Below are 288358 nucleotides of genomic sequence, written 5' to 3' on the forward strand. Positions count from 1 at the left end.
GGTCGTGTAGGTAGAGTCCGGCCACCTAGTGTGGTCGGACATGTTATGGTTGTAACTACCTCTCATGATAATATAAGGAGGTGCACTCTCATAGAGGAGACACACTCAGTTTGGTCTTACTCCCGTGTACACCACAGTAGCAACGAGCAATAATGAATCACTTAGATTTGCAATAGTAATAGTTGGGAGAGACAGGTACAATGTTGAGAGAGAGAGCAAGGACACTTGAAAGGGAAGAGTTTATAGAGAGAGAGAGAGAGAGAGAGAGAGAGAGAGAGAGAGAGAGCAAGGACACTTTAAAGGAAAAGAAAGATATCTCTTTGACTTTTCACTTTCATATATTGTGGAGTAGTGGGTCCAGGGGTATTCTTGGCGAGTGAGTCTTCTTGATGTAAGCCCGTGGGGCAAGGTCTTCTTGAGGGAAACCCAGTCGGATTATAAAGAGAAGAGAACCTGCAGTACAGGCGGGGGATTTGGATCTCTCTTAGTGTCTTATACTGTATTCCACATTGGTGGAGTTGACGGGCATCTCCTACTCGCTCCTAGCCATAGTGTAGCCATACTCCTCCAATTATGAGCCACCCACTCTCACCTTGTCAAACTCCTGCCTCCTGTCTATGAGGATGCTTCGATGCAGCCTGAGTTCACCACTTCACAAGTGCAGATGGAACACATGTTCCAGGCTATGTCAAATATGCTGGTCTAGGTGAATCACACTAACCAGACCTTGCTGAATTTTCTCTCTTCTACAGCGTCCCACATACACAGACCTAATAGCAAGATTCGGCCAAAACACTTCTCGGGATTACCAACAGAAGATGTTTTGACCTGGCTGGACCACTTCGGTAATGTTTCCGGGTACCACAATTGGGCCGATGACCGCAAGGCAATGGAGGTTCGCACATTACTCGAGGGTGTTGCAGCAACCTCGTTCATCCAACAGCCTGAGGACGTTAACACTAGTCCTGTAATTGGACACTCAAGTGTCCTGAGACACTATAGTGTCCTGAGACACTATAGTGTCCTGAAATTGCATCAACTTTGCCTAATTTTTGTTATATACGAATGTTACTGACCTGACTTAAAAAATATGCCACGCTATGCGCCATGTCTTTAAGTTTTCAGTTGATTTTTTTCTGAGTGCAATAGAACGAAATTTAACGATTGAAATGATTGGTTTCTTCAAGCAAATCCTGTAAACTGCGATCGTCTTGCTGGAAGCCTGGTAGAGAGGCAGCATGAAAATTTAACAAGCTTGGACAAGAATTATTTGCCCATGGTTGAAATTAGGCAATATTGGCAAGGTGGCCAACCAATGTGGATGGAGCCTTATCGTGTAGACTTCACAGAAGCGAAAAAAAGACTAGCGTTTTCAAATTTCGCTACACCTGGCAAAAAACAAAGCGCTATCAGTACTCGGATCTGTCGACTACTGCATTCGATCTCTGTGCACACGCTTCATGGCGAGCTCTTCTACACTCATAGGAGCATCATCCAATGCTTTTTGCCAAGGTTTAGAAGGCCCGAAACTCCTGTATCCAGCTGTTGGCTTTGGGCTTGATTGGGCAAAGCATGCTCATCCTGTTGATTGGCAAAGCAAGATGTATGCAGGTGTTATTGAGTCCTACCTTGCACGCAAAAAGTTGTTTAAATGCAAGTTTGATGGGGATGCAACAGCATACATGCTTTCTTGGGAATCCATACGGATGCATCTTCTTCCCGAAGAGGAAGAAGCCATCGCTATGCTTGTGCACAATGCAGAAGAGGAAGATGATGAGCTCTCTCTTGCTCAGTTTTTGGCATGCAAGAAAAGAGAGAGTGTTATGGCAAGGAGATCTGATGTATTACCTTCTGTGGAGATTCCGATGGTTTTTGATGCGGTTGAAAATGGTTGCAATGATGTCGATATTATGCATGTCTACGATGCTTTGGACGTTGCTTTGACTATGCATACTATGTCTTTTCATGAGGATGCACATGAAGAAAGTCCAAGATTATCAAGAGCTGCTCCAATTTCTAGTATGCCTATTGTTGGATGTAGTGGTGCACCTCCTATCATGAGTAAGAGAGGTCGCCCTCCAAAGCGTACCTCTCTTACTTAGGTTTTTAATATGTTGATTATCCCTATTTTAGAATTTATAGGCCGGATTCCGTTAGACCCATAAGTGATAGATTGGTTGTCCCCATTGCTTTTTGAATAAGAGGTTTTGAGTTTAGGAATCATTAATTAGATCTTTGAGGTCTCTTGGGATTGTTCGCTACAGCTTTAGACCAATGGGGACAAACTTGCGGTAGGCACCTTGGACAGTGGGTCAATGAAGGAGAAAATGATTGCAATTTGACTGAGTAGCAGATTGATTGAGGTACAAAGGCCAGAGCTTCACCGAGTGTGGCTATTGAGTGGGAGCAGCAGGGAGCAATAAGTGTATGGCACCACACAAACATATATATCGATTGATATATCTACCAATCATCACCTTTCTAGATTTGTCATGCAAATGAAAAATCCTAGTAAGGAGTTGCAAGTTTCCTTTGTAATCCCGCATCTTTGAGAGAGAGAGAGAGAGAGAGAGAGAGAGAGAGAGAGAGAGAGAGAGAGATTGATGTGATCTATACACTATCTACCAAAACCTACATTTAGGCGCATGCAAAGAATTGAGTAAAAGCAAGCTAGTGATAAACACAAAGTTATATCACTCAAAAAAATCAGGCTTAAAAATAGCAAAGATCTAGAGGCAAAAACCACAAAATCTAATGGAGCAAACATCTCATGGTTGCACTCAAATAATATCCAAACTTCTCTTCTGGCCCTCGTGGATTTGCCCATTTTCAAGCCCATTAGTAGATTCATATTATATTCTTGCTTGCATTATTATCACATTGCCAAGATTTCAAGGGGACAATACCCTCTCGGCCTAAGGAGAATTCAAATACAATATCGCACTAAATATGTAGGCGGTCCTTGGTTACTCTGAGTTGCCTGGCAAAAGAAAGTATATTTAAAAAATCCTTTTTACATTGCAAAATTACAAAGGGCCAAAAAGAAGCTCTTTGAAACACTTCTGACAAAAAATCTTCCTTCATTAGAGCCTTCATGCAACCAAGGTGACATGAAGGGCGCAGACACATTGACTCGACAATCACGACGACGATCGTCAGGAGTTCCAGGGAGCTGTTCTAGAGGCTGATGGTGTAACTCCAGCTGCAAATTAGAGTCGAAATATAGGGAGGGGAATTTGAGGATGAAACTCTTACAACGCGCGAGAGAGAGAGAGAGAGAGAGAGAGAGAGAGAGAGAGAGAGAGAGAGAGAGAGAGAGAGAGAGAGAGAGAGAGAGAGAGGACACTGAGGACCACCCTAGGTCCTTATTTCTCCCCCTCGCACGCTTCTTGATCTGCTAGCCACCGCCCACCTTTGCTCAACATAGCCTCGTAGCCAAGAACCCTACAATGGGCACGTGTTTGAGAGATCAGAGAGAGTAAGATTGCTTCCGTTTTGGATCGATAAGCATGAAAACTTACCATAACGGGCTGGGCACGGGTTTGCGTACTTCTTTCTGCAAGCTTTGGCAAGTGTGCTCATGCGAATTTCTGCAACTGTCGGGTACGATTAGTGCTACAATGTGTGTGTGTGTGTGTGTGTGTGTGTGTGTGTGTGTGTGTGAGAGAGAGAGAGAGAGAGAGAGAGAGAGAGAGAGAGAGAGTGAGGTACTCGAGTGCACCCACATACAAAGACGGAGGGAGCTCAGCGCCTCCTCTCAGATAGAGAGAGAGCGAGGGAGAGAAGAAGCTCAGAAGCCTGGCTCCTATCTGCGCATGAGAGAGAGAGAGAGATTGGGGGCTGCGTTATGAGAGAGAGAGAGAGAGAGAGAGAGAGAGAGCCGAAATAAAGAATGGAAGGGGAGAGGATATTATAGTGCATGAAGACCTCAACTCGAGGAGGCGCCACTCTGAGGTAGACGTGACAGCAACGGCCACATGCAGAGGCAATGTAAAAGTGGCACAGTTGACCTCAACTCGAGGAGGTTCTGCTCTCACGCAGATGTGGCAATGGTACAATTGCAACAAGTCCGTTGTGTCGCAACAGCTTGTCTTGACCTAAGCTCGCATGTCGACGTGGCAGAGTCGCAAAGCTTGGCAAGGAAGACAAAAATGAAAGAGAGAAGACCTAAGATCCTGCCACGTGGATCTAAGACCTGTCCTTTTAATATAGATATAAGATGATTATGTAGTGGGTAATGGCAAAGCACTACTTTCGTAGTTTAAAAAAAGTTTTAACTTGTTTTAATTTTTCTTTTGTAGCTCTTCAAAGTCGAAATTGTTGCTGTCCAAACTTCAAGTAAAGACATTAATTATAAGGTAAATGCTCTCACCAAAAACTTTTGGTGTTGCATTCTCACGTGGCATATGAAAAGAAAAATAAAGTTTACTTTCTATTCTTGCATTATAAAGAAAGATTTTATGTTCTTAAACTATGCTAACGTTTGCATATTTGCAAAAGTTTCTTGTGTGAAAGTCATGTTAACCAAATTGCATGTATGGTTTTAAAAAAAAAAAAAGAAGAGAAACGTTTAATTCACAAATGTGTTTCACTAAATTCTCTATGTTTGTTTTAATGTATCTTTTTTATTTAGAAAAAACCTATCAGGCAACTCTTACTTATAGATTAACTACTACGACTATTATTTACACATTTACATCAACTTTCACATCAATTAATTACTACGACAAGGCAAACCAAATAAGACTAGTTAAAACTACCCTCTATAGTAGAAAAATGAGCACAATAAATCTACACTTGGTCAAAAATTGCCAAACTTATTAATTAGTTGGGAAGATTTTGCCCTTCCCAGATTAAAAACTAAAAGGCTCTTTGTTCTCCTCCGTTCCTGAGGCCGGCCCCTCCGTGCACACCATCCGTCGACCCCATCATCTATCATGCTCCTCATCTCGAGGTTAATGCATACTCCCCTAGATTTATTGTAGCGATTGTGCTGTTGCCTACATGATGCCTCCATCACCAAGCAACATAACACGACGAATATGAGTGTGTATATGTCATATAAAGACAGAGAGACATTGTTGATCCATAGTTGCACACCCAACTCAATGACATGGCCCTCACAATGCTCACCTCCTTAATCTCTAACTGGATACACACTGCCAATGCGGGTGCCCGTCACTTTTGATGATGGGCGAGCATGCATTACACACTGGCTACATTATTTTATCATAAAGCAAAATCATTTTCAGCAGCTACGTCCATCGCATTGGTTCGCCGCCTGATTTTGGCTGACCTGGCAAAAGCTCAACCCCCGCCTGAGCTTGGATAGGGGGTATCGCCTGTCCAAGACCTTGTCCTCTGCCCTTTCTGCCCTGCGTATCAGCAAACGCCGCCTAGCCTCCACGTCTACGCGCCCAAGCTTGGGCACGCGGTCTGTAACCAGCCTAAAATCTCTCTACCGATAGCATATGTTCACCTTTAAAAATTCCCAAAATACCCCCAATATTTTGTCGTAAATTTCCAAATTGCCCTTCAAATTTTCCTAATGTCACAAAACACTCCTGGTCCTGAGAGTAAATCTCTCCAAAAATTATTTTTTTTGTAGCTTTTCATAAGAAGACTGATTGTATATCATACAAGATGCTAAAACTAGGATTTGATTTAATTCTGTAGGTTGTGGTGATGAATCGCTATATTAATTTTAGACATAATTGCCTTCTTCTTCTGCTATGTAATTTGTGACAAATTACATTCTAAGCGCTCAAAAACAGATCTCAATTGTAAAAAAACGAATAAAGATGAAAAAATCTTGAACAATCCAACAAGTGGCAATACTCTCCCTTTTCCCCTCAACTCTCTCCAAGGTGCCACCTTTCTTCCTTTTTGTCATAAACCCAAAAGAGAATCCAATGAGTTTCCCCTTAATAAGCACCTCATAACAAGATTGGCAGACCTATTTTTGGCTCGTTTTAAAGAAAATCATTCCCCCTAAACTTCAACGTTCTCTCCAAGCTACATTGCCATTGTCGGAGAACCTCTGTGCAAGCGAAGGTAGCCCTTGAGCTGTAGATAGCTTGCAAGAAAGGCACACAGTTGTGCCTGCCTGCCTCTTCCCTCGACTCAAGAAGGGCCTGTCTTGCCCTCATATTTGCCTTGACCTGAGAGAGACAAAGCTATGCATGGGCACACAGAGAGAGAGAGAGAGAGAGAGAGAGAGAGAGAGCGCATCACTCCCCAATCCTGCACATGGGAGAAAGAGGGGTTTGTCACAATTGGTGGGAGAGAAAAAGCTAGAGAAAGCGGGTTGTCAGGTTAATGGCAAGGTCAGACTAGACAACGGCAAGGTCGAGTGAGGGAGTGTGGAAAGGGAGTCCAACGAGGGCAAAGGGCTAGGAGCCAGGCTATATAGTGGGTGGTTGGGAGGTGGACTCTTAGGTTCTAGTTCCTCTTGTCTAACATTGGTATCAAGAGCAAGGTTCCTTTTTTGGGAAAGGCACAACCGTGGAGGAGGGGAGCCACACAATTTTGCATGCTTTTTTGCATGTCGGGGTCAAGGGGGCGTGGAGAGCAACCCCTGTGAGGAGGACGACAAGCCCGAAGGCGTGGGTAACAGCCCTTGCAAGGAGAATCCGCCTGTCCGGCGACCTGCACCAAAGCACGCCCTTGCGGGCTCTACGACATCGCGTCGGCGTGGGGACCCTTTCACGTGCCTGAGCAGGCGGAGAAGAGCACCATACAAGGCGGGGGGAGCTTGGCTCAACCCCTCGCGCTGTCTGCAAGCGGCCATAGCCGGTGATCTACTCTAAGTACATACCCGACAGGTGCCCAACCCCTTGGGGGTTAGTGGCCAAAGTTTTTTTTTCAACACAAGGGACGGTACCCACAGTGGGGTACCCCCCCTCTCCCTCTTGTGCGGCTTCGGCAAGGCTCGGCATATCGACACGGCTGGCAAGTACTTCGACACACACAGTTTCTGCGTATTATCAACAGAAACTCAGAAATTTAATAAAAACATCTCGAGGGGAGTTCAAAGTGCCATTATTTTTCAAAATGAATTACGGTCGAATGCATAATTGATTCGGCTACATGGGATTAAGGAATTCCCTACACGACGGACATTTCTGATCGATTTCCACCTGGATAATATCGACTTTGACGGAATTAGCAAGGCTAATTAAACTTTGCAAGTGCTCTCAATCTGAGGTATTTTTTTGACTATTCCTTGCATCGTACTATGTCGCCATAGATTCATATATCAATATGACTTTTGATTTTGAGCAAAGTACGCGTGATCCTGCCCATGATGGCCTGCGACGGGATCCTCTCAAGGAGAGTGATTAAGGAAGGAGGGATTTTGGAATCCTCCTACCATGTTTTCACCTCTCTAATGTTCGGCTAGTGTGCTATGCAACCCGACAACACAAGGAGACAGTGCGCATGTGTGTGAGAGAGAGAGAGAGAGAACCCTTGGAGGCATTGCCTCCATACTAGTTAGTGTCTTTAAAGCATTAAAATTTTTCATGTTAATTTGGAGGAAAGGCTAGGTGTTGGGGGATTAAAGGCAAAGTGCCTTTACTTGGATCCGGATGTCCGGTGTCAGGTTGCCCACTGACCACTTTGTATGTATACAGTGAATAAGGAGCTCCTCACTTTGAGAGAGTTGCTCCACCCACACAATGTACTCTCCTCCTCTTCTCTCTCCAGCATAGCATCGTGCAGACGCATCAGTGCACATGCACTCTTTCAATTGGTATCAGAGCGTAGGTTTTTCAACCTGCTTCTCGGCATGCGCATGAAGACTTCCCGACAAACTGGCTATGGCAGAGCTACGAGCTTGAGCAGATCTGACATGGCAAAAACGTATTGGAGCTTTGAGTGGATCTCGGAACGAAGATCGTGTGTGCCACTCTTGAGCTCAAGTGGGAATCTTGAGAGTAGCTTGTGAGCTTGGAATCTTGAAGCGAATCAAAACCATGCTCTCTGTGCAGTGGGAGATGTAAGCATCGGAAGCTTTTTGGAGCTCACGGGTAGCTACAAGCAGTAGAAATCGGGCTTAAGGAAAGCTGAAAGAAGTGGGGGAGAATCGAGCAAAGCGGGCATGGATCAAGCAAGTAGCATTAGCGCTATGTGGAAGCTTGCAATTGAGAAGGGAAGCAACATAGGATCTAGCAGCAAAACTGAGCATTGTAATCTTCCAAGGCAGGCAACAATCATATGCATAAAATGGAGCAGGAATTGAGCTTGAGAGCAAGTATTAGAAGGTCAATTGGGAGCTCATGAGCTTGCGGGTAGTAGATGAAGTGAGTATTGCAAGCAAATCGAGTGGCGAGTTACAGAATCGAGCAAGGCTTGGGAGAGAGAATCGATCATTGGCATGCACGCAAGAGCTTCAGAAATTAGCACTGACCATCATGTTCCTGTGTGTAAACACGAACATCCCACACGTTATGTTCGAGTGTGTGATGCCTGTTCGTGTGTAACAAGCAGAGTTGTAGCACCACAAAGTGGAGGTAGAGTGAGAGAGAGGAGCAATCATAGTAGAATCAACGGTGTGTTCTCTCTCTCTCTCTCTCTCTCTCTCTCTCTCACACACACACACACACACACACACACACACACACACACACGAGATTCTCGATTGATAGCAAGGAGAGAGAGAGAGAGAGAGAGAGAGAGAGAGAATGATCTCCTGTGTGTCTACATAAAAGAGAGCGAGAGGATTTGTGTGTGTGTACATCAACACACACATGCAGTTTTTGTTTTGGCTTCAATTCTACATTAACGATGGTTCTCCCATCTTCCGGGCCGCGGCATAGCATCGACTATGGCTTTGGCAACCTCAACATACAAGGAGAGAGAGAGAGAGAGAGAGAGAGAGAGAGAGAGGCTTTCGGCTTGGTTTTGGCTTTGGCGAACATGCTCTCTACGGCCTTTTGCCTTTTGGCGTTCTTCTCGGCTTCGACCATCAATGGCTACAGCATTAGCTAGCGACTTTCGTTCGACGACGGAGGACGACATCATCATGTACTTCCTGGCTTTGACATAGTGAGAGCGGTTTGGCTCTCCTCCAGCGTAGCCTTAAGATCGACTATCCTCCTTTGATATAGCCCATTTCTAGAGTGGTTTTGCTCCAATGGACACTCCTCAACATCCCAGCCTGGAGGTACTAACAGACAGATCAAGAGAGAGGCATCGGCTCTTCTCTAGCCCACAATGCCTCCTTAGTAAATTGGCTTCAACAGTTCTCTATTTTTCAGCTTCGAGGACACAATTTAGACACTAATGGCCCTGATGGACCATTCTAGAGTGAATTTCCTACGACCGAGCAAGGCTTTTGGACGAGGTTTTGTTCCATGTGTTCGGTTGATCGACGTGCTTTTCGAACGACGAGGTAGCACGTCGATCGACGAGGTAGTGTGCCAGATTACAACTTTCAACATTTTGCTCACAAATTGCGCATTCCTTCTAGTAAAAATTATGGATCACAAGAGTTGTGCTCATATATGACTGTGTAGATAATTCTAGAGAGTAGTTTCAACACGATTTTGTGCGTCACGCTAGGTATAGCTCGCAAATGGCAGATTCATACATGATTTTTGGACATGTACAATCATCCATAGAGCCATTCGTTCAGGAATGAGCTAGTTTGCTAGACTTTTGGCAGTTTATGTATACCATAGATGGTTTTGCTACTGGAACACTTAGTATTTGTTCATGCTTTATGTGGTTTTGGTGAGATTTTGTTTTTGGAATTTTGCTTAAAATTTAGGAAAAACTTTGTTGGTTTTTTTTCAGATTCTCGCCATGCTTTGTGCATACCTGTAGTTTACTCTCGGATGGTTTAGTGGTCAAGCGTGACTCTTACTTTGACAGTGATTGGTCTCGTATCCATTCTTGCAAGAGTGAGATTAACATATGCTCGTGTGGCTATAGATTACAGGTAGTCATAGGCTCTACATGTTCTACACATTTTTTGACCGTTGTCAGATCTTTGCAAGAGTGTGATTAGCATATGCTCGCGTGGCTACAGATTATAGGTAGTCACAGGTTCTCTACAGGTCCTACACATTTTTTGACCATTGTCAGATCTTTGCAGAGGCAATTTTTTTTGTGGGATGCATTTCGAACATTGTGTTTGCTCACTACTTGCGTATATAGTTATGCGCTTTACGCTCGGTTGAGCTGTTTGTCTAAGATTGGGCTCACTTGGTTTAAGTGACACTATTTATGCCTGCAGATTAAAGATTGTAGAGCTATTTTACGCATATATGAGCATGGGTTTTGATGCAGTTGATCATGATTATGATCGTGTAGTGGTTGAGTGATCTATCACTTTGTTATTGCCATTTTGGCATGGTTTATGGTTGAGATTTTGCTTGAGGTTTTTCTTGAGGTTTTGCTCAGGTTACAGGGGAGACTCTGCTGGTTTTCTTTTAGGATTTTCCCCTATAGTTTCTTGTAATCAAAGTAGACATGTGTGACAATTCAGAGTTGACAATAATGACTCGTGAGAGACGACAATCTTGTAGTTGCCAATATATGCGATGTTTGTAGTGGTCAAGTGATCTCCCCTTTGTTGTCCATTTAGCATGGTTTATAGTTGAGATTTTTCTTGAGGTTTTGGTCAGGGTACAAGAAGGGAGACTCTGTTGGTTTTCTACCAAGATTTCTAGCCATAGTTTCTTAACATCCATATAGCAAACGTGTGATAGTTCAAAGTTGACAGTGATGACTCGTGAGAGACGACGGTCTTGTAGTTACTGATATATGAGATGTTGGCATTGTGGTCACACATGACATATTAGGCGTTGCTGTTTCAAACATATGAGACAGAAGCGGAGATGTATGCATGATGCAGATGAGGTTTTGACAAATGCTAGAGCGGTGGCTTCATATGCTAGTGATGATGATATCATTTATCTTTAGCAACTTGTTTTCTTATACATGCTAGTAGGTGACATTGTCTCTCACCTGTTTTCTTGTACATGCTAGTAGTTTATCTAGAATGGGCACACGAACTCTTTCATTAGGAATCTCAACATTATTGAGGTCGTTTAGAGGGCCTTGTAAGATATCTTCTCTCTCTCTCTCTCTCTCTCTCTCTCTCTCTCTCTCTCACACACACACACACACACACACACACACACACACACACACACATGTCTCAAAACACCTCACTTATGGCGTACTTCCAGAAAGGTAGTTGGAAATTTTAAAAAGTATTTCTTAACATCGAATGCATTGGTCTTCAAAACATCAATCTATGTGGAAGAGTGGACAATATGTCAAAGAAAATGAAGAATTGGGTGCATTACAAGATGCCTTTTCTATGTTTTCATAATTTTTTTTCATTTGCTATCTCAACCAATATAAACACCTTAGACTTGCCAATATCCAATGCAATCTCCATGTATGCCTCTTACCTTACATTAAAGGGCAAAAATATTTTCCTCTGAATTGATCTAGCGTTTAAACCCTTTGGCTATGGAGCTCATCTCCCATAGTATCCAAATCATCTCAACTTTGACAAGCACTGAGCTCACATGGTTGATGCACTCAATTGCAATTGATGCTCTATCCATAGTCTCCAAATCATCTCCACTATGTCCGATTGTGCTAACTTGATTGTTGTAATCTATGGATATCCACCTCTTTTCCAAACATCCATTGATTGTTGCAATCAATGGATCTCCTCCTCTTGCCCAAAGATCTTCCCCATACCGGGGTGACACAAATGTAAAAGACATGACAATTTTTGAACTTGAATGTGTTGAACACCTTTATTCCACAATCTTTTTTTTTTTTTTTGGACAAAATCAATGACAATAAGAGGAGAGCGAAGAGGGACTAGATATTAACTTAAAATGGTAGACAATAAGAAGGGGATACCTGATTATCATCGTATAATTTTTTTTCAAATATTGTCCAAAATGACATGCCATATGAAAAGCTTATTATAAATAATATAGACACCATGTAAACAATCATACATCCACTATAAGTTTTTGTAAGGACATGGGTCCTAGGGACCAAGGCTCTAGAGGCTAAGAGCATAGAGACAATTACATGGGGGGTATATATAGCAAGTATATACATGGATGGCTTGTGGATTATGAGCTATCCGCATTCTATTTGGGGTTGGGGATGTCAGGATAAACCGTAGAGGTTGTGCTTGAAAGAGCAGGGGTAAACACAAGATAGCACTCCTTTCATATAACCCCCTCCTTATAACTAAGTAGGGGCCCTTGCACCATCCGTTTAGGACTACATGTGTCCTCACAATTACCCCTTCACAAATAATTTTTTTTGTCCTAAAACACAAAGGTGGAAATTCTTTCTTAAGAGCACAAATGTTTTTCCAAGTGGCACCTTCTTCACATTTATCTTTCCACTGACGACGGACATGATTTCATGTGCGTAGCTCATGAGAATCCATGATTTGTGTAGGTTCATGCGGTAAACTAGAAGGTTCAATGAAGGTAACCATGAAATATTGATGGAAAACATTGCATCCCAAACGGTAAGTATTGTTGTAAAGGATTTACATGAAATATTGGATCGAGAAGAGATTGCGATGGAAGCGCTAACTTTTAGGCTATTTTCCAACTCGCTTGAGTATCTTAAATGGACCATAGGATCTTGGCAATAACTAAGGTGTGGATTGATTTTTAGGCTCTCTAAAATGTTTGAGAACATGTAAAAAGAATTCACACCTTCCTTGAAAGTAACATGCAATCTTTTCTCATTTGCATATTTTCTATAATGATCTTGAGCTTGAGAGACATTTTGGTAAGGTATAGGTAGCATATCCATATGGTATTGTAGAAATTCTTTGATATATTGATGTTTTTCTTGCCATGATTTTGAGAGAGCTCCTTTCGGCATTGAAGCTCTATGTTTTAAGCTTGGGCCAAGGGCCCTTTCCAAAACCAAAAATGTTGTGTCTCAAGGTTTCACAAGTCTTGCTGGCATTGTTTCCAAGTGGATTGACTCTAAGTTTTCTCAATAAGGAGACTCCCTCTCCTATATTATGTAGAAATTTCTAGCTTTGCAAAAATTTTCAAGTTGTTTGAGTTCTTTTCTGCTTTGGTGCACAATTTTTGACTAATTTCCTTGCATGGTGCTCTTTGGCAACCAATGAGCTCCTTGCATGGGATTGCATGTTGATAAACTCTCGAGGATTGGGCTTTACAAATTAGCTATTTCAAGTTACATATCTTTCATGTAAGTGCACATGAACCGGTCTCATTCGATGTAAGTAATTTGGTGGATCCAATGGCAATTTATGCATATGCATGGCATGGTTGTAGTTTTTCCTGTATAGCAACTCTCTTTCATGATGTGTTGGCTACATACTTGCTCCATTTCAATTCTATTAGTATCTAGAATCTTCATAGATTCCTCGCATTACTTCCTTGTTTGGTTGCAACTTGGAGTAAAAATCTTATCCTACTTGCAGGCACGTGCTACCTGTTTGCGCATGACACCCACCAGCTTGGAGCATTTTCCCTTCCCTGCTTGAACACGCCACTACGTGTCACCTTCCTTCACATGGCCGTGCCGCCTGTCTGGCCATATGCCACTTCCTCTTCCCCCTTTTCCTGTTAATAAACCACTAATGCAGAATCGTGCCTACATCTTTGCATCAAATTACCAAATTGGCATGTTGTGCTATTTTTGGTGTTCATTGTGTCTCATCTCAAATTATTCTCAAAGCAAAATTTTCAAAGTAATCTTACTTCATACTCTCTTCACATTAAAAAGAGGTTGGGGACTAGAAGGACCTCTTAACTTGCCATGTAATTCTGAATATGATTAAAATTTTGATAAATAGGTTTCCTACGAACTTCACTACATTGTTCATCAAAATTTTTAGTTTTGAAGCCCCAATTTTTATTCTAGACATGGAATTCAATACAAAGTTAGCACATTCTTCTCATTCTATTGGCATATCATCTATCTTTCTATGGCTACACTCATTATTTCCACCAAGAATGTATTTTTACCACAATTTTCTCATTCCATTGAAATATCATCGATGTCTCTATGGCTACACTGATTAGTTTCACCAAGTGTGTGTGTGTGTGTGTGTGTGTGTGTGTGTGCATTTTTCCTTTAAATTCATACATACCCGTAGAGAGTGTGACATCTTCAAAATATTCCATCCTAAGATAATTCTAAACACAACTATGAAGTGCTAAAACTACATGTATGAAAAATTGGTTTCCATAATGTGGCCTTTAATATCCCTTTGGAAAGTTATCAATACATGGCCAAACTAAAAAAAATAATGAATTTTTTATGTAAGCTACACTACATGATTACCATGCTTCCATCAAATGGACAATACTGAATTGAGTATGACCGTGTCTCAAAATGACTTTGATTCTAGTAAAATAGACATATAACCTGACGTTGCGTTGTTCATTCTATGGGGTATTAGGTGCCCCAAAACTCAAGGAAGAATTTTTATATGATATGGAATCCATATGCATAATCGAATGTGTGTTTATATTGCAGCTAAGATGCTGAAAAATTTCATCAAAGTACAAAATTTGTCAATAGATCAGCACATGCGATTTTCTATAAATTGAACAGAACTTGAAATACAAACATATCCTATTCCTTAAAAGCATGCAAGCATGTTAGAGACTACTATTGCATTTTATAGAGCACTCTAAACCTAAATAAAATGATTTTGAGGATGGTCATTTGCCAATATTATGAAAAATGACAAAAACAACACACATTTTTTGAAACACTTCAAGTTGAAAACTTCTTCACAAGCACAAGAGGTGAAAGGTGGAATCTGTAGCAAAAAAATATGCCAAGTTTTTGTCAGCTCATAAGCCAACTTTGTGGCTACAAAACACTTCACAAATGTGTTTATTCTTAAACTTGATGGACTAGGTGAGCTCCAATAAGTGTGCAGTTTTACTTGAGGATTAGATTCTCAGCTTAAGAAGCAAGTTAAAACATAGGATCCTAAGAAACAATCATATGGGTGCACATCTACGATAATCTGCTGACTAGCGATGAAGGGAAGATAAGATAATTTACCACAATGCCCTATGCATGCTTTCGATAACACATCATGTGATTCTTTTCATTATCAATATGAGAAATTCAAACCTGTGAAAAATTTAAGAGAAGGGGCCTCGTGGACCTTTTCCAATTTGAGAATTTTGATATTCAAGAGATAAGAACTCTATTTAATAGATAATCATGCCATGCTAAGAGGGATTGTCCCAAGGGGAAGCTGATGAGGTCCCCAAAGGGTACACCTTTCAAAAATTCCTACTATGAATGTGCATTCAAGAGGTATTTATAAAACCCCTTTACACACACTCTTTACCATGAATTAAAAGAACTCTTTTCTTTTCTAACTTCAGTAACTTAAAAAAAATATATATATTTTTTAACCCCTCTTGTATATGTAATTGTGTAATGCTCTAAAATATTAAAAACCCCTCCGAGTGAACTCACCTACTACACTTTACATATTTTGAGGTGGACCCCCAAGACGATGTCAAGAAAGAAAAAGGTAGTGCACATGGTGCGAGTCCTTCCTCTCTTGAATTTTCCTCTAAATATGCAAATGTGGTCACATAATGAGTACCGTGTGATTGATTTTATGTGGCAACCAATGTTGGATTGTATGGTTAGTGAGAATGCATAGTACTATAAAACAATGCTAGGTGAGATTCCTGGTAGATAATTGTGACTCATTAATTTTTAATTAGAAGCTAGTAAGAAGTTATGTCTACCATAGTCTATGAGTTCCCACCACTACAAGGTAGCTATGATGAATGGGCCAGATGCTAAGATATGGGATAAGTACAAACTGTTTGATTTTAAGTGCAAGGAGAGATTATGAACTTAATTTTCCAAGTTATGAATATGGATAGGACAAATGTTGTTGTCAATCAAGGGTAGTTTTAGGGGTTCGCGTTAACATTATAACATAGATATGAGCACAATTCCTTAATGTTTGAGACTAATGGATCATATATGTTACAATTAGAATAAAATAATGTCCCGCCCTCTTTACTTATATGTACAATAGAGCTTTCACAACTCTATTTCTATAAGTCACTTTTCTCTATTATTCATTGTCTCAGGGGTTGCCAAGTCTAAGTCCAAGATTAAATTTTCTTGATAATGTTCCTCTCTATCAAGAGTATGCCTCAGCCCTACATGCTACTCTCTTTCGTTGCGTGCTAATCTTTTGCTGCATGCTACTCTTTTGCCTCTTCTCACAATGTCTCCTAATAAGGAACCGAGCATTAATCCCGCACATGATAATTTTCAGCTCAAGGGATTTCTAGTAGATATAATTTATTTTCTTTTACAAGATTTGCCACTAGGGTTACCCCCAGAACATTGTGTGCAACATGTTACAGTGTCATACTAGGTAGTAATCCCATTAGCAAGCTGCGATATTGGCTCAATCCTAGAAAATCAGCTGAGGATGCCACGTTATTGACCGTCCCTCCTCACTGGAGGCTACATTCAACATCCTCTTGACCATGGGCATATCTATTACTCTTGGGTGCCAAAGAAAGATATCTCCATGTGCATGTGTGTGGACTACCATGGATTCAACTTGGCTCCCATTCTAGAAAAACGATTTACTAGAATGAGTATATGTGTTATCTAATTAGTTAAATGGTGCATCTTACAGTGAATTATATTGGGGTCAAATCTCTTGACATCCTTGATAGTGAGATTGGTCTAGCCATTTTCACAAAAGAAGTTTGAAAATCTTGGGGAAAGCCTTTAATAAGGAAAACAAGAATGACACAGGTTGTTGATGGATATGTGAAATGACCGTCGGGGTTGTTCGAGGGAATAGAAAACTCATGTAATATTGATTACCAACATAAAATTGCAATAGTAGGCTTTAGGAAGAAGTCTTAACTATGAAGTTATTTTGGGCCATCCTTTCATGAAACATCTAAAAATAATCCACGGTTGGGGATATAATAGCATACACCTCAAGCAAGTGGGATCCATGTTATGGATTAATTTGATTGACCATACTTGTAGGGATGTGGCAAAGGCCCCAATTTGCACCATGAGTTTTTTGGGTATGCCTTTCAGTCTAGCCAATGCTCTAGTTACATTATTGTAGATGACTTTTTGAGACCATATCTTGGCAAGTTTATTTTAGCTTTAGCCAGTGGCACCTATTTTAGCTATTATGGATCCACAAAGCCATTTTTAATTCGATATATACTTTTTAGATGGTGGCATCCTAGTCTACATGGCATGGTTGTACGGTCAAATTGGCTGCTCATATGCATTTTAGTCCACTAACCCATATTTGGTCTAGGTGTAAAGGTGAGTTCCTTTGCCCTGCATTCTCATTGATCCAATTGTATGAGCATCCTCTTCATTTTATCGAGTTATAGCTCTTGGGCTATTCTCTCTGCTTCTCTCTTGCTCTTCTATGTTTGTCTCATCTATATGCATTCCTCTCATCATTCCTTGATGGTATTAGAGCCCAAAGACCGAGGTTGAAACTACTCCGACAGCTTATGTAAGAGAATCGTGTGGGAATATCATGATGATGTTTAGAAACCAAAATTAGCTTGCATAATCTTTCTCCTCGTGATACACTTTTCTTTTTTGCTACCTTGCTATACTTTCTCTAGAGTACACCTAGTTGTGGCATAGCCGCATTTTTTAGCTGCTACAACCCAGGTTAGTAGCATTTTCAATGCCCTTTCTTGAGCATTAAAAGAGAAAGCAGCACAATTGCATTGTGGCTCACCACAGGCAATAATTGGCCATGTTTTCATGGGTCAATCCCATAGGTGGTGACTACATTTTCACCAGGCGATGATAGTGCTTGTGTTGTGGCATCTCCAAAGTCCAAGTGGTACCTCCTTATTTAGAGAAGCAACCCTTTCAATAACTCTTTTCTTGGTTGTCTCATGGAGGTATACTCAATTTTAGATCTAGTAATTGGTCATAGTATCTATCCTCTTGGTGTTGCTACTTGCAAATGGTCTCTGTCTCTCTCTTCTCTTGGTACATAAAAAATGGTTGATTTTGATGCGGTGGCTCTTATGCAATGCAAGACATGGTCTGCCATCTCTCCCTCTCTCCCTCTCTCCCTCTCTCTCTCTCTCCCCCCCCAAACGAATCCTCCCTTGTGGTGATTGCACCACTTACTCCACAAGAGCTTGAGATTGTGGCTAAGAGTGTGCATTGGTGAGAGTGGGGTTTCCTCTCATATGTCTCACTCTTCTTACAACATTCAAGCTCTCTCTTCATGGGTTCACATTGCCAATGATTCTTACTTGTATGTGTGGTTGGAGTTTGAAACATCTCTCTTGAAAACATTGTCTTGCTACCTTGTGGTTGGAGTTTGAAACATCACTTGAAAATGTTGTCTTGCTACTTGTGGATGACTCCTTTGAAAATACTTTCTTGCTAAGAAGTGTGATGCTCTCTCTATCTTTCAAGGTTGGCTTAAGTCAAGCTGAAACACCAACCTAACTAAAACCTCTATCTTGAGAACAAACAATGGAGATGAATTTGCACCCTTGACACTTTTCTCTTTTAAGAGTATTCAAAGGAAAATATCTCCCATACACCCCTTAACAAAATGATCTTGTGGAGAGGAAAAAAAGGACTACATCAATATATCTTTTGAGGTGCTCTCTCTATTGGTATCACTCTAGAGGAGGTATTTACAACGTTGTAAACCTACTATATCTCAGCATCATGTCTTTGTTTGTGTTTCTCGCTTTCATGTTCCACCAAAGGAGAGGAGAAATTTGGATGCTAAATCCAAAAAGAGATTATTTATGGGGTATAGCTCTCGCTCCAAAAGTTTTCGGTTTTGGATTCTACCTTGTACAATATTGTTCTCTTGTGATGCTTGGCTTGATGAGACCCAATTTGGTTGACTCCATTGGAGCCCTTTTATCCCACGTGGTATTGACACAAGACAATTTAACCTCTTTGACCACCTCCACCTCCACCTCCTATGAAAGTGTAAGTTATGATGAGCTTCCTATTCAAAATGTCATCTCTTGGAATGCACTCATTGCAGAATATATTCAATAGAGAGAATGCAAAGCACAATAACGAACTCAAAATGGAGGGTTCTCGATATCATTTAGTGCTAAGTATGGGTCAAGGAACATACATTCTTCAAGGTGTCACAATTCCTCAACTTAAACCTTTGCAAGGCACTGCATTCAAGGTACCTACCTAATTCCTTCAACAAAGAGACAAAAACACTCTACTAAAATGTTAAAAGACTCAACACCAAAAACGAATGCTGTTGATTGCAAACGTTAGTAACAATGAAAATTTCATCTCATTAGGTAACATATTCATGCTCCATCAGCAAAGCAGCATATGGCATCCCTATTGAATACCACAAGTGTGTCCATTGTAAAATATTTGGCTGCCATAAATATGAAACACAAGCAATTTACTGCTCACAAAAAGCAACCCTGCTCCTTTCAACGATTGTGTTTATTCAACCATGTCCATTCATTCAGTCATTCTACTTGTCGATCACTTTACAATTGCTTCTTTCATAAACACGTAATACATAATACTGGCTTGCATAACAATTTTCACAAAAATGTCAGCTACTTGTTATTCCTACTGAAAAGCTCTTCCCTGACAAGTCTTTTTGATCTGCCATAAAGAGATTCATCATCCTGTACATCTTTAGTGTAGAAAGGCAGGGAGTGTATCTTGGTGAACCAAGTTGTAACCTCAAGAGTATATACTCTTAAGAAAGTTAATAATCACGATTCTTAACTTTCCTTCATAGTGTAGGTATCTAATCTCACAGGGTTGTTCACCATCCTGTATTAAATTTTCCCTACAAAATTTAGCTTCATTCATTCTGCCAATCAGAAATTCCTTTACTGTCTTTGTAAACGGTAACTGACCACCTTGAATGCTTTTGTTTCTTTACAGCTCTACTCACGATGAAATGTAAAGAAAACAGTTACAAAAGCTTTGTTAGCATCCTGTACGATAGCATCATCTCTATCATGAATACTTGCTTCTGCATCTGAAAATAAAACTTCATCTCACACAGAAAAGTTGATAAGCTTCTTCCTTAAAACCCCTCTGTGTAGAGAAGATCTAGAGAAGGCGGTGACAACGGTGGCATTGCCATATTGACGCGTTGCTCCGCTTGCAGCAGCCTTCTAATGGTTGACTCAGCATTGACATTGAAATTAACCACCTCCCTAGTGACATTGGATTTACTTTGGGAGCCAACTGACCCAGCTTCTGCAGGAGATTTCTTGACAGAAACATCAATTACTTCCGTTTCAGACATTTTAACAGATAAAACCTCATCAAAGACATTGGCTTCCCTCAAGCCTTGTATTATTACCTGAGATAAGAAATAGGAAAAAAAAACATTTAGAAATTTGACATTGATCACTTGCAAGCTTTGCTCATTCAGCTTTCTGAATGACCCACTCCAAACAAATACTTGTCAAGTAAGATGTTTGCACTCACCATAGGAGCATATATTCTTGTCAATATCCCTTTTCTCATTAATCTCAAATTAAGCTCCTTGTCGGTCCAAACAACTCTGTCCTTATACCTGCAAAAACCAGCATGTTTTTTTGGCCTTAAAACAGACCTTATACTCGAAATTTGCAGAATTAAGAAAGGACATTTCAGAAAGTCTGCCAAAACATTTATATATACCAGTGACGCATCTCTTCTTCAGTTGCGGTTGATGCAATGATAAAAGCCTGTAAAAAGCTAATGATAGGTCTTTGAGTCCTCTCTATTGCACAGAAGTCGTCGAGTCTAAAAATCAAATTTCAATAGTGCTTACAAAATTGCATTTAAACTTTACGCTCCTAATGTGAGGATATTTGCACACTTAAAAAGCATTTCGACACTCTCAAACTTCAAAACCTTCATATTATGCTCGTTTTGACTCTTTACATTCGGCATTTTCATGATCCTCCCTTGTAAGGCATGAACCTGCCTACTTCAAAAGAATTCTAATGCAAGCATATCCTTTCCTAAGTTGCAGGCCTCTTCTCTGATAGTTTTCCAGTCTCTAAGCATAAAGAGAGACCATCTCTCTCTAAAAATCCATAAAATCAATGCCTCTTCCTCTAGAAACTCTTTTCAGCTCCTCTTTTATGGGATTGTTGGAAAGCTTATTAAATGCTCCTACTTTAATTTGAAGCACAAAGCGCCCTTCATTGCTTAGTTGTATTAACTGTGGTATACATAAAAGACACCTGCCGGGGCGCCAACAGTAGCAATTCAGGACCACCAATCTCCAACCAGACAATCTAGCTCCACATATCATATCATCACCTCTTCAATTCTGCTATTTCAAGTTCATTTATTGTTGTGCTACAAAGGTTATACAATCCATTTTACAATTGATTATTCAACGTCTTGTCACTCTATTTGATGTAACACTTCCCCTTAAAAAGTCATTTTCGTGCTTGAGAACAATACTGACAAGGTCCAAGAAAAAATGGCGAAACTCTATTTGTAATGCACTTACTCGTGCCCATGTGGAACAATCTTTTGAGCTAGTCTTTCCACTTCACTAAGCATTCTAGGTAGATGGTGCAAAGACAAACACCAAGATGATGACTGTATCTCTCAACACACCAGCCTTCCCATGACATCCTCAATCTGGCCAGTTAGTCTATGACACCCCGAGCTGCCTCTGAAGTCGGATCAATCAAAGCATCCATAATAGAAGAGGCTTTCCATTTCTGGTCATGCAGTGTCTGGAAACTATGATGTAGCATAGGGGACCCCTCTGGGTCAAGGAAGATAGTACGACATCTCTCTGAATACTGCATGAACATACCAGTGCGCAGAGGTCCATTTCTTAAAGATGTCTCCGGATATCTCATGGGCCTGAAGCATAAAAATAACTGGACAACCAGATGGACAAGAAAACATCTGATGGTCAAAGGGTGCCCAATATCGTAACAATTCTTCCGATACTTCACATAGTTCACGTCCTTGGAGTACTTGATCACATGCTTCCCACAGGTGTCACCTTGAAGCTGGCACTTGTATTCTGCTCTGATGAGGTCCCCTGCAAAACTTGCCGTTGATTCCTTGGAAGGAGGTTTGCTTCTGTTGGAATCCTCGTTTGTTCTTTTCGTTTCTCCACTGGGAATGGAATGCTCTTCATCCTCCCGCAAATGTGTAGTCGATGGGATGTTGTCCTCTCTGTTGGCTTCACTGCTAGAACCTATGTGTGCTGCAGAAAATGAATCAGATCCTTCATAGGAGAAGAATCGTTTAAGCTCTGATATCACTGTAATGGGCTTGGACACCCAAGCGAGAAATCAATAGCAACACACGAACAAAAGCTGCACAAACTGAACTTGAATAGAAAACGAGAAGAGTTGACACGAAGCGGTGGAGTTCCACTCCCAATTGCACTGGCCCCCCAAGGACTCGCGTCCCTTTTGGTATTTATTTTTTTATTGATGATCAAAAGGTACAACGGCCGGAGGGTGTGCTCTCACAAATGTCCTCCCAAGCTGATCTACAGAGCCCACCCTCAAGGCTCCTTATAAAGAGTACAAGGGTCCCTAAAACTGGGTGCCCAATGTGGTTTTTCGCTTGCTAAAAAGCCTTGCACGAAAAGCTCTCCAGAGTCGGCTGTATGGACTGCCATGTGGCAGTTGCCAAATCACGGCGCTTTTCACGCTGAGTTGTGTCAACCTTTTTCACCATGCCACATCATCACAATTGTGACACTACATTTTTTTGGAATATTTTTCGGAAGGATGGACTTCTTATAAACCGTGGATAAATAATGCTACAGAGCAATCATGAGATTTGGGCTGATAAATTGTCAAATATATCATGTTCAAAGCATGCTTGGTTACCCTTTACTGGCAAACTACATTTTTTTGGAAGGATGGACTTCTTATAAACCGTGGATAACAATCTGACGCACTAAGAAGCAGTAAAGCTTTGGTTCCTTTTTCCTAGTTGTGCAATCTATTCAAAGACACAAACAAGCCCTTTTGATGATCAGATACAAACAGCTATTCTGATTGAGCAGTGCATACAGATCTTGTGCCCTTCTGACATATTATGGCTGTTCCAAATTAAGCCTTACACTGTCTGATTCTAGTTCTAAGACGCAAAGCAGATTAAATGTAGATTTTTTATTGAACTGAATTAAAGCACTTACAGCACGATCAAATTCCAACATAAAACAGAGCTTCACATCCTCTTTGGTGGGCTTACAGCCGCAACGATCGCGTCTTGATGTCAAATCAGAAAATTTCGTATAAGTGTAATGCAAAACTGCAGCCTCATCAAATTTCATCTCCCTGTTTGATACACAAACAGCACCTCAGTTTTTTGAAACTCAGTCTTCCCTGCTAGCACAGCGACATAAGGGTGGACTAAATTTCCATGTAGCACATATTGGCAAATAATTTGCCAAGGCCTAGCTAAGCTTGTACTACATATAGTAACGGTCGCTTTGCACAGCACAATTTTTGTACTGATATGAAGGATTGAAAACTACACAAAAACAAACCTCTGTACATGAAAATGAACGTACACAACATGTTCTCAAAATTCTTTCAGCTTGTAAACTGTGTGCATGAATCCATGAGTTCTGCATACAAAAACCTAGCAATGGACACTACTTGCAACATAGGTGATGTCTTACTTTGGTGTTTTCATGTAATTGTGCCACCTATGTGCACCATTTGGACGAAGATGATCTTGGATACGTGCTGCTGACTTTCCATTCCCATATGTCAGAAAATAGTTGGGGTTGCCTCTTGTAGCTTCTTTGTACAAACCAAAGTATGTTTCTTTTGTCACATGGTCATAATTTTTCTTGAACATTGAAACCTGCAAAATATTGAAATACAAACCATTTCTGAGCATCAAAAACCAATGGAGATTCCTTACATCAGGTTGACAAACTGGATCCACCAAACATTTGAAAATTAGACATATTTTCTGATGCATTTTAGTGCTTTTAAGTGCTGAAAGCTAAAATTCGTTCAGATAATACAAAGATCAGTCGTAGAATTCCTGAGAGAGAGAGAGAGAGAGAGAGAGAGAGAGAGAGAGAGAGATGAAATGAAATGAAATTTTATATTAAACGTCTTCAAAAGGCTAAAATGACCTATGAGACAAAACTCATACAATCTTGGTGGATCTAATCCAATGTCTGGGTACAAAAATAAAAATAAAGTGAAGTAAAGTGAAAGATTAAAATCATCATCATCATCAGTGCCCGAGGATGCCCGGCATCGGGCGTTGTCCGAGAAAGTACTGCATCGGTCGCTGAAGAGCTTTGTCAATGCCCACCTCTGTAAATAGTCGTATTGGGCATCTCCCATGTTGTGCTAGAAGTTAGAACAGTCCTGATCATCTGATGGAGCCTCTGTTGATGTCGTGGTCGCCCTCCTAGACGTGGGCGTCTAGCTCTCCCGAGTTCAATGGCTCTGTCAACTACTATACCTCTGGTATAAGCGGGCGTGTGGTGTTAAACACCATAACCTTGGTTTCCCCCAGATTAACACACAATTCAACTATCATGGGAAAACGTGTACAAAGCATCTAGGTGACGCTGCATCCCCTCCGGGGGGTCAGAAATCAACACAATATCATCAGCATATAACAATAGTGGGATCCATGTCCCTGCCAACTATGCTCGTCTATCATGATCGCTCTCAATGTAGTTAGCAACCTCATCCACATAGATGCCAAATAGCGTACGAGATAGCGGGTAGCCCTGTTTCACCCCAGTAGTGGAGTGAACCAAATCAGAAATCCCCTCTGGAGTGCGTACATGCCCCACTACTGACTTATATAGAGCCATGATCCTCCAAATTAACTCTTTGGGTACCCCCATCTCTTGCAGTCTGCGCATCAATCTAGCTCTGGGCACTATATCGAAGGCTTTGCAGAAATCCACAAAGCAACAATAGAGCCATCTCCCACGTGATCTCCCCTCATCAATAATGGCTCTGAGTGTCAAAATATGATAAAGAGTAGAAAAACCTCTCCTAAAACCCGCTTGTCCTGTTGACCATAAACCCTCTCTCTCTGCCCATCTACTCAACTTTTGCTCAAGGATGGATGAGTACAACCGTGCCAATGTGTGTCCAATCATGATAGTGCGGTAGTTCCCAGGGTCCATAGGATCCCTGACTTGAAGATAGGTACGATAGTGGACAAACTCCAAGTATCAAGTAGGCCCTCGCACATGGCACGGTTGAACATCACTGCTAGAAGCTCTGTAAGCAGATCTCTGGCATGTATAAAATGCTCTACTACAAGGCCATCGTGATCATATGCTCTCCTGGTCTTCATCCTGCCAATGGCTTTCTTTACAATCTCGGCGGTAAAGAAAGCACATGTGTGTGGGCATGACTCTAGCGGATCTGGAAGAGGTGGCTGCCTCAAGATTGTGTAGAGGGATGAAACATACTGACCGCATACCTCCGTAGAGGTGATGATTGGTGGGGGAGAGTGCTCATGGAAGAGTCGCCATGCCTCGCTTGAATCCTAGCTCAAAAACAACTGATATAAACCCTGCTCTAGTCGAGTTAGGAACGCTGTCACGAGGACGTGGCAGTTATTAACCATGTCACAGAGATGTGGCAACTGCTAACCTTGGTTGTTGGTTTCTTTCCAATGGGGTTTATTTTATTTGTTTAAGACCCTCTTCTTGAAGTAGCAAACGGTCGGACATTGTATGGCCAATGTGAACGGTAGATTCACCCGCAGACGGGAAGTGGTCGGCACTGGAATTCGTATGGTAAGAGGATGTCTAGGCTCAGAGCAAGATCATATAGGTCCCCCCGTCGCACTTAGCAAGTTGGTGGATACTAGGAAGTGAACTCAATTAAGGCGTAAAGTCAAGGTGGGACTTCCAACAAAAAGTATCCGACAGTTGGGCCACATTGCATTTTTGGATGCGGTCCCAATGAGGATAGATGGTCAGAAGACCAGTGGGAGCCCAACGGAAGCATCTCCTAAAATTTAGGGAACTGCTATTTTGGGCCACGAAATGTGTTCGCGTCATTACCTTCGGTATGACTAGGGGAACACTTTACAACTCTGCCGCGAAGTCAACTGACGCACCAATTGAGATATTTTTAGCAGGGAAAGCCCAAACTCGGAAACTGGGCGACGTGTCAGCTTGTGAGCGATTCTGCCACTCTGGGAGGCAAAAACGAGCTGCATATCATCAAAGGGGGCGCCATTTTCAGCCACAGGCGGATTGCAACAGGTACAGAAGCTATGGAATGCTTACCTTGCCCTCTATGCACAGTATGGTGACGGGAGTGATGCCCCGCACGCTACATACTGCTCTCTTTCTCCCCTACGTGCAGTTATGTGATGCCCCACAAGAGGGCTACTCATTTGACTGATGTACAGTTGTGTGGGTTCATGCTTTTGTGCTGAGGCAAGAGCCTCCTTGAGCAGGAACAGGGGTAGCTAACTGCTGCTCCAAAGCAGGCACTGGTGAGGGTCATAACCTCACCGTACAGGTGCAAAATCAGCGCTGTGTATGCGCTGTAATTTGACTGTTTTTCAGCCATACGGACGCCAGGATCATTGGGAATCGTGCCCCACTGGCAAAGGACAGTTAGGGGATTGTTTGGGGCTGAAAACAGGGCAAAAACCAGTAAATACAGCGTGCTGAATTTACTGTTTTTGGACAGGAATCAGAGGGTATACGACAGTGCAAGCGAGTTCCAGCAGGGGAATTGGTTTCGCGCAAGTTTTGGGGCTGTTATGCTGCCGAAATTTGGCCAAATCAAATGGTATCTAGGTGGATACACGTGAAGGATTCCCAGGACCTTACCTTGTAATTTACCCTCCTAAAGAATAAAGAAATACCGAAAGGGGCGCCAATTTTGGGGCCTACAGGTTGTCGGCGTCTGCTCGGAGCATTCTAGCTTCCGAGCCGTGTGTGAGTTGAAGTGTTAACTCCCGTTGCAGGTTCTCTTTGCAAAGTGCTCTGTGTGTGTGTATAAAGTAAAGAATTTCGGGTGAAAGCCAACGCCTACCGCCCTACGGGCCGGTTTCATGGCGCCGTTGCCGGGGACTTCAATCACTTTTTCCTCAAAGAGTGAGCCTGGATTGTTCAGGGTAAAGACACACAGTGCAAGAACGCGGGGATTACACTATGGCCGACAAGGGGAAGGGAATTATGGAAGAGGGTTCCTCTCCAAAGGACAGGCAGGAGATTCCTATGGTTTTTGAGATTGGCGAGAGCTCACGGCCACGTCAGTCTGTACCTCCTGTCAACGTGAATGTCCCTCCAGTAGTACAGGGCTTTATGACAGGGCAACTCGAGGATGATGCGTTTAAGACTCAGTTAGTTGCCGCGGTGAATGTCTTTTCGCAGCTGGTTCAGAATCCGAGGTTTATGGAATTCTTGCAAGCGCCACCAGTGCAACAGCAAAATAGGCAACCTACGCCGCGTACGGAGCTTGTTGAAGCTCAAGCCCAGGTACTTCATGAGGCGCAGGAGGAAAGGGAACACTCGCATGTTGCGGAGTCGGGGGCTCCAAAGCAGGTTCCTCCCGTGCTTGAACAGGTGGCTAGAACGCCTATTCCACAGGTTATGCCAGTTCAGCCCGCCACCTTTCAGAGCCAGCATGCTGTCTTGAATGGACAGGGAGCTGGATACCAGGCTATGCACTCAGTTTTTCCACCACCCACGGTATATCCTGGGTATTTCGGGGGTGGATCAGTGTTCCAAAGTATGGCTGGTTATGCGTCTGGAAGTCAGCCGTACATGCCAGGAACAGTGTTCGGGGGTATGCAAGGCATCATGCCAAACCCCATGTATGGTACTATCGGCATGCAGCAAGGTTTCCACGGCAACCAGGGCCAGTTTGGGGTGCCACAGGGTCATTTTGGCATGGCTGGTTTTTCTGGACAGCAGCCAGATATCGCACCTCTGACGCAAAATGTGAATGGCCAACACGTGCCGATCATGCCTACTACAGTGCCCATGTTGCAGACCATCCCGTATGACAATTTGGGGGCACTAGAGAAGCCGAAGGCTTACAAAGAGGGTGGTGCAGCAGTAAAGTTCAGTACCTTCAGTGGTTTCGAGGACAAGACAAAGGCACTCACTTTCCTCCAGCAGTTTGATACAGCTTATGCGGGAGGGAATTTTACAGAGGCCTCGAAGGTCAGGAAAGCTGCCACTTTCTTAAAGGACAATGCGCTTACCTGGTGGACGACATTGTTAATGCAAGGACAGGCACCCGCCACTTGGGTTTACTTCAAGCAAATGTTTGCATCTGCTTGGCTATCAAATGAATTTGAAGCCGATGTCCTGACAGATTGGCACCAGCTTACGGCAGCTTCGTGCAAGAGCTTGCTGGAGTACAATAGGAGGTTTTGTAAAGCATTACTCTCAGTGACCTCCTACAGATTTGTGCCATTGACAGAGCAGATAGAGAAGTATTGTTGTGGGCTGCCTAAAGGGCTTCGCGATTACTGTACAAAAAATAGAGTGGCTACCCTTACTCAGCTTATGGAAGTTGCGAACACTGGTCTTGCCCTGTTGAAAGGAGAGGACAGTGGATTTCCGAGCAGTGATAAAGGAGGGCAGCAAAAGAAAAATTCAGCGAAGAAGCCCTTTGTGAAAACGGCTCCTGATGCGTCACAGGGGTCAGAACAGGCCACCAAAGACAAGGATTCAGCTGGGACTTCTGGAGCGCAGGCAAAGAAACAGAAAAGGAAGACTTTTGTGCGCAAGTCGCTCGAGGAAAAGAAGGTCCTAATGGCTGAGAACAAATGCTTTATATGCGAGTAGCCTGGTCATATTTCTATCAATTGTCCACAAAGGAAAAGGCCAGCTGACTCAGAGGATAAAGAAGACCAGAAAGGCAAGAAGCCTAAACCCACGGCAGGTTTAGTGCCAGACATGGTGGGTGACAGGCCCAGCACAGATGCCAGTGAGTTATGCAGGGCATGGGGTAAAGTTAGAGATCAGACGGCACTCATCTTCTTTGATCCAGGTGCCAAAGCCAACTTTATCTCACCACAGTTAGCTATGAAGCTGGGCATCAGAGCTGAAGAGATGGGGTACACAGCAGAGGCAGGGTTGGCATGTCCTGGCCACTCAGAGTGTGTTACTCCCATCATTGGAAAACTGCGTCTGCATATTCAGTCGTATGTCGACACTGAAGAGTTTTACATCATGCCGCTGGAAGGTTGTGACGCCTTGTTGGGGATCCCGTGGATGTTCCGAGTGCATGGAGTCTTGGATGCCTACAACAAAAAGATCATTGTATAGCATAGGGGCAAAACTCACATCTTGGATGTAAAGCTTAAAGGAGAGTCAGTCCCTATTGTATCTGCTTCTGCTATCACTTCTGTAATAAAGAATCATCTTTCTGTGTACTTGATTTTTGCACGTGATGTCTCAGATAGGGATCAGTCAAATTTATCTGTGTTAGATAAAGAAAGGTCAGCATTTTTGCAAAAGTTTAGTGACTGTTTTTCTGATTCATTACCGTCGCAATTACCGCCAGAGAGACCTGATGACCATCGGATAGATTTGGTGCCAAGGTGTAGCCCACCAAATAGACCTCCCTACAGGGTTAGTGCGGCGCAGCAGAAAGAGATTATGGGCCAGGTTGAGGAGTTATTAGAGAAGGGGCTGATTCAGCCTAGTTCTTCACCCTTTTGCTCCCCAGTGCTCCTAGTGCAGAAGAAGGATGGCTCATGGCGCATGTGTATTGATTACCGTGCGTTGAATAAGAATACCATCAAGAATAGGTTTCCTATTCCTCGCATTGATGATATTCTCGATCGTTTAGAGGGTGCTGCAATTTTCAACAGGATAGACCTGAAGAGTGGGTACCATCAGATTCGTATAAGCCCAGAGGATGTGCACAAGACTGCGTTTAGAACGACATTTGGTCTTTATGAGTTTCTAGTGATGCCGTTTGGGCTAACAAATGCTCCAGCCACGTTCAACAGAATGATGGACCGGATTTTCCGCTCGCATCAACAGTTTGTTGGAACATTCTTCGATGACATGATTGTGTATTCGAAGAATGAAGAGGAGCATAGGCGTCACTTGACCATTGTGTTCGAAGAGCTGCGCAGTCACAGGTTACTTGTCAATCCTAAGAAAAGTGAATTCTTCCTTGAAGAGATCCACTTTCTGGGCCACATAGTCTCAAAGGATGGTGTAAGAATGGATCCCGCAAAGGTCGAAGCTATCAAGACATGGCCAGACTTGAAGACTGTGCACGATGTCAGAAGCTTCTTGGGATTGTGTTCCTACTATAGAAGGTTTATCAGAAATTTTGCAGAGATAGCATCGCCTCTTCACGCATTGCAAAAGAATGAGGTCACTTTCAGATGGACCCAAAAAGAGATTTCAGCTTTTAATCTCTTAAAGGAAAAGTTGACTTCAGATCCAGTTATTGTTTTGCCAGATCTCAGGAAGTCATTTGTGGTCCAATGTGACGCGTGTGGCAGTAGCATCGGAGCAGTGCTAATGCAAGATGGACGGGTAGTAGCATATGAAAGCCGAATTTTGCAAGGGCCAGAGAGGACTATGCAAGTCCATGAGAAAGAGCTCTTGGCCGTTATTCATGCGCTTTCTAGCTGGAAGCACTACCTCTTAGGTGCTGATTTTGTTGTCCAAACAGATCATCAGACCTTGCGATACTTCTTGACACAGTCAAAGTTATCCGAAAAGCATATGCGATGGGCAAACATTCTTTCCATGTTCCACTTCCAGATTATGCATGTGGAAGGCAAGAAGAATGTTGTGGCTGATGCGTTATCAAGAAAGCCACAAATTTCAGCTGTGTCAATTCCTTATCATCATGAGTTAGATGACATGAAGAAACAGTATACTGCTGATGAAGATTTTGCAAGGATCTTTGAACAGTTACAAGAGGGGCAACATCACGAGCACTACCTCCTCAGAGATGGTTTTATGATGATGCATGGCAGACTTTGTGTCACTAGGCCACTGCGACATAAGGTCATGGAAGAGAGTCATGTCCCACCGTATGCAGGGCATCGTGGCATTGATGCAACAGTTAAAGCGGTAGAGACGTTCTTCTATTGGCCTACCTTGAGGAGAGATGTGGATGCCTTTGTGCGAGCATGCATAGTTTGCCAAAAGGTCAAGTTTGACAGGCAAAAGGCACCAGGGTTGTTACAACCACTGCCGATTCCGGATAAGCCATGGGAAAGCATTGCTATGGACTTTATCTTTGATCTTCCAAGGACGCCAACAGGGAATGATGGTATATGGACCATTATCTGCAGGTTCAGCAAGCAGGCCCATTTTATCCCTGTCAGGAAGAAGATAAAATCTGATCAGATGGCACGCTTGTTCATGTACAATGTGTTTAAGTACCATGGTATGCCACAATCGATTATCAGTGATCGTGATCCTCGCATGACCAGTTTGTTCTGGAGAGGATTGTTTGAGAACATGGGTACTACGCTCAAGTTCTCGTCTTCGTTTCATCCACAAACTGATGGACAGTCAGAAGAGGCCAATTCTACTGTCTTAGATCTGCTGAAATGCTATGTGTCAGATAATAAGGGCAAGTGGGAACAGTATTTGCCTATGCTTGAGTATGCGTACAATAATACGGTGCATTCGTCTACTGGCAAAGCACCTTTTGAGATTGTTGAAGGCGGCAAAAAGGTTCCTCCCATTTTGCACACCAAGGACAGGATCTTTGAGGCAGATCGATATGTTGAGAACATGGATGAGATGTATAAGAAGATTAAAGTTGCCTTGGAGAAGACTCAGGCAAAACAGAAAAAGGCTGCTGATCGTCACCGTCGTGAATTGCTACTATCACCTGGTGATTGGGTTCTCTTAAGGTTCGAAAAGGCAAGGTTAAAGAAGATGAAGGGCAAGGAACGGCTGTTTCCTAAGCTCAGCATGCGTTACTATGGGCCTTTTCAAGTGCTTGACAAGATCAGCGATGTGGCTTACAGGCTGAAATTGCCTGATGTGTGGAAGATTCATAATGCGTTTCACGTGAGTCTTCTAAGACCCTTCGTGGGTGATGTGCCAGAAGATATGCCAGTTGAGGATCAGCCAGAAGTTGAGGAACTTGATGAGATCCTGGTACCTGAGCAAGTTTTGGCACATAAGGACAGAAAAGTTAAAGGACAAGTTGCAAGACGCTATTTGGTGAAGTTCAAGAACTATCCGCCTATGGATGCAAAGTGGATGGAAGAGCATGAACTGTCAGAGTCACCAAATGTATTGCAGCTTTACCTTGAAGCCTTTGGGTTACAGCCTACTTATGCCCCAACCCAACGTGTGCAAAGGAGGGGTAATGATAGAGCTAGTACATCAAATGTACATATGAATTCAGTGCCATAGATGGAAATGGCAAAAGTATGAAGGCCTCATTAAGTCATTTGTATCTATGTATGTTACGACCTTTCTTGCGGATACATGCGATGATAAAAGAGTGTTAATAGCACAAGATCATCAGTGGCGTGTATTTATGGTATGCAATCGAGGACGTTTGCGATTTCAAGAGGGGGGTATGTCACGAGGACGTGGCAGTTATTAACCATGTCACAGAGATGTGGCAACTGCTAACCTTGGTTGTTGGTTTCTTTCCAATGGGGTTTATTTTATTTGTTTAAGACCCTCTTCTTGAAGTAGCAAACGGTCGGACATTGTATGGCCAATGTGAACGGTAGATTCACCCGCAGACGGGAAGTGGTCGGCACTGGAATTCGTATGGTAAGAGGATGTCTAGGCTCAGAGCAAGATCATATAGGTCCCCCCGTCGCACTTAGCAAGTTGGTGGATACTAGGAAGTGAACTCAATTAAGGCGTAAAGTCAAGGTGGGACTTCCAACAAAAAGTATCCGACAGTTGGGCCACATTGCATTTTTGGATGCGGTCCCAATGAGGATAGATGGTCAGAAGACCAGTGGGAGCCCAACGGAAGCATCTCCTAAAATTTAGGGAACTGCTATTTTGGGCCACGAAATGTGTTCGCGTCATCACCTTCGGTATGACTAGGGGAACACTTTACAACTCTGCCGCGAAGTCAACTGACGCACCAATTGAGATATTTTTAGCAGGGAAAGCCCAAACTCGGAAACTGGGCGACGTGTCAGCTTGTGAGCGATTCTGCCACTCTGGGAGGCAAAAACGAGCTGCATATCATCAAAGGGGGCGCCATTTTCAGCCACAGGCGGATTGCAACAGGTACAGAAGCTATGGAATGCTTACCTTGCCCTCTATGCACAGTATGGTGACGGGAGTGATGCCCCGCACGCTACATACTGCTCTCTTTCTCCCCTACGTGCAGTTATGTGATGCCCCACAAGAGGGCTACTCATTTGACTGATGTACAGTTGTGTGGGTTCATGCTTTTGTGCTGAGGCAAGAGCCTCCTTGAGCAGGAACAGGGGTAGCTAACTGCTGCTCCAAAGCAGGCACTGGTGAGGGTCATAACCTCACCGTACAGGTGCAAAATCAGCGCTGTGTATGCGCTGTAATTTGACTGTTTTTCAGCCATACGGACGCCAGGATCATTGGGAATCGTGCCCCACTGGCAAAGGACAGTTAGGGGACTGTTTGGGGCTGAAAACAGGGCAAAAACCAGTAAATACAGCGTGCTGAATTTACTGTTTTTGGACAGGAATCAGAGGGTATACGACAGTGCAAGCGAGTTCCAGCAGGGGAATTGGTTTCGCGCAAGTTTTGGGGCTGTTATGCTGCCGAAATTTGGCCAAATCAAATGGTATCTAGGTGGATACACGTGAAGGATTCCCAGGACCTTACCTTGTAATTTACCCTCCTAAAGAATAAAGAAATACCGAAAGGGGCGCCAATTTTGGGGCCTACAGGTTGTCGGCGTCTGCTCGGAGCATTCTAGCTTCCGAGCCGTGTGTGAGTTGAAGTGTTAACTCCCGTTGCAGGTTCTCTTTGCAAAGTGCTCTGTGTGTGTGTATAAAGTAAAGAATTTCGGGTGAAAGCCAACGCCTACCGCCCTACGGGCCGGTTTCATGGCGCCGCTGCCGGGGACTTCAATCACTTTTTCCTCAAAGAGTGAGCCTGGATTGTTCAGGGTAAAGACACACAGTGCAAGAACGCGGGGATTACACTATGGCCGACAAGGGGAAGGGAATTATGGAAGAGGGTTCCTCTCCAAAGGACAGGCAGGAGATTCCTATGGTTTTTGAGATTGGCGAGAGCTCACGGCCACGTCAGTCTGTACCTCCTGTCAACGTGAATGTCCCTCCAGTAGTACAGGGCTTTATGACAGGGCAACTCGAGGATGATGCGTTTAAGACTCAGTTAGTTGCCGCGGTGAATGTCTTTTCGCAGCTGGTTCAGAATCCGAGGTTTATGGAATTCTTGCAAGCGCCACCAGTGCAACAGCAAAATAGGCAACCTACGCCGCGTACGGAGCTTGTTGAAGCTCAAGCCCAGGTACTTCATGAGGCGCAGGAGGAAAGGGAACACTCGCATGTTGCGGAGTCGGGGGCTCCAAAGCAGGTTCCTCCCGTGCTTGAACAGGTGGCTAGAACGCCTATTCCACAGGTTATGCCAGTTCAGCCCGCCACCTTTCAGAGCCAGCATGCTGTCTTGAATGGACAGGGAGCTGGATACCAGGCTATGCACTCAGTTTTTCCACCACCCACGGTATATCCTGGGTATTTCGGGGGTGGATCAGTGTTCCAAAGTATGGCTGGTTATGCGTCTGGAAGTCAGCCGTACATGCCAGGAACAGTGTTCGGGGGTATGCAAGGCATCATGCCAAACCCCATGTATGGTACTATCGGCATGCAGCAAGGTTTCCACGGCAACCAGGGCCAGTTTGGGGTGCCACAGGGTCATTTTGGCATGGCTGGTTTTTCTGGACAGCAGCCAGATATCGCACCTCTGACGCAAAATGTGAATGGCCAACACGTGCCGATCATGCCTACTACAGTGCCCATGTTGCAGACCATCCCGTATGACAATTTGGGGGCACTAGAGAAGCCGAAGGCTTACAAAGAGGGTGGTGCAGCAGTAAAGTTCAGTACCTTCAGTGGTTTCGAGGACAAGACAAAGGCACTCACTTTCCTCCAGCAGTTTGATACAGCTTATGCGGGAGGGAATTTTACAGAGGCCTCGAAGGTCAGGAAAGCTGCCACTTTCTTAAAGGACAATGCGCTTACCTGGTGGACGACATTGTTAATGCAAGGACAGGCACCCGCCACTTGGGTTTACTTCAAGCAAATGTTTGCATCTGCTTGGCTATCAAATGAATTTGAAGCCGATGTCCTGACAGATTGGCACCAGCTTACGGCAGCTTCGTGCAAGAGCTTGCTGGAGTACAATAGGAGGTTTTGTAAAGCATTACTCTCAGTGACCTCCTACAGATTTGTGCCATTGACAAAGCAGATAGAGAAGTATTGTTGTGGGCTGCCTAAAGGGCTTCGCGATTACTGTACAAAAAATAGAGTGGCTACCCTTACTCAGCTTATGGAAGTTGCGAACACTGGTCTTGCCCTGTTGAAAGGAGAGGACAGTGGATTTCCGAGCAGTGATAAAGGAGGGCAGCAAAAGAAAAATTCAGCGAAGAAGCCCTTTGTGAAAACGGCTCCTGATGCGTCACAGGGGTCAGAACAGGCCACCAAAGACAAGGATTCAGCTGGGACTTCTGGAGCGCAGGCAAAGAAACAGAAAAGGAAGACTTTTGTGCGCAAGTCGCCCGAGGAAAAGAAGGTCCTAATGGCTGAGAACAAATGCTTTATATGCGAGCAGCCTGGTCATATTTCTATCAATTGTCCACAAAGGAAAAGGCCAGCTGACTCAGAGGATAAAGAAGACCAGAAAGGCAAGAAGCCTAAACCCATGGCAGGTTTAGTGCCAGACATGGTGGGTGACAGGCCCAGCACAGATGCCAGTGAGTTATGCAGGGCATGGGGTAAAGTTAGAGATCAGACGGCACTCATCTTCTTTGATCCAGGTGCCAAAGCCAACTTTATCTCACCACAGTTAGCTATGAAGCTGGGCATCAGAGCTGAAGAGATGGGGTACACAGCAGAGGCAGGGTTGGCATGTCCTGGCCACTCAGAGTGTGTTACTCCCATCATTGGAAAACTGCGTCTGCATATTCAGTCGTATGTCGACACTGAAGAGTTTTACATCATGCCGCTGGAAGGTTGTGACGCCTTGTTGGGGATCCCGTGGATGTTCCGAGTGCATGGAGTCTTGGATGCCTACAACAAAAAGATCACTGTACAGCATAGGGGCAAAACTCACATCTTGGATGTAAAGCTTAAAGGAGAGTCAGTCCCTATTGTATCTGCTTCTGCTATCACTTCTGTAATAAAGAATCATCTTTCTGTGTACTTGATTTTTGCACGTGATGTCTCAGATAGGGATCAGTCAAATTTATCTGTGTTAGATAAAGAAAGGTCAGCATTTTTGCAAAAGTTTAGTGACTGTTTTTCTGATTCATTACCGTCGCAATTACCGCCAGAGAGACCTGAGGACCATCGGATAGATTTGGTGCCAAGGTGTAGCCCACCAAATAGACCTCCCTACAGGGTTAGTGCGGCGCAGCAGAAAGAGATTATGGGCCAGGTTGAGGAGTTATTAGAGAAGGGGCTGATTCAGCCTAGTTCTTCACCCTTTTGCTCCCCAGTGCTCCTAGTGCAGAAGAAGGATGGCTCATGGCGCATGTGTATTGATTACCGTGCGTTGAATAAGAATACCATCAAGAATAGGTTTCCTATTCCTCGCATTGATGATATTCTCGATCGTTTAGAGGGTGCTGCAATTTTCAGCAGGATAGACCTGAAGAGTGGGTACCATCAGATTCGTATAAGCCCAGAGGATGTGCACAAGACTGCGTTTAGAACGACATTTGGTCTTTATGAGTTTCTAGTGATGCCGTTTGGGCTAACAAATGCTCCAGCCACGTTCAACAGAATGATGGACCGGATTTTCCGCTCGCATCAACAGTTTGTTGGAACATTCTTCGATGACATGATTGTGTATTCGAAGAATGAAGAGGAGCATAGGCGTCACTTGACCATTGTGTTCGAAGAGCTGCGCAGTCACAGGTTACTTGTCAATCCTAAGAAAAGTGAATTCTTCCTTGAAGAGATCCACTTTCTGGGCCACATAGTCTCAAAGGATGGTGTAAGAATGGATCCCGCAAAGGTCGAAGCTATCAAGACATGGCCAGACTTGAAGACTGTGCACGATGTCAGAAGCTTCTTGGGATTGTGTTCCTACTATAGAAGGTTTATCAGAAATTTTGCAGAGATAGCATCGCCTCTTCACGCATTGCAAAAGAATGAGGTCACTTTCAGATGGACCCAAAAAGAGATTTCAGCTTTTAATCTCTTAAAGGAAAAGTTGACTTCAGATCCAGTTATTGTTTTGCCAGATCTCAGGAAGTCATTTGTGGTCCAATGTGACGCGTGTGGCAGTAGCATCGGAGCAGTGCTAATGCAAGATGGACGGGTAGTAGCATATGAAAGCCGAATTTTGCAAGGGCCAGAGAGGACTATGCAAGTCCATGAGAAAGAGCTCTTGGCCGTTATTCATGCGCTTTCTAGCTGGAAGCACTACCTCTTAGGTGCTGATTTTGTTGTCCAAACAGATCATTAGACCTTGCGATACTTCTTGACACAGTCAAAGTTATCCGAAAAGCATATGCGATGGGCAAACATTCTTTCCATGTTCCACTTCCAGATTATGCATGTGGAAGGCAAGAAGAATGTTGTGGCTGATGCGTTATCAAGAAAGCCACAAATTTCAGCTGTGTCAATTCCTTATCATCATGAGTTAGATGACATGAAGAAACAGTATACTGCTGATGAAGATTTTGCAAGGATCTTTGAACAGTTACAAGAGGGGCAACATCACGAGCACTACCTCCTCAGAGATGGTTTTATGATGATGCATGGCAGACTTTGTGTCACTAGGCCACTGCGACATAAGGTCATGGAAGAGAGTCATGTCCCACCGTATGCAGGGCATCGTGGCATTGCTGCAACAGTTAAAGCGGTAGAGACGTTCTTCTATTGGCCTACCTTGAGGAGAGATGTGGATGCCTTTGTGCGAGCATGCATAGTTTGCCAAAAGGTCAAGTTTGACAGGCAAAAGGCACCAGGGTTGTTACAACCACTGCCGATTCCGGATAAGCCATGGGAAAGCATTGCTATGGACTTTATCTTTGATCTTCCAAGGACGCCAACAGGGAATGATGGTATATGGACCATTATCTGCAGGTTCAGCAAGCAGGCCCATTTTATCCCTGTCAGGAAGAAGATAAAATCTGATCAGATGGCACGCTTGTTCATGTACAATGTGTTTAAGTACCATGGTATGCCACAATCGATTATCAGTGATCGTGATCCTCGCATGACCAGTTTGTTCTGGAGAGGATTGTTTGAGAACATGGGTACTACGCTCAAGTTCTCGTCTTCGTTTCATCCACAAACTGATGGACAGTCAGAAGAGGCCAATTCTACTGTCTTAGATCTGCTGAAATGCTATGTGTCAGATAATAAGGGCAAGTGGGAACAGTATTTGCCTATGCTTGAGTATGCGTACAATAATACGGTGCATTCGTCTACTGGCAAAGCACCTTTTGAGATTGTTGAAGGCGGCAAAAAGGTTCCTCCCATTTTGCACACCAAGGACAGGATCTTTGAGGCAGATCGATATGTTGAGAACATGGATGAGATGTATAAGAAGATTAAAGTTGCCTTGGAGAAGACTCAGGCAAAACAGAAAAAGGCTGCTGATCGTCACCGTCGTGAATTGCTACTATCACCTGGTGATTGGGTTCTCTTAAGGTTCGAAAAGGCAAGGTTAAAGAAGATGAAGGGCAAGGAACGGCTGTTTCCTAAGCTCAGCATGCGTTACTATGGGCCTTTTCAAGTGCTTGACAAGATCAGCGATGTGGCTTACAGGCTGAAATTGCCTGATGTGTGGAAGATTCATAATGCGTTTCACGTGAGTCTTCTAAGACCCTTCGTGGGTGATGTGCCAGAAGATATGCCAGTTGAGGATCAGCCAGAAGTTGAGGAACTTGATGAGATCCTGGTACCTGAGCAAGTTTTGGCACATAAGGACAGAAAAGTTAAAGGACAAGTTGCAAGACGCTATTTGGTGAAGTTCAAGAACTATCCGCCTATGGATGCAAAGTGGATGGAAGAGCATGAACTGTCAGAGTCACCAAATGTATTGCAGCTTTACCTTGAAGCCTTTGGGTTACAGCCTACTTATGCCCCAACCCAACGTGTGCAAAGGAGGGGTAATGATAGAGCTAGTACATCAAATGTACATATGAATTCAGTGCCATAGATGGAAATGGCAAAAGTATGAAGGCCTCATTAAGTCATTTGTATCTATGTATGTTACGACCTTTCTTGCGGATACATGCGATGATAAAAGAGTGTTAATAGCACAAGATCATCAGTGGCGTGTATTTATGGTATGCAATCGAGGACGTTTGCGATTTCAAGAGGGGGGTATGTCACGAGGACGTGGCAGTTATTAACCATGTCACAGAGATGTGGCAACTGCTAACCTTGGTTGTTGGTTTCTTTCCAATGGGGTTTATTTTATTTGTTTAAGACCCTCTTCTTGAAGTAGCAAACGGTCGGACATTGTATGGCCAATGTGAACGGTAGATTCACCCGCAGACGGGAAGTGGTCGGCACTGGAATTCGTATGGTAAGAGGATGTCTAGGCTCAGAGCAAGATCATATAGGTCCCCTCGTCGCACTTAGAAAGTTGGTGGATACTAGGAAGTGAACTCAATTAAGGCGTAAAGTCAAGGTGGGACTTCCAACAAAAAGTATCCGACAGTTGGGCCACATTGCATTTTTGGATGCGGTCCCAATGAGGATAGATGGTCAGAAGACCAGTGGGAGCCCAACGGAAGCATCTCCTAAAATTTAGGGAACTGCTATTTTGGGCCACGAAATGTGTTCGCGTCATTACCTTCGGTATGACTAGGGGAACACTTTACAACTCTGCCGCGAAGTCAACTGACGCACCAATTGAGATATTTTTAGCAGGGAAAGCCCAAACTCGGAAACTGGGCGACGTGTCAGCTTGTGAGCGATTCTGCCACTCTGGGAGGCAAAAACGAGCTGCATATCATCAAAGGGGGCGCCATTTTCAGCCACAGGCGGATTGCAACAGGTACAGAAGCTATGGAATGCTTACCTTGCCCTCTATGCACAGTATGGTGACGGGAGTGATGCCCCGCACGCTACATACTGCTCTCTTTCTCCCCTACGTGCAGTTATGTGATGCCCCACAAGAGGGCTACTCATTTGACTGATGTACAGTTGTGTGGGTTCATGCTTTTGTGCTGAGGCACGAGCCTCCTTGAGCAGGAACAGGGGTAGCTAACTGCTGCTCCAAAGCAGGCACTGGTGAGGGTCATAACCTCACCGTACAGGTGCAAAATCAGCGCTGTGTATGCGCTGTAATTTGACTGTTTTTCAGCCATACGGACGCCAGGATCATTGGGAATCGTGCCCCACTGGCAAAGGACAGTTAGGGGACTGTTTGGGACTGAAAACAGGGCAAAAACCAGTAAATACAGCGTGCTGAATTTACTGTTTTTGGACAGGAATCAGAGGGTATACGACAGTGCAAGCGAGTTCCAGCAGGGGAACTGGTTTCGCGCAAGTTTTGGGGCTGTTATGCTGCCGAAATTTGGCCAAATCAAATGGTATCTAGGTGGATACACGTGAAGGATTCCCAGGACCTTACCTTGTAATTTACCCTCCTAAAGAATAAAGAAATACCGAAAGGGGCGCCAATTTTGGGGCCTACAGGTTGTCGGCGTCTGCTCGGAGTATTCTAGCTTCCGAGCCGTGTGTGAGTTGAAGTGTTAACTCCCGTCGCAGGTTCTCTTTGCAAAGTGCTCTGTGTGTGTGTATAAAGTAAAGAATTTCGGGTGAAAGCCAACGCCTACCGCCCTACGGGCCGGTTTCAAACGCCCTCTTCTTCCGTCGTACCAAACACCGAGAAGCAATCCGTGACTGCCTGTGAGTAATGACTCCTAGAAGTACCTCCCTTTGAAGTCGGGCTCTGGTCTCTCTGCACTCCTCATCATACCAGCTATTCTAGGGTATGCTCCCAAAACATCGACGCAACCCAGGCTCAATGTGTGGGTATGCCTCTGTTGTTGCATCCAATAGTGTCTCTGTGTCACAAACAGTGACGGGGCTGCCTAGTACACACACTCTCTGCCCTGTGGGAACCCCAGGAGATCATCAAATGCTGACGTGGCTGACTGTACGGGGTTGCAGTACGGACACCCGTGATTTGCAGAGGCTTTGCCACTGGCAGCAGTACGAACGCCCGTGATTTTCGGCGCTAATTACGGCAGCTTTTGGGCATGCTTATTGGTTACGCTATTGCACAAAGAGAGAGAGAGAGAGAGAGAGAGAGAGAGAGAGAGAGAGAGAGAGAGAGAGAGAGAGAGAGAGAGAGAGCCTTTTTGCTTTATTCTACACAAGAGGTTCAGAGAGAGAGAGAGAAGCCTCTTTTGCTTTAATATTGAAAGCTTTTATTCTCAGCTCTGCTTTTAGCATCCCTGTAATTTTTAAATATGTGGGCAGGGCCTCACAACTCAGAGCATCGGGACGCAAAGTCTCAGTGTGAGCGCATGCCTACACTCTTGTACTTTGAACACAGATTAATACAAAAAGAAATACCGAAAGGGACGCAAGTCTTTGGGGCCAATATCTGAAACCGGCCCGTAGGGCGATAGGCGTTGGCTTTCACCCAAAATTCTTTACTTTAGACACACACACAGAGCACTTTGCAAAGGAAACCTGCGACGGGAATTAACACTTCAGCACATACACGGCTCGGAAGCTAGAATGCTCCAAGCAGACACCGACAACCTATAGGCTTCAAAATTGGCGCCCCTTTCCGTATTTCTTTATACTTTAACAGAGGGAATAAAACCTGTGATTTCCTACGAGCTGTCCCGGATAATCCGGGCTGAAAACCACCTATTCTAGTCCGATTTCGGCAGCATAACTGTACTAGGACGTTTCACAGACAATACCCCCACACAATAGATGACTTTCCCGATGCATACGAACACTTTGCAAAACCTGGCGAGAATCTGCAGCACGCTGAATTCTCTGTTTTCTACCCCGAAAATGCGCCAAATCACTCTACAACGGTCCCCTCACGTCCCCAAACCTCCTGGGGTATTAGGAACCGTTTAGGGCTGAAACCCAAAACCTGCAAAAATACACAGCAGCATGTAATTCCCTGTTTTGGGCTTCATTTCCCGAGCCGGTCGCATCCGTAGCAAGTCCTCAAGCTCCCTCACCTATAGGGCTACTTGCCCTTTGAATCGGATGAGATTTCTCACATGAAACCTCTCCGAATTCACATGTACCTGCCGGGGATTAGCCACTAGCTAATCCAGTACCTGTGCAAGAGGCTCTTGCCTTGGCAACCGCGCATGAACCCACACAACTATACATCAGTGAAATGAGCCTCTTGTGGGGTATCACATAACTGCATGCAGGGGAGAGAGAGAGAGCAGTGTTGACAGGTTGTCAATGAAGCATCCCCCAAGCATAAATCGAGCGCCCCCTCTTCTGCCCTTGATCTGTAATGCATCTCTGAATAAATAGATGCAAAAGGGAAAGATTTCCATGGCTGCCAAAACCTGCGTGTCGCTGAAAACGCAGTAAAACAGCCCTATAAACATGCATCTGATGCCTTCTATTGCTGAAAATGAGCTCCTTGGTCCTAGGTGAAGTCACGGGAAGCTCAAAAATGGAGAGAAATGGCTGAAAATCAGAGTTATCAGCCTCCAAAACTACTCCAAAAAGTCAATTACGAGTTCTATTCTCCGATACTTGGTAAATTGGCCAAAAAGTGCCACTTGACACTCATACATGCAATTTCCCCGCATTGGGCTTCCCGCTTAAAAATCTCTTAACTGGTGCATCAATTGCCTTTGTAGCAGAGTAATAAAATGTTCCCCTTGTCATTCTGAAGCTAATGACATGAACACATTTCACGGACCAAAATAGCAGTTCCCTAATTTTAGGAGATGCTTCCGTTGGGCTCTCACTGGTCTTCTGATCATCTATCCCCATTGGGACCGCATCCAAAAGTGCAATGTGGCCAACTGTCAGATACTTTCTCTTGGTGATCTCACCTTGACTTTATGTCTTTATTGAGTTCACTTCCTAGTATCCACCAACTTGCTAAGTGCGACAGGGGGACCTACATGATCTTGCACTGAGCCTAGACATCCTCTTACTGTACGAATTTCAGTGCCAACCAACTTTCCGTCTGCGGATGAAACTACCGTTCACATTGACCATAAAATGTCCGACCATTTGCAATTTCCAAAAGAGGGTCTCAGAAATTAAACAAAAAATCATTGGAAAGAAACCAACAACTAAGGTTAGCAGTTGCAACGTCCTCGTGACATACACCCCTCTTGAAATCGCAAATGTCCTCGATTGTATACCATAAATACATGCCATTGATGATCTTGTGTTGTTAGCACTCTTTTATCATCACATGTATCCGCAGGAAAGGTTGTAACACATAGATACAAATGAATTAATGAGACCTTCATACTTTTGTCATTTCCATATATTACACTGAATTCATACGTACATATGATGTGCTAGCTCTATCATTATTCCTCCTTTGCACACGTTCAAAGACCTCAAGGTAAAGCTGCAATACATTTGGTGATCTGACAGTTCATGCTCTTCCATCCACTTTCCATCCATAGGTGGTAGTCTTGAACTTTACCACATAGCATCTCGCAATCTATCCCTTAACTTTTTACGTGTGCAAGAGGCTCTTGCCTCTGCAAACGAGCATAATTCCACAACACTGTAGCGTACTACCCACGACCAAGTAAGCTCAAATTTCAAGATGATTTACCAATGCATCAAAGAATCCAAGCAATCGCCTCAGAGAATCGGCGAGCAACGTGTCACCTGGCACCCACATCACTCCCGAAGGAGATCTAGTGGCCAATCTATCACCGTGAGAGCTCTTCCTATCCCATCATGGTTCATACTTACCAACCCTAAAAACGCAGCAAAAAATCAGCCCTAATTTGACCACTTTTTGGCAGGGCGAACATGTGGAATTTCCTATCTGTCCTGTGAAGAAGAACCCTCTTCCATAATGCCCTTCCCTTTGTTGGCCATAGTGTAATCCTGCGTTTTTGTACTTAGTGTCTTTACAACAAACCAACCGAGGCTCACTTCTTGAGAAAAAAGTGATTCTGTCCCGGCAACGAAACCTTCACATCGGCCCGTAAGGCGGTAGACATTGGCTTTCACCCAAAATTCTTTACTTAAGACACACACACAGAGCACTTTGCAACGGGAACCTAAAACGGGAATTAACACTTAAGCACATACACGGCTCAGAAGCTAGAATGGTCCGAGGAGACGCCGACAACCTGTAGGCTTCAAAATTGGCGCCCCTTTCTGATTTCTCTTTTTTCTGCCCCAAAAATGTGCCAAATCACCTCTACAACGGTCCCCTCGTGTCCCCAAACCTCCTGGGGGTATTAGGGATTGTTTAGGGCCGAAACCCTAAACCTGAAAAAATACACAGCAGGCTGTAATTTCCTGTTTTGGGCTTCGTTTCGCGAGCCGGTCGCATCCGTAGCAAGTCCTCGAGCTCCCGCACCTATAGGGCTACTTGCCCTTTGAATCGGACGAGATTTCTCACGTGAAACCTCTCCGAATTCACCTGTACCTGCGGAGGATTAGCCACTAGCTAATCCAATACCTGTGCAAGAGGCTCTTGCCTCGGCAATCGTGCATGAAGCCACACAACTGTACGTCAGTCAAATGAAAAGCCCTCTTGTGGGGTATCACATAACTGCACGTAGGGGGGAGAGAGAGAGCAGTGTGTAGTGTGAAGGGAATCACTCCTAGCACCACATTGTATATAGAGGGGAAAGGAAGCACTCCATAGCTCTTAACCTGTGACAAGTTCTTAATGAAGCATCCCCCAAGCATAAATCGAGCGTCCCCTCTTTTGTCCTTGATCTGTAATGCATCTCTGAACAAATAGATGCAAAAGGGGAAGATTTCCATGGCTGCCAAAACCTGCGTATCGCTGAAAATGCAGTAAAACAGACATGTAAACACGCATCTGATGCCTTCTAAATGCTGAAAATGAGCTCCTTGGTCCTAGGTGAAGTCACGGGAAGCTTTTTTACTTTTACTTTTTTGGGCTAGAGCCGGCAAGCCAGCAAGGAACTGCCTTTGCTTCGCGTGCACGCAGACGAGTCAAAGACAAATTACCTTGCGGACTTGCCGACAAAGGGAAAAGCGCTTCCATGCCGTATCGTGGCATGTCAACGGGGAATGGAAGCAAGTTTCCCCCTCGGGGGAGTAAAAAGTCTTTTCATGCCATGTTAGTCAGTCCATGTTCCCTTGTTAGTCACGCCACCCGAGGGTAACGTCGGGAAATCACCAAACGGGAAATCAGTCCATGTTCCCTTGTTAGTCACGCCACCCGAGGGTAACGTCGGGAAATCACGGGAAGCTCAAATATGGAGAGAAATGGCCGAAAATCAGAGTTATCAACCTCCAAAACTACTCCAAAAAGGCAATTACGAGTTCTATTCTCCCAGACTTGGTAAATTGGCCAAAAAGTGCCACTTGGCACTCATACATGCAATTTCCCCGCATTGGGCTTCCCACTTAAAAATCTCTTAACTGGTGCATCAGTTGACGTTGCAGCAGAGTAATAAAACGTTCCCCTATCATTCTGAAGCTAATGACGCGAACACATTTCACGGCCCAAAATAGCAGTTCCCTAATTTTTAGGAGATGCTTCCGTTGGGCTCCCACTCGTCTTCTGACCATCTATCCCCATTGGGACCGCATTTACTTTTGCAATGTGGCCAACTGTCGGATACTTTTTGTTGGTGATCCCACCTTGACTTTATGCGTCACTGTCTTTGGGACTGTCCCTCGGCCCAGCAGGTGTGGCTACGAGTTCTTCGGCTGATGCCTGCCCTCTCCACGGCTCGACAGTACACTTAGGGGACAGCGGCTTGGTCCACCCTCACGGGCCTGGCACTTCAGTTTGAGCTATCTTCCACCAGCAGGATGATAGTGATGCAAGGGGGGCGACCTACTCTCCAGCCTGCTACAGATATTACTCCACAGGAGTGGTGCAGTGAGAGAGAGGAGTGTTGGGAGCTCATCAGCGGCCTAGCTCTTTGGTTCATCTGGCGGGCCTGCTGTTTCCGCATCTTTGAGGCTCGCCCTATGCCACCAGCAGAGACTGTTCGTGACTTTTGGCTAGAGCTGATCCATACTCTCAGAGGACAGCTTGAGGGACTACAGGGCAACTCCGACCGCATGCGGGAGCGCCGCGAGGCTTTCCTTCGACTGTGGCACCCTGGGCCTTTCTACACCATTGTCCAGGGGATGCCCAGATGGCACTACTGTCCACCTGTGTGGCTCTTCCCTCCTCCCATTTCTTGATTTAGCCTCATTGTATATATGTTGTTTCTTCATTGGGAGAGTCTCCCCATCATGCTTGTTGTAGCCCTCTCCTGCAGAGGTGGATGTAGCCCTATGGGCAGTTTCCATTAACTAATAGAAGGATCTTTTTCTCGGAAAAAAAAAACTTGTGATCTCGTAATGCTTGAAAGACTTGAAGCAGATGTTCTCTATGTTCTGCCTCATCCTTGGAGAAAACAATGATGTTGTCAAAGAAAGTGCCAACAAATAGTCTATACGCTCGAAAAATCCTGTCCATCATCCGGTTAAATGTTGCAAGACCATTGGTTAGGCCAAATGGTATCACCAAAAACTCAAATAACCCAAAAGTCGTCCAAAAGGCTGTCTTGTAGATGTCTCCCGGCGTGATTCGGATCTGATGATATCCACTTTTCGAGTCGATCCTGCTAAAGCACGAGGATCCCTGAAGTCGGTCAAGTATATCATCGATTCTAGGAATCGGAATTTATTTTTGATGGTCATTTTGTTGAGAGCTCTATAATTGATGCACATTCTCCAACCACCAACTGGTCACAGGCTGCACATGCGGCCGAGAGACCACTATGCACAAGCCAGCTCCCTACTGTTGTGGCTCTGTGTGCAACCAGCCACTGGAACAAAGTGACGCGCCTCGGCTGTCTGGAGTCCCACAGCCTCTGCCAAAAAGCTGCCAAGAACTCGACTGAGGCCCTCCTCCTGCCAATGACGTGCTGCAACGGGACGGGCCTCTCTCTGTGGTGCAAGTATATGACGTCCAAGCCGAGCAGTGTACTGAAAAAAGGGGACTCCTGGGCGATCTGCAGAAGAGAAGGGGTCCCTCCATAGCCACTCACCAGGATCCCACTGTACTCGTGCCAGTGGACAGCACTCCTAAGCCCATAGCCTCCAGTGTCCCGTCTCAAGAGCTGCTGGGTCAGGGTCGATGACGCAAGTCCTCCCACAGATGCCCACAACTCGGATCCTCTGGAAACAGCAGTCTGCTACCTGCGGGGCCTCTACTGCAACTCGCTGTAATCGTCCCCCACCCTGAAGCTCGAAGAACAGAGCTGGGACAGTCTCTGAGCAAGCCCTGACTGAAATGAGAACCTCCAGTCGTGTGAAGGCTCCCATCCACCGGGGTGCTACTGGCTCGAGAGGCGTGAGCCACTCAGCTGGAACTGACTCTGAGATGTCCTGACACATGCTCTGCACCCCTCTCATGCCCTGTAGCTGGACAGCCTGCACCTCCTCTGACAAACCTGTGAACGCTAGCCAGTCACCTAGAGAGCACGCTGGACCTGCTGCCATGGGACCCCAAGAAACATGAGGCCGACTCCCAACCAAGTGGCCTCTCTGAGTGCTAACCATGGGGTTCCAGACGAGGGGCTGCCGTAGGCGCTCCTCCGTGCACGTCGGTTGTCTCTGCTCCAGGCCACACCGTAAGAGCTCCCAAAATCGAAGCAAACTCACCGCGAATCGGTCCTCCAGTCTCCTGCTCAAACCAACTCGGCGCAACTCTGTAAAGATCCATCTGGTTGAAGGTTGCCAAGGGCCTCCTGACTGAGGCACCCTGGCACGAAGCCTCTGCAGCAAGAACTCCTTCCAGGGCTCCTCGCCTGGAAGAAGTCCTCTGACGACGAACTTCCCAAGAAGGGCTCTGCTCTGCTGTGCTGGATCAATGATCCCAAGTCCTCCTTGAAAACAAGGAAGTGTGATGACCGACCAAGCCACCTTGGCTCGGGAAATCTGAGTGTCGCGACTTGACCAAAGGAAGTTCCTGATCAGCCTCTCTACCTGGCTGATACAAGAACTCGAGAAGATCCAGCAAGAAGTGATGTACCAAATAGTCGCCAACAACACCTGGTTGGCAACTACTACTCTACCAGCCAGCGAAAGTCGTGCTGAGCTCCAATGTAATAGCTTTCTCCTGATGGACAAGAGAAGAGGGGCAATCTGCTGCTCGGGGGACAAGTCCAAACCAACCTGACAACCCAAGTACCGAACTGCAGTCCCTGGAGGAATCCACCTGAAACCCTCTCCTGGCATCCAATCTGGCACAGGAGCACTGCCAACCGAGAAAGCCACTGTCTTTCTCCAGTTGATCAGTGCGCCCGATGCACAGCAGAAGGTCTCCAAAGCCTGCTCACATCTGTGTAAATTGGCCTCCTGGCCCTCTAAGTACAAGGCTGAGTTGTCGGCAAACTCAGCGTCCAGAAGCTCATCTCCCCGTATAGGGAGTGCTAAGCCCCTCAGACCAACCTACTGTGACACCAAAAATCTGCTCATCGCCTCCGCATAGAACAAAAAGAGAAAGGGGGCAAGAGGACAACCCTGTCGGACCGATCGTGTGAGCATGAAGCGCTCACCTCTACCTCCTGCCAAAAGCACCTGACTGTGAGCCTGTCTATACAAAGCTGACACCCCTCTGATCCAAGCATCTGAGAAGCCCATCCTGCGTAGCGTGCCCTCTAAAAAGTCCCAGTCAACTCTGTCGTATGCATTCTCAAAATCGAGAAGAAGAATCACAAGGTCCTCCCCACGGAGTCGTGCCAGGGCAGAAACCTCCCAGAAAGTGAAGATGTTGTCAAGGATACTGCATTCCTTGACAAAACCTGTCTGAGTCCCATGTATAAGGCTCTCCAAAAGTGGCTGAATCCTCAAACTCAGAGCCTTGGCAAGAATTTTGTAGGCTGAGTTGAGAATGGTGATGGGGCACCACTGTCGAATCTCATCCAAGGAGCCACCCTCCTTTGGAATGAGGTAAATCAGGCCCTCACTCATGCTATCCGGCATCACTCCTGTGTGTAGAATGTACTGAAAGGCACTACAAAGATCTGGGCCAAGCAGGTCCCAGTACTCCAAGAAGAAGCTGGGAGTCAGCTCATCCTCACCTGGACAGCTACCACGAGGGAGGGCCCTAAGAGCCGTGTGCAGCTCCTCAAGCTGAAGAGGTATCTCTAGCCTCTGGCACATCTCCTCAGTCACAAGACAAGGCATCTGTGCCCAAACCTGCTCCCTGCATGCATCCTGTCTCTCTGACTGGGGCTCAGCCGACAGTAACTCACGGTAAAAGTCAGTAGCAACTGCACGCATATCCTCGGGCTCACAAACAACTGACCCATCGGGTCTCCTCAACTGATTGACCTTGGCATGCGAGTGCCGAGGTCCCACTGTCTCAAAAAAAGCACCTGTCACTCTGTCACCCACCTGAGTCCACTGAGATGCCTGTCGGTGAAAGGCAAACTCATGGCGCCTCTCCTCTGTGCAAGCAAGCTCCTGTCGAGCCTGCTGTAACTGCTCCTCCAACCATGGACTGTCTGGATGCTGCTCCTGCATCCTCTGTAGTGAAGCAGTGCCTCGTCTGAGACGCTGCTTCTCCTCTCTCGCTGCAGCCCGTCGAGCCAGAGACTCCTGGAGAAAAAAGTGGCTAAGCTGAGCTAGGCCTGAGACCACTCTGTCTGCAGGTGGAGCCTCGCTGTCCATGCCCTCTGTCCAGAGAGCCTCGACCCTCTCTCTGAGTGCTGAGTCCAACAAGACCCGCTCTCGGATGCGAAGCATCGTGCTCCCACTCCTCTGCCTGTCTGCCACTGTGAGGATCACTGATGCATGGTCCGAGAAGGATGTCCCTGCCAGGATGCCCACTGATCCCCCCAAGTCACTAAAGTGGTCACTAGTGTAGAAGCGATCTATGCGCGATAGATTCACTCCTCCCACTCTACGGTCCGATCTAGAGAAGGCAAGACTCTCTCGAGGCCTCACAAAGCCAGAATGCTGCCATGTATCCGAGACCCTCAAAGTCATACACAACCTCTCCCAAGCAGCCATGCACAGTAGCATGGCTGCCTCCGATCCTGTCAGAAGGGTCCTCCAACATGTTGAAGTCCCCTCCTACACACCACTGGTCAACATATGGCAAAGACTCAACAATCTGTGACCAACACTCTGCACGAGCACTCGCCACATTGGGCGCATAGATGTTCAGGAAACCCACAAGGCCACCCTAAACCTGCATAGTAATCCACTGAGCCCTGCCTGGCACAATAATCCCTTTGCCCACAATGGCCTGCTGCAATGAGTCCGCAATAGTCATACATACCCCCCCCTGGATGCCTCCAGGTCCAAAAGCACCTGACCAAAAGGTATCATAACGTCCACGCAAAATCTGACCACATCGCCGAATGCGGCTCTCAGACAAATGGTGCTCCTGAAGCATAAGGAGATCAATCTCTCCTCCCACAAGGCAACGCTGAAGCTCCTGACGCAATCGGCCCCGCTGTCGCTGAAACTGGGGCCCACCTAGTCCCTGCACGTTCCACGAGGCGATCCTCATGGGAAGCGAGAGAGAACAGATGCTGCCGCAGCAGCAAGACGGGCTATCTTCGAGGCTGGCTTGGATGGGGAGTAATCCGCATCCGAGCGTCCTCTAGATAGGCGAGACTGGCATGGTCCAAGCCCAAGCAGAGCGAGCCGTGCGTAAAGCAACCTCCTCTGTCCAGGAGTCCTCATGAATGTATACATAGCAAGGCAAACACTGCGTATCAGCAAAAAAGTACACCACAATGTGTCTACATCCTGCTAAGTCTGGGGGTGTCACCGCAAACTTGGCCAGTGGCCACAAAGTCTGCAGCAAATCTGTAACGCCAAGTTCTCCCATGTGGTGAGAGAACTCGAGAACCTGTGTATGCAACCATCCCACCACTGAGTCGAGGGACCACTCTGTCTCAATCCTACCACAGAGGGGGAAGGAGAAACCAACTGCTGAGTCCAAGGCCTCTGTCCCCCTAGCGGCGAGGAACAAAGCGTGGACCCTGAAGCAGGCTGCCTCATGGTCTGCTGCGGAATCGCCGAGAAAGCGAGTGAACCCGTAATCGAAGAAATCCCAGCGACGTCGGAGGTCAATGCTCGTCAGACCACGAGGGATAGCTGCAAGGGAAGATGTCTGAATCTGCAGAGGGGGCCGCAAGAAGGGCTGACCCTCTCTCGCTAGGCGACTCGTGGCAAAGGCGCTGCCAAGAGATCTCCTAGCCGCCGGCGAGGGACCAGTTTCCTGAGTCGATTGTGGTACTGAAGCAAGAGGAGGGGGAGAAGGAGCTGGGGGGGGGGGGGGGGGTGGGACGACAGAGACAGGGGGGCGAGGTGGGGAGTGGGCGGGAGCAGAGGGCGGGGGAGGGGATGAGGAGGAGGAGGGGAAATCGGAAGGCGGAGCGGCTGGCGAGGGTGAAGCGGAGGTGGAGGCTGGCGTAGGGGGCTCCTCCTGCTCAAGAGGACCAAAGCGGTTCCCCGTGGGAACCCACTGCTGCTGAGTAGGCACCTGAGGGCCACTCTGAGTGCCAGGCTGTCGCTGTGGCCCCTGGCGTCGACGGCCACGGGCTTGCTGCCACCCCTCCTCCGCTGGAGCCCCAGGCTCGGAGGGTGGCTCTGAATCTGTGCACTGTGTCGCCGGCTGTGGCTGCGGCCCAGCCTTGGCAGGCTGGGGCTGAGGCTGAGGTGCGGGTCGTGGTCTCCTCTGTGGACAGGCCTTCGCTAGGTGGCCCATCTGTCTGCAAATGAAGCACTGGTTCAGGAGACCCGAGTACTCCACACTCTGTCTAAACCAACCCCCACTCACCCGAGGCAGAAGGATGACCTTCGGGAGCGTGTGGGTATCTCTGACCAAAACTCGAACTGAAGGGATGCCAGCTGCCTTGGCAGCTACTGATGCTGCCGTACGAGGTGTCTCCACGACAGTCCCGATGGCGGAGCCAATCCTGGAGAGAAGTGGAAGGTACTCCCTCCGTAAACCCGGAAAGCAGACTGAGATGGGGAAGTCTGCCTCCTCTACTAGCACATCCGAAGTCGGGTCAAAACCATGTCACCACTGTCGAAAGTGGGCCCGTGATGCTCGGATGGCCAGTGGACTCATAGCTATGACCTTGGAGGCCATCTCGGAAGTCTCGAACTCAATCTGGTAGTACCCCCGTCCGAGAATCTGGACATCCAAGATCTTGCCCACCTCTGTGAGAAGGCGGGCCTGGAGAAGGTCTCGCAGCTCTCCTCTGCTAGGACGGGTGCCAAGAACCTTGTAGATGACAGAAGTCGCCTGCAAGCGTTCTACCTCTGTGGCAAGGCTCGCTTGCTCTATCGGCGAGAGAGCAAGTCGAATGGTGGGCTCAGCGGGGTCGGGCGAGGGGGCTTCAGGCGAGTCCCTCTGTGGTGGAGCTGGAGCCTCCATCTGTGTCTACTGCTGAGTAGAAGAAGAGGGCGGTGAAGAAAATCTGCAAACGAGTACGCCAAGCACTTGTCCGAAGAAAAAGTGTTGCCGAGCCAGGTGCAGAAGACCTTCGGGAGCGATGAGGACAGGGGGGGGGATGGGGGGACGGCGAGGGCGATGTGGGCAGCCGGGTAATGTGCAGGTGCACAAGCGGCAGCGAGCGGGGGGATGGGGTGGGGATGGCAACGCGAGAGGAGGGCAGCGGGCAGCCTTTGGGGCAGCGCGAAAACAGGGGGGGGCAGCGGGCGGGCTGTGGGGCAGCGCGCAGGGGCTGATGGGGGGGGGGGGGGGGCAGTGTAGGGGCAACGGGTGAGGGGGGGTGAGGTGTTAGCGATGGCGCAGCAAGGGGGGGGGCGAGCAGCAGTAGCGAGCCAAAAAACCTTTACGAGATCACAAGTTAGTGATTAATGCGAAGAAAAGTGAATTTTTCCTACCAGAGATGCACTTTTTCGGACACATTGTGTCAGCAACAGAAGTGCAGATGGATGTGGCCAAGATAGAGACTATCTGTGATTGGCCCGATTTGAAGAATGTCCATGAAGTTAGAAGCTTCTTGAAATTGTGTTTATACTACAAGCGGTTCATTAGAAAGTTTGCAGAGGTTGCTTTCCCTTTACATATCTTGACACAGAAAGGAGTCCCTTTCTAGTGGGAACTCACAGAGGTGACTGCCTTTCAGACATTGAAAGAGAAAATGACTACGGGACCAGCTTTGACTTTGCCGGACGTACAGAAGTCATTTGAAGTATATTGTGATGCTTGTGGTCGTAGTCTGGGAGAGCGGTATTAATGCAAGAAGGCCATGTCATTGCTTACGAGAGCCGATTGTTCTCAAGGCTAGAGTTGACAGCACAATTTAATGAGAAAGAGCTTTTGGCGGTTATCCATGCTCTTACTCAGTGGCGGCACTACCTACTCGGAGCGGGTTTTATTGTCTTCACAGACCATCAGAGTTTACGCCACTTCTTGTCACCGAAGCAACTATCGGAAAAGCAAATGCGGTGAGCGAACATCTTGTCACAGTTTCACTTCCAGATTGTCCATGTTCAGGGACATAAGAATTTGGTGGCAGATGCTTTGTCTCGGAAGCCGCTGGTTCTGGCTATTTCCACGATTCAACATAGGAGCTTCGAGGATATGGTCAGCCAGTATGCCACAGATACGGATTTTGCAGACGTTTTCACACGGATACGGGATGGGGAGACAGTCGGGATGGCCACTTGATGAGGAAAACCGTGTTGTGCGTTACACAGCCATTGAGGGAAAAGGTTATGACTTAATGCCACTGTCCCCCTTTTACAGGTCGTCGCGGCATGCGTTCTTCCATTTTTATTTCCACGATTCAAACGTAGCAAGCGCATCCTCTAATCTTTTTTGCATCACGCATTCCATTACATTAACTTTTGCCCTCACAATCGTTTGCATTTCGGCCTTCAATGATGTGTACATCTCATCACGCTTACTAAGCATCTCTTTGTCCAATTCTTTCCTCATATCTGCATACATAGCTTTTTTGTAAGTCTCTGCATTTGCATACATCTCTTTTTCAATGTCACCCCTCAAAAGAGTCAGCTCCGCCTTGATCATCACCTCTACCTTCTCATCTTTTACTCTAGACAGCTTCTCTACTCTCATTGAACCTGGCGATAATGCGCTTCTCACGAAACCTCCGCCTAAATGTTCCTTTAGATTTCAATAGGGTTTCATAAATATCATCATCATCTTTGCATACATTAAACCTCCGCTTTCGATTTGCATACATTATGTCATAACATACATTAAACCTCCGCTTTCGATTTGCATACATTATGTCATAATAACTAATATCTAATATCTAATTCTCCTAAATGATTTTCTCATGTTAAATTGATCATTTAATATGGGGAAGTGCCAGGGGAGAAAAAGCTAGAATATTGGTTAAGCTGGCAGACCGGCCACAAAAGGGATCCAAAGGGGGGGCCATCTGCAAAAGAGCAAGGTGCAACAATGGGCTTTAAAGACTCTAAGGTTCAGCCCATTAAGATGTCACGTGACACATCCAACCCTATGTGTCCGTTGGACAAGCTACAGCATGACAAGGGTTCAGTCAGTCCAATCAGTCTAGATTTAGAAGTGATCTGGCACTTTTGTGAGTCTATTCGTAAACCGTGCATGCCCAGTCACTTAGTGTAGATGCATATCCTCTGGTTGCACACAGCATGATCATAGCCATTCCCATCAGAATCCTTCAAGGGAATTTTCCAGTGCAACTAGCCTATTTTACCTATTTTTGACATTTTTCACTTATTATTTTCAAGTGACTTTTATTGGAAAGTAGGTAGGGCAAATTGAGTAAGTTTGTATATAAGCAAACCTAAACTAGCACTAATTGGCAGAAGAGGAATAGGAGCCAAGCTCAACAGGCACCTTCTCAGCAAGATCGACAGGATCCCATAGTGTTTCCAGCCAATCAAGACCAAGCTAGCATTTTCTGCAGCAGACAGGCCTTGGCGTTTTTGCAGCAGATCATTTAGCACTTGCATCATCGCCAACAAGTCCCAGCCCTCGGCGTATTTGCATAAGGAGATCATCGCCACACACATTCAGCCCTAGCATTTTCAACCCAGATCGCCATCCATTGTAGCTCGCGTTTTTCAGCCATGAAGCAGCCACAGATTCGGCCCGAAAGGACCTGCAGTTTCAGCCCTATGGAAGTGCAGATTTTCAGCCATAAAGACCAACAGAATCAGCCTTTTCCTTAGCGTTTTCGGCAACAGCAGATTTCAGCCCATAGCGTTTTTGGGACAGCAAATAAAAGATTGCAGATTTCAACCCTTAGGTCGGTGTCACCATTCCCGTCATCATCGTTGACATAGCCTAGACTTGCATCAGTCACATGCATTCAGATTGTACCAGTTTGTGCAATCATAAGTAGACCACTCTCGCCGACGAGAGTGGGGCCTTCGGAGGAGGGTTTTACAACGTCTCTGGTGTCGTATCTCTCTTCTCTCTCTATCTCTCAGTCTCATACACTACCATTCACAGTGTCCATTCACTTTGTTTGTGTCCATTGCACTCTCTCACTAAAGGAACGGAAGGCTCTCCCTTCCGTAAGTAAAAGGAACCTTGAGCACAGTTCGGAGCACTCATCTTGAGCAAAGTTCAAACATTCACTCCGCTGCACCTAGCATTGGTATCAGAGCTTTGGCAAGTGTTCTATATCACTCAAGGAAAGAACCACTTTTTTTTTTTTGCTTGTTCAAGTCGCACGAACCCAAGTTCGCTTGGGCGTGTAGATTCTTAATCGTGTTTTTGAAGAGTGACAGGAATCCCAAGAAAGAAAGGCTTGTCCAGCCTCCCCTTGTGTCTCTTTTCACTCATTGAGAGCGGACCATGCACTTAGCGGCCGGCCAATCGACATGAGGTGGGAAAAAGCAACCTTGGTGTGAGCGCAAGGGTGCCAAGGGGTGCGTCCGCGGAAAAGAGCAGAACTCGGGTGAAGAGAAGATCCTTCTCTAACACAGATTGCAAGCGAAAGAAGAACCTCAAGACCCGCAAGAACCTCAAGAACTCAAGAACCCCAAGAACCAAGACCCCGAAGAACCCAAGTTCCTCGTGAACTTAAGAACCCAAGACCACAAGAACCCACTACTTCAGAATGGTCATCACTCGAAGCGGAATGGATACTTCGCTTGGAGGTGATGAGCATGAGAGAGGCGAAGAAGAATTTTTCCCCCAGGAGGTTTTTCCGACCCTCCCCCTTCCCCATCCACGTCAAGGATTGCACTAACTCCTATGGAGGAGTTGGAGCAGATGTTTATGGAAAGGAAGTTAGAACGCGAAGCAAGACACGCAGAAAGAAAAGCAGAAAGAGAGCGTGAACACTGAACACGAAGAAAGAGTGGCAGCCATACATCGCGAAGCCAAAGCAAGACAAGAACAGAGCGACCGACACATAAAAGAGTTCTTGCAACTCTTTTCTCAAGTTCAGGCACAAATGCAAGAGATTCGGCAAAAGGAGACTCTCAGTTTCTTCTTCTCCCAAGCATGACACACAAGATTTGCATGATTATGAGAAACATGACACACAGGATTTGGATTATGAGAAGCATGATGAATTGATTGATAATGATGAGCATGATGATTTGAATGCCAATGATTTGCATGATGATTTGGATGACAATGACAAGCATGATGATTTGCATGATCAAGATGTGATTTCTCACAAGCATGATGATTTGCATGATCAAGATGTGATTTCTCACAAGCATGATGAGTTGCATGAAGAAGATGCGATTGTTCACAAGAAGGACGATGTGTTAGTTGATACTTTCTCTAGTGAAGCTAACCTCATTGCAAATTCGATCAATCAGGAAGAACCGATCTTGGCTCTCGAGTCCAGGTCCATAGAACCCCCACAAGAAGATTCGACCAACCAGGAAGAACCGATCTTGGCTCCCGAGCCTAGGTCCAAAGAACCCTTACAGGAAGTACTATGTGTTCGCATGATTGGTCAACACGCATTGTACGAGTGTTTCATTCGTGATCGTTTCCTGTATTTTCGTCAGCGTCTTTATGTGATCCGTTTTCCTAGGCATGACATATTGTACGTGCTCGCTTATTATTTTTAAGTGACTTTTGTTGAAAAGTAGGTAGGGCAAATTGAGTAAGTTTGTATAAGCAAACCTAGACTAGCACTAATTGGCAGAAGAGGCAACAGGAGCCAAGCTCAACAGGCACCTTCTCAGCAAGACCGGCAGGATCCCATAGCGTTTTCTGCAGCAGACAGGCCTTGGCGTTTTTGCAACAGATCATCTAGCATTTGCATCATCGCCAGCAAGTCCCAACCCTCGCGGCGTATTTGCATGAGGAGATCATCACCACACACATTCAGCCCTAGCATTTTCAACCCAGATCGCCATCCATTGTAGCTGGCGTTTTTCAGCCATGAAGCAACGACAAATTCAGCCCAAAAGGACCTGCAGTTTCAGCCCTAAGGAAAGTGCAGATTTTCAGTCTTAAAGACCAGCAAAATCAGCATTTTCCTTAGCGTTTTCGGCAACAGCAGATTTCAGCCCATAGCGTTTTTGGGACAGCAGATAAAAGATTGCAGATTTCAGCCCTTAGGTTGGTGTCGTCATTCCCGTCGTCATCGTCGACATAGCCTGAACTTGCATCAGTCACATGCATTCAGTTTGTACCAGTTTGTGCAATCCTAAGTAGACCACTCTCGCCGACGAGAGTGGGGCCTTCGGAGGAGGGTTTTACAACGTCTCTGGCGTCGTATCTCTCTTCTCTCTCTATCTCTCAATCTCATACACTTCCATTCACAGTGTCCATTCACTTTGTTTGTCCATTGCACTCTCTCACTAAAGGAAGCGAAGGCTCTCCCTTCCGTAAGCAAAAGGAACCTTGAGCACAGTTCGGAGCACTCATCTTGAGCAAAGTTCAAACATTCATTCCGCTGCACCTTACATAAGACTTCCAAAATGCTAAGGTTCCAAAATTCAAAGGTTTTGTCCAATGGTCAAACACTAGGAAAATTGGATGCTTTGTGTGTGTACCAAAAAGTCTTCATGGCTCCTACATAGGAGGGAGCGAGCCTTGGGGAGAGAAACACACACAAACACACACACACAAGCTCTCTTTACACAAAGGGAATGAGGGACACATGTCAGCTCCCTAGCCCAGATACCCACAAGGTGTTCTCAAATCCTATGGATGGCCACGGAGGTGAACCAATGAGAATTAGGCTAGAGTAAATCTAGTTTAATCAATTTAAAAACACTTAATAAAAGAACCAATAAGAATTAATCTCTTTAAAAGACTATTGGACAATCTCCCAAGGGGTCCAATGAGCATTCAGCAGCCCAATGGCTTGCCTGATTCCTATTGGCCAGGACACAAAGGGGTCCAATGAGAGTTTAATCAATTACCTAAAGCTCTCACAAAAGGGGAAAGGGGGACACATGTCAGAAGGCTATCACTTATGCTCTTGAAATTCCATTGGCTAAGCCTGGAGAGGTCCAATAGGGTGTAAGCATGAGCAAATAGCAAGAGGGGTCGACCAAGAGAGAGAGGGGGCTGATTTTTCAAAGGCATTATTGCATACACACTCACACTAGTCCATGTGTGGAGTAAGAAGATCTCTCTCTCCTCTCAAGTTTTAATGCAAAGCTTATCACCTACTCCAAGCTTGTGAGAAGGGAGGCCTACACCAAAACTCTTGGCTTTGTGATGCAAATCCAACCAAGAGACAAGCTTCAATGCATGCTCATCTCCTCTACCATGCTAATTACTAAGCTAAGCTATGCTAATATGAGTGATTATGTGAGGAGATGTACATCTTTCTCGGCAGACTACTCCTTCCTCTCAATCTACTCTCATACCCCGCTAGCTCTCACCATCTTCGAAGGTGTGTGAGGTCTTGGGTCTGAGACCATGAGGGAATTGATGTTGTGTTTAATAAGTGTTTTTGCTTAGTGCTTGAAGCTTCCATCTTCATTGCACTAGCTAGTATTGAAGGAACACAAAGAATTGTATTGTAAAATGTCAATCTTGATGGGAGAAACCATAATACAAAGCCTTTTGGAGGGGGGACCGGCTCCATGTAAATCCGGTCCTTGACTATTGTCAATAGCTTAATTTCTCTCTCTTTTGAAGTATTGTTCATGCTATCTAATTAGGTGTTATACTTTTTGTTGATCTCTCCACCCAAGCACTCTTGTTATTCTCATTAGGAATCTATTCTAATGAAATGCTCACTATGTTCATGCTATTTTCCGCTACACACAAGTTACGAGGCCATTAAATGTTACATCGGTATCAGAGCACAAGGTTTTTCTTTTCTTGCTCAAGAAGGGAGGTCCTCAAGCTAGCTATAAATGGCTGGTACTATTAATTGCATTTGAATAAGTAGAATAGGAATTTTCAGACTTGCAGTGTGCCTGCCTTCGTGCAGATAACGGGGCATCACCGTCGAGAGCTATGGTCTTAATAGTGGAGTCCTACGAGGCTTGCCTACGGCTTAACCACTATTGAGCTATTAGAAGCTTGACGGGAGCCATTCGAGCCACGGGTACAGTAGCTTGAGTGCTTTTTCTAAAGGGGTAAAGAGGAATAGCAACTAGAGCTTTAAGTGCCAAAGTACACCTAAAAGTTGTTAGAATGGCTGACAATAGTAAAGAGAGTGAAATTAATGTTGATAACTTTGATTTTGCTAATGAGTAGGCTACTAATGATGCCCCTATACGTGTTAACTATCTTATTTCTAGGCTTTAACAAGCCATGGGCAATCCATCCCTCCAAAATGAAGTGCAACGGCAGCTTCGTGCTCATGGGATTCTCCAAGCTCCCCACCATGACGAGAGAGTACCTAGGAAGCCTTGTGAGACTCCCAAAAGAGGCCTCTCTCCGATTCGGGAAGAAGAAGAGGATCCATACGAAGGGCTCAGAAATTTGCTTCTTAATGACGCATCTCCTTCTCAAAGGAGAACTCAAGTCAAGAGCCTCCACCGAAGGAACGAGAAAGAAGTGAGTCTCCTGCCACCTCGGCGGAGATGGCTCCACGAAGACGGCGGGCTAAATGCTCTCCATCACCTCCAAAACGGAGAAGACCATCGCACACTTCTCCTCACCATAATTCAAAGAGGGATGACAAAAAGCAAGAGAAGAAAAGGGCGAGAAAGAGGACACGCTCTTCTCCATCTTCTTCATCCTCTTCCTCTTATGAAAGTGATGGTGCAGACAAAGAAGATCAAGGCAAGAAAAAGGCGAGAAAGAGGTCACCCTCTTCTTCATCTTCCTCGAATTCTTCATCTTCTGAAGAAAGTGATGGTGCAACTTTTGAACCATCAAAGAGAAGAGGCCATAGGAAATCCTATGCTGCGTGGAAGAGGTCGTCCAAGCTCAAGAAGTTCAAAAAGTGAGGGAAGAGCATCTCTTTCCTTACCTACGATGGCACCTTTGGTGCTACGGACAAAGTCTTGGCCTTTATCCAATAGTTCGATGCGGCGTTTGGAGATGAGGGCTTCACGGAGTCCTCTAAGCTACGCCATGTAGCTATGCACTTTCAAAAGTCCGCCAGACAATGGTGGTCTAGCCTACTAGCCTACTGGCCAACGATGAAGCTCCACGAACATGGAAAGCTTTAAGAGCTTCCATTATGAAGCAGTTTTTGGCCACCGACGCCAAAGACAAAGTACTCACCGAATGGCGAAGCTTGAAGCAAAGCCATGTCTTCAAAAAGTTGGATTTTGGAGAGCAAAAGCAACAATTTTGTGCGGGCTTAACTGAAGAAACGGCGGAGTATGTCAACTCCCAAAGGCCACGCACCATATCCGCGGTTATACACCATACTATGGTGGCTTCTCGAATCAATTTCCAAACAGGGGCTAAAAGAAATTCTATGCCCACGGAAAACAAGGGTTCCAATGAGCCTAAGGGGAAGGACAATGTCCAAAAGTCTCGTAAGGACAATTCCAACAAAGCTAAGGAGAAGGAGTTTACAAAGGCAAAAACAAACTCTCTCCTGAAGAGCTTGAGCGTTATCGCAAGGATAACCGTTGTTTCAAGTGCGGTGAGCACGGGCACGTGTACCGCGCTTGTCCCCAAAAGAACGCCCGCCATGAACCTCCTAGAGCTACCTTGGTCGAAATCCAAGAGGAGGAAACTCACCACAAAGGATCTCCTCTATGCCATGCTTGGAGAAAGGTAAGAGAACATGATGCTTTTATTCTCTTTGACCCTGGTTCTACTCACAATTTCATATCCACAGAGTTGGCCACCATGCTAGACATACAAGCTTACGAGATGGGAGATGTCCTATGCGCAGATGGTGCTTTCAAGGGGCAAGAAGCTTCAGTCACTCCCTTAATTGGAAAATTGAGGCTCCATGTCCAAAGCTATGTGGACAAAGAGAACTTCTTTATCTCTCCTCTCAAGCATAAGGATGTAATCCTAGGGGCACCATGGTTTGATTGCATGGCTACCAATGTTAAATTCCCTAAAAGGAAAATCTACTTTAGGTTCAGGAAGATATGTACATAGATGCTAAGCAAATGGGTAACACCATACCCATTGTACATACGCAAGCTTTCAATAAGTCAATAAAGAGCTCTATTTCCGTGTACATGATTTTTGTTAAAGATTCTCAAAATAAACCTAATGTTTTAGCGAAATAAGATATAATCAATCAAAAGGAATTAGAGCTATCCAATTTCCTCAAGGGGTTCCAAGATGTTTTTCTTGACGACATCCCTTTGTGAACTACTTCCCAAACAAGGGACTGACAACCATGCAATTCAACTTCTTCCAGGAAGCTCACAGCCTAATAAACCTTCTTATCGAGTTTCCCAAGCTCAACAAGAGGATATTATGCGGCAAGTGCATGAGTTAGTTGAGAAAGGCATGGTTAGGCCTAGCTCATCTCCATTTTGTTCACCAATATTATTAGTGCAAAAGAAAGACGGCACATATCGTATGTGTGTTGACTATAGAGCACTATATAGGATCACTATCAAGAATAGGTTTCCCGTTCCACGGGTAGAAGACCTATTTGATAAGCTACAAGGGTCCACCTACTTCGGTAGGATTGACCTCAAAAGTGGCTATCATCAAATAAGGATAGTTGATCAAGACATTGTAAAGACCGCATTTCGCACTACGTTTAGTCTTTACGAATATATTGTCATGCCTTTTGGCTTGACCAATGCACCAGCCACATTCAACCGCTTGATGGAGAAGCTATTCAGGCCTCACCGAACCTTTACTGGAGTGTTCTTTGATGATATCATCATCTAATCTATAATTCATTAGACGAACGCAAGCAACACCTCCAGGTAATATTTCAAGTTCTAAGAGAGAATAAACTTTATGTTAATCGAAAGAAAAGTGAATTTTTCTTACAAGAGATTCAGTATTTAGGTCACATTATCTCTGAACATGGCATCCAAATGGATCCATCAAAATTAGAGGTAATAAAAGGATGGCCTAAACCAAGGAATCTTCATGAACTAAGAAGCTTTATAGGTATGTGTGCATACTATAGACGCTTCATAGAAAAGTTCTCACAAATTGCACGACCATTACATGACCTAACAAAGAAAAACGTTAGGTATACATAGTCTGCCAAGGAGAACAATGCTTTCGAAAAGCTTAAAGAAAAGCTTATCTCTCAACATGTGCTTACATTGCCGGATATCTCAAAGCCATTTGAGGTCCAATGTGACACTTGTGGTGATTGCCCCTTGGAGCTGTTTTGCTCCAAGAAGGGCACGCCATAGCCTATGAAAGTCGAAGGCTCGACCCTGTTGAGCAAGCTCTAGGCATATATGAAAAGGAACTCCTCGCAGTTCTACATGCCTTAGACTCATGGAAGCACTATTTATTGGGGACTCTATTCATTCTGCGAACGGATCACCAAAGTCTTAAGTACTTCATGACGCAGACCAAGCTCTCCGACGAACATTCTTTCGCAATTTTATTTTCATATTGCTCACATTACTGGCAAGCATAATCAAGTAGCCGATGCACTCTCAAGACGGCTGAGAGTGAATGCGGATTCCATAGAAACTCACAATGATCTATCTTCTCTGATAGATGAGTATGCTATTGATCCCGATTTTAGAGATGTGATTTCAGCCCTTGCATTAGGGAAGAAAGAGGAACCATTTACTTTACAAGATGGTTATCTTCTCTATGGCAATAGACTATGCGTTACTAGCTCACTACGTGAGAAAGTAATGTATGAATCTCATGCTCCTCCTTATGCAGGGCATAGAGGGATTCATTCTATCCTAAAAGGGATTGAAACATATTTCTATTGGCCTACCATGAAAGCAAACATACAAGAGTATGTTTCTAAATGTGTGGTATACCAAAAGACGAAGTTTGATAGAGGGAAACAACCTGGATTTCTTCAACCTTTGTCAATCCCTGATTCACATGGGAGAGCATATCCATGGATTTATCTTTTTGATTGCCTAAGTCTATCCATGGGAATACGGGAATATGGATGATAGTAGACAGGTTCAGTAAACTAGCCCATTTTATACCTGTCAAAAAGACTATCAAAACCATCAACTGGCAACCCTCTTCATGACACAAATCTTTAAGTACCTTGGCTTGCCAATTTATAGTGTCGGATAGAGATCCTAGAATGACCAGTAATTTCTGGAAGGGTCTCTTTGAGAATTTAGGGACAAGGCTAAACTTCTCTACAACCTATCACCCGCAAACGGATGGCCAAAGTGAAATAGCTAACCTAACAATTCTCGATCTACTAAAAGCCTATGTAAAGAAGTAGATCAACGATCCCAATGGGAGAAGTACTTACTCTTAGTGGAGTATGCCTACAATAACACTGTACATACCTCCACGGGAAAAGCACCTTTTGAGATATTTGAGGAAAGATCAAAAAGTCCCTGCTACTTAAGATACACGGGAAGTTCTTCGCTGCAGATGAGTCTAGCTGAGACCTACAAGAATCTTTCCAAAAGATTAAAGATGTTATCTCTATCTCACAGCAAAGGCAAAAGGCTCCTCTGTTGACAAGCACAGAAGAGCCCAAGCCTTTAAAGAAAATGATTGGGTCTTACTCAAATTTCCCAAGGCTCGATTAAGGCACACGACGCGCAAGTGCCAAGAATCCTATAGGACACCAAAAGTACTATGCTAAGTTAGCAAAAAGGTACGATGGTCCCTTCCAGATTCTTAGGCCAATCAATGAGATGGCCTATCAACTCAAGTTGCCCAGTCATTGGCTCATACACAATGCTTTCCATGTGAGCCTATTAAAGCCTTACAAAGGAGATCCACCTCAAGAACCAACTATTGAAGACCCACCGGAGATCGAGGACTAAGAAGAGGTGGTGCAACCCGAGTCCATTCTCCAACATGAAGACAAGGTACTAAGAGGCGGTAAGACTATCGGACGATATCTTATTAAGTTTAAGAATTCTCCTTTTGAAGATACTAGATGGATGCAAGGCATACAACTAAAGGATAACCTAAACCTTCTCAATGCTTACAATGCTTCCCTAGAGTAAGCAAATGTACAAATGTTTAAAATGAATAAATTTTTTGTCTTATAAGACTCTTTTTCTTTATTGTGCACAAAAATCAAGTAGTATGCATGCTTAGATCAAGTTCATCGTCTCCCAAATACCAAGTAGAGCTTGTCACTCTACTATGGAAGATTGATAGGACTAATGTGCAGACATGCTTGCGGCAACTTAGACTCTCAAGCGCCAAACGGACTAGTCATCCATTCTGGAGCGATGTCGTAGGGTAACATAGGGATCCTCTATCCGCTAGAAAAAGGACTAATGAATAGGCTTTATCTTCTCTACTCTATAGTCGAGGACGACTATGATTTCAAGAGAGAGGTAATGTCATAATAACTAATATCTAATTCTCCTAAATGATTTTCTCATGTTAACCTGATCATTTAATATGGGGAAGTGCCAGGGGAGAAAAAGCTAGAATATTGGTTAAGCTGGCAGACCAGCCACAATAGGGATTTTCCAAAAGGGGGCCATCTGAAAAAGAGCAAGGTGCAACAATGGGCTTTAAAGACCCTAAGATTCAGCCCATTAAAACTTGCAAAATGCTAAGGTTCCCAAATTCAAAGGTTTTGTCCAAAGGTCAAACACTAGGAAAATTGGATGCTTTGTGTGTGTACCAAAAAGTCTTCATGGCTCCTACATAGGAGAGGGCAAGCCTTGCAAGTAGGGGATGAGAGAGAGAGAGAGACAAACACACACACACACACGCAAGCTCTCTTTACACAAAGGGAATGAGGGACACATGTCAGCTCCCTAGCCCAGATACCCACAAGGTGTACTCAAATCCTACTGGATGGCCATGGAGGTGAACCAATGAGAATTAGGCTAGAGTAAATCTAGTTTAATCAATTTAAAAACAATTAATAAAAGAACTAATAAGAATTAAGCTCTCTAAAAGACCATTGGACAGTCTCCCAAGGGGTCCAATGAGCATTCACCAGCCCAATGGCTTGCCTGATTCCTATTGGCCAGGACACAAAGGGGTCCAATGAGAGTTTAATCAATTACCTAAAGCTCTCACAAAAGGGGAAAGGGGGACACATGTCAGAAGGCTATCACTTATGCTCTTGAAATTCCATTGGCTAAGCCTGGAGAGGTCCAATAGGACGTAAGCATGAGCAAATAGCAAGAGGGGTTGACCAAGAGAGAGGGGGGGCTGATTTTTCAAAGGCATTATTGCATACACACTCACACTAGTCCATGTGTGGAGTAAGAAGATCTCTCTCTCCTCTCAAGCTTTAATGCAAAGCTTATCACCCACTCCAAGCTTGTGAGAAGGGAGGCCTACACCAAAACTCTTGGCTTTGTGATGCAAATCCAACCAAGAGACAAGATTCAATGCATGCTCATGTCCTCTACCATGCTAATTACTAAGCTAAGCTATGCTAATATGAGTGATTATGTGAGGAGATGTACATCTCTCTCGGCAGACTACTCCTTCCTCTCAATCTACTCTCATACCCCGCTAGCTCTCCCCATCTTCGAAGGTGTGTGAGGTCTTGGGTCTGAGACCATGAGGGAATTGATGTTGTGTTTAATAAGTGTTTTTGCTTAGTGCTTGAAGCTTCCATCTTCATTGCACTAGCTAGTATTGAAGGAACACAAAGAATTGTATTGTAAAATGTCTCTCTTGATGGGAGAAACCATAATACAAAGCCTTTTGGAGGGGGGACCGGCTCCATGTAAATCCGGTCCTTGACTATTGTCAATAGCTTAATTTCTCTCTCTTTTGAAGTATTGTTCATGCTATCTAATTAGGTGTTATACTTTTTGTTGATCTCTCCACTCAAGCACTCTTGTTATTCTCATTAGGAATCTATTCTAATGAAATGCTCACTATGTTCATGCTATTTTCCGCTACACACAAGTTACGAGGCCATTAAATGTTACACATTAAGTCATCTTTGACTCTAGACAGCTTCTCTGCTCTCATTAAACCTCGCGATAGTGCGCTCTCACAAAACCTCCGCCTAAATGTCACTTTCGATTTAAGCAGGGTTTCATAAATATCATCGTCCTCGAGGTCAGCTGATTGGTCTATCCTCAGAACCAGCTCATGCTCAGAACTTGCTCAGTGCTGCAACACCTGCTCGCGCTCAAGAGGAACCCAATCCTGTTATTGTGTATCTTGCTCCCCTTGTGTTGGTTCAACTTGTTCACCTTCTGCCACAGAGCAAGCTTGCTAGAAACGTTGTTGAGAGAGAGAGAGAGAGAGAGAGAGAGAGAGAGAGAGAGAGAGAGAGAGAGAGAAGAGAGAGAGAGAGAGAGAGCTCTGTGTCCTTCGCGTTGCCTGCTGCACTATCTTAGCCTACGCCCGCTTCGCCTCACTGCTTAGTTTCTCTTACGTAACTTAACCTTATCTACTGATGTCGATTAATTGGCGAGCTGCGTCAATTTACCTGTGCCGATTATCTATATTGAGTTTGCCTGCGGGTCGCAAATTGATAGTTGCACATATTGTTGGCCTTCATGCAAGGATTTGCTGCACCTGTGAGAGAGAGAGAGAGAGAGAGAGAGAGAGAGAGAGAGAGAGAGAGAGAGAGAGAGAGAGAGAGAGAGAGAGAAAGAAGAAGAAGATTGTTTTAACGTCATAGGAAACTATGTGAGAGAGAGAGAGAGAGAGAGAGAGAGAGAGAGAGATTTCATTATCGTCCTCGCAGGTCAAATATGACCTATGGGATCAAAGTTACATGTGATGTAGTATGTGTGTGGCTGATGAGTGACTCTTGATGCTCTAAAATTGTGATGAGAGTCGCAATGGAGAGCCCACATTGTGGTTGGGAGAGGAAAATTGTGTAGGTTTAAGTCATGGCTAAAAATTGTGAGGGAAGCAAGTTCGGATGTGACCGAAAGCTGAGCACTCTAGTAGTGTGGTACTTAGACTCTCGAACTTGCAATGAGTATAATGTGCTCAGTCGACTTGACTCTTCTCCATTGCCCCAATGCCCTGTCTCACATCGAAGGGAGTGGGAGCTAAGCCGAATGGCTGTGATAGTGCGTATTGCTGACAAGGGCATAGGCTCAAGCATGTAAGTGTGAGTACCGTTTCCCCTTTCGGTGAAGAACATGGTTTTGTAGTTGGGGACAACATGGGTGGTGTAATGTATGAAGCGTGACCCACCGGATTCCTCCCAAGCCGTAATACATTGGCCAAAATGTATTACATCCAAAATGTTAGATTAAAGTCTTCAAAAGGCCAAAATAACCTATGAGACCAAAAGGTTACATCCATGTGTGACTCTAGTACAATGTCTGGGGAACATAAAAATAAAATATCAATGGGTACCTAGAGTGAGTAGATATGTATGTAAGCCTACCCTATATTCTCATCACCATCATCATCAGTGGCATCACATCATACATCATCTCAAAACATATGGGGAGGGGTATATTCACATGAGGGCTAATGAGGTGTACAATGGAGAAAGTATACAATCATGATCATCCCATAAACTCTCTCATGGGTCTTTGCAATATGGCCTCAATGTCCTCCATAGTCATCTCTTTAGGGGGGCGTGCTTGATGCCACTCAATGATGCTCCATAGCCTCCGATGTAGGCCTCGTCGACATTGTGACAAGGCCTACATCACGAGCGGCCAAGCAAGATGGCTCAATCAAGCAAGATGCCCCAATGAAGGCGTGACTAGGTAATCTATGGTGGTAGGCCGCCGTCCTGAGTAGTCCCTCGGTAAAAAGTAGTGATTTACCTTTGTATGGATCCTCTATGTGTAGGTCCTTTGCTCTTGAGGGTAGTCTCTCTGAGTATAGATCTCCAGCAAGAAGAGACCTAGGCACCTCTCTAATCATAGTAAGTAGTCCATGATGCTGGATAGGGGGCCAAAACCCTCTCTGAATAACGCCCGTGGATCTCGTAGTATGTTGTGCACTGGCAAATATAATGCTCCTCCGTCTCTAGCTCTCTCTGGCAAACCTGGCATAATCTCTCCTCTAGGGGTGTACCTCTGTATCGGCCAGTCTCTATCGCCAACAAGTGAGATGAGGTGCGTAGCTGACCAATAACACATCCAATGCCACGAGATAGGTTGCTATCTGTATACCTGAGACGTGACATATGTCGTGCAGAGAGGGTAGCTTGTCCATACTAGATCCATGTAGCTCAATGGTATCTGTGCAAACCAACATGAAATATTGTCGTCTTCACTAGCCAATTGTCGCAATGACTCATGCTTATCTGTCGCGTGGAAGCTCCCATGTGCTGTGAATGAAAGACATTGATCTAGTAAGAGCATCCACTACAATCGGTGGTGCACTAATCTCGGCTCTGATATGTGACACTGAGGCTTCGCTCGGATCTACCTTCAGGTCATGGATACAAGTGGTCTCTCCATGGATCTCCATCCATCATATGTAAGCCCGGATCTACTATGATGATCCAGGCTAGGCCCCAACATCTACAATCCATAAAGCATGGTAGAAGTGACCAAAGTGTCACATAGCCACAACTTAGTGTGTGGCTCTTGAAACTACACCTAAGAACATATCCTCTCAAGTCCTAATGTTGCATATCCCCTCGTCAATCTCCCCTTTGAAGCGCCTGTCATGGAGAAAGTAGATCCATTGAATACAACACCAAGATATGTATAGAGTATACATACTCCACTATCTCCTGTCCATATGTCAAAATAGGTGCTAATCTACTTCAGCCCTCTATGACCATGAAAGCTAGATCGGCTTGTCGTTGTCACATCGTCTATAGCATTAGGGCCATGGAGCACACGGGGCACGCGCAGGTAGGGTAATTAGTGCACACTACTCGTGCAGAGCTTGGGGGTGGAGTCCACACGAGATTTTAGTAGGCCTAGGACGTCCACATAGGTGTGTAGTCCGACACACCACATGCTCGGCCAGTGTCCAACCAAGTGTGAACGATCAAGGCCCAATCTTAATAAGAGGCACTCCTATGGTTGGGTGGTCATCCTTTTGGTAGTGCTCCAAGTTAAAGAGCTCTTCTCGAGAGTGCTAAATTTGGTGTCATCCTCTTTCGGGCGATGCTTCTAATATTCAAGATATGCAGTGTGGGTAGTTGTTCTTGATATGGATGGTGGCCCAACTTTATGATACTTGCTGATGTGCACCATTGGTTAGTCGTAAAAGATACTTGAGCATGATATCTTGGCATTGTTGTACCGCTTGGTCTTTCTGAGAAGATTTGTGCAAGTCACATGTCTCCTAATCTTCGTATCCTCTCTGTCTACACATGTCCTGATTTCCTATACTGATCCTTTGGTTTTTACCCTCAATTTTATGCTTCTTGGAGATCTTGAGTTGTTTTTTCACGATTGGTTGTATCTTGTAATGTGACTATGATGCTGTATTGCAATTGGCATAGTCCGCCTCATTGTATTATCAGCAGGGTGCAAGCCCTGCTTGTTAGCGCAGAGAGAGAGAGAGAGAGAGAGAGAGAGAGAGAGAGAGAGAGAGAGAGAGAGAGAGAGAGGTGCAAACCTATATGACAGCTCCCCTGTTGCGTAGCCCCCTGCTGTGCGAGCCGCTGCCCCCTTGCTACTACACTGCACAAACCGTCGTGCACAGAAGGCACACTCTCTTCTAGGTAGTAGGCAGAATCCATTGCTCTCCTTCTCCCTACCTTTTGCTAGACATGGACAAAGGCTTTAGCAATGGATTTTGTTTTGCGTCATACCTTGCACACTATCCAAACTTGCGCAATTCCATTATGCAATGCTATAGACAAACTAGCACAGAGTATAGGGGCTATGACTGTTATTGTTTACCATTAATTCTGTCTGTGGACCATACTACCCTGATTTCAATCACCTGCGAGTGTGGTCGGACTTGGCAATAGTTCCCACACTAGGATGTTGTTTCGACTTCTTTGGTTCTTGGTTTACAGTTGCTCGCTCCTTTGCCCCAGAAAAGCTCCTACAACCTCTAACCCATGATGAGAACGTGATTCATTTATCTCTTGTTCCACTACTCCGACTAGGGATCAAGAGGGCTCGATCAAGAGGGCTCGACATTGACCCTCAGTCTTGTAGCCGTTGACACGATTAATGTATGCCTTTGAGGTTTTAGATTCATCATTGGTTGACACATGGATTTACATATTGTCACTTGGAATGTCACACTAGCATCAATGGTCCCAAATAGAATTTTTTGTGAGAGTGCGCGTGTGCGGAAGAGAGAGAGAGAGAGAGAGAGAGAGAGAGAGAGAGAGAGAGAGAGAAACACTGATGTATAGGAAGAGAGGGCAATCAGTCCCCCATGACTACCAAAGCATGAGACCCGTACAATGCCAGATGATATCTGTAATGGGTACCCCCTTGGCCTCATTTATATGAGTGCCCAAGGGAGTCCATACTGGGCGTCCGGACAAAAGTGTAACCTATACATGGGTGGCCAGCCTAGAGACATACTAGCCGTACAAGTATGCTGTAGACCTATGTGAAGCAACAGAGTGGTGTAAATCTAAGAACCCCTCTCACTGTTGTACTCCACTGATACAAGGTGAAGATACCGAGTGAAGGTCCCGAATTGAGTGTAAAAACAACTCCTTGTCGTGAAAGAAGTGCCAATAGACTTGCAAGTGTCCTGCCCAATAGGATCTGTGGTGTCTGTAGTCAAACCGTCTCGAGAAAATGAGGAAGCCAAGACCGTCATGAAAATAACCGGAAGCTTGTAAATGCATGAACCTGCAACCCAAGGTGGCTAGGTGGCTAAGCTGTGAAAAACTCCAGGAAGGTCAGATGTAGCAATTTGCGTTGTAAACGTCCTCCGAAACAAGGAAAACCAGACTAAACAGTCTTCACTATAGAAGCTACCATAAGCTACAACAATCATCGGGAGAATGCACGGACCACCACCGGATGGTGTCCGATCAGTAGGTAGGGTAATCCAAGATGAGGGGAAAGCCAAACTCAACAGTCTGGGCTGTGAAGGGCCTCTGAGAAGAGGTGTGGTCAAACCAAGCTGTCTGCACCGTAATCATCCTGTATGAAGAAGGGAAGCCAGACTGAGCAGTCTACGCTGTGAATAATCTCTGAGAAGAGGAAAGGCCAGACCCTATGCTGTCTTGCCTGTATCTCCTGCCTCCAATCCTCCGGTGTCAACCAAAACAAAATCCATGCTAACAACGCCACCAAACTGCATGTCGGTGTGGCTCTCAATGTGAATGAGTTGAGTGTGGCCTACTGCCCAGGTCGGGGGATAAGTCTGCTGTAAGGTTACCGAGGGTGAGTGTAAGCAACTCTGAAGGTAGCAATCCAAATGATCATGTGTGTAGAAGAGCAATTGCACTACCATCCAAGCCAAGCTCAGGGTGACTCCGGATGTAGGTGAGTAATGATCCCTGATCTCCCGCATCTTGCAGGTAAACTCTCCAAGAGAGTCCAAAGCACTGAAGTCCCACTCCAATCTCTAAATCCAAGCAATGAACCTGTCCAAGAAGAGATCCAAGATCCTCTCCCTAAGTCCATGTAGATGGTCCTGTGTAAGCACGTGATCTGACGTGTCGAGGTCAAGTGGTAAGTGTTTATCCACCCAAGATGGTGGTGTCTTCTCTGAGAATGTCGTGATCCCATATGCCATGAGCATGGCCATATCTCGTGTGAACTCCTTTGATGAGTGCATAGGTGTGTCCACAGCAAACCAAAAGTCACCACCCCCTCTAGAGTGCGCAACCGCTGAATGATGGTTGAAATGAATGGATCTCCATCCTACGCCCATAAATGATTATGCCGATGTCGAAGATACCATGTACTGCAGCAGTCACTGAGAGACCGCACGGACCACCTCCAAGGGGTGTCCTGTCAGGAGGTAACTTCATCCTCTGTAAAAAACACAAACCATGTGGCTGCTGTCCACGCAAAAACAAAACTGCGAGGTGATGAAAACGTTGCTGTCCAGCGATTTTCAGCGTGCTCGTACGCTCCCGGCATGGTCCGGAGCGGTGCATAGGGTGTGGGGAGGGCGTTGAATCAATGTAGCAACCTCTGATAGGCTGAAAACAGAGAAAACAGCAGTGGGGAATGGCTGTAATCTGATGTAAACAAAGAATATCAGGGCCGGCAAGGCACTGGATGCCAAGCCGTTTGGGTGGTGGCAAGATCCATGTGGGGGAAGGGGGGGGAGGGGGGGGGGGGGGGCATAGCACTCCCCCTATCAACCTGAAACGCTGCTGTGAATGCTGTTTTGCCGCACCAAAAGCTGAAAACGCTTCCTCTGCTTCTGGTGCAAAAACGCTGATGCTCCTGCCCCGTACTTGCTGAAAATGCTGGTGTTTTCTGGCTGGACAGCTACACCAAAAAATGCAGGTACAGCATCCCTGAAAACGCAGCTCTGCCAAAAAACGCAACTGCCCCCCAAAACGCAAGTGGATTGGAGGGGTTTTCCAGCGATGAAAGAGCCGAAAAGGGCCAGTGCTGGCAGCCTCAAGCATAAATGCAAGCAGACCAGCCACGAAACGCAGATCTGCCAAAAAATGCAGATGGAGTAGAGGTAGTTCCAACAATGAAATAGGCCTCTTGGCTAGCACTGATGGGAGACGGTAGAGATCTGGTGTTCTCGAGCAAAAACGCAAGGGGAAGGATGAGGTCTTCGTGATGGATATCCTCCAACTGATGGCGGCCCCCCTCTTGGTGTAAAAACGCTGGCAGATTCGCACAGGGGAGATAACCTGAAGCGAAAGGTGATACACCCGGTCTCAAGACCATGAAGAGCTGAAGCTGCTGATACCATGTGAGAGTGGGCGTGTGCGGAAGCGTGAGAGAGGAGAGAGAGACAGTAGACACAAACGCTGATGTAGGGGAAGAGGGGGGATCAGTTCCCCCATGACCATCAGAGCATGAGACCCGTACAATGCCAAATGATATCTGTAATGGGTACCCCCCTAGCCTCATATATATGAGTGCCCAAGGGAGTCCATACTGGGCGAGTGGCCGCCCCAAACCTAGGCGGCCGGACAAAAGTGCAACCTATACATGGGTGGCTAGCCCCGCGACATACTAGCCGTACAAGTATGCCGTAGACCTATGTGAAGCAGTAGAGTGGTGTAAATCTAACATTTTCTTCATAGAGATTTACACTCTCATGTAGATCAGGATGTGGATATACTTCTTGTGCAGGAGCACAAGTTCTGTATAGACACTTATCGTAGAAGTGGCAAGTTGTTGCCTAGGGATTTTATACATTTTGGGAAACTGTGATCGGAGAGTAGTGTTCTAGCAATGGTGTATGCATTTTTGTGGGACCTTGTTGGCACCATTGTGTACGTGACCATGGTACATTGGTACATGGTAGACAGATGTGGATTACTCTAGAGATTGACTCTCTGGTTGGTGTGATGTGCATCTATGCCCCCACTTTAGATCAAAAGAGAGCCGAGTTTTGGCAATAGATTGTAAATGTATGGCCTACTACGGATTTGTGAGTTGTTGGAGGTGATTTCAATAATGTAGAGACCACTGAGGACTGGTGGGCCATTCAACCTCCATCTTTGCCATATATAGCACCATGTGAGATGCTTGGGACAGATTCTCTTTTGGAATTTCTGATATAGATGCCTGGCATATTTCACTTGTGGCTCGCACTCCACCAAGGTGGAACCAAACGTAAAAAACTGTACGTGTTCGGTACATAAGGTATGCAGTCTTGTATGGATTGAGGTTTAAGGTACGTAAAAATATGCACTATTAGTGAAAAATCCTTTAAAAATAGGAAAAAAAAGGAATTTCACAAGAGAAGCCTACAAATATGTAAACTATCACTCTATTTGGCTAAATGAAAAGACCACCTGCATTAAACATCAATCAAGTGACCTACCATGGTCCATGATACGAACATGGGACACAATACTAGATTTCAGTGATAGCATGACAGACTGTTTACATGTATGATGATCTCAGTTTTCATTGTTCAATACCATAAACTTACAGGCAACATAGCATTCTAAGGTAAGAGACAATGAACATCATACATGAGTGAAAATCCAAAGATTGACTAATGATTATCAAAACACTGCAGATACAAAACTCAACACTACAATCATCTCGCCATGAGAAGTTCATATCAATCATGACCATCGGGCTATCACCAGCTACAAATCAACCTAGAAGATGTTCTTAAAACACGTTTCCATACGCGTTAAGGTAACTACAAATTTTGGCAAGATATGGAACGAGGTCGAAGCGGGGCATCACTCGTGTATCGGCTTGGTTGATGACCCAAGTGAGCAGTGTTGGAGAGACGAGACAGCGGCAATATTCCATTAGAGGTGGACTATTATTTAGGAATGGAAAAGTCGCGTACCGAAAATCGATGAGATTCGACAAAGGATTTTGTTCGAATGCCATGATGTTACTAGCTCTGGCACCCAAGAATCCAGAGAACTTTAGCATTGGTCAAACGATATTTCTATTGGCCAAGGATGCGCTCTTACATAGAGAGCTATGTGAAGAGATGAACTCACTATCACGTCAATAAGGCAGAGAGCCTTAGGAAAGTCGGCCTGCTACATCCATTGGAAATCCCAGATGCCAAATGGCAGAGTATTTCTATGGATTTTATTGTTGACTTGCCAAATACTAGTCGTGGCAATGATGCCATTTGGGTTGTGGTCGATAGACTCACAAAAATGGCAAAGTTTACACCAACGAAGTCGACAGTAAAAAGACATGAGTAGGCGGTTTTATTTGTCGATCAGCTTTATAAGCTGTCTCGTCTACCAAAAGACATCATCAATGATTGAGATACTAAGTTCACTAGGTGATTTTGGCAAGATGTGTTTGCTCACCTTCGGACGAAGTTGAGTATGTCCTTCTCCAATCATCCTGAGTCAGACGGACAAACTGAAAGGATGATTCACACGTTAAGGACATGTTGAGGGCTTACGTCTCTCACGGGCAGTCTGAGTGGGAAAGGTACCTTCCATAATTAGAGCTTGCCTACAAGAGTAGCAAGCATTCTGCTACTGGATTTAGCTCATTCATGCTGATGTATGGATTTGAGCCTAAATTCCCTATTGCTATTGGCTTAGACAAAGTCAAAGATCACCAGGCTCGAGGTTTCTTGTATGATATGCAAGAGATGCTTGAATTGACTAAGGATAGTATAAGGACAGCTCGTGATCGGGCTACTACTTATGCTAATCAAAAGAGATTTCCAAGGACTCTAGAGGTGGGACAATGGGTCTATCTGAAGATACCCAAGGATTCCAAGACTATGCGATATCGAAAGCATTATAAGCTTTCAGCTAGATTTTGTGGTTCGTTCTTGATTACAAAGAGAATCAGTCAAGTTGCTTAAAATTAGGCAAGGCCGACATTGTTGTGCCTATCGAGGAAAATGTACGGCAAGATATGCCCATTGAGTATATTTCTCGAGAACCACAGGCTGTTCTAGATCATTGTACCCGTCACTTGCGCCAAAAAAGCTTATCATGAGTACTTAATTAAATGGAAGGGTCAATCTAAAAATTTTGCTACTTGGGAATCAATTAGAGTTTTGTCAGTAACCCCCACTTCATTGATGAGGACATCAATGGTTCCTAAAGGGAGAAGTATGTTATGTCCCCGCTTACAAGAGAGGGAATCTGGCTAAGACACCGTCGGGATGGGCCAATGTAGTGTAAATCCGGCTAGTGTGGCCGGCCACTTTTATAAAAGGGAGGCCAAGGCCTCATTTATAGTTATCGACCCCCACTCATAGAGTGCCAGAGGTTAGCCTGTGAGTCTAGGAGTGTGCGAGGTCACCTCGAGGAGGTGAGGCCAAGTGGTATGGGAGGCTGTCTTACAGGTGCACGCCTACATCCTCTAACGCTGGCCCCAGCACGGGGGTGCTACCGGATGGGGCTATGATCGGGTGGTTCGTCCGATGGATGTTCTCACAAACTGCTGACGTGGCATACTAACTGGACATAAGTTGTCCCAACTTATGGGCACCAGCAGAGGGGGGACCCAAGGGACACAAGGAAACAAAGGAAGAATCTACTGCCTAGCTATACGGACGCCGAAAAACGCGTTGATTGCTGACGTGGCATTCTGCACGGATTCTCGACAAAACGTGCTGACTACCGCTGACGTGGCAGTGTATGGATTTCTACGTTGGACGCTCGCAGCTTTTGGGACCAAGTGCTTTGAGTTTGACGTTTTACATGTAACTGCTTTTGAGAGCCCTCAGGGCCTTCAAATATGAACCCAAGGCCACTCTCTGGCTCAGTTGGCAAACGAGCTGCAGAGCGGAGAGGACCCTCGGGACTTGTAACTTTGCTCAAGCATAAATACAAAATAAATACTGAAAGGGGCGCTAGTCTTTGGGGCCAATCTCTCTGGGCACAGAACTACGTCGGGTAGTGTCGACTAAATTGACCTGTGATTTAAAGTTGTGAAGTGTTTTACGTGTTTCTCTCGTGTGTCGTATCAAATCATTGACTTGGGGTGTCCAAGTTACAGTGGTATCAGAGCTCAGTTGATTTTCCTTCCACTAAAAAACTCTGATCCCTTTCTCTGCGACACACATGGATTCAGGTGATGACTCCCACAAGAGTCAGGCGAACACACCCAACAATTCCGGATCGGATGAAAGCATGGGAAATTCGAATGGAACAGCAGATGTAGAATACAGGGCCACCTTGGCCTACGGAGTACGAACGAGTGGAGATGCAGCGTTAACAACAAGTTGATGCTGCGCGAAGCAAATGCTTCAGTTGCTTCAGTTTTCAAAGGATCCCCAATATGCAAAATTTTTTACCCCACACCCGATCGATGAAGTGCATTCCCGATGGCAGACAGCCATCAACTCCCCATTAAAGTTAGCCCTCAAGAAACCTCTTGTCCCACGGATGTTCACTCAAGATGAACTCGATGACAACGTCGAAAGATGAGTCAACCAACTTCTGGGGGCCAAGAAGCATTTAAAGAGACGCATCAAGGGAACAGACTACCCCGGCTATTTTGGGTCGTCAATCTTCTTTTGCAAATGCAAGAAAACAGAAGTAGCATGTACGCGTCGAGGGATCATCCAATTCGTCCTCATCTTCTTCTCACAGTTCGGATAGATCTTCCTCTTCTAATTCGAGTGATGAGGACAGGAAGGGCAAGAAACGACACAAGAATCGCAAACATGGAATGAACAAGAAGAAAGCCAAGAAAAGCAGATCCCACTGTAGATCCGAACGATTTTCTTATAGTTTTGATGAGGATTCGTGCTCTTCTGAGAGTTCGGACTCTGAGGACTAGATGTTTTATTCGAAGAGGAAGCATTTTTATAGAGAAAATCAATACGACTTTCTCGAAGAGAAGAATAAGAAGACCAAAGAATGCAAGGAAGGTGGACAAGCAGTCAAATTTGATACCTTTTCAGGTTTTAAGATCCTCACATAGCCCTTGCCTTCATTCAGCAATTTTGACATAGCATTTTCTGGAGGGCGCTCTACTCAGAGCACTCAAAGATTAGAAGGGCGGCATCTTATCTGAAAGGAAATGCACGGACATGGTGGTCCTCTCTTCTCTTAGAAACAGAAGCACCAACCAAAAGTGGCTTAAATTCAAGCGACTTTTCATTCCTCTTGGCTCACTCAGAAGTACGAACGCGATGTGATTACAGATTGGAATCATCTTCGGATGACCAAGGGAGACACTTTGGATCTATATTGTGAAAGGTTTTGGGATGCTTTTCTACCTGCCTCTTCCTTCAAAAAGATCGATTTTAAGCAGATTTGAGATTACTGTTTACTACAGAAGTCCGAATCCATCCAGTAATTGATGGGACATGCTAAGCAAGGGTTTGCTATGCACTTGACTTATCCAACAGATCAACAGTTGACATCAAGGACGGAATTACGCCCGACAGAATGGGGCCACAAGCAGAGGTTGTTCTAGTGGCACCTGGACGGGATGTTGCCATTACACCTGTCATTGGCAAACATCATTTGCGTTGTCAGGAGTATTTAGGGCACGAGGACTTCTACATCATGTCTTGGGAAGGGTGTGACGTCCTCCTAGAAATTCCTTGGTTCCACAAGAACAGTGTAGTGGTCGATTATAGGGCCAGGAAAGCGACTTTGAAGAATGAGAAGGGCACAAAAATTGTACTTGATGTAAAATTGAAGGGCGAGTCCGTCCCACTTGTATCGGCTTCGACCATTTCCAAATAAATGAAATCCAGTCTTTTTGTTTACTCGATCTTCTTGAAAGAACTGAATGATGAACAACAATCAAAATGTCTGAATTGGAAAAGGAACGACAAGACTTTCTACACACATAGGTTGATTGTTTCTCTAAAGGCCTACCAAGCAAATTACCTCGTCCTCGTCCTCGTCCTCGTCCTCGTCCTCGTCTTGAGGATCATACGATTGATTTGATTCTCCGTAGTACACCAACAAATCGGACACCTTATCCAGTTAGCCGAGCCCAAAATGAAGAAATAATGAACCAAGTTAAAGAACTTCTTGAAAAGGGTCTTATCCAACCTAGCACTTCACCTTTCTGCTCTTCGGTGTTGCTAGTGTTAAAGAAAGACGGATCTTGGAGGATGTGCATTGACTATAGAGCTCTCAATAAAATCACCATCAAGAACAGATTCCCTATCCCAGGATCGATGATATACTCGACAAACTTCAGGGATCCTCTTGTTTTAGTAGAATTGATATGAATACTGGATATCATCAGATCTGAATTGCTCCGGGGGATATCTACAAGACAGCTTTCCGGACAACTTTTGTTTTGTACGAATATTTGGTTATGCCTTTTGGACTTACAAATACTCCAGCAACATTCAACCGAATGATTGATAGGATTTTCACAAAGTATCGATCTTTTGTGGGCACTTCTTTGACGACATTACAGTTTTCTCCAAAAATGAAGTAGAGCACAGACATTATCCGCTACAGGTCTTTCAAGCATTGCGGAAGAATAGATTGGTTATCAACGCGAAGAAGAGTGAATTTTTCTTGCCCAAGATACATTTCTTGGGCCACATCATCTCATGAAGTTCGAAGCTTTCTGGGCTTGTGCTCTTATTATCAATGGTTCACTCGAAAATTTGCAAAAATCACTTCTCCTTTGCATTTATTGACTCAGAAGATTACAGCTTTTCAGACTCTCAAAGAGAAATTGACTACGGGACCAGTGTTGGCCTTGCCAGACTTGCAAAAGCCATTCAAAGTTTATTGTGATTCTTGTGATCGTAGTCTGGGAGCATGCCATTGCTTACGAGAGCAAGATGTTTTCACTTCCAGAGATGGTAGCACAGATTTCTAAGAAAAAGCTATTGGCACTTATCCATGCTCTTACACAGTGGCGGCATTACCTACTCGGAGCTGATTTCACAGTATTCACAGATCATCAGAGCTTAGGCTACTTCTTGTCGCAGAAGCAACTTTCGAAAAAGAAGATGAGGTGGGCTAACATACTGTCACAGATTCATTCCCAAATAGTTCATGTTCAAGGACAAAAGAACTTAGTGGCAGATGCGTTATCACGAAAGACCTTGGTTCTGGCTATTTCTGCGATATATTATCGAAGCTTCGAGGATATGGTAGACCAATACGCCACAGATCCTGACTTTGCTGACATCTTTCAGCAGATACAGAGTAAGGAGACAGTTGCAGGTTATTCTATACATGACGGCTATTTGATGAGGAAAACGATGATGTGTGTTACACATCCTTTGAAGGAAAAGGTTTTGACAGAGTGCCATTGTCTCCCTTTTTGGGCCACCACGTCATAGATACCACCTTGAAGGGTGTTGAATGTTACTTTTACTGGCTGAGGCTCAAAAAGGATGTGGACGAGTTTGTCTGCAGTTGTATAGTATGCCAAAAGGTCAAGTTTGATAGGCATAAGGCATCGGGACTTCTACAGCCTTTACCCATACCCTCCTGCCCCTGGAAAAGCATTGCTATGAGAATTTCATTTTTTATCTTGCCAAGAGCAAAAGTGGGCATGATGGCAATTATTGACAGATTTAGCAAGCAAGCTCATTTTATTCCGGTAAAGAAGACGGTCAAGCCTGACCATTTGGCCAGACTGTTCATCTCTCACATTTTTCGGTTACATGGCATGCCTGAGTCGATAGTCTCGGACAGAGATCCCTGATTCACGAGTTTGTTTTGGAGGGAAATCTGAGAGAACATTGGCACGCGGTTGCAATTCTCATCCTCATTCCACCCACAAACAGATGGGCAATCTACGATAGCCAATTCAATGGTTTTAGATTTTTTGAATTCTTACATTTCCAATCAGAAGACTTGATGGAAAAAGTACTTGCCTTTGGTGGAATGTGCCTACAACAACACGGTTCTCTTCAACGAAGACGGCGACATTTGAGGTAATCAAAGGTGCTAAGAAAGTTCCTCCATTTCTAAGCACCAAAGACAAGATTTTTGAAGCAGATCAGTACGCGAGGGATTTGGACATTGCTTTTGCCAAGGTTCACAAGGCTCTAGAGAAGTCTCAAGCACGGAATAAGAAGGCAACAGGTAAACATAGACTCGACTTGCAGTTGAAGGAAGATGATTGGGAAAGGAGCGGCTTTTTCCAAAGCTCAACAGGAGGTATTGTGACCCTTTCTAGATTTAAGAAAAGATAAATGATGTATCCTTCAGACTCAAGTTGCCAGACACTTACGCTTTTCATGCGAGTCTCTTGAAACCTTTTAAGGATGAGGTGCCAGTTGTGACAGGGAGCCCGATGAGCAACCTGAAGTGGAAGAGAGTGAGGAGATACTCGTTCCAGAACAAATATTGGCTCACAAAGAAAGAAAAGGTAAAGTGATTCACAGTTCTTAGTGAAATTCAAGAACTATCCGGCATTAGATGCGAAGTGGATGGAGGAGGAGGACCTAGCAGATACTCCTCAGATATTGGAACTTTACCTTGAGGTTTAGACATGATCGCAATAAGAAATAGTTAATCTGACATCAGTGACGTCCGGTGTGGATCTAGATGCGATTACTAAATACGTTGCCAAGAATCATGGTATTAGATCTGGATAGATTTTATGTGATTTGATTTATTTGAGTATGATCTGAATATGCATTGATTGCCGTCTTTGTGCAAGTGCTAGATTTGTGTCGTCTGGTGCGTCGGTACTTGAGAGTCAATGTCTACTGAACTGGTGTTATGGCTTTTGTCTGTTGTCGTAGGCATAATCAAGGGCGATTACAATTCTTTCAAGAGGGGAGTATATCACAAATTGCTGACGTGGCATACTAACCGGACATAAGTTGTCCCAACTTATGAGCACCAACCGAGGGGGAACCAAGGGACGCAAGGAAATAAAGGAAGATCTACTGCCCAACTGTACGGACGTCGAAAAACGCGTTGACTGCTGACATGGCATTCCGTACGGATTCTCCGCAAAACGGGTTGACAACCGCTGACGGGGCAATGTACAGATTTCCGCGTTGGGTCCTGGCAGCTTTTGGGGCCAAGTGCTTTTGAGTATGAAGCTTTTCATGTAATTGCTTTTGAGAGCCCCCAGGGCCACTCTCTGGCTCAGATGGCTGACGAGCTGCAGAGCAAAGAGGACCCTTGGGACTTGTAACTTTGCTCAAGCATTAATACAAAATAAATACAGAAAGGGGCGCCAGTCTTTGGGGCCAATCTCTCTAGGCAAGGAACTACGTCGAGCCGTGTCGACTAAATTGGACTGTGATTTAAAGTTGTGAAGTATTTTACGTGTTTCTCTTGTGTGTCATATCAAATCCTTGACTTGGGGTGTCCAAGTCTGTTACACGTGTCTATAGGCGGTTTGTGTAACCAGGAGATCCCCTCCGAGTGTTCGTTTCACCTTCCTCTTTTAGAGCTTACACCATGGTGGCTCTAGGAGGGTCATTACGTTCATTTCTTTTGGGACATGTCGGGAAACATGACCTTGCTCTCCACACTCAAAACACTTGTTATCTTTATGATAACGTTCAACCTCTTCAAGAGAGTTTGTTTTTACCTTTGTAACCTTTTTCCTTCACCTTTCCTTTATTGTTGTTGTTGTTATTGTTGTTAGCCTTGGGAGAATTTTGCGTCGCATTGTTCTTCCCCTTTGGCTTAGCTAGTTCCTTAGCTTCTGTTGGCTTTCAGCCCTTCTTACTCCCTTGTTGGAAATGAATCCTAGAGGCGACCATAGTTTAATGTATGACCACCGAGATAGTTTTAGGTCTTTGTGAGTTGACATACTCACTCATCTCCTTTGATAGGCCAACACAAAATTGCTTCTTTTGTTCCACAAAGTCTAGCTTCTTGTAGACAGTGGCTTTGAGATGTAACTCCCAACTTGTCCACATACTTTTGAATAGACTCATATGGGGCATCAAGCTTTGCCATTCCAAGAGGACTTTTTCTTTGGCATTACTTGCAAGAAATTGCTTCATAATAGCGATCCTTAGAGGCTTTCCATCTTTTTGGAGCTTCATCTTGAGTACGTAGGCTTGCCCACTATTGACGGGTTGACTTTTGAAAATGCAAGGAAACATTTCGGAGCTCCGAAAAATCTTCATCTCCAAAAGCTGCTTGGATAAAAGCCCATCACCTCCCCGCAGATTGGTGTTGTCTCCGTCAGATTCTTTGCAAGAACCATGTGTGTTGCAGAAGGAATTGGATCCTCAGTAGAAGAATTTTTCTGAGCTCTGATACCACCGTTACAAGCTTAGAAACCCCAAGAGAGAAATATATAGCAACACACGGACAGAAACTGCAAAATCACTGACCTTGACAAGAAAGAGAGAGCAAAGGAGAGTCGACACGGCACGACGGAGTTCCCCCCCTAGATGCATTGGCCCCAAAGACTGGCACCCCTTCCGATATTTCTTTATTATTATGCTCGCAAAGTACAACTCCCTGAGGGTCCTCTCTCCGAGTCTCTGCGTCCAGATGCCCCAAAGAGTGACCCCAAGGGCACTTATAAAGAGTACAAGGGATCCCCAAAAGCAAAGACAAAAGCACTTCAACCAGAAGCATCTGCTCCCAAAATTCCACGCATAAAGATAACAAAAACCTGCCAACGCAAATTATGAAAATCCGTACAACCTGCCATGTGGCACAACCACCGCAAAACACAGAACTTCCAGACAATCCTACCACGTCAACAGTCTGTATTGCGTTACCACGTCAACATTCACCAAGATTTACGGGATTCCTCCAAAGATCAAGCTTTTTTGGTTTTTAGGCCCCTCAGCCGGTGCTTCACAAGTTCTTTAAGGTACTAGGTTCAGTTTCTCTTGTCCACTCGGCCATTGCTCTTCCAATTTAGGGCATGCCACGTCATCACTTTGTGACACTTATTGTCGTATAATACAACATATCGTACGATATCAAATAGTTCTTGATGTTTTCTTTATAAAAAAACACACCGTACTAATCTAAACCGTATGATATAAATTATAATACACTATGTTTTCCCATACAAAACCATACAGTATGACCATATGATGACAACCCTAATCGTACATACCACCTTGATGTTTACATAGTCTACACATTGTTACCCCGCTTTTGTACTTCCTTTAAGAGACAAGCCATTGAGCATCTCCAGAGATCTCTTATGTACACAAAATACAATCCCCCTTTTCGCACGCACGCATGCGCGCGGGCGAGAGAGAGAGAGAGAGAGAGAGAGAGAGAGAGAGAGAGAGAGCTAAAATGAAATGGAATATCAGCCTCTTCAAAAGGCCAAAATGACCTATGAGACCAAAAGGTTCCATCCATGTGTGACTCTACTATAATGTCCGGGGAACATAAAAATAGAGTAGATAGGTATGTAAGCCCTATCCTACATCATCAGCTTTACATAATACATCATCTCAAAACATACGGGACGTGGCATAATCACATGAGGCTAACGAGGTGGACGATGGAGAAAGTATACAATGGTTTTTTGTTTTGTTTTGTTTTAGGAGTTGGGTTTGGGCACTCTTGGCTGTTCCCCCGGTACATCAAGAAAATGCACAAGAAGAACGACGAAGACTGAATGCACCCAACATCCAAGGATAGACGCTTTTGTCACTACTTTCCCCTGGACTACGTGAGGCTTTGCTTCTCCAAGAGGCCAGGATTGTCTACAGTCTTAGGACAGCGCCCTTGAGAGACCCATCTCGCTGACTAGTAATGGGCGTGACAACAACCAAGTACCCCTGGTCAGAGGCGCACGTACTGCGGGACTTGCTTCTGCCTTCCGTTTGGAGTTTCCTTCGCCAAGTAGCTCATCGCTCACCACACTAAAGTGCCCTTGTAACTCGACGGTTTTCCCATAGGAAATGCCATACACACTTGAGAGGGCGTCGGCTCACAGGTGGCATCTACTGAGGTTGGTGATGTCTCCCTTTCATCTCCCAACCTCCTATTGGCGAGGCTGACCCCTCGCGGGGGCAAGGCACTTGAGTGGCTCTATTTGCTCATTTGGCTTCGCTCGGGGAGAACATCTCAATGGTGAACATCTCATGAACTCTCTTATGAGTCTTTGCAATATAACCTCAATCTTCTCCATAGTCAGTTACCTGGGGCCCGAGGGAGCGTGCACGATGTCGCTCAACAATGCTCCAAAGCCTCCGATGTAAACCTTGTCTACGATGTGAAGGTTCTCGTATCCTCAAGCGTCGTGAGCGGCAAGCTAGATGGCTCAATCAAGAAGTCCCAAGTAGTCCCTCTGTAATAAGTAGTGATTTGCCTCTGTATGGATCCTCTTATGTGTAGGTCCTCTCCTCCTGACGATAGTCTCTCTTAGTCTACAATTTAGCAAGAAGAGACCTAGGCATCTTTGATCATAGTATTCCATGATGCCGGATAAGGGACCAAAGCCCCGGAGATGTCATAGTTTGCCATGCACTGGCAGATATAATGCTCCTCTATCTCCAGCTCTCTCTGGTAAACCTGGCATAATGTCACGAGCGCACTTGCACCACTTGGGCAAGCTTCTACTATAGTCTAGCGTCAGTCATAGCTTAGTTTAGGACCTACTTTGTGAGCCTCTAGCAGGACGTTCATGCCCAAGCTGGTCATCGTTGCATGACCCTATCTTGCACAATACCGCATTTCAGCATATGGGCATTTTACCGCTTGTGAACCACCCCTTAGCCTTGCATTTAATTATAAGTTGACTCTTCATTTTCCAAATAGTGGGGTTCAGCCATAGGGCTGCCCGACCCAGCTTTTTGCACCTATAAGAGCATGCCCTTGGGCGCCAGAAGAGGGCAAAGGAGCAATGACAGAGCCTCTCCAGAAGCACCAGCAGGACCAGCGTTTTGGCACCAGCAAGGCCAGCCTTTTTCCCATCAGCCATCAGCGTTTTCAGAATCCATCCCATAACCTCGTCGCAATGGCAGTCCTCGTCGTAGTACCCTCAGCGTTTCCAGTTTTCAGCGCATCGCCTCTTCAGCGATTTCAGTTTTCAGCCCATCGCTGTCCCTGACGATAGCAGATCAGCCCACATGTCATCGTCGTCGTCGCAGTACCAAGCATCTCCAACAGTACCCATTAGTACCTTAGCAGCACCATAGCACAAATACCCCTCGTCCTCGTCGACGGAGTACCCCAACATCTAGCACCCCTTGCATTTTGGCTTGGCTCCTACCCAGCTCAGCGTAAGGATCATCAGGACCTCTGTGTCCTTAGCACCCAAGTACCTTCAGTACCCAAAGTACCCCACAATACCAAGTACCAAGTACCCGCAGCAGCCAACACTTAGCCTCTCAAGTACCAAGCATCCACCACAATACCCTTCAATACCTCATCAGTACCAAGCATTTGCATCAAGTACCCATTAGCATCTCAGCATTTAGCATCATTGTATCAGCATTGTGCAAGAAATGAAGCAAGTACCTGCTCTGGCAACAGAGCAAGGGGGTCCTTGAGGGTGGTTGGGACCTAACATGTTGTGTCGTCTCTCTTTTCTCTCTCTCTTTCATTGTTTTTCAGTTCAGTTTCTCTTTTCAAGTGAAGTTAAGTAACCTTGTGTTTGTGCCGAGTACTAGATCCCAGCAAATCCTTCCACTCTTCCGTTGCACCTGACACATAATCCCTCCTCACGATATATATATATCTCTATATCGGCTAGACTCTATCTCCAATTGATGAGATGAGGTGAGTAGCTGACCAACAACACATCTAATGCCATGAAATAGGAAGGGAGCAAGAATTGGAATAACCTTTCTATCACCCAAGTGTGGTAGATTGGTCATCCCTCTCCCCTCTTGGGTATCAGGTCTTGAGTTCACGACTCATCAAATAGTTCTTTGAGGTCTCTTGGGATTGTTCCTATGACATTAAAATTCCTCTTTCAAAGGAGGGCTTGACCCTTTCGTATTACGTGACCAAGTTACAAGCCCGTAGGCATTACATACCACAGAAAGCATCACAAGATAAACTAAACTAGTATTGAAGAAACCCATGAAATTCAAACCATAGGGGAAAAACTCCCAGTGAAACAAAGTTACAAAAGATGGGTGTTACATCAAAGGCTAGGGACAAAAGAGGGAAGGACAACTGTAGCAAAGAGCTGAAGCAGAAACAGACCAGCTGAAACTTAAAAGAGGCCAAAAACTCCACCAAAGATTTCCAATATGAGGTTACGGATCTCCAAGGCCAAAAAGGCACACTCTAGCAGAATCGACATCACCACCGCACATCCACTCTACAGCAAATTCCGGAGGAGGGAGAGCGTCAAGCCATCCCTCACAATAATCAACAGGACTATGATGCTCTTCAACCTGCAAAACCATAAGCAAGAGACAGGACAGCCAAAGAAGAGGCAGTGAATTCACCCCCAACTGTCCACCACCCAACACTCAAGGCACTCAGCAAACAAAGAAAATAACATGCAGCAAAACATACAACACGCAAACAGCTGCTCACACACACACAACACGCAAACAGCTGCTCACACACACACAACACACACGCCACATGCACATGCACAAGCAGTCTCACACAAAGAAAAGAAGCACACGGAGGCAAGCAACAATAACATGCGGAAAAGAAAAGCGAAAGAGAACATACCTGCGTGAGAAGGAAAATATAGCAAAGCCACCGCAAGCATCACAGGCAACCAAGGGCAAAAGGAGGTTTTGGGAGGGGGACACACTGAAATCAAAGCCAAGCCAACGGATAAAACAACGCGCACAAGCAATGACCACACCGTAGCGGGTGCATAGGCGAGAAGTAGTAACACGCACGTGGGGAGAGTATGGGAGGGCGGGGGAAAATCTGGCGTTAGGAGCGCGCGTGCACTCACACAATTCCCCCCTCCCCCAAAACCAATCACTCTCAGCACACTTTTGACAACGTGCATTTTCACTTCTACAAACACACAATCACTTGTCTCCAGGGTGTTGGTGGCTAGGGAGAGAGGCCGTCAGTTCAAGGGATACATAAGGAGCTTCCTGCAATCCAATGGCTCCGTCAATCACTATTGAAGAGGATTTGAAAAGGAAGATAGGGGACCAAACAACGCGGTACTTATTGGTCATATGATTATAAGCTTGCATTCCAGGAGCAAGTTTGGGGAGTGGCTTAATGCAGCTAGGGAGAGAGGCCGTCAGTTCAAGGGATACATTAGGAGCTTCCTGCAATCCAATGGCTCCGTCATTCACTATTGAGGAGGATTTGAAGAGGAAGATAGGGGACCAAACAACGCGGTACTTATTGGTCATATGATTATAAGCTTGCATTTCAGGAGCAAGTTTGGGGAGTGGCTTAATGCAGCTTTGACCATCAGAGATGACAGGCTGATAGAGGACATCATTCTTTTGGGTCACAACACATTCATCCCTATAGCATATTTATCAGGAGCTTGCCTCCACCCTGATAGCTCGCTCTCCTCTCCCTGTTTTGGACAGAATTGATCTTGTGTAGCCAGCGCTCATGGTATCAAGGCTTTAATATTTCTGATTTTGAGAACAGATGTCAGGTGCCCAGGTTTTCAGTGAGATTAGCTTTTCAAGGTCTACTGGCAGAGTCGAGGTTGCCACACAAGTTGAGGCAGATGGCATCTATTTTTGGCACACCCATGGAGGAAAGTTGAACAGTTGATCTACCCAGCAATTATTAGCAGGAGTCAAGACGTCTAGCAGGTAAAGAAGAAGCCAGCCTCAAGATAAGCAGTGCACTCCCATTAAAGACAGCAATCCCAATATCTTCATGAGTCTGTATCATTTAGGAAGAATTTGAAAGAAGACAACCATTGAAAGCCAGCCACAGAAGTTAGTAAAGTCAAGAAAACACAAGAGAAGGCTCAAACTGAGGCAGTAAATATGATTGTCAAACTCCACCTACTTTGAACTGCTTGAAGCATCTTGAAAATAGACTAAAGTTGTGAAAACTTGTTTTCTATGAGTATCGGGTATCCAAACATCCTCCTTATGATGAAAATGACCCCTTGGGAATCACTTTACATCGAGCATTGGAAAACCACTTAAAATCACTTCACGATGTCGCAAATTATTCTAGAAAATGGATGACACACAATTGTAGTACCTCACCAAAAGGGTCACTTATGTCATCCTGTTCTACTGCAGTCTCCTGCAGGAAGTGAACAAAATTGCAAAATTACAGATACTTCTGGAATTCAATGCATCAGTTGAGTAAAGAAACGTTATGGATCCCTCAACATGGCATACTTGCAAAGACAGAACCACTGGACACTCAACTTAATTGCCAAAAAAAGCACGTACATAATTCGGAAAAACCACTGTATCAACACTTTTTTCAACATCTGCTAATAGGCGTCTTAATGAATATTCTCCAGCTCCAGCAGGATGAAGCAACTCATCAGTATCTAGATGGATAATCCAGTCCATGCCAGCTTCCTGTGAAACACATGAAATGCAACGATTTCATCACCTTCATAAACACCAAAAGGTTGGTGGCAAACCACAGAAGTAAAAGTAAAAGCATGCATTGATCCAACTTTATTAGAAGCCTTAGCCATGGTAGTCACAGTATTGAGACACAATGACTGCATACTTCCCCCAAAAGACTTCTATGCAAAATCTCACCACCTAGCACTAATCACTACAACTTCTACAGCCTAATTGTGGTCCTCTCAGGAATTCTACATTAGCAATAGGCTAGCCTCCAAATACTGGTTCAGCTATCAGGAAACTTAACTATTCTCAACGTTAGGAGTGCCAAAAGAAGGCAGTCCTTGCATCATGTAAATGCTGCTCGCAGCTTAAAAGAAAACAGCACATACATGTATGCATTGCTTTTTCCGATGACCAAAATCTTCTAATTATCCTGTATAAGTCTAAAATCTTTGTTCTCTTAGATCCAACAATCTCTCAATATTCCCTCCTCACCACACATTATCCACTAAAATCATGACTCCCTAAATCCTCCACCAATAACCATTAAAATTTCTCAAAATACGCACTACGGTAGACTATATTTGAACCTTTGGCCATCAAATGGCACTCCAGAGTAAGCCTTGGAGGGAAGTAGTATCCATTGTAGGAAAAGGAAGGACCACATCCTTCAAGCATTCCCCCATTAGTATGGATACATTTCCTTGGCCTATCTTTATACCATCACAAATGGAATCTTCATCAATTCCTCATCGGTTCTACACACACAACCAATGCCAACAATTTCATTGTCAAATATGGTGTGTACTTTCTCGCAGATTGAAAGCCCATCCTACAAATGAAAAAGATTAAATTGTTAAATGAAAAACCAAACAAAAATTATGACAAAATTACATACAAAAGAATGTAAAAAAGCAAAATGTAAAACCACAATATACATATTATAATGCACTATAGCTTGGACAACTGGTGGACCTTGTGGCTCTCTATGCTTAAATGGAGCTTAGCTTCATTAAGTGGTGGACCTTATGGATCTCTATGCTTGAATGGAGCATAGCTTGGACAAGTGGTGGACCTTATGGACCTCTATGCTTCAATAGAGCATAGTTTGGACAAATGGTGGACCTTGTAGCCCTCTATGTTTGAATGAAGCATATCTTGGACAATTGGTGGACCTTATGGCTCTCTATGCTTCAAAAGAAAATACATTGGAAAAGTGGTGGACCGTGCGTCTTTCTATGATAGAACCCGGCCTAGCTTGGACAATTAGTGGACCTTGTGGCTATCTAGGCTTGAATGGAGTACATCTTGAGAAGTTATAGCTCTCTACGCTTCACTAGATAATAGTCTGGAACAGTGGAGAACCTTGTGGCTTTTTATGCTTGAATGGAGTATAGCTTGGACAAGTGGTGAACCTTATGTCTCTATGTTTCAATAGAGCATACATTGGACAAGTCTTGTTAGGTGCAGCGGAATGAATGTTTGCGCTTTGCTCAAGATGAGTAATCCAAACTGTGCTCAAGGTTCCTTTTAGTTCTTATGGAAAGGAGAGCCTTCCGTTCTTAATGGAAAGTGCTATGATCACAACAAAGTGAATGGACACTGTTCGTGCAAGTGTATGAGACTGAGAGATAGAGAGAGAAGAGAGATACGACACCAGAGACGTTGTAAAACCCTCCTCCGAAGGCCCCACTCTCGTCGGCGAGAGTGGTCTACTTATTGATTGCACAAAGTGGTACAATGCGGATGCAATGGACTGATGCAACTTTGGACTATGCCGATGACGACGACGGGGATGACGACAACGACTTTAGGGCAGAAATCTATGGTCTTCTATCTGCTGAATTTCGGGGCTGTTTCGGTGGCTGAAAATGACTGTTTTGGCTGCGTTTTCGATGGCTGAAAATGGGGGTCTTCTGCAATGCTTCAAGGGCTGAATCTTATGTCATAAAACGTTGCTGCATCTGCTTCAAATCAGGCTGAATATGAAAACGCTGGCAGCATAGGGTAGCAGTAGCAAAAACGCTAGGGCAATCTGGTACTGTTGGTAGCGTTTGTGAAAAACGCTGGTGGTTCTGGGTCTGCTGGCGATCAAGGGATGGCTGAAAACGCCAGGGCTGTGGGGGTGCTGATGGTATGCAAAAACGCCAGGGCTAGGTGTTGGTGGAGAACAAAACGCTAAGCTGAATGTGGTGATGCTGAGGGTACTGCGGGGTTCCTGCTGAGAAGGTGCCTGTTGGCATGTGCTCCTGCTGCCTCTTTTGTCATTGAGTGCTAACTTGGGTTTGCTTATATATTAACTTAGCAAAATTGCCCTACCTACTTTTGTTGGGAAGTCACTTAAATTAATAAGTGAAAAATGTCAAAAATAGGGAAAATAGGCTAAATGCACTGGAAAATTTCCCTAACTGATTCTAATGGATTCTGATGGGAATTCTGATGATCATGCTGTGTGCAACCAGAGGATATGCATCTATGCTAAGTGACTGGGCATGCACGGTCTACGAATAGACTCACAAAAGTGCCAGATCACTTCTAAATCTAGACTGACTGGACTGACTGAACCCCTTGTTATGCTGTAGCTTGTCCACGGACACATAGGGTTGGATGTGTCACGTGACATCCCCTCCTTTTCAAAGTGAGGTACTGGTACCGAACTGTATGGCGTCGACAGAGATTGCCAATAGCATCCGGAATCCTGGAAGGGACTCTTCACCGGCCCACTTGATGTGTGGGTCGTGCTGTACTTAAACTTCATAAAGATCTGCAACGCTTGCTTCTTTGGGCCGTGCCGAAAGCGACACAAAGTCTTCTGTGGCTCTTCGATGCTTCAACTGCGTCGAGTGTCATGCTTCTTTCTTCTTCAAGAATCTCCATGGCTGAAAATTCCTGAAACCATGTAAAGTAAATGGAAAAAATCTTGTCTTCGCTCAAGACTGTGTATGCAATGTAGATGAACATAGAGACGGAGTGACCACCCGTTCATCGAACACATGCAAACAATGAGATCGAATCTTTCTCGTATGATCTAGAGCAATCAACTGTGGCAATTCACAACGGAAATGCCCATGCTTGGTGCTCATACTCTCATGTGCTCATTCGAAAACTGTGTCATGCCAAGGAAGAGACATGGAATGTGACTTCCTTGAATGCATACTTTTCGGCTTTTCATGAAAAATCCGCATACATTCATGCTCATCCATGAGTGAAACGTGCTCAACGTACAATATGTCATGCCTAGAAAAAGGGATCACATAACGACGTTGACTAAAATACAGGAAACGATCACAAATGAAACACTCGAACAATGCATGCGTATCAATCATGCGAACACATAATACTTCCTGTGAGGGTTCCTTGGACCTAGGCTCGAGAGCCAAGATCGGTTCTTCTTGAATGATCGAATCATCCTGTGGGGGTTCTTTGGACCTCGACTCGAAAGCCAAGATCGATCCTTCGTGATTGATCGAATCTACAACGAGGTTAGCTTCACTAGAAAAAGCATCCACTAAGACATCATCCTTGTGAACAATCACATCATCTTCATGCAACTCATCATGCTTGTGAGAAATCACATCTTGATCATGCAAATCATCATGCTTGTGAGAAATCACATCTTGATCATGCAAATCATCATGCTTGTCATTGGCATCCAAATCATCATGCTTAGCAATATCATTCAAATCATCATGCTTATCTTTGTCATCCAAATCATCATGCTTATCATCATGCAAATCATTGTCAATCAAATCATCATGCAAGTCATTGTCAATCAAATCATCATCATGCTTCACACAATCATGCAAATCTTGTGTATCATGAAGAGTCTGAGAGAGTCTCCTTTTCCCGAATCTCTTGCATCTGTGCCTGAGCTTGAGAAAAGAGTCGCAAGAACTCTTCCCTTCTTGCTTTGATCTCGCGATCAAATTCTCCTTGTCTTGCTTTGTTCTGTGCTTGTCTTTTTGCTTTGTCTTCTGCGTGTCTGCGTTCCAATTCTGCTTTTCTTTCTTTGCATTCACGATCCAATTTGGCTTGTCGTTCTTTGGCTTCCAAGCATGCTTGCTCGCTCTCAGCCGCTATGCTGCCATTCTTTCTTGGTATTTGCGCTCTATGGATGTTATTCTTGCGGCATTTCTTGCTTCGCGTTGTAAATTCTGTACCATAAACAACAGCTCCAACTCCTCCATTAGAGTTAGTGCAATCGTTGTCGTAGATGGGGAAGGGTCGGAAAAACCTCTTGGTGGGGAAAATTCTTCTTCGCCTCTCGCATGCTCATCACCTCCAAGCGAAGTATCCATTCCGCTTCGAGTGATGACCATTCTGCAATCGTGGGTTCTTGTGGGTTCTTAAGTTTACAAGGAACTTGCGTTCTTGGGGGTCTTGGTTCTTGAGGTTTTCTTTCGCTTGCAAACCGCGTTTGAGAAGGATCTTCTCTTCACCCGAGTTCTACTCCTTTCCGTGGGCGCACCCCTTGGCGGCCTTATGCTCACACCAAGGTTGCTTTTTCCCACCTCACATCGATTGGCCGGCCACTAAGTGCACGGTCCGCTCTCAATGAGTCAAAAGAGACACAAGGGGAGACTGGAGAAGCCCTCTTTCTTGGGATTCCTGTCACTCTTCAACAAAACACGATTAGAAATCGACACGCCCAAGCGAACTTGGGTTCGTGCGACCTCAACAAGCAAAAAAATTATTGTGGTTCTTGTGGTTCTTTCCTTGAGTGATACAGAACACTGTCAAAGCTCTGATACCAATGTTAGGTGCAACGGAATGAATGTTTGCGCTTTGCTCAAGATGAGCCTTCCGTTCTTAATGAGAAGTGCTATGATCACAACAAAGTGAATGGACACTGTGCGTGCAAGTGTATGAGACTGAGAGATAGAGAGAGAAGAGAGATACGACACCAGAGACGTTGTAAAACCCTCCTCCGAAGGCCCCACTCTCGTCGGCGAGAGTGGTCTACTTATTGATTGCACAAAGTGGTACAATGCAGATGCAATGGACTGATGCAACTTTGGACTATGCCGATGACGACGACGGGGATGACGACGACAACTTTAGGGCTGAAATCTGTGGCCTTCTATCTGCTGAATTTCGGGGCTGTTTCGGTGGCTGAAAATGACTGTTTTGGCTGCGTTTTCGATGGCTGAAAATGGGGGTCTTTTGCAATGCTTCAAGGGCTGAATCTGCTGTCGAGTCTAATGCTGAAAACGCTGCTGCATTTGCTTCAAATCAGGCTGAATATGAAAACGCTGGCAGCATAGGGTAGCAGTAGCAAAAACGCTAGGCCAATCTGGTACTGTTGGTAGCGTTAGTGAAAAACGCTGGTGGTTTTGGGTCTGCTGGCGATCAAGGGATGGCTGAAAACGCCAGGGCTGTGGGGGTGCTGATGGTATGCAAAAACGCCAGGGCTAGGTGTTGGTGGAGAACAAAACACTAAGCTGAATGTGGCGATGCTGAGGGTACTGCGGGGTTCCTGCTGAGAAGGTGCCCGTTGAGCATGTGCTTCTGCTGCCTCTTCTGCCATTGAGTGATAAGTTGGGTTTGCTTATATATTAACTTAGCAAAATTGCCCTACCTACTTTTGTTGGGAAGTCACTTAAATTAATAAGTGAAAAATGTCAAAAATAGGGAAAATAGGCTAAATGCACTGGAAAATTCCCCTAACTGATTCTAATGGATTCTGATGGGAATTCTGATGATCATGCTGTGTACAATCAGAGGATACGCATCTATGCTAAGTGACTGGGCATGCACGGTCTACGAATAGACTCACAAAAGTGCCAGATCACTTCTAAATCTAGACTGACTGGACTGACTGAACCCCTTGTTATGATGTAGCTTGTCCACGGCCACATACGGTTGGATGTGTCATGTGACAAGTGTTGAGCCTTGTGGCCCTCTATGCTTGCATAAAACATAGCTTGGACGATTGGTTGACCTTATGGCTCTCTATGCTTCAAAAGAGCATAGAGTGGACCATGTGGCTCTATATGCTAGAACTTGGCTTAGCTTGGACCATTGGTTGAAATTGAGTCTATCTATGCCTGAATGGAGCATATCTTGGGACCTTATAGCTCCCTATGCTTCAATAGAGCACAATTTGGAGAAGTGAACCTTGTGGCTCTCTATGCTTGAATGGAGCATAGCTTGGAGAAGTGGAGGACCTTATGTCTCTGTATGCTTCAATAGATACATTGGACAAGTGGTGGACCTTGTGGCTCTATATGTTAGCATGGAGCCTAGCTTGAAGAAGTGGCGGACCTTGTGGCTATCAATGCTTGAATGGAGACAAGTGGTGGATGTTATGGCTCTCTATGCTTCAATAGAGCATAGATTGAACAAGTGGTGGACCTTATGGTCCTCTATGCTTGAATGGAGCTTAGCTTGGACAAGTGGTAGATGTTATAACTCTCTATGCTTCAACAAAGTATAGATTAAACAAGGGGTGGACCCTGTGGCTCTCTATGCTTGAATAGAACTTAGCTTGGACAAGTGGTGGACCTTTTGGCTCTCTATGCTTGAATGGAGCATAACTTGGACAAGTGATGGACCTCATGGCTCTCTATTCTTTAATAGAGCATAGATTGAACAAGTGGTGGACCTTATGGTGCTCTATGTTTGAACAGAGCATAACGTGGAAAAGTGGTGCACCTTATGGCTCTCTATGCTTCAACAGAGTATAGATTGAACAAGTGGTGAACCTTATAGTCCTATATCCTTGAATGGAGCATATCTTGGACATGTGGTGAATCTGATGAATCTCTATGCTTCAATGGAGCATATCTTGGGACCTTATGGCTCTCTATGCTTCAATAGAGCACATTTTGGACAAGCGGTGAACCTTATGGCTCTCTATGCTTGAATGGAACATAGTTTGGACAAGTGGTTGATCTTATGTCTCTCTATGGTTCAATAGAGCATACATTGAACAAGTGGTGGAGCTTGTGGCTTGATATGTTGAAATGGATCCTAGATGAGAAGTGGTGGACCTTGTGGCTATCAATGCTTGAATGGAGACAAGTGGTGGACATTTTGGCTCTTGACTTACAAAAATTATTGAAGTTCCACCTTTTTTATCTTGTGTCATATACGTGTCTGCACCATTCTGCAGGCAAGCATCTTTCTTAGAAAAGACCAATAATCCCTAAGATCTACGCTACTTCACAAGTGAGTTCAATCATCAAAAGCCAACAGTAACACAGTACGGCACTATGAATGACCAATAAGCAGAATTCATGAATAACCAACAGAAAAACTGGCACGTGTACACAAGGTCAAGCAACTACGACCTAGCAACAACCCTTAGACTAGGTAGGCGTAGGGGATCTGCTTCCAACACCTTTGTGAGCCTATTCACAAGACCTGCATAACACCATTATGACTAACAAATAAGCAGAATTTATCAACACGTGTACATGGGCTTGATCTGCCACAAGGACATGCAACTATGACCTAGCAGCAACCCTTTGGTTAGGTAAGCCTATAGGATCTGCTACCCGCACCTTTGTGAGCCTATTCACAAGAGCTGCATAATCGAACGCATCCATAAGACTACATGATCCTCTTTGCAAAACCGATTGTACAAGGTGCCATTGGGAAACCAATGACATCAATAGTAGCGTAGGTACACGTGTTGCAATCACATAATGGCCAGAATCGCGAAGAACGGTGTGTACAAGCATGTGCAAGTCTCACTGAGTGTGACTTTGGGGTACTTCGAATGGAAGTTGGGCGGTGCCAATTAATTAGGGAAATTGATTTAAAGTAAAACATTATTTATATTAAGTCTTGGTAGACCAAGATCTCAACATCTATAAAGCTCACTTTTCCATGACAACAAGCAGGCAAACAGGCAGAAGTTGTGTCTCCTCTCCATAGCCAAGGATTTTAGTAGTTTTAAGGTAGCTACCTCCAGCCAGTGCCTGCTAGAGGCTCCAGTAACTCCCAAGAGTAGATTAGGGAGTGAGGACTGTTTTGTGGCTATGCCATGGTACTGGCCCCAAAGACTAGCGCCCCTTTTGGTATTTCTTCATTATTGCTTCACAAAGGTCCATCTCTCTCCATCTCTCTCAAAGACTCGATGTCCTCAAAAAACTGGCCCTATGGCCACTTAAAAACAGTACAAGGGATGCCCAAAAACAGAGACCCGAAAAGCTCTTATCCAAAAGCACTTGACTTCAAAAGCATCTGACCCAAAAGCCTTGCACAAAACTGCCAAAATCAGCCAACGTAATTTCCAGAAATCTGTACAGTTGTGCCACGTAAGCATGTCAGGGCAAATCACAAAAACGAGCCTAGACCCTTACGCTCTATGTTTTTAGGGTTAGGCCCCTAGGTTTGAGCTCCATTTCACAAATTGATGACGTGCCATGCCCAACTGGAAAGAAATGGCCGAGAGGACAAGGGAAACTGAACCCAAAGAACAGAGAAAGTTCAGAACCCAGAATTGATGACGTGCCATGCCCAACTGGAAAGAAATGGCCGAGGGGACAAGGGAAACTGAACCCAAAGAACAGAGAAAGTTCTGGCATACTAGTCCCTGTAATAGACTTGGACACTCCAAGCCAAAGATCTAATGCAACACACGCGAGAGAGACCAAAAGAGCTAAACAAAACTGAGAGAGACGACATGGCATGGTGGAGTTCCACACCCAGAGTTGTTGGCCCCAAAGACTGGTGCCCCTTCTTGGTATTTCTTTATTATTATTCTTGCACAAGTACAAGGTCTCAGGGTCCTTTCTCTCTCCACAGTACTCCCAAGCTAATCTACTCGCAGAGGAGACCTTGGCACCTTTTTGAAGACCCTTGGCCTGTGAAAAGTAGTTACAAAATAAGCTAAAGGTCTAAAAGCCTCTAGAACCACAATAGCTAGCGCCCCATGGGTTGTCATCCGTACTACCACGTCAACAATTGTGTTACGTCCACATACATCAGGATGGGCGCCTGCACTTATCTTCGGCCAGTGTGAACCTGGCCCTTTGGTTATGAAGTCCTACAAATAGGACCTGAGTCTCATTTGTGAGACATCTTGTGTGATCACCACACTTGAACTCTTGGCCCTTGGCAGCTCTCCCTGCACACCCGTACCGATGTGGGTTTGGTGGTATGGGACGCCAACCCTTGTGGTAGAGGCTAGCCCGCTTGGCTGCACACTCCCAGGCTCGGGGATGAGCCCGTATTGGCTCTATGGCTGGGAGGTGAGCCTGATGTCCGCTCACTATGTGTGTCTAGGGGTGAGTTTGGCTTGTGTCATGACATGTGTGTAGGACGGATCCGGCAAGGGAATAACATTGGTATCAAAGCTGCTTCCTGCTCATATGCACGGCATGGCGACGTGTACAAAACCACTAGAGCTCAGAGGGCCATGATGGTCCAGCCTGACAAGCTCTCCCAACTCTCATATAGGGTAATATGAGACGCTACCAGGGAGAGAGGAGGGCAAGGAGGGCACATGCCAACCGGTGGTGAGAATTTTGCGAGTTCTTTTTGTTTCTCGTGGATTCTCGTGTATGGAATGTTGATTTGCCTATGGTAGTCACATGGTTGTTGTGTGTGTCTTGGTTCTACCTCTCCGTTGCCAACTATTGCATAAGGGTGTCCTCTCTAAGGACATGGCAGCCCCTCCGTATGCAATCAGTGAGAGGAATCGGTTGGTTGGAGTATGCTTTGCAGTGAGAAAAGAGGGGATCAGTTTGTTTTGACTTTGTGTTTGGCTAACAGTCTATGGGAAAACTCGCATACTTGGCACGGTGGTGTTCTGTGCACGCGGCACGTGAGGCGGGTGGATCCGCAACGGTGGCGTTGTATGACAACAAGACGACTCTTTTAGTTAGTACACAGGGCGGTACCCTTTGGTGCAACGCGCACAAACAAGGTGGTACCCTCTGCTGCAACGCGTACAAACAGCCTGCACAGTGCGTCAACGTATGCCAAAGTGGGATTCTTACGCAGAGCAGTGGATTGGACCGGTAGCCTGAGAGCGTTGAGGCAGCAAACACCTGTGCGGTGACCATGGGCGGCAAGCTCACGAGTAGGCTGACGCGTGTAGGGCCGCAAGCAGGAGGGGGATGCTCGTTTTTTTTTTACGAGTCCGTAATATTGTGAGCTAAGGGCTTTGCCCTGCAGGTTTAATAAAACAAATGAAAGAATCATGGTGGCTTTCTAAAATAATTAGAACGTGATAAAATCATTACGTTGAGTTTAAGTAGAATCAGTGTTCAAGAATGGAGTGCCTTGGCTTAGCCTTGAGCTGGTTGAAAATGGAGACTACCTGGTTGCAAACCATGGTAAAAGGGAAGAAAAACTGGTGAATTATGTGAGAAAATAGTTCAAAAATCCTGCAAATTTTAAATTTATGTTAGTATTTCCAGTTCGCTTCTTTGTGGGAAGAAAACTCAGTCGACGGCCGCTTAATAAAAGAGACTTTCCTAAATATTGACTAGAATTAAGTTATAGAATGTAAGAAAAGTCAAGCCATGTGAGGCTGTGAAATGAAATGGGAAATTAAAAAAACTCATTAATATATATGTGTGTGTGTGTGTGCGTATCCATAGAATTTACTAGAATTATGCAAGTGAAGTTTCACTTTAACATTCTAAAACAATAGAATGCAAGAAAAGTCAAGAAAAGTCAAGAAATGTCAAGATATGAAATGAAAGTGAAATAAACATTTAAAGTAAGTCTCCATCATGCACTGAAAACAATGAAAGTCTCCCTAACCCAACACAACACTAAGGTTTCTTTTAGAAAGCAAAAAGTGAAAGTCCCTTACAATAAAAGTGGCCGCCAACTTTTTAAGTGGTTGAACCTATTTTAATAAGTTTGAAACAGCCTCTTTTAACTTATACATTCACTTTTATAAAAAAAACCGCCCACTTAAGAAACCTGGCACCCACATCACCCGTAGTCTCCTAGGAAACTTCCTTGCTTGCCCTGCTTATTTCCTTAGGGCAACTCGATCTCCGCGATCTTCTATTTAAGTGTGCCGGCGGACGGAAGCGTGACTTGATTGTCACCGTAAGCTCTCTTTCGAGCACACGGCTCTCTCGCTCTCTCTATCTTTCTCACTCTGTTATCTGGCTAACTTACTTAAGTATCTTGGGTGTCTTCCCTAAGCAATACTCCTCTACATACTCTCGTATTTCATTACTCTACGCGCCATGGCGTCACACAACACTTCTCCGCACGAGAATGGCGCCGCTAGCACGCATCAACCCATGGAGGAGGAGCCTCTTTTTTCTCCCAACTCCACACACATGCACAGGCTTTGTCCCAAGGGTTCTTCTCTCTTGCCATCTGCCTCCACCGCTTCTCTCGTCGCTATACTGCAGCAGCAGTTAGCAGAGATGCAGAGGCAACTTGTGGAGTTGCATGCCACTCAGGTCCCGTTTTTGCCCGTAGCCATGAGCACTTTGCCTCTTCAGTTCCATCCCGATCCATTCAAAGAGGAAAAGAAGGAATGTGAAAAGACCGCCATTGACTCATGGCACGCCAAATGGACGGCCTACTTTGATTTGCAGGTAATACTGATGACAACCACTTTTCAATTATTTTTATTAAGCTTTTGATTGATCAAATCAAAATCAATATGGCCTTATTTACTCAAGAGGATGTTCACACGACTGTTAGGGAATGTATGTCGAATCTCATTGATAAAGAATGTACTACTATAAAACGATGTAAGCTTTATTCAAGAAACCCCCCATTATTGTAATTGTAATCATGAATATAATTGTGATGAACAATGAAATGGGATTAGACACTGCCTCGGCATGAGAATGAGTCGAGGTATGACCTTCTCGATGATTATTATATGATGCCTGAGTCTGCTGGATGTATCCGATTGAATCGGGGTGATAAATTCAGTAGAGAACCTCCCTGATGTATCATGTGAACCTAGACAGCAGTGCTAGCTGTATCCAGTCGAACCAGGTGAAGAATCCGATGGGAACCACCTGATGAATCAAGTGATCCTAGCCTAGGCATAAGACATGACTTTCAGGTGGTGAGATAATTCCCATTTTAATGTACGCCAAGTTTGGCTGAACGGGACGATTGTTGGGGTCAGCCCAACTTGGGCCGCCACTCCTATGTGAACACATTGTAAAAATTATTTAAGGTCTAAAAACTCAATGCAATCTCTCTTTTTCATTTGCTCCATCCGTGACACTCTCTCTCTCTCTCTCTCTCTCTCTCTCTCTCTCTCTCTCATCTCGTCTGCTCCAAGGCTCGCTCTCCTTGCCATGTCTATCAAAGAAACAATTCACCTCCGCTGCACGAGCTCAATAGTAAAGAGCCGCGAGCCAGCTCAACTTTTTGTGGAACATTTATACAAACTATATGGTTTGCCTGATGAAATTGTCAGTGATCGCGATCCAAAAGTCACAGGTAACTTTTGACAAACGGTCTTCCAAAAATTGGAGATCCATCTGTGCATGTCATCCTCAGATCATCCTGAAACTGATGGACAAACCGAACGCACAAATCAAACTATGGAGGACATGCTACGAGCATATGTCTCCTGACGTCAATTTGATTGGGAGCGCTATCTCCCACAGATTGAGTTTGCTTATAACACTACAAAGCTTTCGGCTACTGGCTATAGCCCATTTATGCTTATGTACAGTTATGAGCCGAAACCACCAATTGCCACCAGATTCAAGGGGATCAAAATGCGGTTAGTAGTTGATTTCTTACATGATATACAAGAAATGCTTCAAATAGTGAAAGAGAGCATAAAGATGGCACAAGATCGTGCCACTTTTTACGCTTATCAAAATCGACAACCCCACGAACTCCAGGAAGGCATGTGGGTGTACCTTAGGGTACCGAAGGATTCCAAATGATCCAAATTGGCCAATGCTCGAAATTTACTTCGAGTTATTGTGGTCCGTTTAAAATCACAAAGAAATAAGTGGGATTTCCTATAAGTTCGACTTGCCTCCAGGCATTGCTATTCATCTCGTGTTCCATGTGAGCCATCTCAAAGAGCGGTTGGGGCAGGATGACTCAGTAATTCCTCCTGAGCAAGACCCGAACTTATAAGACACCACACCACCCGTATATTCCACTTGAACGCGAATCGGTTCTCGATCAAAGGATCCACAAACCTCACATGTAACTATATCAGACTTTGTAAATAATTAATTTATTTACGAGAAAAGAATTATCCAATTAGTTGTGTACACCTCATAATAGTTCTAGCAGTTCTCGGGCCTCAGGTGCGCCCAAGTTTGGGCCAGTGCACCTCAGGGAGACTCTAGCAGAAAATACCCTGAAGCCCTAGTGATTGGGAAATCGGGTCTTCAATGAAAGGGTAGATAGTAGCCTAAGATTTCAGGCTCAGAAAATTACGCGCGTTAGTGCAAGCACAAGAATGAGATGGGGTGCTTAGAATAATAACCCTAAGGCTTGAATTATTTTACGACCTTAGGATAAGTCAGTTAATGTATTTTTAAATTGTTTATGCCGGACCAAATGACCGGACAAGTGCGAACAGGTAATGCCAGAGCAGTGTTGGTACGGCATTGCGCTGGGGAGCGGGTAACAATTTCATTAGTAGCATCTGTGTGTGCAGTTGTGAGTTAATTTGCACATTTCATTAATAGCCTAGGGACTTTAAAAGTGAAAGTTGAAGGGTTTTTTAAGTTATTAAGTAAGTGTGCCAAGTGGCACACTTACCAATGCAAACTAACGTCTCTCACTCTCACTCTCACCCTCTCTCTCTTCCTAGCGCCCCCTCTCCCTGATGGCTATTTAGGAGCCCCCCCACCCCCATTTTCAATGTTGGCAGTGCTCCTACCCCCCCTATTGTGAGTATGCTCTACGGATTGGAGCCCTCCATGGAAGCTTGAGAGCAGCCCCTTGCGACATATGTGGTGGCCTCGTACTCCCATTGTCTAGAACAAGGGTTCTCATAGCCATAGCCAGCTTTTGGTGAAGTTTCATCGCGAGAAGTTGCGGCAAGCACTCTCTTCGTAGAGTGTGGTGGCTGTAAATTCTCTGTTTTCACCCTTAATCATCTCTTTTAGGGTGAATTTCAACAAAATACATATAGAATCTAGTTCTTCTCTACCTACACTACGCGTACACAGTTTCGTGCAATTCCATCGTGGAAAAGGTCTCTATTTCGGCTTTGGAAGGTGCTCCGGTAACATTTTTAGGTTATGTGCAGAAAATTACAGCAAGCATCTGTGCGTGCATTTTGTGTGTTTCTCCCTTGTTTTTGTTGCAGGAATGATTTTGCATAAAGGGACTCAGTTAGCGGAAGGTAGACTCTCATTTTCGAGAGCTTCCGTTGAGTTTTGTGGAAGATAAGACTCTCGTTTTCGAGAGCTTCCCAAAATCTCATAGCAGAGGGAAAATCCTCTTAGTATTCAGAGAGTAGCTTTCGCACTCTCTCAATCAGAAGCAGAAAAGAAAGAATAGAGAACGGGCTATGGCCCCGTTCATGTGCTTGTAAAGATTCTCTCTTAGTAATAAAGATAATCTCTTTATGGGGGGGACCAGCCCATCTTCTGGTCCCCAATGAAGTGTCGAGCTCTCTCTCTCTCTCTCTCTCTCTCTCTCTCTCTCTCTCTCTCTCTAATTCTCTTGAGTATTTGAAGTACAATTAAAAGTCAATTTACGCTTCCGTATTTTTGTGACAATGGTATCAGAGCAAGGTCATCTCTCTCTTCCTTAAGGGATTGACGACTCTTGGCAGACTGCAGAAATGGGAGGACGCGAGATAGAGTTCTCTCTCCTTCAACAGCAGGTGGAAGAGTTGCAAAAAGCTCTCTCCCATCCAGAAGTCCAAAAGATTCTCCATACTCTTGAGAAAGGAAAGGAGAAAATGCCGATGGGGTCGGGAGAAATCCCGCAGAACCCAAAGGCACCAAAACCAAGGAAAGATCCTTTGATTGGAACCTCCCGCATGCACGAGAGGCAGAGGAAACCTCTAGAACGTCATGTGCGGTTTAATCCAAAGGTTCAAGAGCACGATCCCCCTGATTCTCCTCAGTTTTCTTTCATGAAGGATCTGGATGACATCGTCGCTCCAGAGGACATGTTTCTCGACGATCCGTTACAGCAAGAAGTCATTCAAGGGAAAGGACTCCTGTACTCGAGGAGTCTAAGCATAGAAAGAAGGAGCACCATAAGAAGAAGCACCACAGGCAGAAAACATTCAAGTCGGGAGACAAAGATGTGAAATTCGACACCTACAATGGACGGCGTGATAATGACAAAGCTTTGGCTTTCATCCGCCAATTTGAAGTTGCATTTGTAGAAGGGAATTTTAAAGAAAGATCCAAGCTTCGCCATGTCAGTATGTACCTGAAAGGCACCACCTGCAATTGGTGGTTAACCCTTATCCTGAAAGATCGCAAACCCCAAGATTGGACTGCTTTCAAGAAGTTGTTCTACGCACAGTTCCTTCCTCCAGACTATGAGGAAGAGGTAAAGAAAGAATGGGATCGACTCTCACAGTCAGAGAACGAAACTGTTCCACGCTATGTGGATAGGTTTTGGAACGTTCTCTTGAAAGTCACTCCATTCAAGAAGATTGACAATTCGGGAAAGATGCGCAAGTTTGAAGCAGGATTGCATAAAGCCTTGCAAAAGGCTACGAAGCTTTACCCTCGAGGTAACTTGCAGATACTTATGGAATCAGCTCGCATAGCTGATGGAATACATGACAAGGGTACTCCCAGGAAGATGGAGCAAAGCACTTACCATACCAAGCAGAAGGCTCTCCATGAGCAGCCTACCTCTACTTCTTCTTCTCAAAAGAAGAAAAGAACGGCCTCCGAAGCAGAAGCAAAGCCAAATCAGCCTAAGAAAGGGAGATATCTCTCTCCTGCTGAATTGAGAACCTACATTAGTGAAGGAAGATGCTTCAAGTGCCGACAAGTTGGTCATATGAAGGGTGATTGTCCTACCAAACCTCCGCAACCACCCTCTTCCAATGCAGTCCCAGATGTACAAGGAAATACAACCAAGGATGAAAAAGAAAGAGCTCTTCTCAAAGCATGGGGTAGCATCAACAACCAACGCGCTCTTATTCTGTTTGAACCTGGCAGTACAGACAACTTCATCTCTACAAAGTTAGCCGATGACCTGAATTTACAGCCCAATCGTTTTGGAGTTTCTATTCAAGCACAATCTGCTTTCAAAGGGCAGAACTCTAGCTCTACTCCAATCATAGGGAAGCTAAATTTAAAGGTCGACAACTACAAAGATCAAGAGTCTTTCTTACTAGCCTCACTTGAAGGGTGTGATGTTATCTTGGGAATGCCTTGGCATTACAAGATGCATCCCATTCCTGACTATGTGCAGAAAACTTTACCCTTTGATCATAAAGGAAAGGAATATCTTGTACTTGCAGATGCAGGTGATTGGCGTATCCCTATCGCCAATCACATTGCCATCAAGAAAGTAATGAAAAAGTGTGTTTCAGCGTACTTGATTTTTGCAAGAGAGACAGATGTGTCTGCTTCACAACTTTCTTCCTCTTTAGAGCAAAAACGACTTAAGTTATTAGAAAGTTTTAAAGATTGTTTCGCATATGAACTTCCAAATGAACTCCCACCTCCCCGACCTGAGGATCATACAATTGATTTGATCCCAGGAAGTTCTCCTCCAAATCAGTCCCCCTTATCGAGTTAGTCTAATGCAGCAAGAGGAAATTCTCAAGCAAGTTAACGAACTTTTGGAGAAGGGCTTAATAAGGCCTAGTACTTCTCCATATTGTTCACCTGTCTTGCTAGTACAAAAAAAGGATGGCACATTCCGCATGTGCATAGACTATAGATCTCTAAACAAGATCACAATCAAGAATCGATTTCCAATCCCTCGGATTGACGGCATTCTTGACAAGTTACAAGGAGCAAGTGTCTTTAGTCGTATAGACTTGAAGAGCGGTTATCATCAAATCCACATAGCTCCTCAAGATGTGCATAAGACTTTATTTAGAACAACCTTCGGGTTATATGAATTTTTAATGATGCCGTTTGGACTCACTAATGCACCAACCACATTCAATAGAATGATGGATAGAATCTTCCACTCATATAGAAGCTTTACAGGCGTTTTCTTTGATGACGTCTTAATCTTCTCAGAGACGGAAGACGAACACTATAAGCATCTCGCATTAGTGTTTGAAGAATTACGCAAACACAAATTATTTGTGAATGCTAAGAAGAGTGAGTTCTTTCTTAAAGAAATCCACTATTTGAGCCATATAGTATCTCACAATCAGGTGAGAATGGACCCTAATAAGATTCAAGCAGTTGTAGAATGGCATTCGCCAACTACAGTACATGATGTACGAAGTTTCCTTGGCCTCTGTTCCTATTATCGACGTTTCATTCGAGCTTTTGCCGCGATAGCAGGTCCCCTCCATGACCTAACAAAGAAGCGGATTCCATTCCATTGGGGGTCTGGACAAAAAACAAGCTTTCGAAAAGCTTAAGTATCTACTCAGTCATGGACCTGTACTCAGCGAAACCGCGAAACGCGTTTCAGCTGGCATGAAACGCGAAACGCCTGAAACGTTTCGGTCACCGGGTGAAACGCCGCTTGTGAAACGCCTTAAAAAATTTGGGGGTTTTTTTCAAAGCTTGCGGGCACTGGGCAACGGGCGCTTTTTCGCCTGGTTATTTTTCCACTGCGGCTGCGAATGTGAGCCTTAGGCTTTAGCCTTTGAATTTTAACGCTGACGCGTTGTGGGCAAGCGAGAGAGCGTAGAGGCAAAGCTACCAGCTAGGAGCTGCAGCTTCAAGCTTGCGAGGTAAGTACTAAGGAATTGCTCTCTCTCTCTCTCTCTCTCTCTCTCTCTCTCTCTCTCTCTCTCAACAGACAACAGACAGCAGACAATTCAATTGTCAATTTGTCTGTTGTCTATTGTGAGAGAGAGAGAGAGAGAGAGAGAGAGAGAGAGAGAGAGTTATCAACTTATCATTTGTAAATTGTCAAGACTCACGAGTCAGTGGTCACTCGTGACTCACGTCCCGACTCCGGTCAATTTTCTCGAAGATTTTTGCGGTCAATTTTCTCACATGTGTTCACTGTTACATGTTTCAAAATTTGCGAAGCTGAGGATCTTCGATCATGGTGAGAGGACAAATCACGCAGCCAGTAATTGAGAGGGATCCATGGCAGTCTACAGTTTTCATTTCCAAATATCACAAATCTAGCTCTCGCAGGGTTGTATGTAAGCTGTGTGGGGATGTGCTCACAGGGGGTGTGACCCGCTTGAAAGCCCATTACGCTTGGATCGGAAGCAAAGGGAGAGATGCATGCAAATCTGTCTCCGAAGAGTTGTGGCTTTCTTTTGGGGGTGAGCGGGCGAAGTACATCATTCTTGTCATGCCCTCTCTCGAGTCCCCAATAGGTGAAGAGGCTCTCTTAAAGAAAGCCCAAGATGAAAAAGGTAAATTGGCTGCTCAAAACCCTTCTTTGCCTATGGTGGGTACTACTTCTAGTACTCCACGAGCCTCAACTTCAAATATCCCTACTACATCTAGTACTCCACGAGCCTCGACTCCAAATATCTCTTCCACCTGTCGTGCTCCAAATGTTACTGCTAGTGTGGAAGATAGCAATGCAGGAGATGCTACAGAAGCTAGCACTCAAGACGTGGATACTAGTCATGCTGCTCCTTCTATGAGCGCTACACAGGTAGCTCCTTCCCAACCCGAAGTGGGACAACTTGGAGTAGGTACGCATAAGAAGAGGGCTCGCACATCTGGGCGCTCTTCTACTTTGCATGATGTTTGGGCGCCTAGCTTGAAGAAGACAGCGGAGATTGCCGAGGAGCGTTTTTTCTACCAATGCAACATTGCATTCCATGCTGCACACATAGGGGCCTACAAAAGATTTGTGAATGCTGTCTCAATGGCTACAGCTGCAAGAGCGCCAATTACTCCTGCCGGATCTGAGGCACTTCGCACTAGCAGATTGACACGTCAAGTAGACATGGTTCATGAGCAATTGCAGGGTCATAGAGATTCTTGGGCAGTATATGGCTGCACTATCATATCGGATGGCTGGAAAGATGTGCGAAAGCGTCACTTACTCAACATCCTCGTCTCTTGTTGTACCGGCACAACATTTTTGAGAGCCATAGGAGCTGGCATACGAATCACTGGTATGTTTCTTATCCTTATTTCTTGTCTCTTGGAAATCAAAGTGAAGTGTTTTTTACAAGTTACAACTTACAAGATTCGAATCCCAAATGTGCAGGAGAGCTTATTTTTCAGCACATTCGAGATGCTATCGAGGAGGTTGGGCCACAACATGTGGTGCAAGTGGTGACAGACAATGCAAGCAATTGCAAGCTTATGGGCGAAATGGTCGAAGCTGCATATCCACACATAGTACGGAGTCCTTGTGCAACACACTCCATTGATCTTATGATGGAAGATATTGGTGCACTACCATGGGTGACTACACTAGTTGATAAAGCTCTACAGCTTATCAACTTCATTCATCGAAAATCATTTGCTCTAGGGTTGTTCACTGCCCATTGCAAATGGGCTCTCAAGAAGCCGGCAAAGACCCGATTTTGCTACATCTTTATTGTCTTGTACCGGTGAGCTTCTCAAAGGTTTCCTATTCTTTGAATGCCCATTTTTTAGACTTATATGAAGCTCAAATATACATTGTTTTATGTACAGCTTGATGAAATGCAAAGATGACTTGCGTCATATGGTGGTAGATGAAAGGTGGTTAAATTGACCAGACTCCACCACTCCTGCTGCCGTGGCGATCCTTGATGGGGTGATTTGCAACAACAAGTTTTGGAGGGAGATTGATGGCCTTCAAGCAGCTCTTCAGCCGATAGTTAGCGTTTTACGCTTATGTGATAGTGAGGGATCCACCCTCGGTCTCCTCTACGAGTTCATGACAAAGTTGAGGATAGCCATACGTGATTGCACGTCATTGAGCTCAGACAGGTAACGTTTTTGAAATATTTATCTTTCTTTCAAGTCTTAACTCTTATGGCATTACATGATTACACATATCGTAGTTCACACGTGATTATGTGAACTTGTGACATGTAGAGTAAGCATCATGCTTGACATATTTGATGTACGATGGAATTGGTTTCGCCGTCCTATACATTGTGTAGCCCACATGCTACATCCGGCTTGGAGAAGTGAGACTCAGAATTCGTGTGCTTTTGACCGGATGGAATGAATATGTGGAGAGAATCTATCGAAACAATGGTCATGCGCAAAATCGACTAGATCTTTTGGAGTATAGAGGTAAAGATCTGTAAAGTCTATACGTATAAGGCCTTAAAGCACAATCATAAATAGCATATTTTAAAGTCTTTAGAGCTTGCAAATTGTGTCTTGATTCTTGTGAGAAATTATACATATAGGTGGCAAGGGAAATTTTTCTAGTGCAATTGCCAAAGATGTTGAAAACCAAGCACTTCCAGTTTCATGGTGGGAAAAATTTGGGGGTTTGACACCCATGTTGCAGTCTTTGGCTTTGCGGGTCCTCTCCCAAGAGGTGAGCTCATCCAGTGCGGAGAGGCTATGGAGCATAATGGGGGACATACATACAAAAGATCGAAATAGGTGAGCTTCTCAATGAGAATTTAGCTTTGGTCATACGTTCATTGCAGTGACTAGTTTATGCATTTTGCCTAACTTGGGGTGTCTTAACTTTTTTGTAGGCTCAATACTCCCCAACGTGATAGGTTGGCATTTGTTAATGCCAATCTTCGAGTATTGGAGACGATTGGATAGTGCCGGCCCTGTCAGTTGGCTACCAAAGCAAGTGGATCATCGACAGATTGTAGTTGAGGCAGCCGACATCTCACATCTCCAGCCACATACACCTGAGGACGATGTGTATGATTTCATCCGTGAGGACATGATGAGGTTCTCACGACAGACTCGTTCGACTACACGTCGCCGACGTGGGGAGTCCACGGTTGCTACTACTAATGCTCGTCCTGAGAGAGCTACTCGAGCACGTAGGCCTAGACGCAGTGTTGCAGAGCTTACTTCTACTACTAGGCGACTTACTCGGACTCCTTCAGAGTGTGAGAGTGATGAGGGGAGTCAGTCAGATGGATCTCAGTAGTCTCTTTTTGAGTCTAGAGGAGCGACTCACTAGCGCTCAGATTTGCATATTTTGTCATGCTACTCTATCATTTTGTCATGGGACAGCTTTTTTTGTGTTTGCCGTATGGGTTTTGACACCATCACTCCAGTCTTGACTCTTTACAGTCTTGTGCTATGTAGTCTGTCGAGTCTCGACAAGATTATGGTTTGGATTTCATCTTATTTACATGGAGATTTGACTTATGTGCTTGACATTCTATGTGCATTGTGTTCAAACTTCACTATCTAATCCATTGTTTTGTTTAGTTCTACTAGTAATGTTCGATGAATCAGAAATCTTGAGACTTGAATGTGCAAGTAGTTACTAGTTGTAACTTGTAACTTTGTAAGTTGTAATTTCTAGTCGCTCTGAGGTTTACATTTTGCTCACTTTCAGTTTGTTACAGTTTAAATTATGCAACGGTCTATATCTTGGAAAGTAGAGGTAATGTAATCGATATTGATCACATTATCATATATGATGATATCTCCCTCTCTCAAGCATCTAGATTCTAGATTTGGCACAAATGTGTGCAAATGTGTATTGCATTGTGCACACCTATTATGTATATATATAATACTATATATATACCCAAAATTCGCGTTTCGGTCATACGTTTCACCGAGGCTCCTCTCAAGGGTGAAACGTTTCGGGTCTGAAACGTTTCGCGGTTACGCTGCCTGTACTTACCGTCCCTGATCTTCGCAAACCTTTCAAGGTATACTGCGATGCATCTGGAGATTGTGTAGGAGCAGTCTTGATATACGAGAAAGAGCTAATGGCAGTAATCATGCTCTTTCCATTTGGAAACACTATCTGTTAGGCGCTGATTTTATTATCAAGACAGATCATCAAAGTCTTCGCTACTTTCTCACACAGAGAAAGTTATCAGAAAAGCAGATTAGATGGGCCAACTTTCTTTCAATGTTCCATTTTCAATTTCACACACTTTTGGAACAAAGAATGCAGTTGCAGATGCTCTCTCCAGGCGTCCAAAGATCAATGCACTGACAACAATTTATCATGAGAAACTAGAATCTCTCAGTGAGATGTATCCTCAAGATCCAGACTTCGCTACAATTTGGGCAGATCCTCACGCTGGTCACTCAAGGCCAACTTATTCCATTAGAGATAATACGCTCTATCGTCAACAAGCAATATGCATAGCTCAACCCTTACGACAGAAGGTGATGGATGAAGCACATAATTCTCCTTATGCCGAGCATCGGGGAATTGCTGCCACCACTAGTGCCCTCGAAAGGTATTTCTTTTGGCCAACACTCCGTGCGGACATTGAAAAACATGTACGTGAGTGTTTAGCTTGCCAAAAAGTAAAATATGACAAACATAAAGTTTATGGGAAGCTTCAGCCACTCCTGTGCCTAACACGCCATGGGAAAGTATTGCCATGGATTTTATTATGGATCTCCCTAGATCCAAGAATGGAAATGATGCAATCTGGACTATTGTAGACAGATTCAGTAAGCAAGCACATTTTCTTCCAGTAAAGAAGACGATCAAAGCTGATCACATGGCTAGAATATTTCTAGCTCAGATTTTTAAACACCATGGATTGCCAAAGACTATTGTCAACGATAGAGATCCTCGCATGACTAGTCTATTTTGGCAAGCATTGTTCGAAAACTTGGGAACTAAGCTTGATTTTTCATCGGCTTATCATCCTCAAACAGATGGTCAAAGTGAAATCGCTAATGCCACTGTTTTAGATCTCCTCAAGTACTATGTTTCGGAACGACAATCCGAATGGGAACAGTACTTACCGATAGTTGAGTTTGCGTATAATAATACCATCCATTCCTCAACTGGTAAAGCTCCCTTCGAAATTATTTATGGGAAGCCCCTCTTACTTCCTATTATGGTTACCAAAGAAAACATCTTCGCCATAGATGAATTTGTGCGCAATATTGATATTGCCCATCAACAAGTAAAGCAAGCGATTCTTCGTACTCAAGAGCAACAGAAGAGAAAAGCAGACAAGCATAGAAGGAATCTCAATCTTGAAAAAGGACAATATGTCCCGCTTCGGTTTGAGAAAGCTAGATTGAAAGAGCGGATCGGAAAAGGGAAAGTTGTAAAACTTTCCCATAGATTTTATGGCCCCTTCACAATCACAGATAAAGTCAATGACATGACTTTCAAATTGGATTTGCCTTCTCACTAGCGTATCCATAATGCTTTTCATGTCAGTCTCCTCCGACCATATGTTGGACCTCCTCCAGTGGCGCCAGTACAAGAAGATCCTCAAGAAGTCGAAGAGACTGAGGAAATCCTTCAATCGAACAGATAATACACCGCTCGGAGAGACAACTAAAGTCGGGGAGCCTACATCAAAAGTATTTACTCAAGTTCAAGAATTACACCCCTTTAGATGCAAAGTGGATAATTGAGTCCTATCTTAAGGACTACCCAGACATCTTGCACAGTTATGTTGACGCTCTACAGTTGAGGTCAACTGTTTAGAACCAAGAGGGATGTAACTATATCAGACTTTGTAAATAATTAATTTATTTACGAGAAAAGAATTATCTAATTAGTTGTGTACACATCAGAATAGTTCTAGCAGTTATGGGACCTCAGGTGCGCCCAAGTTTAGGCCAGTGCACCTCGGGGAGACTCTAGCAGAAAATACCCTGAAGCCCTAGTGATTGGGAAATCGGGTCTTCAATGAAAGGGTAGATAGTAGCCTCAGATTTCAGGCTCAGAAAATTACGCGCGCTAGTGCAAGCACAAGAATGAGATGGGGTGCTTAGAATAATAACCCTAAGACCTGAACTATTTTACGACCTTAGGATAAGTAGGTTAATGTATTTTTAAATTGTTTATGCCGGACCAAATGACCGGACAAGTGCGAACAGGTAATGCCAGAGCAGTGCTGGTACAGCATTGCGCTGGGGAGCAGGTAACAATTTCATTAGTAGCATCTGTGTGTGCAGTTGTGAGTTAATTTGCACATTTCATTAATAGCCTAGGGACTTTTAAAAGTGAAAGTTGAAGGGTTTTTTAAGTTATTAAGTAAGTGTGCCAAGGCACACTTACCAATGCAAACTAACCTCTCTCACTCTCACTCTCACCCTCTCTCTCTTCCTAGCGCCCCCTCTCCTTGATTGCTATTTAGGAGCCCCCCCTCCCCCATTTTCAGTGTTGGCAGTGCTCCTACCCCTCCTATTGTGAGTATGCTCTACGTTGGTGAAGTTTCATCGCGAGAAGTTGCGGCAGGCACTCTCTTCGGAGAGTGGTGGCTGTAAATTCTCTGTTTTCAGCCCTTAATCATCTCTTTTAGGGTGAATTTCAGTAAAATACATATAAAATCTAGTTCTTCTCTACCTACACTACGCGTACACAAAGTTTCGTGCAATTCCATCGTGGAAAAGGTCTCTATTTCGGCTTTGGAAGGTGCTCACGTAACATTTCAGGTTATGTGCAGAAAATTACAGCAAGCATGTGTGCGTGCATTTTGTGTGTTTCTCCCTTGTTTTTGTTGCAGGAATGATTTTGCATAAAGGGACTCAGTTAGCGGAAGGTAGACTCTCATTTTCGAGAGCTTTCGTTGAGTTTTGTGGAAGATAGACTCTCGTTTTCGAGAGCTTCCCAAAATCTCATAGCAGAGGGAAAATCCTCTTAGTATTCAGAGAGTAGCTTTTGCACTCTCTCAGTTAGAAGCAGAAAAGAAAGAATAGAGGACGAGCTATTGCCCCGTTCATGTGCTTGTAAAGATTCTCCCTTAGTAATAAAGATAATCTCTTTATGGAGGGGGACCAGCCCATCTTCTGGTCCCCAATGAAGTGTCGGGCTTCTCTCTCTCTCTCTAATTCTCTTGAGTATTTGAACTAAATTAAAAGTCAGTTTACGCTTCCGTATTTTTGTGACACACAAGTCTTCGTACCCCGAATATTTGATCAAGTGGAAGTATCATCCTGAGTCCCAAGCCACTTGGAAGTCAGGTAGATCGTTAAGGAATCGTTTCCCCGGTTTTATAACCGAGGATATTACTAAGGACAACAATTGAAAAATAAGGGGGTAAGTGTTACGTCCCCAAACATCAGGATGGGCGTCTGTAGTTATGTTTGACCAGTGTGAACCCAGCTGGCCCTTTGGTTATGAAGTCCTATAAATAGGACTTGAGTCTCACTTGTGAGATAGCTTGTATGATCACCACACTTGGACTCTTCGCCCTTGGCAACTCTGTCTGCGCACCCGTACTGGTGTGGGTTCGGTGGTATGGGACACCAGCCCTTGTGGAAGAGGCTAGCTTGCTTGGCTGAACGCTCCCAAGCTCGGGAGTGGGCCCGTATTGGCTCTATGGCTAGGAGGAGAGCCTGATGTCTGCTCACTATGTGTGTCTCATGTCATGTATGCCGAATGGATCCGGCGAGGGACTAACAAGCTGGCTCTGCGTTTTGCGCGGTAAATCGAAGGCGTCCGTACCTTGCCACGTCATCAGCCTCTTCACAAGTTTGGGTCCAGCTTTATTGAAAACGATTTTAGACCTGTCGGCCATAATGCCATAAGTTGGAACAACTTATAATTGAGTTCTTCTAAAAATTGGGCCTCTGAACTGAGTTCCATAAGTTGGTCAGACTTTTGCTTGCTCTCTCACTATGGTTACGGCCCCTTTCTGTCCGGACTCCGTCCTTTAGGCCATCCCACGTCATCACTATATGACATACCCCCCTCTTGAAATAATTGTTATCTCCCTCACTTATGCCTACAAAACAAACATGGAACAAAAACTTTGTTTGTTTTGGTTTAGTTGTCGGGTTGGGCACTCCCGGCCGTTCCCCTCACACACCAAAAAAGTGCACAAGAAGAAAAACCAGGACTATGCACCCAGGCTCCTAGGGCAAACGCTTCTGTCACTAGTTTCCTCTGGACTACGTGAGGCTTTGCTTCCCCGAGAGGCCAGAATTATCTACACTCTTAGGGCAGTGCCCTTGAGAGACCCATCTCGCCGACTAGTTAGGGACGCGACAGCGACCAAGTACCTCTGTTCAAAGGCCCAAGTACTGCAAGACTTGCTTCGGTCTTCCCTTCGGAGTTTCCTCCTCCAAGTAACTTATCGCTCACCACGCTAAACTGCCCTTGTAACCCGACGGTTTTCCCCTAGGAAATGCCATACCCGCTTGGAAGGGCGTCGGCTCATAGGTGGCGTCCGCATAGAAAAAAAACTAGTTCAACAAACATTGACTCTAAGTACCGATGTACTAGACCACATATTTCCAACATTTGCACGAAGACGACAGTCACTGAACATTCACATCACTAAGCGCGTCGAGATCTTAACTGAGAATCATGACCATTGTAACTTATTTAGCAATCACACCCAGACCGCGTTGATCTCTGACGGAGATCTCATTACTATCCTATCCACATCACTCCAGAGGAGAACAAGACAGAAATGTTGCAATCATTTCGACTTTTAAACATGCACTCAAACAATACACACATGAGAGGGCAGTGAGCACATGTAACAAATTCATTTTAGGAATTCCCGTTTCAAAGTACTTCTTTACATAAAGTCATTCAACAAAATACTGTCAAGCCATCAGTATCCCTGAAATGTTAAAAAGAAATCAGTGACTTTATTCCATCGAGGTAACCTGTGATAGAGGAGTGGAGTAACTCCCCTCTTGTGTAGTCCGCACTATACCAGATTCAACCTGATGATTCATCAATAACTCTTGGAATAGTCGACGCTAAACCAAAAGCTTCAAGATAAAGCTCTGAAATCTGAGGAGTATCTACTAAGTCCTCCTCCATCAACTTGGCGTCCAAAGCCGGGTAGTTCTGAACTTGACTAGATACCGGTGTGTCAGCTTACCTTTCACTTTCCTTTCCTTGTGAACCAGGACCTATTCTGGAATGAGAATCTCCTCAGTCTCTTACACTTCGGAATGCTCATCTCACTCCCTGTCCACTAGCACATAACCTTTGAAAGGTCTCAATAGACTCACACGAAATGCATTGTGAATCTTCCAAGTGCCTGGTAACTTCAGCCCGAAGGATACATCATTGATCTTTTCTTGGATCTAGAAAGGGCCATAGTATCACATACTTAGCTTTGGAAAAATCCGCTTCTTATCCCTTCTGTTTCCATAGGTGTGCCTTCTCAAACCGTAATAGCACCCAATCATCTTCCTTCAGCTGCAAGTCACATCGATGCTTATCTACTACCTTCTTATGCCGTGCTCGAGAGCCACCCGTACCTTGGCAAATAAAGTGTCTAGATCCTGTGTATATTGATTTGCTTCAAAAATCTTATCTTTGGTGCTCAAAATAGGTGGAACCTTCTTGACACACTCAATAATCTCAAATGATGCCTTCCCCGTAGGTGTATGAACCATGTTATTGTAGGCAATCTCCACCAAGGGCAACTACTTCTCCCATTGAATCTTTTGATCAGAGATGTACGACTTTAACAAGTCCCCCCCATGTGTATGAACCGTGTTATTGTAGGCAATCTCCACCAAGGGCAAATACTTCTCCCATTGAATCTTTTGATCAGAGATGTACGACTTTAACAAGTCCAAAACCATTGAATTGGATATCTCCGATTGCCCATCTATCTGTGGGTGGAACAAGGACGAGGATTTTAGCCGTGTGCCGATATTCTCCCACATTGCCCTCCAAAACAAACTCGTGAAGTGGGGGGGGGATCTCTAATTGAAACTATAGATTCACGCATAGAATGTAATCTGAAAATCTGCAAGACAAATAGTTTAGCCAGATGATCGGCTTTAACTGTTTGCTTTACCAGAATAAAGTGAGTCACTTTGCCGAGTCAGTCAATGACTGTCCAAATGCCATCATGCCCACTATGAGTCTTGGGAAGACGAAAAGTGAAGTCCATTGCTATACTCTTCCAAGAATAGGTAGAGGTTGTAGTAGATTAGGTGCCGTATGCTTGTCAAACTTGACCTCTTGGCACACTAAGCAACTGCAAACAAACACGTCCACATCCCTTTTGAGCCTCGGCCAATAGAAATACTTCTCTACACCTTTCAAAGTGGTGTTTATGCCGCGATGGCCCGCAAAAGGTGGACAATGGTACTTTGTAAAAACCTTGTTCCTCAACCCTTGTGTAACACAAATGACCGACAGTCTCATAAAATCCTGTTCATCGTCCGATTGAACATTGTAGGAGCACTCGTGAGACAGAAAGGGATCGCCAAATACTCGAACAATCCAAAAGGATTTCCTGAACGCGGTCTTGTAATTATCTCTAGGAGCGATCGTAACCTTATGATAGCCACTTTCGATTCTACTAAAACATGTAGAACCCTACAGCCTGTCCAATATATCATCGATCCTGGGTATTGGAAACCTGATCTTGATGGTGATTTTGTTGAGAGCTCTGTAGTCAATGCAAATTCTCCAAGATCCATCTTTCTTCAATACCAACAACACTAGTGAACAATAAGGTGAAGTACTCAGCCATTTTGAGCTGTGCTAACTCGATAAGGTGGCTGGTTCGGTGGTGTGCTACCAAGAATGAAATCAATCGTATGATCTTCGGGTCTTTGAGGAGGTAGCTCTCCTGATAATCCTTCAGAGAAGCAACCGGCTTGAGCTTGCAAAAATTTTGTCGTTCTTTCTCAAGGTTGGACAAATTTGACATTTTATTGTCATTTAACTCGTTGACGTAGATCGAGTAAACAAACAGTGGATTCCATTAATTTGGAAATGGAAGCCGATACAAGTAAGACGGACTTGCCCTTCAATTTTACATCAAGACAATTTCTCTACCCTTCTCATTCTTCAATGTCGCTTTTCACGCCCTATAGTAGACCACAACGCCGTTCTTGAGGAACCACTGGATTCCCAAAAGGACGTCACACCCTTCCAAAGGCATGATGTAGAAGTTCTTATGCCCTATATACCCTTGACAATGCACCTGAAGTTTGCCTATGACAGGTGTAATGGCAACATTCTGTCCGGATGCCACTAGAACTACCTCGGTCGGTGGTCCTGTAGTAGACCACAACGCCGTTCTTGAGGAACCATGGGATTCCCAAAAGGACATCACACCCTTCCAAAGGCATGATGTAGAAGTTCTTATGCCCTATATACCCTTGACAATGCAATTGAAGTTTGCCTATGACAGGTGTAATGGCAACATTCTGTCCTGATGCCACTAGAACTACGTCGGTCGGTGGTCCCATTTCTTCTGGTGTAATTTCAAGTCGAGCCACCAATTCAATCGAGATGAAATTGGCCTTGGCTCCTCCATCAAAGAAGATGGGGGCTTCTTCATCTCATACTTTGCTCCACACTATGCAGAGCTCCGAACTTTCGTCTATTTGTTCCAGGTCAATTCCTAAAAAATCCGGTATCAGTCCTACTTTTGTCTTGCCTTTCTTCACTCGCTCCTCCGCCGCTTTGGAACTCTCTGGCTTGTCCTCTGCCTCATCACTAGGCACTTTGTTGGGGCATTGGGCAAGCACATGCCCTTGTTCCCCGCATTCGTAACATTTGCCCTCTTTGTAGTACTTGGCACGCTGCTTTGCTGACAATCGAGGGCTCGAAGGTATTTTCCCTATTGCTTTTCCTTCTTTCTATTATCGTTGTTCAGTTCTTGTCCGATCCTAGAAGTAAGAGTGTCTGCATGCATTGCAAACCCTTATTTGCCATGTCCCATGAGCCACTGCATGGACTCAGACTTCTTCTACAAACAATTACTTTGTATCCCTTTAGGGAGTCCACAACAAAACCGCTCAACTTGTTGCTTGAAGGGGATTTTCTTAAAGGAAAAAAGACAGGTAGAAAAGTATCCCAAAATCTCTGATAGTAGACATATAGTGTGTCTTTTTAGGTCATCCAATGATAATTCCAAGCAGTGATTACGTCTTATTCATATTCTTGAGTGAGCCATGAAGAGGTAAAAACTCGCTTGAACTACAACCACTTCGTCGGTGCTTCCCTGCGTAGCAGTATGGTAGACCACCATGCTTGGGCAAAAATATACAAAAGAAATACCGAAAGGGGCGCCAGTCTTTGGGGCCAATATCTCTAGGCACGGAACTCCGTCGGGCCAGTTTCGAATCAATTGTGAACTGTGAACAGTTTTGAAGTGTTTATTTGTGCTGTCGCGGTAGATTCTCAACTTCGAGTGTCCAAGTCTGTTACAGCGGTATCAGAGCACGGCCGGTTTCTCTCCTACGGGAAATCCGATCCTTTTTTTTTCGCGACACCTATGGCTTCAGGCAAAGATCATTCGACTCCCTCTGCATCCGGAGATGCAGGAAGGGGATCACAACGAAGATTCATGCGAGTACGGCCCGCCTCGGCCTACTCAGGCGGAGCGTCAAGAGATGGAGCGTCGACAATTGATCAGCGATGCAACAAAGATGATGCTTAATTTTGTGAAGGACCCGAAATTTATAAATATAGGAGCCAGACTTCTTTCAATGAGGTGCACACGTAGTGGCAAAAGACCACAAAACCACCCCGCAAACCCGCTCTAAAGAAACCTCCTACTCCCAGGAAGTATTCAGAGCAAGAATTAGAAGAGGTGGTTGATGCACGAATTGCTCAGCTTTTTGACGCGCAGAACAAAGCTAAAAAGCACGACAAAAAGCAAAAGAAAGGCACTGACTTCCCGGGTTATTTGGGTCGTCAGTCTACTTTTGAAAAGGCAAGAACATAGAAGAAGCGTGTTCGATTTGAAGGAGTACCTAGTTCTTCTTCTTCTTCTTCTTCTTCTTCTTCTTTTGATAGTTCTTCTAGCTCATCTGACTCAAGCGAAGAAGACGGAAAAGGCAAAAAGCAACGCTTCGGAAAGGGTAAGAAAAAGGCAAAGAAGTCTAAATCTCCCTCCATGGTTGACAGCTCTACACAGGACTCGTCTTCAGATAGTTCAGACTCTGATGACAACAGCTTTTATGCAAAGAAGAAGAATTTTTACAAAGCCAACCAATATGACTTTTTGAAAGACAAAAGCAAGAAAGTCCGAGAGTTTAAGGAAGGTGGACAGTCAATTAAATTTGACACGTTTTCTGGTTATAGAGATGCTTCGAAGGCTTTGTTTTTTATACAGCAGTTTGACATCGCTTTCACAGGAGGGCGTTACTCAGAGTACTCTAAGATTCGAAGAGCTGCCTCTTACTTTAAGGGAAATGCTCGAACTTGGTGGTCCACGCTTCTATTAAACAAGACAGCGCCTGTTAAATGGCTGAAATTCAAGAAGCTCTTTATTTCTTCTTGGCTGACTTGAGAGTATGAACGCTATATATGAACTGCTTGGAACCATCTTCGGATGCCCAAGAAGGATACAGTGGACGCTTATTGCGAGAGATTCTGGAGCTCTTTTCTACCCGCCTCTTCATTTAAGAAGATCTCGATCAAGGAACAGATTGAGCGGTTTACCTTGAGTCTTCCTACAGAGATCCGAGATCACTGCTTAGAACAAAAATCAGCTTCCATTCAGGAGTTGATGAGTCATGCGAAACGGGGTTTTGCCATTCACTCAAGCAGTTTGACCTACCCCACAGATGAGATCATGACGCAAAGAGCCGAACAAACTTCGACAAATGAAAGTAGAAAGAGGAAGAGCAACCCAAAAAAGAAAGAGAAGGATGCACGACCCAAACTCACTCCTCAAGAGCAGGCTCGCTACATCAAGGAGGGGAAGTGCTTTGGATGCGGGGAAACTAGACATATCTCGGCGAAGTGCCCTAAAAAGGCACAGAAAGAATAGAACGACAAGGACAACAAAATGCCTGAGATTTTGAGAGCAGCTGAGGAACGTGGAAGAAAAGGCAAGATGAAAACAGGACTGGCTCCAAATTGCCTGGGTACCGATCCCAGCACGGTGGACAAGAGTACAGAACTTTGTCGAGCTTGGGGCAAAGTGAACGACCAAGAAGCCCTAATCTTCTTTGATGGAGGAGCCAAGGCCAACTTCATTTCACAGGAATTGGCAGCCCGGCTCGAGATCACTCCCAATCGGATGGGACCACTTGCAAAGACAGTTCTAGCGGCACCCGGCAGGGACGTACCCATTACACCTATCATTGGCAAACTTCGGTTGCATTGTCAGGGGTATTTGGGGCATGAGGACTTTTACATAATGCCTTTGGAAGGTTGTGATGTTCTCTTGGGAATCCCCTAGTACCACAAGAACAACGCCGTGGTCGACTATCGGACGAGGAAAGCGACTTTGACCACAAAGAAGGGCAGAACCATTGTACTCGATGTAAAACTAAAGAGGGAGTCTGTCCCTATTGTATCGGCTTCAGCCATTTCAAACTTAATGAAATCCAATCTGTTTGTTAAATGTTTACTCGATCTTTATGAAAGAGTTGAGTGATGAGGATAAGACAAATATGTCTGAACTTGATAAAGAACGCCAAGATTTTCTCCACTCTCATGCCGATTGCTTCTTAGAGGGCTTGCCAGGCGACTTAGCACCCCCTCGTCCTGAAGATCATACCATTGATCTGATACCTGGAAACACACCACCAAACCGGCCACCTTACCGTGTGAGCCGAGCCCAGACCGAAGAGATTTTGAACCAAGTGAAAGACCTCTTGGAAAAGGGTCTTGTCCAGCCTAGTACTTCACCACTCTCCAATGTTGTTGGTTTTGAAGAAAGACGAATCTTCGAGAATGTGCATCGATTATAGAGCTCTCAACAAAATCACCATCAAGTACAGATTTCCGATTCCTAGAAGGGATGATATACTTGACCGACTTCAGGGATCCTCGTGCTTTAGCAGGATCGACTTGAAAAGTGGATATCATCATATGCGAATCGCGCCGGGAGATGTCTACAAGATAGCCTTTCGAACAACTTTTGGGTTATTTGAGTTTTTGGTGATTCCTTTTGGCCTAACCAATGCTCCTGCGACATTTAACCGGATGATGGACACGATTTTCGAGAGTATAGACTATTTGTTGGCACTTTCTTTGACGACATCATTGTTTTCTCCAAGGATGAGGCAGAACATAGAGTACATATGCTTCGAGTCTTTGAGGCATTACGGGATCACAAGTTGGTGATTAATGCGAAGAAAAGTGAATTTTTCCTACCAAAGATACACTTTTTGGGACACGTTGTGTCAACAGCAAGAGTGCAGATCGATCCGGCCAAGATAGAGACTATCAGTGATTGGCCTGATTTGAAGAATGTCTATGAAGTTAGAAGCTTCTTGGGATTGTGTTCGTACTACAGGCGGTTCATTAGAAAGTTTGCAGAGGTTGCTTCCCCTTTGCATATCTTGACACAGAAAGGAGTCCCTTTCTCGTTGGGACCCACAGGGGGGGACTGCCTTTCAGACATTGAAAGAGAAATTGACTACGGGACCAGTTTTGACTTTGCCGGACTTGCAGAATTCATTTGAAGTATATTGTGATGCTTGTGGTCGTAGTCTGGGTGCGGTCTTAATGCAAGAAGGCGATGTCATTGCTTACGAGAGCCGATTGTTCTCAAGGCCTGAATTGACAGCACAGATTTATGAGAAAGAGCTTTTGGCGGTCTTACTCAGTGGCGGCGTTACCTACTCGGAGCGGATTTTACTATCTTTACAGACCATCAGAGTTTACGCTACTTCTTGTCACAGAAGCAGCTATCGGAAAAGCAGATGCGGTGGGCGAACATCTTATCATAGTTTCACTTCCACACTGTCCATGTGCAGGGACAGAAGAATTTGGTGGCAGATGCTTTGTCTCGAAAGCCGTTGATTCTTGCTATTTCCGCGATACACCATAGGAGCTTCGAGGATATGGTCGACCAGTATGCCACAGATACGGATTTTGCAGACATTTTCACACGGATACGAGATGGGGAGACAATAGCAGGATATTCCATTCGGGATGGCTACTTGATGAGGAAAACCATGTTGTGCGTTCCACAGCCGTTGAGGGAAAAGGTTATGACCAAATTCCATTGTCCGCCTTCTACGAGTCACCGCGGCATTGCTACCACCTTAAAAGGGGTAGAAAGATACTTCTTTTGGCCGAGACTCAAGAAGGATGTGCACGAGTTTGTGCGCAGTTGCTTGGTATGCCAGAAGGTCAAGTTTGACAGGCATAAAGCACAGGGATTGTTACAGCCTTTGCCCATACCCACTTGCCCCTGGGAAAGTATTGCAATGGATTTTATTTTTGATCTCCCGAGAACACAGAGTGGTCAAGATGATATGTAGATTGTTATTGACAGATTTAGCAAGCACGCTCATTTCATTCCAGTGAAGAAAACAGTCAAGCCCGATCACTTAGCGAGACTGTTTGTGGCCCAAATTTTCAGATTACATGGCATGCCCAAGACAATTGTCTCCAACAAGGACCCCAGATTTACGATTTTGTTTTGGAAGGCAATTTTGGAGAACATTGGCACGCGGTTGCAGTTCTCGTCATCTTTCCACCCGCAGACAGACGGGCAATCTGAGATTGTCAAATCAGTGGTTTTAGATTTATTGACGTGTTATATCTCGAATCAAAAGACTCAATGGGAAAAGTATCTACCTTTGAAGGAATTTGCCTACAACAACACGATACACTCTTTGACGAGGAAGGCGCCATTTGAGATTATTGAAGGTGCTGCGAAGGCTCCACCCTTCCTAAGCACGAAAGATAAGATTTTTGAAGACGACGAGTACACACGCGACTTGGACACGCGAGGCTTTGCAGAAATCTCAGAAAAGACAGAAAAAGGCAGCAGATCACCATCATCACGATTTGAAATTGAAGGAGGATGATTGGGTGTTCTTACGTTTTGAGAAGGCACGCCTGAGAAAGAAGAAAGGAAAGGAGAGGCTTTTTCCAAAGCTTAGTATGCGATACTACGAACCTTTCCATATCTCCGAAAAGATCAATGATGCCTCCTTCCGACTGAAACTGCCTGACACTTGGAGGATTCACAATGCATTTCATGTGAGTCTCTTGAAACCTTTTAAAGGTGATGTGCCCGAAGACGGGGACCGATGAGCAACCCGAAGTGGAGAAAAATGAGGAGATCCTTGTTCCTGAACAGGTTTTGGCACACAAGGACAGAAAGATTAAGGGTAAAGTACGAAGGCGGTTCTTGGTTAAATTCAAGAACTATCCTGCATTGGATGCGAAGTGGATGGAGGAGGACCTAGCAGATACTCCTCAGATTGTGAACCTTTACCTTGAAGCTTTTGGTTTAGCATAGTCTACTCCAAATGGAACCCTGAAATCAGTTGGCCATAGATCTGGTGCAATGGGTTGCACAAGAGGGGAGTTACTCCGCTCCTTTGTCAACAAATGCCTTGATTTTTGAATATTAGAGGCACTGATGTCTCTTTGAGCTTCAGGGATACTAAGAGTTGACAATATTCTGCTGTATGACTTTATGAAATTGAATTTTGGAATATGAAAGTGATTTGTTCTTGACTTGTTTTTAAGTGCAAAAACTGATAGACGAAATGACTGCAGCATTTTGGTCTGAATGATCTCGAATAGACATGGTTGCAATAGGAGTTAGTCAATCGAGCATCTATGAGGTCTTGAGTGGATCTAGATGTGATTGCTAACTGCATTGCCGATAAATCATGGTCTAAGATCCGAATGAATGTTGAATGTGATTTGTCCTGTGATGTCGTATGATGTGACTGTCGATCGGTACATGTGCTAGATGTGTGTTCCTAGTGTGTCGGTACTAACAGTCAGTGTCTGCTAAGACAGTTTACGGCTTCTGTCTATTTTGCAGGCTTAATCGAGTGCGATTACAATGCTTTCAAGAGGGGGGTATGTCACAAACTGGTGACGTGGCGTGCCACAACACACACACATACACTCTCTACTGGCTGCCGGACAGAAATGCTCACGTGGCGAGGCTGCCCGGAAATTGCGGAGGATGTGCCACGTAGCAGGCTGAACGGACGTCCGCGTTTGGCGGCGCTTTTTGCGGGCAGATCCGCGGCAACTTTGGGCATTGCTTTTTGGCTACGCAATTGAGAGAGAGAGAGAGAGAGAGAGAGAGAGAGAGAGAGAGAGAGAGAGAGAGAGAGAGAAGCTCTTGTTTTTGCTTTATTTTGGGGCTCAAGAGAGCTTGAGAGAGAGAAACTCCTTTTTGCTTTATTTTTAAAAGCTTTTGAGTTCATCGGCTTTTGGGGCTCTGCTTTTGGCATCCCTTGTAATCTTTAAATGCACAGGTAGGCCTCTCATAACTCAGAGCATCTCGACGCAGAGTCTAAGTGTGAGAGCCTGCCTGCACTCTTGTACTTTGAACACAGATTAATACAAAAGAAATACCAAAAGGGGCGCCAGTCTTTGGGCCAATATCTCTAGGCACAAAACTCCGCCGGGCCAGTGTGGAATCAATTGTGAACTGTGAACTGTTTTGAAGTGTTTATTTGTGTTGTCGCGGTAGATTCTTGACTTGGAGTGTCCAAGTCTGTTATAGAAGGAGATAGAGAGCGCGTGGCGATCTCGATGGTGATGATGAAGTTCTCTTCTCTCCATTGCCGTAATTGCCTTCAAGAACTATCCTTCCCCTGCTCTTCTTGCTTGAAAATCCGCTCTATGATTGCATTCCCAAATAAAAACTCTCCAAAAATGTTCTAAAATTGGGTTTTATAGAGCCCATTGACTATTTTTAGCAAGTTCCATGAGCATCGGACACTTGTCCCTCTCTTTCTAAAATATTGCATGTAAACTTGAGTATGCGTATCGACCACTCCTCTCTCTCCTTCACTGTCCTATGAGCACCATGGGAATGTCCCCAACCACTAGCGCTAACGCTAGTGGGCTCTCCCTCAACCTTCAAAATATTTGGGCCCAAGGCCGCGAGACCGAACCCCAATGGACGTGCCACGTCAACACAACAACACACCCAACAACCATCGTCGTCGCCAACCGACAACCGGCAACAACCGCGCAGTGACACCTGCTGCCGTCTACCCCACAAACATTGACCGCAGCAGTGCCCATAGAGGCACCTCCATGGCCACGCTCGTGAGCTCCAAGGGGGAGGCTCTCCCTTTGTGATGCCTAAGGGGACCTCATGCTACAGTATATATAGGATGACGTATTACCCAATTTACCCTATGTGGATTCATTCACAGACACGTGGCACCCTCCCATCTTCTCCCCCCTTTGGTGAGTGACAAAAACCTCATTAAACACAAATTTTTCACCCCCCCTTCAAATCCCTGCAGCCTGGTGCTCCAAGATCTAGTGGTCGAGCCGTGAAATCCAACAGAAGCGGCTCCGAGCCGTGCAAACTCCATTGTCTTTGGACTTCTCCGAGCCCGTCAACCGATGCAGCCAAACTGGAAAAAGTTATATGTATCTATCCCTCGGGCTATTGTCCCAAACTTCCACACGTCATAACTTGGCACTCGAGACTCAAAATGGAGAGCGTCACTTCCTGTTAGCCCCATATGCTGCGCACTACCTTTGCAAACCTAGTCGAGCTTCCAAAAACACCAGATGGCACATTGACCGAGGCAACAAAACTGGTACAGAACTAGTCCCCGATGAAACTTTAACGGGCAATATCTTGGCAACCAGATATCTGATTGCCAATGTAAAAAGACCGATGTGCTCCAGATGATGAGCACTTCACGCACATGCTCTCACTTCAACCCTGATCCTTCCCCAGCAGATGCCCAATCTGGTACAGATCTGCATTCGAACCCAACTTCAAACTGCTATATCTTCCTCACCGTAGCTCCAATTGACGATCCGTAAAGATAGACCTGTAGAGCTCTTGGAGTACTGCAGTTCTAGTGCATAAACTTTCATTTCCGACAGCTTCAAACATCTCCACTTTTTAGCATTACCAAGCCAATTTTTGGTCCTTTAAAGCCACATCTAGCATACATTTAGCATTAAGCGGGCTTGTTACCAAGCCCTGAATACTGTTCAATAATCATGTAGACTTCAATTAGACACAATCTGCATTCTTCTGCTAAGGTCTAACTCCTGTGACCAATGGTCTAGCTTAATAATTTTGGTAGACCGTGTTTAGTGAACCACGCCAAACTCAAGTATGCTCCAGTTAGTTGTGCACACGTCTTGACCATCAAGCTCGATTCAAGGAGCTCTGTCAAGTTCAAGTATGCCTTAGCCTGTCTGCACACAGAATAGCCGTCAAATCCTTCACTTCAAGTTCCGGCAACGGAACCAACTCAAAAGATGTGAAGATACATCACCAATTGTCCAAAGAAGTCCAATGGAAGCTAAGTATGTAAACTTACTGACCACAAAACCAAAAGTTCTTTCCTTCATAGCATAATCCAAAAACAAAAACTAGTACCAAGCAAACTGCTACAAGAAATAACTGATTTCCTTTAAATCTACAACCTGCACTTCAATAGCCCCACCGGGATCAAATTAGATAAGAAGGAATTTTCCAAACACTGGAGCAGCATAAAACCCTTCTGACACATGCGGTTGCAAAAACCCATAATGTGTGCACATCCTGCAAGCTTTGCAGAACATAACAACATAACTCGGGGCCAATTCCATGCAACCATGTTGAATCTGCTTCAAAAAAAAATTTGGATCCACTTCGTTTAAGCTTCATGTTGAGCACATAGCACCTGTATTCTTTGCAAAACATGGAAACATCTCCTAATTCAAGAGAAAACATCCAGGCCCTGTCGGTAATTGGGAACAAATTTGTATTGGGTATGCACACAAGAGAAACTTCTCCCTTCTGCTGACAAACATAAGATCCCTATCACGATCACTAATAAGGGGAATACAATAAAAGGTCCATAACATATCCTCTGAAAAAGATAGCAAGCATTCTTTGAAAAATTTGGTTGCTTTGCCACCTCGAATGACGATCCGGTTCCCCCTCTTCACCCTCTCTAGCTTTATGATATGTCTGTTGGTATCCCATTCCCACATCACCCACTTCAACACATGGAAGCTCAACATTATTCTTTGTATCTATAAATTTTGGCACGTTGCTCACACATATAGACTTGTCTATGCATAGATCTTCTACCTGATCTTCTTCAAAGATGTCAATGTCTACTATCTTCTACCTGATCTTCTTCAAAGATGTCAGTGTCTACTCGAAACACATCCTCCCTGTATAAAACTTGCACCCCCTCTGAATAGGCATTCCCGTCATAAGGGGTATCATCACATGTTGGACCATATACATGTAAGTCACTAAGGAAAGCATCAATGATTCCATCCTCATCCTGTTCAACAACATCACCATATACATACACTTCTTTCACAGTACACATAGGCTCAGGCTCTTGTTCATATGTATTAGATGATACTTCCATGGTATTCTATGCAGTTTCCGCATCATGACAAGGATCTTCTCTTAGACTCAAAGACTCATCACATACCTATAGATAGTCGGCGTGCATAGTGTCCCTCTGTGAGTTGATCATAAAACAATCAACATCTTCATTAACAACTTCACTTGGATTACTAATGGCATAGTTATTAGCTTTAGGTAATTCTGAAAAATTTTCACCCGCTTCTACTTCTGCTTTTGATGGCCCTTCATCCTACTTTAATTTCCAAAGTGCACTATCATGTGAGAAAAAATCTGAAGACCCAATTTAGCATAAACTGCTTCAACTACGATGGCATCATCTTGTAGATCCTCGATATCAACTTCATCCTGAGCTTCATATAACCAAGTTAGCTGATACTCACACGATTCGACCCTGGAAATCTCCTTAGGTTGCTTGAAAGAATTTTGATCACTACTTTGGAAACTGTCAGGCTCACTTTTTCCATCATACTATCTGAAACTAGCATACCCAGATTCAACTATGTCCACGTCTTTAGTATCCAATAACTCGTCTCTCAAATCACTCAAATCTAGAAGAGCCTCTAGCTGGATACATACCGCTATAGAAGCACTCGATTTATACCTTAAATCATCCACATTGCCTTTGTTTGTTGGATGTAAGCTATTCGATCTCAAGATCTAGTACCGTAAAGCTTGCATGGATCAAAGCGTTTGCAGAATCACTAAACTACTGGAAAGAACATTCTGTTATCTCTTGGTACACTGCTTTGAAATCCGAAGCCACAAGTTGTTCAAAAGCTAGAATCATTTGGTCCTCGGGTACACCTCAGCTTGTCATCTCTGCTTCGTAGCATGTAAGGTAACCTTCAAGATCATACCCTGAAAAAATATTCAGTTCTTCATACACAGCATCTAGTGCTATGTCAACAGCTTCGTCTATCCTCTTCTGCTGTGTTTTCTTGGTTTTCATCACCTATAGATACCCTTGTACCAACCCTAGCATATTTGCATAGTCTGGAGTCAATCATCCCATCTTTTTTTTTTCCATCTTCATTGCTCTCACCTCGTTCCAGTTGTTCTCATCTCGTCAATCTCCCATCCCAGCTCGTTTCGCGTCGGGTTCACCAAGTTGTCGGAGCATAAAGGATTCGAAACTTGAACGGCAAGCCGGTCAGCGCCGACGGGCTGCTAGCTGTAGGAAAAGAGAAAGGCAGAAGAAACACCACACCGCACAATAGACTAATAACCTCTTTGAAATGGAAACGAAGCACGAAAAAAATTAGACTTGCAAACACGGATAAGATATGACGCTTGATTGCCAAGGCGGCACCATTAACGCCATTGTTAATTGGATTAGCTGTAGATTAAGGAGTTTAAGCTCCCTTACAATAGGTTAACCCGACTCAACATTGGTAATAGAGAAAAAGCTTAGAAAAACTATGTAGAAGGAGATGGAGAGCGCGTGGTGATCTCGATGGTGATGATGAAGTTCTCTTCTCTCCACTGTCGTAATTGCCTTCAAGAACTATCCTTCCCCTACTCTTCTTGCTCGAAAATACGCTCTATGATTGCATTCCCAAATAAAAACTCTCCAAAAATGTTCTAAAAGTGGGTCTTATAGAGCCCATTGACTATTTTTAGCAAGTTCCATGAGCACCGGACACTTGCCCCTCTCTTTCTCAAATATTGCATGCAAACTTGAGTACGCGTGTCGACCACTCCTATCTCTCCTTCACTGTCCTGTAAGCACCATGGGAATGTCCCCAAGCACTAGCGCTAGCGCTGGTGGGGCTTGGGGCTCTCCCTCAACTTGCAAAATATTTGGGCCCAAGGCCGCGGGACCGAACCCCAACGGACGTGCCTCATCAACACAACAACACACCGAACGACCATCGTCGTCACCAACCAACAATGACCGCGCAGTGCCACCCGCCGCCGTCTACCCCACAGACACCGACCGCGACAGCACCCACAGGGGCACCTCCATGGCCACGCTCGAGAGCTCCAAGGGGGAGGCTCTCGCTTTGTGATGCCTAAGGGACCTCATGCTACAGTATATATAGGATGACTTATTACCCAATTTACCTTATGTGGATTCATTCACGGACACGTGGCACCCTCCCATCTTCTTTCCCCTTTGGTGAATGACAAAAACCTCATTAAACTCAAATTTTTCACCCTCCCTTCATATCCTTGTAGCCTGGTGCTCCAAAATCTAGTGGTCGATCCGTGAAATCCAACGAAAAGCTATCAGTGCCGCCTCCGAGCCGTGCAAACTCCATTGTCTTTGGACTTCTCTGAGCCCGTCAACTGACGCCGCCAAACTGGAAAAAGTTATCTGTATCCATCCCTCGGGCTATTGTCCCAAACTTCCACAGGTCATAACTTGGTGCTCGAGATTCAGAATGGAGAGCCGTCACTTCCTGTTAGCCCCATATGTTGCGCACTACCTCTGAAAACTTGGTCGAGCTTCCAAAACCACCAGATGGCAAATTGATCGAGGCAACAAAACTGGTACAGAAGTAGCCCCTGGTGAAACTTTAACGGGCAATATAACCAGATATCTGATTGCCAATCTGCAAAGACCAACGTGCTCCAGATGATGAGCACTTCAGGCACATGCACTCACTTCATTCCTGATCCTTCCCCAGCAGATGCCCAATCCGGTACAGATCTGCATTCGAACCCAACTTCAAATTGCTATATCTTCCTCACCGTAGCTCCAATTGACGATCCATTAAGATAGGCCTGCAGAGCTCTTTGAGTATTGCAGTTCTAGTGCATAAACTTTCAATTTCATTTCCGACAGCTTCAAACATCTCCACATTTTAGCATTATGAAGACAATTTTAGCCGCATCTAGCATACATTTAGCATTAAGCTAGCTTGTTACCAAGCCCTGATCACTGCTCAATAATCATGTAGACTTTAATTAGACACAATCTGCATCCTTCTGTTCTTTTTCCCATCATGGAACCGGAGAGGCAAGACAACGGTACTTTGATACTTTCATTGATGATTTCAATAGAAAGTCAACGGTGTATGTGTTAAAGGGCAAAATGAAGTGTTGGATGCTTTCAAACGTTTTCATGCTTTTGTTACCACACAAAAAGGGCTTAAATGAAAGCAATTAGAACGGATAATGGGGGAAAGTATGTCTCTAATGAGTTCAACAAGTTTTGTGTGATGCATGGCATTAAGCGGGAGTTAACGACTCCTTATAGCCATGCATCTAATGGCGTGGCTGAACGTTATAATCACACACTTTGCGAGAGTGTCAGATGCATGTTATCCACAGCTAATCTCCCACAAGAGTTTTGGGGAGAGGCTCGTAAATCTGCAGTTCATGTATGCAATAGCTATCCAAATCGTGCTTTGAAGAATGGCATCCCTGAAGAGGTTTGGTCTGGCAAACCTACTTCATATGAGCATTTGTGTGTCTTTGGTTGTGATGCCTTTGTACATGTACCTGTAGAACTACGGACCAAAGTTGGGTTCGAATGCAGATCTATACCGGATATGGAGATGAGGGAGAGATGTTTATAGAATTTGGTAACCTCAGAACATCTCTATTAACATCTCTCCCTCATCTCCATTTCCCATGAAGTTGGGTTCGAATGCAGATCTGCTGTACCGGATTGGGCCATCTCTCCCTCATCTTCATATCCCATGAAGTTGGGTTTGAATGCAGATCTGTACCGGATTGCCCAATCCGGTGCAGGTCTGCATTCAAACCCAACTTCATGGGTATATGGAGATGAGGGAGAGATGTTTATAGAATTTGGTTACCTCGGAACGGGAAGATAGTACGCAGCCGAGATGTTGTGTATAATGAGGCAAAGTTGCTGAACCATGCTACACAAGGTGATCTTGACAAAAAGAAGGTAAAATTTCAGCATGAACAGCCAGCCATTAGCTGAAGATTTTCTTCCTATTGATACCCATTGTGCTACTGTCAGAAGATCATGGACAGCCAATGGATGCACAAGATGGGGCAGGACATGACAAAGAACATGCTGGAAATAAATTACAGTAGCAAGGAAATGCTAAAATCAGCCACCTAATGATGGTGTGAACATTCACATGCCCATAACACTTAAAGAGAGACTCATCAAGGTGCTCATCAGAGACATGTTGTGTATTTTCTGGGTTTATGTGGATGCTTTTGGTGGTGCTTCAGCCTTTCTTAGGACAATCTTTCTTAACGTGACCCTTAGTGTGACATTGATAGCATCTTCCTTCTTTGCCACAAGTGGCTCTTTCTTCTAAAGTTAACCATCCCCCTACAATCCTTTGAGCAGACTTTTCATCAGGTGTCAACTTAGGTGTATCTTGAGATTTGTTCTTTCCATTAAATTCATTGTGAGAGTTCTGTGCTCTAGGTGTGGAAAAAGATTGAGAAGAAGACTGTTATGCTTACCATTGGTCTTACCGTTCTTACCATTTGTTGGGTTCTAAGAGGTACCTTGAGATACTTGGCCTCCTTAGGCTTGCCTTTGTTGTGCTTCATTTCTTGGGCGAGAGCAATCGCCATTGCCGTGTTGTAATCCGTAGGGCTAAGGACTTGAACATCAAACTTGACGTACTCATCTAACCCAAAAAGGAAAGCCTCCTTTCGTTCGACATCTGCCTTGCGCAATTGGACGCCAATCTGCAAAATACGGTTAGAAAATAGACAGGACTGGAGATCCATTTTGCTTGAGACCACTCCATTCTTCCTTTAACCGATCTAGGTACTGTGGTGGCATGAAGCGAGCCTTGAGCTTGTCTTGGAAGTCGACCCAACTGAAAGAGAGGGGTACGCCTTCCTCGGCATGCTCAAGATGCTCAACCATTTGTGACTCTTGCCAAGCTTGATACCAATTAATGGCAACACCTACTAGGTACATGGCAGCAGTCTACTTTATTGTTACTTGTCTTCTTGACACTCGCAAAGTAAGCATTAAATTGATGCAACCAAGAATGAATCACAGAAGCATCCATCTTACCATGATACTTACTAAATGTCAACTTCTCAGTGACTGGGTTGTTGGAATCTGTGTCTCTACCTGTGCTACCTGATGACTCGCCCACCTCCTTGAGGGGCTCGGACTTCGAGGAGAATACCTGTAGGATCAACTCCTTCTAGCTCAAACTCCATAGCCATACGCTTCTCTTTGGCCACTATGCGTTGAGCTTTGCGTACTTGCTCACACTCAAGCTCCATAGTTGCCCTTCGTTCTTCCGCTGCCAAGCACGCTTGCTCACGCTCACGCTCCATGGCTGCCCTTCTTTATTCTAAGGCGCCACGTTGCACCTCTTGTTGTAGCATCATCTCCATCATCGACTTGACCAAAGCCTCCATAGGATTTGGTGCAATCCGTGGCATAGATGGGGATGAGGGAGGATCAGGGAACAATCCTCCTGGTGTAGAAACTTCTTCTTCTCCAACTCCACTCTCATCACCTTCACGCAAAGTATCCATTCCGCTTCGAGTGATGACCATACACTGAGCTCTCGAGTTTTTGTTCAGTGCATCTCGAGTTTTTGAGGTTCTTGAGGTTCTTGGCTTGTAATCTGCGTCTAAGAAAGCTTTTCTGTTACCCAAGCTCAACTCTTCCCTGTGGGTGCACCCCTTGGCCACCTTGCGCTCACACAAAGGTTGCTTTTTCCCACCTCACGTCGATTGGCCTGCCGCTAAGTGCAAGGTCCGCTCTCAATGAGTGAAAAGAGGGATGAGGGGAGGCTAGACAAGCTCTTCTTTCTTGGGTTACCTGCCACTCTTCAAAAACACAGATTAGGGATCGAGACGCCGGAGTGGTCTTGGGTTACGTGCGATCAAAACAAGCAAAAAAAATCTTGTGGTTCTTTCCTTGAGTGATGATACCGAACACTTCCAAAGAGCTCTGATACCAATGTAATGTGTAGCAGAAGAAAGTGATTGTGTACGGCTCAAAATGAGTGAACAGTAAGTGCTCAAGGTTCCTTTTTTTACTAAGCAGAAGGGAGAGCGTTCCGTGCTAGAGAGAGAGAGAGAGAGAGAGAGAGAGAGAGAGAGTGAATGTGTAATCACCAAACAAAGTGAATGAACACTGAGAGTGCAAGTGAATGAGAGTGCTAAGGGGGGGGAGAGAGAGAGATACGACACCGAGGGCCCCTCTCTCTATGGCTAGAGAGGTGTTTACTTTGGATTGCACAAAAGACTGGTACAATGCTTCTGAATGCGATGATCCTCAATGAAGGCCATGCCCACGACGATGGCGACGACAATGATGACGACGGTATCGGCGACTTTGCTATGGCTGAAAACTGAAAGGGCGAACTGCTGGCTGAAATTTGATGCTGCTGAATGAGGTCACTGGCTGAACCTGCTGCTCCTCTACAGTGCAAAAATGAGGCTGAAACGCTGGATGAAAACGCTAGATGAATCCGCTGCTGCTGAGGGTCTTTCTGCTGACGTTAAGGGCTGAGAACGCCAGGCCTTGGGTGCTGAAAACGCTGGCTGAAAACGCAAGGCCTTGGGTACTGAAAACGCTGGCTGATGCTCTGAGAGAACACTAGGGGTTGCCTGTGCACTGGATGCCTGTGCTCGCCCTTGTCTCCTGCCTTTCCATGGCGCCCCCTGGTGTCCTTTTAGACCTGCTACAGCTCAGGTCGAGCAATGTTCCCCTTCAACCCACGATTTGATTATTTATTCAATAAGTGATAAAGTCACTTAAAGGTTATTAGAGGTGGTTCACATGCTATGGGGAAACTGACTTCATGTGGAGGCTAATGCTCATGCTGGGTACTGGGTACTGATGCCAATGATGTGGGTTGTGCAATCAGAGAGTATGCAACTACTCCTAGTGCATGGACATGCACAGCCCGCAAACAGGCTCACAAAAGCGCCAGAACACTTCCTAGGCTGTCCTAAACCCTAGAACTGGGAGTTAGCTTGTCCACATGCACATAGGGTTAGATGTGCACGTGACCCCCCCAAATAACCACAAGGGTCCGGGCCATGAGTAAAAACAACACTCGATCATTCATTCAATACTCCCCTGCAAATAACCACAACGGTCCGGGCCATGAGTATGAGCAAGCATTCTCAAACATCAATTCTCTTCGGTACTCCACTCGGGAGTAAATCACCAATCATTGAAACCAATATTGAAACCAAAGTCAGACAGGTTTAAAACAAATACCATCCATTTCAAACAAATTCTAAACAATATTTTCAAGCACAATTGAAAACAAATGGTTCTCCTCGTTGCGGAGTGGATCTCTAGCTCCCTGCTCCCAAATGCTTCGAGTATTACCTATGGTTTGCAAAAACACTCAAAACATAATTTTGACCCATGCCGCAAAATCCCTAAGTTGCTACTGCAAACCCCAATTTTTCAAAATTGTCGGAATCAAAAATCTGCCTGCATCAATGCATAGGCCTCATCGAGAGGATCAACTTTGACTTCTATTGCATATCCAAATTCTTAACCGTTAAAGAGATTTTTAGAGGACTCTGCAACACAAAACAACGAGCTTTGTAGGGGAAAAACGAACTTCTTCTTCATCTTCGCCTTCTCTTGTCGTTACTTCTTCGTCCAATCCCATAGCTTCCATATGTAGGCTCATGTGGGTCTGGTTTTCTCTCGAGAAAAGGGAAAAAAATAATTCTATAGAATTCGGAAGCGCCATCTTGTTTTGTCTGCTCTTGCAGGACCAGTATGCTTTCAACAAAGTACACGACTGAAGCTCTAATATTACCATAAGGGGAAGGCACCACGTGCCAACAGAAAAGAAAAAGAACAAACAGAACAAACTTTTAGGACTTCAAAACAACTGAACAGAAAGAGATGCACAACACACAAGACGCGGAGTGACGGAATTCCACTCTCAGAGGGCAAACCCTGGCGCCCCTTCTGGTATTTCTTTATATTGCTTCAACACTATGCAATGCCGGTACTCCCTCCTTTGCATCTTCATGCGGAAGCATGCCAGAGAATGAGCCCTTGGCACATATTTAAAGGCCCTGGGCCCTAAAAAGCAGTTTACAGAGGAAAGCTTCTAACTTAGACGCATCTCGTCTAAGAGCTCATGGTCCAAGTCTGCAACCCAAAATCTGCCAGCGTGTAAAACACGGAAATCCGTATTACTGCCATGTGGCAATCTGTCAACGCAAAACGTGGGCTGCTGTGCAGCGCCACGTCATCTTATCAATGCAAATCACGGGCTGTCCATACAATCATGCCACATCATCAGCTGATCGCCAGTCTTCCTTTTGAGTCTGTGTCCTGCTCTATTTTAATGTCTTGGGCTCTTGGGGCCCATCAGATAGGGTCCCATAAGTTGGTAAGGACTCTTTTATAACTTGCCCCACTCGGCAAGGTTCTGTAAGTTGGTGGGAACTTCTTTGCAGCTTCTAGGATTTAGGCCCCTCAGCCAAGATCTGCAAGTCGGCTAGGGTTAGGCTCGGAAAGCCCTAACCCGCCGGGTCTTCAGCAGCTTGACACGTCAGCAGTTTGTGACAGCCACCTTGTAAGAAATTGTCACAAGGTGCAGCCATAAAGCGAGTTTGGTCGTAAGAGAGCCCCATCCTCTCACAGTCACCTGATCCAACAGAGTTCAGCACAACGCCGGGTCTTTGCGCAACATCAGGACTGAGAGCAAAGAGGTCACAGTATACAAGAAGCGGCAGACAAGTCAACAGCTGCCAGACAGAGCACCAAATGAAAGTGAAGAGAACCCGATCCTCTCACAAACACCTGACCCAACAGAGTTCAGCACAGCGTCAAGACTCTGTGCAGCATCAGGACTGGATCAAATAGATAGAAGCATCATTGTCAGAATAATAAGCAAATGCACATGCATCTGCACAGATAGAGACAGATGCAATCTGTGATGGTTATAAAAGAGGATAGAGAGACCTGCAATGGACGAGTCAACAACCGCCAGACAGAGCACCAAATGAAATTGAGCCACTGCAGGAGGTAGAGGCCCCTCTTGAGCAGTTAGATCAGCAGTCTGAGGTGCCAATGACAGTAAAGCCAGAGACACATACAGATCAGAGAGTGCAACATGCAGATGGGAGAGAGCTTCTGCAAGTGGCAGAGGTTCTTCTTGAGCAGTTCGACCAGCAGTTTGAGGCACCGAACACGTACAGCCAAAGGTACATGCACATCAGAGGGTGCAATGGTCAGTGGAGCCTCCGGAGGTGCATTAGGAGGTTCCACTCACAGGGGTGGTCATAATCGAGCACTTTACAAGAGATAGCAGAGTCCCTAGTTCAGCAAGAGAAGGGCTTTAAATATTCTGCTGATTATGCCTCTACTTCAGAAGTCCTTCTATCAATGTGGCTGCCAGCTCATTTCTTTGCTGTAGGCCTGTGAATGTCTTCAGTGGATCCTGTCAGACCAGGACCTCTCAGAGCCGATATATTCTTTACGCACAATTCTGAGACAGGGCCTGTAGTTTATTGGCCCACAGAAGTTGCCAATGATACGGTACAACTTTCAGACGATACACCATTGCTTTTGGACACAGTTAGCAGTCATAGATGCACTGATAGAGCAGACTTTGATGGAGGCACATAGCTTTATGGGATTTGAGTTCTTCTCACACATGATTGCGTGCCAGCTGCATGATGCCTTTGGGAGGCTGGTATGGTCAGATGCTTCCGCATTGTGCTATTCTCACAGGCTTTTTACTATGCCTCTCTGTGATAAGGGATGTTCTGCTTGGTACTCCTTAGTACTACAAGAACGAGAATTTTATAGATATATGTAACAAAAGATAATTAGACATAAAAATAGGAAGCTACTCCTTGATTCAAATGGGTGGCACAGCATGCTGATGTGGAAAACTCCCACCTGGGGCTCCTGAAGTGGCAGTATTGCAATGTGGCAGTAAGACCCTGCAAATCAGTATTGCATGAGGAGAAGTGGGGCTGAACTGAGGTCAGAGACCAATAGCAACAAAACACACACACACACACACACACACACACCCAACCCCACCCCCACTTCCTTCCTGTTCTCCCAACAAAAGAGGATATATCAGTCAACCCAAACTGAGCACCGTTCCTTGGCACAGTCTCACGAAGCTCAAGCAGCGTACCCAGAAGTTAAGGGATGTGGATATCTCAAGGTCTGATGCCAGCAATCAAACTCCTTCAGGCTCGAAGTAACCAGACAGTAACCAGGCTCAGCGAGAATGGATGAAATATTACAGTTTAGACACAGAGTTTAGAGTTTTCATTTTCACCATGAAGGTACAAAACAACAATGTTTCTTATGTTGACACTCTAAAGACAATGCAAATTTACTGCCAGATACTTACCCTAGCCATGACAATGGCCATCTCCATATTGAGGGATTGTTTCACAAAGAGCTCATAATTACAGGGCCGGAAAAAAAAACTCGATAGCCAAGTCTCATTCCATATGCGACTGCAGAAATTTGTAGATTACATTGGACAAAACCCTCAAAGATCACAATTATCATAAAGTGTCCATTGAAACATAACTTGCCTTTTTGATTGTCTCTCTTCCAGATCTTTGGTGCGAAAAACAAGTTTGACCCCCTGCCATACACGTAACCGACCTGCTTCAGCCTTTAAACAATGCTATGTAAGACTTTTTATAAATCTTACCGGTAAACTTTTCAGAGCAGCCGAAACATTTGCCGATGCCGCCGTGCCCTCAACAAACAAAAAGAAATTTGTCACTCCTATCACTTGATGATAAAATAGCCAAGGCAAGATCTGTTCCAATCCAGCTGAGGTGCTTGTGGTGATGCATATCTGCGAAATTGAGCAGCTGTTTCAATTGCCTATGTAGAACAAAAGATTTCACACGAACAATCTACAAATGTTTCACCGTAAAAGCTTGTATAAGATTAAAACATTAGTTTTACACTTTTAAAAGCCACAAAAACTTGTCTATTTGTTGAGGCAGCTGAAAAACAAAACTGCTAATGAATGAATATGAAGTACAATTGTATCAGAGTCCATGTATTCCTGTTACCAGCCAGGGGAGGCGATGAGATTGACTCAGCCGTCATCTTCTCATTTCCATCGTGTGGGGTGGGTGGGTGCAGGACTGGACTATTGGGAATGTTGTTGGATGGATGCATACGGACTCAGGTCTTAAAATTCTTACGTCACTTGAGCGACTCTGGTGTGACATAGTTGCTAAAGACCTTTTGGCCTTTACCACGTTTCTACTTGTCAGTTGCAAACGGCACAGGCTTGCGTCATATGGCTATTGAATTGATTGTGGATCCACGGAGTCCCCCTGGTTAAGTATTTAAATGTGAGAATTCTTTTTGAGAGGCAAAGGCATGGCAAGTTGAAGAGTTTCTAATTCTTGATGATATACTGAAGTGATAGCATTCCCTTCAGGGCGTCTGCGAAGGGCATTTGCTGCTATGTTATTGCTACCACATGTATGTAGAATCCAGAAGTGAAACATAGAGAGAAAGTTGGCCCATCTCATCTGCTTTTTTGATAATTTCATTTGGGTAAGAACGATGATCAGTCTTGATGATCAAATCAACCCCGAGAAGGTAATGCTTTCAAATAGAAATGCACGTACCACAACGGTAATTCCTTTTTCGTAAACAGAGGTATAAATGTGTGCCTTTGAGACGTCTGCTTTTACCGGCTAGTGCATGTCCTTGATTTAATATTGCACCGATGCAACCACTGAAAACATCTGAGTGTACTTTCCAAAGGCTTTCACACATTTGGAACTATCAAAATAGGTTCATAATTTAAAAGGTATTGGCGCTTGTTGAAAGCTTCTTGTTGACGTGTTCCCCAAGTGAAAGGGATTTTAGATAGTGGAGAGGAGCGACTACAGTAGGAAATCCTCGAATGAATCTTCCTAATATGAACAGAGGCCCAGAAAGCTCTGTACATCATGTGCTGTAGTTGATGTTGCCCAATCTTTGACCACCTAAATTCTTAGTCTCTCTTGGTTGTGAGGGACTTTATGGCCCAAATAGAGGCACAAGAGATGGACATATTCCACTTCTCTTCAACAGCAAAAGCCATAACTCATGGAGGAGCACTTTAAAGAACCTCGAGCACCGCCACCGATTGAGGATCCATGGCTATGGCACATATATGTAGAGAGCTTGTACCATTTGCCGCAGCAGACACCCCCATAGGAGCCCCGACCTACATAGCTAACCTTCTTTACTCCATCGATAGTAAAGTGGCTACCGGCATATTTAGTACAAACAAGCAGCCAATCGCACAGGCCTACTGAGTGAGCACCTTATTCATGACGTTGACTCATTTGCTCCTTTTCTTGCTCACCTGTTCAACAAGCATTGGCTGAGGGTTTACCAGTTGAGTGGACAATGCACACCATTGTGCCGATTCACAAACAAGGAGATGTGCTCTATCTGAGCAATTACAAGACCATTATGGTTGGTCATATTTTGGCCAAATTATATGGGGCAGTGCTTGAGGCAGAGTTGAGTTTGTGCGATGAGCGTGAGGGTCTGTGGGCTTCAGGACATAGTTTCCCGGAACAAGAACGGGGAACCGGAACGGGACGGGAACGGGGAGGAGGAGGGGGGGCCGGGACGGGAACGGGAACGGGGCCAGAACGGTCCACTAGAGTAAGGCTTGAATTACCTCCATTCAGCTTAGTCCCAAATAAACTCCTAAACAATCCCAAAACTGTCCCCAAATCTGCGCCCTAGCCTGCCCTAAAACTGCAACAAATATGTTCCCCTAACAGCCCCAAAATCCCACTTTTTTGCCCCCAAATGCCTACTTTTGTCCATTCCGCCCCGCATTTCGCCGTTCCACCCCGCTCTGGTTACACCAGTTCCAGAACGGCGTTCCGTTCCCATCTCTGTTTCGGGAACGGGACTCGTGCGGAACGCCGTCGGAACGTTTGGGCTGTGTTCCCCCCGTTCCCTCTTACACTGCTTCAGGAAGGCCTTCTCTACCATAGTTCATGTCTTCACCTTGAGATATTTTGATTGAGTAGGTGGCACGTGCACATCTACACATCTAACCCTATGTGCATGTGGACAAGCTGTAACTCCTACTTCTAGGGTTCAAAACCTAGGAAGTGTTATGGCACCCTTGTGAGCCTACACGCAGGACGTGCATGTCCAAACACTTTAGATCGTTGCATACCCTCTTATTGCACGTGGCATAGCCAGTGTCTGCTAGGAGGAGTTATCAACTTACTTATAATTGACATGTTGCATTATTTTATGAAATCGTGGAATGTCCACCAGCCATGAAGCTGCTTGACCCAGCATTTAGGACCTGCCTAGGGTCACCTCTTCAACCCAGGTCAATACCCTGTAGTACAAAGTACCCAACAGCACCCTAGGGTCACCTCTTCAACCCAAGTCAATACCATGTAGTACGAGTACCCAGCAGCACTAGCGTTTCCTCTCCACCAACCGCCTTCAACGTTTTTCAGCCATCAGCCCATCGCGAGCAGAAGTTGCAGATTTCGACCCATAGCCCCAACGTTTTTGCAAGTCTCAACACTAAATCCTAGCGTTTTCAGTTTTCGGCCTACAGCAAGATCTTGTCAACACCTCAACATCTAGGACCATTGTATCAACATTTGTGCAATCTAAAGCAAATACCTCTCTAGCGATAGAGAGGGAGGCCCTTGGAGGGGGGTTGGGACCCCATCCGATGTTAAATCTTCTTTCTTTCTCTATCACTCACAGAACCGTCACTCACAGTATCACTCTCTTCTCTCTCTAGTCTTTGCACATCTCTCATGAAGTAAAAGCAACTCTCTCATTCAATAAAAGGAAACTGAGTAGGTATTGAGCACTCATCCTCGGGATTCACCATTAATCACTTCCGTGCACATTACATTAGGCCAAAATGCGGCAGGAGAAGCTATGTTGCTGCTTTATGGACTTCCACAAGGCATTGACACGGTACCAAGAGAGTATGTTAGGTGCAGCAAAATGATTGTTTGTGCTTTGCTCAAGATGAGTGCTCCGAACTTTGCTCAAGGTTCCTTTTGTTCTTATGGAAGGGAGAGCCTTCCGTTCTTAATGAGAGAATGCTATGATCACAAACAAAGTGAATGGACACTATGCGTGCAAGTGTATGAGACTGAGAGATAGAGAAAGAAGAGAGATACGACACCAGAGACGTTGTAAAACCCTCCTCCGAAGGCCCCACTCTCGTCGGCAAGAGTGGTCTACTTATGATTGCACAAATTGGTACAATGACGATGCAATGGACTAATGCAACTTGGGACTATGCCGATGACGACGACGGTGATGACGACGACGACTTTAGGGCTGAAATCTGTGGTCTTCTAATTGCTGAATTTCGGGATTGTTTCGGTGGCTGAAAATGACTGTTTTGGTTGCGTTTTCGAGGGCTGAAAATGGGGATCCTCTGCAACCAACTAGGGCTGAATCTACTACCGTCTTCAAAGCTGAAAACGCTGCTGCATCTGATGCAATTGAGGCTGAAAACCAAAAACGTTGGGGCTGCCTGCTGGCGTTAGTGAAAATGCTGAAATTCTGGTACTGCTAGCGATGATCTGGAAAATGCTAGGGCTAAGTGCTGATGGCGATCAAGCAATCTGCAAACGCTAGGTATTGGGGAGGTGCTGAGGAAGTCCAAAAACGTTGGGGTACCTGTGGCGAGGATGGAGACCAAAAACGCTAGGGTTGATGGGTTCTTGTTGAGAAGGTGCCTGTTGAGCGGGGAGCTTCTGCTGCCTCTTCTGCCAGAAAGTGCTAACTTGGGTTTGCTTATATATTAACTTAGCAAAATTGCCCTACCTACTTTTGTTGGAAAGTCACTTAAAAATAATAAGTGAAAAATGTCAAAAATAGGGAAAATAGGCTAAATGCACTGGAAAATTCCCCTAACTAAATCTGATGGATTCTGAAGGGAATACTAATGATCATGCTGTGTGCAACCAGAGGATATGCATCTATGCTAAGTGACTGGGCATGCACGGTCTACGAATAGACTCACAAGAGTGTCAAATCACTTTTAATCTAGACTTGACTGGACTGACTGAACCCTGATTATACTGTAGCTTGTCCAGGGACACGTAGGGTTGGATGTGTCACGTGACATCCCCTCCTTTTCAAAGTGAGGTACTGGTACCGAACTATATGGCGTCGAGGGAGATCGCCAATAGCGGTACTTGAACTTCATAAAGGTCTGCAACGCTTGCTTCTTTGGGCCGCGCCAAAAGCGACAGAGTCTTCTGAGGCTCCTTCGATGCTTCAACTTCATCTAGAGTCATGCTTCTTTCTCCTTCAAGAATCTCCATGGCTGAAAATTCCTGAAACCATTTCCAACACAAAACCATGAACATACCTATTCCATGTAAAGTGAGTGGAAAAAATCTTGTCTTCCTCAAAGACTGTGCATGCAATGTAGATGAACAATTAGACGGAGTGTCAAACCGTTCAACACACACGCAAACAATGAGATCGAATCTTTCTCTGCGGATCTAAAGCAATCAACTGTGGCAATTCACAACGGAAATGCCCATGCTTGGTGCTCATACTGTCATGTGCTCTTTCTACAAATGTGTCATGCCAAGGAAGAGACATGGAATGTGACTTCCTTTAATGTATACTTTTCAGCTTTTCATGAACAATCCGCATACATTCGTGCTCATTCATGAGTGAAACGTGCTCAAAGTACAATATGTCATGCCTAGGAAAAGGGATCACATAAAGACGCTAACAAAAATACAGGAAACGATCACGAATGAAACACTCGAACAATGCGTGCGTATCAATCATGCAAACACATAATACTTCCTGTAAGGGTTCTTTGGACCTACGCTCGAGAGCCAAGATCACTTCTTCCTGAATGATCGAATCGTCCGTGGGGGTTCTTTGGACCTCGACTCGAGAGCCAAGATCGATTCTTCGTGATTGATCGAATCTACAATGAGGTTAGCTTCGCTAGAAAAAGCATCAACTAACACATCATCCTTGTGAACAATCACATCTTCTTCATGCAAGTCATCATGCTTATCTTTGTCAATCGAATCATCATGCTTATCATAATCATTCAAACCATCATGCTACGCACAATCATGCAAATGCTGTGTGTCATGCTGTGGAGAAAAAGAGACTGAGAGAGTCTCCTTTTCCTAAATCCTTTCAATCTTGTCCTGCATATTAGCAATGAGAGATGAAGAATGAGCAATGTCCTCTCCATGAATGACAATAGGAGAATCACTGTCGGCATTGAGAGTTATAGTGTTAGCCGAAAAATTCATGAGAGCGTCATTATCACGAAACCATCGAATGCCCAAAATCATATCACATCCTGAGAGAGGAGAAACAACGAATCTTCTAAGTCTGTTGAATTGCAAACAACACATCAAGGCACTCCTCCGTGATGAGAGTGTCCATACCGAGACGAAAGCCAGAGACCTCGATAGGAGATCTCGGACTAACTTCGAGGCGGGCTCTCTCAACAAGAGAGGAACTGATCACATCATGCATACTACATGGGTCAAACAATATGACAAAACGGTGCCCTGACGTACGACCATAACATTTAATGAGAGAATCATCAACGGGAGGGTCCTGAGAAACTTGGGGCACACTCGTGTTATCATTAATTGCATTGACAAAGGAAGTGGGTTCTGTGGGTTCTTTAGATTCATTCGATTCAAGCTTAGGATATTTTCTTTTTATGTGATCCTTAATGTGACAATGAAAACAACGACCTTCCTTAGAATAAGTGCTTTGCTCTTCCGACGTGATGTATCCTCCTACAATTCCTTGTGCTACCTTTTCATATGGAGTAAGCTTAGGTTTAACAATTGTGTTAGCCTTACCCTTAGATTCATTGGAAGAAATCTTTTCTGAGAGACTGTTGGAAGATTGATTAGAAGAGTTACCATTCTTACCATTCTTATCGTTCTTACCGTTCTGAGAAGTCTGCGAGGTACTTGTGGAAGTTTTGTTCTCCTTGGGCTTTCCCTTGTTGTGCTTCATCTCCTGTGCGGGAGCAATCGCTACCGCCTTGTTGAGATCGATTGGATCGAGTACCTCGACATCGTACTTGATATACTCGTCCAATCCAAAGAGAAAAGCCTCTTTGCGCTCATCATCCGATTTGCGTAATTGAGTGCCTAGCTGCAAAACACGATTAGAAAAAGACATGAGTGACATACCATTTTGCTTGAGAGAGCGCCAATCGTCCTTCAATCGTGCAAGGTACTAAGGTGGCATAAACCGCGCCTTGAGCTTGTTTTGGAAATCAACCCAATTGAAAGAAAGGGGCGTGAATCCGTCGGCTTCCTCTAGGTGCGCGGCTAACTGTGCCTCTTGCCATGCGTGGTACCAATTAATGGCATCACCGGCAAGGTACATAGCTGCCGTCAAAACTTTGCTATTTCCTGTCTTCTTAGTTGTCGCAAAATAAGCATTAAATTGATGCAACCAAGAATGAATAACCGTAGCATCCATCTTACCGTCATACTTACTGAAAGTCAACTTCTCTGTGACTGGATGGTTGGAATCCGCATCGTGGCTTGCGCCACTTGAGGAACTCCCACGATCCTTGGGTGGTTCGGTCTTCGAGGCTAGTACTTGTTGAATCAATTGTTGAGTGCGTAGTTCTCGTTGAGCCTCACGCTCGATCTCCAAGGCCGCTCTTTGAGCTGCCTCTTCCGCCTTTCTTTGTTGTTTTCTTTCTTTGCGCGCGTCGCGCTCGCGTTCTAAAGCAAGGCGATTTGCTTATTGTTTGTCCATCATGGCCAACATCTACTTCACCATTTCCTCCATAGGGTTTGGTACACTTGGTGGCATAGATGGCGAAGGGGGAGGGTCGAAAAAGTCTCCTGGTGGGGAAAAATCTTCGCCGCCTCTCTCATGCTCATCTTCTTCTCCACAAGAGAACGCCAATTCTTGAAGAGGCCAAATGCCTCATACTTGTGCTACAGATAGTATACCCAAGTAAAGCGGCTAAAATCATCCACCAGCAACATGAAATAGAGAGCCTTGACGAGGGAAGGGGTCTGCATAGGTCCAGTGTCCTTAAAGATCAGTGTGAACCAACTCAAAAACAGCAATGGCTCGGCATGTAGCAAGCCTCTAAATAGATTCTCGATGTTGCTTCCCACGAATGCAAGTAATGCATTTCCCATGCTTACTCCCAACATCTGGTACGCCTGTAAGCATCTGCTCACGAAAAGCTGCAACGAGGCTATGGGCTGATCTATTGTCGATGTCTGCAATGGGTTCAAAACTAAAAAACGCTAGCTAATCTGAGGGCTGAATCTAGAAACGCTGATCTGCTGTCTTGGGCTAAAGATGCTGATACTGATGGCTGCACATGCAACAATACAGTGAGCGCTAGGGCTGAAAACTGAAAACATTGGTGTCGATGGCTTGATCTAGTGCAAAAACGCCGGAGATGCTGAGGTATGCTAGCTATGGTGGATGAAAGAGAAACATAGTGTCAATGCATGAGTGTGTGTGTAAGCAAGATTATCACTCAAGTGAATTAGGTTCCAAGATAGAATTAGCTTGGACTCATAAACACAATCCTGAGTATTGACTTAACTTAGCACAAGCTCACCATGGACAAGCATGTAGTGCAAATGAAGTTGTTGTTTATTCATTCATGAAATGAGCTTTAAGTAGCTCTACAGCCTTGCTCCACAGTATGTGGGATAAATCCACTCTCTTCTCCTTGACTCACACCTTAGGACAAAGCTCACACTTTACAATCCTCCCCTTGAGGTTTGGACTAAGACAAGATACTGAAGATGCATGATCCACACAGGCTAACAAAAATCCACATAGGATGGTGATATCCACACAGGAAAATAAAGTCCACAAAAGAAAAATCCACAAAGGATGGTGATGTCCACACAGGATGATAAGATCCACACAGGAAAAAGTCCTCCCCTACAAGTAGAGAGTCTGCATCTTCAAAATGGGTCTTCATAAAAGACAACGTTGCTCTCGTCTTCATCCTTTTTGTCTTCTACTATGTGAGCTAATCCTCTGTCAGGTCTCTTGCCTTCGTTGCTTCTACTGTTGCTTTCAACTGCTTCATGGTCCGACTTTGTATCCTCCCCTCGAACGAGTGCTTCTGTCCCCCTTTTTGTTGTGCAATCAGGCTTTATTTCATGCGTCATAATGACATGCAACAATATGCTAAAATATCCTATGAAAAGGTTTATGCAAAAATTAATACTCTCTTCCATCTTGGTCATACTCCGAGAGCCCAAGCATGAGGTGTTTCTCATACACTTTGTCACAAAATCTTCACACATGGAGAGATTTTAGTAATTTGGAGACTCTCCAATGCCAATGTCTATCCCATTACAAAAGCACATAATGTCATCCATGTAGACAAATACAATTACATACATTGCAAGAAGTTGTTGTGCTTGGCTGTAAGATTTCAATTTGTACTTTGGAATTTCCCTTCGATGTGAAGCTCCTCTTCACCGTCGGTGAAGCCCCTCTTCACAGATAGGGGAAATAACTCTTTGTTTTTGCTTTTTGATGCTCGAAAGAACTCCCTCTTTGAAGTTGTTGAAGTGGGTGTTCAAGCTCTTTTGAGTGCTTTGGGGAATCTTGATGAAGCCTTAATAGTTTGAATGCCTCGACTTTATGCCTAGACGAGCATTCGGTGCTCTGCAGTGAGAACAGACTCTAGTGGCCTTGGAGGCTTTTGTAGGCTTGCCTTGGAGCCGGTGCACAGGGTGGGAGCACCCCCTTGTGGGAACCAAGCCTTTGGCTTCTTGGGCGCGGGATCCCGGGCTAGTGCCAGTGGGCAGGGCGGGCATGTCGGGCAGGCCGGGCACCTACCGGGCAAGCGCGGGCAGGTGGGCAAAAGATCGGGGAGGCGCAGCCAATTCGGGCAGTGGCCAATCGTCCATGGCCGGTCTTGCACAGATGCTGCGATTGGGAGCAATGGTGAGCGTCTGGCGCGACCGGAAGTTGATCAAAAGGGGCTCCTGGTCCGGTCGGACCCGAAAATTTCATGCAAAGCGGTTTGCCGCGAGCTTGAGATCTGCTAGTGGGCGCCCATGCCTCTTATGGTGTGGCCCCTAACGGTCAACACCCTATAATAGGATTGCTTCTCGCGGGTCCACCAGAAGGTGTGAGCATTAATGCATCAACTTCACACACACACACACACACACACACACACACACTAAACAAAGCTGATGAGAGTTTTTCTGCAGAAAATCCAGAGGGTGAGAGTGTTCAAGAGGAAATTAATCAAGCTCTAGAATGTGCATATAAAGTGTGATTTGAGCATGGAAATAGTCGGTAGAGAGCTCTTCAGACAAGCTATGCACACACACCAATTGTAAATGCCAATTTTACTAAAATGAGGAGCACATTTTGAATGCAAAATGCAAGTTTCTAATGACAAATTAATGAAATCTTATGCTAATTAATCTTCCAATAAGCCAGTGAGTAGTGGCTCAAGAGTCTTTAGCTCAAAAACATGCTCATGCTAGCCAATGGAATACTAATTAGGCATGCGGTATGCAATAGAAGAGCAAATCAAATGGATTTATCTAATGATGATAGAGTAATGCTAATTGCACTAACACACAAATGTATAACAACAATCCTAGCTAGCACACCATGGCTCTGACACCAAATGTTAGGAATTGGATCGTGCTAGCTATGGTGGATGAAAGAGAAACATAGTGTCAATGCATGAGTGTGTGTGTAAGCAAGATTATCACTCAAGTGAATTAGGTTCCAAGATAGAATTAGCTTGGACTCATAAACACAATCTTGAGTATTGAATTAGCTTAGCACAAGCTCACCATGGACAAGCATGTAGTGCAAATGAAGTTGTTTATTCATTCATGAAATGAGCTTTAAGTAGCTCTACAGCCTTGCTCCACAGTATGTGGGATAAATCCACTCTCTTCTCCTTGACTCACACCTTAGGACAAAGATCACACTTTACAAGGTACTGCGGGTACTTAATGCCGGTGCTAAGGGTACTGACTTATGCTTGAGAAGTGACCCTTAGGGTTGCTTCTATATGAAATTAAAGCTGGGTTGGGCAATGCAACTAACAATCCCATGATTTCTAAAAATGTCACTTATTGATGAGTTAATAAACTCACTTATAAGAGGTGCTTCACATGCAGGTAAATACCTAGGTTGGGTACTATTGCAACTATATGGGAACACTCCCCCGTGCGTACACCTCGCAGACACTTACTGTGCTCATGTGCAATCAAAGGGCATGCAACTACTCTAAAGGTCCTGGACATGCACGTCATGCGTACAGCCTCACAAGGGCGCTAGAACACTTCCTAGGTTGTCCTAAACTCTACAAATAGGAGTTACAACTTGTCAACATGCACATAGGATTAGATGTGCACATGACATGGATGTTTAGAGCAAGATCTTCATGAGAACCGACCCCCTAGAATTACCGATCATCTTGCAATTGCACCTTCATCTCCTACCGCTATATATTAAAACTCTCAAAGTGCTATTGCTTTTGCATATAATCCTATTGTTCGTGGTCGGACTAAAGAAGATAATGCTCATTACATTGAGGATTACACTGAGGATGGTCATTATCTGCTTCGAGTATTGTCCCACCATTACCAATCTTAAAGATCTTCTCACCAAAAGACGTTGACTAGATTATCTTCTTCAAGATTGTAGAGTTGGACCACCCATCTGGCATTGAAGAGGCATTGGAGAAATGTCATCAACGAATGCTAGCATCCTGGTTAGCATGGCATGGTTGTACGGCCAAATTGGCCCTGCATATGCATTTTGGTCCATTTACCATATTTTTTGGTCCATTTACCATATTTGGTCCGTTTGCCTCATTTTTGGGCTTTTTGTCATTTTTGTACAGTTCTCAGTCACCTTTCCGGTATAAAGGTAACCCTCTACTCTCATTCTCATTCAGCCAATTGTATGAGCATTCTCTCCGGTTACTGAATTATTGCACTTGAGTCATTCATTCTCTTCTCTCACTCTCTCGTATTTGTCTCGTCTATTTGTTGTCCTCGTCTCACTCCTGACAAAGGGGCTTTAAGGATTCCACACAGCTAGCCATGGCAAAAGATAGAGGATCATGGTATGCACAAGAGACACACTGGTTCACAGGTCTGCCTGCCACCATTCTAGTATGACGAGGAGGTCCCACACAATGAGAAGAACAAAGTATTGAGGCCGACCTGTGGCAGCTACACACACAAGAGCCATCAATTTCCCAGCCTCTACCGTCAAATATACTAACTAAAGAGAACATTTCATGGGCACCTCGGAGATGAATGTATACGGACCTAGATACATGGAAGCGTTCCTATTACATGGTGCCAGCAGTGAGTAACATCACATCTAGTTAAGATCGACGTGGACAAAGCAACTCAGATCTCTAGAGACCGGACCAAGAGGAAGCAGTGGAATGTGAGAAAACTCTGTATGCATATGCCGAGCATACTCTACTGTTAGAGACAGATATGAGTTCGGCCTCTAGAAGACATTAATGCGTCTTCTCTCTCTCTCTCTCTCTCTCTCTCTCTCTCTCTCTCTCTCTCTCTCTCTCTCTCTCAAGCCGTGGAATGTGAGGAAACTCTTATGCAGCCAAGCATACTCTACTGTTAGAGAGAGATATGAGTTCGGCCTCTAGAAGACATTAACAAAATCTCTCTCTCTCTCTCTCTCTCTCTCTCTCTCTCTCTCTCTCTCTCTCTCATAGTTCCTAAACCTCAAAGTTTCTCTTCTTCTTCTTATTTTCTCCACCCCACTTTTAATTTCTGCACATCATTCAGAATGTTCATTTAAGTACATAGTTATTAGTTGCTATTTAAGACTATACAGATGGTTCAGAATGACAGGCATTTCATGTTTGAAGTCAGAGGACTAACATTGAGAGACAAGAGAGGACCTTGGGGCCAGCATTGGAAAGAGCCCGGTATTGCCACCCAGAGCGGTAAGGAAAGGTGGGATAGGGGCTGCGATGAAGGGGATTAGCACAGGTGATGGTCGAAAGGGATTGGGCAATGGTGGGTGAGAAGCCGGGCAGCTTGGCATCGTCATCGAAGCTGCCACGATCGATGTTGCTTCCGCCTCGCCATTGCAAAGCAAAAGCAAACGCTGCAAGCGCAAGCGGCAACAGTGTTAACAAGTAAAGAACCCTGTAAGGTGAGGACGACGAGGAAGATGGTGAAGAAGAAGCTGACACAGGAAGCTTGAAGCCTGCCATAAATTCTCTCAGTGCATAGCACTGGCAAGCTACCAGTGCTTTAGCAGGCCAACAATCGTTGTCGGAAAACCACGCCTGGAGGCTGGACGTTTCGGAACGTCCGCCCTTCCTACCGGCAGCCGGTTGGGAACCGTTCAATGATTAAACAAGTTTGGCTTGCATGGTCTATCGCATTGCTTGTTATGAAGGCTTCGTATCATCTCTCTTCATAACTTTTGCCAAAAGCTCTACGACCTCGCAACACATTTTGCATTGACGGATATAAAGGGAAAACTTTCCACGTCATAATTTTAAAGATGGGGGAGATCTATTTTGTGCATGGGGATGCTTGTGCCCATCAAAAAAAGAAAAGACTATATGTATGATACATATGTATACTGTGGAGTGGAGTAGGCATCGATCTCCATATTTATAGTAAGATTGCTCTCCATATTTATAGTAAGACCATAGGGAATGTGTCCTTCCTCCATCACTTTAATCTCCTTCATTGTTGAAGGGGGTCGTATGCTTCTCGTCCAATGTTGAAGAGACTCTTGTATTATAAAAATATTGTAGTTGCAAAAGGAAGAATCCATTGCCGTTGATTTTATGTAAGTTTATGATATTCTAAATTTACATGTTGTGGTGTACTCGCCATGTATCCCTTCATTAGACATCGCAAAAGTTTTTCGATCGTGTCATCTTCACCTACTATCTTTTTAATAAAGATGATGTACATTCATTGGTTATATGATGAAATCTAATTCCAAGTACTTTTGTGATTACAAAATTGAAATACAAACTATAAGTGTACCATTGCTATTGATCATATGCATAAAAGCACAGCTAAGAAAATTAAAATACTGAATATAAGTGCACCTTTTTTGTATTAATCATATGCATCAAAGCAACTTTAGATGGACCGGCTCCTAAACCTTCCATTTGTTGTTCCACCACCTGACCTCTAGTAATCATCAAAGCACAAACTTAAGTGGATCGACTCCTAAACATTCCTTTCATTATTCACCACCTATCCGCTAGTATGTGCTTTGATAATATACCCCATCAAAGCACAAACTTGGTTGGATCAGTTCCTAAACCTTCCATCTGCTACTGTACCACATGACCATTAGTCTCTTATCATACCTCTTCTCCTCTCGGTTATAAAGCTAATCTTGGGCTAACCAATAACTTTACATAAATCCATCTACTTTGCTGATGCTTGGTCTCTCCAACAACAGATTATGAACATGTCCACTTGCATCAACTGGGTAGCCTTGCTTTGAAGAAATATTCTCGTTTTCATATTGAGCTCAATGCTATGTACTAGCTATGTGCCTACTCATGGATGGCTACATATGGACATGTAGCATTAAGGGAAGTTTCAGTTTCGAATTCGCATTGTAAGAAATGGTAGAGAGAGAATATACTTTTCATTTTTGAAAATGTGAACATGAAATTTTTAAACCAAAATTGGGCGAAAAACTCCACCTTTTTATTGGGTGCACGAGATATCGCTTTTTGGGGCCCCACATGTAGTGCCATTTTCAAATCTCTTGGGAATGTGTCCCTTTCCCAAAAATTCTTCCTCCCAATGCACCGTTTTCCTCTTTTGGTCCAAATTTCAAATTTTCCCCTGCTCATTTTGTCATTTCTCTACACCTTTCTCTGCTCACCATCTTCCCCATATCCAAGATTTGACCATGAATCCTACTAAGAGAGGTATCTATCATCTCCATGTTGAATTGGAAGATAAATATTCCCCTCTCTGAAAAAGGAGTAGGCTTTATGAAACTCTTGCTTCTGCCATAGAAGCATTGAGATTAAGGAAAAGAAGCACATTGACCTATGGATGGATGGTAATTGTATCCCATAGACCCCATCACAAAATGCACCCCAGAATTTTTCAACTTCTCTTCATTGATCAGGTTTGCATGAGATGGTATGAAAGGGCTATTAGTCTATACACAACACCTTGTAGCAGAGAGGGACATTCTTAAGTTGGAAAACCATTTACTACTACAATTGAAGGATTCTCTTAATCATCAGCTTCAAGAAAGCAAGGAGAAGGTAAATAATTGCAATCATTGTTGAATACAGTCAAAAGAAAGTGGATAGAGCTTGGGCTTAGACAAAGACAAAGAAAGGTGAAGAATATTGAGAGTCTCAAGCGAGGAGGTGGAGGCTGCAATAAAAGAATCAAAGCAGTGAGGTAAAAATGATTTTTTTTCAAATTGATATCTTTGTCTTGCAAGTTGGTATCTTTGAACACTATAGTCTTTGTTTTTGTTTACCTCAGGTCCTTAGTTCAACCACACTATTCACAAGAAACATAAGAAGTGCATCACAATCATTCTGTGAAGTATTCCACTTGTTGTTGTTGGAACAATGGAAGATTTATGGTTGATAGGCAGAATTGCATCAATGGATTTTTGCAAGGTTCTATATTGGACAAGGATAAAGTTCAAGGCATTATGGACAAAGTTGGAATCAACAGGGCAAATTACCAAAAGCTATTCAAACTCATCAATAAAAACCTAAAGCAATCAAGAGTGAAGGTGTCCTTGCTACCAAAACCCTAGGTTTAGAATTAATTCCAAGGTCATGGTGATGCTTAGAGAGCCTTTCCACATCGATGACATTTATCTTGGTAAGAAGAATGACCTCAAGTTGGACATTCATAGCTATAAGCTACATCCAGCCTTGACATCCATACCAAGATGCTACAAATTTCAGTATCAAGGGCGGCAATTCAAGTAACTCGATAAGCAAGTTACAATTTACAATTTTGAATTAGTCTTGCAAAAGTTTTTATCATGCCAACTTGACAAACAAAGGTTGCTTCAGCCAATCAGAGTTTGATAGTTCATTGAAATCTGATAGCTACCCTTCTGAGCTATCTCTTTCAATATTGAGTAATCTACGGATTCTCAATAAGATGTATGCTACGACAAGGCTGATTCTTTGTGAAAGCTCGACAAGGTCGATTTTCTTTTGATTTGACATCTGTGTGTCAAAGAAAAACTTGTTCGCTATGAGCACTCGGGATCCGTTTTGTATCATCTTTTCAATGGACTTCTCTGAATCATGGCTTCACTTTAGGGCATATTGCATATAAGCTTCCAAATTTTGGAATATGCTACTAGCATACGAACTTGAGGAAACTTGCCAACATGTCTAATTGATTTTTAATTGCAAGTCGGTTTGAACCAAGCCACGAGGGCAAGCAGGGTCCATCCACTGACATCTCTAAATTTCTTACCTTACATAGCTATAAGCTAGACTCAACAGCACGCAACTCGTCTCAAAGGAGTGACAAGGTTAGCCAATTCCCCGTTCTACTTGTTTTCTGTCTTTAATGTTTCATTTTGAAAACTTTTCTTTGATCTGCAATGCAAAGTGCTTTTCCATATTCATGCGAAGAAAGGGTTTTATTTTGTACCAAGGTACTATCCATTAACTTCATATCAAGGATAATGGCACACATCTTTGGCACTACGTGGTTATAAGCTCACAGTTTTTGGCAATGATGCAATGTGATGTATCCATGCCAGTGTAATCATGCAAGGCACATATAGTAGTGGCTCACACGGTTGATATTTTCATTGAAGCCAAGGGCTTATTTTTCTATTTTTTGATGTGCATGCATGGCATGAAAATATGATGGCAGTACGTCCACTTCAACATTGTTTATGCTTTTGCAATAAAATCAACTACTCTATTCAAGAAGAATGGAGGCTGGTCGATAGGCTTGTGATCGTTGTAACTGTGAGCAATTTACATCATTGGCTCTATGCACAAGGTGCAACCAATCCAAATGATGGTCTTTATCGGTGGCAAGTAGGCATGGCCTAGCTATCAAGAAACTAATTCATGGCACAACATGAATTGATTAAGACAGCCTCCACGCAAGTAATCTCTTATGTAAACACATGAGAAAATATTGTATGACTATTTTCTTTGGGGGTATTTGACATCTTTCTCCTCTGCTCATGGAGGAAGAAGATTCTCTCATGACTTAGTTGTGAATAAGATTCCAATTGCAGAAGATCTGTTGCTTAGTTGCAACATTGATTATGTCTCTAGGAGTGGTATTTTCAAGGGTATGACCTAGCTAATACACAATCACACCATAGGTGTTGAGAGTCATGATTTGAGCTCAACACAGTTGAAAAGAAGTCCGCAATCTACCAAGGGGTACAAATTCAACTTTCTTAGTTGATTCCAAACACTTTTGACCATGGTAGACTGTGTTCGTTACTGTTGGCTATTAGGTTGAGCAGTTTTCATGCAAAGTCTAACTAAGTGGTTTGACATTGCAAAAGCTAACCAAGGGGTTTGGATTGCAAAGGCAAAACCCTAGGTTACCAGTTTCTACTGCTTGTTTTTCACTAACCTTTCATTCAATGTTCAATAGGTCACCAATATATTACCTCTGTAAGGCTAGTTTTATAGTAAGGCATCTTTCCAACGGTATCCTTCATATTTGCAAAGTGCACGTGACTACGGGTAAGTGAATGTTATGCTCAACCTCCAGGTATGCATATGATTTGGTTTTATTCCCTTTTGAATATGCTTTGCTTGACTTTTTCAAATCGGATGAATAAGCTTGAATGCTTTCATCCATTTTGTTCTTGAGAGACGTGACAAGGTCATGTAAGAGCAAAGAATTTTGGTCCGTTGTGTCCCAAATACATTTTTACATAATGCGGTTATGGACCTATATGTAGGGTTTTCTTTGGCACATGTTTTCACATAGGATACAACATGGTCTAGGACCTTAAGGAGTTTCGCTTATCCAGTGTGGAGCAAAGTTAATGAGGGTCCCTCTCACTCATGACGCTTAGTGTTTATAGTTACCTCCACACGCAAGTACACCTCATACTTGAAGGATGTTCTTTTTTTAGACATCCTTATTTGAAACATATTCCACACGTGGAGAATATGAGTCTCTTGGACTGACACTGGCGCTCGCTATTTTAGTTATGTGTCGTAACAAAGTCTCTAGGTACTGGTAAAATCTGTTCATAAGACCATTTTGAGCACGTCGTATTAGGAACAATTTCAATGGTAAAAAATTGTCGGATACCTAGTCAGACTTGTTAAGTGTTGTTAAACAACTTTAACGGATGGTTTTTTGTACATGTAGCAAAGCTATGTTCTGTTAATGAACATGCTCATTTGGTACCTAGATGTGATCGACTTTCACATTCTATTATGGTGTTCTCACGGCTTTCACATGGAAAGTATTTAGTTCTTTCCCTGTGAGCTGTGAGCATAACATTAGCCACCATAAGCATTGGCAAGTAGAATCATGGACATACGGGTTTGAATCCGTTTTCGATAAATGCATGCACACTAGGTGTTATGGGCCCTAGTGTTTAACAAAGGCTGGTTTGGAGCGGCATGCACACATGACATTAGCCGCTTATAAAGCATCTTGCATTCTATGTGCAATATTTTTATGGAATAATTTTCAATCTATCAATCACCAATAGAGGTCATGACTCGGTTTGGGTGCTTGTGGATCTCTCAAGTTAACCTCGATGGTTATTCATAACATTTTTGATTCCTCAGCAATGTTGTAAGGCATTGTGATCCCTATCTACCATTCATTTTGGTTGTAAACGGTGGGGAAACGCACCTCAGTACTATCATTATACAAAGAGGATAGGCAAATTACAAGTGTAATCTTGTGCTAAAGGATATGTGAAGCTTGTACGTTGGCACCAAGCAATCCAATTAGAAAGCATGTATCGCTCTAGTTGGAGTTTGCTTACCATAAGGTAAAGCATGTTTGCAACTAGATTTAGTCTCTTCATGTTTAAGTTAGGTTTTTAACCTTGAAAACTAGTTATGGTGGGGTTGTTTACTGATGAAGAACAAGTCAAGGACATATATTTTGTTGATGAGTTACGTCAGCCAAATACTTTCATGAAAAGTGAAAAGAGGTACTCTTTTGGGTACATCTTAGTTGTGCTAACTCGTTCATCATACTCAAGTGAGTTCTAAATGGAGTCTATACATTATGTTGGTTATATTCGGTCAAAAGGACAGCTTGATCAATGAAGGATGCCACTGCCAAAAATATTAGTGTTTTTTATGACGCTATCACTACTTTTGTTTTTGAGGGGGGAGTAATGTAATACCAAGGGAAAACCCAAGGGGGTAACGGACCTAGGCCAAGGATCGGCTGCTAGCTATGGACAGGGGATTCTAAATCTAGATGACCAAGGGCCTATATAAAGGGTGGTAGGGCGGTGAATCCTTAAGGCAATTCCTTGGGTCTTTCAACACACAGCTTGGACAAGATGAAGAAGCTCAAGGCACACAAAGAAGAGTATATTGCTTACTGCACAAATGAAATATTAGTTAGCCCTAGAATGATGACCGTATATACAATGCACGGGGAAAAAACCTCCTAGTGAGGAAAAAGGCCCTGACGGTCCTAAGCGTGTTTACACACATCACTACCACATATGTATGGTAACAAATCCCCCCTGGGAGTGATGTGGTGAATAAGGGTTGGTACCTAGTGCAAAGGGAAGTACCATGGCTGAAGGACATGATCAATCCACAAAGGGGATTAAGCCCAAAGCTTTGCAAAAAGCTTTAAACATCTTACGAGGCAATGCCTTTGTGAAAAGATCTACAAGGTTGTCCTGTGTCGGCACATAAGCCAAGCTGATTTCTCCTACTGAGAGTCTCTATCTGACATAGTGGTAATTCACTTCAATGTGCTTTGTGCCATCTTGAAAATCTAGGTTCCTTGCAATTGCCAATGTGCTCTGACTGTCAGTCTATATGATGTTGGTTGTCATAAATGTCCTATGAGCTTACATTAATGTCTCTAGTACATGACAACAAAGGTTGAACAAAATCATCCACAAACACAACATTTTGTGAAACCAAGATACGTTTTGTTTGTGGATGGTGTAACTTGTAACCCTTGCTTTTAGTACTGTAACCAACAAAAATGCACTTAACAACCTTATCATCTAATTTTCTACACAGTGTTTGTGGCACCAAAGCATAAGCTAAACAAATAAAACGTGCATGTGATCAATAGATGGCTTCTTATCAAGCCATGCTTCATAAGGAGTCATAGACTGCAAAGCTTTCGCATGACACTTATTAAGCACATAAGTAGCACACATGATGGCCTCAAGCCAAAACAAATGTTGCAAAGCTTGACTTCTGACTATACATTGTGCCATCTCCATAAGCAACCTGTTTTCCCTTTCAACAATACCATTTTGTTGTGGTGTATACAGCACAATATTTTATCCCACCACGACTAGCCAAAAATGCATTAAACTCATGAGACGTATACTCTCCCCCTCGATCTGAATGGATGGTGCCCATAATACATTTAGAGACATTTTTAGCCATAACCAAAAATTGCTTGAAGCACAAGAACACTTCGGACTTAGCTTTAACAGATATACCCATGCATGCATGAAGTAATCATCAATGAAAGTCATGAAGTACAGGTAATTGCCTAAGGATGGAGTATGCATAGGCCCACAAACATCAATATGCACAAGATGCAATCTGCATGTAGCCCTTACTGAACCATCCTTTGGAAACTTTGAATGTTTCATTTTACCCAAAATATATCCTTCACGAACATGCTTCGAAGGTGCTTCAAGAGGTGGCAAAGAAGCAACCATATCATATTTTTGCAAATGCAACAAACTGGCAAAATTCATATGTGCAAAATATGCATGCTAAAGTTTTGCATCTGAAACAGCCTTAAATACACAACTGAATTTGCAAAATTATGCCTACACTTGTCATACAAAGTGAGCTTATACAACTATTCCCATGAGGGACAACAGCCTCAAGAGAGATAACAAGTACGATGTGATGTAATGTGCTTTGTAGCACCACTATCAAAGTACCACACGTGTGAATCTATAGCAATTGACCTACATGTATCATGGACACAAGGATCATAAGTGCATTTTTCACTAAATGCCCACTTTGTATCTACATCAACATCATAATCTCCTTTCAAAGAAGATGCTACAATAGTTGCACTTGTAATGGAACTAGCCTCTTTCTTATTGGCCTCTCTTGCCTCCAATTTAGATATGATTCATTAGGTTTGCAATACTAGAGATGCGTCTTCTTCTTTCCCTTTTCACCAAAATTCCCAGACAAGGTGTTGCTAGCAGTAACAATAGGAATTGGTGATTTTCCACTTGGTGAAGAACCATGGGAAGTGACTACATTTCTGTTACCACCTTTACTTTGAGTAGCAATAAAAGTTTGTTCAACTGCACACTGTTTAGTCTTGTTTTTTCTTGGAAGTGACTCCTACAACAACAATGTGCATAATGCATCAAACTTGACAACATCAAGATTTCCTTAGGTCATAAGTCTCCAAGTACTAGCAAAAGTTTGATAGAGAATCTAACAATGCATCAAGAATAGTATGCACAAGTGAATTGTCAAAAATGACTTTGCTTGCAGAAATGATTTTCTCGTTAATATCCCTGACACCAACAAGAAAAGTGTCAATGTCATCTTCCTTATGCATAATCTTTGACTCTAGATCTTTATGTAACAATGCAATTTTAGCCTCATTGCAACTTGCATAAAGACTAGCTAGAATATCCAAAGCCTGTTTAGTTGAGCACTTCACAGGTAATGCAATTAATGCATGAGCCTTTGCATCTCTAACATCCCAACGAAATTGCTTAATCGTAGTCAAAACAGCTCTAGCAGCAACGATCCTCTAGCAGCAACAATCTTGCCACTAAAACCTGCAATATTCTCAATAGCACATGCATCCACAAATCTGGTCCTACATCAATGCCTTGCACAACATTCCAGATTCCCTTTGACACAAGAACAAGTTGCATAATGTAAGCCCATATTAGGTAGTTGTCCCCATCCAATTTATCCCCAACAACAAACATCTTGAACACATTTGTGTTGTTGTCTGTCATGAAGAGTGACTACACCTGATGTGAAAATTGGCCGAAAAGTGGTAAAACAAAGTAGGACCATCACGTGCTATATAGCACAACCCAAAGAAGACTGTAAGGGACCTGTTTTGTAGAAAATTTCACTAATAAAAATTCTACACAAAAAGGACAAAATTACCTGCACAGTTATGCGTGAAGTGGAAAGGGAGCCTGAAATGAGCCCAAATGGAAATTCTAAGCAGAGAAAGTGAGCAATCGTGTGCTGGTGATGTTGACGACTATGTTTCAAGAGGACGCAACCTGCTCTGATACCAATTGTTGGAAATAGGGTTGCAGGGAAACACACACAGCTTGGAGAAGATGAAGAATCTCAAGGCACACAACAAAGAGTATATTGATTAGTGCACAAATGAAAGATTAGTTAGCCCTAGAATGATGGGCGTATATACAATGCATGCGGGGAAAAACTTCCTACTAAGGAAAAAAAAGCCCCGACGGTCCTAAGTGTGTTTAGATACATCGCTACCACATATGTACGGTAACATATTGATGGGTTGAAGGCTAGAAAATTCTTAGGATTCCATGGAAAATTGGGTAGGGGTTCATCTACAGTCCAATACAACCAATGGAAAGCTCTACACAATGTTGTGAAGGTCTAGGGAGTTGATGGCAAAGCAAGAAATGAGAAGGCAAAAGTGTGGGAAGCCTCGGATGCAGTCTTCTCTTACTGTGATAAAAGTCACAGGGGAAAGAATGACCTCTCCAACTTTAAGAAAGAGTTGAACAGATTCAACAAAGCTATGACAAATGCCTGGAGCTCACAACACTTCACACAGTACGTGGTCATAATTATATATTTTGATTCTACTAAGTTGCTTTAATACTTGCATAAGTTGCTACATAAATTATCTTTTTTGTATAGCACATTATTTACAATCACACTCCTTGGTTTGTAAAAAATAAATATGGAAGCTTGTCAATCTTGTCTACTCAAGGTATGGAGAAGTCCCACTATCAGGCAAGAACCAAGTTTTTCAAACACATTAGACATGGTAGAGGAGCTCAAAAAGCTAATATCTTGCTTGAAGTATTCCAGTTGATGGATAGTTTTCTATGCCTGGGCCATGGAGCACACCCAGACAAGAAAAACCTAGCAGACAATAATGATGCTCAAACTCCCAAACCCAAGACCACCAACAAGGAACTATGGCTGGAAGGTGCTACTAAGTCCACTGCCAAGGAATGTGCATGCAATCTCAATATCATCTCTCATCAATGACTATCCACAAACAAAGTGATCACTTCTTCATTCAACATAACAGAGAGAAAGAAATATTGAATGTTGTCTTTATTTTAGAAGAGAGAGAAAGGCAAGAAGCACAAGATATTTTGTGAAATTATCGTGCAATTATGAATATTGAAAATATTGTTTCTACAACAAGCTTAACAAAACTTATCTTTGTCTTCAAGAACTTTTATCGAGTCAGCTTCGTAGGCTCCAAGCTTCAAGAAATTCTAAATGAGGCTGATAGTCCAAGCAATTGGCTTACACCCTATCGGGCAGCACGCTATGTTTGGCTTTGTACAACCTATTGACCAAGGTTAGCATTGATTCATTTCTCTCTCCTTAGATACACATACTCTCTCTCTCTCTCTCTCTCTCTATATATATATATATATATATATATATATATATATTTCTCACAATAGGACTATAGCAAATCTACTCATTTTCTCTCCCTTTCAACTCACTTGCAGAGAGATTCTCTCTCTTTTTTATTTACTGCACAACAGAGAGGCCCATCTTTTTCTCTGTTTCATAATGTAATGAGAGAAACTCTCTCTCTCTCTCTCTCTATCTCTCTCTCTCTTTGATTTCATAGCAAAGATTCTCTTGCTCTCTCTTGCTCTCTTTATCTCTCTATTAGCGCCCCCCTCTTAAACCCTCTCTCTCATTTTTGCTCTGCTACGAGAGAAACACACTCTCTTTCTCTTTCTCTTTCTCCACCTCGTTACCACTCTGTACTGCAGCAAAGTAGCGAGCTAGGCCCCTCTCTCTCAGATTCTTCTCAACAAAAATCCCCCGTCTTGGCTGGCTTGCATCTCTTTTCCCCTCGGCATCACAACAAAACCCTCGTGCTCAGGCCCCCGTCATTCTCTCTCAAAGCTATGCTACTCTACACACCTCCCGACATCATGTACTCCCTCACACATTCCTCTCACTTCCTAGTGTACGTGCTTCTTCCCTCCAAAGGGTGGTGGCTCTTCTTTTCATGCAATTCCAGATGCTCGCCATCTTTCACAGCTCGTTAAAAAAAGCCATATAAAAACATTCTATTTTTTTTACAAAGTATTTTTAGACTCCCGTTCACACCCTCAATATGGACCTTACAAAAATTGGCTTCTCTCATCGCACCCTTCACTCGGCATGGCAACCAAAAACCGTGCCCTCTCTTTTACCCCTCTCTACCAACGACTCTACCTTTGATAGCCCCACATCACGTCGCTCTCTCCCCTCATGCATGCATCCCCTCGTTGTGATGTTCCACCTCGCTTCCAAAGGTGACAGCCCCTACAAGTTTTTTTATGGCCATACAAAATCATTTTTTTTTATACATATACATATTTAAAAAAAACTCCCCCATGGACTTCGTTCACACATAGGCTCAAAAACCTTGCAAAGGGATTTCCTCTCTTTGATCAACATTATAGCAAAGTCACCCTCCTCCCCTCGGCTCTGACTTGCATGGCATGCACCCTCGTTCAGTTCTTTCTTCACATTTGATGGTTCTAAGTGTTCTTTTTGAGATTTACTATAGATTGGTAAATCATCTAGGAAAATTGCGATGAAGTTTTCTATGTATGGACGTAAAATACTGTCGATCAATATCATAAATATCCTTGGTGCATTGGTTAGCTCAAATGGCATAACCAGGAACTCAAAATGCCCAAAATGGTTCCAAAATGCTGTCTTTACAACATCTTCTAGTCTAATCCTAACTTGACGATACCCAAATATCAGATCTATCTTTGAAAATACTTTGGGCCAAAGAGTTGATCAAACAACTCATCCATACATGGCATCAAGTACTAGTTCTTAATTGTTATCTAATTAAGGGCTTTAAATTCTATGCACATCTGCATATATCTATCTTTCTTCTTTACTAGAAGTATAGGTGATGCCCACGAACTAGAACTAGGCATAATAAGGCCTTTGTTCAAGTATTTTGTTAACTATTTTTCCACTTCTTATTCTTCAAAGTGGCTTAATCTATAATTGGATTTGCTTATAGGTTTGATCCTGGCATAACATCAATGTCATGGTCTACTTTTTGAGATGGTGGCAAACCATTTGGTAAATCACCATGAAATAATCCTAAATCTCGTCTAATAAATTCATTAAAGCATCTACACACTTTTCCTTAAGGGTCTCTTTTGCCTTGGATTTTTTTTTATAGAGTCGCATGCAGGGTTCTCAAACAATGGGTCTTGTCCAAGGCCATTTTTTTTCATCTTCTTGTCTATGTAAACGTTACTTGTACTTTCAACCACAAAAACACTTTTATTACTTTCATTTAAAAAAATAATAATTAAAAGAGGATAACAAGCAAATATCTTTGCTATCCAACCTCTACACGTTGCTTTGTGTAGCTTTATGTAAGAGATGAGAGGGTAGAGGGGACATTACGGTCACCCTGTAGGTGATGTCCCTACCACCATGCTAAAATTGTAGCATGTTGTGCAAATAAGTGCTCACTACACTAGGGCCCAGGTTGTACAACCACTACATGCCTAGGTACACGTGTACTCTAGCCAAGTGCATGACCTAAAGGTCAAGCAAAGACTCATAGTCCTGCATGGCTAATGGAACTCCCAAGAATATGGAATCCCATACCGTCTTATCATAACCATCGGCCAAGCCAATGATATACTCATGATCTCTTGCGGTCTCGGTCAACCTTAACTTCTTAACCAATGAATAGTTTAAGACTTTATGGCTAGCTCCATCATCTAGAAAACCACTGACTCAACGATCACCTATTGTGCGATACATGCACACCATGTCATGAGGACCTACACTAGGCTGCCACATAGCTAGTGTCATTAAACAAGCATGACACTCATCAAAGTGGCACGTTGTCACCTCCCTGAACTCTCTGAAATTGAGAGGAAGCCTCTTCACCATGTGCAACTACTTAGAGGATTTATGATCTCTTTTAGGCTCACTGCCACAAGTGCTAGCATTGAGTTTTGGGCATTTGGCCTTCGTGTGCCCTACCTCATTGCAGCTAAAGCATCAATTTTTCTTTTAGGCTTTAACGTAGCTCTCTTTGTTCTAAGACTCTCTTTTCTTTTTAAAAGGTCGCGGTTTTTTATTCCAATGACCACCATGACTCCCCCGGTCTGTCCTCTCCCCTTCCTTTCTTTTAAACCCTGACCCCTTTTTCTCTTTTCTCCCAGCACCACAGTGCTTCATGTCATCATAGAATTGTGCATATTTGATCTCCTCATATGAATCTTTCGATTAAAGTGGCTCAACGTACTCAAGATAATCATTTGTGAGAAAGCCCCACAAAGTCTAGAATGCATCGCTTCCTTTTAACTTGAGTACTCTCTCTTTGTAGTCTAAAATGTACTGAGTTAGGGATTTGTCCCTTATCAAACACTTGTCCCATAACTCCCAGTTTCTCTCTTCTTCATGGATTGGTAAGAACTCCTTTAGAAACATTGTTTCAAACTCTATCCAAGTGGCTAGATGAGTGGTCAAGCTCATCTACCACATGTACGTCTTGTCAAAAAACAAGAAGCTAGCCTTTACAAGTTGCAGATAGCTAGGCTACATCCGTAGTGCATGAATATCCAACCACTTTGCTAGGAACATGTTCACAAAATCTTTGTTCCACTCTCTTTCCTCGCCTCCAAACCGAGCTAATTTAAAACTTAGAGTAGACTTGAGGTACGCTTACTCGTGTCGTGGGTGTCCTCCTACTACGAGGACGAGGAGAGCCAGCTGAAGTGGCAATCAACGTATCTAGACGTTGGAGAGGAGGAATGGTGGAACACACCCATCACACAACGCAAGGCCTTCCTATAGCTCAAGGAATCCACAACACCCCAATCCTCTCAGAAACACCTCCAAATGACTCAACTCACACTAGTAGACCACTGCCTGCTCACTTCCCAATATTCACACAATCTAAAAGACCACAACTCAATGCACACCCATTGGCACAGTCCATCTCAACCCTTACACATGCACACAACTGCTCAATCCCACTCTCTTACATAGGCACCATTGGTCCGATGGGGCACACACATCCACACTACTGGCACCATGGGGAAACACAAGAGCAGGAGAAAGAGAAGGGGAAAATGACACCAAGATATGGGCAATAGTGGTTTGATTACATTTCAAAAGACACTTACAAGGCTTGCACTGCCATCACAAAATCCATTTTCATGAAAAGAAACAAAGGGGATTGACATTTTCAAAAACTTCACTCTGTAGGATTCAAATGGAACCCAAAAAGCCCCTAATTGATTAAAAAATGACTTTTATAGGGGGCCCTTCAACTTTGGAAATTTCTTTTAATTGGGCACTTGACACCTCTTTTTGGCATCTTTGGGATGGGCGGTCGTTTGTTCTCTCCATCTGCTCTTCTCTTCGCTTGAAGGGGGGTGCACGTTCTCTTCTCTTTGCTTGAGGGGGGTGGGGGAGATGCACTAGTGATGTCGCTATTGCTCCTTCTTTCAATCTTGCATTTCCTCTTATTTTCTCTATTTTTCCACTTTGGAAATCTCCTTTTAGCTCACCTTTGGCCGCCCACTTGCTACCCTTGAACTTAACCTTTGATTTTCTCTTTGAAGCACCCAGATCCTCTCTCTCTCTATCTCTCTCTCTCTCTCTCTCTCTCTCTCTCTCTCTCTCTCTCTCTCTCTCTCTCTCTCTCTCTCTCTCTCTCTCCCCCCCCCCCCCCCCCCCCCCCCCCCCCCCCCCTCTCAAGCCGGGGGAGGCACTATACAGCGAGGTCGCTAGTGCCCTCCACCCTCATCTTTTAAAATTTGGGGGGCCTTTGGCCCGTGGGCACCCGTCCCTATTTCCACATCAGCATCAGGCACAAATGATGTGCAACCACGGCCACCAGCACTAGGTGCCTTCACCATCAAAATGACCTATTAGAGCCGCCCAAGGAGCCATTAACCTTGCCATGCAGCATCACGCATAGAGCTCAAGGACCACTCCATAGCCACATGGAGAGATGAGCTTCCTCTCCCTCTCTTCACATTCCCTTAGGAGGGTCATGTTACAGTAGAAATAGCTTTCCCCTTTGTCCCTTGCTTTTGCATATGGGATATGGCTTGTGCCAAGTGGCATGCCCTGAGGTGGTCACCCCTTTAGAGGAAAAAAAAATCTCTAGAAATCTTATGGAATCAAATTTTTTTCCGGTTTCCATCCCTCGTCATCTCCTGCTCTCAAGTCTAACACCCAAGTTGCAACATCCCACCGGAAGCCGCCAACCCAAACTCCGAACCGTGCAAACTCCTCTGCATCTTGACCTTGCCACGAATTCCAACCAAGGCCTGAAAAGACGGGGAAAACCATCTATCCACACTCCATCGCTGACTGCATCCAATTTCAACTTGGCAAATCTCACTCCATCGTTGACTGCATCCAATTTCAACTTGGCAAATCTCACTGCTCGAGAACCTAATCAATGAGCTGCCAAATCTTGTCAAACCCACACAGTGCCCACCAAAGTTTTGGAACCCAATCAAAGCCAGAAAACCTCCACATGGAACGCCTACTGATGCAACCAACTTGGCACACACCTGGCCCCCAACGAATCTTCAAATGATCATAACTTACCCATCCAAGCTCCGATGATAGATGATCTGAAAGGATCGGCATGATCCATAGCTTGAACTCTTTAGCCCTCACTGACTCCAACTCTGGCCACATTTCTCCACCTACCCTGTTTGTCGAGGATCTGCAAAACCTTCTAAGTTTGAACTTTGATATCTATAACCCCATAGTTCCATTTGAGGAGCCGTCTAGACCCGCTTCTAGAGAATCTTGAACACTACATTCCAAGTAACTATCCCTGCACTTCAAACACTTGGACCATCCATCCCAATTTCCTCTTTCTGGAGCCTTCTTGGTTTAAGAAACCACCTTAGACATACATATCCACTATCCTTTGCCTGCCCCGGTTGTCCATGCTTACTCAAACACTTTGCTATACCCCTATCTGCACCATTAGCACTGGTTGGAACCACTTCTAGCCTCGACCAACTTTGTATGTACCATCATTGCCCTGCCCCCTTGTCAAACATTCATGTTCGACCAAAATAATATTTACAAAACTTTAAAACATGGCAGGCCAAACTGACGACCCAAAGCAGTTGCAAACCACAACCATATGTACAGGCTATGTACACAGCTTCACCTCCTCCGCACTTCACTTCTCTTTTAGAGGGGTTGCCCACCCCTTGGCTACAATCTAATGCACATCAAGCACTAGACTTCTATCAAAGTACAACGTGAGACTCACACCATTCACAATGTGCCTAAGAAGATTACCATTCGGGCATTTGCTCTCACCAATTGATAGGTCCCATTCGAAAAAGCCTTTTGCACCTTTTATGGACCCGTCTACTTGTTCTTGAATTTCTTCTGGAAACTGAAATCTAAGTAGCTTTCATACTTCATCACTAGGTCTCCCTCCTCTATCCTCTTGTCTGGCAGGCTCTTTTTAAACTTGGCAACTTGCTTCTTTCGCTGCTTCACATAGTAGTCCGTTGTTGCCTCTCTATCCATTTGCAAGATTCAAGATTAAAAATCTGATCATGTAAGATCTCTTGTTGAGTGGCATTAACTCGCTACATACCCTTCAAAGCTCCTAGATGTGCATGCACCGGCAATACTGCCTCATTACCATAAACTAGCTGAAATGGAGTGAAATTGGTAGCAACCTTGTAAGATGTTCTGTACACCCATATACACTTCTCTAGATTAGTCTCCCACTCTCTCTCTTGCTTATGCACACACTTTGTCATCATCTTGATGATTTGGCCGTTGGCACTTTCTACTAGACCATTGAATTGGGGATGATAGGGTGAGGAAAACTGGTGTTGAATGCCCAGCTTCTTGACCAATGCATGCATAAGATTGTTTCTAAACCCCTTACCTCTATAAAAAAAGAGCACCCAAGGCACTCCAAAACGACAAAAAATGTTATAAAAAACAAACTGGGCCACAACATGTGCATTCACCTCCTTCACCACTTTGGCTTCGACCCACCTAGTGAAGTAGTCAATAGCTACCACAACATATTTCTTACCACTTGTAGACTTTAGGAGTGAACCGATGGCATCCAAACCCCACTTCTTGAAATCACTTTGTGTGATGATGGTCCCCTACAACTTGGCTACCAGTCGTCTTTCACCCATGGTATGACACTCGTGGCATGTCTTGCACCAATAATGTACATCTTTCAATACAAAAGGCCACCAAAAACCTGCTCTAAATACTCAAAACATCACCTGGTCCTAACCTTGATATCTTCTCTCTTGATGAAATTGCTCCAACACCATGCCTATCTCCTCCTTGTAAAGCACCCTCCTTAGCACTCTGTCTCGCCCATAGTTCATCAGGTCTTCACCTACCAAGGTAATCTTGTGGGCCTTTTGCACGACTCTTCTCCTCTGCAACTTGGAAAAATCTTTTGAACACTGGCCCATGCTCAAAAAATCCTCCACCTCCTTCAAAGTTTTCCTACCTGCATAAGTGGCTGGGGCCACATATAAGCCTGCAGCATGTATCTACACTCTGCCACTTACTAGCTGGTCCGCCTCTTGGTTTTGCTCTCTTTTAAAATGCTTGAATTGAACTACTTCAAATAAATTTAACAACTTTTTAATGGCAAATAATCAATGCTTCAATGAATCTTTCTTTACGTGCCATTGGCCTAAGAGTTTCTTGATGACCATCAACGCATCACCTTTTACCACCAACTTGGAAATGCTAAAAGGCACTGCTTCAAACCCAAATGCAAAGATAATCCATCTCATTGTCGGTGTGGACATCCTCTAGGTTGTAAGCCTTTAAAATATGACTTTGTCATGTGGGTTGTGTATCACTAGACCTCCACCTACTTTCTACACTACCCTTTGATACGCTCCATCGAACCACATTGTAAAAGCATCGTCTAAGTTAGGCTCCTCTTTAGCTTCATCTCGTACCACTCTTGGATAAATTGGCAAATCAATGACCTTACTGACCAAAATGTCAGCCAAGTGAGACCAACTAGTGTGGTCGATCTTAAACTCAAACTCAAACTCCTGCAGCTCTATCACCCACTTCATAATTCTATTTCCTTGTTTCAAATGTAGCACCACTTATGGCATCAGATTGTTAGAAGTCAGCACAAAAAACTTGCGTACAATCAAATGCACTTTAAACTTCCTAGAAGAAAAGACGAAAGCCATCACCCACTGCTCTGCTTTGATGTAGGTCATCTCTCTAGGACTAATCACCCTGCACTCAAAGTAGATAGGCTTGTAAATTCTCCCTACCTTCTTCAGCAACGTCGCTCCAATAGCAACAATACCTATTGTCATAGCAACATAGAAGTTGTCCTCTTGATTTGGAGGACACACCATCGGCAATTGACACACGATCTCCTTCACCCTATCAAAATCTTCTTGTGCTTCCTCATCCCACTCAAAACCATGCACCTGTTGAGCCCTCTTTTGAAGAGGATACACATACTGGGACAACTTTGAAAAAAATGGGATAGATAATTTAATTGATGCACAAATGAAGCCAAACCTTCAACATTTGAGGGAGGCTCCATCAATGCCAATGCCTTTACTTTCTCCGGATCTGCTTCAATTCCATTTTGTGACATCACATGACCCAAGAGCTGCAGGTCGAGGATGTGCTAACTTGCACTTCTTAGGGTTCAACTAACGTCCTTCTTTGTCTAGCCTTTGAAAAACATAACAGTAGCTTCAAAAAGTGCTCTACTCTAGAGCTATAGCAACCTATATCATTTATGAAAACCCTAATAAATCTGCCCAAATAAGGACCAAACACCCTATTCATCCAATCCTGGAAAGTAGAATAGGGATTGACCAACCCAAATGGCATTGTGCGGTAGGCAAAACATCCCCATGGAGAGATAAATGTAGTCTTCAACTGGTCTTCAAGCGCAATCCCTATCTAAAAATACCCAGAGAACCCATCGATAATGGAGTACCTTTCATGGCCAGCTACCTAGTTCAAGAGCTCGTCTTGAATGGCAATGGATAATGGTTCCTCTTGGTCACTGCATTCAATGGCTTGTAGTCGATGCACACTCTCCATTTTCCATTCTTCTTAGGAGTGATAACCACTGGGAACACTCTAACTCCTTCATAGGGTAAATGATACCTACATCCAAAAGCTTGTTGATATCCTACCAAAGGGCTTACTTTTGAATCTCCCCTAATCTTCTCAGCTTCTGTGCTTTAGGCTTGTATCCCTCCTTGGGTACTATCTTGTGCTCTACCCCTTTTTCTCCTCACAAATCCTTGTACTCAATCGCAAATAGGCTTGGATAGAATGCATACATTTGAGCATAATCCTCTTCTCACCCTTGATCAAGATCCTCACTTAACATGCTAGATACCTTTTCTACACCCAAACCATGAATTTGAGACTGCATACCTTCCTCTTTAGGAAAGTCGTCTATGTTGACTCTGAATAGATTCACATCTATCTTCAACACGTCGTCGTCGCTCTCCTCTTCCTCTATGCTAGTGTAGCCTTCATCATAGGCTCTCTCGGTCTCATATTCATAGCTTGTTGTGTCGTATTCATCTCTTGCTGCCATAGGATGAGAACTGCTCTCCTTGTCTTCAAATCTAGCACAACCTGTCTTCCTTTCTCTTTGTCAACAGGCAAGGTGAACACCTTGCTCTCCTAATCTTGCTTAGCACCTATTGCCAAAAGCCCCGACCTACCCATGATGATTGGATAAGCATTATCACCTACCTTCATCACAAAGAAGTTTATCAAGAACTTTATGCCCATCACCTTGACTTTCACTTCCTGAGCCATGCCGAGGCCATGCCCAGAGATCTTGCGTTAGCATGCTTGGCCATCCTCATGCATACATTCGACTTAGTTACTACTTTAACACCTGTCTCCTTCATGGTTGCTTCCATCATAACACCAACATGTGATCCATTATCTATGTAGGCCTGCACGTGCATCCTCTTCTCAATGAATGCATCCAAAAGAGGAAGAACATCCGCTAGGTTACCTACCCTCAAGGCAATATTTTGCACCTCATGCACATTGCCCTTAGCTCTTGGCAGCTTTGTGCTAACACTCGTGGACCACTGTGTCCCCAGCTTAGGATTCAAAGCCAAAAACCGACCAAAAATAATATTTGCTTTTTGACTCTGCACATAACTTACTAGGTCATACTTGGGGTAGCCGTGTCCCAATTGGAAATCCGTTTGTTTGATCTTGCGGCGTCTCCTTCTTTTGCTAGTCTCCGGATGCTCTCTACCTTTGTACACTTTCTCCTTATCCTGCAAGCTCTAGTTTCCCGCTTCATCTCTGTTTCCGTTTTTTATCTTGCCCTTTTGTTGGCCAAAACCTCAACATCCTGATTATCTACTCCGATGATATTCACCCTTGGGACTTAACCTCGATTTGGTGGAGCTGGTTGCATAGGATTCTCCATTGCCTGCTCTGTCTGGCCATTGAGCTGCCCTCCTCCTCTGCCTCTACCAAACATCGGGTATATACCAGCTCTCTCTCTCTCTCTCTCTCTCTCTCTCTCTCTCTCTCTCTCTATTGGTGGTTGGGGACGATTTGGGGACAATTCGGCGCATAATGTCCCTCTTCTCCACAATTATAACACCTATCTGGTGGTGGCCTTACCCTATCTCTTGCTCCTCTTGGCTTTCCCCTATCCATCACACTTAGCCATAATTCGTGCTTTTGCTTGGACAAGTCTTGCACCATTCGTACCCAATTTTGTGGCACAACTGCTACACCTCGATTCCCATGGTTCTCCTTATGAACAACCTCTCTCAGACTCTGCGTTTGGGGGGAGCCATCTTCTCGTAGCTCAACACGCCCCACTCAATATTCTTCATTATCTTCTTGCTCTTCGACCTTGCAATAGCCACAACACCGTTGTAATTTTTTGGGCTCTCAAAATCGACCTCTCAAAGTCGACCTTTTCTCTCACTTTAGGATTCAGACACGCCATGAATTTATCCAGCTTGAAATAACCCCATTAGCCAATTGCATGGCTGCCACTAATTCTGCCCAACATGCTTCAAAACGATCCAAAAACAAATTGAACACTTCTCTTACATCTTGTTTAAACGCCTTCAAATTCGCATCCATGTGGGACGGGTGTCTAACCTCACTCCTATCTTATTGCAGATGTAGCGAGAACCATGAATATAATTGTCAATCCATGGGACGAAGATGACTCGACTAGTGCAAAGAGGCTATAAGAGGTCGTCAATCTCTTGGAAAACAATAGACAACTCACATCTAACTCAAGCTACACTCAAATGACAGAAATCACCAAAAGCTAATCGCAAACAAATCACAATCGTTACAACAGCAAACAACATCCAGACGTTACGAAACTTCTAGGACATGTTTATAAAACCTAAGCACACATGCTTATGGTCTCAAATCTCACTTTAGGTCAAGTGCAAAATTTGCAATTATTAATAGCAGTGAGTTTTTGACCTAGTCGTTTTCGACCCAAAATGTATCTAAATGCTTAGCAATGGTGCCCCAATACGCTCCCTATACTTACTTTATGATTTTTTGAAGCTTAAATTCCTAATTGTGATGAAATTAGGCCACAAGTCGGTGACGCCAAAAGGTACGGATTACCATGAAATGTTTACGTCAATGCATAGAGCTCTTACCTACGGTTGTAACAATGTGTCCGCAAACTCAATTTTCAAGAATCTGGCTTAAGTCTCGCTTTTGTGATCCAAATTTCACCAAATTTGATTTGTGTGGTCTAACTTGATATGCTCGACCTTGTGGTATACTCAAATGTGAAAAAATGTCCAATTTTGTAGCAAATGTAAATAATTATGATTATTTACTCATGCTATTTTATGCAAATTTTTGCCACAATCTTGACACAAATTTGTTAATCAGCTTAACTTAAGCTCCCTACCCAAGTTTCATCAAGTTTGGATAGTCTCTGTTCAAATGGTCAATAGTTTTGTGTTTGCAGATTGACTTTGCAAATTTGGCCACAATTTTCACTTCAATGATCCAAATATTTCCACATTTGATTTGTGGGCTTAATATAACATGCTAAAACTAGTGGTATGCTAAGTTGGTCAAAAAAGTTAAAAAATGGGACAAAGGTAAATAATCACGATTATTTACTTCTGGCAAATTTTTGCATCTTTTTGCTCAACTGATATGTACACTTGTTTAATACTTTAATATAAGCCTATGAGTCAAGTTTCACTGATTTTGAACAAAATTTTCACAATTTACACACTCAAGTTCTCGACAATCAGTACAGAATTTAGTTTCTACCAAGTTTTTGGTCAGTTTGGTGATCCACATTCTGTGGGCTTCTACAAAAGATGTTTGTACACATGCATAGAGTCTCTCGTATCAACCTTGGCCACTTTTGAGCTAAAAGTAAATAATCGCGATTATTTACTTTAGGCCTAAAATGAGCACTTTTTTGAACTTTTTCACTGGACACAATTTTTTAATTAACTATTTTAGGCCTCTGAGTTAAGTCAAAACTTAATCTGGCCTAAAATGTCAAGAAAAAGTAAATAGTCTAAGTTTTTGCAAACTCTTGAAATTTTTACCCCAATGCTTCCTTAAGCTTACCCACCACTGGTTCATACAACTTTTAAAGCATAATCCCTAGCCAGATTTCAGTGGTTGACTTCCTTTTGGTGCTATTTCTAGCCATAGACCTGAAATTTTGCAACTTCACAAAAACAACTCTTAACTGATTCTTTTGGATAGAGCAATGTTCTGAAATCCCACCTCGGATTCTACTTACCCTACTCCTAGGTTCTACTTCAATGGGGTTGTGGAAAATGTCCACACTCGTTTTCTTGTTTTTTATGGTTTTCTGAGCCTTGATTTTAAGACTTTTCTCGTCCATCAATCATTCTCAAAATCCTAATCTAATCCTACAATCTTTAAAGGTACTTAGCAAGTACAACCTACTTCCAAGCTACCTCTACACAACAAAAGACGACAATCTTAAGCCATGCGGTTTTAAAAAGAAAGTTTTGACTCTAGGGGATCATAGAGGAAGTTAAAGGATAACTTCACAAGACGCTCGTGTTTTTCCTTAATTTAGGTCTCTTCGATCCTTGGCAACGGCGCCAAATGTGGGACGGGTGTCTAACCTCACTCCTATCTTATTGCAGACATAGCGAGAACCACGAATATAATTGTCAATCCATGGGACGAAGCTGACTTTACTAGTGCATAGAGGCTACAAAAGGTTGTCAATCTCTTGGAAAACAACAGACAACTCGCATCTAACTCAAGCTATACTCAAATGAGAGAAATCACCAAAAGCTAATCTCTCATCGGCAAACAAATCACAACCGTTACAGCATCACACGACATCCAAACATCACAAAACTTCTAGGATATGTTTATAAGACCTAAGCACACATGCTTATGGTCTCAAATCTCACTTTAGGTCAAGTGAAAAATTTGTGATTATTAACAGTAGTGAGTTTTTGACCTAGTCGTTTTCGACCTAGAATGTATCTAAATCCTTTTTAATGGTGCCCCAATATCCCGTCTATACTTAGTTTATGACGGACAGGGCAGCTGGGGACAAGTGGCCCGGGCTGATGTCAGTGTATACATGTGTAGTGCTCGAGTTGTGGAGCATGCCTGTCTTTTCGGATTGCAAGTCGGAGCTCTGGATAGCAAGATATGGTCAGTTGAAGATTTTTCGGGGGCTGGGTCTGAGCCCACTTGGCCACATTGGAGGATGTGCCATCTGGCAGTTTTGCGACCTCGCCAAGGTTCTCGGTGGGAGTGTTTACCATGTGGAGCTAGCACGCGTTGACTGCACGATAATTGGATGCTCAATCGATCAGATACAACGAGACAAAGTTGGGAGCATTTGATAGTGGGAGGTTTGCAGATGCTTTTTGACTTTTTTTGCTGCCTCGAATGATGGCATTGAAAATCCCAAAATGGGGCCGGAGGCAGAGGATTTGAAAGTGGACGCGGTGGACTAGTGGTCGGGCTCCAAGGCCGCTGCATAGGCCGAGTGGGCAAAGCAAAGCAAAGTACCCAATGCAAGCAAGATGAGTTTTTTTGTTTTGTTTAGAGGGTGGGTTTTGCGAGGGCTTGAGGGCCGCTTACACCAGTGACTGCCACGTGGCGGGGGGACAAACCCCACATGCGCTAAGGCAGGCCAGAAGTGGAGCACATATAAGCTGGACCGTGGGCATTCCTTGGCATAGAAGGACTCGGGGAGAGCTCTTGGAGCTCCGTGAGATGTGGAGATATGGCGGTGGCACGTAGCGGCGCTGCAGGGACGTACCCGCAGCGGTTTTGGCCGATGAGGCGGCACGGGGAGCGGCCCGCTCGCGTGGGTGTGGTGTCGGCATATGACGTGGCAGGGGCAGTTCCCGCGGCCGTTGGGCCCCCAATATTTTGAAGTAGAGAGGGAGGGCAATAGCGACGTCGCTATTGCCTCCCCCCCTCAGGTAGGAGGAGAGTCCCACGGCAAAGAGAAAAGAGCCAAGAGGCCGCCAAGTGGGCAAAGACCAAAGGATCAAGGCCAAATGGGCCAAGCTAGGGAATGTCCAGACAAGGTGGAAGCCAAGGTCAAAAATCAAATCAGTGGAGCAGTTGAGGCCACAAAGGGTAAAAATAAAAGATAAAAAAATAAAAAAATGCTAGGGGGCAATAGCGACATCACTAATGCCCTCCCCCCCCCCCCCCCCCCCCCCCCCAAAGAGCAAAAGAGAGTAGATAGAAAAAGGCGGTGCCCCCTTCCCAAGAGATACCAAAAAAGGGTGCCCCATGGACCAATTAAAATGCAATTTTCCAAATTGAACCCCGCACTCTATAAAAGTCAAAAATTGATCAAATTAGGGGCTTTTTTTTTGGCTTGAGGAGCCCGTTGGAAGCCTACAAAGTGGAGCTTTTGGACAGAGGAGTGTGCCTGTCAAAGCCCTTTGTATCTCTCTTGTGTAAATGGCCATGGTGATGGCAGTGTGAGTTTGTAAAGGTGTTTTGTGGAGTGCAATCGAGTCGTTGTTGCCTCGCCTTGCTGTTGTTTCCCCTTCCCCCCTTCTCTTTCTCCTGCTTTCATGTCCCTCCTCGGTGTCGGCTGTGTGGAAGTGTGTGCCCCCTCGGACTGATAGTGTTTTGAGTGAGAGAGTGAGATAGAGTGGTTGTGTGCGTGTGTAAGGGTGGAGACATGCAGTGGTAGTAGGTGTACCTTGTGTGGTGGTTTTGTGGAGTGTGTGAGCAATGGAGATCGAGCAGGTGGTGGTCTGCCAGTGTGAGTTGTGTGTTTGAAGGTGTTTTTCGAGAGGATAGGGGTGTTGTGAATACCCTGAGCTATAGAGAGGCCCTTGTGTTTGTACCGGACGTGTTCCCCCATTCCCCATCTGCAACGCATGCTACAAGATCTATCTTGTACATAGTGGGAACGCATGCTACAAGATCTATCTTGCAACTTTTTAGATACATAACTATAATGTACATATGTATATCTAAGTATAATAATAAGCTTTCTATCTCATCCTATTATTTATCTCAAGGATAACAGATTCTTACTTTACCATTAAAAAATACTATGGGAAAAGCGTCAATAGCTCCATCTCTTTAACTAGGGGTAAAAAGCATTGATTCTTTCTTTCTACTATCTCATTATTATCTCACACCCTAGGTAGATTATATATCTAGGGTAACTTTCAATATATATATATATATTCTATGTATTTTTCATATTTTATTATATTTCTTTTTAATTAGCTACCAGGAAAGAATCAAATCCTAGTGGGACACTAGGTGGCATGATTTTCAAAGATACACCTATTTTAATACATTATTGTAAGCACAAAACTTTGTCAAGGAGAAATGTCATGCTTTCATATGGCATGAGGTGTCCATTGGAAGCAAATAAAATTCTAGGCTAAGCGGACCAAAAGAAGACTTTTGCTGCCAAAACTGCACCTTATTTTGATGATTTTTTTACACAAGGTTCCAATCCTAATTGGAAAAAGTATATAAAATGCGAGTCGTAGAGCTGAATTTTTTGCCAATATTTTTAATTTTTAATTTGGAGCCACGGTTGAGGAGATGTGATCAAAATACTGGACCCCAATCTGCCCACATCATGCACGGACAACTCATTTCAAACTTTTCCAGTTTTTGTTCACACTGGCTCTTCTCTTCTTGTGTAAACCCTTGGGGGGTTCCGTTCACCTATAAAAGGGGACCTCTTCTTTTCTGAAATTCATTCAAGCCATTGAGGAGAGGAATTCATGAGGGAGTGAGAGTAGTAATGCCTAATTGTACTTAGCCATAAACATAAGTTTAAGCCTACACTTACTCCTAGAGGAAGACTATCCATTCTTGTCAGCTATCCTTGGAAGATAAGCTCTAATCAAAGGAGGACTTGAACTTGGTGCATCAATCAAGGCTTGAAGTCTTCCCTCTTCTTCTCTCTCCATAAAAAATGGTGAATAACTCCTAAAGGGTTTGTCAAGTAAAATGTGTTTTGCTTTGATATTTTGTTGATTTCTTGTTGTTTTCTTTTTCACCATTAATCCAACATATATCTCTAATCTTGTCTCCCTCTCTAACCAAACCTATCTCTCTCACTCTTAAGAATTCATTCTATCTACAAATTCTAGGTTCTCCTTGCTACGGGTATATCTCTCCCCACAATATCCTTATTGCCTACAGGCAAGAATAGGGCTTGGGGAGGGAAATTCTCTTCTCTTCTCTTTTCTCATATCTACATTTTGTACATACTAGAGCTACCCCAGACGAATAATCCACATGATGAGAATTTCTATCATTTCCACTCTGTGCGATCTATTAGAATGAACGTGTGGATTAGCTGTAAAATACGCTTTCAACAACGTATAGTGTTTCTCTTTGGTCCAGAAAGGCTCAATGAATACTTCTTTCACCGGATCCCATCATATTACCTCTTATGGACTATAAATTTTCTTTTGACGTAAGTGTAGTTATCTTGCTATGAACCAAGAGGATTTGGACACACAATTAATCCCAATCACTAGACAAAACATATATATTATGGTAAGCACAAAACTACAATTCCAAAGAACAATTCATAGCCTGTTTGGTCGGCAAATATTGAACGCCATTAACTCATCTATTAACCCTTTCATATTACCCATGATACAATATGACCATAGCCTTGATGTTTTTATCTTTCTGTTGTTTTGATATTCTCTTTTGTGTTATTTCTTTGTGAGTGTGAGTGCAAGAGAGAAAGAGTGGGATTTCTTTGATTGCACTTCCTTCCAAACCCTAGACTTCATGGTATCCATGGTTTAACTCCTTCATATAGTTTTTTGGAGTTCTCTCACAAACTCTCATAGCCAAAATCCCTGTGCTTTCCTGGCAAGACCGTAAATTTCTCGACAGTGTGAAGAAAAATCACTCGCTGGAAACCAAAATTTTTACGGCCAATCAGAATATTCATTTTCAGCGGAATATTACGGCCAGATGATGGCCGAAAAGTGGTCGGAAAATGACCAGCCGGTTGGCCGGTGGTCAGAAGTCAATGGTCGATGGGTGGTGGCCGAATTCAATGGCCGGTGGTCAAATTCAAAAGCGGACTTATCTTCTCAAGGGCGGCCACACATGGGCGGATTGGAGGGTCTGATTTGGACTTATCTACACAAAGGCGGCTACAGATGGCTGTCTCTCATGAGAGAGGGTAGACCTTTTGGCCTATAAAAGGAGGCCTCTTCTACACACAAAAATGGATTTTGTAAAGCATTGTGAAGTTGATGTGAGGTGGTAAGAGTGAAGCAAGGTGGGAGCTCCAAAAGGGTATAATCCCTTTGTAACTTACTTCTTGTTTGAAGTACTAAAGCCATTGAGTGGTTGTTTTTCTATGAACGTAGCCCACATTGGGTGAACCACGTATATCATGTGCACACACACTCTCTCTCTCTCTCTAATCTATAATCTCTTGTGTGTGAAAATTATCTCTCTCCATTAAGTAATCTATTCAATTATCTACTTAGCTATGTCATATTTCCTAACAACTGGTATCAGAGCAAGGTTTGCTCGTAGCTAAATTATCTCAAGGAAAGGATTCCTTGGATTGAGTGGGAGTAATGGCGGAGGAAGAATCATCAAGTGCTGCACTATTAGTGGAAACAAGAGGAAGGCCTAAGGAGAAGTTCAAAAACCAAAAGACAGAGCAAGTCACGTACAAAGTCAATTTTTGAATGTTGGAACTGAAGCAAAAAGGGCCACATCAAGAAGGATTGCTGGTCTAAGAAGAAGAAGGAGTCAGAGTCTCAAGACAACAAGCCACCATCAAAGGCCAATGTGGCAGGCAAAGTAGAGCAAGATGCTCTAATTCTCTCATTAGACAATGTGGCTAATTCTTGGATAGTAGATTCTGGGGCTTCAATCCATGCAACACCACACAAGCAACATTTCCAAGATCACACCAAAGGTAATTTTGGGTATGTATACATGGGAGATGATGAAGTTTGTGAATTGTTGGCAAAGGTACATTTTGTGTCAAAACTTAAAGATGATGTTCCTTCTCTTTGCAAAAAATTGATCTCTATAGGACAATTGGACGGTGAAGGTCACAACATTGCATTTGGAAATAAACAGTGGAAGATCTCAAAGGGATCTTTGGTGGTTGGCAAAGGAGAAAAGGTTGGTACACTTTACTTGCGTATTGTTAGCACGCAACCTTCAGCTTGTGCAACAACTACAGAAGTCGACAGTGCGGTGTGGCACTACTGGCTTGGGCATATGAGTGCCAAAGGAATGTAAATCCTTCAAACAAAGAAGCTTCTACCAGGTTTAAAAGAAGTGGACTTAGAGTTCTGTGAAGATTGTGTTTATGGTAAACAAAAGAGGGTAAAATTTCAAAAATCAGGAAATACAAGAAAAAATAATAAACTTGAGTTGGTTCATTCTGAATGTTTGGGGTCCTGCAAGTACACAATCACTTGGTGGCTCATTGTACTATGTAACATTCATAGACAATGCGACAAGGAAAACATGGGTTTATGTTATGAAGAATAAATCCAATGTGCTTTCCTTATTTCAAAGGTGGAAAGCCTTTGTGGAGAATGAAACAGGTACTAAGGTTAAATGCCTCAGGTACTAAGGTTAAATGCCTCAGATCTGACAATGGAGGTGAATATTGCAGCAAAGCTTTTGAAAGCTTTTGTGCTAGCAATGGCATTCAGAGGTAAAAGACAACCCCAATGATACCTCAACAAAATGGGATTTCAGAATGAATGAATATGACAATCATGGAGTGAGCACGAAGCATGCAGCTACATGTAGGCATACTGCTTGAGCTTTGGGAAAAAGCTATAAGTACGTCTGTGTACTTAATCAATCGGTCACCCTCAATGGCATTGGATGGAGGATTTCCAGAAGAGGCATGGATAGGTAAATCGGTGAATTATGCATTTCTCAAAGTGTTTGTGTGTGAGGCTCTCATGCACATATATAGAAGCCTATGATCAAAGCTAGATGCAAAGTCCAAAAAGTGTTTCTTCATTGACTATGGAATCATGAAGATGGTAGAATCTTTAGGAGTAGAGATGTAAGTTTTAGCAAACAAACTATGTACAAGGATTACTTGGAAAGAAAACAAAAAAAGAAACAGGTGATGACTACATGGAGCTTGAGGACGGTGAAGACTCAAGGACTGCAAACGGTGACAATGTGCAACAACGTCAACCAAATGAGGAGCCTCAACCTATTCCCCAAAGATCTACAAGAGCAAGTAGACCTCTAGAAAGGTTCGTTCCTTCCTTCAACCATCTCTTGATCTCAGATTATGGAGAGCCAGAATCATACGAAGAAGCTATGCAACACGAATCCAAAGAAGAATGGATGAAGAGCATGGAAGTGGAGATGGACTCATTACATTGCAACCAAACATGGGAGTTGGTTGAGTTTCCTAAAGGTAAGTGGGCACTTCAGAACAAATGAGTGTATAAGCTGAAGGAAGAAGAAGGTGGGAAGAAAAGGTACAAGTTTAGGCTTGTGGTAAAAGTGTTTTCTCAAATGAAACATATTGACTTCAATGAAATATTTTCTTCTGTTGTAAAAATGAACTCAATTAGGCTTGTCTTAAGCCTTGTGGCTGCTTTGATCTAAATCTTGAGCAAATGGATGTAAATACGACATTCCCTCATGGTGACTTAGAGGAGGAAATTTACATGCTTCAACCAAAGGGGTATGAAGTAAAAGGTAAGGAGAAAATGGTTTGCAAATTAAAGAAGAGCTTTTATGGTTTAAAGCAAGCATAGGGACAATGGTACTTGAAGTTCGATGGATGGATGTTGGATCATGGATTCACAAGATGCAACTCGGATCACTGCGTCTACACAAAAAATTTGGGAGATGGGAAGTTCATCATCCTAATGTTGTATGTTCATGACATGTTGATTGCAAGTGCTAACATGCAGGACATCAAAGATCTAAAATAGAAGCTGTCTAAATATTTTTTAATAAAAGATTTAGGTGCTAGAAAGAGGATACTTGGTATGAAGATATCAAGGGACAGGACGAAAAAGACAATAAATCTATCTCAAGAGGATTACATCAAGAAGGTACTAGAAAGGTTTGCAATTCAAAATGCAAAAATGATTTCTACACCTTTGGCTAGTCACTTTAAACTAACCAAGGATATGTGTCCAAAGACACAAGAGGAGATAGCCTATATGTCTAAAGTTCCATATGCTGCAGTGGTAGGTTCTCTTATGTATGCTATGGTATGGACAAGGCCAGACATTGCACATGCAGTGGGAGTTGTAAGTAGGTTCATGGACAACCCAAGTAAAGAGCACTGGCAAGCTGTGAAGTGGATACTTAGGTATCTAAAAGGTACAACAACAAATGCTTTGTATTTTGGAGGAGCGGATATTTTTCTAGAAGGGTATGCTGATGCAGATATGGCAGATAACAAAGATACTCGAAGGAGCACTACTGGCTATGTCTTCACTGTTGGAGGTACAACAGTAAGCTGGGCTTCAAAGCTGCAGAAAGTGGTCTCACTTTCTACCACGGAAGCAGAGTATGTAGCAATGACGAAGGCAAGCAAAGAAATTATGTGGCTTCAAAAATTCTAAGAAGAGCTTGGATTCAAACAAGACAATTGTGTCTTGTATAGTGATAGCCAAAGCGCTATCCATCTTGCAAAGAATTCAACCTTTCATTCAAGGACAAAGCACATTGAGGTGAGATATCACTTCATATGCACTCTTTTGGAAGAGGGACAACTAAAGCTAAGAAAGGTGCATACAATTAAAAATCCTGTAAACATGTTTTCAAAGGTGGTCAACAAGGAGAAGTTGAGATTTTTCTCATCTTCAATCGGCATTCGAGGATAAGAAGCCATGATGGAAATCAGTCCCACAGGTTTGGTTTGGAGATTAGTTTCTAAGTGGGAGATTGTTAAGTATGGAGCCTGATTTACCCCTTGTAATTTTTTGTGGTAAAAAAAGCACACTTGTAAGGCCCCCATTATGAGGAGAAACCATCGTGCATGAAGAAAAATCACTCACCGAAAACCAAAATTTTTACCGAAATATTAATTTTCATCGGAATATTATGGCCGGCCCGGCGACCGGAAAGTAGTCAGAAAACGATCGGTCGGTTGGCCGGTTGGCCGGTAGTCAATGGCTGGTGGCGGTGGCCAGAAGCCAATGGTCGATGGGCGGTGGCCAAATTCAATGGCCGGTTGCTGAATTCAAAAGCGGACTTGTCTTCTCAAGGGCGGCCACACATGGGCGGATTGGAGGGTCCGATTTAGACTTATCTACACAAGGGCGGCTACACATGGCTGTCTCTTATGAGAGAGTGTATCCCTTTTGGCCTATAAAAGGAGGCCTCTTCTGCACACAAAAATGGATTTTGTGAAGCATTGTGGTGCATTGTGAAGTTGATGTGAGTTGGTGAGAGTGAAGCAAGGCGGGAGCTCTAAAAGGGTATAATCCCTTTGTAACTTACTTCTTGTTTGAAGTACTAAAGCCATTGAGTGGCTATTTTCTCGTGGACGTAGCCCACATTGGGTGAACCACGTATTTTATGTGCACTCTCTCTCTCTCTCTGTGTCTCTCTCTACTCTATAATCTCTTGTGTGTGAAAATTATCTCTCTCCATTAAGTAATCTACTCAATTATCTACTTAGCTACGTCATATTTCCTAATAAAGCACCTACACATGCTATCCTCATGTAGTGCCTAAAGCCTATTGGTTGACCTCTAAAAGAGTCCAATGAGAATTTAGTTTATTCAGTTAATTGTTTAAGAATTTTTAAGGGAAAAGAAGGAAACTCGTCCAAATGCTACCATGGTTTCTTGATATGTCTAATGCATGTGATTGGCTAGTCTAGAGAAGGTCCAATCAACTTCAAGCTTGAGCTAGGAAGAGGGGTCGATCCAAGCAAGGAGGAGGGTAGCTTGACCATATACTCTCTCTCTCTCTCTCTCTCTCTCTCACACACACACACACACACACACACACACACTCATTCTCATGGTGTGTTGAGCAAGAACTCCATCTCCTTCTCCAAGATTGAGAAGTTGAGAGCATACACCAACAACTCCCTCCTAGCTATGGAATTAAAATCCAACAAAGAGCCATGCTCCAAAGTGCAAGCTTGTCATCTTCTTCATCTCCATTACTATTCTATGCCAAGCTACAAGAGTATTACAAATGAGGATATTATTTCTTTTTCATAAGTTACTTCTTCTTCCTCTTCCCTACCCTCATTCCTTGCTAGCTCTCTCCACCTTTGAAGGTGTTTGAGGCTTGGTACTGGGATTGGGGACAAGTTAATGCTTTCATTTAGCTAAGTTATGGGCATACTTGTGGTGCATGAAGCTCTCTATCTTCATTGCACCATCAAGGTATCAAGGAACACAAAGCTTGTATTGTACCAAGTCTCTCTTTATGGGATAAGCTATAATACAAAAGCCTTTTGGAGGGGGGACCAGATCCACATAAATCAGGTCCTCAATTGTAATTCTCTCTCTTGCAAAGTATTGTTCATGCCAAGTTAATTAAGTATAATGGTTATGTTGCTTCCTGTAATCAAGTTCACCATCTATTTTCTCAAAGTATTCTCATAAAAATGCTCACTACAATCTCGCGGGATGCACTATGTAATCAAGTGAATGTATAACGTGAGTTCGAAAGGAGGGGTTTTGAAATACAAAAATTTTAGGCAATTTAATAGAGATACATTAAAATAAGGGGTTTTTATATTCAATTTTGAAAAAAAAATCCTAAAATAAGGGGTCATTTTATTCTTTCAGACATGTTAAAAGAGGGGATTTTTTAATACCTTGTGAACGCACGTTATATAGGGGGGTACTGAATGGTGAACCCCCCAAGACTACAGTTTTTTCAATGTTCATAGTCCATTTCCATTACATCAGATCTCAGGTCAGCCACCTCATAAGGTACACATATAAATTGCTTCATTTGTCAATCAAACTTTCAAAAATTCCTAAAATAGAAATGGCTAGAAAAGTCAGTTTAGAGCCACAATTCATAGAGTTATCTGAGGTACTATTCAAAGCTTGACTAAAAGCCAATCAGCCAGATGTAGCTGGGTGGATACAAACAACTTTAGTATGACACAAGCTGGCGAATGCAAGATTGACCAAGGGAACATGGTATGATCCATATACAAGGACATGGCTACTCATTAAAAGGATAGCATGTGAGGGAGAGAGAGGTTGGGAAAGGGCCGGGGGTGAAGCCGGACGCTCAAGCCGTCTCTTTTCTTTTCATCTCTGGTTCCTTCTTTTGTTCCCTGAGTGCTATTTCTCCATATTTATCTTACTACACACACACACACACACATATATTGTTCGTATTATATAATTATATCCAAAGCACGCACTTAATATATAATCTCTTATGCATACCGTGGATGAAGCTAAGAAGGTTTAAATTCCCGTCTTAAACAAGAGATTATTTTAGTCTACTAATTCAAGGTATAAATACATAATTAAGGAAACATACATGCACTGGCTACATAGTGCTTACATTAATATTTCTCAATAACAAGACCTCTCTCCTAATATTTCTAACAAAAAAGATAAACAAAAGAAAAAATAGAATGAACCGTTCATATTCTGCTGCACATGGAGACCTTTGTTGATATGATAAACAGCTCCCCAAGAACAACCCCTGCGCTCTAATACCACTGCTTCAAATGGATATGCGATGTATGCAAAATATTCAAAATAGCACATAGCAAGACATAAACGAATAAATCTACGTACCTGCTGACTCGCATAAATCCATAATCGAGCATGACACAAGCAGAGAGATACAGAGAGCAGGAGAGAAAGAAAGAGCACATGCAAATGCACCTCCTAGAGCGGAGTCCTACGCCGGCACGGCGAGAGAGAGGAGAAGAGAGAGAGAAGAATACACAGACACTGGGTGCAATTTCCCCCCGTGCAAGAGTGAGTATTTCCCTCTTGCACGTATTTATTTATAGATTCTTTAATGCTAAAAAATGAATACACATTGGCTGACCAGACTTAAATGGCCTTAGCTCATAAAGAGCATTTAAATAATGAAATGTCCATTAAGATGATATCCTTTAGCATAATCCTTAGCCTTTTTCACTTGTCACCTGCACTAAATAATAAAATATCAATTCCATTACACAACTCTCCCACTTACCATGCAATTTTTATAGTAAAATTGATCAATTGAGTAGTATTCAACCAACGAATGAAACCTTGGCTAGACTATGCCGCATCGTGTTGTCCCGACATAATTATGATTTTCTCGTATGCCCCGCTTTTTATAAAAATACTTCCTGTTAAAATCCCGTTTTTTCTCCGGGTGATCATTGTTAAATCTGATCGTTGAGACTAAAATTAATATTTTTATGTTTAGGTCATTCTAAAAAGCACATTGCTTTTCAAAAACACCGAAAAGCATGAAAAGCTAAAAATAATGTAAAAAGGAAAAAAAATCTAAAATTGAACCACGGGTTCTCCTTGTCCAACCGGAATAAAAAAGCGGGCTTCCTTTTCACTAAAAAGCGCTAAAAATCATGAAAAGCTAAAAATAGCGTGAAAAGCACTCGAAAAGTAGATTTTTACAAAATTGAAGCATAGCTTCCCTAGAACATGTACATTAAGGATCCGACCCTTCTTTTTGCAAAAAAACATAAAAAGCATGAAAAAGCTAAAAATAGCGGATTTTCTCAAAACGGAACTAACATCTGTCTGACCTACTGGAACATGGAATGGCCTTGCTTTTTACTGTAGAACCTTACAATACTACTAATCAAGCATCTTAAATCAAAATTTGACAAAATGGTCATTAGAATCCGTTTTTCTTATTTTTAAAAGAGACCCAAAATTTGGGGATCTTACAATGATAGTGCTCCGGCCATTGACTATATCTTGGCCCAACCCGATGATGGAAACATGCATGGAATTTATTATTACCTATGCATGGAAACACTACTATGGAGCGGTGAGAGGAGCTCTCAATAATCTATTTGCAAATAAGTTTGTCTTTTTTTCAACCATCAAGACCTCTTATACTTGGTCAATAAAGTCATGCTACATAGGTAGGATAGTGCATTAGTTCATTATCCTGCTAGACTTTGACTTTGAGGTGGCAATCAAGAAAGACACCAAGCACCAACATGCAGACCATCTTTCCAGATTAACCCTAGGGGAGTAGCCCATTGGAGTGAATGTTATCTTTTTGATGCTTCACTCTTTGCCATTGCATGGGTCCTCATATGGAGTAAAAACATTGTAACACTCCTTACCATGGCCACCATCCCTTCAATTTTTATTGAGCATGCACCACATTTTTTGAGAGCCAGCTATGCTTCCAATCTAATAGTAGCGTATTTGTATCACAAGGATGATGAATTAATCTTGAAGAGACTACCATGCCCTGATGATTATTTCCACCTTGTGCACATTTCCCATGAGTTTCATGTGGTTACTAGTTAGCACTAGCTCGTGATTAAATGATTAGGTTACTCAAGCTCTAGTCTTGTGGTGGCCTACAATGAAACAAGATGTGGAAGGAATTATTCAAGTCTACATCCACTACTTATCCATTAAGTTTTGCAAACACTCAACTGTGTGTCACCCTATGATAGTTCTTGAACATGGTCTGCATATCTAATGCTACCTCAAGGATCATGTACTCAATTTAAATCAATCCAAAGCCAAAAAATGCCATGCCATATTTGAGTTTGAGAAATACCACATTGTAGGAGAATAGGTTTAATGCATTGGCCATGACTCAAAACCTTAGGTTGTGTGTCCCTGATAAGTCCTATCTGCAAGTTTTGGAAAGTGCACATGAGGGTACAGGGTAAGGACATTTCTTTGCCAAGATTACTACCGAAATCAACTTTGCGATTGGGCTTCTGGTAGCCCACTCTCCACACGGATTCCCATTTCTATGTAGCCCCAATGTGATGATTGCCAAAGGCTGTGCATCTTGACTACTTTCAACCAACAGCCTTTAGCCCCTATTATCAGCACTTGTGCATTTGCCAAATGGCATATAGATTTTTTTGGATCATTTTAGCCAACTAAGGACACTAAGAAAAAAGATCATTGTGGCAATAGACTATCTCACAAAGTGGATAGAAGCAATGCCAAGCCCAAAAGCATGCACATACCACAACCAAAACTTTATACCAAAACATCTTTGTGTGATTTAGTCTACCTATAGAGATTTTTAGTGATCAAATCTCACAATTCCTCAATGAAATTGTTAAGGTTCTACTTAAGGTTTTCCTAGTGACTCATAAGAAAGCATGCACTATCATCCATATTGCCATATGTAGGTAGAGAATACAAAAAAGGTGTTAGGTGTAGTAGCCACAAATATTATAGTGGAGGCTAGAAACCTTGATCAACAAATTTCCAAGAATCTTATGGGCCTATAGGACTACCTACAAAGCATTAGTAGGTGCCATACCTTTTGAGCTAGTCTACTGGCTTAATTCTTTTCTTTTGATAGAATTTATTCTCCCTACCTTGAAGCAAGGGCTCCCTTGGAATGGATTGCCCATGCCTTTTCTAGTTGGCTATTAGAGCTTGAGAAATTGGACGAGACTTGGCTCAAGGTTTTCCATGCTATATATGTGGAAAAAAATCAACAAAAATCTTGGTTCTATAGGAAAATCCATTCCCAAGAATTCCAAAAAGAGAGACTTTACACACTTTGCCAAAACAATCTCAAACTCATCGCTCGAAGTCTAGGATATTTTGTTTTAATAAACATCACCCCTAGTGGCAAAATTTAGTTAGCAATGCTTGATGGAACCCCCACAAAATATTTTTATTAATAACATGTGGATCCTTTCACCAATAAAATGCTTCAACGATTCCATGTAAGTAAAATGGCAAAAAGGAGCAAGAGGGCTTACTGAAGAAACAAGCTCAAGCAGAGGTAGTTGAGAGATCTGTCAAGGCTAAACTCCATTGACAGCATGTGAACTACTTAAACCTACTCTTTGAAGGGGGATTTTTCCCTCCTCTTCTATCACATTTCAAGTCAATACACACCCCATCATTACAGTACTTGACTCTAGAGTAGACACAAACATTCTCTCTTATGAACCCTATCAACTACTCAATGTACTCGTGGATTACACCACAATTCAAAGCTTTGCAAACACACCTCTCACCACTCACCACCCTGGGAACAACTAGAGCTTAGCACACACTAGCTCACTAGCTCTACACTTTTTCATGCTGCATTAACTTCCCAATTCTCTAGCACTCTTATCTTGGGCCGGGCATGGATGCAAGCTACCAAATGCAATATCATTCAGGATACCAACTAGGCCACCTTCCAAATGACCAAAGGTTTGATCAAAGTGCACTTGCACACCATAGACAATGAAGTCGTAATCCCAACCACACATATCAACAAAGAATCCTTGCCTGTGGATAACTCCACCACCCCTTCCACCCACTAAGCCCATCCAAGCTACCAACCACTTTTGGCTAGCACCCTCAGCTTATAAACCATCAACATCACCAATATTCACTCAACGATGGGTGCGGCTAGCTCAAACCTACTACAAGGGTCATAAACTTGTTTTGATTCCTAAGATAACACCATCCTCTTCGAATTCCCACTCCCACCATGCCCTACAAAACTGGCTACACAAGCCAACAACTTGCCCCACTCCAAGCTTACCCACTCATTTTTTATGTCTACACAATACCAAAGACCTTAGGGCATTAACCCACTTTGAGCTAGTTGTACTTCCATTCCCAAGGAGGACCCACCATTCTAGAAAGAGCACAAGCCCTCCGAGTCTTATTTTTTGGGATCCACCTACCAAAAAACATTATCAAGTCACTCTCCAAAATATGGACCAACATAATAGCTGAAATTTGGGTCATTTTCTCCAAAACATGGTAAAGGTTTAAAATTACCAATGGTATGATTACGTAGCTAGTACTCATCCCATGATAGGCTTGTGCACTAATTTCTCTTTTTGGTGTGATATAAGAATCTGGTTGGACAAACAAATACTTCTATAGTTGCTCATGTGGGAGGTGAGCATAGGAGAAAACAACTAGAGCAGTAGGAAGTAGGATTAGTTTCTTCACCATCAAAAGCACAATGAATCCTTTTCTTGATTCTCTTTTGCACATCATCTCTCAACCATTCTACATATAAGGTCTCACCATCCATTAAGATTTTCACTAGGTGTTCTTCTCTCTTTCCACCCATGCACTCACATTTGCATACACCTCTAGAAGGTTTTGGGATTGCATCTACTCCAAGAAAGGGGACAAAGTAGGCAAAGGACAAAGGAATCTAACAAATAGAGTCACCAAGATATCAAAATAAAGAGAAAGCGAGCAAAAGAAAACACTAGCAACTAACATGCCAAAGAAATAGCAAAAAGACCACTAGAGCATAGATGAGAAAAATGGACCACAAAATTAGCAAAATGTGGTTTTTAGCTCAGCAAGGTAGCACATATCTTGAGCTATGTAAGTTAAAAAAGACAATCAAGGTGCCAAAGACCAAAGCAAGCTATCTGGAACCAATTTTTTTAAAAAAAGACCACAAGTGCACAAAACGATATGAGCACATTTTGACCACTTCAATTGATTTTTTTTTCTCTGCCAAGCATACCATTAATAAATCTCCCAGACACTGGTACCACCCATTTAGGCAAAAAATGACAAAAGTGCAAAAAGCAATTTGAGCCATAGAACTAATTTTGGGGGTGTATTTTTACTCAAAAAATGAAATGATGCTATCAAAGACACCAAGGGGGACCAAAAAATGATGAAAACCTTTCCTGTGTTAAAAACAAGATTCAAAATTATCTAAGCTGGTTGGGCCAGTTAAGAGGCCAAATTTTAAAATTTTGAGCTTACATTAGCTTTAGTAGGCCCATTTTTTCCTATGGAAGGTGTGAAAATGTCAAAAATTGTCCATTTTCCCAAAACGACATAAGCATGCCAAACAATTTGAACCATGTGAAACAATGACACATCTCAAGAGGATGAAGTAACATTGATTATTGAAGCATACAATCCTTACAAGGGCCAATACACAATGAAATTTTGGATAGATGAAGAGCAATGAGGTGACCATCCTGTGAGGTTGTGTAAGAAATGTAGAACAAAATAGGATCCTGTAAACAAGGAGAGTAGAGAGAGATATGATGCAAAGTAGATTAGTGGAAAATTTAGATAAGCACTATCACAAAGTGATGGTGTCGTCCATCCATGCACTCTCAAGGTAGGTCTTAATTGGTGATATAGATAACTAGAGCAAGTAGCCAGGGATACAAGGGACTGGTTATCCTTCAATATGGAATCCCTTCAAATGTGGGATGCACAGTGGTTCATAGAGATGGCCTCCTTATATAGATGCAAAGGAGCCTCTATGGCTACCGTCTCTCATGAGAGAAATCCATCCATGCACCCATGTGTAGCCATCCATGTATAGACAAATCTACCCAAAAGTCGGCTATCAATTATTGAATGCCACCCATTGGCCACCAGCCAAAGACCACACTAGCCACCGGCTAAAGACCTTTGGCCATTGTCCATCAACCATTGACTACCGAGACCACCGCCCGATGGTTTTTGGTCACTTTTTGACCGCCATTTGGTCAAGATATTTTGGAGAAAAGAAATATTATGACGAGTGATTTCTCATGCACGATGGCTAGATAATTTTCTTTGTACCATCCATCATTATAAATAAAGACTCTCAATGTATAAGTTGATACCAAATATATCTACACTATTGACTTCTCCTCATATGGAGGCATTACAAACTATGCAACATATATTGTGGTGGACAAAAGTCAGATGGGCATTGCAGGTATACTAACACCCCCCTCAATGAACATGAAGATGATTTATGTTGGCTATGCGCAAACTCCTAGCTGATGAAGGTGTCGAAGTAGCTAATCTTTCCTAAATGTTGTGGTGAAGATATTAGCACAATTGTCCTCAATAGGAAAATACTCCAGCTCCACAATCTCATCCTCAATAAGCTCTTGAACATGATGATATTGAACGTTAATATGCTTCGTGCGTTGTCGTGCTGTGACACGTACATATTGGAAATGAATGCTACAAGATCTATCTTGTGACTTTCTAGATACATAAGTATATTTTCTATAATGTACATATGCATATCTAAGTATGATAATAAGCTTTCTATCTCATCCTATTATTTATCACAAGGGTAACATATTCTTACTTTACCATTAGAAAGTACTACGGAAAAAAGAGTCAATAGCTCCGCCTCTTTAACTTGGGGCAAAAAGCATTGATTCTTTATTTCTACTATCTCATTATCATCTCACACCCTAGCTAGATCCTATGTCTAGGGTAACTTCCAATATATGTATATATTCTATGTATTTTTCATATTTTTCTTATATTTCCTTTTAATAGCTACTAGGAAGGAATCAAATCCTAATGGGACAAGCTTGCATGATTTTCAAAGATACACCTATTTTAATGCATTATTGCAAGCATGGTTATTTTGTTCAAGGAGCAATGTCATGCTTTCATATTGCATGAGGTGTCCATTGGAATCAAATGAAAGTCTAAGCTAAGGGGAGCACAAGAAGACTTTTGCTGCCAAAATTGTATCCTAATTTGATGATTTTTCTACACAAAGTTCCAATCCAAACTGGAAAAGGTATACAAAATGGGAGTCGTAGCTTATGAGCTGAAACATTTTCCCATATATTTACTTTTTTATTTGGAGCCACGGTTGAGGAGATATTATCAAAATACTGATCATGCAGGGACAACTCATTTCAAACTTTTCTAGTTTTTGTTCACACTGGCTCTTCTCTTCTTGTGTAAACCCTTGGGGGTTCCCTTCACCTATAAAAGGGGACCTCTTCTTTATTGAAAGCCATTCAAGCCATTCAATCCATGAGATGAATTCATGAGGGAGTAAGAGTAGTAATGCCTAATTGTACGTAGCCATAAATATAAGCCTAAGCCTACACTTACTCCTAGAGGAAGACTAGCCAAACTTGTAATCTATCCTTGGAAGATAAGCTCTAATCAAATAAGGATTTGAACTTGGTGCATCAATCAAAGCTTGAAGTCTTCCCTCTTCTTCTCTCTCCATAAAAAATGGTGAATAGCTCCCAAATGGTTTGTCAAGTAAGATGTGTTCTACTTTGGTATTTTTTTAATTTCTTGCTGTTTTCTTTTTCATCTCTAACCTAACATATATCTCTAATTTCATCTCCCTCTCTAACTAAACCTATCTCTGTCACTCTAGAAATTCATTCTCTCTACAAATTCTATGTTCTCCTTGCTACAGGTACATCTCTCCCCGCAGTATCCTTATTGCCTACGGGCAAGAATAGGGCTTGGGAGGGAAACTTCTCATCTCTTCACTTCTCTCATATCTACCTTTCTCACATACTATCCTAGATGAATAATCCAAATGATGTGAATTTCTATCACTTCCACTTTGTGCGATCTATTAGAACTAACATATGGATTAGCCGTAAAATACACTTTCAACAACATATAGTGTTTCTCTTTGGTCTAGAAAGGCTCAATGAAATACTTCATACACCAGATCCCATCATACTACCACTTATAGACTATACATTTTCTTTTGACGTAAGTGTAGTTATCTTGCTATGAACCAAGAGGATTTGTACACAGAATTAATCCCAATCACTAGACAAAACATATGCATTATCGTAAGCACAAAATTACAATTCTAAAGAACAATACGTAGCCTGTTTGGTCGGGAAAAATTGAACGCCATTAACTCTTCTATAAACCCTTTCATATTATCCATGATACGATATGACCATAGCCTTGATGTTTTCATCTTTGTGTTGTTTTGATATTCTTTTTTGTGTTCTTTCTTTGTGTGTGTGAGTGCAAGAGAGAAAGAGGATTGTACTTCCTTCCAAACTTTAGACTTCATGGCATCTTTGGTATAACTCCTTCATATAGTTTTTGGAGTTCTCTCATAAACTCTCACAGCCAGAAGCCCGGTGCTTTCCTGGCAAGACCGCAATTTTCTCGACATAATTTTTTGTGAACCTGGTGAATGTACCAGGGTGAGAGTTTTTGGGTAACCATGGGTGATCATGTTGAGCAATAGGGTATGCATTTTGACCCAGCAACAATGCAAATGTTTCAAGCGTTTGCAATGTTCATGCAACAACAACATGCCACTGAAAGAAGGGAGATTTCATCAACCAAAGCAATACAAGCGATCGTCAACAGAATAGATCCGTTCAATGGCAAAGATGCAACCAAGTACTTACGCGAGTATGTGAAGGAGATGGAGCTGCATCGCGTGTCAGAAGGTGAGATGATTCAAAGCTTTGAGCTAGTTGTTGCTCTAGAAATTAGGGAACACATTAGGGCAATTAAAGATGGGCATGGAAGAAACTGGGAAGAACTTAAAGTAGCTTGAAAGGAAGGCTATTTTATGGAGGACGCTGAGAGAGTGACCAAAAGGACATTCATAGAATGGGTAGTCAAGCCAAAGCAAGGACTATCAATCACAGAGCTACTTAGAAAATTTGAGTGGCACTATGCACAACTCACTAGGATAGAAAGGGCCACACTAGATGCAGAGAAGAAACATCTTTTCTTACAAGCTGTAAGTAAAGAGTTTCAAGAAAATTTGGATCTTCTTATTGAAGATAAAGATGTTGAGCAAGGACTAAAGACCGACTAGAATGAGGTTGAAGGTGTTGTCTCACCTCTTGCCAAACAACAAAGAAGAAGGGACAAGATGGTAGTAAAAACTACAAGTCCTTCCACCTCAACTTCTGACAAAATGGTAAAGCCTACTTTTATCGCTCCTAAGTTTGATGAGTCCATGCTAGATGAGCTTGTGAAGGGAATGTGTGACTTGAAGGTGAAGCTTGCAAAGCTTGAAGAAAAAGGCCAACCATCAAGTCCAGTTCGTAGACAAAGACAACAGCCCAAAGAAGGTTTTGTTAATAGATGTATTTGGTGTGATAGTACAGACCATGTAAGAAGGGATTGTGATAGTTTTAGTGATGCTTTGACAAAAGATGTTGTCTTTTTTTAAAGATGGTAAAATCCACTTAAGAGAGACAGGTCTACCCTTGAGAACTAACTTTGAGAAGGGGGGAATGCAAACCTTAGTTGAAGATATGGCAACTAGCAATGCCACCTCTTCAGTTGAGGCATCTACTTATGGAGTAAAAATTGAGCATCTTAGTGATCAAGAGGTGAGTGACCATCATGGTCAAATTTGGCCAAATGTCATGCAACTAGCTAAAAAGGAAAAGCTTACAAAAGAGATTCTACATGAAGCAGGTGATTGCATACGTCTAGAAACAGGATGGAATGATCCAGTGGACTCATTGTTAGTGCATGCCTACATTAAAAAATGCCAACAAAATGAGGATATTGTAGAAGAGAAGCACAAACGTGAGAATGTTGATGAAGGACCATCAAAAAGAGCTTCTAGAAGTGGGGAAAGAAGCGACTCAATGCCTTCCCAAACACCCCCGACACAAGGAGCGTCTCCACCTGAAGTACTCATGGAGGAGTCTACAACAAGAAAGAAGAAAGAGCCAACAAAAGGTAAGACAAAAGGCCCAACTTATAAACTACAATTTGATATTGAGGTTGCTACAAATTTAAAGAAAGTTTTGTTACAATAGGATTTTGAATAGCAAGATTTAGTTTACTCTCGGAGAAGTTCTTGGCATTGCAAAGCGTGAGTTCGATGAGGAGATCATTGGCATCATCAAGAGAAAGAGGCAAACTCTTGTTGAAGTTTCTCGTCCACAGGTTGAAGGAGAAATGCTGAAGACACAAGGGATGCAGTTGCAAAATAACGAGGATGATGGAGGTCTGGTAGGATGCTACCAATCTAGTGGGAGAGTGAAGCAACTGCATTTCTCAAATGATGATGAAAAAGTTGAAGCTATTCCTAGGAGCTACTATTCACGAAGTCACTAAGCAAGAGCTACTACAGAAACTTTGGTCAAGGTAGGTGATCTTGAAGAGCCATTTTTTGCCTTGATTGACCATCTTTTAGAACATAATGTCAAAGAGTCTCTACAACAAGTGAGCAGGCTTCTTTGCAACCAAGTTTGAGGAATCCTTAAAAGATTGGCCATACCTTGAGAAAGGAGTCTTTTCAAGAGTTGCAAATTGGTTGTGAGGAGTTTCTAACACAGGAGGAAACAAAGTTCTTCAAAGAAATGCTTTCAAAGCATGGTAAGGCTTTTGTATTTGAGCCACAAAAGATAGGATGTGTTGATCCTTCTATTGTAGCTCCTATGGTAATTTTTACAATACCTCATGTGCCTTGGAATCTGTGGTCTATCCCGGCTCCAAAGGTTCATTTGCCTAAGTTAGTAGAGCTATTGAATGAGAAGATCAAAATGGGAATTTTGGATCCCTCTTGTGCTCCATACTCAAACAAGTGGTTCACAGTTCCAAAGAAGAATGGTTCTCTACGCTTCATCCAAGATATGCAACCAGTCAACAAGGTGACAATTAGAAATGTAGGTACATGGATGATTGTGAATGATTTTGCAGAGGCATTTGTAGGGAGGGAAATCTACTTAATGGGGGACCTCTACTAAAGGTATGATAAATTTTAGCTTGTAATAGAAAGAAGAGACTTGACAACCATGAGGACACCTTTAGGTTTGGTAAGGATGTGTACCTTGCCACACAGGGAGCAACCAACTCGGTTGCACATATGATGAATGGAATGAATAAGGTCTTACGTGACTTTATTCCTCAAATCACAATGCCTTTCATTGATGATTTGCCTATCAAAGGATGTGAAGAAAGCGAGAAAGATGAAGCTTTGGATCTCAAGGGATGTCGCAGGTTTGTGGAAAATCACATAAATGATTGTGATAAAATTTTGTCTAGGTTGGAAGAAGTGAATCTTACTTTGTCAGGGAGAAAGTCTATGTTTGGTGTCAATAAAGTGCTCATTGTGGGGCACATGTACGGGCCATATGGTAGGAAACCTTGTCCAACAAAGATAGATTCCATCCAAAGAATGAAAGAAACATGCACTAGCATCACTGAGGTTATAAGGTTTCTGGGAGCATGTGTCTTTTATGTTATTTGAATTCCACATTATGCACATGTAGCTGATCCTCTTTAAAGAATCAAAAGTTTAAATGGACAAAAGCACATGTAAAAGCCATGTAGAAGCTAAAGGAGTTGCTCTAGTCAGCACCAACTTTGAAAAAGGTAGACTATGAGTGTCAAAGGCAAGAACTTGTGACAACTGACACCAGTCCTACAGGGATTGGATGGGCAATAGGGCAAGATGATGAACAAGGACACAGGTATGTGGTGAGCTTTGGAGCAAAGGTAATAAGTGCTCGCCAAAGAAACTATCCACAGATAAAGAGAGAGTTATGGGGTATGGTTACAGTCTTGAAAAAATGGGAAAGAGTACCTAATTGGTGCATGTGTGGTTTTAGAAACATATTTTCTACCACTTCTTGGGATTATTACAAGTTGCTCAATGCCAGACATTGCTATGTTGCAGTGGATTGTCTACATTAAGTCCTTAAATCTCGAGTTTAAGCACATTGCAGGTAAAGACAATACAGTGGCAGATATGCTATCAAGGGCAAGGTATGAAGATGAGTCACAGATGATTGACGAGGGGGATGATGTAGGTACAAAGTTCTATTCTATCTCTCATGTCAAAGGTAACAATGTCTGCATGACTAATCCACTTGAATTGTTCTTGAAAGAGCTTTATGAAGGTGATTGGCTTCTTATTGGAAGCTATTTGAGTACTCTTGCAAAAGAAGATGATTGGTCTGAACAAGAATTCAGTAGGATATGCAGGAAAGCATATGGGTACTTTTTGAGAGATGGTTACTTGTGGAAGCATCCTAAATAAAGGGGTGTGTGGGCAACCTTCTCCAAGTTGAAAGAAAAATATTGGTGGAAGGGTATGTATAAAGATGTATCTGAATTTGTAGATCGTGTGTAACTTGTCAAATGTTTTCAAATGTCCAACATTGGGATGGATTGCACCCTACATATCCACTGGCCATGCACTATAAATGGGTTGTGGATCTAGTCACAATGCCTATAGGACTCTGACAGATGAGACCATTAGGGCCAAAAATGACTCAAAAAGGATTGTTTGTTAATCTAAGTATTAAGGAATAGTCCAATAGTTATTTGATATGTATACAAAAGTATGGCACTCTTGTCTCCTCTATTTTGGGTTTTGGTGGTTCTATTTTGACGGAGAACCTGTTAAATGTCTTGATCATAAGGCTGAAATTGCTATATTTAGATGCTTTCGGCGAGAGAGCTCATTAAATTTGCGGCCCAAAGTAATGAAGTCTCATCTTTTATTCTATTTTATATTTCACAAAAGCGTTGTCAAAAGATACAAAATCTATGTCAGAAGGCTCTCAAAACAAGGCCATTAATGATAAATCACCTACTTTTTTCAAATGTATACCTTTTTCACTCTCTCTATATTTTGTGAGAGGTTTAAGTCTTTCTGTCTCTATATTTTCTTTCTTCTCTAATCTCTGAGTTTCCATGGCATCTTTTGCACGTTGCCCTTCACATAACATAACTTCTTGTCACTATCATAACGTTAGAGAGGATGGTCTTTGGAAGCCCATATCTTTTCGTGTGATTGACTGGGTAACAATGCTTCCTTCATGCAAAAGTGTACACAGAGTGAAAACTAAACATGATAAAGTAAAAAATCATTGGAAAGGTAGTGTTCTTGCTTTCAAAGTGACCGACAATGGCTGGCTAGCTAAGGTTCAACATGTGTACATGGCCAAGGATATGGTGTTAGACTGGGAAGAACATCCCACACTGCATTCTTACTGTAGTAAAAAAAAACTTCTATTTGATACAATGAAATTTTCATTCTCCCATTGGTTTTCTCATTTTTTGATTCCATTCCAGATATATTTCCTTCAACAACTGTGGAATGGCAGCCTGTGGAGAGTCTAAGTGGGACGCTCAAAGCAATGCATAAAGGGATTGCAGATGCTATGTATGCTGACAAGACACCTTTCTTTTACAAAACAATGGATTTGTTTGTCTATTTTGTAGAATACAAAGTTCCATCACGAGAAGATGCATATGTAGAACTACATCAGTACCCATTCCCACCATAAGTTCACTTGACTGGGAAGCTCTTGATGCATGTACTATATCAAGCTTCAAATCAGAGATCAAAGAAGACATCCTTAAAGCTATGTCTCCGGGCAGGATATCAAGAAGGATTAAAGTTCAATGGTTCTTGCCTATACATGTCTTTGTGGCATGTTTCAAAACAATGGACTTGCAGAGGACAAAGACGATGTGGCTTAATAGAAGACTTTCTATGATTGGACTGGATAATGTACTTGGAGACGGATGGAGTACCAAAGAAGCTTTTCATATTGGTGATAATATTAGTTGTAGAGTAAGCCCAAATTCTATGTCTATCTCATATCAACTATGTCGTCAATCATTAGTTTTGGGCTACGACTATAGGAGATGGAGAAGCAAATTAGGTAGCTGGGTTCCTCTCGACTCTGAGGAAAATTGTCCAGAGTTTGAACTAAAGGTCACAATCCATCCACACACCGAGTATAGAAGCCTTATAGTAACAACAAATTGGAGACTATATGATGGTAGAGAATCTCTTGAGTTTCTTGATGAAACATCTCCTGAGTATAGATTCAAAGTGGATGAAATTGTGGTGAGCACAAGGATGGAGAATTCAACCTCTTGCATCACATGCCTTTCCCCAAAAAGAGTTGTATTTGAGCCACTTGCAAGGACTTGAAAAAAAAAGTTCAATATTGTAATCATTGCATTTTGCAAATATATTTATCTTTTCTCTACCTTATTGTGATCATTATTTATGTTTTTTTAAACTTACATGACACCATGATACACATTTAAGAATTGATAGTTGGTATTAAGTATTTGAAGTACAAAATTATGAATCACCAAAGGGTATATATGTTCATATGGACAAAATGAACAAAAGTGTACATAGCTTTTGTGGAGTAATCAATCATGAAACTCCACTTTTCTTTTTGCATGAGAGGATTCTGCATCCTCAGAGACCCTTTTCCTTTTGTGTTCAGAAGGGGGTGAAAGTTCAGGAGTGGGTGGTGGTGACTTGGGCTCCTTAGGGCTTGGCACGGGGGACTTGGCAGGGGTTGGTGCTTTGGGCTCCTTAGGAGTGGTTGGCTTGGGTGACTTGGCAACCTTGTTTGGCAACATGAATGGTAGCTTGAAAGGTGAGCTAGGTGCCTCCCCCTTACTGTTCTTAGTTGTACGACGCTTTTGAACCTTGAATTTCAATGGTGAGTGGAATGGATGGCCCTTTATAAGTATGAAGTATGATCTATGCTTGATGGCCCATTGTTTTCTATTAGTAGCTTCTTGATTGATGTCTTCTTGCAGTGCTGCCAAACTTATTGTTGGTCACCTGAGTACCACAAATAAGGATTACAATATAGAAGGTTTCAAATACTACAATCAAAAAGTGCGTTGAAGAGCCCTACTCTTTAAGGATAGCATCCTCTGATATCATGTCTTGCTCCCTCTCAACCTCCTTTCCTGCTTTGATATCGTGGGCCTTTCTTGTCTCATACTCATGTGTAATATCCTCAATGAAAACCCCTGAATCTTTCTGCTGCCTGGAAGGAGGGATATTTAAAATTTGGAAGGCTTTAAGATCCTCACTAGGAATAAGCTCAAGAGCCTTATCAAACTTGTACCTCAGCCTTGACACAAGCACAAAATCTTTGCTCATGACCCTGTGAGAAAATGCAGCTGCAATGTAGCTATCATTCATAAAGTCTATGAGAAAATTCTCGGCAGCTTCCTGAAGGCACATCAAGGCTTGAGATTGCCACCTTACTGAAACAAAATTTTTGATATTCATCATGCTCACAAGAGTATTAATATCTCTTTGACAACTTTCATGAAAGGTAGCTTTGGAATCAGTAGACAAGTAGACTTTTGTGCTTTTCTTATTTCCCCGTAAAGATTTGACTTGATAATTCAACCTTTTTCTAGCAGTAGGCCTCTGACGAGGTTGTGGAGGTGGTTTCTCTGAATCATCTTTCTCTGGATCTTTTGGGGCTTGGTAGACTTTTCTTGCAGTCTGCTTCATCCTCACCATTTGAGTCAAAAAGTACAAAACACCCCACGACGCGATACGGGGGCAACCCACAGTCTAGACCATCCCGCTATCGCGTTATATGTGAAAATACTAGGGTTGGTAGTGCGTGGTGCGGAAAAATGGAAATGCACCGGAGGATGCGATAGGTGGGCCACAGTCTAGGACATGTCGCTATCGTGTTGTTTGTGTAGATGCTGAGCACCAAAGCGCGTGGCACGGAAACATAAAACGAACCCGCACGATGCGATAACTGGGTCACCCACAGTCTAGAACTTGTCCATATTGCATCGCATGTGAGGCTGTTGAGCTTGGCAAGGAATCATGGAAGGACACCGCACGACGCGATAGCTGGGTCACCCACAGTGTAGAACTTGTTCGTATCGCGTCGTACGGGATAGAAATAAGAAGCACTCCGGAAGTTCAAAAAATTGGGCAAGGAGGGGGTGTGCAGGTCGATGGAAAGATGCCTAAGGAAAGAGATAAGACTGGCAGAAAGGGGATGTGCAGGTCGTTTAGAAGGTACGACACGACACAAATGTGTGGTTTGGGGGAAGGTGAAAAATGACCACGTGAGAGAGCTTTTTATACAATCGACCGTCTGTACGACGACCATTGGAAGCATGCCATGTGGCACGTTTACATGGATGACACGTGTCCATAACGATTATTTTTGGCACCTTATATAAAGCTTGATCTCGACTTTTGTTGGTGTTGTAATTTTATTGGTCCCACACCACGCGAGAATTTCCTTTGTTTTACTTCTCTCTCCACTCTACCACGTCGTCTTGGTCTCTCAAGGTCTCTTCGTCCCGCACGACACGAGAGTACCTGTTTGCAAACTCTGGGTGGGGACTCTATTGCTTGGTTCGGGCTTCTCCCCACTCCACTAGATAGTTCCCGCACGACATGACTGGAACGCTTTGCACATTGTGGAATGTACCCCTATCGTTTTGTTTGGGCCGCTCTCTCCATCACTTTGGTCCGGCGTGTCCTTGTCGATTTTCACCCTCTGCCTACTTCATCGATTTGGTTTTTTTTCAACCAAACCATGAACGAAGGTCGGGAGGAGATTTTAGAGGAGAGTCCAAGTGAGAAGCTCTTGGTTGCTGTGATGGATGGTGGTGACATGGAAGTGTACACCAAAGCATATGAAATATTTAACCCTTTGTTTGATCTTGCAGTTATGCTAGACAATTTGAAGGACTTTTTGTCAGTAGAATTCCAAGAGTTTGAAGAGGCAGTTGAAGGCAGTGTTTGGTTTTAGATGGCAAGACTTATTGCCATCTAACCGAATTTACTACCAACTCAATTGAGAAAGGCAAAGTAACAAGGAGGTTTGAAAGATTTTCTAAGAAGACTTCCTTTGTTTGTCCACCTACCATTTCTTGTCAACTACATTCAAAGCCTTGCAACCTTGTTCCAAAAGAAGTTTCCTTTCTTTTCTTCTTGTTCCTTAAAGTTGACTTGCAAGGCAAAGCTGATGAAGTGAAAGATGTAGATGAAGAGGTAACAAATAAAAATGTTTCCACAGTTTTGCAGCTTGAGAAAAGTGAAATTCTAGAAGAGGAGGAAATTGATGTTGCAGCTGAGGAGCTGGAGAGTGCAAATTTTGATGTGGCTCAATTTAGAGCTAATACTGTCATTGATGAGCCAACAGATGAGGAGAGGTGTCTGAGGCTTCCCTTACTGTTCCAAACCTTCCCTACTTCTATATCAATGAAAAAGAGTATATCCCTCTCCATCATATCCAATATTTGCTTAATATGAGCTAGGACTACTGTATTGCAACCATTCTTGAAGCTTCTCAGGTGGCCAAAGATTTTATTGACGCAGAAGAAGAGTCAAAAGAGGAGTTTTTGGCACTTGATTTTCAGACATCCAATAAATATTTTCTTCCTGCTCCTCATGCACTTGCTCTATGCATGAGAAGAGTGGAAGAGGAGAAACCTTCCCTCAAAGATGAGGATTTTGAGAAGAGACTTGTTGAGCTTGGCATCCAATCTTTTGGCAGAGACTTTAAGCTGAAAAAAATTGGAAAGGAAGTTGACATAAGAGAGATGACTGGATCATGCAATCTCCTTCATGAAAAAGTCATTTCCGAGGATGAGTTGCAAAAGGTAGATTTAGTTTCACCTTGATCTCCCTTATGAAATCTTTCTTTTTTTCCAAGTTTGTTTTAATTACTCATTATGTCTTGTTTGGCAGATTGAACTCCTTGACAAAGACAATTTTCTTGGGAGAGCTAAAGGCTCGAGAGGGAAAGCAATAGAGGGCACTTCAAGAAGGGATGCCTCCTCTCTCATGCACTACATGCCTACATTGGATAGTGCCACCTTATGTGCTTTTGACATGCAGTATTCTGAAGATCCTGAGTTGCCAATATTTGCCTTGAAGATATTGTCACGGTTTTTAGGGTACACTCCCCTTCAAATCAATGCAAACAAGATCATGCTACTTGAGAGAGTTGCAACACTTAGAATATTTGGATATGCTGCAGGATTCAATGCCTCTAAGAGCATGATACTTTCTTTGCCACTCTAGCTATGCAGCAGTAGCCAGCTGAGGAGACAAATGTCAATCTTCTTGGGGGCTATAAAAGAAGAAAGTTTTTGAGATATAGGGGTGGCATGCCTAGAGATATGAAAAACATCAAAAACTGATGTAAATTTGATAATTTTTTGCACCAAAATACCTTTTTTGAATTTGGATCTCTTTAGAAAGATTCGGTACAAAGTTTCAAAGTGAAGCATTAATCTCCATCTGTGGTTGAGCAGCATGGTTGTTTGATCTCATCCGTTGTAATTGCCTCCTATAGAACCAATTGAATAATTCCTTTAGTTCATTGCTCCTTCTTTGTCCCCCTCCCTTTCTCGTACATTTGAAAAAAGAAGTCCTCGCTTGATAGTGAGATTTTTCCATTCCCCGAGTATTCCATGTTGCAAGGGGTCCTTGTTTTGCAAAATATGGTCCATGCAGGTACAAAATATGCTAAAAATAAAAAAAAAGTTAGCTGAACTCAATAGGATGCAATGTAAAATACTATCCAGAATTTAGAAAGTAATTGGATACTCACCAAGTAATATGTGATGTCTTTTGCTCCCCAACCATCTGCAATAGAAGTTATTAAAAGCTTTATTGTCTTTTTAAAGTCATCTGCATAAGTAGCAGAGCTAACTTGTTGTCTCAAAACGTTCAAAAAATTGTCGAGCTTCTTCCACACTTCCATGCATTTATTGGCTACATCTGGTCTACTTTTGACATTGGTTGTTATTACACAAAGATCCTTCCAGCAGTTCCACAAAGCATCAACTTGTTTGTTGTCGTGGTTACTCAAAAATCTTCTGGCTTTTGCTCCACCCATTGAAACATCTTGCAAAACATCACCCGTTCCTTTTGAAAGAGTAGGATCTTTTTTTAGATGCACTTGACCACCATGAAAACCCATTTGAGAGAGCAAAGCCTCACATTTTTCTATGCACTCGTCTGCAAGTTTACTTGGCTTAATAGAATATGCATAATCAAGATGGAGTCAAAGAAATTTGTCCAAGATTCTAATCTCTGCATGGATTGTACATATATGTACATTTTTAAAATCTATTGTTAGAATTGGATCCCAAATTATAGAAGACGATGGGTAGTCGATGATGTTCACACTATTTCTCGATGGTGGTTTTCCAACCTCGTGTCTAGCAGGCCATCCTTCTGTTCCAGTGCTTGCCATGCAATATAGACATGGATACTTGGTATTGGCACCTCCACATACACCAAACATGCACTTTAATGCTTTTAGGTTGGCACTCAAGTGCCATTCTACAAAAAAGTCACCCATGCCATCTACATAGAGTTTTTCACCTGCATTTTGGTCCTATATAAGAGAAGGGATATCGGTCTGCAAAAAGAGCCATTTCAATGTATCGTGATTTTTTACTGGTATTTGAGCTGCTATTATCCACCAAAGCTCCATTTCTGATTGAGTTTTGTGGTATGGGGAATCAAGCTTACCCTGGCTATAGTCCAATGCTCTATTCATTAGGGATATGGATACTCTTTCCATTTTTTGACATTTTTGAATTTGAGCTTCATCCAATTTCATAACAAATATAAGTTTTCCTTTACAATCTACTTCTTGCATATTATAGTATCTCACCATAGCAGATTGAACATTTTTTATACTCATACAAATGTTATTAAAATATTATACTCAAAAGAAGATTTTTTTTCCTGTTTTTCATATGGCATCATTCCTTCTATATGATAGTACTCTCCAAAATGTTTGGGTATTTCTTCGTTTAACAGAGTCCTAACTTTCCCAACATTGTGAGGCCTAGGCAACCCAAAAGATTTAATCTTGTAATACTTTAAAACCTAAAACCAGGTTTTAGTTTTGGCCCTGTAACCTCTTCTACTCACCCCACTGTGTCACAAACTTCTTGCATTTGAGAAGGTTGGACCAGTAAACCCATATCTTTCAGTAAATTTTGAAATACCAATTTCTTTTGAGTTTGATTTTCAGGAAGTTCCAAAAGTTTCAAAATATCACTTTTGTTCATTACCTCATTCAAAAATCTCACCCTTTCTTGAACATTGGACATATCAAATCCTAAAAGACTAGTCACATGTTCTCTAGTAATCTTTCATCTTTTTTTCCTTTGTCCAGAACCTTTTGTTAAGTTTACTACATCTCTCATTTGTTTTACTCGTGCTCTTAATCCTATTGGAGTTTCTTTTAAAGTCTGAAGCTGGTGATTTTCTTGTTTTAGAGATGCTATTTGGTTTTCAAGTTCTAAAATTCTTGTTGCATTTGATGACAAAACAGTTTTGAGATATTGAATGTAATGTGTATGATCAATGTGTAAATGAGATAGCCTAGAACTATATCCTAGTAAGCCATCAACCCCATCACCAACAAATCTCATCAAATCATGAGGTGTGTGAAAAGATGGATACCTTCTAGTGCTAGGATCCGGTGGATACAAGCTCCCATCTGTCCATATATCAATGTGTTTCTTTCCCTCATTGTGAATTTGTTGTGCTTCATTTGCAATTGTAACTGGTCTTTGATAGACACTCCGCGTAGTAGCATATTCTTGGCTTAGCTTAATGTTCAAGTGAAACTTGCGGTTATCACTAATGGAAGACGTATTAGTCATTGTAAGTAATGAACACACAGAAAGTATAATGGAAATAACGTAGCAGCAGAACAAGGTGCATCAAAGAAGAAGAGATAAAGATCGCGAAAGGTGAGAGAAAAAAGAGATATTGAGTGATTCAAAAGTGGAAACAACTATTTGCCGACAAGTGAAGTAAATGAGAACAAATTTCGAGGTGATCCGCAAAGGAATGTGAAGAAATTGATATCTTTTTTAACATTTAGAGATATGTACCTAGATACGCTTTAGATTGCGTAGATATGCTTTAAATGACCAAAACAGACAAATTTGGAGCCGTTTTGACCATAAACGACACTGCTAATTAGTAAGTTAACCAATTCCTTACACAGCCCCTTTTGAGTCGTTTTTGGTCCTAATATACTTGGTTCTTGCACGAGAGGACCTAACTAACCAGTTGAAGTAAGAGCATTAAGAGCTAAAACCACAGAAGCTGTGTGCAAATTCCTTCTTGATGAGGTGATTTTCCATTATGTTTGTGTGGGGAAGATCATTGCAGATAGAGGTGAGCTAGATGCAGAGGAAGCAAGGGAGTTCTTTTCTAGATTAGGAATCAATATTTCTCTTACTATAGCTTACAACCCTGAAGAAAATTGAAAGAGTGAAAGAGGGCATCCTCCTATCATCAAAGCTTTGGCCAAGGCTTGCGAAGGAAGAGTTGGTGAGCGGCCAAAACTATTGCTATATGCTTTATGGGCTGATTGTACAACACATAGCTTAGTAATTGGCTATATGCTTGCGAAGCTAATGTATGGTCAAAAGACAGTGATGTCAATTGAAGATACAATCCCCACATGGAATGTACTACCTTGGCAAGAGGGGCTTAGCAGGGAGGATCTCCTTGCATTGTGCATCAGACAACTAGAGATAAGACATGGCGACATTGAGGTTGCAAAAGAATGACTCAAAAATGTAAGGTTGAAAAACAAGGACTACTTTGATAAGCGACATCGGCTCAGGAGCAAATCAATTGACAAAGGTGACTAGGTTTTAGTGTATGACAATAGCCTTGATAACCAGCACACACAATCATGCACGTAAATTCTCAAAAAGATGGTTTGAACCGTATGTTGTAAAGCATGTGCATGAAAATGCTACTTACAGCTTGTCTGAACTAGATGATACGAAAATAAAGATTTCCATTGCAAAAAAAAGGATCAAAATGTTTAAGAGAAGAGGAGACAGTGATCAAGAAGATATTGAAGGGGAGGAAGAACAAAACACAAGTGAAGATCAAAGATCAAAGTGAAGATGAAGCGATGGAAGCTATCAATGAAGATGAAATCATGGAAGATCTACAAGAAGAGGACTAATCTTGCAAAGATCAAATGTGGCACATACTAGAGGATGTGCAGGTTTAGAGGGGGTGGATGTCGTGATGTGACACATACATAGTGGAAACGAATGCTACAAGATCTATATTGTGACTTTTTAGATACATAAGTATATTTTCTATAATGTACATATACGTATCTAAGTATGACAATAAGATTTCTATCTTATCGTATTATTTATTGCAAGGGTAATATATTCTTACTTTACCATTAGAAAGCACTATGGAAAAAAACGTCAATAGCTCTGCCTCTTTAACTTGGGGAAAAAAGCATCGATTCTTTATTCCTATTATATCATTATCATCTCACACCCTAGATAGATCCTATATCTAAGATAACTTTCAATATATATATATATATATATTCTATGTATTTTTTATATTTTTTTAATAGCTACCAGGAAGGAATCAAATCTTAGTGGGACACTAGCTTGCATGATTTTCAAAGATACACCTACTTTAATGCATTATTGCAAGCATGATTACAAGACTTTGTCAAGGAGCAATGGCATGTTTTCAAATTTCATGAGGTGTCCATTGGAGTCAAATGAAAGTCTAAGCTAAGGGGACCACAAAAAGACTTTTGCTGCAAAAACTGTACCCTATTTTGATGATTTTTCCACACAAGGTTCCAATCCGAATTGGGAAAGGTATATAAAATCGGAGTCGTAGCTTATGAGTTGAAGTTTTTGCCTATATTTTTACGTTTCTATTTGGAGCTACGGTTGAGGATATATGATCAAAATACTGGACCCCAATCTGCCCACATCATGTAGGGACAACTCATTTCAAACTTTTCCAGTCTCTATTCACACTGGCTCTTCTTGTGAGGTCCCCACCCCATCATCTCAAACGATGGTTCTGATGGTAAACCTGGTGGCCACTAGATCTATAGTGGAAGCAAACAAAGTAGTTTAAGGGATCAACTAGCGGACGAGCTCTCATCACCAAGTGAATTGAGTCGAGCCTACTAGCAATGAGATCTAGTTTCACCCCGCAGGGGAAAGCGTGTCTAACAATTTATTGATCCTAAGACTCACCTTCCAGAAAACGAGAAGTCTCGATTGTCTTTTTCTCCATTTCTTTCAGAGGCACGTACACTTGGGACTTCACTGCTTTTGGTGCAATGAGCAATTCTAGCGCCATTTACCGTACTATGGGGACAGAGAGTTCCCGACCAATCGGGACCACCCTTCTCATAGGCATTGGCAACCCAAGCCAAGCCCCCACTTTCCACCCCCATACTCACACTTTGTCTTGTGTGTCCTAATTACTAACACATTTGTTGTTCAATATATATATTCATTGATTAATTCCGATTCACAGGTTGTGTTAAGACAGCCCTTCAAACAGTTTTTCAAAGCGGCACCAAAACAATCTTTCTAGTAAAAATTCACTCAAAAACTCATTTCATTTAAACTTCCAATGTCCTGGAGGCATGAAACCCCCCAACGAGTGTTAACTCCACCTGTTGTCACCTAGTTGCCCATACAATTAGATTTTTCCACCACATAAAAAGCACAACATGGACATCCCACTGCAAAGAATGTAAGTCGTGGGTATCCACTGCAAAGAACGCAAGTCGTGGATCAAAGCCCTAAGGTAGGTAATCCTAGCTACTGCAAGAACCTCGCAAGCTGTCCCCTGTGAGGGAGATCAGGACTAAATCAACATTCGAATAAAAAATGAACTGCCCGAGTTAATTTTCCCTAGCAAACAGTCTTTCCTACTTCAGACAGTTTATTTCAAAAACATTCTTTCCTACTTGAATTTAAATACACTATTTAAAATGCCGTGGTCTCCATTGGATTACCAACATGTTTGGGGTAATGATATTTTTCCTATCTTACTGAAATGCAATGTTATTAAACTATATTTGAATTAAAATTTAGGTCTACCTGGATAATTTCTTCCTCATTGCTTCGTGAGATCACCAGTACTTGCTAGACCATGGGAGCCTTCCCCTTTCCGTTGGTGTTGCTCGTCCCGGCCTCATGGACGTGAGATCCACCAAAGTGGGTCCCCTTTGGGGCCATTTTTACTCACTACTTAAGAAGATGATTTCAAAAAAGAGACTAGAGTACGGTATACCATGACAATCTACAGTTGGTCAGATAACAACATGATTAACTTTAACAAGCATTTCTTCTTATACGGAAGAAACAGAATCATTTCAGGGGTATGATAATTACTCCTCTATCATAATCTATCTTGAGAAAAATTTAGACTAACACTAGTTGATCTAAGTTTTTAATTACATTGATAGCATCTTCACATGATCTTATGAGAATTGGCCTTAAAATTAGATGTTTAGCTCGGCAATTGGAAAATTCAATTTCCTGTGATTACTTGCTTAATTAGAGTAATTGAATGATGAATTTGCTATACTAATTGCTTCTCTAAGATGAACAAAAAAGTACAGAATTATCTTGTGCACATGCGGAAGAATTTTCTTTCCTATAATGACAATAATTTAAGAGCGTGATTAATTTCTCTAATTTACACATTAATCTCTTGTAATTAGAGTTTAACCCTTGTTAATTAAATTCATTCCTAATGCAATGACCGATTGAAGTCGTTCAATTCGCTATTTTACTAGAGATTAACTTATTTCCATCATTCATGCATTGAACTAATTAGTTGGCAATTCATTATTATTAATCATGGATTAATTGATGATTAAGAAAGTTAATTTGATGCATAATTAACTAATTGGATTAAGATAGTGAAATATTTTAGCTCTTAGCAAGGCATCTTGAAGAGTTGCCGGTCTGAGAGCTTCTAGCCGATTGTTCAAGGGGTCGATGAGCCCTTGGTAGAACCGTGCTACTTGCTAATCTAGGGTCATTTTAGGAGCATATCTTCAAAGAGTAACAAACTTTGAGTAATACTCCTCAACTGAAGAAGTCGATTGATGAAGGAAAAAGAACTCATTCATCTTCAAGGTTTTATAAGCAGGTGGTAAGTAACGCCCCATCACTACAGCCTTGATGTCTTCCCACGACTGAGAAGATCCCTTGATGTTCAGATCTCTGCAATGCTGTTTCCACCAAATCTTGGCATCGCCAGAGAGGCGAAACATTGTGAGCATGGTCTCGTTCTCGGGTTGAGTCCATGCATCCTCAAAATAGTCGTCCATCGCTTCCATCCACACTTCCGCATCTCTCTCCACATTAGCTCCCTCGCCCTTAAAGGTCGGAGGTTGGGCTTATTTAAGGAGGAGTTTCTTTTCCTGTGCTGTCAAATAGAGAGCGACACGTGGTGCCTACACGATTTACACAAAATTTGATACGATTGCTAGAATTCAAGATTTAAATAAACACGAGACTTTAATAAAATCCAAGTTTCAAATCACCGAGAGACAAAAACTCTTCCTTTATTTTTGATATAATTTTTTTTTGTTAACAATCATAACCTTTTGAGGTTTAGGATAACTTTTGATCAATTTATTACATGGCATTCTAGGATATCTATATGATACATCTGGCAGGCTATCCTGGGATATAATGATACAGACGATGTTTATGTGTTGTCACATTCTTACAATCCTCTATTTCTCCTGAGAAATAGTCCCTATACTTATCCTTAAGCGAGTAGTAAATTATGGTGTTCATACTCTTGGATAAGTGTCTTGGAACACCAAAATTTCTAACTCTATTTGTTGGAATTACATCAGCGACCTTGTCCCAAAGCCACTCATTGAGGGTTTGCTCGGTGCCGTCAAAAGTAGCAATAGTGATGCCCGAATGTGAAGGAAACAAGTAGTATAACTGCACTACTCTCAATTCTTCTCCCCAACGGATTTTCTTTAAGTCGGTAGCCAGGCATCCTAACTTCTGAGCGTTGATGTAGTAAATCCGTTGATGTAGTAAATCCCGCCTTCGATGGGTCTAGTCGATCTCCCATCCTTTATCAATGCGAGTGGAGTGCGGTGTATTGACCTTTAGAAACATCTCCATCACGTCTCACCGAAAACAATAATTTGGGGAACGACATGCTTGCTCGTAAATAAGATTAAAGACTTGAAACTTTTGGTATTCAAGTGCGGGATCTACTTGCAACACCAATGCAAGGAGTTCGGATTAGCTACCTAGATTTCCTTAGTTCTAAAATTTTCAAACTGTACGAATTTTAGTTCGCAGTCTATCCTTACCTTGCTCTGATACTAGGTGTGAAGTTTCCACCCCGTCATCTCAAACGACAGTTTTGATGGTAAACCTGGTGGCCACTAGATCTATAGAGGAAACAAACAAAGTGGTTTAAGGGATCAACTAGTGAACGAGCTCTCATCACCAAGTGAATTGAGTCAAGCCTACTAGCAATGAGATCTAGTTCCACCTTGCAAGGGAAAGCGTGTCTAACGTATTATCGATCCTAAGACTGACCTTCCAGAAGGAGAGAAGTCTCGAGTGCCTTTTTTCCCATTGCTTTCAGAGGCACGTACACTTGGGACTTCACTGCTTTTGGTGCAATGAGCAATTCTAGCGTCATTTACCGTACTACGGAGATAGAGAGTTCCCGACCAATCGGGACCACCCTTCACATAGGCATTGGCAACCCGAGACAAGCCCCACTTTCCACCCTCATACTCACACTTTGTCTTGTGTGACCTAATTACTAACACATTTGTTGTTCAACATATATATTCATTGATTAATTTCGATTCACAGGTTGTGTTAAGACAGCCCTTCAAATAGTTTTTCAAAGTGGCACCAAAACAATCTTTCTAGTAAAAATTCACTCAATAACTCATTTCATTTAAACTTCCAATGTCCTGAAGGCATGAAACCCCCCAGCGAGTGTTAACTCCACCCACTGTCACCTAGTTTCCCATACAACTAGATTTGTCCACCGCATAAAAAGCACGACATGGACATCCCACTGCAAAGAACGCAAGTCGTGGGTATCCACCGCAAAGAATACAAGACGTGGATCAAAGCCCTAAGCTAGATAATCCTAGCTACTGCGAGAACCTCGCGAGCTGCCCCCTGTGATCAAGAGGGGGATCATGACTAAATCAACATTGGAATTAAAAATGAACTGGCCCAGTTAATTTTCCCTAGCAAACAATCTTTCGTACTTCAGACAGTTTATTCCAAAAACATTCTTTCCTACTTGAATTTAAATACATTAATTAAAATGCCGTGGTCTTCGTTGGATTACCAACATGTTTGGGGTAATGATATTTTTCCTATCTTATCGAAATGCAATGTTATTAAAATGTATTTGAATTAAAATTTATGTCTACCTCGATAATTTCCTCCTCATTGCTTTGTGAGATGACCGGTACTTGCTCGACCATGGAGCCTTCCCCTTTCCGTTGGTGTTGCTCGTCCCGGCCTTATGGACGTGGACATCCACCAAAACGGGTCCTCTTTGGGGCCATTTTTACTCACTACTTAAAAAGATGATTTCGGAAAAGAGACTAGAGTACCGTATACCATGAGAATCCGCAGTTGGTCAGATAACAACATGATTAACTTTAACAAGCATTTCTACTTATACGAAAGAAACAGAATCATTTTATGGGTATGATAATTACTCCTCTATCATAATCTATCTTGGAAAAAAATTAAATTAACACTAGTTGATCTAAGTTTTTAATTACATTGACAGCATCTTCACATGATCTTATGAGAATTGGCCTTAAAACTAGATTTTTAGCTCGGTAATTGAAAAATTCAGTTTCCTGTGATTACTTGCTTAATTAGAGTAATTGAATGATGAATTTGCTATACTAATTGCTTCTCTAAGATGAACAAAAAAGTACAGAATTATCTTGTGCACATGTGAAAGAATTTCCTTTTCTATAATGACAATAATTTAAGAGGGTGATTAATTTCTCTAATTTACACATTAATCTCCTGTAATTAGAGTTTAACCCTTGTTAATTAAATTCATTCCTAATGCAATGACCGATTGAAGTCATTCAATTCGCTACTTTGCTAGAGATTAACTTATTTCCATCATTCATGCATTGAACTAATTAGCTGGCAATTCACTATTATTAATCATGGATTAATTGATGATTAAGGAAGTTGATTTGATGCATAATTATCTAATTGGATTAAGATAGTGAAATAGATTAATCACATATGTGATTTAGAGAGTTTACTACTAGATAGAGTAGCTAAATTTTGCATAGAATTAGCGGGAGATAAGGAATTCATAGAGAAATCGAGATGAAAACATAAAATTGACTTTGGATTACCGTAAATCGAGCTAATTAGGCCAGAAATGCTGATCCGATGAAGCCTAATTGACGAGAGATTGGCAGCACCTCCTCCTCTTAATCCGCTTCTAGAGATTGTGTATGCCGACAACACCTCGCCCAGTGTGTGTGTGAGGGAGTGTATGTGTGTGTGTATTGAGTATATGTGTGTGTGTGTGTGTGAGAGAGCAGGTCCTTATATAGTGCTTATTCTCATGCAGATCAAAATCTACTGCTAAATGCATCTGAGTGAGCACTTGGTCTTGCATAGGCAGCTTGGGTGCATGGCTTGCAAAGTGTCCAGTTGGCTTTTCCAAATGTCTCTCACATTCTCTCTCATGCTTGGTAAGTCTCCCAAGAGCTCATAGATGAGTGGGGGCTCCCTCTAGCTGCTAAAGCAGCCTGCAATGGCCTAGAGCTTGTGCACACACTAGCCCCTGAGTGTCGGTGCCCCTGCTAGCCTTAAAAAAAAAAAAATTAAAAAAATTAATCTTAGACGGTCGTTACAGCTTGGATTTTAATTCCAAAACTCGCTGTGTGAGACAAAACTAAGGTGCATCATCCTGAGTACCTGCCATATTTAGCAGCTCTCGGTGTCTGAAAATGCATTTTGTTAATTCTGGGTACAGGTGCAGTTTGTCGAGCCGGTCAAAACTAGACGGGTCGGGTGATCAAAAACTTACTATTTTAGGAAAATTTTCACAAAAATAGTTTTTATTCGTTTTTGAAATCTCTATAACATTCTAAACATCTTGGCACCGACATATTTAAAAAAACTGCCAAAAATAGTAACTTTTTGTAGTATGATTATGTTTTGGTGCTCTTTAGCTTGAGGTCAGAGATCTTACACTTCTCTTCTTGTGTAAACCCTTGGGGTTCCCTTCACCTATAAAAGGGGCCTATTCTTCCTTGAAAACCATTTAAGCCATTCAAGCCATTCATGAGATGAATTTATGAGGGAGTGAGAGTAGTAATGCCTAATTGTACGTAGCCATAAACATAAGCCTAAGCCTACACTTACTCTAGAGAAAGACTATCTAAACTTGTAAGCTATCCTTGAAAGATAAGCTCTAATCAAAGAAGGACTTAAACTTGGTGCATTGGAATTGGAGCTGATCTCTTTAGATAGCTGATTTCAATGTTAGAAGTTACAGCTACTGGTGATTCGTTAGTTCAATCAATAGAAGTGGAAGAGAAGATAGAAACTGAACTGGAATAGTTACATGAACTGAAATACATCTGCTGAAGTGAGAGACAGACTGAATGACAGATAATAGTTTTCAGATTCAGAGTTCATGAAGAATGAATACAAGGTATATCTGACTGAAGTACACTCGACTACTGTATTAAGGGCAATAAGAGCTTTTGCAACAGCAATAAGGGCTTGGGTTTCTTTTATAGTTTCCTGCATCTTCTCTGACATTTTCTTCCTACCCATACACCGTGAAGACAATGAATCAGTATACGAAGAAGAAGAGGACTTACTTGATTCGTCAAACCCGTATCCTGGTGTGGCTCGCAAGGATAAGCAACAATCCACAGTCTCTTGAGATGAAGAAGTTTGCGGTTGTAGTGAGGAAACTTCAGAGCTTGGCGATGGCGAATGAACAACATTAGGCAGGCATCGTGCAGGAGATTTGCGAGGAAAAACGCTTACTCGCCTCACTGTTATACGCGTTCGCGCCATAAAAGCTCCACCACTTATCGTTCCAAAAATTCTGTGCATCGCAAGTGACGTAGCAAACATGCATTGGACAAGACTCTCTCTTGTCTTTGAAATGATTACAACTGATATCCTTCTGACCGTTGTTCCCATAAGGACTGATATTGGTTTCCATACTTTTCTATTTTTGGTATGGACATGGTTTGGTTGTACTAGTACTGCTCTAACTTTTTGACTAGCTCTAGAACTAGTTGTACATGAAAAATACCTAAAATAGCTGATCCTGGAATTTCCTGGTCTTCAGTTCCCACACCATCAGTACCCCTTTCCCGAAAAGTTTCTCTGGCTTCCAAATAATAGAGCTTGATTTTGGCTCCATTATATACCCCTAGCAACAGTAATCCAGACAAATCTTTCAACCTTACCGTGTCATTGGAGAACATCCAATCAACTTCAAATGGTCCTGCCCAGCTATCTTTAAGTTCGGTTTCCTAGGGCCTAGTTTTGATTGATATAGGAGAACCAGATCGCCTTTCTGAAACTCCCTCACCTTAATTCGTCTGCCATGCTAGTGTTTTCTTCTTTGCTGAACAATTTCTTGTTCCATCATAACTCTCTATCTCAACTTGTCTAACTGTGTTAGCTCTAGTCTCTTTTTTAGATTGTGGTTGAAATCCAAGTCATGCTCTACTGCCATCCTGAGACTGGGTATGACAAATTCCATAGGTACAATAGCTTCAGTGCTGTACACCATTCTAAATGGTGTTAACCCCATAGTGACCTTATAAGCTGTTCTATATGACCATAGAGCAGTTTGAAGTTTCAAGTCCCACTGCTCTGGCTTTTTCTACACAATCTTGGTGAGGATATTCTTGATAGTCTTATTGCTGCTTTCGGCTTGCCCATTACATCTAGGATAATATGGTGTTGATTTTTGATGCTTGACTGAAAGCATATCCATGAGAATATCCATAGTGTCATTTATAAAGTGTGTACAATCTCCACAGGACATCCGTATCGGCAGACAATATTCTCAAATAGAAACCTAGTAGTGGATTTTGTTGTGTTGTTGGGAAGAGCCTTAGCTTCTACCCACTTGGTCACATAACAGGTAGCCATCAATATATATCGTAATCTTCTTGAATGGACCCATCAAATCCATACCCCATTTCATAAAAACACCCAGTGGGTGGCTGGACTGGTGTTAAAGGAGTCATATCTGCTGCTATGGGTCTGCCCATTATTTGGCATATATCACATGTTTTACAAAATCTTCTAACATTAGATATTAAAGTTTGCCACCACAAAGCAGCCTGCAGAATCTTCTTGAAAGTAATATCAGTAGAAAAATGTCCACCAGATTTCCCATTATGTGCCTCTGAAATAAATTTGCATTCTACCCTCCATAGGCACACATCGGCGAAGAAACCCATCAACACCCAATTTGTAAAGTGAGCCGCCAATGATAGTGAACTTTAGACTCTTAATAACCAGAGCCTTCTTCTGATTCTGAGTCCAGTCATCTAGGAACCCACCCTTAGACAGAAACTAATATACTTCATACAATTCAGGATCAATTGATTCTGCCACTTCTAACTGAAATAATTCTGCATCTACTGGCTCGTCTCTTAAAGACACCTCAGAGTAGCCCTCCGTACACCTAGACAGGAAATTAGCACCGCAATGGTTTTTGTCAGGTTTATGGAAAATACAAAATTTGAATTCCATAAGGAACATCATCCACCGTATCAGCATACCTTGAATAATGACTTTATTAATAAAAAATAATAAGGCTTGATGATCCACATAGAAATGAAACAACTTGTCCAGCAAATAATGTTTGAATTTAGTATAACTAAAAACCATCCCTAAGGCTTATCTTTTAGTAGTTGTATACCCTTGTTCAGCCTGACTGAATGTGCGACTGGCAATATACTGGATAATCAGTTCTTCCTTCTGGCTGAGCTAGTATTGCTCCCATTGCCAGTCCCAAAGCATCCACTGTTACGGCATAAGATGCACTGTGCGGTCTTGCGGAGGTCTGGACATTGCAGACTAGGAGTCATGTGGCTTTGGGACAGTTCTTCATAGGATATCATGGGACAGGACAGGGTTTGCACCGTTCCCGATCTGTGCTGGAGCAACGGTTGTATATGGGGGGCATACCTATCTTTGGGGATATCTCTAATATTCATGTTATCAATACATCTTCTCTCTTGTACTCTGTGTTCGGTTGCATATCAATGAAGAAGACGGTGTTCTATTTCTGTAACTTGTCTTCTGTTCTACCTTCTTGTGTTTTGATGTTCATATAATGTAAGTCAGTGTGAGGGTAATCATTCCCGTAATGTTTATTGCTCCTCTGTGGACAATAGACATTACATATGGCGACCACAATGCGTGATGGGCAACCTGCGGTGAACATGCATGTGCACTAGGTTGCAAGGTCCTCCTGACCCTATGGTTTCAATTGTGGGGAGACGTCGGAGGAGAGGTGGTTCAGATGAATTCATTTTTTCTACACCGCAGGCTGAGGAACATGTATCTTCATCACCAAGTCCGGTGTGTGGTAGGCGTATTCGGCGTGCACGATGTACTCCACGTAGTCAGTCATGTCCTCCTGCCATGCATTCACCCTCACCCACCCATGTTGCTCCACCACCATCTCCGGTAAGCAGTCCTGGGGTTTCACCGCCATTGTCCCCACCTCCTCGTGTTCATCAGCTTTTTTCGGGAGGGGGTACAGTTGGGCAAGGGACGATGGCACAGTCTCAAATTAAGTATAGCCATTTTCGGGGTCTTTCAAAGGAAGACACTGATGCACATTTGTGACAATTTAATAAAGGATATGGATTGAATCATCCTGGGGTGGTGATTCCTCTTCATCAACAATAAGTGTTTGAATCTACACTTTCAAGAGAAGCTGCCAAATGGTTGTCAGAAGACCCTGATGATCACTTTTAGACATATGACAAAGGGTCTAGAGAGTTCTTGAGACGGTTCAGAACGGAAAATCCGGTCCCTCAACATTTGGAAAAGCTTTGTACGCTGCGTCAAAAGTCATTGCCAGTGGAGGATTATGCTGCAAAATTCTGGATGCTTTTGCAGCGGGTACCTCAAGCACAAAGGCTAGTAGCTGAGGTGCTGAATGATTATTTTCTGCAAGGACTCAATAAAAATCTCAGAACTGCTATGGCAATAGTGGATAAGGTAACTACTCCACTGGATAATGTAATTGCAAGGGTTGTTGTAGCAGGAGAAGCTTTGGAGAATACGGAATCCCCAAAGAAATCAAAGAAAAAAGAGCAGAAGAAATCTCATTGTAAGTCTCACGGAAGTGGTAGTGATAGTTTGGAGTCGGAGACTCCAGACTCAGATTCCTCAGGACTAAGGCAACAGTGATTCGAGGAAAGAATCAGAGGAGGCACCTCGAAGAAAATCCCAACGTCAAGGGAAAGGCGTTCCATCTGGATCGTCAAAATCTGTTGTGGTGGTTAAAAGTCTGAAGGAACTATGATGTACTCAGTGCCAAAATCTGGGACATGCTGCTCAAGAGTGTGCAATGAATCAGAAATGGTGTGCGATTTGCACGGCCAACACTCATAATACAGTGGAATGCTATTTCAATGGTCGGGGTCGTAGGAGTCGGGATTCTTCTACATGGCACCCACCACAGTCAGGGTAGGGACAAGAGCCTGCAGTGGTGATGGCTCATACTCATACATCAGAGGCGCCCTTTCAAGGACAAGTAGGGGGATGGGGTCAAGGAGGGGGTCAGGAAAGAGGTGGCTGAGATCCTAATCGACCCAAGACATGCCTTTTCTCTTTGGGGGATGGGCATTGGCGGTCCGAGTATTCAGAGGCTATGGAATATGATCGAAAGAAGCAGGAACATGCTGTTGGAAAGCAGCCTAGTGTGGCTATGGTTCAGATTGAAGGGTTGGAGGAGTCTGATCCGGTGTTTTCACTAATTATGCGTTCTAGAAAAAATGTGGTTCCAATAGCCGATGTTAAGCTTCCGGATTGGGCGACTCAAGAAAATGTATGAAAAAAGATTGTGACATGGATGCCACAATCAACACCACCTTTGCAATCATCAAGACCATCGACTGCTGGTCTAGAAACAAATGAGGGGAGAGACAGAAACAAGGTTGACACTAGGGAAGGGGATAATTGGAATTCAGTTTGGAAAGAGGTCCTCAATTCGCCAATACAAGTACCTTTGGGTTCATTACTGAAATTGGTTCCAAATTTTTGTAATCCCTTGCTAAGTCAGAAGTCCGAGGAAATGATGGAAGTTGACATTGCAATAGCTGAGGGTGAGGGAGACGAGTCAGTCCCATTGCCGGCAAACAGGATCACGGATACCCGCATCCCGGAGCTTTAAGTCAGATATCATGGTACATACATCGACAAAGTACTGTTAGATGAAGGTGATGAAGTAAATATTATTACTCAAGAAGCTTGTGAGCGTTTTGGACTCAGTGATTGGAACCTGCACCCTTTGTAGTCCGCATGGTAGATCAAAGACGAGTGCAGCTAGTAGGATTACTCCAAGGCATTGTCCTGGATGTAGCTGGCTTATCTTTTGCCGTTTCTTTAATAGTCTTGAATATTGAGGATCATAGTCAGGATTATCACATTATTTTGGGGAGACCATGGTTACAACAAACCAGGGTAAAGCATAATTGGGATGTAAATATGCTTACAGTTAAAAAGGGTCGCAGGAAAGTTTGGGTGGTGTTGGGAACATGCAGGCAACTAGTTCAGGCAACATGGCCTGTGATAGCAGAGACAGTAAATATGGTGGAAGGATTAGAAGAGGATGAAGAGGAGCAATTTTTGAAGACTAACCCGGATTTAGTTTCTTTATATCTTGCAGATATTTCTATGATTTCGGAGGGAAAATCTTTAGGGGCTTCAGGAATTTCACCAGAAACAGGGATGCAACAAAAAGCTTTTCCTAGTCTCGAATCATTGGAGGACATTATTAAGCAAGAACATGCACTTGAAGCACATATGGGAAAAGTTACAAGGGTCAAGGAAGATGAATTGGAGAAGGTCTTTCTAGGAGAGCAAGCGAAGTCTGAGCCCATTTATATTAATAAGCACCTTGAGGCAAGTTTCCGAGGAGACTTGATTAATTTATTGACAAAATTTAAGGATGTTTTCACATGGGAATATGCAGATATGCAAGGATTGGATCCAAAGTTTTATCAGCATACCATTAATCTGAAACAAGATGCGGTGCCAGTGAAGCAGCATTCATATAGGATGAATCCGAATGTGGAAAAGCAAGTTAAGGTGGAAATTGATCATCTCTTGGAGGTGGGTTTTATTACCCCTATTGATAATCCCGAGTGGATTTCTCCCATTGTGGTGGTACCAAAGAAAAACAAGCAAATTCGCATTTGTGTGGATTATTGGAAGCTGAATGCAGCTACTGTTCCAGATCCTTTTCCTCTTTCATTTTTGGATTCTATTTTGGATGATATGGTAGGGCACGAGATCCATACTTTTTTGGATGGGTTTAGTGGATATAACCAAATTCGAATGGCATTGCATGATCAGCCTAAAACAACTGTTATATGGTTTTTGCATGCACAGTGATGTGGTTTGGATTAAGGAATGCACCCTCAACTTTTCAAAGGGATATGTTTCAAATTTTTGGTCCCTATTTGATAGATTTTATGAGAGTTTTTCTGGATGATCTCAGTGTTTTTGGAGCGCAATTAGAGCATTTGAAGCAATTGCGGTTATGTTTTATGAAATGTCGAGAGGTGAAATTTAGTATAAATCCTCTAAAATATGTATTTGCAGTTAGAAGTGGAAGGTTATTGGGTCATATAATCTCTGAGGATGGCATTTCCATGGATCCGGATAAAATAGCTGCAATTATGGAAGCGACTCCGTCAGTGAATTCAAAACAGTGTCAAGTCTTTCTGGGCCAAGCTCGTTGGCATGGGAGGCGTTTGAGGTTTGTCACGCATATGGAAATCCCTATTAATCAGGCAGCACATGTTAAAGATTTTGAATGGATGCAGGAATGTGATCTTGCTTTTTGGAGCTTAAAACTTCAGCTGTCCAAAGCTCCGATTATGATCCCTCCGAATTGGGGTCAGGATTTTCATGTATTTGTGGATTCTTCTGACCGGGCCATTGGCAGTGTGCTGATGCAGGAACAAATTCAAGGGTGGTTTTGACCTATCTATTACGCCAGCAAAAGATTATCATCCACAGAAATGAATTATTCAATGACAGAATAAGAATGTTTAGGGATGATTTATTCAGTGAAAAAATTCCGGCATGATCTGTTGGGCCGGTGGTTTTTCTTTCATGTGGATCATTCGGCTCTTTTATATCTAGTGCGCCAATAGAATTTGACAGGAAGATTGGCCAGAGGGGTTCTCTTGTTGCAGGAATTTGATTTTGAGGTCTTACATCGTCCAGGAGCCCAGCATGCGGTGGCTGACTACCTATCTAGGCTAGATTCTGGTGAGTCGTCGACGGGTGTGGCTGATGAATTTTCGGATGCATCCCTCTTTTTAACAGGAGCTATTGCAGATGATCTTACAGCTACGCAACAACCTAGGATCATCCCCAGCATTCCATGGACTTGGTATGAGGAGCAGGGATTTCATTAACATAATCACGATTAGGTCACTACGTAAATAACTCTAGTATTTACACAAAATAATCACTTGATCACGTTAATTGTTAACGTGAATTTGATTTTGACCTGCAAAAACCTAAAGAGCTGGTTAGCCCGCCAGGCTTTTTTATTTTCCCTGCGGGGCCGCCGAAATATGCAGTAGCCCGGCGGGCCCACCGGGAAAATGAAAAATCCCGACGGGAGTAATTATATATAGTAAATAGTGTGCTAACCCCGATCTTTTAGCTAGGCAAATCCTTGGGGAATGTATCCGAGTGCCGGGTATTGTCATCTCCTTGTGAATTTGACCTAAGGTTACAGAGTCACAGGTTCTTTTTTTGGGCCGAACTTGATTCTTAATTCAGTAACCACTTCTAAAAAAATTTAATTTGTTTACCGACATAAAGGTACAAAACCAAAACAATTGAAAACTTGGAGAATCATGCTCATTGCGAAGAAGCCATTGGCTCAAATGAGGGTTGTAATTGGTTTTAGAAGATGAGCATATGTAAATGACGAGTGGATAGTCAAGGGTCGGATGTCCTCTACTAGTGTACTGGGCATATAAAGATCCTTGAAGTATTGCATTTGAGTTGATTTACAATATAAGAGCTATAATCCTTGATTGGATTAAAATAGATTTTATATATTGAATTTGTTACATGGGTGGGCTACAATCCTTCACTGGGTACAAGTAGTCCCCTATTGGGTGATTATATTGAAGATTTATTTGCATTAGTTCATGCATTGGTTTATATAGAGAGTGCATTATGTATTACGATAGATTATTAGTGCATGAAATGACCAATCATATATTTTATTTCTTTCATTTTTTTTTGTAGAAAATGAAATTAGATGTGTCTTATTGTTTGCAAATCATGTGGACATATAAATAATCATTATAATAATAATTGCATAGAGAGATTCATAGCATTGTTATAGTTATTATGTCATGTATAGGCTACATTGCAATGTGTATGGTTGCTCACAATATAGGTGATCGATATGTGGATTGACTAGCGTGCATTGAAAATCTCATATTGTGCATCATGGTTACTTTCATATTGAATGGTTTTTAAATTATAATATATATTTAAAATAAGAAAAATGTTTCAAAAACTGAACATCTTGTTCTTTTCTCTTTAGTTTTAATTTAAAAGCAATGGAGCAAAATGTGGGCACAAGTGGTACGAAGAAGCCAAAGAATAAAAAAGCTCCTGGCAAAGAGTGGGATTATGCTCACAACATATGCGGCCGATATATGGAGTGGCAATGTAAATTTTGTCACACAACAAAATCAGGCCGTGCACCACGTATTAGGAATCATTTTTTGGGTAGTGCTAAAAACATTTGTAAAAAATGTGAACATTCTCAAGCACCTGTAGTTGCAAAGCGTTTGAGAGAAGAGCTCGCCAAAAAGGGTGGCAAGAAAGCAACAAATATATAGCTTTGTGCCTTTGAGTCAAGAGTTCCCAGAGCCAAATATTAACTTCGCAGATCCTGTAATGACGCCAACTAACCTTGGAGAACAACCTGCGCAAGGAGAGGAAATTCCAAGCAGTGTTCCTTTTAAATGTCACAATGAAGGTGGACTTTGTCAAATGCGTCAAAAATCATTACATCAAACCTTTCAAGTGAAATCTCTAGAAGAAGCACAAACAACACTCACCAAAGCAATATTCTTTACTGGAAGTGCTTTGGTCATGGTAGACAGCAATCATTGGAAGGCTGCTTGGAAGAAAATCGGTGAGTTTGGTCCAGGATTTTTAGCTTCTTCTTATCACATGATAAGAAATATTTTCTTGGACAAATGTTACATTGAAGTCAAAGAGCGTGTTGGCAAAATAATACTTGGGAATATTTCGCTTTCCGAATGTACGATTGTGAGTGATGGCTGGTCAAATTTTCAAAGAAGACCGCTGATCAATGTAATGCTGGTTTGTCCAAGGGGAGAAACGTTTATATAGGAGATTGATAGTTCTGGTACAACTAAATACATTTCTAAAGTCTTGATTAATGTAATTAAAGAAATTGGTGATGAACATGTCGTTCAAGTAGTCATGGACAATGCAAAGAATTATAAAAACGCTAGTAAATTAATAAAGAAGTGCTTTCCATACATTTTTGCCAATGGTTGTAATACGCACAGCTTGAACTTGGTGCTGAAAGACTGGTACACTAGCGAAGAAACCACTTGGTTCGCCAAAATAATTGATACATCACGTCAGGTTGTGAATTTATCTTGAAACGACAAAGAGTGCTCGATTTGTATAGGATGCGCATGTCAATAATGCTAAAACTTCCTGCTGAAACTCGGTTCTGCACACACTTTTATACCTTGGAATCAATTCTCCATAATAAATGTGATGTGATTGACACATTCAGTTGCGCGGCCTTTGATGAATGGCAGCTTGAGCAGAAAGAAACAGTGAAAGATAAAATTACATGTCTATGTGGCAATGTAAACAAGGTTGCTTGGTGGAGGAGTGTAATGGATGCATACCATGTAATGATGCCCATTATGTTTGCAATCTGTAATATTGATCAAAGGGCGCCAAACTTGGGCAAAGTGTGGATGACATGGTGGTTAGTCCAACAGAGTCTTGAAAATCTTGAAGAGCTGAAAGAGTCTGTAGTAGAGAAGGAGTGGCGATTACCGTTCTCTGGCAAACATCGAAAAATTTTGGCTAAGTATTTTCATGCAAGGTGGAAGAGCGCTCATAGTCCACTCCATAGCATGGATTACATGCTCGATCCAGAGTATTGGAATTTAGATTTGATGTCCAATACAGAGGTGGTAGACAATTTCTATCACGTGATCAACACGTTCTACTCCAACGTTCAGTACTGAATTGATTGCATCAAAGAAATGAGTGCATTTAGATTAAAAGAAGGTCCTTTTGCGAATGATTTTGTACAGGTAATGGCAAAAGAGCAACCTGCATGGAAGTGGTGGATGATGAATGGTGGAGAGCATTACTCTACCTTACGTCCCCTTGCAATGAAAGTACTCGCACAATGTGCAGCAAATTCAAGTTCAGAGAGAAACTGGAGTATGTACAAGTATGTTCACAACACTATTCGCAACATACTATTAGCAGACAGAGCAGAGAAATTAGTGTATATGTATTGCAACGAAAAGATATTGAATCACATCAAAAGTGCTGGCTACGAGGAGGAAATGCCAACCTGGTTGTATGATTGTCAAAACGAAGATTTCAATGTTGGTGTATCTCAATGCACTGTAGACAAAATAGAAGAGAATTTGATAATAGATATGGAGGTTGAATTACAAGAAGAACCACAACACTCAAACTTAGAACCAGATAACAACTCAACTAATTCAATATAGCTTGAGAGTAGAATGCTCAAAAACCATTGTAAAAGACCTTGTATTCAAATGTGTTTTGAGTAATTACAATGCTTCATATTCATGATAGTACATAGTTTGTTGCGATATTATATATTTTGTCGATCTCAATTGTGTTGCTCTGAATCATCATCTTGCTCATCAAACAGATTTCTAATTGTACTAGGGGTATCTGAGCGTGCTTGCTTGAATTTATATTCGTTTGCCATGCCAAACATAATATATATTCCTTGTGGAATATCTTGCAAACAGATTGCACATCGAATAAGACAAACTAAATGATAATAATGACTACATGTCAATGTCACTAGTATCCACTCCATCCATCAAAATTCTTGTAGCAAACGTGACATTGGGAAGATGAGGATGCATCTGAAGTAGACGAGGGGACCAGCTCCGGATGCAAGACAAGGTGGCTCATGTGTGTCCCTTATACAGGTGTTGGATTCACTCGCTATGTTAGGTTTTGAACGCCCTAACTTAAGCGGTGAATGCTTTTCTCCATTCGAACTTGTGATGGTTGTGGTGTCTGGGTGGCTATAGAAAGACGTGTTATTTCTGCATATTTCTCTGTCAATTGTGTCATGCAAATATCCTTCTCTCTCTTTATTTGTAGGTCGGCGCCTTCCACTATCAATGCCAGATTATCTCGGGTGAAAGTGACACAACTCTCCCTTAAATCATGAGTGGCAACAGTTGTCTCCTTTGACGAGAAGTCTATTGGTCGCTGTTGCACAAAGTGAACAGATAACATTTTTGCAAAATATAGCGCACAATCTGCATTGTGCAGGGGATGGCGATAAACCTCCAAATAAATCCTCTCAGCGTTATCTTTGATACCATCAAGGTTGTACTTCAAAACCTTCCACCTTCCTTACTTGATCTCTGTGTCCTCACATGGCCATATTGTCTTGATCATGTCCTTTGTCACTTCTTTATTGATCTCTTTCCATTGCATATGGTTTGGATTTACCCACTTTGAGAGTCAACGAGCAGTACGCGTCGCTTGTTGTGCCGACATGCTGTGTGCTAGAGACTTTATGCGTTGAAATGCATTAATAGCCGCTTGTTGTTGATCATCAGGTAGTGTTTGGGTGCCAATATCTTGTTCTTGATCGGCCATTTTCTCTTAGAGCTGCAGTCAACAGATATACAAATATTCAATATCATTGGCAAATATATATTCTCACTCATTGAGACACTGCGCGGAATCCACTAAATCAAACCACAACAAATGCGACTAATTGAACCACAAGGCAAATTTGAATACTCACAGTTAAATGACAAATTTGAAATGACTAAAGATAATTGACTCAATTAGGTGAACCACTTCAAACCACATAATATACTTTAATAAAAAAAAGAATACACTGGACAAGACATATGTATATCATAGAAATGTTTATATTGGATAAAATGATGGTGCAAGTTCAACAAGTGGACGTTGGACAAGGTTAGGGTCTGTCTTTAAATGTTCTATTAAAAATATCAACACATCAAAAGCATTCCTTCTTTGGTCCCGCTCTTTTAACTTCATCCAGCAATCTACTTTAATTCAAATAGCCCTCATAACATCTTTGTCCGGGTGGTGAAAAACTTCTTCTAGAAAATAAATTTTTTTGGCTGCACTCCAAAAATTTGCCATCATGTCGAATAGGTAGCCCAATGCATAAATGTCACTCGCTTTTGTGTATACATCTGCGCACCGTGGATCGTATAGTTCGGGAGCAATCCATGGTCGCTTAGCCATCTTGGCCTTCCCTGCTCTTTGTGCATTCAAAACTGCTTCGTTCGACTATGCGCTTGGAGACATATAATTATTTGCTACGCGCTTATCAGGTGTTCTCAGCATCATACTCCAATCAATGATGCCGACGCGGGGTTTATTGGCGCGAGTAAAGTCCAACATTACATTGAATGGGTGTAGGTCACTGTGCACTATACTGGCCGAGTGGGCAGCCGCAACGCCGTCGATTAAGGCATGACAAATTGCTGGCATCTGCTCGATCACTGCTTTGATCCGCACCGTGTCTATCTCGCTTATAGGGTTGTTTGCTACAGGCAATGACCTCCAACCATGTTGTAGCTTGTGCATGTGTCGTCTGAACAATCCGTGAGCAAACGGTAAGCGACACATCATGTCGCTCACGGTACCCCCATTGTAGTATGGGAATATCGTGATCCAAGGAGCTTCTGTAGTAAACCCAATGCACCTTACAATGGAGGGGTGAAGCATTTGCATTCCTTGCTCTGTCTGAAAGCTGTCAAATTTCGCCTCACTCCTTCCCTTGTAACATTTTCCCACATATGTAATGTGCTTTGGAAAAAATGAGATGCCTTTGATGGTGTACAATGTGCACACACAGAAGGAGCCTGATCCAATCCTCATACCTTCTACTAAGGCTTCGTGAGGGATGCCGACAAGATGAGTGCACTTTGCATTCAAAGCAGTGCGCATGATTGTGCCGGTGCTGCTGGCATCGGATCGACCTCCCAAAGCTGCTTGCGCATCTTGGGCCATCTTCAATCTCTTGGGTAAGACTGATTGGTCCCGCGCTTTCACACGCTTCATTTTTACCTTCTGGTCTTCCTACAATTTATCCCAGAGCTCTAATTTTGACATGTCGCAAGCAGGTGGGATATCTTTCTTTAAGTCTCTGCAACATACTTTCATATTTCCCAACACTGTCCTGACCTTGTGGCGGGGGTAAAATTCTCGTATCCCAGCTGGACGCAACAACTTGTATTGGCCTTCAAGTCGCAACCTGTGCTCTGTGTTCTTCCATATAGCGCTAGTGATGTCTTTGACGTAGACATCGCTTTCACTAATCAGCTGTATGCAATCAGCTGCACATGATGAGATTGCCAAAATACATTCTTTACGAATGGCACGCATAATACATTTCTTTTGATCTGGCGTCATATTTGCACTGGACAATACAAAAACAACATATCAAATACAAATTCATGGTTGCGAATGACACTAACACTTTCACACTATCTCAAGTAAACTCTTAACCACCACTTGAAGACTTTAACAAATGTGCAAGGAAATATTGATAAAAATTGAATATAATCTTCACTTAAAATTGTAATTTGTTACACGTTGGTGCGCCCAAGCGGTGTCGACCCAAGAAAGTGTCAGCAGCAAGTGCATGGCAGCAGACAGATTGATGATAGCGTACATGGACAGGTATTAGATGCAGTTTTAAGTAAGCACCACAGTGGTATGCATGCCAAGTGCATCCATTTGCAGGTCAAGTATTGTTTTTTTGAGCTGTGCTAGTAGTCGGAAGCAGCTATGGTATGTATGCCAAAATGGATGGTCAAGATCAGCAGGTGTAAAGCTTGTCATGTGCTAGAGGGAAGGTGTTTATCTGTTCCTCGATTGGATTTGGAAGGAGAGAGTGGCTCAAAGGTCGTGGGATCAATTTTTTTTTCCGCAAGACTCTCTCTCGAAGGTACCATTATTACAGGGCTTCTTTTTATCGTTGGGAGTGGATTCTTTGGAGCTTGCAGCAGTGAAGCTTTGATGTATGCAACGACAGGCGAAGCTCGACGATCACATCCAAGCCTTAGCGTGGGAGAGCGACCCAAGCCGCAAAAAGGTGAGCTAAAAGAAGAAGGAAATTACCTTTTTTGAAATTTGGTCGCCATGCTAAATTAAGGGAGCAGAGCCGATTGGAAAGGGGAAGAGGTGGCGCTATCAACAGGGGTTGCCTCATGCGCTATCAATAGGTGTTGGGGCCATGCCAAGGGAGTGGCCAAGCTGGGAGATGAGGTGAGGGACGAACTACATGCGGGGAAAAGGATGGCATGACAGGGTGGGGAGCCCATCAAGTAAAGGGGCCATCAATGTAAGGCCTGAAGCAGAGAGAGAGGACGGCAATATTGAAGGGCATCCCGTTACATGGAGAGGAGGGGGACTGCATGTGAAGATTTAATGAACACATGCACGAGCACTGAAATATGATTAACTTAATAACATAAGAGAGAGAGAGACTGATGCGAAATGGAGACAACTAGATTGCTAATAACACTGAAACAATACAATGAATAGCAGCTATGCTCAAATGGAAAGACGAGTTGAATGGCTAGGGGCTGAGTGGCCTTTATATAGGTTGCAGTGATCAATCAGTGCCTAGACTAGTGGGTGGTTAGTAGATCAGTGGTAGGTGAAATTGGTTGCTAAATCTATGGGATGATTATTGGTGGGAATTCACCCTTATAGAATAATAAAGTGAATTTGTTTCTAACATCCCCCCTTAAGGGTGAATTTCCTGTTACAGAAGGTGAAAATCCCCCCTTCAAGAGGAAGTTCGCTCATGGGGTGTAAGGGATAATCCGCGACAGGAAGCAGTTTGTTTTGCAGTAGGTACTGACTTTGTGAAGAAATCGGCCCAATTTTGAGTGGTGGGAACATAGCGTAGGTGCAAGAAACCATCAGCAACGTGCTCCTTCAGAAAGTGGAAGCTAATGTGAACATGCTTGAGCTTCGAGGAAAAACCAGGCGATGTGGTTAGTGCGATTGTTGATTGATTGTCGCAGTACAGTATGAGAGGCTTATCGGAGATAGCATAGGGCAAGCTAAATTCTTGAAGTAGTTCGGAGAGCCAAAGTGCTTCGCGAGCAGCAAGAGCAGCGGACACATATTCTGCCTCAGTGGATGAGCAAGCAATAGAAGCCCGACGCTTCGTTTGCCATGAAATGGGGCCTCCTGCAAATAGAAATATATACCCCCCCAGTAGAGAAACAACGTGGATCATCACCGGGCTAATTGGCATCCACATAGCCAGAGATAGAGAGCGGCATAGTGGGATCAAAATAGTATGTGATGGCATAATGCTTAGTGGTGTTTAAGTAGCGGAGAGTGCGCTTAGCAGCTTGTTTGTGGGCTTTGCAAGGTTTAGCCATAGAGCGAGAGAGAATGTGGCCTGTGTAGCAGAGATCAAAGCGTGTGCTGGAGATTAAGTAGCGTAGTTGCCCACAGAAGCGTGGGAAGTGAAAAGAGGGCAGAAAAGATGAGTCAGCTTGTGTGTAAGCATGATATTCTGGAGCTAGGTTGTGCTTGAGTGGGAGAGGGGCAGCTTCAGGAGAGCATGAGCTCAAACCATAGTATTGTAATAATTCCTCAATATATTTTAGTTGAGAGAGTTTTATCCATTTACCTGCGGGGTCCCTGATGACTTCAATGCCTAAAAAATACTCCATGGGCCCTTTGTCGGTTATTGGGAATTCTTGTTGTAGGCAATCAATTGCCCGAAGAATCATAAGATCATTTGTACCTATAAGTGGAATATCGTCGACAAATAGACCAAGTAAAGCAAGACCTTCATTACACTGCCAAAGATAGACGTTGTAGTCGACGGAGAGACGTTGCCAGCCACAACTTATGAGGTATTCATGTATGCGGGTGTACCACTGGCGAGAAGATTGCTTTAAGCCATAAATGGGACGCTTTAATTTACGAACATAATGTGGGTAGTCTAAGTGAGCAAAATGGGGTGGTTGCTTCATGTAGACAGCTTCAAATAAAAATCCATGCAAAAAAGCTGTAATAACGTCAAGATGGTGAAGAGGCAAACCAAATTTTGCGGCTATGGCCACAAGTAGGTGGAAGGATGCCATGGCTAAGACTGGCAAATAGGTGTCGAAATAATCAACGCCGTGTCGTTGAGTGAAGCCACGAGCAACGAGACGCGCTTTGTAGCGGTCAACGCGCCCAGCAGGGTTGTACTTCTTCTTGAATAACCATTTGCAGCTGACAATATTGAAGTGTGGCGGTGGAGGAACTAGCTCCCAAGTGTTGGCCATATTGAGGGCGTGAAGCTCTTCTAGGATGGCCGCATGCCATAATGGACCCTCAGAGGAAGAGAGAGCGTCTTCGACCGAGAGTGGTAATGCATCTTCAAGCGGTTCTGTGAGCGGGTCTGCTGAGTATTCCTCTTCCATAACTGCGGAAAAACTGGTGGCAGCATAGATGTCGGTGAGGGAGCGGGTGCGAACATTGCGGCTCGTGGCCCAGCTATCAAGATTTGGAGATCCTGGAGAAGAGTCCGTCGAAGACATTGTGCCGGGAGAGGTGGCCGATTGAGAAGATTGTGATTTGACCTCATCGATGTCAAAGGGAATGCCATAGTGGAGGGGTGTTTCGTGGGAGTTTGATGATGAGGGAGAAGCACATACATATTTAGGGAGTAAAGAGATGCGGGAGGATGTTGAAATGCCGGGCTCAAGAGGTGGGGCTATATGTAAATGCCATGGGTAAGATGCTGTTGGTGAGTGGGGGTGAGGCATTGGTAATTGGTTTGAGTGGGGCGTGAGAAGGCTCTTTTGAATAAGCTGAGGGTTTATAATTGGAGGTTTAAGAGGTAAAAGGTGGGCAAAAATTGGTACTGAGGGAGGCTCTGTTTGCGCCAGAGGATGATTGGGAGTGCAGCCGGGCTCAGAAAAACTGTGGGAGCTGAGGTGAGTGAGTTGAGGATTACCTCCTTGCTCATGAAATGAGCTGCAAGGGCGAGGTGGCTGCAGACTAAGGCAGTGTTGCGCAGGTAGTGGGTTGTAATGAGGGTAATGAGGAGCACTGAGAGAGGGCGCAAAGAAGCTTTTTATAGGAGAAGGGGAGCCAGGCGGTGATTGCCGAGGGTGGACAGCACTGGCCGAAATCAATGGCCTTGATTGAGGGTGGGTCTGAGAGGGTGCCGACAAAAGAGGTGGTGATTGAGGGCGGCCGACACAGGTTGCATGGGGCAAGAGGGGGCTGGATGAGGCGCTGTGAGTGTATTGTGATGGCGGCAGGGCAGCGTTGATGGGGGATGTTGAAGCGGCCATGCTAGGCTTGTGAGTAGCGCCAGGGGATGCAGAGGCAGTGATGCGGATTGGAGCCAAGATGGCGCAGGGATTTCCGGTGGCGAGACCAGGGGCAGGGGTTGGCGAAGGGGCACGCGAGGAGATGGCGCCAATGGCTTGCAGGTCTGAACGCGAGGCGGGCGGCAGTGTGCTGAGAGGGTAAGGTGGTGAATGTTTTAGGTGTAATAAGGTTGATGATGGGCTTGAATAATTAAAATGGATTTCACTTGGGGAAGGTTCACCTGCAGAAAGTTTAAAAGAGTTATTATTGGGTACCTCATGTGAGTTGGGGATGAGCGATGGCGAAGAAATTATGCGAGGCGGGGGCTCAGGCGGTTGGCCGAGAAGCGCGCCTTCATCGAAGATGACGGAGCGAGAAAAGATGAAGCGGCGGTGCTCCGGTAAGTGGAAGCGGTATGCTTTGACGCCGAAACGATCGCCATAGCCTACAAATAGAGCGTGATGGGCACGGGGAGCTAACTTTGAAGCAAGATGTGTGTCGAGAGGGTATGCCGGGGAGCCGAAGATAAGCAGGTGAGCGAGGTTTGGAGGGTGGCCATGCCAGAGGGTATAAGGTGTGGAGCCAGGATTCCGTGAAGAAGATATGCGGTTTTGTAGATAGCAGGCTGTAGCGGTTACTTCTTCCCAATAAGAATCTCCCAGATTTGCTTGAAGTAGCATGGCCCGTGCAGCATCAAATAGTGTGCGATTTTTGCGTTCGGCACGGCCATTTTGTTGTGGATGATCTGGGATAGTAAATTCATGGCGGATACCGACTTCATTGCATAGCTGTTGAAATTTGTGAGAAGTGTATTCGCCGCCATTGTCTGTACGAAGAACCTTGATGGTGCGATTGATGTGATTCTCGACTAGAGCCTTAAAATGCCGAAAATGAGTGATAGTTGCAGATTTTTCTGCCATATAGTATGTTACTGTGTATTTGGAGTAATCATCAATAAAGACCAGCATGTATTTGTTGCCAGTAATGGATAAGATAGGCAATGGGCCACAAACATCAGAATGGATGAGATCAAGCAGGGCGGAAGCTTGTGAAGTGGAGTTTGGAAAGGGTGTGTGGTGAGATTTGGCAAGAATGCAGCCTTCACAGAGTGAAATGGGAGTGATGTGGGTAGGGAGACCTAAAGCGAGTTGGCGGTGTGTGAGCTCATGTAAAACACGCTGAGAAATGTGCCCTAATCTATAGTGCCATTTGAGAGTGTTTTCTTGTAAGGGGATATTAATGGTAGAGGATAAGGCTTGTGCATTTGAGGAGTGACCAAGCGGGTAGAGGCGACCAGTTTTAGAAATATGCATACTTACTGGGTGACCATTTGCATCTCTAGCTAGAAGCGTGCAACCTTCGTTGTTGAATTCTACTTTGATACCTGTAGAGGTGAGCTCACTGACAGAAATTAGATTTTTCTTGAGTCTAGGAACATAGTATACCTTTGAGATGGTTGTCTGGAGACCATTTGGAAGATCAATGAGAACATCTCCATAAGCTTTGGCATGTTGAATGCTATCATCTCCGAGGCAAACTTCAAGTGGATGATCAAGATATGTGAGATTTGATAACCAAGAAAATTGATGGGTCATGTGATGTGTAGCTCCAGTATCTAGTAGCCATAGGTCGTTAGGTGCAGAAGAGATAGTGGTAACATATAGCTGCATAGGGTAATGAGGGGTACTATCATATGTGGAGATTTCAGCATATTGGGCTTGACCGGGAAAAGATGTGGAAGGAAATGAGGGCCTGGCCCCCCCTTGATGATAAGATTGGTGATGGGGTATGTAGCCATGAGATATAATAGGGGGCCGTTGATAGACATTACATTGATGCTTGGGTTGTCGACATTCCTTTGCCTCATGCCCGAGGCGATGGCAGTCAGAGCACTTCTTGTGCTTGTTGTTGTGAGTACGACTTTGCGGGTTGTTGTAGGACTTCTTTCCTTGACTTGGATGTTGAGGTTGTCCAGGGTGCTGAGGGTTATATGGTTTCCTTTGAAAATGCTTCTGATGCTTTCCAGTAGTGATAAGAGCCATAGGCTTATGAGAACCAGAGGTTTTCTCTCTAAGAGTTTCCTCTTGTTTTACCTTTGCCACAAGATTATGTAGCTGTAGATTTTCGACTGTTGCTTGAGTAGTGATAAAAGCTCTCCAAGATGATGGGAGAGATGCTAACAAAAGCATAGATTGCAGCTGCTCTGGGATTGTTAGTCCAGATATAAGGACTTCATAAAGCAAGATTTGCCAAGATTCTAAAAACTTGGAAGATGATTGACCTTCTGACATAGTAGTGTTTACGAGTTTCTTGATCAGGGAAACTTGGTAAACAAGGTCAGTATGCTCATAGCTTTTCTCAAAAAATTTCCAAATAACATGAGCAGTAGGAAGGGTTCTTACCATTTGAACCTGCCGATCTTGGCAATGCAAAATCAACTCCATCTTTGCACTGGTATTTTTGGTTTGCTAGGCATTAAAGGCATCTACGGTGCTCATAGGGGCCTTGTCTTTGGGTGGGTCAAGTTGCACCTCTCCTCCTGACGTGATATCCCAAAGCTGGAGTTGTTGGAGATAGAGCTCCATTTTAATCTTCCATACTTGGTAATTAGTGCCATTTAGCTTGTCGATGACATAGCGGGTTTTGTAGGTAGCTGTAGTAGCGGATGTAGAGGCAAGCTCAGCCATCTTACAAGGTTCCGGATCCCTTGAAGATGATTTGGAGATTAGGCACTAAGTAGGAAGATAAGCTCGAGGAATTAAAGCTTCAATAGCTCTGATACCATGTGAAGATTTAATGAACACACGAGCACTGAAATATGATTAACTTAATAACATAAGAGAGAGAGAGAGACTGATGCGAAATGGAGACAACTAGATTGCTAATAACACTGAAACAATACAATGAATAGCAGCTATGCTCAAATGGAAAGACGAGTTGAATGGCTAGGGGCTGAGTGGCCTTTATATAGGTTGCAGTGATCAATCAGTGCCTAGACTAGTGGGTGGTTGGTAGATCAGTGGTAGGTGAAATTGGTTGCTAAATCTATGGGATGATTATTGGTGGGAATTCACCCTTACAGAATAATAAAGTGAATTTGTTTCTAACACTGCAGGAGGATGATATCGAAGACGAAGAGCGAAGGAGGCAGGGCGCCAGTGATGGGGGGCTCATGGTACAGAGAAGGACCGTGCAGGAGCAAGTTTTGAAGGGAAGGAGCTGCCAAGGGTTGGGGCTACCAGAGGAGAGCCAAACAACCCATGGCAAGGAAGGAGTTGTGCCGAGAGCAGGTTTGAGAGACCATGAGAAAGGGTATGATAGCGCTGCAAAGAAAAGGAGGCAAGATCCGAACTGCAATGAGGGGGGCATATTGGGTTGTCCCTGAGATCTACATGTACCATAGGGTGAGGAGGTGATGCTTCGAATAGGCAAATTGAATACTCTTTCCAATTGGAGTTCTTTTGCGTCGCTGTCTGGGAGGTAGGCAGGTTGTTATCTGCAAAAAAAGTTGAGGACAGCATAGCATAAAGTAGGCATGCTATATTATGTTCGCATGAGGAGGATCTAAGGATTGTAAGCGGTAAGGAAGGTGGAGCTAGGTTCTGCAAGGTTGAAGGATGGAGGATGGCCTTGCACTGAGTAAGGAAGAAGCAAAATTCACACAAAGGAAGACAAATCAGGCTTCAAAAAGGAGAAGAAGAAAGAGCAGTAAATCAATGAAGGGTGCTATATCAAAGGAGTGAGCATTTTGTTTCATGTCACTCTATCATTGTATATGCTTGAATTGAAGCGAGCATGATTTGCATTATCATCTTCTCCTAGTTCTTGATATATATATCATTTCGCCTCTCGCTCTAGTGCTAATAAGGGGGTCGCATATCTAAGGTACTTTAATGCAATGTGATGGCACTCTCTACTAAACGTGGTACATGCCGTGGATTTCAAAGCATATTTGTGTGTTGTGCATGTTAGAGATATAGATAAGGATCTGTGTATCAGTCCATTTGTGGGGAGCATGTGTGTGGATATGGAGTACCACGGTTATATATGAAATGCAACCCAATGTGAGTGCATACAATATAGGTTGGTTGCGTACGGGCTTGAGGCAGTAGTCTTTTGCAGATTGTGTATCGAGGTGTCTGTTTACTAGGGGATAGGGGTGCTATGAGATCACTAGGCTATAGAGAGGCATTCACTGACTTTGCTGGTGGTTTTTCGACTTCCCCCGTTCCATCTTGTGGTGCCCCCATGAAGGATCCACTGATTTCTTCCTAACAAAATGTTCGTGAGTCAAGATGAAGCATGAATTTGGTCCGGTGTTCAAAGGAGATGAAGATGCAGATGATTGGATTGCCGATTTTGAGCTATTCATGCTAACAGTACTGCGGATGCCAGGTGATGAAGCAAAGCTCCGGACTCTACCTTTGGTGTTGCGAGAGAAAGTCAAAGCTTGGTTCGAGGGGTTTGGAAGTTCCTGATCGGTAATCATCATGGAAGGTCACCTGCAGAAGTGGATGCTCAATTGAAGGTATTAAAGCAAGATGTGTCTGAAGACTTCAGTGTGTTTCTAACCAAGTTTGAAGATATTTGGGAGCAACTAGCTTCTGCTACCCAACTGCAAAGTGGAGATGTTTTCAAGATCGAGAGGTTCATGGCATACTTACACCCGAGGATTCGAGAAAAGGTCGAAGACGGTTCGGATACATATGAAGACATCGTCTATCTGGCAAAGATAAAGAGCAAAAAGGTGAAGCAAAAGTTGGAGCTGGGCGTGTTAAAAAGCTAGCAGATTATATGCCTGTTGCGGAGGTAGCAAAGTGCTCTTTGGTCTGACCAACGGTGGCTCCAATTGTTCGAAGTGCAGAGCCTGTTGAGATAAGGCCTACTATTGGCTATGTTCCTTGGAGGTTTCCAGTTCGTGATGTGCATGTGCCAAGGGTGGACGAGCTTGTCAATGAGGAGAAGCTCCATATTGCGATGAACCAAGGTGTGGAAGTGATAGCAGATGTGGAGGTTCCGATGCGGATTGAAGAGGTAAAGCCTGTGCTTGTGGAAAATTTGCTTGAAAAGATAGCAGAATGCAATCAGGTTGCAGATATCGAGGGTTCAGAAGCTGATGAAGAAAGTGACCAAAGCTGTGGTGATGGTCGAGCTTTTGTGGAGCAGCGAGCGAATGAAGATGCAGATACGGAGTCGGTATATGATGCCAATGATGATGAAGATACAAGCTCGAGTAGCTGGGAGACCAGTGAAGAGGATAGAGTGGATGAGTCCACATCCTATGGCAAGGAGACGGAGTCTGATGAGCCTGAGCTAGTAAAGGTAAAGTTGCCCTCTTATGTGTATGATGATATGGTAGTAGCCCAAGTGCAAGAAGATCAGGTGGTCGAAGAACAACAGGTTGCAGGTGAAGAGTCAGTTTACGAAGACCAGGGGGTTGGGAAACCCTCTCTCGTGCCTTGTGATGGTCAGGCCATGTTGACTGAAGAAGAATGTCTTGATGAAGATGATTGGGGATTCGATGAGCCGGTGGTCAATGTTGATAATGAGACGTAGATTTTGATTATTAAAGCGATGGTGAGTTGGTTTCATATGATGCTGCTACTACAGACATTGGTATAGTACATTCTTATCCAATGTACAAAGCAATTGTACGGATACAAGTTGAAGCAAGACCAGGCTATGCCAAGCAAGAGTGGTCAGCTGGTACAAAGTAAGGATGGTTTGTATGTATTTTACAGACGGATGATGATAACCAAAGCCGCATTTTTTATCCGAGAGGGACTACAATCATGCTTTGGGAAGCCTGTAGCTTTCCATTTGACCCAGGCGGGTGTTACGACAGACAGTGAATCTCTCTCTATCTATCTACTAGTACTTCATGTAAATACTATCTATCAACTTCTTATTATGCAATGCTACTTTACTTAAATAAAGCTATGGTTGAGCATAAATTCTGAACATGGGGTTGGGCAATGATGGTACACCAAGAAAGCGTCGACCCGTGGAATAGCCAACGACAAGTACATGGAGGTGTGCAAGTTGATGGGAGATTGATGGTGCATTTGATAGGTGCAGATTGGAACAAGTGCGACTATGGTGTGTATGCCAGATACGGTGTGTTGCAGGTCAATGATGGTTTAATGCTCTGCTAGTTTGAATGTTTACCGATTCCTAAAGTGTAGCCTTCGATGAGCTTTGTGGCTTGGCCTTTACGGCTTTGCATTTGGAGATCTTGGGAGGAGCTCAAGCTCAGTGCCGAGGAGTCATTATTGCAGATGATGGACGCTTTTGGTCGTTCAGTATGGTCGTCATGGTGGACGTGTGAAGCAAAGCTAAGCAACGAAAATTTTAAAAGATTAAATTCGGATTCAACATGAAAAAATGTCTATCTGTAGTTGAAGGCTGGCGAAAAAAAGTTGGAGCCAAGGAAGTTGTATGGCGGGCTGACGTGCTGGAGATTGGGGGCTGCTTGAAGGCAAGGGGCTCCAGATGGAGGTTTGCATGGGGAGATCAGAGGTTTCCCTGAGCGAGGATTGCCAAAACGGGGGTGGCATGCCAAAAAAAGAGGGGCGGCTCAAGGGCAATGAAGGGGAGGCCGCAGCGTGCAGGCCATAAACTGCCGGGGTCGAGAGCTCATGAGGAGGAGGACGGGTTGTAGGTGGCTGCCTTGAACGGTGGGACTGGTCACAGAGAAAGGTCGCCAGGGGCTTGGAACAGAAGCAAGATGGCGGGCTGCAATTGAGACAGCCTGGGTTGGCGGGCTGGTAAAAGCCGAGAGCAAGCAAGGTGGGTCATCTTGGGGTGAGTTGGGCCAAGTCAGGGCTGCAATTGAGACAGCCTGGGTTGGCGGGCTGGTAAAAGCCGAGAGCAAGCAAGGTGGGTCATCTTGGGGTGAGTTGGGCCAAGTCAGGGCTGGAAGAAGCCACCATGGGTTGTTGAGAGGAGAGCCGCTAGCAGCTTGATAGGAGTGATCAAGGGAAGGCGGCCATATCAGGAGGTGGCGCTGTTTACAAAGGGGGCGGGCTTCAAGAGGAGGTAGGGCGTCACCTGAGGAGCCGACTTCATGGGCGGTATGACAGAGCATTCAAGAGCATTCAAGAGCATAGAGGGAAGAGTTGCACGATGTGGGTGGCCATGAGCAAGCAATGGGAGACATTACTGGACAAGGCTGAGGTGTTGTCGGATGGAGGTTGCCAGAGAAAAGGAGTGTGGTCAATTGTAAAATTGACTTATCCATGGGATCGAGAGCTACAGAGAGAAGATGATGTCGAGGGCCACCTAGCCCTACGGTAAAAGGGGGCTGCAAGTCGAGAAGGCTAGAGCCGCCAAGTAGACAGAGGTTTTGCCAAGCAAGAGCAGCCGTCGAGGACCAAGTGCAAGGAGGATCAAGCAGCACGAAGCATCATGCTAGGAAGTCGGTGACTATCGAATTCGCCATCATTGTATTTGATTAGGTTATGTGATACATAGTTGGGTTGTGGTTTTTTGTCGAGTTTGTCGCCAATATTATCTGTCTCGTGTCTTTTGCCGTATGCCCGTGGTAGCGATGGCTCCGGGATTGTGTGTATGTGAGCAGAGAGGGAGGTAGAGAGATTGTGCGGGCAAATTGTATATGTGGTTGAGGCATGTCTTGTACCTCTCTGTGTGAGTACGTTTACCGATTGGGGAGTTGTATGCATCAATTGATGTTGGGATATGATGGTGTTTTTGATGGGCTTATTGTAATGAAGTGCTCATGTGTGAGTGTGTATATCCGGTGATTGCTCGAAGGCGGTCTGTATTGTGAAGGTCGGCAGAAGGTGTGCATGTGTGTGTGATTCTGTGTGGGTAGGGGTGCGGACTGTTACCTTGGGCTATAGAGAGGCAGTGTATTGTGTGCAGGGTGTTGTTTCCTTTTCCCCCATCCCAACGTGTAAAAAATAGTTCGAACAAGTGGTTTATAAGAACTTAATTCAGATCAAACAATACATGTTAACGGTCTAGCACATTTCAACATATATTGAATTTTTAACTTATATTTTTCTTCGTGCGCACATACTAATTCAAACAAAGCACACACCGACTTAAAAGCTTCAAAAAAATTTAAAACATTGGAAGTATACAAATTGAACTAGCAAATTGTGTTCACACACTTTTTTACATAAAATTTATGTAAATGTAGCAATCAAAAAGCGATGATAAATGATGCTCTTTAAAAAGATACAAAAGAATATTTAATATGCAAATTGTGTGCATTTAGATTTTTTATAGAGAATTTATATAAATGAAGCATAAAAAATAGCGATAATGCTTAAGAGTCCTTTAAAAAGATTAAAAAAAATATTGAACATGCAATTTGTGTGCAAATATTTTTTTACATGTAATTTATATATATGGAACATTTAAAATAGCAATGATTGATGAATAAAGTATTCCATATAAATGGAACACTTAAAATAGCGATGATTGATGAATAAAGTATTCTATATAAATGGAACATTTAAAATAGCGATGATTGATGAATAAAGTATTCTTTTGAATATGATTAGCTAGTATATAATTTCAAATGGACAGTTAAAAACAACAAAATCAAACAATTCATATATTTTGTAAATGAAATACTCTTCACAGCTGCGTTACCGACCAAGTATTTCATATACTTAGTACTTAAAAAATTAATTGCACATGCACATACAAATTATATGACGTTCGTACGGCCGGGTTAACCACCTGAACGCCATATTTATGCAAAAACATATGCTTCTAACAAACAACACTCTATTAGCCGCGTTACCAACCGAGTGTCGCCTGAATCTAAGGAAAAACAATGGCCTACATACGAACATCATATAGCCGCGTTACCGATTGACGCCCATATGTTTTTTGGAAAAGGGGAAGGGAAGTTGACTTACCATAAGGATACTAGATTCGCCGCGTTACCGACGTAGTACCCAGACAGTAATCCAATACTTACCACAAGGACACCATCTTCCCCGCATCATCGAGGTGATGTCCCCCGTGATAAGCACTATTCCGTAGAACAACTTACACACACACTCCCATTGTGTGGTAAGGTACCTTATTACTGCCACGCACTACGACAAAAGGCACGCTACCACACAATGCATATACATGTTGGGGTATAGGCATCTGTGCCTTGCCCGGCCGCCCAGAGTCTGGGCGCCCATTGACTTGTATACCTTATACATAGCATAAGTGTATAGGGGACTGCTCACTCTTTGAGTCTCCCCACCCACATCGTGTGTATCTCCTTCTCTCTCTCTCACTCTCCGTCTGTGGTGCTCCCCGATGCCCTTCAATTGGTATCAGAGCTATGGTGACCGCGGAGAGCACGACGGCTTTGAGAGCTTCGAGACGATAGCTCACTCGCTCTCGACGGTGGAGTTCGATCGCAGAGTTTCACGGAGAGCGATTTTAGCTTGAGGAGCAGTGTCTTTGGAGCTTAGGAGCTTGGTGTGGTCAAGCTTGGTTGAGGAGGCGGTTGCGGCTTCCTTGGTGAGAGGAGCTTTTGAGCTCAGTGGAGCTCGTTAGAGAAGTGCTCGACGGAGGAGAGCTTGACATTCGAGTGCTTGGATGCTGTTGTGGCAGAGCTCTTGCGTTGGAGCTTGCATTGAGAGGACATTGCATCACGCAGAGTGGAGCAGGAGCAGGTTCAAGACTGTGTGCAGCTCGTTTTTGCCATTTTCGGGCTCTAAAACACAGTTTTTTGCGTAGCTCTGTCATACAGAGTCAGATCTACATGATCCAGGAGTCTAGGTCAGGGTTTTGGCACGCTCCGGACGCGATGGTGATGTCTATTTTCTGAAATTATTCTTTGAATTAGAGCAGGTACAGCAGCAGGTTTATTTGTGCACTTTCGGGTCCCAAAAACACTGTTTTTGGTATATCTCACACACACGGAGTATTTTCTGCAGCAACCAGCAAATTCATAGGTGTACACAGGTTTTTGGATATGCATTTGTCTAGAGAGCCACTCATGCGAGAGTGAGCTATGTTGCCATAGTCTTGGCGGTTTATGTATGCCATATATGGATTTGTGTATTTGTTTGTGGCTGAGATTATTTGAGATTTGGCTCAATTTATAGAAGAAACTCTGTTGGATTTTATCTAGGTTCTCGCCATAGCTTCTACGTATCCGTAGGTTGCTCTTTGACAGTTTAGTGGTTGAGTTTACTCCCACTTTGACAAGTGATTTTCAGTCATCATTTGGTTGGAGTTTGGAGTCACTTGTGTATGCCCTTGTGTGCGGTATTTCGCATTGCGCATAGCGACAGATCTTGCAAGGTTTTGCAAAATTTTGCTATAGTTATCTGACAGACATTTGGTCATCGATTGAAAGGTATTTTGGCAGCAATCATCACTCACATGTATGTCATTTGAGGTGTCGTTGAGTGGTACTCCGGCAAGAGCGGGTATGCTCATATGTATGACTTTGTGAGGTGATTCCGGTCGAGTTTATTCCCGGATTGGCCATTGTGGCATATATTATTGTCTCTTTGAGGTTTACTGTTGAGATTTTGCTCCAGTTACAAAGGAGACTCTGCCAAAATTTTGTCAGATATTTATGCGTGATTGAGCCATATTTGCAGACTTTTGTTGATGCGATTCGAGCCAGTTTAGGGCTTACTTGTATTGACATTGTGGGAGCTCTATTTTGGAGTGTGTCTCACAGGTTTTACATTGTGTTTCTGGCCATATTTGTAGACAGTTTCCAGGTGTTGTTGGTGAGGTGGTTTTGCTTTCTAGTTTGCTACATTGTGCTCATGGCAGAGACAGGTGATCGATCAGATTGTGACCTCTCACAGATGCGCGTGTTTGATGGGTCAGACTTTGCGGCATGGAGAGAGTGTATGCTTGATGCATTGACACAGCGAGGGTTGCATCGACCATTGAGTGGTGATGCAGGTAGACCTTCAAATATGTCTGACGATCAGTGGCAGGAGCTAGAGGAGATGGCACTATCTACGCTCTCTTTGCACCTTGCGGAATCTGTATATGCTCTTGTTATGTATGAGACTACTTCGAGAGCACTTTGGCGCAAATTACATGATATGTATGATAGATCTGAGTCATCACGGACTCGTGTGAGACATGTACATTCACGAGCACGCCGACATGTGACATGTTGGTATTGTGGTCATTCTGGACACGTTAGACGGTGCTGTTTTCGTCGTATGCGACATCGTAGGAGACATGGCAGTCTTAGAGATGTATATAGTGATGCCATGGATTCAGTTGCTTTGACAGTTGAGGCAGATGTAGTGTCGAAGTATACTAGTGACGGGGATGTCACTTTTACCTCGAGCTATGCACGAGATGCTATACATGTGGATGGTGCACTCCCTTCGCAGTGGTTGCTAGACGTAGATGCTATGTTTCATGTCATGCCGCATCGTGCATGGTTTTGTAGCTATTCTAGCGGGATGCTTGGCAGTGTACGTTTGACCGATGGATCGGTGCATGTGATAGCAGGTGCAGGAGATGTGAGACTGTCATTATCGAGTGGTGCATCTTACTTGTTACGACATGTGCGCTACGTATCAGATTTGACAGTGAGTTTGATCTCGATTGGTCAGCTTAGAGATTGTGGATGTCAGATTTCGCTACGAGAGCGAGATTTTGTGATGCATTTGGGTTCGCTAGTGATTGTGAGAGGTGCCAGGAGTGGTACAGGTTACCCATTGCATGTGGATCACGCGAGAGACGGTGTTGTCTCTGTGATCACGCAGCCAGGTAGAGAGCGAGAGAGCAGGCGAGTCTCTTTTGCTTGTGGGTTGCAGGATGCTTTGCATGGAGTGCAGAGTAGTGAGCTCGTTGTGCACACAGTTGGGGCACGACTTGAGCAGTCACACAGAGAGGTGACAGAGTCAGACATGCATGCTTTGCTAGTGACTGAGCAAAGCAGAGAGTCATTTCTGCGAGATACTTCTATGCAGGATAGACAGGTAGAGCGGTCTTGCTCTAGTGAGTCACGACAGGAGGACGTTGTGCAAGAGTCTATGCATACGGAGTTAGAGCATGAGAGCTCTAGTGAGTCACAACAGATTGAGTGGTCATGTTTACAGTGGATGATTGTAGAGGAGGCTGAGATGTCAGCGATTATGAAGTCATTCCTTTCTATGCTCGACAGTGAGCATGGGGATATAGCTGTGCAGGATATGTCTTCCAGCAGACACCTAGAGCAGCTGGTTTACTCTGAGGTTGCACGACAGGTTGATGCGTCTTTTGTGGACAGTCAGGAGATGCATGTGGCTGACACGCCTTGTCAGTCAGAGATGCCTATTGCCAGGGATATATATGTTGATGCATGCTCCGTAGAGCTAGCAGGGCCCGCTAGCATTGCATTGGCATTCGGTGGTCTCATGTATGAGATGTTGATCTTGAGACCGGATATCGCAGCTGCAGTGGGAGCATTTGCAGTTGGGGTTGTCAGTCGTTTGTTGATTGATGATGGCATAGTGCACGAGGGAGATATGCAGGTATTGCGTACATACTTGCAGTACGTGTGCGGTATGTCTGGTGGTGTATGGACTTACACGGGAGCAGGACAGCCGAATGCACACGATCATAGCCAGCCAGTGGGCATCGGTTGAGAGCAGTTTTCTCTCACCTTTTGTAGTCTTTAGACTAGGTTACCTTGCTTAAAGGCACAGTCGCCTTTAAGTGGGAGGTTGTTGGGGTATAGGTATCTGTGCCTTGCCCGGCCGCCCAGAGTCTGGGCGTCCACTGACTTGTATACCTTATACATAGCATAAGTGTATAGGGGGCTGCTCACTCTTTGAGTCTCCCCACCCACATCGTGTGTATCTCCTTCTCTCTCTCTCACTCTCCGTCTGTGGTGCTCCCCGATCCCCTTCAATACACAAACAACACATACCCGGATCGTGTGGTCAGGTACTCTGCTGCCATGCACTGCGACGCAGAGCACGCTCCCACACGACCCCCTCTCTCCCTCTGTCCTCTCTCCTCTCGACGTACCTGCAAAGGTGTTCGCAAGCGCTCTCTCTCTCTCTCTCTCTCTCTCTCTCTCTCTCTCTCTCTCTCTCTCTCCCCCCCCCCCTCAGAAGATGAAAGCAAGACGATAATACACCTAGTGGGCCCAATCGGGCCCGCGTATATATAACGCTGACAGCACGTCGGGCTTTTCAATATCCCCGGCGGGCCCGTAGGGAAAATGATAAACCCCTGCAGGCCCGTCGGGGATACTAAAAAGCCCGGCGAGAATTTTGTGGGTTTGCAAGTCACCTTTAACCAGGTTCTGTGTGATCATGTTTACTGTGATCATGTAAATGTGTCAATTAGACCTTGTGATCACACAAAATTTGACGTAATTGCGTAAATATTAAATCCCCGATGAGGAGATATTTAATTTTCTGAACATTGGGGAAATGCCTTCATTCTTGTCCAGTCATCAAAGGAAACAGATAGCTATTAGAAGCATAAATTTTGAGATTATCATGGGGAAGATGTATTATCGCACGGTTGCGAAGGTCTTGCTGAGATGTGTTCTACCACAAGAACAAGAATAGGTTTTGGAGGAAGTCCATACCGGCATTGCAGGGGGCCACTTTGCAACATTGATCACGGCTAGGAAAGTTCTACAATCAGAATTATGGTGGCCTACATTGTTTCAAGATGCAAGAAGCTTTGTGCAAAAGTGTGATGTGTGTCAGCGGTTGGGACAACCTACTAAAATGTCCAAAATACCTTTTCAACCGGTATTGCCTTTGGAACCTTTTCAAAAATGGGGATTGGATTTTATTGGCCCTTTTAAACCAGTAGCAGCTCACACTGGTAATAAGTATATTTTGACAGCCACGGATTATGCTACCAAATGGGTGGAGGCATGGCCTTTGAAAGATAATACTGTAGTTTCTGTTGTTGGGTGTTTATATAAGGATGTTTTTTCCAGATATGGTTGTCCTATTGAGCTGGTTAGTGATTAGGGTAGCCATTTTTTAAATAACTAGGTGATGGAGAGAATGCTACAATTTTACTTTGTATTGCTTAGGAAATCTTCTCCATATTATCCTCAAGCGAATGGGCAGGCGAAATCAACTAATAAGCAATTGGTTTGTATTCTAGCAAAGCTAGTAAATATGCATAGAACGGATTGGGATGTGAAACTTCCTTCCGCATTGTGGGCTTATCGGACATCATATAAAGTGGCAACAGGATTGACTCCTTTCAAGTTAGCATTTGGTATGGAGGCTATTACCCCAGTGGAGCATGTGGTTCCGAGTTTGCGGATGCTGATTGCGGATAAGCTTCTTCCAAAAGATTTCGTAATTTATTGTTTGGATGTTTTGCATGAATTAGATGAAGAGCGGTTGCATAGTTTTGCAGTGTTGCAAGATCTGCAGTCCTGGCGAAAGGAATGGCTGGATTGCCCTAAAGCACGACAATTTTTACGGGGGTAGTTGGTCCTTGTATTTAATTGTCATCTTGGGAAGATGCCTGGGAAGCTAAAATTACAGTGGTCGGAACCATTCTGGATTTTTAAAGCATGTAGGTCCACTTCTTTTTATTTGGCGGATTTGCGGGGGGAGGTGATTTCTATGCCGGTGAATGGATTTCAACTACGCCATTATTTCTCACCTACCTCGATTCAGTGCCCCTTTGCTGTGGTACAAGAACTAGAAGCCGCCTTAATCATGATTGGGAATTCTTTTGCATGCAATCTCGGAAAGCGGAAAAAGGGCAATGATGATTGTGACACCTTGGCACGCCCTATTTTGAGAACTCTTGTGAGTGGTTTAGTGCATGCAGTATATACCTTATACTCTCCTCCCATTTTTTGCATCACACTTGCAAGGTTCTACTGTATTATTTCTCTGCTCTTCTATGTATCTTCGCTACCATGACGGCTTCCTTGATGCAATGCATTCCATTTACTCCAGTGCAGCAGCTAGCTCTTTGCCAGGTGGACGCTTGGTTGCAGGATTTGCGCCTGTGTGTCTTTGCCAACTTGGATTGGCAAGGAATCCCTGTTCATCCGCAGGCCACATCATTGATAGAGCAGCTAGCTACTGGTGATATGGTGCAAATCAACAACCAACAGATTCAATTGACAGCAGAAGAGAGGATTTCAAGATGCTGTTGTTTGCCCAGTGATGGTGTTGTGCAAGCATCGCATGTTATTCCTGCTGCACAGGCTGAACAAGAGTTTGGCTTGAAAGTAAAGGGTGAATACAAATTATCAGGGCTTATAGATACAACGATACGGGATGCCTATTGCTGGTTTATTGAGGCAATTTGGCTGCAAGCCATATCGTATACGATTTCGGCCAAAGCACGCAATGTATTGCATTCGGCCAACTTTGGGCCGGTGGCATGGGCAGCGATCGTCAGGGAATGGTTGCTAGTAGAGTGCCAAAGAGTGGTGACATAGATGGGGCGAAGCACTCCAACAAATAGAAAAGTCGGCCAGCTGCTTACATTGGTGTTTCCATTGAGAGAAGTTTTCCCTCTCACCCTTCAACCTCTGTGTCACTTTGAAGATGACAGATTTGTAGTATGTGGTACTGCTACACCCTTGCCATAAACTCAGAGTCAGGAAGTGCATGTTGTGCGGGTAACTCAAACCCCTGTTTGCATTGTGGATATGCCTAGTACATCGATTGCAGTGGTAGCCTCAAGTGCATAGGAGATGGCCACTGCAAGAACATCGAACCAAAAGCAAGGTCGGGAGGATAACTTGTTTTCCACACCACCTCCTCCTGCGACATCCACCTTGTTGGAGGATTCCGCTATTGCGCGCTGGGGACGCAGAATGCAGGAAAGGGTGGCAACCTCCACTCCGGTTTGGACTGGCTCTGCGGGTGCAGATACTTCCTCGCAACCAAAATTTTTTGGAGTTACTATCACTGCTGCTCCGATGGAGGGAACTCTTCCAGCAGTTTTGCCCTGGGAGATGACTACCACAAACCCCTCTGATCATCTCCAGGCATGCGGCATATTTTTGCAGCGTCTTGCGGAGTCTCTACGTTCGGCCTGACTAGCTCCTGCAAACTGAGACAATTGTCACTGAGCTGGAAAGGCAGGTTACGGCTTTGCAGGCTAGCATTGCCGATTTAACAAACCAAAATGTAGCATTAATTGCAGTAACTCGGTGGCAAACTAAAGAAATCTAGACACTACGAGAGGCTAACTCTGTGTTTGTTGATTCTATTCAAGAGGAATTTCTTCAATTGGAATGCAGAATAGCCTTGCCACTTACTTAGCATCTCATCCTGGTGATGTGACGATTAACATGAATGATCTGCATGCCTTAGCAGTGGAAATGCAGCAGGACATTCACAATTTTTTGGAGACTCAAATGCAGAGTTGGAGATCAAGGCTATCTGCCGAGGTGATAATGCAACAAACAACTCAACAGGTTGTGGTGAGGCAACCTGAGCTGTCAAATAATGATAGAGGTAAGCATATTGTCCCAGAAGGTTTTGATATTGCTGATTGGGCAAAATCTACATAAGATTGTGCTGAGGCAGGCCCAGGCTCATGTCTCTCGGTTTGCAACGAGTGATTCATGGCCTTTGTAAGGAGCGGCGCAGAGCATGTTTTTGGGTGGAGACTTTGGCTCATTCATTTTCCCTCAGTCTTCCGCCATGTCCTCCTTTTTGGCCTGCACCAAACAGATACTTGTCTCGGTATTATCCTCTGCATATGCCTCTTGCTCCCTTGCCACAAGCACCTCAATCTATTTCTTTACCAACGCAATTCATTCCAAGGGATCCTTGGTCGGAGCAACCTGAGATAGATCCATAGCTATTGGCCGAGGTGTATTGGGCTCATCACCAAGATTTTCAAGGATTTGGCTATATCGACATTTCCTCCTCACCAGAGCACGTGGAGGAACAGCAACCGGAACCTTTGACATGGAGGGGCTAAGGTGTGGGTTCGTGCAATCCACCGTGCATGCCAAGTGTTACGGCATAAGTTGCATTGTGCGGTCTTGCAGTCCTGCGGAGGGTTGGACATTGCGGACTAGGAGTCATGCGGCTTTGGGATAGTTCTTCATAGGATATCATGGGATAGGACGGGGTTTTGCACCGTTCCCGATCTGCGATGGAGCAGCGGTTGTATATGGGGGGCATATTGTCTTTGGGGATATCTCTAATATTCATGTTATCAATACATCTTCTCTCTTGTACTCTGTGTTTGGTTGCATATCAATGAAGAAGACGGTGTTATGTTTTGTAACTTGTCTTCTGTTCTACCTTCCTGTGTTTTGATGTTCATATAATGTAAGGCAGTGTGAGGGTAATCATTCCAGTAATGCTTATTGCTCCTCTGTGGGCAATAGACATTACATCCACATATACATGAAAAATGACATCCCAATTCGGTTGTCGAAGAACTGGTTTACTGATGATGGCATTCTTTAATTTCTAAAAACTTTTCTCACATTCAGCAGTCCAACTGAACTTGCTGGTTTTCTTTGTAAGTTCATACAATGGTAATGCTTGGGAAGCAAACTTGTGCACACATGATACAATATGACCATAGCCTTGATATTGTCATCTTTGTGTTGTTTTGATATTCTCTTTTGTGTTCTTTCTTTGTATGTGTGAGTGCAAGAGAGAAAGAGTAGGGCTTCTTTGATTGTACTTACTTACAAACCCTAGACTTCATGGCACCTTTGGTATAAGTCCTTCATATAGTTTTTGGAGTTCTCTCACAAACTCTCACATCCAGAAGCCCGGTGCTTTCTTGGCAAGATTGCAAATTTCTCGACATATTTTTTTGTAACCCCAACGTGAATCTGCCACGGTGAGAGTTTTTGGGTAACCATGGGTGACTATGTTGAGCAGTAAGGTATGCATTTTGCCCCAAAAACAATGCAAATGTTTCAAGCATTTGCAATGTTCATGCAACAACAACATGCCACTGAAAGAAGGGAGATTTCAGCAACCAAAGCGATACAAGCGTTCATCAATAGAATAGATGAGTTCAATGGCAAATATGTAACCACGTACTTACACGAGTATGTGAAGGATATGGAGCTGCATTGTGTGTCAGAAGGTGAGATCATTCAAAGATTTGAGCTAGTTGTTGCTCCAGCAATTAGGAAACATGTTAGGGAAATTAATGGAGGGCATGGGAGAGACTAGGAAGAACTTAAAGTAGCTTTGAAGGAGGAATATTTCATGGAGTACTCTGAGAGAGTGACCAAAACCACATTCCTAGAATGGGTAGTCAAGCCAAAGCAAGGACTATCAATCACAAAGCTACTTAGGGACTTTGAGTGGCGCTATGCACAACTCGCCAGGACAGAAAGGGCCACACTAGATGCATAGAGACAGATCCTTCCTTACAAGCTGTAGGTAAAGAGTTTCAAGAAAATTTGGAGCTTCTTCTTAAAGATAAAAATGTTGAGCAAGGACTAAAGACCGACTGGAATGAGGTTGAATGCGTTGTCTCACTGCTTGCCAAACGACAAAGAAGAAGGGACAAGATGGTAGTAAACACTACAAGTCCTTCCACCTCAACTTTTGACAAAATGGTAAAGCCTACTTTTATCACTCCTAAGTTTGATGAGTCCATGCTAGATGAGCTTGTGAAGGGAATGTGTGACTTGAAGGTGAAGCTTGCAAAGCTTGAAGAAAAAGGCCAACCATCAAGTCCAGTTCGTAGACAAAGACAACAGCCCAAAGAAGGTTTTGTTAATAGATGTATTTGGTGTGATAGTACAGACCATGTAAAAAGGGATTGTGATAGTTTTAGTGATGCTTTGACAAAAGATGCTGTCTTTTTTAATTATGGTAAAAGCCACTTAAGAGAGACAGGTCTACCCTTGAGAACTAACTTTGGGAAGGGGTGAATGCAAACCTTAGTTGAAGATATGGCAATTAACCATGCCACCTCTTCAGTTGAGGCATCTACTTATGGAGTAAAAATTGAGCATCTTAGTGATGAAGAGGTGAGTGACCATCATGGTGACTAAATGTCATGCAACTAGCTAAAAAGGGAAAGCTTACAAAAGAGATTCCACATGAAGCAAGTGATTGCATACGTCTAGAAACAGGATGGAATGATCCATTGGACTCATTTTCAGTGCATGCGTACGTTACAAAATGCCAAAAAAATGAGGCTATTTTAGAAGAGAAGTGCATACGTTGTGAGCGGGATGAAAACACACACAGCGCCTCTATAACGACCCGACACACACTCTTAGGAAGATACACACACACACTATGGGGCACCACTCGGCTTAGACAACACACCTGGCTGAGACAGGGAACACACCTCTGGAGTGAGAGGAGAGAGACTATCCACTTGCCCACTCCACACACACACACACACACACACACACACACACACACATACACACACACACACACACAAACTCAGCTCAAAAGAGGAGAACTTCTGATGTTTAGATACAAATGAGCTTGGGCCAACACCAATGGGGCAAACAGCTCACACAATATGGGTAAAAGATACCAGATACAATCACAAATTGGAGAAGAAGCTTCACTCACCGGAGAAGATTACACAGAAAAACAATAGAAAAAGAGTGAGGAATTTGGTAAAATGGACAGCGCCATCGCGTCCGGAACGGCCCAAAACCCCAGTCTACAATGTCAAAGTGCTCAAATCCGACCTCGGATGAGCAGTTTACGGCCAAAACAGGCTCCAAAATGAGCAAAAACACACCTGCGGCTGTTCCTCCTCTCTTCTCCACGTTTTTTTCTGGTCTTCTCTCTGTTTTTTCAGTTCCCACACTTAGCTTTATTAGTTGGGCACCCTTGGCCTTTTAGATGACCTCAAACGGACCCCGAACAGGCCAAAAACTGACCTCGCAGTGCATAGTTGTCACCTTTTTGCATCATTTGCACACCTGGCACTCAGCTTTTTTCCAATAATGCATCTCGCCACCACGTGAAGTGGCCCCAAAAAGTGGTCCTAATGATGAACTTTCTGCATAACTCTCACAAGAAAACACCCACGTTGTGTCCGTCCTCATCCGCGTGCAAATATTGACCTCGTTCGCCCTCTTGACGCCACTAGATGCCATCTGACGCACCTGCTGACCTCACGTCGTCGGCCCGCGGATAGCTTCCTCGAGAAGTTTTACGCACTATAAACTCCTCATTATTGTAGAAAAAACATACTGGTACTGGTGGTAATGAAAATCGATGCACTATGTACATGCTGTCCTACCTGTACACATGTGGGCCCCACGTAACCACCTGGCTCTGGAAAATGGGCAATTCTTCATTTGATGCACCATGCATGTATATGTACATATGCGCAATTCCTTGCTCCAAAAAACTCCTGACATAATTTGCCCATCCCCTAGCCTGCTAGATCATTCATGATCAGCAGCAGCAAAAAGAGATATGAGACTCGCCGCATCACAGGTCTCCTCATCCTTCACCAACATTGCTTGCTCCACAGACAGCTCATCTTGCTCCACCATCATCAATCTAGCATGATACAATTTAAGACGCAATCCATTTACCCTTGACTTATGTAGAGCACCATCCAGGTTAGCCAGCTGATATGTGCCATTTGGAAAACACTCCACTACCTTGAAAGGGCCTTCCCACTTAATTTGAAACTTCTTTTGGAAGGTGTTGTCCAGCTTACTGTTGTAGCGCAAAACCAGGTCATGTTTCTTGATACCCTTACTTTTGACCTTTTCATTTATCTTTGCCAAAGCCTTATCCTTCATCTGCCCATAATGCTCCAATGCGCTCATCCTATCCAACTGGACCTCTTGTAACTGCAAGAGCCTCTCTTTGAATGCATCACTAGGCGACCCAAGCAACTTTTCTAACATCTTGACCGCAGGCAACTCTACCTCCACAGGCAATAGTGCTTCCTTTCCATACACCAAATGAAATGGAGTAAACCCTGTACCTGTCTTCACTGAAGTACGGTAAGCCCATAATGCACTAGGCAATTCCAAATCCCAATTCTTTCCTTGGTGCTCTGTCACTTTAGAAAGAATTTGTACCAACTCACCATTGAACCTTTCATTTAAGCCATTACACTGTGGGTAATAAGGAGTGGTATGCTGGTGCTTAATCTTCATCTTTGTGCATAAGAAGTCTAGCAGTTTAGCTCTAAATCCTGGCCCCTTATCTGAAAGTAGCTCTAATGGCACCCCAAACTTGCAACATATTTCATCATACACAAATTTTGCCACATCCTTTGCAGTGATCTGTTTTACTGCTATAGCCTCTTCCCATCTAGAGAGATAGTCCAATGCCGTCAAGATATAGCTTTTGCCCCTGCTTGTGATAGGTAACGGGCCTATTGCATCAATCCCCCACTTTTCAAACACATCAAACGCCATAATGGCTTTTCGTAGCTCTGGCTTCAACACTCTCTTCCCAAATGCTTGACACCTATTGCAAGACCTACACCAATGGTGAACATCCTTGTGCAAACTAGGCCATACATACCCCTCTTGCAAAATCTTATGCGAGGTGATCTTTAGAGCAAAATGGCCACCACATGCGCCTTCATGATTCTCTTCCAACACTCTGTAAAGCTCCTCCCGCCAAGGTACACGTCTCAACACGAGATCAGCCCCTTTCATGTATAAGACATCACCAATCAATTTGTACCTATATGCTCTACGCACAAAGCCATACTTCTTAGACTTCTGAATCTCCTTTGGAATGATTCCTGTTAGCAAAAACTCCTCTTCTTGAGCCAAACTTTCTCGGCCATGATAAAGAGGTAAATTGGTCCTCAACACGAATAGCTCCCCAATCATGCCTTGAGCTGCTTCATGTGCCTCTCCATTTAGAGCACGTTCAATGTGTCTGATGCTCCATGCTTCAAACTTTTTTAATAGGCCTTTAATTGTAAAGCACATTTCCTTCAATGAGGTGTTCTTGCTCTTCCACACACCCAGCACTTGCTTCACCACTAACAAGGCATCACCTTTTATGCTCAACCTTCGAACCCCATGCTTCAAACAAATGTGTAATCCGGCTTCCAATGTAGCATATTCAGCCTCATTGTTACTATGCGCATCCAATTTGAACCCTCTCTTGCATACTAGCTTCCCCTCTGGATCATAAAGTGCTATACCCCCTGAAGCTGCATCGTGGCTCTTTCTGTATGAACCATCAAAGAACAACACATGTGCATTGCTGATGTGTGGCACTTCTTCAACTACCTTTCTCACCACCTCTTCCTTAACAATAAGGGGATTCTCCTTGTAGGTCAACAAATCAGCTAGGGTAGCCCTTGTACTATCTTCCACTAGAAAAGAGAACTCAAAATCTTGCAGCTCAATTACCCATTTCTTCACCACATTTGACATGTTAATACCATTAATTAGCTGTGGCAAAAAGGCATAACTCGTCAAGAAAACAAAAGGCCGTGGTAGCAAGTAATGACGAAATCGTCGACAAGCAAATATTACACTGGCCATCACTAGCTCTACTTCCGATAACTTTCTCTCCGCTACCAACTTCACTCGGCTTGCACAATACACTGGCCTCATATAATGGCTGCCCTTCCCCTTTTGCAATAGCATGGCTCCAATGGCATCATCCCCTACTGATGGATTTACATAAAAAACTTTCTCCCAATCAGGAGCCTGCATGGCTGACAACCCCCCTAACACCTCTTTCACCTCTTGAAACACTTCTTCACACTTGTCATCCCATTGCAATGGATCATGCTTTGCCACTTGCTGTAATGGATAAAGAAGTTGCGAAGACAATGGAATAAACCGTGCCATGTACTTCACTTTGTGTATAAAGGTTGCCAATTGCTTCGTACTCATAGGTGATGGAAGAAGAATAATAGACTTCACCTTATCTGGATCAGCCTCAATGCCATTTTCTGACACCATATGGCCCAATAACTTCACCCTTGGCTGTGCTAGATGACATTTCTTTGGATTTAGTTGTCCTCCACATTCATCATATCGAGCCAATACCATCTGCAGCTTCTCATGGTGATCAGCCCTACTGCTATAGACACAGAAGTCATCCATAAAAGCTTTAACACAAACTACCAATGAATGGTTCCAACACCCAATTTGCTCTCTCTTGATAGAAGGAAGGTCCATTTGACAACCCAAATGGCAATACTGTGTAGCAATAGCAGCCCCATGGTGTAATAAAAGTTGTCTTTGTGCGGTCTTTAAGAGCAATCTTCAATTGAAAATAGCCTAAAAAACCATCACACACACTGTACCTCTCATAACCTGCCACTGAATCTAAGATCTGATCGATGAATGGAAGAGGATATGGGTTCTTCTTAGTGGCTGCGTTTAAAGGTTTAAAATCCACACAAATTCTCCACTTCCCATCGTTCTTTGGACTAACTAAAACTGGACTCACCCATTCTGTGGTCTCCACTGGAACTATGAACCCTGCCTTCAATAACTTGTCCACCTCTACCCGCAAGGCTTCCATTTGCTCTTGACCCATCCTTCTTAGCCTTTGCCGCACTGGCTTAGCACCTTCTTTCAGCTCTATATGCATCTCTTCACCCTTGAACCCTCTGATCTCTTCATATGAAGTAATGAACAAATCAGGAAAACTAGCCAGCATGTGCAAATATATATCCTTCTCCATAGCTGAGAGGTCTCCACTAATCATTTGTGTCATTAATTCCTGCTTCTTTGACAACTCAACCTTGGTTTGCATCAACCCTTCAATCACTTCATAAGGCCCTTCACTTTCATCTTCAACTTCATTCGCAAATGCGACTAAACCACACTCCTGGATTTCTTTATCCATCAAAAGAAATGCAACATCAGCATCCTCATCACTGCTGGTAGTGCTATCACTGTTCTCATCTGCCACCGTGGAAGAGTCTTCATCACTAGACTCATCCTCATCTTCATAAAGCTCCTCTAATCGTTTCCTTGTGTCCATATTATAAAGCTTCTTGGTACCTGTCTTTCCATAGAGGCTAATCATACCATGTCGCCAATCTTGAACAGCTCCCACTGCACGTAACCACGGTCTGCCCAGTATAATAGGATATGCTCCCAACCCTGCTGGCATCACATGAAAATCAACCACTGCCTTTGCATCATATGCCTCCACTTCTAAGCTCTTTACAACACCCAAGAATTTTACTTTTTGATGGTTTGCCAATCTGATCCGAAAACCTGACACCCCAGCCACTGTGAGACCCATCTTCTCAACGCATGAGTGTGTTATGACGCATATTTGGGCTCCGCCATCCACATAACCTTGTCCCAAATTTTTCCTTTTATGCCACACATCCACTATTGGACAAATGTCTGGTAGCTCGTCCATTGCCAACACCTTCACTGAACCTCTCTCTGGCTCTTTCTCCATTGGGTTAACCATCCTCTTCCACTTTCGATTTAGCTTAGGCACCATCTCTATAAGCTGCCCAAAAGTAACATCTGTCTTCCTGCTTGTCAGATCCTCCTTCAAGTCATAGCTTAATTGCCCATCCCCTAGTGGAAAATCTGAAACATGAAACTTTCGACGAGCTCTCCTTTTCCTCTTGGCCTTGACATCCTCGCCTTCATGGCTCTTTCCTTTCTTCTTACTAGGACCTGGGGAACTTCTTCCTTCCTTATCCTCTGTGGTCCTCTTTCCAATAGGCATCACTAATGTATCCTCTAGCTTTGATGCCTTCTCCAAGGTGACTACACTTAGCACTTTTGTCTTTCCCTTTTCCTCCTGGGTCAGTCCACTGGTTCCTCCGTCTCCCTTAATTTCGATGCCATAATCATTTGACCTAGTTAGCACCTGTCTTGGCAATGGATACATGTCTCCCCCCATCCTTGGTGGCTTATCACATTGCGGGCTGATGTGACCCAACTCTCCACAATTATAACATGTGGGCGTCTGCCTCCAAAACCTACCATTGCTTTGTCCAACACCATTCCTAGGCCTTTCTTCACCTCCTTGCTGATTTGCAAACCTCCCTCGACCTCGATTATTTCCCACTTGACCTAGCATGTTTAGGCTGAGATTCTTCATCAAATCTACCATTTGCCTCATGTCTTGCCTTAGCCCATCATCTTGCACTGCTGTAGTGACCACTTCTGGCATAACCTGAGTAGTAACAGGAACCACTGGTTCATGATGAACCCCTGACATACGACCTTGTAAAGAGTCCATAGGCTGAAATTCAGACCTCATGGGCAAAGACTCCACCCCTAACTGGCTCATTTTCCTCAGCTTCCACTCTTTGTTCCTTGCTACCTCTAGTGCATCTTCATATGTCCTAGGCTTCTTTAGCTCCACTCTCCAACGTATATTCTCCCAAAGACCAGCTAAGAACCTGTCCTTCTTCATCATGTCAGGCGGGGGTACCTGTGGTGCTAAAGCCTTGCACATTCGCTCCCATGCCAATGAAAACTTACGTATGTACGCATCTACTGGCTCACCTTCCTTCTGCACCAAACCTTGTACTTCTTGCCACACTTTGTCAGGATCTTCTATCTTCACAAACTCCACTTCCTATCCATGCCTTAGATTGTCCCAACTCAATCTTATAGGTGGATCTGCTGCACGCAACTCCTCTTCAAATGCCTTGGACCAAACTCGTGCATCACTCTTCAAACAAATTTGGAGAAGGCGTAACATTTGCGTAGGGTCATGAATCTGGTTGCTAATGCAGGCAACCTCCATCTTTTCCAAAAATTCTTCCACATCTTCATCACTTCTTCCATGAAACTCCGGATAAGAAAAAGCCATGGCTACCCAAGTTACAATGCTTTGAGAACCCCTTTGAACACACGTGCAAGAACCCAAAACTTTTGACTACCCAATCCCCTGAAACTTCAATGGAGCTCAGCTTTAGATAAGGACAAACACATGCACATCAAATGAGTTTTCATAGTTAATCATCGGAATGACAACAGGAAAAGGACATTCCAGGATCTCTCTCAATCTTCTTGGCCCAAACATAAAGACTATGCGCTGCTGGAAAAAGATCTTCCTGGACACATGAACATTAATCTGAATTCTTTGAGTTAAATGAAAAGGAGTGAACTGAGGGCCATTTTGATCATCCATTAAAGCCAACCATGAAGCTCCCAAGAAGGCACACCTGACTCAACCTCTGATTTTGCCAAAATTTCAGCAGCATAACAGAATAAATGGCTCAAAATACCAAAAAACCAGCCATCATAACTTGGGAAAATTTCGACAGAGTTTCCCCAGAAGTAGAGCAGTAGGAATCCAAAATATAGACTATCTATGTATGCATAAACTGTCAACAATAGAACCCGAGCATCAAGTAGGAATCACTAGTACATAGCCTATGGCGAGGTCACAAAAAGGGTGCTCCAGCTACTTGTATCACCGAAAGGATCTCCACATTTGAGAATCCCCCAGCTCAATAAAAAGCTCACGCTATCGACCCTCACACGAAGGCTCATGCAAATCGCATATAGTCAAGTCTCAGAAATGACTATCTTCCAGACCAAGTCTCAGAAATGGCTGGGACTGCTAAATACAACCAAGTATGGCTCCACAAATGCGTACAATGGCAGTTTCCACAAGTAATGTACAATCCAGCAGAATATGCGCTCAAATAGGCGCCAAGTGATGCATTCCCACAACAACTACAAGTGACATCACTACTAGTATATCATTGTACTCCAGCTACCGGTACCTGTGTGAATCACTTGTACCTGTACCTGTCCCTGTCCCTGTAACCTGTAACCTGTAACCTGTAATCTGTAATCTGCAACCTGTAATCCCGAATCTCGAAGCTTGAAGCTCGAAGCAGAAGGTACTCAAAGAAGATCCTCCGTGGGGGCGCCAAAAGAATGTGAGCGGGATGAAAACACACACAACGCCTCTATAACGACCCGACACACACTCTTGGGAAGATACACACACACACACACACACACTATGGGGCACCACTCGGCTTAGACAACACACCTGGCCGAGACAGGGAACACACCTCTGGAGTGAGAGGAGAGAGACTATCCACTTGCCCACTCCACACAGAGACACACACACACACACACACACACACACACACACACACACACAAACTCAGCTCAAAAGAGGAGAACTTCTGATGTTTAGATACAAATGAGCTTGGGCCAACACCAATGGGGCAAACAGCTCACACAATATGGGTAAAAGATACCAGATACAATCACAAATTGGAGAAGAAGCTTCACTCACCGGAGAAGATTACACAGAAAAACAGCAGAAAAAGAGTGAGGAATTTGGCAAAATGGACAGCGCCATCGCGTCCGGAACGGCCCAAAACCCCAGTCTACAATGTCAAAGTGCTCAAATCCGACCTCGGATGAGCAGTTTACGGCCAAAACAGGCTCCAAAATGAGCAAAAACACACTTGCGGCTCTTCCTCCTCTCTTCTCCACGTTTTTTTCTGGTCTTCTCTCTGTTTTTTCAATTCCCACACTTAGCTTTATTAGTTGGGCACCCTTGGCCTTTTAGATGACCTCAAACGGACCCCGAACAGGCCAAAAACTGACCTCGCAGTGCATAGTTGTCACCTTTTTGCATCATTTGCACACCTGGCACTCAGCTTTTTTCTAATAATGCATCTCGCCACCACGTGAAGTGGCCCCAAAAAGTGGTCCTAATGATGAACTTTCTGCATAACTCTCACAAGAAAACACCCACGTTGTGTCCGTCCTCATCCGCGTGCAAATATTGACCTCGTTCGCCCTCCTGACGCCACTAGATGCCATCTGACGCACCTGCTGACCTCACGTCGTCGGCCCGCGGATAGCTTCCTCGAGAAGTTTTACGCACTATAAACTCCTCATTATTGTAGAAAAAACATACTGGTACTGGTGGTAATGAAAATCGATGCACTATGTACATGCTGTCCTACCTGTACACATGTGGGCCCCACGTAACCACCTGGCTCTGGAAAATGGGCAATTCTTCATTTGATGCACCATGCATGTATATGTACATATGCGCAATCCCTTGCTCCAAAAAACTCCTGACAACGTGAGAATGTTGATGAAGGAACATCAAAAAGAGCTTCTAGCAAAGGGGGAAGAAGTGACTCAATGCCTTCGCAAACACCCCCGACACAAGGAGCGTCTCCACCTGAAGCACTCATGGAGGAGTCTACAACAGGAAAGAAGAAAGAGCCAACAAAAGGTAAGACAAAAGGCCCAACTTATAAACTACAATCTGATATTGAGGTTGCTACAGATTTAAAGAAATTCTTGGAGGATAGGATTTTGAATAGCAAGATTGAGTTTACTCTGGGAGAAGTTCTTGGCATTGCAAATGCAAATGGCCGATGGACGCAGATCATGGTCGGATGGTAAAAGTGGCAAACAATTCATCCAGTGAATTGTATGCAGCATGTCCAGGTGTGAAGGTGACAATAGGTGATGTAAAAATTGACCAAAACTTCTTTGTACATGATACATCTTCATATCATCTCATTCTTGGATAGCCCTACATCATGGGAGTTCAAATGGAAACAAAGGTAATGGACGATGGTTCAACATATGCTAGGATACACAGCAAAGATGGCCAATGTGCTGTCCAATTTCTCACAGTTTGTGTAAAACATGAAAGAAATCATGACAACCTCAGAGAACATCCTCTACCAAAGGTGAGAAAAGAGTTTCATGATCATAGGGAAATGATGGTCTTTGGCCAAGTACCATTGTAAAGCGGGATTGCAGTGGTATAGAAAGAAAAAGGGTCTCGCCTGATCCAAAAATAGGTGAAACTTTCTCAATGGGCTCCTTGGTAACAAGGAATGGATCAATATGTTTTACAAAACTTGAAGATTTGGAGAGATGTGAGAGGCAATATGTACATAATGTACTAATAGACATGAAAGAGAGTGGGTTGCTAGAGCCTATTGAAAATGTTCTGGTTTCGTGTGAGCAAGTTTCTTTTGTAGATACTATGGGTGAGCTTGATACTATAATGGAGTCTAGTTTGCATCTTGAAAATGAAGTTGTGGAAGTATGCTCTATGGAAATGTATCAAGTCATAGAAGCCTTTAAAAAAAACCAATGTTTCAAGCAAAAACTTGGCCCAGAAGTCCATGTTGAAACTAAATACAAGAGTGTAGCAAAGAAGGTGAAACTAGTAGCTTCACCCTTACCACCCAACAATAGAAAAAAAAGATTGAGCAGGCTTCTTTGCAACCAAGTTTGAGGAATCCTCAAAAGATTGAGCATACTTCATAAAGGATTCAATTCAAGAGTTACAGATTGGTTGCGAGGAGTTTCTAACACGGGAGGAAGCAAAGTGCTTCAAAGAAATGCTTTCAACACATGGTAAGGCTTTTGCATTTGAGCCACATGAGATAGGATGTGTTGATCCTTCTATTGTAGCTCCTATGGTAATTTTTACAATACCTCATGTGCCTTGGAATCTGTGGCCTATTCCGATTCCAAAGGCTCATTTGCCCAAGTTAGAGCTATTGAATGAGAAGATGAAAATGGGAATTTTGGAGCCTTCTTGTGCTCCATACTCAAATAGCTTTTTCACACTTCCAGAGAAGAATGGTGCTCTACGCTTCATCCAAGATATGCAACCAGTCAACAAGGTGATAATTAGAACTGTAGGTACAGGACCGATTGTGGATGAGTTTGCAGAGGTGTTTGCAGGGGAGACAATCTACTCAATGGGGGACCTCTACTCAGCGTATGATCAATTTCAGCTTGCAATAGAGAGCAGAGACTTGACAACCATGAGGACACCTTTGGGTTTGGTAAGGATGTGTACCTTGCCACAGGGAGCAACCAACTTGGTTGCACATATGATGAATGGGATGAATAAGGTCTTATGTGACTTTATTCATCAAATCACAATGCCTTTCCTTCATGATTTGCCTATCCAAACGATGTGAAGAAAGTGAGAAAGATGAAGCTTTGGATCTCAAGGGATGTTATAGATTTGTGGTAAATCACATAAATGATTGTGATAAAATTTTGTCTAGGTTGGAAGAATTGAATCTTACTTTGTCAGTGAAAAAGTCTATGTTTGGTGTCAATGAACTGCTCATTGTGGGACTCATGTGCAAGCCATATGGTAGGAAACCTTGTCCAACAAAGGTAGATATCATCCAAAGAATGAAAGAAACATACACTAGCATCACTCAGGTTAGAAGGTTTCTGGGAGCATGTGTCCTTTATGTTATTTGGATTCCACATTATGCACATGTAACTGATCCTCTTTATCAACTGCTCAGAAAGAATCAAAAGTTTAAATGGACAAAGCACATGTAAAAGCCATGGAAAAGCTAAAGGAGTTTCTCTAGTCAGCAACAACTTTGAAAAAGGTAGACTATGAGTGTCAAAGGCCAGTAATTGTGACAATTGACACTAGACCTACAGGGATTGGATGGGCAATAGGGCAAGATGATGAAGAAGGAAACAGGTATGTGGTGAGATTTGGAGAAAAGGTACTAAGTGCTCGCCAAAGAAACTATCCACAGATAAAGAGAGAGTTATGGGGTATGGTTATAGCCTTGAAAATGGGAAAGAGTACCTAATTGGTGCATGTGTGGTTGTAGAAACAGATTTTCTACCACTTCTTGGGATGATTACAAGTTGCTCAATGCCATACATTGCTATGTTGCGATAGATTGCCTACATTAAGTCCTTAGATCCCGAGTTTAAGCACATTGCAAGTAAAGACAATACAGTGGCAGATATGCTATCAAGGGCAAGGTATGAAGATGAGTCACAGATGATTGACGAGGAAGATAATGTAGGTACAAAGTTCTATTCTATCTCTCATGTCAAAGGTAACAATGTCTGCATGACTAATCCACTTCAATTGTTCTTGAAAGAGCTTTATGAAGGTGATTGGCTCCTTATCGGAAGCTATTTGAGTACTCTCACAAAACAGGATGATTGGTCTGAGCAAGAATTCAAGAGGATATGCAGGAAATCATATAGGTACTTTTTGAGGGATGCTTAATTGTTGAAACATCCTAAAAAAAAGGATCGTACACCACAACGGGTTATATGTAAAAAAGAGATTCAAATAAAGCTCATGCAAGAGTTTCATGAGAGTCTATGGGCTAGACACAGGGGTGTGTGGGCAACCTTCTCCAAGTTGAAAGAAAAATACTGGTGGAAGGGTATGTATAAAGATGTATCTCAATTTGTAGGGTTGTGTGTAACTTGTCAAATGTATTCAAATGTCCAACATCTTGATGGATTGCACCCTACATATCCACTAGTCACAATGCATGTAGGACTCTGACATATGAGATACTTGGTTCTTGCACGAGAGGACTTAACTAACCAGGTTGCAGGAAGAGCAGTAAGAGCTAAAACCACAGAAGCTGTGTGCAAATTCCTTCTTGATGAGGTGATTTATCGTTATGGTTGTGTGGGGAAGATCGCTACAGATAGAGGTAGATGCCAAGGAAGCAAGGGAGTTCTTTTCCAGATTAGGAATCAAGCTTTCTCTTACTATAGCTTACAACCCTGAAGGAAATGGAAAGAGTGAAAGAGGGCATCCTCCTATCATTAAAGCTTTGGCCAAGGCTTGCAAAGGAAGAGTTGGTAAGTTGCCAAAACTATTTCTATATGTTTTATGGGTTGATCGTACAACTTATAACTCAATAACTGGCTATATGCTTGCGGAGCTAATGCATGGTCAAAAGCCAGTGATGCGAATTGAAGATACAATTCCCACATGGAATGTAATACCTTGGCAAGAGGGGCTTAGCAGGGAAGGTCTCCTTGCATTGCGCATAAGGAAACTAGAGAGAAGACCTAGAGACATTGAGGCTGCAAAAGAATGACTCAAAAATGCAAGGTTGAAAAACAAGGACTACTTTGATAAGCGACATTGGCTCAAGAGCAAAGCAATTGACAAAGGTGACTGGGTTTTAGTGTATGATAGTAGCCTTCATAACCAGCACACAATCATACGTAAGTTATCAAAATAAGATGGTTTGGACTGTATGTTGTAAAGCATGTGCATGAAAATGCTACTTACAGCTTGTCTGAACTAGATGGTACAGAAGTAAAGATTCCCATTGCAAGAAAAAGGATCAAAATGTTTAAGAGAAGAGGACACAGTGATCAAGAAGATATTGAAGGGAAGGAAGAACAAAACACAAGTAAAGATCAAAGCAAAGATGAAGCGTTGGAAGATATCAATGAAGATAAAATCATGAAAAATCTACAAGAAGAGAAGTGATCTTGCAAAGATAAAATGTGGCACATACCAGAGGATGTGTAGGTTTAGAGGGGGTGGATATTGTGATGTAGCACGTACATAGTGGAAACGAATGCTACAAGATCTATCTTGTGACTTTTTAGATATGTAAGTATATATTCTATGATGTACATATGCATATCTAAGTATGATCCTAAGATTTCTGTCTCATCCTATTATTTATCGCAAGGGTAACATATTCTTACTTTACCATTAGAAAGTACTATGGGAAAAAGCGTCAATAGTTTCGCCTCTTTAACTTGGAGCAAAAAGCATTGATTTTTTTATTTCTACTATATCATTATTATCTCACACCCTAGCTAGATCCTAGATCTAGGGTAAAAATTCCAATATATATATGTTCTATGTATTTTTTATATTTTTCTTATATTTCTTTTTAATAGCTACTGGGAAGGATCAAATCCTAGTGGGACACTAGCTTGCATGATTTTCAAACATACACCTATTTAATGCATTATTGCAAGCATGATTACAAAACTTTGTCAAGGAGCAATGTCACGCTTTCATATGCATGAGGTGTCCATTGAAATCAAATGAAAGTCTAGGCTAAGGGGACTACAAGAAGACTTTTGCTGCCAAAATTGTACCCTATTTTGATGATTTTTTAACACAAGGTTCCAATCCAAATTGGAAAAGGTATATAAAATAGAAGTCGTAGCTTATAAGCTGAATTGTTTGCCCATAATTTTACTTTTTTATTTGGAGCCACGTTGAGGAGATATGATCAAAATACTGGACCCCAGTCTGCCCACATCTGCAGGGACAGCTCATTTCAAACTTTTTCAATTTCTGTTCACACTGGCTCTTCTCTTCTTGTGTAAACCCTTGGGGGTTCCCTTCACCTATAAAAGGGGACCTCTTCTTCCTTGAAAACTATCAAGCCATTCAAGCCATTCATGAGATGAATTCTTGAGGGAGTGAGAGTAGTAATGCCTAATTGTACGTAGCTATAAACATAAGGCTAAGCCTACACTTACTCCTAGAGGAAGAATAGCCAAACTTATAACTATCCTTGGAAGATAAGCTCTAATTAAAGAAGGACTTGAACTTGGTGAATCAATCAAAGCTTGAAGTCTTCCCTCTTCTTCTCTCTCCATCAAAAATGGTGAATAAATCCCAAATGGTTTGTCAAGTAAGATGTGTTCTACTTTGATATTTTTTTGATTTCTTGTTGTTTTCTTTTTCATCTCTAACCCAACATATAACTCTAATTTCATCTCCCTCTCTAACTAAACCTATCTCTCTCACTCTAGAAATTCATCTCTATACAAATTCTAGGTTCTCCTTGCTACAGGTACATCTCTCCCCGCAGTATCCTTATTGCCTACAGGCAAGAATAGGGCTTGGGAGGAAAACTTCTCATCTCTTCACTTCTCTCATATCTACATTTCTCATATACTATCCTAGATAAATAATCCAAATGATGTGAATTTTTATCGCTTCCACTTTGTGCGATCTATTAAAATTAACATATGGATTAGCCGCCACCATAAAATACACTTTCAACAACGTATAGTGTTTCTCTTTGGCCCAAAAAGTCTCAATGAAATACTTCGTACACCGGATCCCATCATACTACCACTTATAGACTTTTTTTTTTTTTTGATGTAAGTGTAGTTATCTTGCTATGAACCTAGAGGATTTGTACACACAATTAATCCAATCACTAGACAAAACATATGTATTATCGTAAGCACAAAATTACAATTCCAAAGAACAATACGTAGCCTGTTTGGTCGGCAAAGATTGAACGCCATTAACTCATCTATTAACACTTTCATATTACCCATGATACGATATGATCATAGCCTTGATGTTTTCATCTTTGTGTTGTTTTGATATTCTCTTTTGTGTTCTTTTTTGTGTGTGTGAGTGCAAGAGAGAAAGAGTGGAGATTTTTTTATTGTACTTCCTTCCAAACCCTAGACTTCATGGCATCTTTGGTATAAGTCCTTCATATAGTTTTTGGAGTTCTCTCACAAACTCTCACAGCCAAAAGCCCGGGGCTTTCCTGGCAAGATCGCAAATTTCTCAACAGTGTGCATGTAACACAGGGTTCTTGGCAATTTCCATGTAGCTCTGGTTGTCACATTGAAGTGTTGTTGTTGAAGCAATAGGAAAACCTAAGTCCATGAGAACTCTCCTGAGCCAAAACACTTCACAAGCAGCTTTATTGGACTCACAAAGGGGCCTTATAAGGAGTTTGACATCCTCTCTCATATTCAAGATGGGCGCGTGGTAAAATTTTTGCAAATCAACTCTAAACTTGGTGAAGATTTGGCATTTAGAATCTACTCTTCAAGCTCTTTCTGTTGATATATAGCACTCCATGAGATTCCTCATATTTTGAAAGATTCTATTTTTGATTCTCTAGATTCTAGATGGAGTTGTCACATCTGGGAAATAATAAGCTCATTTGGGCATATACTCAAAGAGATACAACCATTACAATCTAGGGTGCTAGTGCAATCCCATGCTGCTTCCATTGCATGTTCGAGGTTGTGAGGCCTCCAATTAGGGTTTCCTCTCCTCACATAATTACTTGGGCTTCTCCTATGAAGTTTTGCAGCTTCCATGAAATGGTCATGACGAAGAATCGAAGCATCAATTTAGGGCTTGTAACAGGTCAAAAGATCACTGCATCTGTGCAATAGGGAGAGAGGCTACACCTAATCTTCACACACACAAGAGTTTTAAGTTAATCTTGGTTCGTTTTCAAAGTGGGGCTTTCATGGCTGGAGTTTTATTCTTTTGGAGTCTGTTTTTAGCTTCAAACCATCTACGCCTTGCTTGATTTTTCTACAAATCCTCACAGTCAAAGTCTCGACGCTTTCCTAGCTGCACTGTGCACTTCTTGACACATTTTTGGTGAACTCGGCGCAAATTAGGCTAGGGTGAGGGTTCAAAATCTTCATTGAAAGTTTCAAATTAAATCTTTAAAGATATGGAGCAACAAGAGAAACAAGGGGTTCAGTTTGATCTAGTCACAATGCAAATGTTGGAAAGCGCTTCAATCTGTAGTAAAGAAAATGGACTAATTCAATGGTAAAGATGTAACAAAGTATCTTTAATTGTGGGTATGTAAAGGAGATGGAGCTACATCGAGTAGAGATGGTGCAAAGGTTTGAACTAGGTGTGGTTCCCGAGATCAGAGAACATGTAAGGGAAATAAAAAATGAGCATGGGGCAACTTGGGAACCATTCAAAGTATCCTTGAAAGAAGAGTATTTCATGGAAGACTGCAAAAGGGTTACAAAGAGGACTCTTTTAGAGTGGGTAGTTAGGCCATAAGAGGGACTTCTGCCTACCAAACTGCTAAGGAAATTTGAATGCCGCTATGATCAACTTTCAAGGATTGAAAAGGCTACCCAAAACTTGGAGAAGACAGAGCTATTTTTGCAGGCAACAGCAGGTAAAGAGACTCAAGATAAGCTAGAGTTACTACTTGAGAACAAAGATTCTGAACAAGGCTTAAAGACCGATTCGAATGAGGTTGAAGACGCCATTTCATTGTTAGCTAAGCGACAACGACAAAGACAAAAGATGATAGTCAACCCTACTCAAGCCCCAAGTGTTTTTGAGAGTCTCATAAAGCCTCTGATTATGGTTCCAAAGAGTGACAAATCCATCATGAATGATATTGTTAAAGGAATGCAAGAGCTTAAGTTAAAGCTTACAAGGCTAGAAGAAAAGGGGCAACCATCAAGCCAATCTGTAGGGCAACAACCTCAAAATAGAGAAGGATTTGTTCAATAGACGCATATGGTGTGATAGTTCTAACCATGGAAGGAGGGATTGTGAAAGTGTTAAAGATGAGTTGACAAAGGAGCTTGTTTTCTTTAAAGATGGAAAAATTCACGTAAGTGAAACATGTAAGCTCTTGGGGATGAAATTTGGCAAAGGTGGGATGAAGAAGCTAATTGAGGACATGGTTACTACCCATGCCATCTCAATGATTCAGGCAGCCACCTATGGGTTGAATGTGGAGCCTATTAAGCAAAGAGGAGTCAACGTTGGAGAGATGCATCTAATGGGATTGGAGAATTATGGCCATGGGCGATAGAATCCGCTATGAAGGGTAAGATGACTAAAGAGGTTTTACATGAAGCTGGAGATTGCATTTGGCTAGAACTTACAGGTTGGAATGACCTTGTGGACTCTTTGTCAGTGCATGCATACATTGCCAAATATCAAGCCAATGAGGCCGTTGTTGAAACGTAGGTGCAAGAATGGGGATGAAGGGCCTTCAAAATGGGCGACGAGGAGTGGAGGCAGAGATGACATAGTGCCTCCCAGATCAACTTTCCCGCAACAGATGCATGTCCCCAAAGTGACTATGCAAGAAGCCTCTAAATAAAAGAAGAAGGATGCAACAAAAGCTAAAGCAAGCAGAGGGTCTGGCCTACAAACTCCAATCTCACATAGAGGCGGCAAGTGGTCTCAAAAAGTTTTTGTAAGAGAGGATTTTAAACAGTAAGGTGGAATTTACCTTGGGTGAGGTCCTTGGAATAGCAAAGAGGGAGTTTCATGAAGAAATAATTGATATCATAAAGAGGAAGTGGCAGTCTCTTATTGAATCTATCCATGTATAGGGTGAAGGAGAGAGTTTAAATGCACAAGATATACAGGTCTATGGCGAGCAAGGTGAAGAAACTGTTGCTGGATGCTACAAGTCTAGGGGAGGATTAAAACACGCTCGCTTCTTGGATGATGAAGATGAAGTCAAGACCACTCAAAAAAGTTACTACTTGAAGAGTCATTGGGCAAGAGCAACTATTGAGACCCTTGTAAAAGTGGGAGACTTAGAAGAGCCATACATTGCATTGATAAATCATGGGTCACAAAATTAACCTCATGTCAAAAAGTCTTTATCAAAAAGTAAAATGGCCAGTTAATATAAATCATGGATGGATGATTTGTGCAACAAACAACTTATCAGGGGAGCTGTACGAAGCTTGTCCAAATGTAAAGGTGACTATAGGGGATGTGAAAGATGACCAGAACTTCTTTGTACAGGAGATGTCTACATACCCTCTTATCCTTGGGCAGCCATATATCACTGCTACTCGCATGGAAACCAACATGATGGAGGATGGGTCAGCTTATGCTAGGATAAGGAGCAAGGATGGGAAGCGTGTAATATAGTTCCTTATTGGGCTACGCGTAGCAAAGGAGTGTCTTGGACACTCCTTTGGGAGGATATGAAATGGGCGGTGGGTTATTCATTTTCGTATTATATAAAGGAAAGATAAAATCTTTTTTGGTTGAGAGGTTGGAATTTAGGCAGGCTGGGAATTCCATTTCACTTTAATACTATAGCTTAAAATAGCAAACTTCCTGCGCATTTCAATTCCCTCTTGCCAAGGTTGGTTGGTTCAGCACTCTCTCTCTCTCTCTCTCTCTCTCTCTCTCTCTCTCTCTCTCTCTCTCTCTCTCTCTCTCTCTCCCTCCTCCATAGCCGTTGTAGGTGCTTGCGGGCGCAACACAAAGACATATCAACCAGTTCCTTATTGCCATCCATATTCAGCTTCAACAAAACCTCTCTCTCTCTCTCTCTCTCTCTCTGAGTACTATGACATTGTTTTGACTATCTTCATTGTCGTCTCATTAGCATCCTCACACATTCCACATGGAATCACATAATACTCATAATGGCAGTACAAACACCCTTTAGCTTCCTCCATTATCTGCTACACATCATATCCCAAGGGATCTTCTGCCAAGTGTACAAAACTACTAGGCTGCAAAGAAGAGGGAACAAAGAAACATGCAAAAAAGGATGGCACGAGCGCGAGAGAATGGTGAAATTGATGAGCAGGAGGTTGTCATGGCATGCCTCAATGGAGTCAATGGGGTTGACAATGTAATGAGCAATAATGATGTTACAAAGGCAGTAGGACTTCATCAAAGAAATTTGCAAGAACCAGTTTTCGACTGCAAACAGATATGGAACAGGGGTCACTTCCCTTAGACACATGTCAACGTCAACAGCATAGGACCAATACCTTAACAATCGAAATCAAAGAAATCGTGTTTCAATTTTGTTCAATGGAAACCCGCATCTCCCCAAACAAGAAAGATGGCGTTCAAAAGAGAATCAGCAAGAGGGCACATGTGGTGCATCTGGTGCATCTCCTTGATTTACCTTAGGTATATCAACCGGTACATCTTCAAGGTGTGTCACAATGCTTTACTTAGTAATTTTGGGTGCTTGGCAAAAGCTTTGAAGTGCTTTATAAGTGTCTCAAAGTGCTTTAAAGTGCATCACTTAGAGCCTGCAAATACTTGAAAGCGCCCAAAAAGTTAATCTCAATGTGCTTGAAAGCGCCAAAAAGTGCTTCAAAGTATTTTAGAGCGCTTCCAAAGTGCACTAAAGTACTTCATGGTGCTTGAAAGTGCCACAAAGTATTTTAGAGTGCTTCATAGTGCTTTCTAAACTCTAAAGTTCTCTGACTGCTGCAGGGTGCCACAAAGTGCCTCAGAGTGCTCTTAAATAGCACTGAAGTGCTTTCAAAGAGCCCTTAAAATGCACTTCAGAGTGCGTTCAAGTGCCCAAAAGTGCTTTAAAGTGTTGCAGAGTGCTTCAAATCGCTTCAAAGTTCTTCAAAGTGCTTCAAAGCGTCAAAAAGTGCTTTAAGTGCTTCAAAGTGCCCCACGGTTCTATTTAGTGCACCAAAGTACCCCAAAGTGCTTCATAGTGCTTGAAATTTCCATAAAGTGATTCATAGTGCTTGAAAGTTCCAGAGAGTGCTTTGAAGTGCCACAAAGTGCTTGAAAGTGCTTTTAAAGTGCCACCAAGTAGTTTAGAGTGCTTCCAAAGTGCACCAAAGTGCTGGTAAAGTACTTTAGAGTGCTATCAAGTACCACAAAGTGCCTCAGAGTGCTCTTAAAGTGCATTGAAGTGCTTCAAAGTGCTTTCAAGTGCCCCAAAGTGCTTTACAGTGCTACAAAGTGCTGGTAAAGTGCTTCAAATTGCATTAAAGTGCTTCAAAGTTCTTTCAAGTGCCCCAAAGTGCTTTACAGTGCTACAGAGTGCTTGTAAAGTGCTTCAGAGTGCTATCAAGTACCATAAAGTGCCTCAGAGTGCTCTTAAAGTGCATTGAAGTGCTTCAAAGTGCTTCCAAGTGCCCCAAAGTGCTTTATAGTGCTATAGAGTGCTTCAAAGGGCACTAAAGTGCATGACAGGTTGCTTGAAAGTACCTCATAGTGCTTGAAAGTGCCACAAAGTGCTTCAGAGTGCTTTCAAGTGCCCCAAAGTTCTTGAAAGTGTTGCAAAGTGCTTAAAAGGGCACAAAAGTACCCCAAAGTGCTTCAGAGTGTTCTCCAAGTGCATTGACGTGCTTCACTAGTGGAGAGAAGTTCAACAGTACAAAAAATTGAAGTAGAAAATGTGAATTTCTAAAAATAGACACCAACTCCCACTACTCAACCAACCCCACCTCACTTTGGTTGAAAAGGTGGAGAAATGACATACCTACTTTTTTTGTGGACAAAAGATGAATTCATACCTACTTTTGTGAAAATGCACCCCGAGGTGGTAGTAGGTAAGTGTTGCAATTAGATATCAGCACTTTATAGTATTTTTAAATGTCTTTTGTGTGGCAGAGTGATTTGTACATGCATTCCAGGAGGCTCATCCTAACATTAGGATGTCCCTTAGATGCTTTGAGGGTCTGAAGCCATACTTCGTACGCAAGTTGAAGGACCGCAACACCTACTGTTGTGAATACCATGTTCAATTTGTTTACTTGAAGAAAGGCTTAAATCAGATGCGCCATGGAAGATACGGGCTACATGGAACGTCATGCTTTTGTAGGTGTCTTGTGTGCAATCCGAGTGGTGGAATAGCATAGTGCACAACATCAAAAGTCACTTTTTTATCCTTGACAGAACTATGGGAGTCTGTATTGTGTCCAAAGCCAACTGATAGTGCTTTTCAACATAGCAAATGTCTTTGGGGAACATGCACTAATTGCGGGATTAAAAGACTCTTTTTGTGTCCCTTCGAAGAGCGTGATGGTATATCTAGAATGACTGTCAAGCTTTTTGACAAGGTTCCTAGACAAAAAAAGGATGAGGAAGGTCTAGCTAAATGTTGAAAAGATCTCGTGGTTCACCAGCTCAGTCCGATGAGTTTCATTTCTGTGCTCCAAGGGAAACCAAGGAAGTTCATCAAGCACAACTACTTGTACAGGTGGCAAGCTCAACAATTCAGGGAGTGTTTGGCCAATTTTCCTGACAATGTAGTGGTGTCTATAGTGGATTTTGCAGAGAATTACTCCTTCAAGGTGTAGAATGAGATCCAGTCAATGCATTGGTATTCATCTCATGTCACAATATTTGTTCGCATTTCATACTTACATGATGCGCTTGGTGCTATACAAAAGACGACTCACTTCTACATGTCTGATGACAAGACACTTGACACTTTGTTTGTGCAGCACTGTTTTCTTTTGCACAATGAATTGCTGAAAAGACACGGCTATAGTGTCAAGCAACATTGAGTGTGATCGGATGGTGTTGCATCACTAATCAAATCAAGGTGGCCATTCTATTTTGTTGCAAGATTCTTCAGTATGACAGGTGTCAAAATGACGCACAATTTCTTTGCTTCAAGCCATGGAAAGGGTGAACACGACAGGGCTGGTGTAGTGGTCAAAAGATCCCTCACACACGATCATTGAAATCTAATGAGTGCATGCTGCATAAAGCTTCAATCATTGTTGCATTCCTCAATGCAACTCTCAAAAATCAATGCCCACGTATAGGCAAGAAAGTCGATCGTGCTTTCTGGGAGGTCAAGCTCGGTGATGTCAATAGAGATATAGCATGGATTTCAAGCGCATGACAGGGTCTCGATCCTGGCACTCTATCAAAGGCTACAGTCAGCAGATGGATATGCACGAACTAAGGCACAGACTGCTCTCTTGCTTTTACGTTGCATGCATCAAAGGTCAATGGAGGAAATGTGCCAACAAAGATCATGTGCAGGGGTGGGTATACTTGCAAATACAACCCACAGTTACGGATGAGAAGTGTTGAGAGAGGATGAGGATGAATACACCCCCATGTATGCTGGCCACCACGATGACCTGAGCGATGCCTTTATGGTTGGCCAGAACTTTGCAGTGACTTCAGAGGAGGTAGGTGCATACTTCTACATCCTAAAATGCACCAACACAAAGTGCCTAGCCAAAACAGAGGAAAAGGATCAATGGGACAACATCATTAAGAAAAATTTGTATGTGGTTGAGGGCCTATCTACGACAAGGTAAATGGTTGAGATGATACTTATGTCCTTTTTGGACAACAAGCCCATTGCTCTAATCCACTCCGATCTGGTGTGATGCATCAGGTCTTCCATGTCCTTGAGGGAAGGTGAGGATAATGTATATCATATGTCAAATGACATATTCGAGAAAATCTATAAGAGCATGCTCCTAGAGGAGAACTTGTAAGATTTATCTCTGTAAATTTGACTTGAGGACTTGGCCAGCACTTTTAACAGTAGCTAGCACTTTTTAAAAAAAATAATAAAAAGGAGGCAGTGAACTATATTAAAGAGAGTCATGAAGGATTACATCAAAGATGGGGGGGTGGGAGGGATCACATGACTACTTCCCTCTAAAGTTATAGCTAATCACTCTTGCTGAATAGCTAGTACTTTTCACAGTAGAGTGATAAAAGACGTCTTTTAAAACACTTGAAAGCGCTTTTGAGAACTTGATTAGTTGAACAACACTTTACCAGCCCCCTGAACCACTTTACCAGTCCCCTGAAACACTTAAAAGAACTTCTGAGCACTTTACCATCCCTTGAATCGCTTGACCAGCTCTTTCGACCACTTAGGACCACCTGACCAGCACTTTATACTACTGGACAAGCGTTATGAACCACTTGACCACCCCCTGAACCACTTGTCCACCCCGTGAACCACTTGTCCAACACTTTATACCACTTGACAAGCACTTTGAACCACTTGACTAGCACTTTGAACCACTTGACCAACTCCCTGAACCACTTGGACAACACTTTGTTCCACTTGACCACCATTTACCAACCCCTTGAACCACTTGACCAGCTCTTTGGACCACTTAGGACCACCTGACCAGCACTTTTAAGTACTTTATACCATTGAAAATCCCCTTGAACCACTTGACCACCCCTCTAAATCACTTGTCCAGCACTTTATACCACTTGACAAGCACTCTGAACCACCTAACCAGCACTTTGAACCACTTGATCAACCCCGTGAACCACTTGGACAGCACTTTGTACTACTTGACCACCACTTAACAAACACCTAAACCACTTGACCAGCTCTTTGGACCACTTTGGACCACCTGACTAGCACTTTGTACCACTTGGACAGCACTTTGAACCACTTGACCACTTAACCAACACTTAACACCCAATCCAGTTTGACAGCAACAGAAATAGTTGACTTGCAAAAAATTTCATAGTATATTCAGGTTTAGATAAAGAACAGTTAGCTTTTTCAACGATTAAAGTCAATTAGTTAGAAGATTGCTCTGGCCATTCTTGCCAAGGTGGCCGCTTATACTTGGTTGCTGGAGACGGCAGTCTTGGTGCAAGAATTTTCTGATGTGTTGCCCGTACTTTTCCATGTGCAAGATTCCAGTTCAGTGATTGTGCAAGTTCATCCTTCCTAGCATCAAATGGACATTTCCTAACAGTTTTGGCTCTATCAGGAGCTCAACCCACTGTATTATAAATGAGGCAACATCCTCCCATTGCCTCTCATTTTGATTTTCTATCACAGGCAAAATGACAAAGTTATTAGGATCATTGAAGTACATCTTATAGAGGGAAAAAGTGTTAGACTTATTGAACTTAGGAAAGAGGTACCAAAAGGTTTCTAGTTTTTTGAAAAACATTTGCTTTGGGGGGTTTCCATATTCCCAAATGCTAACATGGCAGCAGTTATGTGCCAGCCACCCACTCAGACAATGCTTGGCCTGAGATAGGCATTGGTCCATACCCTTCTCAAGATTGTGGCAGGCGTGCGACGACCACAGAAATGTATGTGCTATCTCACTCAGTCCAGCAAGAATAATTCTGCATCGTTTCATACATAGTAGGTGACTTTATCATCCCCCTTTACTTTGTCAAAGTACAACATGTTTAAATCTGGGGGTTCCAATCCTTTGCGCTTATCATGCACACAAGAAAGCACATTGTTGAAGTCTACAACTACTGCCAAATCTCTATGGACTGTGAAGCAAGACATTGGTTCATAGCAAGGAAACTGTCGATCAATGTGCTCTACCTCATTAGTGGGTGGTGGGGGTTTTAAGCCAACCACACGAATTTTAACTACAGAGCACAAATGGACAGAAACTAAGAGAGAATACTTATATTTATATTGTTGGAAAAAAAGATACAAAGATGCAATCTAAAAAAGATAGCATGAAAAAAAAAGATACAAAGCTGCAAGAAGCTAAAGCTTCTTGCATGCTCTAGTTTTTGGGGGGAGAATGCAGTACTCTTTTTGGGGTCCTAGGACAGCTCGTCCTCCACCTGCTTCTTTCTCTTCTGCCATATATCCACCACTATAAATTGCAGGGTTAGTTCCATTTCAGGATCCTCTGCCTCAGCTACATTGTCCTCCTTACAGGCATCACTACCTAGGCAGCATATTGGGACCATAATGAACACGGTGACCATGATTAAGACATGGGAGGAGACAGATATAAAAAATTGACATTACCATGGTTGCTTGCGGATGGAGTTGTCTCCTTCAGAATGTCTCTGTCACCACCCTCAACAATTTTCCCACCCTTAAAGTTCTTGTACTTCAGCAGCATGGCGTCAAGGTCAAATACCTCGTCCACATCGTGCATGGATGATGTGGAAGCTTCTTTCTCACCCACTAGTTCAGTTGAACCAACATACACAATTAGTCTCCACAACAGACTAGCATAAGTTCTGTTGTATAAAATGACCAACCTACCTTCAAGTTCCTCATAGGAATTCCCAAGTGCCCAGCATCTTGCTATATGGGGTATCTCCCATTTACAATCTGTTACAACACACTTGGAATCAGTCGCTTTGACCACTGAAAAGCAAAACAGATGTTATATGTGGGCACACGACAGCCGAAAGACACCGGCCACATATTTGCCTAATAGTTCTTGACCACCGGCCACACAATTTCCACACACAAAAAAATATCCACACTAAATTTAGACTTGGAAGGTGGAATGGGCACTAGAAGGGCCTTGCCCTCTCTTTCATGAACTTGCTGGACTCCTTCATAAAGGAGGCCTACCTTCTGAACTCACCAAGCTCCCTGTCCATTTACTAAACTATTTTCTGTACAAACTAAAAAACAGACGAAGATTATTGCACAACCAACCATGATGAGGGACATGCAGGCCCTATAGCAGGCACTTGCAAGCACCTTGGAGCACTTGCTGGAACATTCAAGTACTTGAAGACGCTTGCAAGTGCCTGCAAGTGCTCTATTTGTCCATTTGCAGCACTTTGAAAGGCACTTGCTAGCACTTGGAAGCTCTTTTTAGCACTTTGAAGCACTTTCAACCACCTGCAAACTCTTGCAAATGCTTGCAGGGTCTTAAAAGTGCTTTAAAGTGCTTTGAAGTGATTGAAAAATAAACTTTTAAGCACTTTGAAAGCATTTTGAAGAAATTTTAACCACTTTGAAGCACCTTCAAGCACTTGCAGGGCTTTGCAAGTGGTTGAAAGTGCTTCAAAGTGCTTTGATGTTCCTGCACAGCAGGTGGTTCAAAGTGCTTGCAAGTGCATAAAAGTTAGGCACTTTTTAGCACTTGTAGGTGTTTAAAAGTGCTTGGAAGTGCTGGCAGGTGCTCTATTTTTCCACTTGCAGCACTTTGAAGGCACTTGCTAGCACTTGGAAGCTCTTTTAGCACTTTGAAGCACTTTCAACCACCTGCAAACTCTTGCAAGTGCTTGAAGGTGCTTCAAAGTGGTTAAAATTGCTTCAAAGTGCTTAAAAGTGCAAAAAGAGCTAAAAGCACTTTGAAGAGCTTTGAAGTTCTTAAAAGTGCTTTTAGCTCTTTTTGCACTTTTAAGCACTTTGAAGCAATTTTAACCACTTTGAAGCACCTTCAAGCACTTGCAAGAGTTTGCAGGTGGTTGAAAGTGCTTCAAAGTGTTTTAATGTGCCTGTAGGTGGTTCAAAGTCCTTGCAAGTGCATAAAAGTTAGGTACTTTTTAGCACTTGTAGGTGTTTAAAAGTGCTTGGAAGTGTTTGAACGTGGTTAAAAGTTTTTAAAAGTGCTAAATAGTCAAGAAATTTTTTGCACTTGCAAGCACTTTTAAGCATCTGCAAACACTTGCAGGCATTTCCAGGTGTTTGGAAGTGCTTGCATGTGCTTAAAAGAGCCTATAGGTGGCTGGAAGTGCTTGCAAGTGCTTAAAAGGTGAGCACTTTCAACCACTTTCTAGCACTTTATACACTTTAAAGATAGAGAAGACTGGAGTACCTGCATGGCTGACACCTCCTCCTTCATCCTTGCAGCATCATTGAATCCAAAGGACTTGGAGAGTACCCTCGTAAGGGCTATAATTTCAACCTCCTTTTTGGCAATCGCAACTGCGTTTTCTGTTGGAGAGGCTTTCAGTTTCTCCACCTCCTCTCTGAGGCTCTCCACTTCTGCAATGATAGGTGCACAAGCTGAGGAGGTACCTTCGTTGCACAACAAGAAGTCCCGCTGTGCAGCCAAGACTATCTTTGCAGAATTCACCTTCTTTGTTTCCTTCACTGCCTGCTGCTCAAGGTCATCGGCAAGATTATCCACCCATGTTGTGTAGAGGGGCTAAGAGGCTGTCCACATGTGTTGTAGACATCGCAGGACTGTCCACATCCTCCCTCTACCATTCCTTTAAATGTGGGAGATTCTTTCATGTCGTAATCGGACATGAACTTTTGTATTCTCCTATTGAGCCCCCCTTTCTGGCTCTTGACATTCTCGATACCCGACCAAAGCCCATGCAATCTTATGGCTTTCGAGGTTTGCTTTGGCAGCATCGCAATATTCATATGCAAACCCCCTCGCAAAACTCATCATAAGCTCACTGTTGGAGGGGGTAGCCGGGTAGACCTTCTGATACAGAAGCCTGCATGCATCGTAAGGTGGTCATGCACCTGGTGGAGGAAGATCTTAGTCTTCTTATTCTCTGGCACCTTGAACATTGTTGATCACTATTCAGGTGGTAGGTCCTTGTCTGCTAAAACCTTGGGCAGCTTGCCCTCCATGCTCAGTCCATATTCCTCATGCAATTGAAATGCAAAATAGCAAAACTTGGAAAGTATCGGATACTCCACTGATGCTGAAAAATGATTTGCAGTCAATGTTGAAAACTAGGATTTTTTGTCATGCAATGAGGCACATAGACACGACCAAAACACAATGTAGAACTCACCTTTCCGAGTAGATTTTTCAGCCACAACAACCCACATTTGGGAGGGAAGTTTCGATGGTCGTGTTTGCTGCTGGGGTCTGCGACGTCATGTTGGTTACAGGGGACTGTTGTGTCGTGGTTGTTGAAGGCATTTGTTTTGTCGCATGTGTTGCAAGGGTCTGCTATGTGGTGGCTGTTGTGGGGGTCTAATTGCTGTGGTGTTAGTTGCAGGGCCTGCTTGATGTGTCACCTTCGTGCTCTGAGTCGGGTTTTTGTGCTTCCTAGAGGAAGTGTTCTTCTTGGGAGTCATCTCTGCAGAGGGTGCTGCTGCAACCTTTATGCTTCCGTGCTGGGGGTAATGAAGGCAGAGCTCCACGAGGGTTATGGCAGGGCGCAACGGGTGCAATGGGGGGCAGAGCATGATGACTACAGCATGCAATGGAAAGAGCATGAGCAATGGGGGGAGCACGAGCTATGGGAGCAGAGCGAGCACACAGGTACAGGCGGGCATCCGAGTGACAAGCTAGTTGCATGGCCCTCATGCATCTAGATTATAGGTACATAAATTATATTGCATGAAAATTTAGAATTTCCTTCTCCCTCTCTTCCCAAATTTGAAAACCGTTGAATTTCCCTCCACCTAGGTGCGATTGGTGGTACCACCAAAAGGTGCAAAAACTGGTACCACCTAAACATGCTTTCACCCTATTGTTTGTGTCAACCATTAAAGGAATCGTGAAAATCTCAGAGAGAAACCCTTGCCAAAGACAAACAAAGAATTCAAGGACTATAGAGATATGAGGGTTTTTGGCCATGTACCATTGTAGAGGAGCAGGATTGCAGTGGTACAAGAAGAGAAAAGTTCTCACGTGATGTATATGCAAAGGAAACGTTTTCTACAGGTTTTGTAGGATTAATAGACTATGAATCTATTGCTTTTACAAAGTGTGAGGAGTTAAAGCGGGGTGAATGACAACATGTAAATTGTGTACAAAGAGGTTTGAAGATTATTGGTTTTCTAGAAGATGGTGAATGCATTGCAGGTGTGTTTGATGAGTGTTTGTTTGTGGATACTATGAAAGACTTGGAGTCTTTAGTGGTGTATGGGAAGTGAGTTTGTAAAAGTTTGCTCAATAGAAATATACCAAGTCATTGAGGATTTCAAAAATTCTCAAGGTGTTGATGTACGAGTGGAGACCAAGTATAAATATGTGGCAAAGAAAGTGAAACCATTAGCATTACCTTTACCAAAGGACTGCGTGGATAAGATTGAGAAAGCTGCTTTGCAGCTTAGCCTTTGTGACCCAAGCAGGATTGGGCATAAGTTTACACAGGATTCTTTGAAGGAGTTAAAGATTGGTTGTGAGGACAATTTGACAGAGGTAGAAAGAATATGCTTTGAAGAAATGCTTGCCAAACCCAAAAAGGCTTTTGCATTTGAGCCGCATAAGATAGGGTGTGTTAATCCATCCGTTGTTGTTCCTATGGTGAGCTTCACTATCCCTCATGTACCTTGGAATTTGAGGCCTATTCTAGTTCCAAAGGCTCATTTGCCAATACTCATTGAGTTGCTTAATGAAAAGATCAAGATGGGTATTTTGGAGCCTTCTTGTGCTCCATATTCAAAGAGGTGGTTCACAGTTCCGAAAAAAAATGGTTCTTTATGTTTTATCTAGGATATGAAACCTATAAACAAGGTTACATCTAGAAATGTGGGTACAGGGCCAATAGTAGATGAGTTTGTAGAGGCATTTGCATGAAGGGCAATATATTCTATGGGGGATTTGTACTCAGGGTATGTTCAGTTCCAACTAGCAACGGAAAGCAGGGACCTGACTACCATGAGGATACCTTTGGGTTTGGTAAGGATCTGCACCTTCCCTCAAGGAGAAACTAATTCAATTGCACATATGATGAATGGTATGAAAAAAGTTCTACGTGACTTCATACCTCAAACTACAATGCCTTTCCTTGATGATGTGCCAATCAAAGGATGTAATGTAAGTGATATAGATGTGGCTCTAGACTTGAGGGGGTGTTGAAAGTATGTGGAAAACCATATCAATGATTGTGATAATATCCTGTCAAGGTTGGAAGAGGTGAACCTTACCTTGTCTGGCCCAAAGCCAGTGTTTGGTGTGAATGAAGTTCTTATTGTAGGACATATGTGCGGGCCGTATGGTAGAAGGCCTTGTCTTGCAAAGATTGATTTAATTCAAAGAACAAAAGAGAAATGTGTAAATGTGATAGAGGTTCAAAGGTTTCTACGTGCATGCCTGTTTTATGTTATCTAGATTCCACATTATGCGCATGTAGCAGAGCCTTTTGTATCAACTCTTAAGAAAGAACTAAAAATTCCAATGGGAACAAATGCATATACACATGCCATGAGGAAATTAAAGAAGGTGTTGCTTCTATCACCAACTTTGAGAAAAGTAAATTATGAATGTGGAAGACATGTGACTGTGACAGTGGATACTAGCCGCACAGGAATTGGGTGGGCGATTGAGCAAGATGATGATGATTGTTAGCAGCAAGCTAACGCGGGCACCATTTTTCAGAGTTCTCCTTGTAAAACGCTTATTATTTTGATAAATTGGGAATATTGTAACTCCTATTTTCTTGGTAAACTTTGTAATTAATGAGCCCGGGCTACAAGCTTCCAGATTGTATCACAACCAATCAATTCCCAGCTTTGGTAGAACTCCAGATTATTAGTTTTGACCACTCAAAAACCTTGGCTAAGGTATAAAAGCCAATTTTGTTTTTCACAAGTTTTTGGATAAGAAATACCCAGCGTGAGCTAACGGCACTCACTTCTCTCCTTCTCGCGCTTCCTACTCCCTCCCTGGTTGTCACATTGCGAATTTGTTTGTTGCATTGCAACCGTAGGTAAGAGCTCTACGCATTGACATAAGCCATTCACAGTATTTCGTAGCTTTTGGCATTGCCGACTCGCAGCCTAATTTCATCATAACTAGGAATTTACACTTTCAAATCAAAAACTAAGCATAGGCGGGGTATTGGGGATCATTGCTAAGCATTTAGATGCATTCTGGGTCGAAAACGACTAGGACAAAAATCCACTGCTGTTACTAATCGCGATTTTGGCACTTGACCTAAAGTGGGGTTTGAGACCATAGGCATGTGTGCTTAGGTCTTATAAAATTGTCCTAGAAGTTTCATTACGTTTGGATGTCATTTGATGCTGTAACGGATGTGATTTGCTTGCTAATGAGCGATTGGCTTTTAGTGATTTCAGTCACTTGAGTGTAGCGTGAGTTAGATGCGAGTTGTTAGTTGTTTTCCGAGAGATTGACAACCTCTTGTAGCCTCTATGCACTAGTCGAGTCAGCTCCGTCCCATGGTTTGAAAAATTAATTGTGATTCTCGCTAATACTGCAATAAGATAGGATGGTGAGGTTAGACATGCGTCCCACATTTGGTGCCGCTGCCGGGGATCGAAGAGACCTAAACTTGGGAAAAACACGAGCGTCTTGTGTAGTTGTCCTTTAACTTCCTGTAGGTTCGTCTAGAGTTCAAAACTTTCTTTTAGAAACCGCATAGCTTAAGATTGTCGTCTTTTGCTGTGTAGAGGTAGCTTGGAAGTAATCGTACTTGCTAAGTACCTTTAGGACTGTAGGATTGTAGATTTAGATTAGAATCTAGAGAATGATTAGTAGACGAGACAAGTCTTAAGATCAGAACTCTGAAAAACACAAGAAAACGAGTGTTTGTGGACACTTTCCACAACCCCATTGTATGAGAAACTAGGAGTAGGGTAAGAACATTGCTCTCTCTGAAAGAATCAAGTGCGAGTTGTTATGTAAAGTTGCAGAATTTCAGGTCTACGGCTAGAAATAGCTTGAAAGGACTTGAATTCACTCAATTCGACTAGAAAGTAAGCCTAAGGTTGTCTGAACTAGTGGGTTAGCTCAAAGACACTTCGAGGTAAAAATTTTCAGAAGTTGACCAAAACTCAGATTATTTATTTTTTCTTGATATTTTAGGCCAAATTAAGTTTTGACTTGATTTATAAGCTTAAAAAACATCATAAAAAGACTGTCTTTGAGAAAATTGCAAAAAAGTGCTCATTTCAAGCCTCGAGTTTATAATCACGATTATTAAATTTTTGCTCTAAATTGTCCAAGGTTCATACCATTGACTCATTGCATGTGTACAAACAACTTTTGTAAAGGCCCAAAAGATTTGGATCACTAAACTGGCAAAAAACTGGGTAAAAACTAAAGTTTGTACTGACTTTTTGAATCTTGCGTGTAAATTGGATAAAATTTTGTCCAAACTTGTCGAAAATTGATCCATATGATTATATTGATGTGATAAACATGTGTACATGCTTAGTTGACCAAAAACTTGCAAAAATTTGTCAAATGTAAATAATCACGATTATTTACATCTGCTCTGTTTTTGAAATTTTTTGACCAAGTTGACATACCACTAGCTTTAACATTGTAATAAGCCCACAAACCAAATTTGGTAAGATTTGAATCATTGGATTGAAAATTGTGACTAAACTTGCAAAGTTAGTCTACGGACAGATAATTGATGACCATTTGACCAAAAATTGTCCACACTTGATGAAAATTGGCTAGTGACCTTAACTTAAGGTGCTTAACAGATCTGTGTCAAAGTTGGGGGAAAATTTTGCAAAAATTTATCAGGAGTAAATAATTGCGATTATTTACATCTGCTTCAAAACTTGGTGATTTTGCAAATTTAAGTATACCACAAGGTCAAGCACATCAAGTAGACCCCACAAATCAATTTTGGTGAAATTTGGACCACAAAAGTGAGACTTAAGCGAGATTCTCGAAATCAGAGTCTGCGGACACGGAACAGTGGATAAACTTGATCAAATTTTGTCCAAACTTGTTGAAACTTGTCCAAGGGTTTAAACAAGTTGTATACTTGCCAAACCAATCTAAAAAGGGCCAGAACTTGACCAAAGTAAATAATCACGATTATTTACTTCTGCTATCCAGAGACTTCAATTTTGACTTTTGGAAGACCATATTAGGTATTTTGGTAAAAATCTCACATTATGGGAATCTCCAAATCGACTAAATTCATGTAATTTGGGAATTTTCCACTTAAAGTGGGAAAAATTGAGGTGTGTGGTTAGTAAATAAAGTGAAAATCTCATAGGATTGTGGTGTTGATAAACACCAAAAGTCAAGAGGATGTACAACACATGGATTTGAATAATAACTATAAATTACATAAAACAAAGGAAGATACAAAAAAGATTTTGTTTACAAACTGACTAGTATAGTCACAATAGAAGCTCCACATAATTCTACTCCACATTTGATACCATATCTGAACTTTGATCCAAGTGTGGTTGATGTGCACGAGTGAGGCCTTCTTTGGCTTTTAGAGAATGCCTTTCTGGAATCTTTATTCTAGAAAATGGTCCTTCTTTGTTGGGTCTCCAGGACCAAACGATTGCATCTACAGTTTCCCACACTTGTGGGTCCTTATAGTTGACAGCCCAATAACCCTTCCAACAATTGCTGTAAGCTTGAGTATCTGTCATCCCACTTTTTCTCGCGCAAGGTGCCCAATATTGAATCAAGAGTTTTCTGTAGTTTGGTGATGTAGGCTCATTATCAATGTCAGATAAAGCCATTGCAAGCCACACTGGATAGATTTCTGTGTCACTCGGAACAAGCATAAGAAAGTCACCTTGGTGCACATCAGACATAGGGTCAAACTCTTCCCTTGGCCTATCTCGTTGAGGCCCACAAAAATGATCGTTCAACTCTTCAAGGCCTAGGAATCTTTCTACTCCTTGTTGTAAATTCATTGTAGTGCTTTGTAGGTGAGAATATTCTTGAGTTTTTGGCCAAAACATTTCATACAAGACTCCCTCTGATATGATTGCTTTTCGAATCTCTTCAATTACCTTACTCCAATAATCTATCACGGGTCTATAATATCGCGGAATACTTGAACCATTCCCTAAATTTTTCCAAAATTTTATATAGTTCTTTAGCCCCAAAATGACTTCTTCGTGGGCCTTGACATACTCCGCCATTTGTACTAGAGGTGGATCTCCATGTGGTAACATTGGCTTGCCTTCTGTGTCTGTTTTCCAAAGGCGAATACTTCCACTCCAACTTGATACACCTACATGTGCCTTATATTGCATCATTGGTGTCTCATCCTGCATAAAGAACCTGAACTGAAGCGGTTTGGAATGTCCAACAAGTATGTCTTGTCCATCACAAAGATAGCCATCACAATATTGCTTGAAATCGGGGATCTTTGTGAGAAAAAATGGAGCTGGAGATGAAGATGAGCTGTTTCGTAATGTATCCATCAAATGTGGCAAAGCATAGGTTTGTGTAACTCTCAGCTTCTCTGAAAACCTACTAAACATGGCGTCTATGTCCTCATGTGTATGCCCAACCATTAAAAATCCCAGCTGGATGGTTTTGAAAACACCCCTTGCAACAAGCATTGACAAATAGGCAAATAAGTATCGATTTTTGTTTTCCCCTGCACAATTATCCAATTGTAGCAACAAGTTCTCTGGCAATCTGCGAAATGTTGACCCCAATTCCTCTTCTGCAATTTCTGACGACTGCACAATGGGCTCTTTTCCATCACTCAAGTTATGGTAGTCCAAAGCATCCCTTGAGTTCAAAGCATGTAGTAGTGAAATATTGCTCCTTGGAAGTCCATTTGTTACTAGATCACCAAGAGGATGCTTATCTATCCTCTCTAGGTTATGTAAACAATTAGCAATTGAGCCAATTGTAAGATTTGGATCAGCTGGCCACAAACCATTCAAGACAAAGTGTCCGTAATGACCTTCTCCATGTCCATGAGTGATCATGCCAATCAATGCCACTTGCAGATTATATCCTGAATCCACACCCTTGGGAACAATGCGTAATCTGGGAATGGCAGTTTTCTTTTGATCCATCTTATCATGGATTATGCATACATATTTTTGTGGTTGAGTTTCTGAATACGTGCGCCATGCATAATATAGGCTTCTGCAACTCTTTTGTTGTGCCATGTGAACTTCTCTCTCCCTCAAGAGAAGAGCTCTTTCTTCAAGAGAAGGTTTAGCTTCTAACCTTGCCTTGATTGAGCTACAAATATTGCACTTAGAGAACTCACTCGTCTTTGATAAAGTGACATGTGGGTACTCTTTGTTCCAAATTCTACCAAAAGAAGATTGGGATAGCTTCTTCTCATAGCCCATTTGGTCAAGTGTCGTGTTGATTTCACATAAAATATCCACTTGTTTGTATGTTGATGGAATCACCAATTGAGTCTCTCTTGAGCCATCTAGCAGTGTTCTACTTCTATGTGGCATCTTCTCAGAGTTGTTTTCCACAAACTCATTTAGTAGTGCTCTTGCTAAACTAGTATGTTGAAGTCCCCTTCTCAATGTACATTTGTTCCCATGTACATATTGGCGCACACCATTTTCAAAGTTCTCCTTGTATCGATAAAATGATGTCTTTGGTATTCCATGTAGCTCATACCATGCTCTACAACAAACAATAGAGCCATTTAGCCTGAATTGGTATCGTGACTTCTCATCTTTCTGATAACATATAGAAAGAACATCATAAACATAATTAGTGCGTGATTTTTGAGACTCTCCCCAAAACTGTTGTCGTAACCTTGTCACCATATCACGATCTGCAAATTGGCAACATTTTTGTGCACAACAATCAATGCATGATACCCTTTGAATTGATTTGTTTGAAAGGTAAAAAGTCGAAGCTGGTGCTGCTTTTGATTTTTGAGTCCTGTTCATGAAAGTGTATCGTCTCTTCCTTGACAACTGGACAACATTACTCCCATCAAGTTTTTTTCCAACATTGTCATCGTTGAATACATCCTCATATGTAGCATGCATGCCATCAACAGGAACAAATCGTTGTAATGGGCTCCCATTCAACATTGTTGTCTGCTTGATGGGCCACTTTAGCAAAGTGATGCTACCCACTTCAACCACATCATCAATGCTTGCATTTTCTCTTTCAATACCCACACCCACACAATCAGGACCAAGTTCCTGAAAGTTGACATAATCATGTGGAAATGCATATAAGATGGTCCCTTCATTCATGGTTTGCATCATTGTGTTGAGGCATGCTTTTCCATGCATGGGAACCCCCCATATATTTTTGCCCTTTTATCAAAATATTTCCCATTATATAAGTTACTTTTGATTTTTTCTTCCTTTTTCACAAACGTTTTAGCCTTTATTAAATAAATAATACTTATGCTAATCAATCACGATGTAGCATAATAAGTAAGCTTTCTTTGTTGATCTCTCTTTTAACCTTAAATATTAAATATATATATATTCTAGTATTTTCTAATATTTTTTTTTCCATGTATATATATTATTCCACTCTACCAAATATTTTATTCACTAGTTTTCATTTTCAAACCTCAACCCCACTTTCAAATTTCAATAATACCTCCATCTAGATGATTGCCAATCTTTTCAACACTCTAGGTCATGTTTTCATACACATGAAGGAGCTTACACTTGAAGGCAAGAGAGAAGTCCACTCAAAGGGGACCACCAAAAGACTTTTGCAGCCACAAATAATAGA

At 43.1% G+C, this 288358-nt stretch overlaps 1 protein-coding gene and 1 pseudogene across 2 annotated transcripts; one reads left to right on the forward strand and one right to left on the reverse strand.

Annotated features, from left to right (window-relative positions):
* Nucleotides 1-19479: 19479 nt before the first annotated feature.
* On the reverse strand, nt 19480-152253 carry LOC147420795 (glycosyltransferase-like At2g41451). 2 transcript variants are annotated; one of them, XM_086503960.1, is made up of 11 exons: nt 151754-152252; nt 139502-139651; nt 139380-139432; nt 139190-139298; nt 89444-89578; nt 89247-89291; nt 23687-23874; nt 23198-23339; nt 20707-20753; nt 20512-20599; nt 19480-20383 (listed from the first exon to the last, which is right to left on the reverse strand). In XM_086503960.1, the coding sequence occupies exons 1-11, from the start codon at nt 152069-152071 to the stop codon at nt 20102-20104; spliced, it is 1557 nt and encodes a 518-aa protein (XP_086360086.1). In that variant the 5' UTR covers nt 152072-152252; the 3' UTR covers nt 19480-20101. The 2 variants fall into 2 exon arrangements, with proteins under 2 accessions (XP_086360086.1, XP_086360087.1); XM_086503961.1 differs by lacking the exon at nt 89247-89291 and having other exon boundaries at nt 151754-152253.
* LOC147420796 (uncharacterized) lies at nt 107982-110659 on the forward strand (annotated as a pseudogene).
* Nucleotides 152254-288358: the final 136105 nt, after the last annotated feature.

Source organism: Adiantum capillus-veneris, chromosome 28 (assembly GCF_014529385.1).
Source record: "Adiantum capillus-veneris isolate H3 chromosome 28, ASM1452938v2, whole genome shotgun sequence".
Lineage (NCBI taxonomy): Eukaryota > Viridiplantae > Streptophyta > Polypodiopsida > Polypodiales > Pteridaceae > Adiantum > Adiantum capillus-veneris.

Coding starts and splice junctions, on each gene's coding strand:
- LOC147420795 (XM_086503960.1), bottom strand. CDS start 152,071: ATGGCAGGCTTCAAGCTTCCTGTGTCAGCTTCTTCTTCACCATCTTCC. Junction 139,433..139,501: donor CTGCTCTGAAAAGTTTACCG/GTAAGATTTATA, acceptor CGTGTATGGCAG/GGGGTCAAACTTGTTTTTCG. Junction 23,340..23,686: donor AATTACATGAAAACACCAAA/GTAAGACATCAC, acceptor TGTATCAAACAG/GGAGATGAAATTTGATGAGG.